General features: G+C 43.5%; 8 protein-coding genes, 3 non-coding genes and 1 pseudogene across 32 annotated transcripts; 4 read left to right on the top strand and 8 right to left on the bottom strand.

Moving 5' to 3' along the window:
* Positions 1 to 3,486: 3,486 nt before the first annotated feature.
* ITIH3 (inter-alpha-trypsin inhibitor heavy chain 3) lies at positions 3,487 to 17,183 on the bottom strand. Its single transcript, XM_045992131.1, has 22 exons — positions 17,057 to 17,183; positions 16,410 to 16,430; positions 14,923 to 15,089; positions 14,728 to 14,832; positions 14,288 to 14,450; positions 13,760 to 13,873; positions 12,893 to 13,018; positions 12,485 to 12,601; positions 12,083 to 12,251; positions 11,363 to 11,488; positions 10,937 to 11,118; positions 9,310 to 9,495; positions 9,007 to 9,146; positions 8,148 to 8,302; positions 7,443 to 7,460; positions 6,392 to 6,415; positions 6,072 to 6,107; positions 5,810 to 5,923; positions 5,215 to 5,419; positions 4,356 to 4,528; positions 4,036 to 4,147; positions 3,487 to 3,734 (listed from the first exon to the last, which is right to left on the bottom strand). Exons 1-22 carry the CDS (start codon positions 17,147 to 17,149, stop codon positions 3,605 to 3,607), a joined length of 2,676 nt encoding a protein of 891 aa, XP_045848087.1. The 5' UTR covers positions 17,150 to 17,183; the 3' UTR covers positions 3,487 to 3,604.
* Positions 17,184 to 20,142: 2,959 nt separating this feature from the next.
* On the bottom strand, positions 20,143 to 33,513 carry ITIH1 (inter-alpha-trypsin inhibitor heavy chain 1). Its single transcript, XM_045992115.1, has 22 exons — positions 33,359 to 33,513; positions 33,083 to 33,103; positions 32,605 to 32,771; positions 32,038 to 32,142; positions 31,505 to 31,667; positions 30,850 to 30,963; positions 29,170 to 29,295; positions 28,968 to 29,084; positions 28,233 to 28,401; positions 28,019 to 28,144; positions 26,915 to 27,096; positions 26,445 to 26,630; positions 25,200 to 25,339; positions 24,496 to 24,650; positions 24,382 to 24,396; positions 23,998 to 24,018; positions 23,548 to 23,628; positions 23,328 to 23,441; positions 22,139 to 22,340; positions 21,076 to 21,248; positions 20,566 to 20,677; positions 20,143 to 20,417 (listed from the first exon to the last, which is right to left on the bottom strand). The coding sequence occupies exons 1-22, from the start codon at positions 33,470 to 33,472 to the stop codon at positions 20,288 to 20,290; spliced, it is 2,733 nt and encodes a 910-aa protein (XP_045848071.1). The 5' UTR covers positions 33,473 to 33,513; the 3' UTR covers positions 20,143 to 20,287.
* Positions 33,514 to 38,862: 5,349 nt separating this feature from the next.
* On the top strand, positions 38,863 to 73,368 carry NEK4 (NIMA related kinase 4). 8 transcript variants are annotated; one of them, XM_045991399.1, is made up of 16 exons: positions 38,863 to 39,141; positions 40,686 to 40,952; positions 42,818 to 43,015; positions 43,426 to 43,533; positions 44,901 to 45,055; positions 46,817 to 46,958; positions 49,210 to 49,599; positions 53,509 to 53,658; positions 54,201 to 54,347; positions 55,003 to 55,069; positions 55,405 to 55,614; positions 55,846 to 55,955; positions 57,056 to 57,144; positions 58,569 to 58,774; positions 59,225 to 59,358; positions 72,442 to 73,368. In XM_045991399.1, the coding sequence occupies exons 1-16, from the start codon at positions 39,049 to 39,051 to the stop codon at positions 72,532 to 72,534; spliced, it is 2,559 nt and encodes an 852-aa protein (XP_045847355.1). In that variant the 5' UTR covers positions 38,863 to 39,048; the 3' UTR covers positions 72,535 to 73,368. The 8 variants fall into 8 exon arrangements, with proteins under 8 accessions (XP_045847355.1, XP_045847354.1, XP_045847356.1 ...); XM_045991398.1 differs by having other exon boundaries at positions 53,509 to 53,679; XM_045991406.1 differs by having other exon boundaries at positions 38,991 to 39,137; positions 53,509 to 53,679.
* Positions 73,369 to 76,543: 3,175 nt separating this feature from the next.
* SPCS1 (signal peptidase complex subunit 1) lies at positions 76,544 to 78,527 on the bottom strand. Its single transcript, XM_045991673.1, is given in 5 exon segments — positions 76,544 to 77,047; positions 77,537 to 77,623; positions 77,708 to 77,767; positions 78,095 to 78,141; positions 78,144 to 78,527. Coding segments are annotated over 5 exon segments (696 nt in total). The 5' UTR covers positions 78,520 to 78,527; the 3' UTR covers positions 76,544 to 76,921.
* A 146-nt stretch (positions 78,528 to 78,673) lies between these two features.
* Positions 78,674 to 90,237, top strand: GLT8D1 (glycosyltransferase 8 domain containing 1). 2 transcript variants are annotated; one of them, XM_045991672.1, is made up of 10 exons: positions 78,674 to 78,789; positions 83,026 to 83,079; positions 83,163 to 83,261; positions 85,841 to 86,054; positions 87,571 to 87,688; positions 88,220 to 88,304; positions 88,661 to 88,773; positions 89,149 to 89,315; positions 89,432 to 89,544; positions 89,717 to 90,237. In XM_045991672.1, the coding sequence occupies exons 2-10, from the start codon at positions 83,064 to 83,066 to the stop codon at positions 89,905 to 89,907; spliced, it is 1,116 nt and encodes a 371-aa protein (XP_045847628.1). In that variant the 5' UTR covers positions 78,674 to 78,789; positions 83,026 to 83,063; the 3' UTR covers positions 89,908 to 90,237. The 2 variants fall into 2 exon arrangements, with proteins under 2 accessions (XP_045847628.1, XP_045847627.1); XM_045991671.1 differs by lacking the exon at positions 78,674 to 78,789 and adding an exon at positions 78,796 to 78,914.
* Positions 90,238 to 90,320: 83 nt separating this feature from the next.
* On the bottom strand, positions 90,321 to 97,614 carry GNL3 (G protein nucleolar 3). The gene is made up of 15 exons (XM_045991670.1): positions 97,483 to 97,614; positions 96,245 to 96,303; positions 95,743 to 95,880; positions 95,513 to 95,626; positions 95,215 to 95,298; positions 94,132 to 94,264; positions 93,274 to 93,386; positions 92,908 to 93,031; positions 92,433 to 92,520; positions 91,742 to 91,916; positions 91,469 to 91,611; positions 91,253 to 91,386; positions 90,999 to 91,168; positions 90,655 to 90,721; positions 90,321 to 90,561 (listed from the first exon to the last, which is right to left on the bottom strand). The coding sequence occupies exons 1-15, from the start codon at positions 97,493 to 97,495 to the stop codon at positions 90,479 to 90,481; spliced, it is 1,638 nt and encodes a 545-aa protein (XP_045847626.1). The 5' UTR covers positions 97,496 to 97,614; the 3' UTR covers positions 90,321 to 90,478.
* Positions 91,975 to 92,051, bottom strand: LOC123933303. The gene has a single exon (XR_006816551.1). It is a non-coding gene; the product is annotated as a small nucleolar RNA SNORD69 (small nucleolar RNA).
* LOC123933307 lies at positions 93,147 to 93,228 on the bottom strand. The gene has a single exon (XR_006816555.1). It is a non-coding gene; the product is annotated as a small nucleolar RNA SNORD19B (small nucleolar RNA).
* LOC123933302 lies at positions 94,014 to 94,090 on the bottom strand. Its single transcript, XR_006816550.1, has one exon. It is a non-coding gene; the product is annotated as a small nucleolar RNA SNORD19 (small nucleolar RNA).
* A 95-nt stretch (positions 97,615 to 97,709) lies between the features above and the next one.
* PBRM1 (polybromo 1) lies at positions 97,710 to 229,524 on the top strand. 14 transcript variants are annotated; one of them, XM_045991656.1, is made up of 33 exons: positions 97,733 to 97,860; positions 100,640 to 100,756; positions 102,374 to 102,526; positions 105,352 to 105,449; positions 114,307 to 114,454; positions 120,642 to 120,785; positions 123,815 to 123,931; positions 129,438 to 129,506; positions 132,554 to 132,652; positions 135,375 to 135,460; positions 136,682 to 136,777; positions 137,412 to 137,503; positions 143,444 to 143,657; positions 148,497 to 148,638; positions 149,752 to 149,849; positions 151,910 to 151,954; positions 159,105 to 159,381; positions 161,415 to 161,520; positions 164,937 to 165,579; positions 169,964 to 170,175; positions 181,096 to 181,281; positions 182,189 to 182,346; positions 182,972 to 183,235; positions 189,148 to 189,293; positions 191,655 to 191,812; positions 212,125 to 212,308; positions 213,185 to 213,395; positions 214,231 to 214,432; positions 217,797 to 217,961; positions 221,338 to 221,493; positions 224,734 to 224,804; positions 224,917 to 225,133; positions 226,687 to 229,524. In XM_045991656.1, exons 2-33 carry the CDS (start codon positions 100,718 to 100,720, stop codon positions 226,857 to 226,859), a joined length of 5,169 nt encoding a protein of 1,722 aa, XP_045847612.1. In that variant the 5' UTR covers positions 97,733 to 97,860; positions 100,640 to 100,717; the 3' UTR covers positions 226,860 to 229,524. The 14 variants fall into 14 exon arrangements, with proteins under 14 accessions (XP_045847614.1, XP_045847612.1, XP_045847611.1 ...); XM_045991655.1 differs by having other exon boundaries at positions 100,640 to 100,765; XM_045991658.1 differs by lacking the exon at positions 100,640 to 100,756 and having other exon boundaries at positions 97,710 to 97,860.
* LOC123932741 lies at positions 170,532 to 171,382 on the top strand (annotated as a pseudogene).
* A 3,787-nt stretch (positions 229,525 to 233,311) lies between the features above and the next one.
* On the bottom strand, positions 233,312 to 237,318 carry SMIM4 (small integral membrane protein 4). Its single transcript, XM_045990632.1, has 2 exons — positions 236,983 to 237,318; positions 233,312 to 233,416 (listed from the first exon to the last, which is right to left on the bottom strand). Exons 1-2 carry the CDS (start codon positions 237,131 to 237,133, stop codon positions 233,325 to 233,327), a joined length of 243 nt encoding a protein of 80 aa, XP_045846588.1. The 5' UTR covers positions 237,134 to 237,318; the 3' UTR covers positions 233,312 to 233,324.
* Positions 237,319 to 239,554: the final 2,236 nt, after the last annotated feature.

Genomic DNA, 239,554 nt, shown 5'->3' with positions numbered 1-239,554 from the left:
CACCACATCGAACACTAACGAGGCCACTCTGTGTTGGCTAGTTGAATTTAAATAAGTATAAATAAAATAAAATAAAATATTGCTCCAGCACCTGGCTGGGGGCCTAGGACAGGAGAACATACTCTGGGAACAAAGGTTTAGTCTTAAGCCTTATGGTCACTCAGTCTGTGGAAACAGGTTTTGACGAAAAAAAAAAAAGAAGCGTGCAAGAAGTTCTGGTTAGAAACACATGTCCCCAGGTGGGCACAAACTGGGCAGAAATTCTTTAGAGGCCAACTCCCCGAGGTTCTCAGCAAGCTCCAGAGTCCCTTGGTGACACGATTTGCATGACACAGTCTGATTTCCACCCCTGTGCTCAGGCTCAAGCCTGTCTGCTCACTGCCCTGTTGAGAGGTCGGTCCCGGCAGAGACGATACAGAGGGAAGGCCTCGGCCCCAGGAAAGAAGCCAGGGTCTGTCCCCAGTAGCCTCCAATCTCATGGGGGTTCTCCAGGATCCCAGGCTGCCCAGGGTCTGCTCTGCCATCCGTGCCCCAGGGTTAGGCACCCCAGAGAGGGCCCCCAACCCCTGCATAGACAAAGCATACTTAAACAACCATTGACATGACTCTACCTACTTCTTTTAAAATGACACGTGTCTTTGGCTTACAGATAAAAAGCATCAAGAGAACAAAACAAAAACCAGGAGGCTGAGATCAAAGAGGAGAGCCAAGCAGGGGAGAGAGTTGGATCAGAGGCACCAGGGCCGGGCAGGGAGCCGCAGACCCCTGCGTGCACTCCAGGTGTCCTGGCAGCCAGGGTGAAGCAGGAAACGAGCTCGGCAGCTCGCTGGGAGGAAGCAAACTAGATCACCAGGGAAAACATTCTTTTCTCAGCTGTAGGGCTTCACAGAATGTTTGCAGAGTGACTCTAGCTAGAAGGGTCCGCGGAGAGGCCAGTGAGAGGGGTCTCCAGCAGCAGGGGACCCTCCGCCGCCCTGCTGCCTCCCCATCCAGCCTGGTCGGTGGGCCGGGGTCAGGGGTTGAATCACCTTGTCAAGGCTGCTCAGAGGGGCTCAGGCCAGCGCCCAGAGACAATGGAGCAGCCTCAGGGCTGCTTGCTGACTTGCTGTGGGGCTAGTGCTAACATCCTGCAATGAGATGCATGCCCACCCCAAGCTCCCCACTCTGGGACCCCTTTGCCTGGGCTGGGCTGTGGAACTGGCACACCAGCGGAGGGGTCATGGGTGACTTTCTGGCCCAGCAGTACTTGCAGAACGGGTGTTCTCTGTGAGCAGTTGAAGGGAGCTCCGTGCCCTTCACTGTTTTGTTCCCTGAGTGCTTTCCAGCTCCACACTTAGGCCAGCCCCTGGGCTGGGAGTGGCAGGTACATTGGGTACCACAGGAGACACGGTGTCTATTTCAAGAGCTGCCGCTCAGAGAACAAAGAGCCCACAGAAAGACATTTTGTCCAACCTGGGGAATATCAGGGAAGGCTTCCTGGAAGTGGCATGGTTGGGGTTGCGTTTTGAAGAATAAAGAGATTAGTCCAGTGGAAATGGAGGGCAAGGACACTAGACCTAGAGCCCAAAACACTGTGCATTGAATTCAGGGAAGGTGGAGGAGAGTAGTGCCACGGGGTCAGTTGGAAGTGGACGCCAGAGAGGAGGAGAAGCTGGACCAGCCCAGCCCTGGCTGTGTGCACCTCGCCATAGAGTATGGCTTCTCTCCTGAAAGCTGAGGGAGGCATCAGAGGCTGTAAGCAGGGACAGGCATAGCCAGGGTGTTGTGGGACTGGGGAGAGGACACAGTCCGCCGGATTTTTGCCTGCACGGAGGGCCTCCCAGACTGTGTACTGGGGAGAAGGGGCAGAATTTTGCCTGGGGACTTCCTCCTGCCTTTCTCCCAACTCACTGGGGCTGGGGGGCTAGCTGGGGTATGGGACAAAGACAGACACCTCAAGAGGATCAGAAACATCATGATCAGGATGTCTTCCCACCCTCTGGCAAGCTCTTTCTCCCCATTTTACAGGAGTGAAAACTGACTGGTTTAAAGTTACGTGTTCCTCAGTCCACCTGAGACCAAATGGGTGGCAGGGCCTGGCCACATATGTATTCTCCTGGACCAGCCTCCCCAGGACCCTCCTCCAGGCCCCCTGGTCCTGGGGAACCCTGTTCTGGCTCAGGCAGATGAGCCCCTGGAGTGGGAGGGAGGGGAACGTCCTGGTGACCCATCGTCAGATCCCACCCCCATCCCCGCTGGCATTTGTGGCCATTCCCAACCACATTCCACAACCAGGAGTTTGTGGCCGTGCTCTGCTATCAAACAAAGCTGCCCGCAGCTTCCTACCCCGGGTGCCCTCCGCACAGTGCGCCCAGAGCCCCTCGGGCAGAGAGAACAGCAAAGCCAAAGGATCTGGGGCAGGAGGGGTTAGGTTTGCAGAACTGGAAGCAGTCTGTGTGACTGGAACCCCGAAAGTGAGGGAAACACCTGGTGTGTGGGGTTGGTGACATGAGAGAGACCATAGGTAGGACTTTGGCCTTTGTTCCAAGATCAGTGGGTGGGAAGTGTCATTTAGAGGGTTTTAGGCAAAGACTGACGGTTAATTCTGCTCTACAAAATCACTCTGTGGAAGCAGGGAGACGCAGGAGGGGGTGTGGCAGTTGTCCTGGTGGGAGAGGGTTGTCCTGACAGACCCCTCAGAGCCCCACCTCTGGGACTCTCTGACCCCTGGCCCCCCACCCAGGACTTACTGTGGGGGTGTCGTGGTGACCATGAGTGGAGATTGGAGATCGAAGGGATTCCCAGCCTAGCTGCCAGAGAACGTGGGGCACCCATGCAAAGAGGAACCGGGTTACTGGGGGCTGTGTGCCTCCAGATTCTGGCCCAGAATCAGAATGCTGGGTTTATCTGCTGGCTGGCTGGCTGGCTGGTTAGCTAGTGGGTGGGGGTTGGCTGGTGGATGCATGAGGGGGGTGAGTAGCTAGTGGATGCGGGGTGGCTAATGGATGGTGGGGGGCTGGCCGGCTAGTGGATGGGTGAGGGGTGTGGATAGCTAGTGGATGGGGGCTCCTGGTGGATGGTGGGGGTGGCTGACCAGATAGTGGGAAGATGGAGGGATAAATGACACCATCATGAGCTGTTGGCTCCGTCTGCTCCAGAGCACTCCTCTTCCGCATCATAGAAAGAGCTTCGGGCCTGGGGGGCCTGATAGGAGCCACTGAGCCATGACCCCTGACTTTCCTTATTACCCTCCTGCACTCTGGGAAGCACTCAACCCTTCTCGACTTCTCAGAGCCCCTTTGCACCAGAGTCAGTTCTTGGTTTTTTCCTTCCCAAACCGTCAGACATTTGGCTCTGCAAAGCACCGTCCCAATCCACCCCATCTTTCACTGGCATTAGAGGAGAGGCCCAGAGAGTTACTTTCCTAGCACCCAGCCCCTTCTTGGAGCTCCCTCGGGGCCTAATGGTCTGCTCCTGGAGCAGGGGCTCACAGAGGCATGCAGAGGCTGGTGGCAGTGTCCCCTTGGGCTTTATTGTCACAGCCCTCCCTCAGACCCTGCTCTGGGCCGGTTCCCAGTGCCAGGCGAGCTGGGCCAGCCGTCTCAGCGGGAGCTGGCACGTCTGCTCAGAACAGCTCAGGGATGATGTAGTCGCTGTGGACACCATCGATCAGCCCTTCCCCGTTGTTGTGGACAAACCAGCAGGCGACCTTGGTGCCGATGCTGACATCCTTCCTGTAGTCTTTCTGGGAGCCCCTGGGAAAAAGGAAAGAGACACTGTGATGCAGTGTGGACCAGACGGCTGCTAGCCTTGTGGACTTCAAGCAGGAAAAGTGGTGTGAAGTTGCTCTTCTAAGAATCTAGAACTCTTTGGACAAGAAGGAAATGAAATGATTAGCTCCTTCTAGGGAGCTGAGTTTGGCCTTTTCCTCATTAGGAAGGGCCTATAGGGGGGTCAGGACCCTGGAGGGAAACGAGGGTAGGTGCCCACAGGAGACGAGAGCCTGCCAGACCCACGGGTGTGGGCGGAGAGGACTCTCCAGAGGAGTCCCGTCACCTGGTGACCGTCAGCCGATGGTTCTTCACCACCATGGTGGCGTCTGGCTTTGTGGGGTCAGAGCCTGGGTGGATGTCAGACACTTCAAAGTCAAAGGGATGGAAGAATTGTCCTGGAACAAAAAATATTCACACTGTCGGCCCCTGCACGCTGTGAGCCCCTGCCAACACCAGAGGGAACATGGCCACCGGCCTTCCGGGGTCGACGCAAAGGCTGACGGGGTGTTGGGTGCTGAGTCTGGAGCAACTGGGACAATCTCTTCTGGGGTGTCTCCCCTCTACCACGTGTCCTGAACAATCCAAAGCTTGAATGTTCCATACCCAGCAGCCCATGCGTCTGTGCCGACATCCGGTGACTGTCCACCACGTAGAAACCCAGGAAGTCCTGGTGGACAGGATGCTTCTTCCACACCTGGTGCAGGACGACCACAAAAGTAACCCCATCTCCGAAGGAGACCACCATGTTCTTCTTCCTGTTGATTGTCACGGACAGCCTAGGAGAGAAAAGGAGCTCAGCAGGTGGATCTGGCGGCGGCCATGACACTGGGCATCTGCATCCAGGGCGTCTCGGGAGGGCCGTTTCCGTACACGGCACCTAAGAGCACACAGACTCTGCAAACTATCTCAGAGACTCTGGAAACTATCTCAGAGAAGGTTCCTCATGTGTGTTGACTCTGCCCTCTACTAGGTGGATCCTTTTTCCCCCATAAGGAGGAACAGGGCTGTCCTGGGAGTCTGGAGACCAGGGATTGAGCCTCAGCTCAGGCACTGGCTTCCTGTGTGACCTGGGCTAGGTTCTGCCCCTCTCAGCACTTCCCCGGGAGTAACAGCCCTGTCCCGCCCACTAGGCTCTGGGTGACTTGAGGAGAGAGGCTGAGCAGTCTGAGAAGGTTCCAGTTAACGAGCTCAGCCAGAGAAGGAGAAAATGGGGACTAGCGTGTATTCAGTGTGTAGGTCCAACTAATGCTTACATCCGTGCAGCCCTTCCCTCAAGATCTGTCCTGTGAACTGGCCAGCTACCAATCCTGGCTGAGGCCACGCAGTCACCCTTTCCTGGGCAAGGGCTGAGCTCTGAGGCCACCCGTCTCACCTGTGACCCTGTGGATCTTCTGGGATCCCCCAAAGGCTCCTCAGACCCTTGGCCTGAAGTGCTCCTCAGAGACCCGGTGGGAGGCCTTACCCATCCTGTGAGATTGTGACCGTGTCCAGCCAGCTGAAGGTGCTCTGTGCAGCTCCGTTCCATAGGGTGACCTTCTCTGGCGTCACCTCCATCCGGAAGTCCATGTGAGCACTGGCAATGCCCAGTTTGCCAAAGTAAGTCTTTCTGGTCTTGGGGTCAGAGTTGCCTCCCTTCTCGCCAATGATCTGCCCGTTAACTGTGAGGCCTGCCGGAGGGATGGGGCAGTGAGGGGCCAGCGAGACCTTCTGAGTCCTCCAGCCAGCCTTGCTGAGGGGGAACAGCATGGAGTCCCCAAAGTGACACCAGGCCTTCAGAGCCAGCCCTCTCTGGTCTGGACACTCCTGGGTTACGCTGGTGGCCGAGGGCCCATGCTGCAGACTTGACCGGTCTGGACCGGGAGTGGTGTTCACAGAAAAACTATCTCCCAGACACGGGCTGTCCCCGAGCACCCTCAACCCTGACCATCTCTCCAACACAGTGGGGTCCTTGGTGAGCCTGCGGCTCTGGACAGCCCCTCGCGGTGTAAGCTACACATAAAGATGACGCCTGATGGGCAGAGTGAGGCACTGGCCGCAGCCGCAGCCCCAGCCCCCACCTGTGACAGGGTCCTGAATGAGGCGCAGCACCGTGCCTGGGTCTTCGTCGATGTTGAAGCAGATGGCATCGTCTTTCTGCGGGACTTGGATGATGAAGTGGGGGTCCCCGTCCACTGAAGGGGCGTCAGAGAAAGGACTGGCTCACCGTTCCAGGAGGAACCTCCCCTCCCATCTTGGCCCCCGTGGGTAGATTCCTAACAGGTAGGAGTCGCTGGGCCCTGGGGCCCAGGTCTCACCCTGGGAGGAGCAGGGGGCACTCACCGTAGTAGTAAGGTGTCTGAGGAGGCTGGTAGCTGGCTGCGGACGCAGAGGGAGAGAGGCTGAGCTAAACAAGCGGGACGGGGGAGGCGCCAGGACCCCCAGCCAGGGTTTGGTTCATGCCCCTCCCCTCCCTGCTTCCCTAGGTGCTCAAGCCACCCCCATCTCCTCAGGCCCCCAACTGTCTGCCTGTTCCAGAGAGCTGACTCAAGAAGACTCCAGAAGGGAGTGGGACACAGGGCTAGTCTCTGGGCAGTGCCCTCTAGGTTGGGGGCGGGGGGTTTCGGGAGGGGCAGGGGCTGTGGCCACGGGTCTGTACTCACTCAGGTAAGCCATGGAGCGCGCCACTGAGGAAGGAGACCAAAGGGCAGGCGTGAGCGGGGTCAGAGGGTGCCTTCTCCCCCAGCCCCATGCCTCTGCCTGTCCTAGGGCCACGAGTCTCCAGTGGAACCCCAACCCTGACAGGTGGAGGCTTGGGATGCGACTCCTAAGGTAGGTTTTAGAAATGGGAGCATGCCCAGGGAACTCCTTTCGAGGACGGGTGGAAATACAGCTGTAATTTCTAGATTGAGGCAGAATGTAATGTGGCTAAAATGTAATCCACGAGATCGTCTGCTTCTCTGTCATGAACAATGTTCACAGCAGAAGCCATCCCACACCCCAGAAGTCCCTCTCCCCAGAAGCTCACAGCTGTCCGTTGTCCTTGGGTCTGAACCTCCCCCCTCCCATGCACACTCCTGTGCCCATGTCTGCCCACCAGTGACAGCCTCTCACAGCCCCGTGCTAAGGGCAGAGCAGGCAGCCAGGCCAGAGGCACTGCTCAGATGGCGCTATCTGTCGATGGGGGTGGAGCCATCGGCAGCGGGGGCTGGGAGGCCCTGCCTGGTCGGGGAAGGGGCTTACTGGCAGCGAGGATGCGATTTGATAACGAGAGAGGTGCAAAGTGCTATGAATCCTGGTGATGGGCCTGGGCTGAAGTCCCACCTGCTGACTAAGTCCTCTAACTAATAGACGTAGGCTCTCCATGCCTCCGTTTCCTCGCTATAAAACGGGAACAATGAGAGGACTCCTTTAGAGGGTCGCTGTGGAATCAACGGAATGTCAGTGCCTGACCTGAGAATGGGCTAATTTCTGCAGATCACGGAAAGCTGATTGTCCCTCGCTAGTCGGAGGAAGCCACCTCCAAACTGCCCACGAGGACCTCCTGAGGCTCAGAGAGGCCAGACCGCAGTGGCTCATGGGTTGGCAACAGCACTGGGACCTGGGTGCAGGTGTCCTAAGGGCCCCTCCCTGGGCTTGGCACTTGGAAAGGCCTCCTTGGTTCTCTCTTGTTCCCCTCCTGGGACACCTGCCCAGCTGCTGGCTGAAGCTCACCTTCTGTGTCCACAGGCCCTGTGCGGGAGGAAGGGGAGAAATGTGTTAGGATCCGCAAACTCCTGGTGTCGACCAGTGCTACCGACTTGCTGCCCGCCCCAGGCTGTGGGCCTCCCAGCAGACAACTCCTCCCCATCCCCAAGGGCATTATCGCCTGGAGCCAGGAGCTCCTGGAGGCCAGGGATCTGGCCTGGACCAGATCTTTGCCTCCTGTGTCTCCCCCAGCCAAACCCCCATCCTCACACCCAGGTAGGTACAGGGCACTTAGGAGTCCCCTCTTCGAGTCTGGTTGAGCAGGCCTGTCAAGCCTCCAGCACTCGAGGCCTTTTCCTCTCACAATCCCCAGGCACGTGCTTTGGGCCTAACTTTCAAGCTGGAAGTTCTTCCTGTCTAACTGAGCACCTCTATGCTTCAGCCAAAGCCTCTTTCCTTGAAATCACCCTGGGCAAGGTGTGCCTTGACTCATACCCCTTTAGAGATGCAGCGGCCTCTCTGTTCACCCCCCCCACGCACTGTCCATGCTGATGGCTTCACTCCCTCCACAGCATCCTCCCCAAACCTCAGCCAGGTTTCCTTCTACGCCCCCTGGACCTGCCCTTCTGGAGCAGGGCTGGTTCTCGCCAGCCTGGTTTGTTCCTCTTCTAGGCACCCAAGTCCCTGGGTCTGGAAGGCCTGCGAGTTCTGGCCTGTACTCTCCATGCCCACCTTCTCCAGGCTTGTCAGCGATGGCAGTCTGGTCTTCGTTGTCCTCGGGCTTGGTCACCACCATGGAGGTCAGTGGAGTCACAAAGTGGTACTTGAGGGACAGGTCCAGGGCCTGGGCAGTGAGGTTCTCCTTCTCCTCGCCATGGGCATTCTTGCTGTGGGGAGGGACAGGAGTGTCAGCCGGAGAACAGTTCCCCGCCTGACCTCCTCTGCTCTGGCTCCCAGAACCAGGCCAAGAGCCCCAGAGGCAGCCCGGGAGAGCCTTATCCCAGGGTAGAACCCTCCAGTGCTCAGAAAAGACTCGTTCACCAGCTTCTTGGGACAGACAGACAGCCTGTGTCTGAGGCCAGGCCTCAGTTTCCCCACTATAAGATAGAAGAAGCTTGAAATGGCATCACAACAATCATTCATGACAGTGTTCCTGTGCTGAGCGCTCAGCCCATCCCAGCCCCTGCTCCAGGGACTTTATAGGCCCATGCTCCCGAAAGGAAGGCTGACAGGTGCTCTCCAATGGGCCCAAGCTCTGCCTTCTGGGGGCTGAGGGCAAGGTCCCAGCCTTCATTTGTGTTCAGCCTCCCCATCCTTGTGGGCCCACACTGGCTGTGGGCTACAGAGTGCTGAGGCCCAGATGTCAGGCTGGGCTCTGCCCTGGGGAAACCATCCCGTGAGGCTGGGCTGAGAAGAGGGGAAGGCAGCTGGGACCGCACGTGGAGGGGCACATTCTGGGGAGTGGCTGCGGCTTCTTCCTCTTGGGCTCCCCCAGAGCACAGCCAGCACAGGGGCAAGCACAGGTAGGGTGTGGGGCAGTGTCGGGGGCGCAGGGGTGGGGTCTGGCTATGGGAGGGGTCATCGGCATCACCGCTTCTCCAACAGCTGCTCAATGGTGAGGTAGGCCCAGAGCCGCTCGATGTAGTTCCCAAAAACGTAGTCCTGTTCCTTCAGAGCCTTTTCCATTTCCTTCATGTCCACCTCCTCTGTGAAGGTCAGATCATTGGTGGCCTGAACGGGGGTGAGAAGAGGCCAGAGGCTTGCGGGCTGGAGGCCTGGACTAGGTGGCCCCATTTCGAGGGCTACCACTGCTGGACCGTCAGCCAGGAGGCCAGAGCCCCATCAGTGCTGATCCCCCATCCACAGCACACGTTCCAGCCCTGGCCCAGCTCACCCCGTGGCCCCTAACGTCCGCCTTAAAGTTGTTCATGTCCTCGTCCAGCAGGCGCCCAGCCACCACAATCTCCGAGCCGTCGTAGAAGTGCTGGTACGCGTTCTGGGTGCGGTCCTGGATGGCGTTCTCAGGGTACTCTACCTCCACGCCTGTCAGCAGCGGGTTGGCCACCTCCTCGTAGAAACCCTGGAGTCCAGGACGGGGACCTGGTCATCTCAAGTCAAAGGGTGGGCATGGAGCAGACAGGCTGGTCAGGTCCCCCCTGCTGCCTCCCCATGTGTCGATCCCCCAGGCTGAGCCGGTTCCGGGTCTTGATCTTCACTTCCCTGTGGCCCTGACTGTGCCCTTCAGTTTGTGGGAGACTCCCCTGACCCCCCACCCACCTCCACCCACTAGGAACAGCCTGGGAAGAACAGAAAGGTAAGCACAGAGTTCTTGGCACATAGAAAGTACTTGAGAACTTTTGCTGGAAAGAAAGTAAGAAAGAGAAAGCAGAGGAGGAGAAGCTGACAAGAGGAGGTGACATGGGCGTGAGCACAAGGGTCAAGAGAGACGAGGCAAAGGCATGAGGGGTCAGTCTACTGCAGAGGTGTAGACCCGGGGGAGGATAGGGTCAGCAAACTTAGCTATTGAAAACCCAGGACGTGCCGTTGAATTTAAATATCAGGTAGACAACAAATTCAGTTTTAGTGGAAGTATGTCTGTTAGGGGATGAATTGCATTTCCCCAAAGTCCATATGTTAAGATCCTTTCCCGCAGGATCTCAAGATGTGACCTTTTTTGGGATTAGGGAGGTTACAGAGGTAATTGAGTTAAAATGAGACCTCTGAGGGGCGCCTGGGTGGCTCAGTGGATTAAGCCTCTGCCTTCAGCTCAGGTCATGATCTCAGGGTCCTGGGATCAAGCCCTACATCAGGCTCTCTGCTCAGCAGGGAGCCTGCTTCCCTCCTCTCTCTCTGCCTGCCTCTCTGCCTACTTGTGATCTCTGTCTGTCAAATAAATAAATTAAATATTAAAAAAAATAAAATAAAAGTAAAAAAAAAATGCCTTTGGAGCAGGTCCCAGTCAATATATCTGGTGTCCTTCTGAACAGGGAGCAGTTCGGGCCCAGAGACAGACACCCACACAGGGCCGATGATGCGGAGGGACAGGGAGAAGGTGGCCATCCACGAGCCAAGGAGAGACGCCTGGAGCAGACCCTGCCTTCACAGCCCCTGGAGAGGAGCAGCCCTGTCACACCTGGATCTCGGACTTGTAGCCTCTAGAACAGCGACACAGTCCATTTCTGTGGTGGGAGCCCCCCTCCGTGGTACCTTGTTGCAGCAGCCGAGCAAATACACAGCACACCAGGCCGCCCTGAGGGCATGCTTACACTACAGAATTGTTCAGTTTATCGGACATTCATATTCGACCCCCTGTTTGGTCTGGCCATCCCATGGAGGAAGCAGGTCTATTGTGTGTAGCCCGAGGACAAAATCGACCACTACTGATGGCTAAGAAGTAGCTAGAGGTCCATGTGAGCCCAAGAGGAGGCACTTTCTAACAAGTAAATGTGTCACTCAGTGGAACAGCTGCCTGAAGAGGTAATGAGCTCCCCACCCCTGGAGGTATGCAAGACAAGGCATACCTGCAACTGCAGGTTGGCATCGGAATCCTCATAAATGCGCCGGGCCAGCCCATGGTTCTCCAGAGCCATGTTCTCCAGGAAGTTGTAATTCAGATTGTTGCCAAAGCCCAGGTTATACAAGGGGAACTTGCCCCCAATGGCGTTGCGTACATTCTCTTGGATTTTTTCAGGTCTGCTTTCCCCTGCAGGAGAAAGTGGTGTTCGCACTCCAACCACAGCCCAGCAGCGAGCTGGCTCAGCTCTGCCTGGAGGTATCAGACTCCTGCCCATGCAGAGCTGGTGGGGTCACTGTCACAAGCCCGTGTCGGGGCAGGGGGGTAGTCCTCGGCAGGGGGAGACAGGACACCGCCTTTGAAGGGCTCCCGGGCCACTGGGAGAGCCACCCGAGATCTCGCCACACGCCGGCTCCGGAGCCGCCCGCCTCACCAGCGTTGGCGTCCCCATCCGTCAGCATGATGACCATGGAGGTGCTCCTCTCTGGGACCCTGTGCTCCTCCCGGGCCTTGTCCAGCATGCTGATGGCCCTCAGCAGCGCATCGTTGATGTTGGTCACTGGCACACAGACACGGACAGCGCCGTGAGACAGTGTCCTCGGGGGACCCAGGTGGAGGAGGTCGGGACAGCAGGCCCCACTCTTGGACCCAAGGGTGCTGTTGGCCAATGCATGGCGGTGCTCCGTTGGTATTGGCTGAGTGACTCAGCGAGTGGGGGCTGAATGACTCATTCTTTCAATGCGGACAAAGGACCAGCCTCATGGGGCTGCCGGAAGGTGGGTGTGAAAGCAGTTTGGAAAACTGTCAGATGGACTCCCAGGCCTGCTTCCTGGGAGAAGAGGGGAGCCATAGTGACGTCACTTGTCATTCTCCCTAAGACAGCCCAGGATGAAGGCTGTCCACGGCGTCATCTTGCTGGGACTAGCAGGGTGCCAGCATCACGGGTTAGAGAAAGGAAGAGGGGCCTCCCCAACCCCACAAAGAAGACACCCCACTATCACGCCTGAGACCCACGCCCTCACTCCCATCTCTACCCCCAGCTAGGCTCTGCAGGGCTTAGCCCAGCGGAGTCTCCGCCCCAAAGCACGAAGGAGGCGGACGGCTGAGGCCAAGGGGCGAGGTAGGACCTGTCGGCTCTTCCCTCCCATCTTACTTCCTTGATCGCGAATATTCTTCACAAATGTCCTGGCCTCCTCGATGTTCTCGGGAGTGGCTTGAACTAAGTTGTCTTTCCAGGTGGTCACATCCCCACTGAACAGAATGAAGTTCAGGTAGTCCTCCTGCTTCATATCACCCAGGATCTTGAGGAGGGCGTCCTTGGTCTGGGAAGGAGAGAGAGCCACAGACAAGAGGCTGGGAGGGAGCGGCCGGCGGCCAGCCAGCTGCCTGTCCTCCCAGCCCCGCTGGCGCGGGGGGCCTGGGCTCTTTGTAACGCTCTGTGCCCTTTCTTTAAATCCTGTCTGTCCCCTCCTTCCTCTTAACACGGGAAACATCAGCTCTGTCCCCTCACAGACAACTCTGTCCCCACCCCCGACCCCCACAGTGAGGCAAATACCTGCTCCATTTTCCGACCGTGCATGGAGCCGCTGACGTCGATGACGAAGACCACGCTCTTGGGCACCACCGGCAGGCCTTGAGGTGCAAAGAAGTGCACGAAGTAGCCGTTGACTATCTGGGAAGGGGAGAGAGAGAGACAGGAGGCCACATGCCCTTGGCGACTCTTGCAAACAGAAGCCAGACATTTACCAGCTCCAGAAAACAACGGTCCTTGCACACATCCACCGTGGGGTGCCGCACGAAGGCTCTGGACCGTCTGTCATCCCCAGGCCGCGCAGGAAACTTGGCCTTGGGCTGAGGACTGCGGATCTGGGCACGAGACGCCACTGCAGCCCCTCCTGTGCCAGCTCCCACCGCCTCGGGGGACAGAGGACCAGTCAGCCCAGCAGGGCTGCCAGGCAGGTACCTGCACGTTGGCTGGGGACTCCCTGTTCACGTCGTAGGTGATGATAAAATCCCCGTTGATCAGGGAGTCTGTGCAGGTTGGGCACGAACGCTGCTGGTCCATGCTGGGCTTGAAGGACACGCGGCCCTGGGGGAGGTGACAGAGGGCCTCGCTCAGCTTGGCCGGGGCCTGTGGACCTTGTGCTTCCCTGGGGAGGGAGACAGAACCCCCACAGGAGGAGCCCAAAGGCAGCAGCTGGGGGGCGGGCGCCTGTGCAGTCCAGCTGCTGTCCAGAACGCTTTGGCCTTCCTGAGCACCTCGGGAGGGAGGTGGGGGGGCCCAGGGCGAACTCACTGCCCTGCAGAAACCACCAGCCCTTCCAGCACATGCTCCTCGGGCGTTGACTGGGAATTCCTGAATGACTAAGGTTTGCTATTCAGGTGACATTTATTTATTCACTGCCCATGATGAAAAAGGCCCCTGGAATGGCTGAGGTTCTTGGGAACCGGAGCCAACCATCAGCACCTAGAGATTTCCTTTCATCTGTCACCCCTCAGGGCAGTCAGCTGATCTAAATGATGCCCTCTGGCCTCAGTGTCCTTTTCTGTAACATAGACAATAAATTGCACCGACTACTTCCCAAGGTAGAATGAGACTGGGCCTTATGAATGAGTCCCCTGTCCCCCATCCTCAAGGCAGCTGGGACCCCAGATCACAACAGCACTAGCCCTGGCCTCCAGCACCCTCACCCCCAACCTGGGTGGCCAGGGAGAAGTGATGGCGGTGAGTCCCCCCCTCCCCCTTCTCAGCCAAGCCGTGGGCTTCACGCTTATCCCTTTAGTGTCGGGGTTCCTGCCCCTGTCCTCCCCCCAGGCCTGAGAACACCACCTTTTTCCCTGAGAAGGACTTGGTGAGGGCGCTGCCCAGGAGGTCATTGGTGATGAACGAGGCCTCAGCATCCAGCGAGCTGATGCCCTGGGGCTCGTAGATGTCTGCCTCAATCTGGAACGTGCAAGAGGAGGAGAGGTCACTCGGCGACAGCACAGAGGCCAGCCTCCAGGACAAGGCCAAGGGGATGGAGAGGGTCAGTGAGGGAGCAGGGACAGCCTCCCGATAACTCCTGATGGCGAAGCCTCGTGTCTCCCACCAAGAAAAGGACCTCAAAGGCTTGTAGACAGCTCGGTGACCCCAAGTCTCTCCCACCACCTGCCATCTAGTGCCCTGCACCGCAGCACTAAGGCATTTCCTTTGGCTTTCAGCTCGGACACTCCGCAGCCCTGGTGGGACTGGACCTCTGCATTCTCAACCCTGCTCAGTGCTCTGTCCCAGCGCCCTTCCCCGCAGCCCTCCCCCCTCCCCGCACACCTGCACGTTCACCCTTGTCCTTTCAGCACGGCCTGCAGGGTGGTTGATTACCTCAAAGTGCTTGACCAGCTGCTTGGGCTGGACCTTCAGGAACATCTCATATTTGCCCTTGTGCCTCTTCAGCAGCTCCTCGTAGGTTAGCTCGAAGGTGACCTTGCTGCCCGCCGCCACATTGACGGAGACTGTGAATTTCTCCAGCTTCCTCCCTGAGGCCCTGAATGGGGTGTAAAAACCACCCTGCAGACTGCACCAGCCCGCCTGCCTGGGCCCTCGGCTCAAGTCCAGCCGCATGGAGAGACCCTCCGCTCTCTGAGACTTGCTTGCCCCCACTTCCAAGTGGGATAATGTCGTAAGCATCACGGGCACATAATGCTGTGATCATGAAACAGTACTGGGAACCTGGGCCGCTACTGTCTGCGTCTCTGAGAGCCCCTGCAGCCCACACACTCTTTCCAAGGCGGGGGGGCGGTGAGGCGGGGGAATCTTCTTACTTGACCAAGCCGGCTGTCTTGCCCTGGGACACAGCCTTTTCATACTGCTTCTTGGCGACTTCCTTCTCCTTGACATTCCCGGGGTAGGTAACACCATCGATGGTCCTACAAGGAAGGAGAGTTGGGGGCTCATGCTGAGCCAGACTCCCCACCCCCACCCCCTGGCCTGGAGCCAGCAGCCATGGCGACACCCACAAGGTGAAGTTGGTGATGAAGGCCGTTTTGGGCAGCTCCACGTCAAAGGACACCTCCTTGGCGGTGTCTGCACGGTTGACAGCTCTGGTGGTGACGACATTGTGAGCAAATCGGGAGGTCACCTTGCAGCTGATCTTGGTGCTGTAGACCTCGATGCCATTGACGACCTGCAGAAGGGGACAGTGATCGACCTTTGGGAAACCAGGCCTTCAGCCTAGCTGGTCCTCCCAGGCTCCCCCTGCAGACCCCAGAGCCCCTGCCTGGTAAGTGGCCCCTCCAGTTTCCCAGGCACCGTGACTGAAGCCCGGGCGTCATCCTCCATCTTTGCATTCAATCGGCCACCCTGGTTCTGGAATGTTCTGTCCTTTCTAAACACCTCTCTCCCCCTTGGAGACCAGGGGCTCCTTGGCCAGCAGGGACCTTGTCTGATTCAGCCTTTGTCTCTCCTTGTTCCCTGGCCCCACAGGCTCCTTAACTCAGTGTGCCTTGGAGCTCAGCACCAAGAAGCCACTCAGGGAAGGGTTTTGCACCATGAGAAGGAACTTCAGGATGGTATTGCATGTGTTGGTGCCAAGAAGGGGGGAGAGGGGGAGGAACAGGGTGAGGGAGAGGGGGAGGAAGAGTGAGAGAGGGAGAGTCAAGTCTGACACTGTCCCATCTCCCACTTAAACAGACGAGGGAGAGGGGGAGGAGGGGGAAGGGGGACAGGGAGAGGGAGGGCACTTGCTCTGTGTCCTTAATTCTGGATCTGTGTACATGCAGCTAGCTGTAGCCAGGAAGGTCTTATAAAAATCCAAGCCTGACCCTTTCCGTTCTCCCACTTAAACCCTCTTATGCTCCCCATCACCCTCAAGACAGTCATCCCCATGGCTCCGAGGTCCTCCAGGAAGGTCCCATCTCTCTGATCATCTGTGCTCCGGCCACCCCGTGTCTCTGGCCCTGGAGCACCTGCACCAGCTCTTCCTGCCCACCTCCACTTGGAAAGAAATCACGTTCACATGCACCCCAGCCCTCCTCCTCTCCTGTGGTAATTGCTTGATTCTGTCCCCAGATGGGCACTTATTTCCCATGCCAAGGGGACTGTGTGGGGAGGGCCTTCGTGTCCCAACACCTTCTCTCCAGTGGGGCTGGTGGACTGAGGGAAGGTCTAGGGAGACATCTGGCTTGAGCAAGATGTGAAGATGCTTCATGAGGCTGTGTGTCCCCTGCACACAGGGCCTGGTACCATCAAGAGCTGGGTAAGTGTTTATAGGAGGCCGGGCTGGTGGAAGAGCGGTCCTGGGCTGTTTCCAGGGAGGTCCGAGAGCGCGCTTCTGTGGCACTGCTTCCCAGGGGTCTTGAGTGGCATGGGGTCTGCCAGGGCAGGGGCTGGGAGCTGTCTGCCGACTGGGAGGGACCTTTTATTACGGCCCACCCCTTCTGCTATTGGGCAACCAGCTCCATTCTGCCCCGCCGCACCCCACCCCATGCCCGGTGAAAGTTCTCACCCCTTCCGGGAGGCTCCGTTTCTGCAACAACAAAGACAAACACAGGAATCAGTCCAAGGCCAAGGCCACTATGGCCTGAGAGCAGGCTCTGCGTTGAGGCCAGGGTTCAGCAGTGATCTCCCATACACATACCTCTCGAGGGGCTTTGGACATAGGACCCTCCCAGAGCCACTTCAGAGTAGGAAGGGCTCTGAGTAGATGGGGAAACTGAGGCCCAGGTAGGGCAGGTCTCCAGGTTTTCCAGGGGAACAGGTCTGGGAGAACCAAACCAGCTATCTCCCTACCCCACATACCCTGACTCACCCTGCCTTTCCCTGGACCTCGAACCCCTGAGGCCTCCCCTCTGAGGACCCCCACCATCCCTGCACCTCCGCGAGGCGAGGCTCAGCCCTTCCTGGAGTCCTCTGCGCTTGTCTCAGGTGTGGACCCGCACAGCCCCTCAGTGAGGTGAGCCCTTTCTGCTGCTTGCCCATTTGATAGATGGGGAAACGGAGGCCAAGAGAGATTTAAGAGCTCAATACCCAGCCTTGTCCCCTACAGCTCACTGCCTAGCCTCCTGCCTCCTCCTCTCCCTCCATAGATGACGGTCCATCCTGTTGCTTCTGCCCATGTGACAGGCTCAGATGGCAAAGATGGGACAGACTTACCCCCAGGGGCCGGGAGGGGATTCTTGGGAAGCCAGAGGCTGCCAGGCCAGAGAACAGGGCCAAGACCAGGCAGGGCCTCCACGCAGACGCCATGGCTGAGCACGCAGGCCTGGCTTGCGCTCCTTATATGGTGAGCCTGGTGTTTTCCAAGTGAGGTCAGTGACCTGCAGTGTCAGGCGGGAAGAGCGGGAGGTGGGGGGCTCCCTGGGGAACTGGGGCGTGGGTGGAGTGACGGGCCCTGGATCCGCCTGTGCCAAGGGGGCCCACAGAGACTGTCAACAGTCAACAGCGTTGGGACATGGAGGCTCCAGGGGAAAGCAGACTGCTGCGCGTTGGCTCATGGGCCGGGGCTCCCTGGGTGTGGGTTCACAGGGCGTGGAATCACACTGAAAGCCAATGGCGTCTCAGCACTGTTGCCTGTTACCTGCACCGCTGGCATGGCCTTGGAGCTGGTCTCCTGGAAAGAAGCCCCCAGCCTTCTCCAGGCAGCCAGGGTGCAAAGTCAGGGCCATAGCCCCAAGGCTCCGACCTCTGTGGCCACACCCCTTGCTCATTACACTTCTCCGGTTCTTGCACTCGAGGGACAGGACAAAGCCCAGGTCCTGCGCTCCAGCCTGCTTTTCTGAACGAATTCTTTCCCCACTGCTGTGCCTGCCCCTTCTCAGCACCTCACGCCTCCCTTCCTGCCATCTCTATATCCTACCTCCAGAAGCCTTCATGCTTTCTAGCTGAAACGTCATCTAGCTGACCCTAGACGGCCCTGCTTCTGGCTCCCCGTCCCCGAGGACCTGCTCCATCACTTCCTTTCATGGAGGTTTGCATGTTTAGATCTGATTCTCCCCCAGGACTCTGAGCTCCCGGAGGGCCAGGCCATGTCACACATTCATCCCTGTGTTCCAAGGACATGGCCAGGGACTCCGTGGTCCTCATCTCCTGGCGAGTCCTTCCCCAAAGAGTCTCCAGGGAGGCTGGAGCTCTGGCTTCTGGGACAATGGGAGCTTCAGAGGAAGAGCCCAGGCCTCTCCTGGGCTACCCCAGGGCCCTGCCAGCCCCCAGACCTTCCAGAGTGGTGGGCATGGGCTGGACATACACAGGCTCTTCTGAGCAAAGTGATCCAGGGACCCTCCCACGGGGCCACCACTGAATGGCGTTGAGGAGTCTGCCTGAGCTGATGGTGTCCTGTGCCCTCGGCCAAAAGCTCCGCACCCAACTATGACTTGTACAGAGAGAGCTGACTGCTGGGAGCAGAGAGAGAGCAAGAAGGCGGAAAGACGACTCCATGAGGGAGCAGAAGCCACGAGGAAGAAGGGGACCCGTGGTTGGCAGTGACAGGAGCCACAGAAGCAATGACAGAGAGTTGCTGACTCGACAAGAGGATGTTGGACCAAATAAAGCAACACGGAGGGACCACCACCCATGTGGTAGTCCAGCTGGGGTGCCCGTGCTTCCCCGGCCTCCGGAATCCTTACACGGCCCCGCTGCCATCTGGAGCCCTGCTCAGGGCCTGATGGGGACCCACCCCCCACTGCTAACCCCCGGCAGCAGAGAGGAGACCCCTCTCAGAGCTGTGCCATGCAGCCCTGCAGCCTGGCCACCAGGTTCCTGGCTCCCACGACATCTCATTCATGTGGTCCTTTTCAGTGCCCATGGTTGCTGACCACGGGGTGATGGGGGACTGTGGCAGAACAGTTGTCTAACCAGCATTCTCCAGTAGGTTGCTTTGTGGCCCCATGGCCACCTACGGAGCTTCCCCAGCCCTTTCCTCCAGGTACCTCCTTGTCCCCAGCTACTTGGAGTCTGGCGGGAGGGACAACTCGACACAGGACTTCCGAGGCAGCTCAGTAGGCACGGGAGGGGACAGCAGGTCACTTGGAAAGACCCAGAGTCACACGCAGAGTTGAAAATTAGATAGAGTCCAAGAGCTCTTTGGGCTCACTGCTTTTCCACTCTTCAGGAAGGCTTTCCTTGGGCTGGTGACCAGCTGTCTGGCTGCTTCTCCCTGGAGAAGCCCTGGAGGCTCCCGAAGGCACTTGGTCTCTGAAACACCATTGGCCACGCCCCAGCCCGTCCCCAAGGGCTCTGTGTTCCCTGGACCTGGGGCATTTGTGGAGCTCAGCATTTGTGTGATTGATGTGGGGCCTCACGGACCTCCATTGCCGTGGGAACTGGATGGAAAGCCAGCAGAGAAAAAGTAGATACCTTCGGAAAGGAGAGGCCCATCAACCTCCACCCGAGGGCCAGCGGCTCCCCGAGGTACAGGCAGCTTCATCTTCCTGCACCCTGTGTCACTGCACTTTAACGGGGCCCCGAGGGGGAGCCCAGGGAAGGAGCCCCACAGGGATCATTCCAGGCCTCAGCATGAGGAGCCAGTGGACCACCGTTGCTAGCTCCCTGAAATCAGCACTTCTGGGGGGTGGTCATCTCTGCATTTGGGAAATATCCCGGCTCCCCCAGCTGGAATTGCAAACCCACAGCTGGAAATGGGGCTGAGGGGGAAGGCCTGCGGAGACCCCATGCCCACCAGCTGTAGCGTCCAGCTCCCGGCAGGGCTTCTCTGGGACTCCAGATCCCCATCGATCTCATATGCTCCTTTCATATGCTCGTTTTAAGTGATGCTTTGGAATATCTAGAACCAAATCCCAGCAGGCTGGGATCCACTGCCCAGCCTGATGAGAGGATCCACATGGGGGATTAAGCACATAGATGCTGACGCCAGACAGCATGGGTTCAAATCCCAGCTCTGGCATTTATGAGTGATTTTGGACAAACCACTGAACCTCTGCTTTTTCAGCTGTAAATGGGCCTGAAACAAGTATCAGTGGGAACGTACACTTAGTTAATTCCATGAAGACACAGAGCAGTGCCCGTAGAAGCTGCCAGTGTCCTGGGAGGGGAGCTGGGTGCAGGGGACACTCCAGGCACTCCTCTGGCTTGGGGTTGGGCGGCTGCTGTGGACAGGGTGGGGTGGGGCAGGGTTGGCATAGACCCCCTCGTGGCCTCCAGGTCTGCCGTGACCCCAGCCCTCAGTCGCAGTATCTCGGGTGGTCTCCTGGCCACCCTCCTTCCCAAAAAGCAGCCAGCCCGGGTTAGACATAGCCTCTCTTTAATGAAAATCATGGGGACTTTGTCACAGTGGGTCAGCATGACCAGGGAGGTGTGGCGCGGGAAGCTGGTCAGATGCTGTCCTCCGCTGCTGTGGCCCTAAGAAAGGACAGGTGTGCTGGCCGGGGCTCAGAAGATGTCAGGGACGATGTAGTCCGTGTAAACGCCGTCGATCAGCCCTGCCCCGTTGTTGTGGACGAACCAGCAGGTCACCTCAACCCCATGCCGGGGATCCTTGCTGTAGTCTTTTTGCAAGCCCCTGAGGAGATACAAAAAACTGGGGTTACCTTTTGGAGGCAGCAGGGCTGCACCGCCACCCCCAGAAGCCCATCCACCTGTGACACCTGGAGCCCCAACCGATGATGGGGATGCCGAGGGCAGACGTACTGGGAGAGCAGCCCGCTTACCTGGTGACCGTCAGCTGGTGGCTCTTCACCACCATGGTGGCATCTGTCTTTGTGGGGTCGGAGCCTGGGTGGGGGTCAGACACTTTATAATCCAAGGGGTGGAAGAATTGTCCTGGAAAGGCACATTGGAGCAGCAGTTACCACAGGGGCCCTCGTAAGCAGCAGGTGCTCACTGGAGGGTCCGAGAGCTGCCGCAGTGTTTTTCCTTGAGGGCGTGACTATGTCTCATATGTTTTGGCATGGAAAGCCACCTTTCGTTCACCTGTTCTGCTAATCGGACCTCTCCTTGTTCGCCCCCAGGCCCACTGAAGCTTTGGTTTCCCCTTGTGTTTGATCACAGGCTTTCTGAGGGACAAGACCCTCGCCGGGACAAGCCCTCTTTGGAGATCTGAGCCTCGATGGCCAAGGTGCAGGAGGACCTGCCCTGGTGCTCAGCCACAAGTCTGACCCATGGCAAGCCCACAGGCTGCCGCCGCGCACCCCCAGCTCTGCCTGCCGGGCCGGTCATACCCAGCAGCCCGTGTGTCCGTGCCGACATCCGGTGGCTATCCAGCACGTAGAAGCCCAGGAAGTCCTGGTGGACTGCACTCCCTTTCCACACCCGGTGCAGGACGACCTCAAAAGTGCCCCCATCTTCCACAGACACCACGAGGTTCCTCCTCCTGTTGATGGTCACTACCACCCTGCAGGACCAGGCGGCCATGAGGGCAGGTGCGGCTAGATGGCACCCCTCTCCATTCAGCTGCCCTCATCCTCCTGGATCCAGCTCTCATGAGCTCCCCTACCCCCTCACTCCCCGATGGAGGGATGTTACCTGCTACAAGCTCTTTCTCACATGCTGCTATGGGGGGGGGGGGTAGGGCAGGGCTTACAGTGTGCTGGGCTCTGTGCCAAGCCCTCCACACAAACTGCATCATTCATTTCTCACTCGGATCCTGTGAGGCTCAGAGAGGGTAAGGAATTTGCCCAGGGTCACACAGCTGGTAAGCAGAAAAGCCAGGACTTAGACTCCAGCCTGTCTAATATCAAAGTCTGTGTTCTTTGCCAGCCACTCATCGTCTGTGTCCTCCACCCTGGACTCTGCCCACTTCCTCCTATAGCTCTGCCGCTGAGCATCAGCTCTGGCACTTGGCAGAGTTTGGTGAATGAATTGAGTGGAAGAAGGAACATGCACGACACAAGGCGCTAAGACAGGTGCTGAAAGAGGAGCCCAGTGAACTCTGGAGTTTAGCAGAGAAGAGACGAGGTGGGTTTCAGGGAATAGGTGGCCTTTGTGCTGGGCCCAAGAGGTGAGTTGGCTTGGTTTGGCGGCGATGGGAATGGACTGCAGGGCAAGAGTGCCATGGAAGCCTAGGCACGCAGGCAGCTGGGCCTGGAGCACAGGCCGGGAAATGGAGGGAAATGGACGGGATCGTCCATAGGGCCCCACATGTCTGCCCAGCCCACACGGAGGTCACGTGGTTGTCATTCACTGACTTGGCTCAGGGGACAAGGTCCCTGGGGCTTCCCACCTTATCCGTCCCCACCCCCTACTCTGGCCCCCCTACCCAGGCCCTGGCCCCAGACTGGTTACTCGTGCTGCCGCAGCGAAGCCTGATCCCTCCAGGAGAACACGGGTCCACCCGAGCCAGGGTTCAGCGTAATGTTGTGAGGAGTCACTTCCAGCTGAAAGCCCGTCGCGGGGTTCGCGATCCCCAGTCGTCCGAAGTACGTGCCCTCTTGCTGCCCCGGGCTGCTGGCCTTGTTGCCAATGAGCTGCCCATTCACTGAGAAGCCTGCAGTGGGGTGAGGCGCCATCGGGTCAGGGAGGGCCCAACTCTCGATAGACGCCTGCCACCCTGCCTTTGCTCGTGCCACGCCTCCCTCCTGGGAGACACCCGCACTCTACCCGTGCCACACTGGCTTCGAGGGTCTCGCCTCCCAAGGGGTTAGCGAAGGCCACACAGCACTTCTCCCCGCCCCTTTCCTCCCACCACACTAACTACCTGATACTGAGTCCTTGCTTCTGGGACATGCTGGGGGTCCTGCCTCCCCGAGGACAGAACTTGTGTCTGTTCTTCCTCTGTGGCCCTAATCCCTGACTCGGGAGCAGGTCCCAGAAGCCTCCCATGACCTGAGCAGTCCCAAAGCCCCCTCCTTGTCCTCACAACCCCAACACAGCATGTTCTGAAACTGGCATCTGAGAATTTGTCCACCTGTCTCTCTTCACTAAGCTGCACAAGAACAAGGCACTTTGGCTTGAGTGAGCCCCTACTGCACCTGTAGGCCGTAGGAGGTGCTCAGCAAACCCTTGCAGATGGCCTGACCAGACCAGGAGGGAGGGAGAGAGAGTGCCCCACACACAGACAGGAAGTCATTCCCACTGCCTGAGCTCTGCTAGGGGATGGACTCTGAGGCTCGAGCTGGGAGACAGGGCAGGATCACTACGTAACTTGCAGAGCTTGGTACAAAATGCGAGGGGCTCCTTGTTCAAAAAAATACTAAGAATTTCGAGACAGCTAGAGCAGAGTATTAAACTGTGTGTGGGCCCCCCTAAGCATAGGGTCCTGTGTGCCTGCGTGGGTTACACGTCCATGAAGCAGGTGTCGTCTAGGACTCAGGCAGGCAGATGCGAGAGAGAGGGAGGTAGACTGAGCCAGCCAGGGGACTGCGGGACACAGTCTGCGGGATGTGGAGGCCACAGCCACTGTCTTGTCCGTGGCTGCACACTGAGGGTGGGGGTCCGGGCGCCAAACTGACAGAGGGCCTGATGTCCCCCATACCTGTGTCTGGGTCCTGCACCAGGCTGAGAACCACACCGGGCTCCTCGTTGATATTGAAGCACAGAGTATCCTCTTTCTGAGGCACGTGGATGAGGAAGTGGGGATCAGTGTCCACTGGGGGCATAGCACGGTGTCCGTTAGATGGGGCATCGGGCAGGTGGGCTGGGGCCGGCTGGGAGAGCAAGACAGGGGTGTCCCTCAGACCCTCCCCAGGACTCACCTCCAGTCACTTGATTTGGCAACTCCTGAAAGTTGGAACTGGATCGAGTCGGGGAGGGCTGCAAAGCCGACAGCACGAACGCTGGGGAGTGAATGGCATTTAGGAGGACGGTACCCTGCTTTCCTGGGGCTGCTGGCTCCTCTTCCCGGGCCCCGCCACCCGGACGGCAGGCCTGAAGCCACAGAGCAGGAGTGGCCCCCGAGTCCCTGATGCCTCCAGGTGTGCTGACCCCCAGTCTGTCTCCTTCCATGGGGACCTGGTGGGGCCGGGGGCACAACGGGTCGCCAGGCCCAGTCAGGGGGCCATTCTGAGGGACCCAGGGAAAGGCAGTGAGGAAGCCTTTGGCTGTCTGTCATTCCCTCCTCAGGCAAGTAGGGGCACACAGCCCGAGGGACTGCACGTGGGGAGGAGAGAGGTAGAGACGTTTGTCGGCGGGACGCGGTCACTTACTCTTTCTGTGTCCCAGCATCTCTGTAGAGGACAATGACAGAGGACGGCATCACCCTCACCACCCCACCTGAGAGGCACACACCTCGTTCACCAAGGTCAGTCTGGGCCCAGAGGCCAATCAGTCCTCAGCCAACCCTCCTCCCGGGGTCCCAGCCCTCCCCCGGGCACCCTGCCCCCCATCCGGGCCCCCTCGGCAGACACAGGCTCACAGAGGCCCAGATGGAAACTGTGCAAGGGCTCCCCAGGCACAAAGGGGCAGCCGCTAGTTTGTGGTGAAGGGGAGGGGGATGCGGGGCAGGGAGCCTGTGCCTGGGGGCTGGAGCACGAGCTGCTTGGCCGGCCACCAGAAATCCCTCCTGAAAACCAACATGTTTTGAAACTCACCCAACGGCAAAGAATCTGGAAGGAAGAGAAGGGGAGGAGAATTAAAGCCCAGGAGGTTTTTGACCCTCAGAAGCCTCCCCAGACCCACAGCACTCCCCGTGGCAGAGCACATACCCTCGGGGGGCTTGTCAATGACGGGCTCCAGGCCGTCCTCGTCTGTCATGCCCCTGATGGTCATGGAGGTCAGCGGGGTCACGAACTGGTAAGCCAGCGACATCTGCAGGGCCTTGGCTGTCACGTCGGCCTTCTCCTTCCCCTCTAACTTCATCCTGAGAGACACACAGACCTGCTCCAAGCCCCGCAGCCCGGACAACAGCAGACTCATGCTGCCTGGCCCTTGTTTGCTCATTTCTTCACTCATTCAGCAAACGTGTGTGGGGCACCTGCAGGGCGCCTGTCCCATGGCTGCCTCCAAGGGCCTCATGATTTAAAGCCCTCCCACCAGGAAAACCTGGAGATATGGCAGGGCTGGGGGACGAGCCTCAGAAAGACACAGGGAATGGAACCGCTGTGTGATTCTAGGCGAGTGGTCTAGCTCCTCTGGACCTCAGTGTGCTCATCTGTGAAATGGAGATAACGAGGAAACTGGCCTGCAGGTTGTGGGGATGACTCGAGCGTGTGTGGACAGCTTTCCCCCTGCCCGGCTGTGTGGCGGGGGCAAACCGTGTCCCGGCCACACTGTTGATTAACTGGTTGATGTTAACCCGGTGAGCAAAGCTGAAGGCCGGTCCGTCTGACCTGCTCCCAGCCTCAGAGGCCCAGGAGCATGCCTGGACACCAGAGGCCCCGGTGTCCACCCCCCTCCGCATGGTTCCTACCTCTTGGCCAGCAGCTCCTGGATGGTGAGGTAGGCCCAGAGGCGTTCAACGTGGTTCTCGAGCATGTGGCCCCGCTCCTGGAGCAGTCTCTTCATCTCCTCCTCATCCACCAGGCAGGTCGTCTTGAACTCTTGGCCCTCCTGAAGGTAGCGATGGGGTGAGGGGCTCAGCACCGTGGAGGAGCATAACCGCTGGCCAGTGCCGCTCACAGGCACGTAGAGCACAAGGGGCCTTTGAGGCACACTCAAACCTATCTCAGACCCCCACCTCTCTCCTGTCCCCACCAGCATCTTGAACCCTTCCCAGGCTTCCAGGGGCCCCACTGTGCCCCGTATCTGTGCTCTGTCCCCCGCACACGGCCCTTGATCCCACAAACGTTTGCTGAGCACTCTCAGCCCGGGCAAGCTGGCCTAGGCTCTGGGGATCCCAGGGAAGGGAGGGGCAGGCCCTGCCTTCCTCAAGTCACTCTCTCTGGGGCTGCCAGCAAGCAGCTAGCTATTTCCACCACATTCCACTCCTCCTAAGGCCCACCACGCCCCCGCACACAAATGCTCCTCTCTTCCAAGCTGCGGTAGCTGGGATTCCCTCACTGAGGGTATCCCATGCACCGGACCCCACGCAAACAGTGCAGGGATTATTTCATTCTTTCCACCCAGCTCTCCAGGACAGTATTCCCCTGCACTACAGAGAGGGAAACTGAGGCCTGGAGAGCTGGACCTGTTCGCTCAAGGTCACCCAGCTGGTGAGAGTGGAGCCAGGATGCAGCTCAGCTTTTCTGACTCAGAGTCCTGATTCTGAACCCTCCACCACACAGCGAGGCGTGAATCCACACCCTGCAGTCAGGGTCTGGGCCTCACGCGTCTGTGACAACCTCCGCCCCCCCCCCCCCACCGGTGGTGTGTGTGCACATGCACACACACACACACACACACACACGTGCACACGGCACTGTGGCACAAAGCTGGGTGCACAGGAAGTGTTCAGGAAAAGTCTGGCCTCTTGCTCTCTCATGCCTGGGGGGAAATGATGGAAGGAGTAACAGGTGATGACTAGGTCAAGGCGCTACACCTACTCAAGGCCATTTTGGTTCCATTGCAGCCCGTCCCCGGCTGTGGGACGTTCAGGCCTTGGGGAGAAGGGGGTGGCGCGGTGCCTGGGTTAAGGGGAATGGGGTGGAGAACAGGTGTGGATTTGGAGCCTCTGGCTGCTGCCTGACCTCTCGCCAGTCCGCAGCCCACCGTTTACCCCATGGGCCAGCACGTCAGCCTTGAAACTGCCCAGTTTGTTGTCAGCAATGCGTCCTGCCACCATGATCTCCGAGCCTTCGTAGTACTGTTTATGGCGGTGCTGGGTCACGGCTGAGACGGTGTCCTGAGGGTAAAGCAGCTCCACGTCCACCAGGAGGGGGTTGGCAACCTGGTCGTAGAAACCCTGTGGGGGGAGGTGGGGCACAACCTCAGAGCTGATGGGCCACCCTGGACACCCCATGGGGAAACCCGCTCACCGGGTGGGGTGTTGGGATTCCTGTTCCGCAGACAGGATTGCTGGCTCATAGGAATTAAGGAACCAGTTTCAGGTCCTACAGTTGATTCAAACCGCATTCTAGAGCTTTATCTGCTCCTCTGGGTGGATAGGCAAAAGGCTGCCAAGGCTGGGATCCCCGTGGCCCGCTGTTGGTGCTACGTTGTGGGGCGGAGGGGGGCGGGTAAGGAGACCTGCAGCTGCTGGGTGGCGTCATGGTCCTCATAAATTCTCTGGGCCCGTCCGTTGTTCTCCATGGACATGACCTCCAGGAAGTTGAAGTCCAAGTTGCGGCCAAAGCCCAAGTTGTAGAGCGGGAACTTGCCCCGAATGGCGTTGCGGACATTCTTGAGGATTTGGGAATGGTCTGTCACCCCTGCAGCCACACACCCAGGCAGGGCCGGGATACGGACTCACAGGCACGTAGAGCACAAGGGGCCTTTGAGGCACACTCAAACCTATCTCAGACCCCCACCTCTCTCCTGTCCCCACCAGCATCTTGAGGCAATTGTTTTCCACCCACAGGCTCAGTGGGTGGAAAATCAGTGGGTGACTACGATAGCTCCTAACGGCCCCTCAGGAACATGCCCATCCATATGGATCCATCATAAACAGACGAGATTCTGCTCTAACCCCCCCGCCCCCAGAAGTCACTGTCATGGCCTCCCAGGCCCTGCCACCCTTCCCACCCTTGTTCTACCGAGTCTGCACGTGTCTGATGTTCTCAGGCAGGCCCATGCCATTGTACATACTTGTTTTTGTTTTTGTTTTGCTCAAGCTGCTCCCTCTGCCAGACCTTCCTTCCTGCTTCCCTTCACTGGGACCCTGCCTGGGCCAGATGTCCCTGATCCTATAGCCTCCCGACACCGTGTTTTTTCAAGGCCCTCAACAGAACAGCTGCTCCTGGGTCTGCCACCCCAGTGGATCCTGTGCTCCTTGAGGACAGAGGAGAATCCTGTTCTCTCTTCTTGGTCCCCAGTCCCATGCTTGGCACACCGTTGGTGCTGAATACATAGTTCGTTAAACTCAACCTGGGAATCCTGCCTGTTGTCCTGGGATCTGCTTAACCCTGTGTCATACAGGTACTTCCTCAGTTGCCCAGCTCAGCAGAGAAATATGCCTTGTAAGTCCTGCAGACTTTATGGGCTGAACTCTGTCTTTAGATCGGGGCTTGATTTCTCCTGGAGCCTTTCTTCACCCCCTACAACATCTCCAGTAGCGGGATTTTCAAGCGCAGCTTGAACGCCTTCCATAACAAAGAGATCACCACCTCCCAACAAGGGCCTTGAGGTCCTTACCCTCTGTGGGCTCCCCATCTGTCAGCATGATGAGAACTGAGGCATGGTTGCTGAGTTCGGGGAGGCTTCCGTGAGCTTGGTTCAAGATCTCGATTCCCCGGAGCAAACCTCCATTCAGGTTTGTGGCTGCAAAGGAAGGAAAGCAGGCCAGTGTATGCTCTCATTCCAAGGGGACAGAGGGGATGCCAGAGTGACTCAAGACCCCTGCACTTACCCCCAGCCAGGTAGAAGCGCCGCACGAATTCTTGAGCTGCTTGCATATTGGCGGGGGAAGCTGGCACCAGTGAGCCCTTCCATGATTGCACGTCAGACCCAAAGAGGACCAGGTCGAAATAGTCCCCTGGCCGCATGTCCCCCAGGATTTTAAGGAGTGCTTCCTTGGTCTGTAATGACAGGATGGTTGGTGGAGGGACATGGTTCCATGAGAGTGCCCCCTGTCAATTCCAGGTATGCATTTGAGAGATCCACAGGACAGAGGGACACAGTGGACAAATGGGAAGGGACAGGCAGGACAGCCAGGTGGTGCCAGGAGAGGTCTGTCCTCTGAGCGTGGATGAGCAGATAGGGAAGGCAAGGGGACCCCGTGTGGGGAGAAGAAATGACCGGGAGCTCAAAGGGGGCAGAATCAAGAAAGAATTTCTAAAACTCTGCCAGTGGAGACAGCCATGATTGCCCTGGCATGTTCAGTGTACCCCCCCATCACTAGACCCATGAGCCCGCGGGCATCCCACTGCACTACTGAGGAGCAGGGGCTCTTCCCTTCACGGTGGTACAGGGAGGACATGGTTGATGCCCGAGCCCCTGACTGCTGGGATTTCCTGTCAAATCACCCCGCCTCTGACCAGGAGCAGAAATCCTCAGCCCAGGGTCTGGCGACAGCACCAGCGTGGGCTGGGTGCTGGGGCTGGAGAAGCTGCTGCTGGGGGACCTGCTTCGAGCCACCATTTACCTGTTTCAGTTTCTGGCCTTCCATGGAGGTGCTGATGTCGATCACAAAAACCACATTCTTCTTCAGGTTCGTCAGGTTTTGGGGAGCAAAGAAGTGGGCAAAATGGTTGTTGGCAACCTGGAACACAAGGGGACAAGTGAAGCTCTTGTCACAAGCACCCCTGCCTGGTCTCTGAGTCTCGGGCCGGAAGCTTCAGGCTCACCAGGAGGTCACACAGTTGGTCTCGATTGACATCGTAGGTCACCTTGAAGTCCCCGTTCAGCATGGACGTGGAGCACGTGGGGCAGGACTGCTGCTGACCCACAGTAGGGCGGAAGAGGACGTGACCCTGGAATGGTGGAGGGTGTGAGGCATTACTGATTCGTGCGGTTGCGATCTGGATGCTCACAGAGACACCATAAAGGGTGTGCATGTGCACATGCGTGTGTGTGCGTGTGTGTGTGTTGCGTGGCATAGAAACGAGTCTGGCGGGCCCTTCCCCCCGCTGCTGAGAGCACACGCCTATAAGGTAGTTGGAGAGAAGACCTGATTCTTTGCATATATGCTTCTGAATCATTGGGCTTTTCTACAAGCGACACCACTTTGGGTACAAAATAATAGCAGTATGAGAACAAGAGACATTAGTCAACTCAAAACTGTGGAGTGAAAAAGCAAGGCTACGACACTGTGCTAGAAAACAGAGCCCCCATCCCCCACCACCTCCTTCTGGTGGACAAAGAGCAGAGGCTGGGAGGAAGGACCCAGGGAGGAAGCTGGAAGCTAAGGTCTGGTTTGACTTGGTGTCAGTGCTCAGGGAATTAGGGATGGTTTTTACTCAATTCCTTTTTTCTCTCTCTCTTTTTAAAAAAAGATTTTATTTATTTATTTAACAGAGAGAGAGAGAGAGAGCACAAGCACGGGGAGCAGCAGGCAGAGGGAGGGGGAGAAGCAGGCTCCCACTGAACAAGGAGGCCAACCCAGGGCTTGATCCCAGGACCCTGGGATCATGGCCTGAGCTGAAGGCAGACACTTAACCACCGACTGAGCCACTCAGTACTTTTCTAGACTTGTAACTTTCTACTATTTCCTTAAATGCTTTTTAATTTTTTACTTTTCATTTATTTGCTTGTTATAAAACTAAGATATACTGATCAAAAACCCCCTCCAAAACTTGAAAAGGATGGTTAGGAAGGCACCAACCCACCCCTTAGTCCCCTACTAAAAGCAAGCATGTTTGCTAACACTCTGGGTGTCCTACTTTGCTTTAAAAAGAACCCCTCCAAAACTGTAAGGAACATTTCCTTCATATAAGTTATGACGGAGTCACTACCAAAGGGAGGTGGGAACTGAAGGGTTCATTCCTGGCTCCATTTGAGGGCAAATTAGGAAGCAGGGCACCGGCTGGGTATCACCCACCCATACGCCACACTCCACCAGGATCTGGGGAAGGGGCAAGCAGCGGACTTCAGGAGTTTCTGCAAACAGGAGGTTTGTGACAAGTGGTAAGCAGCAAGGTAGACCAAAGGCCTTCCCCAGCTGAGGCCTGTTTCCTAGAGCCCTGGAGTTTGCGCTCCTAACTGTGACAGCATCTGAGATTCCTTCGTGTGTCCTGTATTTCCCTGAACTCTTTCCCATGGGTGTGACACAGCAAAGAGGAAACTGATGCTCAAACAAGTCAGTGGCTCACCCCAGACCATGCAAACTGCGTGGTCGTGTCCCCAGCCTTGGTGCGCAGGCTTTTGTTAAGTTGCTCTGAGAATGAGAGCTACGAGTTCCCTGGTACACCAACCACAAAACGCCTACGTCCCTCACTAGGGCAGCCTGCGGCCCCTGCCTAGTTCCCAGGCTAAGCCTGACTGAGAAGTCCCAAGGGCCCACCACCTCACCCAGCCATCCCACGCACCTGTTTCCCTGAGAAGGATTTCTTGATGAGTTGGCTTTCCAGGTCCTTGGGGAGGAAGGAGGCCTGGGCATCCAGCTTGCTGATCCCCTGAGGCTCAAAGATGTCCACGTCGATCTGCGTCATTGAAGTCCCCAGGCTCCATTGAGGCCACCATCAAGACTCAGTCAAGAGCCAACCTGTGTCCTGGCTACCCACTGTGTGTGGTACCCACTTAGTCCTCTGCACAGGGTCTGGCATGTCATAGGCACTCCAAAAATAGAGGCCAAATGGAGGTGTGCATGCCTGGACCCCTCAACTCAGCCACTACTGAGCTGCCAGCAACAATCACAGCCCCTTCGGCTGCCCGGGGCTTTCTGGTCTACCAACTCCCGGGACATTCAATAGGTCTCGTGATCCTTGTGGCACCTCTGGGACATGCAGGAAGCCCTATTTAACAGATGAGCGAACCAAGGCTCAGAGAGGAAGAGGAGGTTGGTAGCTCCCTGCCCACAAAGAGCCCACTAGAACCTACCCAAGGAAGTCAGTCCCCTTTCTGTGTGCTCAGCCCTGGGATGGCACCTGGTGTGCCCTGAGCCAGAACTCGGGAGCCATGACAAGAGAGGAAGAAGCCCTGCTCCCAAGACGGCTCCCCTGCAAACGGTCACCTGTAATCTACCTCGAAATGATGCACCAGCTGCTTGGGTTTGACTTTGATGACAATTTCATACTGCTTGAGTTTCCTTTTCAGCACCTCCTCGTAGGTCAGCCGAAACGTGGCCTTGCTCCGGGGTCCAATGGTGAGGTGGATGGTGAATTGCTCCATTGTTCTCCCTGAGGCCCTGGACATACCGCCATCAGCCACAACAGAGAGACAAATGGTGAGTGACATGTGGGTCCTTGTCACCTAAATTGTGGCCCTCAGAATCAATTTCTCTTACACTCATGCTACTCCTGGTTTTCCTAGCCCTTCACCCTTGTCTTAGCTGGGTGGTCAGGGTCAAGGTCAGGGCCCCAGGACAGGACCCCCTTCTCCCAGAGGCTGGTCTGAGAGGTAGCCAGATCGGCACCAGCCCTGTCCGGTGCACCTGTACTGGCATTTGAGTTCAGGCAATTTGCTCACTTCCAATCAGCCTGGGTCTCTTCCCCAGCCAAGGCCACCTTACAGCCGTCAGGTCTGTCTTTGCTGGGGAGGGTGGCACCAGAACTCACCTGACAAGGCCGGCATTCTCTCCGGAGACAGCAGCTTTCCGGTACTGTTTCCATGCGGACACTTTGTCCTTTATGTCCCCGATGAATGCGTTCCCATCTGATGTGCTACAGGGAGGAAGAAGCCCTCAGGGGAAGTGCCCCTGGCCCCAACCACTCAGGTCCTTCATACCGGAGGGGCTCCCAACCCAGCCGTGGAGAAGGCCCTGTCCTGGTGAGCGCTCGTGGGAGGCACCCCCGGCCGCCTCTCACTGCCCACAGAGTTGTTCGGGGTGCCCATGGCAGTGAGAGGGGCAGCCATGGCCACAGGATCCAACGGGAGATCTTGGGTGCAGGCCTTGGCTGATTGGGCCCTATGCTGAAAACATACTGTCAGAGGCCCCGCTTTGTTCTCCAAGATAGGAGCCCAGAACAGACACAAGTGGCTTGCCCATCCCCTCTGCACCGGAGCTGGCCTATGGTCTTTCCGGAAAGAAGGAGCTCGGCACTTTCCAGCCACCGGAGCCATGGCTTGGGGCTGGGGCTGGTGAATGGACAGCTCTGGGTGTGGGAGTCAGGCAGGGCACGCACATGGCAAAGTCACTGATGAAGGCCGTCTTGGGGATTTCCACATCGAAGGCCACTTCCTTGGCTTCATCGGCATTGTTGACCACTTGGCTGGTGATGACATAGTGGGCGAAGCGAGAGGTGACTTTGCAGTTGACTTTCAAACTCTGGATGGTCACGCCATCGACGGCCTAGAGTGGAAGTGAAGGGGCTGTGGCTGGGAACAGGGAGGGGGGCCCCTGAACCATGAGGGACTCCTGTGTTGTATGGGGGCTCAGCACCCAGCTCAGAGGCCAGGCGCCCAAAGAACAGACTGGATCTCCCAGAAAGACCCACTCTATCCTCTGCCGGAGACCCCGCAGTGAGGCGTGCAAGCCCCCATTTCTGGGAAATGGAGTCCCTCTGCCCAGAGCGCTGATAGGAGGGCACCCCCTGCAGTATGGGGTCAAACAGGCTGCAATATGCCCCCCCCACAGACCCCTTTGCAGAGAATCTCACTCACTGTGTCCACCGTCTGTCGCTTCTGTAAAACAAAACCGGGACAAGTGTAAGTGGGAACGTGTAGGGGACCATAGCTTATCTGCTAAGGAGTGGGAACGGGACACAGTCTGGGTCCTCTACCCCTCAGCCTCACCTCCCCCTCGCTGCTTGGACATTACCTCTCCAGGCAGTGGTGATCAAGGTGGCTGCGGGTGGCCCCGGGCCCTGGGGTGAGGGTCTTGTGTCCCTCCTGGGCCCATTCTGGCCTGTTTCTGGCCTGAGAGGTTTACCCACATACCTTGCTGACTTTGGGCCTGCCTGTGGGTGAACCCTGAGTGGGCATGGCCTGCAGGACGAGGAGGGCGGCCAGGTACACGCACAGTAGCGCCCGCAGCCCCATGGTGCCGTCCATGGTCTCGAGGCTCCTGCTGCCTCGTCCCTTCGCTCAGGCCGTTAATCAATAAAGTGCTGGATAAACATGGATTAAACATTAGACAAGGTGAAGGCAAATATCACAATCAGGGGGATCAAAATTTAGCAGTAAAATCGTTCTCCTTGGGGGGGATTCCCAGCTGCGTAAACTCCTGACCAGCCTCAGACGGAGCCCCTTTGGACGGAGCCGCTCTCCGCTGGCAGGAATGGCGAAGCCCCGGATGGCCCATCTAAAGCCTGGGTCTGGCACAGGCAACACTGGGAATATGGTGACATGTGTCAAGAAGCCACAGTTCAAAGTGGACTTCCGAAGTTCATTAGGTGTTACTTTCAAAAATTCTTCAAGCATCAGCAACATTTTCACAGTCACGGTCTGGCCAGGGTGGCAGATGGTGGAGTTTACCAAGTGTCTGCCCACGCCCATGGCTCTAGCCATGCCAGCCTTGGGCTGCCTTATAGCCAGTCCCGGAGATGCATAATGGGCGACCCGTGCTTTAGGACGGTTTCTTCATCCCTCTGGACCTTCGCATCTGGATTTGGAAAGAATAGAAATGAGCCTCATTGCTCCTCCTCCTGGGCAGGGATGGGGAGGCAAAGAGGAATACTGTGTTTTTGTAATGGAGGGCTAGGTATGTGCTATGCATTGATCTAAGCCCTTTGGTGTCTCATTTTATCCTCATGGTGTCCCTGGGATATTGGTCTCCCAGCAGGCGACAGGATAGGTCTCCAGATCTTTCAGACTCCAAAGTCCAAGCCTATCGTGTAATGACAGAAAAGCCCTCTGCATTATTAGCGAGAAAGGAAATGCAGAGTTGAAAACCCCAGGAACCTCTTTTGGACGTTCAGTTTCTTAAGTTTTCTGCCCCAGCTCTCCTTGTTTGCCATGAGCCATAGCACAGGGGAGATATGGCCCTGGTCAATCCACTCCGTGGCCCTGGTTGGGATGTGCTGGCTGCCATGACCCTGACGGGGTGAGGGGGCCCCAGAGGCCACTTTGATCTCTGTTTGCTTGTCTCGGACTTTGTCTCTCAGAACAGCTTCTGGGAAAAAGTTTATCATTCGCAGGCCGGAATGACCTTCTGGTCTATTTTCTGGCCTTCGTGGAAGATGAGATGGATCAACATGGAATTGCCTTTGAGGTTCTGTTGATTTCCTGCACGGGTATCAACAGAGTCCTTGGTGGGCTGGGCATGGTGCCAGGCGCCAGGACACAGTGATGAGCTCGAGTACCTTGTTGTGTTCAGTGAGCTGATGCATTGGGAAAAAGAGCCAGAGGACTCAAAGGAAGCTCAGTGAGGGTCAGGTGTGTCAGAAACTAACAAGGAGCATGAAGGAGCTGTAGTAATCTGGGAGAGGCAGAGCTCACTCCCACAGGGCTTAGGGGAGGGTTCCTAGAGGAGGAGCCTGGGAAATGGAGCAGCCCTTGGACAGGGAGAGGAGGAAGGACGGGGAGAGAAAATGGGTGGGTAGGTGTGAAGCATGTTTGGGGAAGGTGCAGTTGTCACATCACGGAAGCTGGACCCGGTGAAGAGAGTGGCGAAGGAGGCTTGGAATTGGTTTGGGGTCAGCAGGGCACAGAAGTCTGAAAGGGGCCCATCTTTGGTGGAAAACATTAAAGATCTTTTGAGCAGGGGTGTGGTAAGATCGAGATTGGACTGTTGGGAGATGGGCAGCACCAAACTTGGTCCATAGAAGGTTCAAGAACTACATTTGTGTGGCTTGTGGGGAGGAGAGAGGATATGGGGAGAGCTGGTAGTGACTAGTGCCTGACCAGCCTCTCGACATCTTTTGTGTCCTACCTCAGGTACTGCTCCCAGCTGCCCCCAACAGATGGATACCGTTACTGCTCCCATGTTACAGATGACGAGGAGAGGCTGACTCCCCCTGGGGCTGAGGAAGGTGGTGGATGGGTGGACAGAAAGCAGGTGCGGTTTGGAAGATCGCACCTGAGGGCCTGAGAGGGGGGCTGTGCTGCTGGTGCAAACGGATGGCACTCAGGACAGAGGACAGCTCAGACTGGCTTGGAGCTCCGCCCATACTGAGAAATGCCGGCTTGATTTGCTCAGAGCCTCTCCATCCAATACGGCCAAACTGAATTCATGACTTTCTCTCCCCCTCTTGCACTCCACCACCAAGCCTGGTCTTCTCCTCTTGTTGTCCACCCCAGTGAAGACCGCCACCGTCCATCCAGGCATCCACACCAGAAAGGTGGGTGGCATTCTACGTGGCTTATGCCCCTAGACTCCCTGCCCCTCACCCCTCTCTAAATATCTTCCTAATCCATTCACTTCTCTCCAAATCCCTAGTCGCCACGGAGTCTAAGCCATCCTCCTCTCTCACCGACATGGCTGCTCCCCCTACCTCCACCCTCCTCCTACAGTGTGCTCTCCGGTGGCAGCCAGAGCCATCATTTAAAAATGTTGATCCGCTTGAGACCTTTCCCTGTCTTACACATTTCCAGGTCCTGAGTGGTCTGGCTCCTGCTGACCCCTCCATCTCACTCAGCCATGCCTGTCCCCCTTGGGTCTCAACTTCAGCCACACAGACTTTTTTCTGATCTGTATAGGCAGGTGCTTTTTCATTCATTCATTTGTCAGCCCCCCTTCGTCATCCATTCACACCTGCTGTGCGCCAGGCCCACGTCAGCGGCTGGGGCTGGGGTCTTGAAGTAGGTAGGGCTGGCCCGGAACTAAGTTCACCCTGAACTGTAGAGATGAAGTCACAAAGTAAGTCCATTGAGCCTTACCATATGGTGCTCCCTTCCCCTGAAAAAAGTTTTCCTGCAAACTTCAGTTCAAGGAATGGTTGCTCGGGACAACCTCCTCTGGATGCCCAGGCTGGGGCTGGACACTGACCAGCCTGACACTGGCATGTTTCGGCATGACATTGACCTCAGTTGGCAAGGTTAACACATTAGCAGGCTTCATTGATTAATGATCACCTCTCTCTTCAACTGTAAGCCCTACGGGGGAAGGACTTTGTTTGTCTTGTTCACTTTGTGCCTCCAGGGGAGGGCACTAGCCTTATACTATGCAGGCTCACACTAAATGCCTACAGAATGAATGATAGGTTTAAAGAGGAGCAAGTTGCAGGAGGTAAAAAGCAGGGAGCAAAGTACAGAACCTTGGAGAAACTCAAACCTGAGGGAATCATGAGAAATCAAAAGAAGAGGAGTAGACAGGAGGCGCAGGAGAACCAGAATTAAGGTGTAGAAACCAAGAAAGGAGAGGACTCACCAGAGGGGCAAGGGCTACTGAGGGGAAGAGGGATGGATGGAGACTAAAAATGCACCTAGGGAATCTGAGTCATTTTCCAGGAAGCTCTTGATGGCATGTGGAGCCAAGCAACTACAGGGGTTTTAGGAGCAGCGAGCTGTAAGCCTTCCAGAATGTTGTTTTGAGTGTTGACCAATGAAAGACAAAATTGCAACCTGCAAAACGAAATATGTATGTTTATTTGGGGTGTTAGGGATTGCAATCCGGGAGACACAGTTTCCACCAAAACAAAAAACAAGCTCTGGAGAGACAAAGGAATTGAGAGTTTTTAAAGAAGAAAGAGGCCATTTACATCAGTTGTTTTGAACAAAATGTGATCATTGCTGGTATAGCTTTAGTTGTACTAACCTATATGTGATTGATTGTCAGGGCTAGTGTTAGGCAGAAAGTCCATTTATGTCCCTTCTGCCATGTAGCTGATGCCTTGGCTTTTAGCTGAGTTCAGCAAAAATTCTGAGAATTTGAGACAGAAAACATGAATGAGCTCCATTTCCTCAACAACCTCAATGTCCTCCTGGCTCCATTTTAAAGAACCCTGTTAACAATGCTGACTGCAATTTATTCTTTCTGTTAGCATGAGTTTCTTAACTTCCCAGAGACTCAATTTCCTTAACTGTAAAATGAGGATGACAATAGTACCAGTTTCACAGGGTTGATGTAAGGATTAAAGAGACTAATGTACTTGTCTCTAAGAGGGGAATGGGGATTAACTGGGAAAAAACATGTAATAACTTTCTGGGGGCAATAGTATTATTAAAAAAGAAACAACAAGTCCCAGATGGAGACATATGCCCCCTCACCTGGCCCCCAACAGCAAACCGAATCTTAATTATAGTTTCAACCAACCCAAGAATGTGACCTTCTAACAGTCAATCTGATATTTTCTGATCAGCACTAGTGAGATAATCTGTACAATTAAAAATTCTGCCATTCTCTTCCCCACAAAAAAGAAGATACCCTGGCCAGAAACTTTCAGTAATAACTAAAAGTTATTTCTTCTCTTTCTCCCTCTCTTTTTTTTTTCAGTAATAATTTCCTTGCCTTGCTTTCCTTCCAGTAAAAACTTTCCATTTTGAACAACTCCTTAGAGTATCTCTCTACTTGCTAGACAGGATGCTGCCGGATTCATGAATCACTTAATAAAGACGATTAGATCTTCAAATTTACTTGGTTGAATTTCTGTTCTTTAACATTTCCATTCTCAACAGGGGTGATATTGCCCCCAACTGGGCAAAAATTGGTTCTTGGATGTAGACAAATCTTATATTTCAAAGGGATGGATTTCAGATCCTTGAGAAAGATGCACCTGGGTCCTGGGAGATACACACCTATCTATCTAATAGGGACATCGGGAGGATTTACAATTGTGAGGTCTTTTAGGTAAATGCTCTAGGAAAGGGAAGGGAAATGTCAGTTGGATCAAACAATGAACTCTTTGGGGAGCTTTGAGCTTTCACACACGCGTCTTTTAAGGAGAGTCCTCCTGTGGACACTGCCTTAATACCTTAAGCTGTTAAAAAATCAAGCAAGAATTCGGTCAAGTCATAGTGCAGGGGTTTGGACGGTTATGAGAGTACTTTGCATTTCTTAATGCACAAGCTGAAGCTCTTAGGGGTAAAGTATAGTGGTATTTTCAGTTGCTTTTGAAATGCGGATTGCTAGATGCATACGTTAACCATTGCGTGATAAAGCCAATATAACACATGTTACTTGTAGACTCTAGTCTGTCATCCCTCGATTAGAATGGGAGCCTCAGGAGTAGAGGGACTTTGTCGGTCTGGCACATGGTAGGAGGTTAATAAAGTTATTTGTAAAAGGTAAAATTTGTAAAATGACGAATATTTCCAAAGCGCTGAGAACAAGTACGTGCTCAATACGTGGAAGCTTCCATTATTTTATTGTTCCTAACAACCCGGAAGTTCTCGGCGGTGGAACTGAGGCAGAAGGTGCGCGCCCTAGGTCCAGCGGAGTCGCTCTGGCCCCCCTGAGCCTGAACTCTATGGCGGGTCCTCCTGGGTGGCGGAACCGCTCTGGCTGCCCAACGCTTCGGCTCTGTGGTGGATGCTTCCGGTCCGTGGGAGCATGCGCAGGGCTGCGCTAGCCGGGATCGCTATGGCAGCGGCGTCGCTGTGGGCCCATCCTCCGAGCTCGCGTCGGGGCCAGACAGTCTCAGCAGCCGCTAGCACCGCGGCCTCTTGGGCATGAGCGGGGTCTCCCGCCGCGGCCCGCGACCCTGGCCGCCGCTGCCGCCGCATCCCACCCTTGGGCGGGCGCCGGGAACATGCCCCTGGCCGCCTACTGCTACCTGCGGGTCGTGGGCAGGGGCAGCTACGGGGAGGTGACGCTCGTGAGGCACCGGCGGGACGGCAGGCAGGTCGGCGGGGTTGGGGCCCGGTAGGGGGTGGAGGGCAGGAAACGATATGCCGAGGCCGCCGTCCAAAGGCTGGGCTGCGGGTGGTCTGAAGGGGACTCACCTCGGATGTCACTTCAGGGAAACCGTGCCATGCCACCAAGACTAGGCCAGGCCTTACTGTAATATGCGTCCCTAACTCCCTGTAGTTCTCCTTGGTATTAATTGTTACGCTGGATCTACACACCTTCTCCGCTCTTGACAACTCTGTCAGGTCATCCATTTCCACAATCTAACACAGCGCCTGGCAGGTATTACTCTTTGGATGAAGGGCCGCATACATCCGACCCGGAGACTATGGGACTCACTTAACACCCATCACCTTCCCGCCAGACCTTTCACGGTCCCCATTTCTGTGAGTAGCACCACCAGCCATCCGGTTGCCCAAACCGGACATACCCAAGGGTCATTCTTGACACACACCACTGCCCCCATTCATCTGTCCACTAAGCCATCAGGCCGCTTCTCTCTCCACTGGTATCACTGCAATCCAGGACATCATCATCTTTAGTTGAGCTGGGGCGGTGGCCTCCACGGATCCTCCCTGCCACCTGGCTCGCTCTTCAATCCATCACTTTGATTGCCACGCAGTGATCCTTCTAAAACTTACAGCTAATGTTGGCACTCCTGTCTTAAAAGCCCTTTATCCCATGACCCTCAGGATGATGAGCCAGTTCTTTAAAATGGTTTTTGAGTAGGGTGACCATATGATGTATCGCACCAGCTGGGACAGTTTCGGAACCGAAAGGAGGTGCTGTTAATAATTACACCAGGACAGTGGCAGTGCCCCAGATAAGCTGAAAAGAGATGTCCCAAGTGTAAGACCCGCTAGCCTGTTCTGCCGGATGTCAGGTGCTGGCAGCTCTGCCTAGAACACAAGCTCAGGTATAAGAGATTTATTCAATAGCAGTAGCGGGATGAGATGGGAGTGTCAATGAATTTTTGAGTGGAGGACGGAATATTGATAGTAATAAGAGTCCCTCACACACTGGAGCAGTAGTTTATATTTTACAGAACACATTTATATATATGCTTGTTGATTAACGGATTGCATGGACTGTTCATTGGTCATGAGCAATGTAATTAGGTGTTAGGGGATATTGATTTTCTTTTAAGTGGGAATGATTTTGTTTTAGATTTTATTTATTATTTATTTAACACAGAGAGTTTTATGTTAACATGGACTCATTTTTTAGCTATTAATGAAATGGTAAAATGCAGGTGGAAAGTATAATAAATTCTTTGTGATCCTCCAGCCTGTTGTAAGTCTAATCTGTTGAAAATATCAGTAAATTATAATTTACAAATCTTTACAAATTGCAAATCTTAACAAAAGACTTACACACCTTTTCCCCAGTTTTGTGCTTTGTGAATAACAAAATGAATAGGCTATCTTACAGGCTCCAGGAGGTTGGTTTTGAGGACAGTCAGGAGAACCCTTAAATATTTTGAACGTATAAAACTGTATGCTTATTTGCACATTGTAAAATCACATGTTTTCACTGTAGTATGTCATCAAAAAGCTGAACCTCCGAAATGCCTCCAGCCGAGAGCGACGAGCCGCTGAACAGGAAGCTCAGCTCTTGTCTCAGTTGAAGCACCCTAATATTGTCACCTACAAGGAGTCGTGGGAGGGAGGTGACGGTCTGCTGTACATCGTCATGGGCTTTTGCGAAGGAGGTGATCTGTACCGAAAGCTCAAAGAACAGAAGGGGCAGCTTCTGCCTGAGAGTCAGGTGGTGGAATGGTTTGTTCAGATCGCTATGGCTTTGCAGGTACTGTCTAGACACAGCATTCCACTTGCTCCAGGGTGACAGGGGGATGGCAAGTGGATTTTAGGAATATCCTTCCCCAAAACTTACATGAAAAAAATGTATTTAAAAAAAAATAATCCATTTGGGGCGCCTGGGTAGCTCAGTGGGTTAAGCCTCTGCTTTCGGTTCAGGTCATGATCCTAGGGTTCTGGGATCGAGCCCCACATCGGGCTCTCTGCTCAGCATGGAGCCTGCTTCCTCCTCTCTCTCTGCCTGCCTCTCTGTCTACTTGTGATCTCTGTCTGTCAAATAAATAAATAAAACCTTTTTAAAAAATCCATTTATGAAGTGGACGTAGGCCCTCTCGCTATAGCATTAGAGTGTTTCTGAATGAATGATGTCTATATTGAAGTAGATGTGGATTTCAGTTTGCAAGGGATGCCAGTTCTCTGTTCATTTAATATTTATACCAAAATCAGTTCTAAGGGCCCTGAGTTGACAAAGCAAAAAATGACCATGTCTGTTATCAACTGGTCAGCTTTGTCATACTGGAAGGTGGTTGGGCTAATTAACATGCTTGAACTGTGGGGATACGGGCTTTAACCCCGCTGTGGCAGAGTGAATGGAAATACAAAACATGTCTGTGTTTGAATATACACATTTTCAAATGTGAGACTGTTTATGGAATACCACTCTGGAACTGGGTAGACTTGTCCAGAATGGATTGACCTTGTGTACATTTTAAGATATGCTGTCTAACTGTTGGTGGGAATGCAAGCTGGTGCAGCCACTCTGGAAAACAGGGTGGAGGTTCCTCAAAAAGTTGAAAACAGAGCTACCCTGTGACCCAGCAATTGCACTACTGGGTATTTACTCTAAAGATTCAAATGTAGTGATCCGAAGGGGCGCATGCACCCGAATGTTTATAGCAATGTTTATAGCAGCCATCTCTACAATAGCCAAACTATGGAAAGAACCTAGATGTCCATCAACAGATGAACGGGTAAAGAAGATGTGGTGTGTATACACACACACACACACACACAGACACACACACAATGGAATACTATGCAGCCATCAAAAGAAACAAAATCATTTGCAATGATGTGGATGGAACTAGAAGGTATTATGCTGAGCGAAATAAGTCAATCAGAGAAAGACAATTATCATATGATCTCTCTGATATGAGGAATTTGAGAGGCAGAGTTGGGGGTTGTGAGCGTAGGGAAGGAAAAAAGGAAACAAGATGGGATTGGGAGGGAGACAAACCATAAGAGAGTATTAATCTCACAAAACAAACTGGGGGTTGCTGGGGGTGGGGGGGATAGGGATAGGGTGGCTGGGTTATGGACACTGGGGAGGGTATGTGCTGTGGTGAGTGCTGTGAACTGTGTAAGCCTGACAATTCACAGACCTGTACTCCTGGGGCAAATAATACATTATATGTTAATAAAAATAATTTCAAAAAATATATGCTGACTAAATAAAAGTGATCTTTTTATAGCTGGAAATATTATTAAGCTCAAGATTTCATGAGTCTGAGGGGACTGTGCATAGGACCCTGTACAAGTTGTCTTCCTCCCTTCAGGGGGAGTTTGTAAGTGTATTTTTAACTAGATCCATTTAATGCTAAATGGTGAAATTGTCAAGGTACCAGGCAACAGTTGTGAAGGATACTGGTGCAAATTAATGCCTGGAACTAAATTTCTTGCTTTGGAAAGTTGTAAATCCCACTTTTTACTTAGAGATGATAGAACAGTAGTGTTTTGATATTTAGATGACTGAGACGCTTTCACTCGTGCAATTGTTGATGTTGTGTAAGAAGTCAAGAATAAATAAGTAGATAAGTGTTTTTATGTTTAAAGAAATTTTATTTCTCTCCTCAGTATTTACATGAAAAACACATCCTTCACCGAGATCTGAAAACTCAAAATGTCTTCCTAACAAGGACAAACATCATCAAAGTGGGTGACCTAGGAATTGCTCGAGTGTTAGAGAACCACTGTGACATGGCTAGCACCCTTATCGGCACACCCTACTACATGAGCCCCGAACTGTTTTCAAACAAACCTTACAACTATAAGGTACGGTTGAACTGCATATGCCAGCTCACCCTGTCTCCAGGACAGTATAACTTCAGAACCCATCAGATAGAAAGTCAGAGGGACTCTCTGTGAATTGGCTTAAGAAAAATGTTTTCTGTTTCTTGGTTTTTCTTGAGATTATTTATTTATTTATTTGAGAGAGAGAGAGCACATGAGAGCGAGAACCAGCATGGGGAGAGGGAGAAGAAGCAGGCTCCAGCTGAGCAGGGACTCTGATGTGGGGCTCGATCCCAGGACTCTGGGATCATGACCTGAGCTAAAGGCAGGTGTTAACTGCCTGAGCCACCCAGGTGCCCTGAAAAAGTTTTTTGTTTTGTTTTGTTTTGTTTTCAGAGGAAAAATGGCATAGGCATTCTGACATTTGATTATTTCCTATTTTTCTTTTCTAGTCTGATGTTTGGGCACTGGGATGCTGTGTTTATGAAATGGCCACCCTGAAGCATGCTTTCAATGCAAAAGACATGAATTCTTTAGTTTATCGGATTATTGAAGGAAAGGTAAAGACTTTTCTGAAATTAATTGTTTTTAATATTTTAAGCAAGGTTAATTTAATGCAGTTTTGTAAGTAGCTATTGGCAAAAATGAGTCATCCTTGATGTCAGGTAGGTAGGTAAGAATGGTAAGCTCCTTCTATGGGGAAGGTTGAACTAGAAAGAGAAGGGATTGATTGTATTTCAATATTAATTTGTAAAGGTGGCTTAATGGTTCTGAAAAATTGGCTTTTTGAAAACCATCGCCTTTTAACCACAGGATGTTCAGGTGCCCTGAGAGGATACTGGTAGCTTCCCCTGAGCCACTGTGGTTAAATGAGCCCCATCTAAAATGAGTCCGCTCTGGGCAAAGTATCCATTCCATTCCCAGCTTGCTCAGTACCTGGTGATTGGAAGACACTTTGCAATGATGTAAAATAATAATAATGATGATGATGATGGTAAGTCTACTCTTTGAGGGTGATGCCTCATTGATAATCATCACAATTACAAGTAGCCCGTTAAGAGCTGCACAAAGCAATGTGCATGGTAGAGACACCAGAGCAACCACATTTATATGTTACTTCCATGAGGCTAGTTTTCCTCTGCAGTGTTAGGCACCCACATGCCATTAAATCTCAAAGCTGTAAACCACCTACTGATTTTAATATTATGCCAAGACTCATTTTCTTAATTTCAAAATATTGAAAAACACAAAAAAGTAAAATGTACCCATAATTCTATTATTTAAGACTCAAACAAGAAAGGAGTAAATTCCCCTCTTTTTAAAATTCTTCTCTCCCCTCTGGAGATCGCCGTTGCTAGGAATTTCGTGCATATCCTTCCTAGCGTTTTCCTGTCTGTATCTATATCTCAGTCTGGGTGTATATATGCACATATACACACAGGCACTTCTAAAGAGTAACTGAGATGGAATCAGGTAGTACGTATTAGTATACAGCTTGATTTTTTTGCTTAATATACGTGGGACATCTTTGTAGTTTGATAGCTGTCATTTTTAAGAAGCTGCCTAGCATTTTATTAGAAGGCTATACCATGGGCTATGCTATAGGTAGACATTTAAGTTGTTCCCAGTGGTTTACTACTGCAAGAATAAGGCTGCAATGTATATCCTGGTACATAAGTCTTTAGGAACTCGTGGTCTTATTTCTGAAGGAGACAGTCCTCAAATGGGACTTCTGGTTTGAAGGATCTACTTTTACAGTCTCACAACTTGCTGCTATGACCGGGACACTAGCAAGATTGCCGTATGCTGGCTCTTTTCTGATTCTTAGTATAATGACTTTAAAGAAATATTGGGAAACGTCTACTTTTTCCTTATACTTTGCTTCATAAGACCAGAGTCGTAATTATGATATTATTTCTCTTTGTAGCTGCCACCAATGCCAAAAGATTATAGCCCAGAACTGGCAGAACTGATCAGAACAATGCTGAGCAAAAGGCCTGAAGAAAGACCCTCCGTGAGGAGCATCCTGAGGCAGCCTTACATAAAGCGCCAGATCTCTCTGTTTCTGGAGGCCACAAAGGCGTAAGATGCTTCCCTTGCAAATAGGTGGCTAAATAGTTGAATAAAAGAAGGTAGCTTCTAATTATACATTTATAAAAATTTTTTTTTAAATATTTTATTTATTTATTTGATGGAGAGGGATCACAAGTAGACAGAGAGGCAGGCAGAGAGAGAGGAGGAAGCAGGCTCCCCGCTGAGCAGAGAGCCCGATGCGGGACTCGATCCCAGGATCCTGAGATCATGACCTGAGCCGAAGGCAGAGGCTTAACACACTGAACCACCCAGGTGCCCCACATTTATAAAAAATTTTTAAAAAATTATAAAAAGTAAAAAAAAAGAAGGTAGCTTCTATAATTCTCATATGAGAATTTATGGTGAAGTTTTATTTATTTATTCTGAGAGAGAGAGAGAAGGGAGGAGGGGCAGAGGAAGAGGGAGAGAAAATCTTAAGCAGGCGCCATATATAGTGCAGACCCCGACATGGGGCTCGATCTCATGACCCTGAGGTCATTACCTGAGCTGGAATCAAGAGTCAGATGTTTAACCGATTGAGCCACCCAGGTGCCCCTGTGGTGAGTTTTTTTAAAACATGAAGGAAAATTGCATGATTAGGGCATGTTTGAGGTTTATATAATTGCTAAAATCAGAAATCTAGAATACCAGTTAGAGAATCACTTTAACATTCCTCAGAGGGTTCCAAGACACATTAAGTATGATTCTTTCAAAAGGATATATGTTTTAGAAAGCACATGAAAATGAGATTATCTAGGAAGCCTGTTATATGTTATGTACTATGTGAGAGTCACATTTAAAAATCAAGCGCTCAAATTTCTGAGAGCTTCCCTAAGTTTCCCTCCACTCATAGTTCTCAAGAGAAAAGTTTATTTCTTTGACTTGCAGGGGTTACCTTCACTAAACAGCTCTTCCACAATCTAAGAGTGACACGATCTCTGCCTTGTGACATGTTAGATTTAAGAGTAATACTAGACAGGCCCCAGAGGATAAAGATAAACCATCTTTTTATTTACACTGTCTATAGTTTGCACCAAACAGACCTTTGGCCTTCCACAGCCTCGGTCTTATGCTCCTTTTGATTTCTCCAGAGGGTAAGTTAGCTCAGTTGTAGAAATGTCACACTAAAGGAGTTGGGAATATTAATCCTGTACTCTTTTATTCTGTAAGTCCAGGCTAAGCACACCCATCATTCTTGCTGTCAAACTTGGCAAAGCAGTTGTGGTATAATTACAAACATGTGAAACTTGAAAATTATGCAGGTTATTCTGTACATGAGGTAATTTCTCATTGGTTTTTCATGGTGGAATAATCTTGTATTTACAGACAAGTTGCAGAGATTGTATAGAAATTTTCTGTACACCCCTCCCCCAGCTCCTCCTATCATAGACATCTTACATTACCTTGGTGCATTTGTCAGAACCAAGAATACAACATCAGTACCTGACTGTTGACTAAACTCCAGACTTTATTTGGCTCTCACCGGTATTTCTGCTAATGGCCTTTTTCTCTTCTAGGGTCCAATCCAGGATACCATATTGCATTTAGTCCTGTCTCCTTAGTCAGCCAAGTCTCTCACTTTCTTGGTTTTTCATGACCTTCATTGGTTTTGAGGAGTACTAGTCAAGTGTTTTGCAGAATACCCCCTGGTTCTTAGAAAACTATTTTCTCTAAGCGGAACAGTTTTTATAATACACACATGCATTTCCCAGGTATGTAAAAACTTCTCATCTTCACTATACTGATAATAATTTTTTCTTCCTCATAAAGAAAAACCTCCAAAAGTAATATTAAAAATGGCGACTCTAAATCAAAGCCTGCTGCTGCAGTGGTCTCTGGAAATGCTGAATCAAGTCATAAAGCCATTCCCCTCCAGCCACACTCTTCTGAGGGCTCCAAGACAGATGGAATGGTATGTATTTTAAAAACCATTAAAGTGGGGTGCCTGGGTGGCTCAGTGGGTTAAGCCTCTGCCTTCGGCTCAGGTCATGATCTCAGGGTCCTGGGATCGAGCCCCGCATCAGGCTCTCTGCTCCGTGGGGAGCCTGCTTCCTGCTCTCTCTCTCTGCCTGCCTCTCTGCCTAGTTGTGATTTCTCTCTGTCAAATAAATAAAATATTAAAAAAAAACAAAACCATTACAGCAATAGGTTTTTTAAGCAGGTTATATGACATGATGTTAGCCATTTTGTAGTAAACCATTCATTGTGTTTAGTGCCTTCCCAGTGTTGTGCAGCCATCACCTCTGTCTTGTTCCAAAACATTCCACGTCACCGTGAAAGGAAACCCCAGACCCGTTAAGTAATCATCCTCATTCTCTCCTCCACCTGGCCTCTGGAAACCACCAACATGTATTCTGTGTCTGTGTGTTTGCCTGTTCTGAGTATTTCATGTAAAAAGAATCATAGTATGTGACTTTTCGTGTCTGGCTGCTTTCACTGAGCAGGACATTTTGGAGGTAGCATGTGTCAGTTCTCTATCTGTTTTTATTTCTGAGTAATACTCCACTGTACGTGTGCACCACAGTTTGCTTTTCCATTTGTTCATTGGTGGATATTGAGTTGTTTCCACCTTCTGGCCATTGATATGGAAATTTGGGTACAAGTCTTTGGGTCCCTGTTTTCAGTTCTTTTGGGATCTATACCTACGAGTGGAATTGCTGGGTCATGTGGTAGTTCTGTATTTACTTTCTGAGGAACCAACACACTGCTTTCCAGAGCGGTTGCATTTTACTTTCCCACCAGCTAATGCACAAGAGCTCTGGTTTCTCTATAATCTCACTGACTTGTCATTTTCTACTTTTCTGATTCTAGCCATCCTGCTGGATATGAAGTGGTATCTCATGTAGTTTTGACTTGCGTTTCCCTAATGACTAACGACATAGCATCTTCCCACAAGCTTCTTGGCCATTTGTATTCGTTCTTTGGAGAAATGTCTGTTAAGCACTTTGGCCATTTTTTAGTTGGGTTTTTTATATTTTTGTCATTTAGTTCTAAGAGTTCTTTCTATCGTCTGGAGAGTAGATCCTTATCAGATACATGATTTACAGATATGTCTTCTCATGCTGTAGGTTGGCTTGTCACTTTCTTGATAATGTCCCTTTATGCACAAAAGCTTTTAATTTTGATGAAGCCCAAATTATCTGTTTTTTCTTATGTTGCTTATGCTTTTGGTGTTATATCTAAGAATTCCTTGCCATTCCAAGTTCATGATGATATATGCCTATGTTTTTTTCTAGGAGTTTTATAATTTCAGCTCATATGTAGGTGGTTGTTGATTCATTTTAAAAATTAAAAATGAATTTAAAAATTCATTTTTAAAATTAATTTTTTTAATTTTTAAGAATTTGCTTTAAAAATATTTATTTATTTTGGAGAGAGAGAGAGCATGAGCGGTAGGGACAGAGGGAGAGAGAATCTCAAGCAGACTCCACACTGAGTGCAGAGCCTTATGCATGGCTCAGCCCCACAACCCTGAGATCACAACCTAAGCTGAAACCATGAGTCAGATGCTTAACCAACTGTGCCACCGAGGTGCCCCAGAACTTGCCATTTTGAGCCACCTCTAAGCCTACAATTTAGTGGCCTTAACTACACTCACAATATTGTGCAACCATCACCAGTATCTCCCAAAACCCTTTCATCATTCCAAGTAAACTCTGTACTCATTAAGCAATAGTTCCCCATTCCTCCTGTTCCCAGGCCCTGGTAACCTCTAATCTACTTTCTGTCTCTATGAGTTTGCCAGTTCTACATGAGTGGAATCATACAGTATGTCCTTTTGTGTCTGGCTTATTTCATTTATCATGTTTTTAGGGTTCATCCGTGTTGTAGCATGTATCAGTACTCCATTCCTTTATATGGCTGAGTAATATTTCATTGTTATGTGTATATCATATTTTGTGTATCCCTTCATCTGCTAATGGACATTTAGGTCATTTCCACCTTTTGTCCAGTGTGAATAATGCTGCTGTAAATCATTGGTGAGCAATTACCTGTTTGAGTCCCTACTTTCAATTCTTGGGAATATTTACCTAGGAGTGAGATTGCCAGGTCATATGGTGATTCTGTGTTTAACTTTCTGAGGAACCTTCTGTACCTTTTTTGAATTGATTTTGTATGGTGTGAGGAGTGCTATAATAAATTGGAAGCATATTTTCACTCAGGGTGAAGACAAATGTTTGTCCCAGGAGAAACCCATAGTCATTGCTCCCTTGAAGACACCAGCAAGTCTGAAAGGCCACACCTGCAATCCAGATGTGAGCAATACCTCAGAATCATTAGCCACAATCAGTAAAGTGAATATTGACATCTTACCTGCAGAAAGAAGGGATTCACTGAGTGCCGGCTTAGTTCGGGAGAATCAGCCAAGACACTTAGATGCTGTTCGTGAGCTAGAAGGTAACCACAGTATTTCTCAAGTGAAAGAGAAGCTGCAGGATGGCACTAAGCCCAGTCCTCAACCCAGAAACCTGACTCCCCCATGGTCCTCTGACGATGTCACTGGGGAAAGGAATGACCCAGTGAGACCTCTGCAGCCCCTCAACAAAGACCAGGTGAGTGATATGCATGAAGTATCGGTTTCAGAAAGAAAACGGAAAGTGCAGTTACAAAGATACGAGTTGTGTTGTTCATTGGGTTCTACATGGCATTTTAGGAAAATCAGTTAGTCTGTGTGCCGTTTTAAACATTATAGAAACCAAAGGATAGGACCTGCAGGATTCTTAGATGCCTTGTGCCCCACCATATCTCGTGGACGCATGCTATTTTTATGTTTTCTCCCATTTCTTTTTTTTTTTTTTTTTCTCCCATTTCTTTGTCACTCTTCCTTAGGCTTCCACATGGAAGGGTAGTTCCACCAAGTAGGTAACATCACATTTCTTCTTGCACTTGGAATGTTAGTGCTTGATCTTACTTCTTACGGAATAAAAAAAAAGGTATTTTATGTGTTGGAACCAAAGGAGAAGGAAGAAAAGGAAAGGAGCAAAAGGATTTTGATACTAAGAGACTATTCTGAATAAATTTAAAGGTTAACTTCTACTTGAACTTAGAAAGAAGCATAAGTTAGATGAAACATGGCAATAGCTGAGGATTAGAGAGAAAGGCAGAACATTTGGTGACCTTTTCATTTTTATATGTAAAATATTCTAAAAATATATTTAAGATGTATATTTTAACTATTTTTACAATCTATGCTAAAATATTTAAATTTGATATATAAAACATCTTTATATTTGATATCTCTATATAAGACATATAAAAACTATTTTATACAAATATATTCAAAAAATTTTTTTAAGGTTTTATTTATTTGAGAGAGAGAGATCACACACAAGCAGGGGGAGCAGCAGGCAGAGGGAGAAGAAGCAGCAGGCTCCCCACTGAGTAGGAAGCCGGACATGGGGCTCAGTCCTAGGACCCTGGTATCATGGCCTGAGCCAAAGGCAGGCGCTTAACCAGCTGAGCCACCCAGACAGCCCTATATTCAAATGTTTTAAATAAATTTTTGTTCTTATGGAAAAGTCAAAGTAAAGCCATTGGATTGAAGTCTTAAACTTTCTTTGGACACTGGAATTCTTAGTTCTTTGTGGGTTAAACTATATGTGTGCTGCTTGTTCTGCTTGGCTCTCAAATTACATTCGGATTCACTTCTTTCATTTTTTTCTGTTTATTTTTCTCTTTTTAAAATACCGATTCAGTGGCTTTCGGTGTATTTGTAGGGTTGTACAGTCATCACGTCTAATTCCAGAACATTTCCATAACCTTAAAAAGAAACCCCATACCCACAAATAATAGCCTATTGCTCCTTGCCCCCAGCCCCTGGCAACCATTGTCTGTATGGATTTGCCTGTTCTGAGCATGTCATGTACAGGCATACCTCAGAGAAACTGCAGGTTCAAATCCAGGTCACCACAATAGAGCGGATATTGCAATAAAGGTTATCAAATTTAATTTGTGGTTTCCCAGTGCATGTAAAAGTTACATTAACACTATAGTCTAACCACTGTCTGAGCTTTCAGCACATCATGATCTGTGTGCTGGTGGAGGGTCTTGCCCTGAGGTCGATTGTTGCTGATCGATCGGGGTGGTGGTTGCAGAAGGCTGGGGTGGCTGAGGCAATTTCTTTGAACAGGACGACAGTGACGTTTGCCACATCTATTGATGCTTCCTTTTACTTAAACACTTAGAAGCTATTGTAGCATTGTTAGTTGGCCTAATTTTAATATTGTTGTGTCTCAGGGAATAAGAAGGCCTGAGGAGAGGTGCAGAGATGGGGAACAGCCAGTCAGTAGAGCGTCGGAACATACACATTTGTCAATTAAGTTCTTCATCTTTTATGGACAGTTTGTGGTGCTCCCAAACAATTACAGTAGTAACATCAGCCATCACTGATTACAGATCACCATAACAAATACAGTACTATTGAAAATGTTTGAAGCATTGTGAGAGTTACTAAAATGTGACACTGAGACGTAAAGCCAGCAGATGCTGTTGGAAAAGTGGCACTGATAGACTTGCTCGTTGCAGGGTTGCCACAAACTTTCCATTTGTAAAAAAAAACAAAAAAACACACAATTTTTATTATTACGCTGTGAAGCGTAATAAAGTGGAGGACAATAAAATGAGGTATGCCTGTAAAGAGAATCATGAAATTGTGGCCTTTTGTGGCAGCTTCTTTTACTTAACATGATGTTTTCAAGGTTTACTCATGTTGTATCATCTATCAGTATTGCATTCCTCTTAATTTTTTTTAACTTTTTTTAAGGAATTTTATTTTTTTTGAAGATTTTATTTGTTTATTAGAGAGCAAGAGAGAACATGAACAGTGGGGAGGGGTAGAGGGAGAAGTAGACTTTCCGCTGAATAGGGAGCCTGATGCAGGACTCGATCCCAGGACCCTGGGATCATGACTTGAGCTGAAGGCAGATGCTAAACTGAGTCCCCCAGGCACCCCTGCATTCCTTCTTAAATCGCCAAATAAATTCACTGTATGTGTACACCATATTTTATTTACCCATTCATCAGTTCGCGAACATTTGGGCTCTTTTCACTTTTTAGTCACTATGGATAATGCTGTTATGAACATTCTTGTTGTTGTTCCTGTTATGAACATTCTTGTACTAGCTTGTGTGTGGACATGTTTTCAGTTTTCTTGGATATATACCTATGATTGGAATTGCTGGGTCATATGGTAACTCTCTGTTTAACTTTTTGAGGAACTCTAGGACTGTTTTCCAAAGCAACTACTTCATTTTACTTCCCAACAATATGTGAGAGTTGCAGTTTCTCCACATCCTCACCAATACTTCCTATTTTCTAGTTTTTTGATTCTAGCTATCCTAATGGGTGTGAAATGTATCTTACTGTGGTTTGGATTTGCATTCCCTGATGACTAATGATGTTGAGCATTTTTTCATGTGCTTATTGGCCATTTGTATACCTACTTTGAGAAATATTTATTCAGATCCTTCCCCCCCCCTAAGATTTTATGTACATATTTATTTGAAAGGGAGAGTGTGCAGGCTGGGGTAGGAGCAGGAGGAGAGCGAGAAAGAATCTCAAGCTGACTCCATGTAGAGCAAGGGACTCTGTCTCATGACCCTGTGATCATGATCTGAGCCAAAATCAAAGTTGGCTGCCTAACTGACTGAGCTGCCCACGCACCCCAGAAAATAAGTTTTTTTTTTTAATAAAAAATGTAAATAAAAAAAAGTAAATCAAAAACATCAGTAGTCTCAGGTTAATAACAATCTGAGAATTTAATTAAACTAATTACTTAGTTTTGGGGGGCCGCCTGGGTGGCTCTGATGGTTAGGCATCTGCCTTTGGTTCTGGTCATGGTCTCCAGGTCCTGGGGTCGGACTCCCGGCTCAGTGGGGGTCTGCTTCTCCCTCTCCCTTTGCCTCTCCCCCTGCGCATGCTGTCTTTCTGTCTGTATCTCTTTGTCTCAAATGAATAAAGATCTTTATTTAATCTTCATTAAATATCTTTATTAAATCTTTAAAAATATATGTAATTATTTATTTGGGGTCACCTGTGTGGTCCAGTTTGTTAAGTGTCCAGCTCTTGGTTTTGGCTCAGGTTGAGATGTCGATTGTGAGTTGGAGCCCTGCCTCAGGCTCTGCACTGAGCCTGGAGCCCACTTGGGATTCTCTGCCCCTCCTGCTCATCCCCCCCACTCATTCTGTCTCTCTCTCTCTCTTAAATAAATTTAAAAATCTTTTTTTAAAGTAAGTACTTATTTTTATTTGGGAAAAGAGAGAAAAAGCCAGAATATGTGGGTAACTGATGTCAGCGCTTTGTCTTTGCCTGTCAGCACTGCAAATGAGCATGCATTCTGAGAAAAACCTTCCTCCTTCTCATTTCCAGTTACAATTTTATAATAGTTTGGCCATTTGGAAGTTCAAAAGACTATTTCATTATTCTGTTTTCTTTTTTGTTTGTTTCATTTTATTATTTTTAAGGATCAAATTCCTGGTGAATGTGTTACAGAAAAACCAGACAGAACCCAACTGGGTTTAAAGCCACAGAGCTCCGGCTCTGAGCCTTCCCTTTCTCGACAGCGACGACAGAAGAAAAGAGAACAGCCCGAGCACAGTGGGGAAGAGAGACAGGTCAGCAGAGAGCTCTGTGGAGTAAGTCATTTTTCCGCTGCTTGGGAAATAGACTTCATTTAGAAGGATTAGCAGTTGCCAAAAAGGCTCGTAAGAAATGCAGGGAGCATGTGGAGGGGGTTAGCAATGGGGAGATGCTAACTATTAGTTTTCAGATCTCAGTGAGTTGGAAACAGAGTAAAGATTTTATCTTCCCCAGCAAAAATGGACAGGTCATCTTGAGAGTTAAGGTAACAAGCTAACAAGAGTAGATCTCTGATCCGTCCCGTGTTACACTGATGAATAGTTTTTCCCTCTACATAAAATCCTGTTGACACCTCCTTTTTTGAAGTGACTTTCATGAGCACCCTCTCTGTAAGCTTCTTAGATGGTCATTCACTTTTGGCAGAGTTTCTTTCCAATAAACCTCAATGTTTTGACGTTTTTGAGAACAAACCATTAACAAATACAAAGGAGACTTAATGGTGGGGGAACTTTGGAGGTGGCTGTATAGGAAATTGATAATTTCCCACTCTCCCCTTTTTAAATTACTTAAATTCCAGGAGGCCGCTCCTCGACTTTTGCCTTCTCTTCCCATTGTTGGAAAAATGGATGTCACATTAACACAAAAAGATGCTGAAAACGAAAGAGGAGTGGCCATTGGGTCTGCTGCAAGCTGTTCGAGGAGTAGGGAGGCGTCCTCATCAAAGGTTTGCGCGAGTGCATGAAACTTTTTGGTTGTAAAAATCCTGCATATGTTGTGAAGTTTCATATTAAAACATCTTCGCTGGGGCACCTGGGTGGCTCAGTCGGCTGGGTATCTACCTTCAGGTCAGGTTGTGTTCCCAGGGTCCTGGAATTGAGCCCTGAGTTGGGCTTCCTGCTCAGTGGGGAGCCCGTTTCTTTTCTCCCTCTGCATGCTGCTCCCCCTGCTTATGCGAACTCTCTCTCTCTGTCAAATAAATAAATAAAATCCTCAAAACAAAACAAAACACCTTAACCCTGCTTTTTGCCAAACAGCTTAGAGGACAAATTTGTGATTCTTAGCAGAAGCTTTTATTGAAATGGATGGAATCTATAGTTCCAGGGATGGTCACTTCCACTTAATTAAGGAAACTAAGTACATTCTGAATGTGAGAAATGCAAAATTTTCCATTTGCCCTTCCGAAAATGAGTACTTCCCAGAAATGAGGGTTGTGATCATTCCTTACTAGTAGTTGTGACCGTAATGTGAATTGGTTTCAAGCAGATACTCCTTTAAAGACCTGTGCAGGGCCTATCCTGTAGTGCTGGATGAGACATTAGACATTGCAGCTGTTATAAAAATAGTGAGTAGGAGTGAAAGTAACTTACTCTCTTTAAAAGGACCGGCCGTTATCAGCAAGAGAGAGGAGACGACTAAAGCAGTCACAGGAAGAAGTGTTCCCCTCAGGTAAGCTTTCTCTTTCCTTCATCTATTGGAGGTTGTTGGTTTGGCTTAATGGATATAACATTGGTTTTGACTGTGAGGTGTGAGGAATTTTCAGCATCAGTGATCCATGGGGGAAATTTTTGAAGATTTTTTGGAAAATATTGGAAGATTTTTTGGAAGAATTTTTGAAATTTGTTGGGCCTTTAAAAAGAATCAGCATAGGTTGTTGGGTCTGGAACTTGTGTATCAGAGGAAGAGGATAGTAAAAAGAGATCACGAGAGCTTTGAGTGGCATTAACTCCTGAGAGATTTCAGACAGGAAATGGAGTGAGTGTTTAATGTGTTTCTGTGTTCAGATTCTGCTTGTCAAGAAGCGCTGTCTTCTCAGGAACAGAGGAACAAAGCTGGGAGAATGGTGTTGCCCTGGGCTGAGGGCCGCGATCATTCTTATTACTATAAAGACAGAGCTAGCAGATTCTATTTATTGAATGCTGACTCCGTCTCAAGCATTATGGGAAGCACTTTAAGAGAATTATCTCATCTCCTGTTTATGGTAACTCTCAAAGGTAGGCTGCATTGTCTGCATTTTGCAGCTGAGGAAGCTGAGGCTTGGAAAGGTTTCATAACTTGACCAGGGTCACAGGGCCGGTGGACCTAGAACTATGGTTTAAAGTGAGGTGTCAGATACTGGAGTAATGATGAATATGCTGAGTTCCCTCTAGGCTGGCACTTGCTGTAAAGCCCTCTTCTGAGGCCAACCCACCACAAACAACTGCTGGGGGTGCCCGCTTTTTCAGGCCCTTCAGTGAGGAGAGCTTCTCTGAGTGCATCAGGGCCAGGGAAACCACAAGAAGAAGGACAGCATGCCCCTGCCCGATGGTTGTCTCCTGACTGCACTGTGGCTCAGGTACGCTACACAGCCCCATGGAAAAGGGGGACGGGTCTGCCTCTGGCAAGCCTGATACAGTAAACCTCATAAATGCCAGCTCCGTTGATTTCTGGGACAGTGCTGCCTGAAGTTACACTTTTTCACTCCTGATAAGGAGAAGAACTGGTGAATAATAACTAAAAAGGTTATTTTTGCTCCATTAAAGGAATGCGTTTTTAGGTGCTCTTATAAGCAGTTGGTAGCTTAGTTACTATCTTTTTTAGGTAGTCTTTACGGCAGGACTTCCCAAGGGTTTCCACTAGGCAACATTTTGCTTATAATGCTGTGCAACGAATATACCCGCCTGCCTGGCCAAATTTGAGTCTCATTTGCTTATCTTTGCCCAGTTTCCTGTTTGTGTCTGAGTTCCTCGCCTAGGGAGGATGCAGGGGTAGCATCTCGTGGCTGAATGGGTAGTTGCAGGATTTCCAACCCGTGTTCATTTTCTGTGTAATGATACACGGGGAATAGCTATCCATTTTTCTGTATTGCAGTTTCTGACATTATTTCCAGGAACATATAATTATTTTAAAAAGATAGAAACTTCCTGCTCTTGAAAATAAGGAAGATTTGTTGCTTTAACAGTATTCTCTGAGTAAGTTGCTCCACTAATCAAGATACTCCTCTCTATTTTCCAGAGTTGTAAGGTTTGCATGTAATTAAATCAAGCAATCCTTTAAGGTATTTTAACAAAGAGTCTGAGTTATAAGCAAACTGAGGTTGCTTTTGAGGTGGCATTTTATCTAGCCTAAAATTCCTTAGGTTACTAGCCCTCTGCTTAGGAGTTGGAATACCAGAAACTCTTCATCCGCTCTCTTCTGGAAAGGAAATTTTTTCATAGCTGAGACTTCCCAGGGCCTTGTAAAACTTTACCCTAATGTTCTTCAGGGTTCACTTGTGAACTTTATGGGTGAATTGGGACATTGTTTAGGTAAAGTAACTTCAACTTTTAGATCATTCGTTTCTTCGGTTAAATTGGACAGGTGCACACTGTACCTAGACATTGCATGTAACAATGTTGCGTGTATTATGTTCTGATTGTGTTGTCATGTGGAATTCTGTTTTTCCAAACATTAAAGGAAAGGAAACTCATCCACTGTCTGTCTGAGGAGGAACTAAGTTCTTCTACAAGTTCAACTGATAAGTCAGATGGGGATTCCAAGGAACGGTAAGGTTCTTATTTTCTATCTCTTTTCACAAACAATTTCTATTTTGATTAGTCTTGAATGTGTATTCAGACCTGTAGTGCTGTCATTAATAACATTATAAATGGGTTTTGGTACATGTTAGAGCTAAAACTAATGAACACATCTCTTCTAATGAACACATCTGATTTCATTCAGAATTCTTACAGAATATCTTCTTAGATCTATGGTTTATAGTTTCATCAGATTTGCAAAAATTTTGACTGTTACTTTTTGGAATTTTTTTGGACTCCCTCTTTCTTGTCTTCTAGAGGATTTTAAGTACAGATATATTAGATTGTTTAAAGTTGTCCTATAGCTCACTGATGGTGTTCATGTTTTTTAGACTTCTTTTCTGTTTCATTTTTCATAGATTCTACTGCCATTTCTTCAGGTTCACTAATGTTCTCTTCTACAGCATCTAGTCTGCTTATCCTATCTCATGTATTCAACACAGTGTATTTTTTAATTTCCAGGAGTTCTGTTTGGGTCTTTTTGTAACTTCCGTGCCTCTCCTTAATATGTTAATGCATTCTTCTACCTTGGATGTGGAATGTATTTATAATAACCACTTTAATGTCCTTATCTACAAATTCTATCACTAGTGTCACTCTTGGGTCTGTTTCTATTACCTGATTTTTTTTCCTCTTCATAAATAAATGTGTTTTATTTTCTTGCTTCCTTTCATGTCTGATATATATATATTTTTTAAAGATTTTATTTATTTATTTGACAGAGAGAGATCACAAGTAGGCAGAGAGGCAAGCAGAGAGAGTGAGAGGGAAGCAGGCTCCCTGCCGAGCAGAGAGCCCGATGCGGGACTCGATCCCAGGACCCTGAGATCATGACCCGAGCCGAAGGCAGTGGCCTAAACCACTGAGCCACCCAGGCGCCCCTCATGTCTGATATTTTTGAATGGATGCCAGACATTGTCAATTTTATCTCATTGGGGGCTGAGATATTTTTTGTATTGCTTTAAATATTCTTAAACTTTGTACTTAAAAATAGTTGGACAGAATTTATACATAGAACCTGGGGCTACTTTCTGGTCTCTCTTTTCTAAGATTTCACTCTCACTTTCTAATGGCTATGGTTGTCTTGAACTCTGTCCTTCAGTTTTTTGGGCCAGAAAGATTGGGTTTTCTGTTGTATTTTAGTGGCCTATGGCTCTAAGATATTGATGCCCCTCCAGAACCTGCCTACAGGTTGTTTACATTCTCCATTGTCTTCACATCCTAGATTTTTGTATTTTGTTGAGTTTATTAATGGAAGTGTCTGTCTGTAGTAGCTTACTTAGTTATTTAGAAGCAGAGCTTCCTAAATGTTTTGTATCTAATTTTTTAATGAAAAATTCTCATAAAGCCAACGAAATCACAGGAGAGTGGGGAATTATTTTTTTTTTCCCCAGGAAAGGTCATACAAATGAAATGAGTGACTTGGTGCACTTGATGACTCAAACCCTAAAATTGGAGTCTAAAGAGAGCTACGAAGATCTCCTGGTTCCAGAACCAGTGTCAGAATTTAAACTTCATCGGAAGTACCGGGATACGCTGATACTTCATGGGAAAGTTGCAGAAGAAGCTGAGGACCTTCATTTTAAAGAGCTACCTTCTGGTGATCAGTTTATTCTTTTACAGCAAACTGGAGAGCATGCTTTTTGGAGAAATGTGTCACACCAAGAAGATAATGCTCCCAATTTTTTTTTCTTTTTTATTATTTTTTTGTTTGGATAGCTCGATAAAAGGCATATCTTGTTTTATGCAGCAAGTTGTGTTCCTGAAAAGCTGCATTCTTTAAATAAATATAAATGCATATTTGGATTTTTCATGTGGCTTTTCCTGAAATTAGACAATTGTGTATTTTAGATTTAGGAGGTGGTAATGAGACATGAGGCATAAGTTCATATATACATTTGCCATCATTAAAAATACATGAAGTTATTAAATCCAACTCTTGTCAAAGTGAAAAGAATTTTAAAATGACAACATTTTTTTTAAAAAAACAACTTCATGCTGCAGTGGTGAAAGTATTTATTTTTTCCTGTTTTTGTTAATTGCTTTTTAGCTGTCATGCCAGGTTCTGAAAAAATCAGAAGAATAGTTGAAGTTTTGAGAGCTGATGTAATCCAGGGCCTGGGGATTCAGCTTTTAGAACAGGTGTATGATCTTTTGGAAGAAGAGGATGAATTGGAGAGAGAGGTGAGTGTCCCATTAGCTGTATCAGCTGCTTATGCTATGGAATTCTATTTATTTATTTGACAGAGATCATAAGCAGGCAGAGAGGCAGGCAGAGAGAGAGAGAAGCAGGCTCCCCACCGAGCAGAGAGCCTGATACAGGGCTCAATCCCAGGACCCTGAGATCATGACCTGAGCCGAAGGCAGAGGCTTAACCCACTGTGCCACCCAGGCGCCCCACTATGGAATTCTTTTTAACAGACTTTTGAAATATAATTAACATTCTGTACATTTCACCCATTTAAAGTGTACCATTCAGTGGTTTTTAGTATGTTGACGGAGTTGTACAGCCATTACCACAACCAATGTTAGAACATTTAATACCCCCAGAAGAGACTCTGTACTCATCACTCTCCATTGTCCACCAAGTCCTCTACCCTTAAGCAACCACTGATATTTCAATGTCTGTAGATTTGCCTATTCTGGACATTTCATTTAAATGGACTCATACAAAACCTGTGGTCTTTCATGATTGGCTTCTTGCAATTAGCATAATGTTTTCAAGATTCATCTGTGTTGTAGCATAGATCTCATTCTTCATTGTTTTATATGGTCAGATAATATTCCATTATATGGCCGTACCACATCTTGTTTATCTGTTCTCTTGATTGTTCCTGTGCTTCTGAGGCAACTGCTCTTCCTATTCTCCCAGGGCTTGTTCCTAATTGGGTCATGCAGATGATTCTCTAGTCAGTCATTTGCGTTACATCGCATCTGCCTTATGGAAACTTTCAAAGTAGTGCCTGAACAAACATTTTTTGACTAGGGTTATACTTCAAAAATATTTTATTTCTAGTTTTTTGGTGATATTAATAGCAACAACAGTAGAGCCTTAAATTCCTGGAAATACAGTTGGTTCTCCACCAGTTTTTTTTATTTTTTATTTTTATTTTTTTAAAAGATTTTATTTACTTATTTGACAGAGAGAGAGATAGAGAGAGAGGGAACACAAACAGGGGGAGTGGGAGAGGGAGAAGCAGGCTTCCCGCTGAGCAGAGAGCCCAGTGCAGGGCTCGATCCCAGAACCCTGGGATCATGACCTGAGCTGAAGGCAGACGCTTAACGACTGAGCCACCCAGGTGCCCTATTTTTATTGTTTTTGTTACATTGTCTTATTTTATTCAAATACCAATCTGAACACACATGGTCCAAGAACGCTCAAGCCAAGTATAGATAGATGTTAAAGACTGGCCTTTAAACATCATAGCCAGTGATGTCACACTTGCCTATGATCTCACCAACATAAAACCACATCCACACCTCAGTGGCCACCAAACCATTCAGCAGAGCTTCCTTAACTGTGAGTTGCTGGAAGCTAATAGTTTGAACACTCTTGGTTATTTTTTTTCCACCTCTGAATAGCCGGAAGACTCTCAGCAGTGACTGGTTGAAAGAACCAGCTCAACCTTGGCATACTGCCAAAATGTGGCCAAAGCTTTGAGTAAGTTGCATAGTGCTAGGGCCTTCCTGCGAGGTTATGGACAAACAAGCCATGTTCCAGGTTGGAAAGTCTGTTATCCTGGATGGCTGCTGAATATCACTTCTCCAGCAATTTAATCATGAATGGTATCTAAGTGTTGTTTTAATTTTTTTATTTTAAAATAATTTTAGACTAATACAAAGCTGCAGAAAGAGTATAACGAATTCCTCAATATTCCTCATCTGTATTCCCTGATACTACTATTCTGCCACTTTTGCTTCATCATTCTCTTACTCCATAGGTATAATTATTTTTCTATCCGTTTGTGAGAATGTCTGTCCACCCCCAGACTTCTTCAGTGTATTTCCTAAAAACAAGAATATATCCTTATGTGGGTGCCTGGGTGGCTCAGGTGGCTGGGTGTCTTGATTTTGGCTCAGGTCATGATCTCAGGGTTTTGGGATCAAGCCCTGCATCAGGCTCTACACTGAGTGCAGAGTCTGCTTGGGATTCTCTCTTGAAAATAAATAAATAAATGAATAGAATGTGTCCTTATATAACTACAGCTCAGTGATCAAATTCAGAAAATTAACATAAGCACAATACCATTATTGGGGTGCCCGGGTGGCTCATCAGTTAAGCATCTGCCTTTGGCTCAAGTTGTGATCCCAGGGTCCTGGGACTGAGCCCCGCTTCAGGCTTTCTGCTCAGTTGGGAGCCTGCTTCTCTCTCTGTCCCTATCCTCCGCTTGTGCTCTCTCTTTGTCTAAAATAAATACGTAAAATCTAAAAAAAATTTTTTTAAAGTACAATACCATTATCTAATTTACAGACCTTACTTAAATTTCACTAATTGTCATGCTAATATCCTTTATAGCAAAAGAAAAAAAATCTTTCTGTTCTAGGATTCAGTAGATTCAGTCAGGTTGAATGAAATAAGGATTACTGTTTTTAATAGGTTTATTAAGATATAATTCACATACCATGCAATTCACCCATTTAAAGTATACAGTTCAGTGGTTTTTAATATATTCATCAATATATATTTGCTATCATCACAGTCAATATTAAATATGTTTGTTTCCTTAAAAAGAAACCTTGTACTTCTAGCTATTGGCCCTCAACTCCTTTCAGTCCTAAAGAACCAGTAATCTGCCTTTTCTGTATAAATTTACCTATTCTGGACCTTTCATTTAATAGAATAGTATAAAATATGTAGTCTTTTGTGACTGGCTCTTTCACTTAGCACAATGTCTTCAAGATTCATCTGTATGGGAGAGTGTATCAATATTTCATTCCTTTTTATGGCTAAACAGTATTCTATTTTGTGGCTATGCTACACAATATGTTGTTCAATCTTTTCATCAGTTGATGGATATTTGGGTTGTTTCCACCTTTTGCCTGTTGTGACTAAGTTTGGTATAAACATTGGTATACAAGCTCCTGTGTGGATTCAGTTCCTTTGGGTGTATAACTAGGAGTAGAATTGTTAGGTCGTATGGTAATTCTACATTTAAATGTTGGAGGAACTCCCAGATGGCTCTCCAAAGCAGCTGCACCATTTTACATTTCTACCAACAGTGTAAGAGGGTTCCGATTTCTCCACATCCTAGTCAACAATTACAATTATTTGACTTTTTGTTTATAGTCATCCTACCAGGTATGAAGTATTCATTGTGATTTTGATTTGCACTTCCCAGATGACTAATGATGTTGAATATTTTTTCATGTACTACTTTCCATTTGTATATTTTCTTGGGAGATATGTCTACTCAAGATTTTTGCCGATTTTTAAATCGAGTTATTTATATTTTAATGAGTTGTGGAATTCTCTGTGTATTCTAGATAGAAATCTTATTATCAAATATATGATTTGTAAATATTTTTCCCATTCTGTGGGAGTGGTAGAATGTCTTTTTACTCCCCCCCCCTTTTTTTAAATGGCCTGAAATCACCTTTATTTCTTGGCTGGCCTCAATGGGAGTGGGTGGTTGGGGTGAATCTTATTGGTCTGGGAGCAGGTCCAGGTTCTCCCTGTGGGTGCTGGGGTGCTTGGGGCCAGCTTCTCCTTTGTAGGCCCCCACCTTTGGGGTGCAGTGGGTTTAGGCAGGGCCTTGCTCCCTGAACTTCTCCAGCTCCATCTTCAGCCCTTCTTTCACCTCAGGTGGAAAGTGCAGCCACTGGTCCACCTCCTCTTCTTTTTACTTCCTTGATAGTGTCCTTTGAAGCTTAAAAATTTTCAGTTTTGATGAAGTCCAGTTTATTTTTCTTTTGCCACTTGTGTTTTTGATGTCATCGAAGAATCCCTTGTCAAATCCAAGATCGTGTAGGTATACCTGTAGATTTTTCTTTAAAAAGTTTATAGTTTTAGTCTATACATTTGGGTCTTTGATGTATTTGAGTTAATTTTTGTATATGGTTTAGAGTAAAGGTCCATCTTCATTCTTACGTATGTGGCTATCCCGTTGTCTGATTCATTTGTTGGAAAGACTATTCTGTCACTTTGTAAAAAAAAATAAAAAATGTTGACCATATACACATCTGTTTATTTTTAGACTCTCAGTACTGTTTCTTTAATCTGTGTTTGTCCTTATGCTGGTCCTATACTGTTTTGTTAACTGTCGCTTTGTAGTAAGTTTTGAAATCAAGGTAGATGAGTCCTCCAACTTGGTTATTTTTCAGAATTGTTTGGCTATTCTGGGTCCCTTACAGTTCTGTGAATTTTAGATTTGCTTGTCAATTTCTTCAAAGAAGCCAGATGGGATTCTTATAGACATCGCATAGAATCTGCTGATTAATTTGTGGCATATTACCTTCTTAATAAAATTAAGACTTTTGATTCATGAACATGAGGCAATTTTCCATTTATTTAGATCTTAAGTTTCTTTAAACAATGTTTTACAGTTTTTGGAGTGTAAGTTTTGTACCTCTCCTGTCAAATTTATTCCTGAGTATTTTATTCTTTTGATGCTATTGGAATTTTTTTTTGATGCTATTGAAATTTTATATATTCATTTGGGATTGTTTCCTGAAAATGCATAGAAATAAATTTGATTTTGAAAATCTTGACCTTGTGTCCTGCAACCTTGCTAAGCTTGTTTACTGGGTTTAATATCCTTTTTTTTTTTGGTGGTGGTGGACTCCTTGGAATTTTCTCTATATAATATCAAGTCATCTATGAAGAGAGTTAGTTTTACTTTCTAGTTTGGATACCTTTTACTTCTTTTCTTGCCTATTGCCCTGGCTAGAAGCTCCAGTACAGTGTTGAGTGGACATGGTGCAAGTGGACATCCTTGACTTGTTTCTGATCTAAGAAGGAAAGCATCCAGTCTTTCACTATTAGTTGACTGTGGGTTTTTATAGATACCCTTTATCAGCTTGAAGAAGTTTCCTTCTTTTTCTGGTTTGTTGAGTGTTTTTTTAAATCATAAAAAGCTGCTGGTTTTGTTAGATGCTTTCTATTTTGATAATTACATGGCTTTTGTACTTAATTCTATTGACAGGGTGTTAATTGATTTGGGGATGTTAAACCATCCTTGCATTCCTGTGATAAACCTCCTTTGGTTATGTTTTATACTACTACTTGTATGACTTTGCAGTCATGTTTCTTATATTTTGTTGAAGATTCTTTTGTCCATATTCTTACAAGATAATCTAGTTTTCTGTGATGTCTTTGGTTGTGTTATTGGGGTATAATGGGTTCATAGAATGAGTTGGGGAGTGTTCCCTAATCTTCTATGTTTTTTGGACGAGTTAGTGAATAATTGGTATTAATTCTTTAAGTATTTGATATAATTCACCAATGAAGGCATCTGGGCCTGGGCTTCTCTTTGTGGATAGTTTCTTGATTATGAATTTAGTGTCTTGTTATACTCAGATTGTCTAATCTTCTGTTTCTAATTTTGTGTCTTACTAAGAATTTGTCCATTTCCTAGCATGTAATTATAATAGCAATCCCTTTAAATCTTTTTTATTTCTGTTAAGGTTGGTTATTTAGGAGTGTGCTGGTTAACTTCCACATATTTTTGTTTCCCCAATTTCATTCTGTTATTTATTTCTAATGCATTTGATTGTGGCTGGAAAACATACTTATTGTTTTTATCCTTTTAAATTTATTGAGCTTTGTTTTATGGTCTAGCATATGGTCTAACCTGGAATTCCATATGTGCTTGAGAAGAATATTTATATTCAACTCTTATTGTGGGGAGTATATTTTAGATGTCCGTTAGTTCTTGTTTGTTTATAGTATTGACCAAATGGATTATTTCCTTGTTGATGTTCTGCCTGGTGGTTTTTCCCATTACTGACAGTGGAGTCCTGTGTCTCCATCGATGTCATTGATGTTTCCAACTACTGTTGAATTTCCTTCTCCATTTCTATCAATTTTTGCTTCCTGTATTTTGGTGCTTTGATTAGGTATATATATATGTATTTTTTGATTAGGTATTATATATGTGTAATTGTTATATCTTTCTGATGATTTGACTTTTATCATAAGCTTTTCTTCTTTATCTCTAGTAACATGTTTTTGTTTGAAAGTCTTATTTTAGCTGATATTAGTATAGCCACTTAAGCTTTCTTTTTTTTTTCTTTCCACTTAAGCTTTCTTATGGTTGCTGATAGCATGGTAATATCTTTTTCTGTCCTTTTACTTTCAGTCTGTTTGTACCTTTGATCTATTATGTGTTTTATGTAAATACTGTATATGGTTGGATCTTGTTTTCTTATACACCCTAACATTCTGCCTTTTGATTGGACTGTTTAATCCATTCACATTTAATGTTAGTACTGATACAGTTGGATTTATGTCTGCATTTTACTTTTTGTTTTGTATATGTCTCATTTTTTTGTTCCTGTATTTCTACTTTACTGCTTTCTTTTGCATTAAGTGAAAATTTTCTAATGTAGCATTTTAATTTCCTTAATAATTTTTTTCCTGTATATTTTCCATTCCTTTCTTTAGTGGTTGCTCTAGGGCTTATCATATACATCTTAAATTATCAGAAGAAATTTCAGCTTTATAGTCACTTAATTCCAGTAAGATATAGAAGTGTTATTCCTATTCTCTTTTTCCCTTTATTGTGACATCATTTTATATATCGTACATGCCATATTAATGTTACAAAACCTTTCTTTCATAATTATTTCTATATGATTTTATCTTTCTATAATTATTTCTTTATATGATTTTATGTCTCTTGAAGTTGAAAGAGAGGAGAGAAAGTATATGTTTGTAGTTTTTTCTATAGTAACCTTGTTATTTATTAATTTTATGTCTCTTCATTTATTACTGTGGATTCAAGTTACCATCTGGAGTCATTTCCTTAGCCTAATACAGCTTTGCTGCTACTCACCTCTTTTGTGGTGTTATTGGCAAATAGATTACATTTAAAATAACAATTTAAAAATTGTTTTAAAAAATAATCATTTTAAAACATTAAGCTGTTTAATGTTATTATAAACTTGTTGCTTATTTAATTGTAAAATGCACATAATTTCAGATTTACCGTTTTAACCATTTTTAAGTGTTTGGTTCAATGGCATTAAGTATTTACCGTTGTAACAACATCACCACCGTCTATCTCTAATCTGAATTTATACCAGTTTATGTTCAATAACATAAAAAACTCTGCTGCTTTAAAGCCCTGCACCCACCCTTTTCGGTTACTGATGTTACAAAATTACATCTTTATATATTGTGTGAATCCAAAAACATAAACTAGGGGCACCTAGGTGGCTCAGTTGTTAAGCGTCTGCCTTTGGCTCAGGTCATGATCCCAGTGTCATATGATATGGGATCAAGGCCCATATCATATCAGGCTCCCTGCTCAGCGGGGAGCCTACTTCTCCCTCTCCAGCTCCCCCATATTTGTGTTCCCTCTCTCACTATCTTTGTCATAAATAATATCTTAAAAAACAAAAACATAAACTAGTAATTGGCCTTTTTAATGCATTGATCTCTTTAATTTTGTAGGAAACAAAGTTACAATAGTGCTAACTTTGAGACATAATTTTTTGAATGTATCTCTCAACACATGTAGAACACAAAAGTGGAATTACACGCTGCTGTTACATAATACTAGCTTTGATAACTGCTCACATATCACCTTTACTGGATCTTCCTTTCTTCATACAGCTTTGTGGTACTGTCTGGTATCCTTTCATTTCAACTTAACAGGACTCCCTGTAGTAGTTTTGTAGACTGGGTCTGGCGGTAACAAATTCTTCATCTTTTGTTTATCTAGTAATATCTTAAGTTTTCACTTACCTTTTCCCCTCAGTTTTATTGAGATATAATTGATATATGACATTGTTTAAGGTGTACAACCTAGTGATTTTTGTATATATTGTGAAATGATTACCACAGTAAGTTTGGTTAACATCCATCACCTCTCATAGTTATAACATTTTTTTTCTTGTGATGAGAACTTTTAAGATCTACTCTTAGCAATTTTCAAATGTATCATGAGGTATTGTTAATTGTAGTCAGCATGATGTACAGTTACATTCCCAGAATTTATTTACCTTATAACTAAAGTTTGTACCTTTTGACCACCTTCACCCATTTCCCTCACCACCCCCACCCCCACCTCTGGCAGCCAACAATCTGTTCTCTATTCAATCTTTTCAGATTCTGCATACGTGAGACCATGCAGTACTTGTCTTTCTCTATTTGACTTATTTCACTTAGAATAATGCCTTCAAGATCCATCTGCTTTTGGAAATGCCAGTATTTCTTTTTCTTGCTCACTTTTGAAGGACATTTTTGCCAGATAAAGGATTCTTGGTTGACATTTTTTCTTCCTTCCTTCCTTCCTTCCTTCCTTCCTTTCACTTTGAAAATACTGCCCAGTCGCCTTCTGGCCTCCAAAATTTCTGAGAGAAATCTGCTGATAATCATATTGGAGATCCCTTATATGTGAGGAGTTACCTCTTTCTTGCTGCTTTCAAGATTGTCCCTTTCTCTTCAGCTTTCAACAGCTTGATTATGATGTGTCTGGGTAGGAACTGTTAGTTTCAGCCTACTTAAGAGTTCATTAAGCTTCTTGGATGTTTATATTCATGTCTTTCTTCAAACTTGGTTCATTTTACCTATTTCCTCAAATCTCTCTTTCTCTTTCTTCCCCTTTGGGACTCCCACTGTGCATATATAGTGGTCTCTTTAAATCCCCCCTTAACTTGCTTCCGCTGAAGGGGCAGGGGGTTGTTACTTTGTCAGTGAGGACTGCAACAATGGTTGGCGGCTTCTGTGTGTACACCTCTCTGATCAGAAGCAGCAGTCATCTGTCAGTGCACAGATCCCCAGTATCTGGAGGCAAGGGTCTCATTACCTTCTCTGGCCCCACAAGCTGTGTGCAGCCTGTTCCAGGATATCTGCACAGCTGCCTGCCCCTGGGCTCCCCCACCCTCAGGACCTGAAATTAACCACATTTTAACCTCCAAGCCTTCCCCCAGAAACTGCAAGCCTTGAGTAGACTGCAGAGTTCCAAAATAGTTACATTAGGCATTCTGCAGCACAATTTTTGTACATGTGAGATGTAGTCCTGGTCCTCCTCTGTCATCTTTCATATATATTGTTTTATATATTTTTAAAACCAGTTAAGAGAAGGTCCACCTGGCTGGTTCATCAGAAGAGTGTGTGACTCTTGATCTCAGGGTTGTGAGTTCAAGCCCCACATTGGGTATAGAGATTACTTAAGTATTTTTTAAAAAATCACTTCAGTGAAGAAAGGAGAAACAATATGCATTTATATTGGGTTTTATTTGCATAATTACTCTCAGGTGTCATCTGAAACTGGCCCCTGTAGGAGGAGGCCAGGGAGAGAGGGAAGAAAGAGGCAAACACTCCAGATTGGTAGGTGGTAGTTCTAATAAGCAAGGGAACTCACATATGAGGCTTGGTGTAGGTAGCCACAAGATGAGTAGATCTCCACATCCACCTGCCAAATCTCAAAAGCTCATATATTATATATGTAGTATATATACATATGTTATATTAACTGGGTTCAATCACATATGCTGTCCAGATGGTCTCAACACCACATCATAATCTGAAGACTTTGTCCTTGGGGCATCCTTTGGGAGTGGGGAAGGCAAATGGAATGCATATTCCAAGGACAGGAGGGGATAGGGAACCTCCAATGGCCGGAGTCAGGCTCACAGGTGAACCAGAGGTAACATCCTCTTCATGACCTCCTCCGAAAGCAGTGCTTTTTGTGTTCCCAAGTAAATTGAAATTGTTGCCTGGGGTCTCTTACTTTCAGCTTGATGAACTTCCTTTAGCAGTTTTATAAAGTGGTCTGCTAGCTACAAATTCTGTTTTTGTTTGTCTGGGAATGTCTTTACTTTGCCTTTATTTTTGAAAGGTAGTTTTACTTAACAATGGGATTCTTGTTTGACAGTTTTTTTTTTTCCTCCAGTACTCTGAATATATTATCCCACTGCCCCTTACTCTCCTTTATGTTAGCTGTTAATGTTATTACTTCTCCCATGTAAGTGGTGTCATTTTTCTCTTGCTTTCATGATTGTCACTTTGTCTTTTGACACTTTTTTAAAAAAAGATTTTATTTATTTATTTGACAGACAGAGGTCACATGTAGGCAGAGAAGCAGGCAGAGAGAGAGGAGGAAGCAGGCTCCCTGCTGAGCAGAGAGCCTGATGTGGGGCTCGATCCCAGGAGCCTGGGATCATGACCTGAGCTGAAGGCAGAGGCTTTAACCCACTGAGCCACCCAGGTGCCCCTTGATACTTACTTTCATGTGTCTCTGTGTGGATCTCTTGTGTAGATTAATGTTTTTCAATACATTCAGAAGTTGTCAGCTATTATTTCTCTAAATAATTTTTCTGCTCTTTTCTCTCTCCTCCTTCCAACGGTCCCTTTACATTTGTAGTTGGTGTGTTTAATGATGTCCCACATTTTTAAAAACATTTTATTTATTTTAAAGAGAAAGCATGAGCTGGGGTAGGAGCAGAGGGAGAGAGAGAGAGAGAGAGAGAGAGAGAAGCAGACTTCCCACTGAGCATGGAGCCCAATATGGGTCTCGATCTCACAATCCAGAGATCATGACTTGAGCCGAAATCAAGAGTCCAACGCTTAACCCACGGAGCCAGCCAGGTGCCCCAATGATGTCCCACATTTCTGAGACAATGTTCACTTTTCTTCATTTTCTTTTCTCTCTGTTCCTTGGATTACATAATCTTTATTGATCTATCCCCAGCCCACTTACTTTTCTTTCTGCCAGATCAAATATACTGCTGAGCCCCTCGGGTGAGTTTTTCATTTGTTATTGTGCTTTTCCTCTCCAGAATTTCCATTTAGTTCTTCTTATAATTTCTCTATATCACTATTCTCAGTTTGATGTGACATTCCCCTCATACCTTCCTTTATTTCTTTAATTACGGTTTTCTTTAGTTCTCTGATGGGTTTATAATGATGTCTTTGCCTATTAACTCCAGCGTCTTGCTACTCTGACAGGTAGTGCCTCTCTTGCCTGCCTGCCTTTCCCAGTGTATGTGTCATACTCCTGAAAACTGGACATTTCAGAGAATATATTGTTACAAGTCTGGGTACTGGTCTCCCCAGGGAGGGGGTTGCTATTATTTTTTCTTTAGTGATTGGTGGGATTTTTTAGTGATGTCTATTTTATCCCTTCTTCCTGTCCCCACAGTGTAAGTTGATGTTGCTTCTTAGTTGGCGAGGCCTTGGTTATGTCCATAGCCACCTTAGAATGACAGTGGGTTTGGCAGAGCTCTTTTGACTCTCCTTTGCCCTTACTTCACTCAGCTGTTAAGGTTTCTTAGTTGCCAGTTGATGGCTCTCTGTTTCCAACAGTGCCTTAGGCCATATATTGCTCCATAGACTGATCCAGCAAAATCTGGGCTCCTTTGAAGGGATGGTTCCCAGGGTCAGTGTTTGAAATCTGTTTTGACTCCAGGGGGCTCCTCCCAGCTTCCTAGTTGTCTCCATCAAAGTAGGTGGCCCACAGTTTAGCCTGTGTAGCCGTGAATCTGTCAGTCTCTTCCTAGTTGCCATTCACCACTACTTTCAGTTTTTGGGAGCACTTGTAGGCTTGAATTTCTCCACTCTGTTCTAAATGAGGTCGTTCATTAAGGAAACGATTTGGTGCTGTTTTAGGTCTTCTCACCCCAGGCAAGATCCTGAGCATAGCTGGGAGTAAAGACAATAGCATACTTGAATCTGAGTGATACCCCTCCTTTGGAAGCTCAGTGCGGGTGGGGTGAGGGGCCTCTCATCTTCTTGGCATGCTTCACCCAGCATGGAGTCTTCACATTATGGTCTGGGGCAAAGGTACCTGGAGCCCCAGTATTTTCATCGGCCCTGCTCTCAAGGTACAGCCTCCATCTTAAAAGTCCAACCTGGTGTACAAATTTCCACCTCTTGGCTGCACTTTCTCAAAACTTATCCTTGACAACAGATACTGGGGGCAGGATGAGATATGCTGATGTTCTGTGCCTCCCTCCCAGGAAGATTGCCTTTGGACTAGCAGCTGGTGGAAAGGGAGCCCTGTGTTGTTGGCTTTGGCCTTGTGTGGAGTTTTTGTCTCACTGAGCTGGGACTGGGGAGGGAGGCAATTGCTCTTAGTTCAGATACCACCCACTCTCACTGCTCTTAGTAGCTCTTAGTAGATCTTTTTTTGGGGAAAAAAGTGTCTTTATTTGGTATGTATGCTCTCAGGACACTTTAAGAGACTTTAAATGGTAAGTTTTAAAAATGATTCACCTGGGGCGCCTGACTCTTGGTTTTGGCTCAGGTCATGATCTCAGGGTTGTGAGATTGAGCCCTGTTGTCAAACTCGGCACACAGAGGGGAGTCAGCTTGAGATTCTCTCTCTCTCAAAAAAAAAATAAATAAAAGTAACAATAATTTTCACCAGTTTCACTGAAGAGGGGTCTTCAGAGCTCTCCTGGCTATCATGCCAGATAGATCCAATTGGGATTACATTTTATGTTTGTTATATCTCATTTAACTTGGGACAGTTAGGACATTTTTGAAGACTATAGGCCATGTGTTTTATAAAATGACCCTCGGTTTGGATTTGTTTGATGTTTCCTCATGATTAGATTCAGATTATGCATTTTCAGCATGAATACCACAAAAGTGATATTGTGTCGTCCTCTGCACACCGGCTGGATCAGGAGATGTGTGACATCTGTTTAACACATTATCAGGTGTTATTTTAGTTCCAGGCGTATATTGAGTATCACATAGTATATTTTTTTGATTATTAGTCAGATTGAAATTTCTGTTGTTTGTATTTTTGTGAATGCTTTTGCTGAATTATCTGTGGGATTTTGTTGTTTTATCATTTCTAATATTCTAATATTGTTTGTTTTACTAAGAGCTCTTTGTATTAATGGTATTAATTTGGGGGGATGCATATTGCAAATTTTCCCCAGTGTATTGTTTGCTCTTAATTTCTTATGACTGTAGTTTTTGATAACTTGAAGCTTAAAATTTTTAAAGAAATTATAGTATTTTCCTGTATGATTTCTACCTCTGGGGTCATACTTAGAAACCCCCCCCTTTTTTTTTTAAAGCTGTTCTTCTAAGATTATAAATGTTTTCTTCTACGACATACTGATTTTCTTTTTATGTTTCCCAAATAGATACGTTTGCAGGAGCACATGGGTGAAAAATATACAGCTTACAGTGTGAAAGCTCGCCAGTTGAAATTTTTCGAAGAAAATGTGAATTTTTGAAAATTAAATCTGCCAGAACTAAAGACCTAATTTTAAAGGTTTTTGGCTTAAACAGAAACGTGTAATAATGGCTGGAGGCCATTCTCTTTTGGAATCGAGTAATATGAAATAGTGTCACAAAGAAAGAGAAAACCTTTGGCTATTTTACACTCTTGATGAGGAAAATCTATTACAAGATGTCTGGTTACTGTTTACTGAGCCTTAAACCACCAACTTTATATTTAGAACTTTATTTTTTTAAGGTACTAATTAGCTTGATTACAGGGCCATAAAATTAGATTGGAAGTTTTGTATTGTACTATTGTGATAAATGCATAGAAGTAAATAATATGTCATAGTGATACTAATTGTCATTGTTAATAACTTCAGGTAGTAGTTGATAAATTATTTTTTAAAGTCAATTCATGATTCTGGGAGTAGATTTTGAATATGAATATGAAGTTGTATCTACTATTTGAGCAACGGAATTCCTTTTTTATATATTGATGGATGTTTAGCCTTTTATTTTCATTTAACATGAACTTCATTTATGCTATATAAGAATTGAAACTAAGAAATATTTTGGCTTTGTCAATCAATGTTTTTGGATACTGGTCTTTTTTTAAGAGTAATATTTTCATTGGCAAAAACATTTGCTAAACACTAATTCCCTTTCCAATTAAGCAATTTGTAAGTGAGGTCCAGCTCCTTTTGGTTATGTTGGGCATGAAGTTTTGTCTTCGTGTACATCACATTATTTGTTGTCTTTAAATGTACGACTATATATCACATATTTTATTAGTTGTGTAATAAGGGGTAATTCCCATGTGGGAAATAAATGTTTTTATAAAAGTCTTGATTAGTAAATTTTCACTTCTATATATTCAAGGGTCTTTAAAAATGAATACTGCTCCAGAAATGTTTTCACTTTTTATAATTAAAAATGTTACCTGACCTTTTTTGAAAATTACACATAAAATACTCTAATGAAATGTTCCCTTTCCAGTCACTGAACAGACTTTTAGTTTTACTGTATGCCAGGAGCTGTGGATATAGTGGTGAGTAAAACACAATACTCCCTGCTCTCACAGTGCTCATGGTCTGGTTTCTGAGACCTCTTAGCTTGACTTTGAAGGGTTTGTTAGAACTCAACGGTAAAGCCACCTAGTCTTAGTCCCATTTTGGAGGTAAATCTTTGGCAAACTGGATCTTCCCTGAACTAGTCACCATTTCTTGAATGTTTTATGAATCTACATCTTTCTGGAGAGACATCAGTTTTACTTAAGTTTTCTCACTTGTTGCCATAATGTACATATTATTTTCTTAGAATTTAAAAATTCTCCCCCCATATGTTATTATTCCCATTCTGTATATTTTTATTTTGCTTAAACATTCATTCAGTTTTCATCCCAATTATCTTTGGGTATGCTGTGGTTTTTGTCTTGAGTGCTTAATCATTTTTAATCTTATATAATTATAAAACACCTTTAATAGCATGCATTTTCTTCTCAATATACCTTTGGCCACATTTCAGACTTTGGTATTATTTGACATTAATTTTTAAATAGTAATTCTTGTTTTGATTTTCTCTTTAATAAGTGTTCCTTAGGGATGCCTGGGTGACTCAGTCAGTTAACCATCTGCCTTTGGTTCAGGTTATGATGCCAGGGTCCCGGATGGAGTCCCGCATCGGGCTCCTTGCTCAGTGGGAACCTGCTTCTTCCCTGCCTGCCGCTCCCCATTCTTATGTGTGCTAACAAATAAATAAATCTTAAAGAAAAAAAAAAGTAGTGTTCCTTAATTTCCATATACAAACGTTCCCTGGCTATCTAAAAGAGCATTTCTATGAAACCTTTGGTAAGCTGAAACAGTGAAAACAAAGAGTATCCCCCATTTTCTGAAAGTTCATGACATGCCACTTCGCTTTTACGAAAGACCTACAGTAATACCTGTTTTTGCTAACTGAAAGAAGTTTGAAGAGGATTTTCGCTTTTATGGAAAAAGCCATCACTATAGAAATAAATGTAAGACTTTTGTAAAAGTGAAGTGGCATGAAAAAGCCAAGAAAATGTTACCTCCTTGCTCCAACTACATTGCAGTGTTGTTACTGAATATGATCTGCCCAACTTTAATTTCTTGGAATTATTTTCCCTGTCACTCAGTAGATGATCCATTATTGTAACGGCCCTATAGGCATTTAATACAGGTGAATTCTGTTACAGACAGAATCACTTGCCTTTATATATTATTCAAATCTATATATAAGACCTGACCAATAGAGTATTGTAATGATGGAAATGTTCTATATCTGCATCGTGATAAGGTAGCCAATGGTCATATATGGCTTTTAAGCTATCAAAATGTGGCTAGTTTGAGGAGCTCAATCTTCTAGTTTTAATTTAAATAGACACATAGGACTAATGGCACCATATTGGATAGGGTAGCTCCTGAATCACTCACTCAAGTATTTATTGAGCACCTACAAAATGTCACAAACTCTTACTATAGGTACTACACAAACAGCAAAGAGTGTAATGAGATCCCTGTTCTCCTGAAGCTTACGTTTTGGGTGGGGCCAAGGAAAAAATAAATAATTATTTATTTCTATATGCTTATTAGTGCATATAGAATAATGAGGCATATCATACCACTTTGTTTTGATAGGTCAGGAGATGCTTCCTTATAGTCACATTTGAATAGAGACCTGAATGAAAGGAAAGAACAAGTCATGTATATCTGAGGGAACATGTTTCAAGTATAGTGAACAAGTGCAGAAGTCTTCCTTTGATTACTGGTCCACTTGATCTACCAGAATCTGAAAGGTAGTGTTGTTCTACCAAGAGTTGTAGCTTTGCCAAACTCTTATGTATGTAATGTTCTTTCTTTATTTCTCATCATATTTAATACCTATTTTTTTTTTAAGATTTTATTTGACAGAGAAAAATCACAAGTAGGCAGAGGCAGGCAGAGGGAGAGAGAGAAGGAAGCAGGCTCCCTGCCAAGCAGAGAGCCCGATGTGGGACTTGAGCCCAGGACCCTGAGATCATGACCTGAGCCGAAGGCAGAGGCTTAACTCACTGAGCCACCCAGGTGCCCCAATACCTAATGATTCTTAACAGTGACATCTTCACAGCTATGAAGTGTTCTTTTTCCCCATTTAATGCCTTCTGATGTTAAGTATCTGACTTTCTCACTATTAACTCTCCTTTCTGCCTGCATCTGCCTAATATATCCTTGTTCCTGTTTTCAACCTTTGGGTGTCATCATGAAAACATAAGGTAACTTGATGTTTAGCGCTTTTTGGCAGTTCCTTTTTTTTTTTTTTTAAGTTTTTATTTATTTGACAGAGATCACAAGTAGGCAGAGAGGCAGGCAGAGAGAGAGGAAGGGAAGCAGCTCCCTGCTGAGCAGAGAGCCTGATGTGGGGGCTCAATCCCAGGACCCTGGGATCAAGACCTGAGCCAAAGGCAGAGGCTTTAACCCACTGAGCCACCCAGGCGCCCCTGGCAGTTCCTTTTTAATCACATTTATTACTCTTAAAAATATGCTTGCTCTTATTTCTACTGTCTTAACTTTTTTTTTTAAACTTCCTGACTTTTGCCATATATTGAGGTCTTTGCTCTTGTTTTTTAAACTTATATTTTATTAAGTCCTCTTTACTCCTATGGAGAAATAGAATATTATCTATAAAAATCCTCCCACTCCCTTCCTACACACAAAACCTTAAGAACGTTTTTCTCTTCAGCCCTCTGGAAGATTTAAAAAGAATAGGTATCTACTTTGGTCCATCTCAAGTAAAGCATGGATTGAATTTTTTCTGCTTAACAAAAGCCTTATTTTAGTGGTACCCAAATATTACCTTCCCACAAATTTACATTAAATTTTTTCATAGGTGCTTACTGTCAAGAAAGACATCTTTTAGGAACTTTCAGCTAAAGGAAATAGAAATGATGCTCTGAGAACCACAAACTTCTAACTTTGGCTTTTACTCATAGGTTTTCTTACAGAGCAATGAATAAAAGACTTTAGACACAGACTTGCACTGAGTTTTAATTGCAAACATTAAAACAATTTAACCACTTATAGTGAATTATAAAACTTTGACAGTTAAATTGTACTTTCATTTAAGAGGCATTTATTCATCATTTTGGTAGACCTGAAAGAAACTTTGCATACTTGTATTTTCTGTTCTCATTTCAGAGGAATATTATGAAGAAGAGGTCTGAAGTATTTATAAGTCAAAAGCCAGCTGAGCTGGAAGTGAAAGATAAGGAGAACAAAATCTACACGCAGCTGTGCGGAAAGAGCAGCAGTAGGTTTTAGCTCATGTTTTGGGTATAAAAACTGAGCTCCTCTCAAGCAAAAGGAAAGCAGGTGCAAGAGTAAAGCTAAATCATGAAAAACCCAATTAGTTATTTTTAGCATGCCTCTTAATTTTCCTTTCCCCTGGTTTCTTGTCTTCTGAGCCTGAGTCTTGAACAGGTAACCACTTGAGGGGGTGCCGGCGGTAAATGGGCCATGGAGGAAGTGTCAACTGAACCAGAACAGAGAAAATCCATCAATATTAAGCATTAAAAGTTTGAAAGAGAATTGGGTATAATACCTGGTCCCCCAAATACCTCCTATGCAAAGGGTAAAAACAGCAGCAGCAAAACGGACAATCCCTGCCCAGACAACGTAATTTTAAGAATTGGGTACAACCCTCACCATTTACACACAAGGCTTTAAGAAGTAAAAGGTGAGGCGGGAGCATTGTGAAGACTATAGGGAATTCCTGCGAGCCCTGACTTTAAGATTACTAATTGGAGCAGCTGCCAACAGAAATGAGCTGTGTCCTTTTATACGCAACTTTATCTCTTTTTGGCATTCTACTTTTCCAGTGACAGCAAGGTGAAACACTGATGGCAAAAGTAGGTTTCGGAACGTTGGTGCCGGTTCCCACTGCTAGGTCCAACCAAACCGGGTAACCAAATTCAGAACGCTTCACATGCCACTAACATCCGAACACCCACAAACTTCTTACCAAACACGAAAAAGCAAATCCGGCCATAACTATATAGACAGTCCACCCGAACTGTTCAGCCACGTACCCGTAGATAAATCCAACTATCTGAAACAAACGAAGTGTATTAATTGCAATCAAGCTGGTTAGGGGAGAGGGAGGAAAAGGATACTACGCAAAACCAATACTTACTGCAGAAAAAAGAATAATTCCCTGAAACATCTGTTCGGCTAGCTTCTGGCCCTTGTAATCCTAGGGGTGAAGAAGAGCAAAGCAGGAAGTGGTTCCACCACGGAAAGAGGCACGGTTCCTGGCCTGGCCTCCCAGCTTTGGCACCGGGCAACCCCAACGTCAGGGGCCTACCCCAAACTGGGCAAGGGATGAAATTCTGGGTTTCCTGGGGGAAACGGAAGCATCCTAGCAGAGCACGGGCAGGGGGCTCCTCCCGGTGGTAGAGAGATGGGGACCCGGGAAGCACAATTCAGGAAAGAGTCGGCAAGGCAACTATCCGAGCCGCACAGGATCAGAGCTCCGACAAGGGCGGCGGAGCTGCGTGGGGTCTCGGGGCCCAGCCCTCACCATTTGTGTGGGCAGCGAGCTCAGATGCTCCAACATGACTGGCTGAGAGGCTGGCAGCCGGGCGAGGGCAGCCGGGACTCAGGGACCGCACGCGCCGGTATCCGATACCACGGGCAGCTCCGGGGTCCCGCGGAGCCGAGCAGTGGGATGGCCGCGGCCCCGGAAGCGGATGTTTCCCAAAGACCCGACCGGCCCGAGGCCCCGCCCCGCGCCATCTCCAGGCCACCGGCGCTTTCGGAGCCGCGGGAGCCCGGCGCCCTATCCTCGAGGGCTGAGGTGGTGACGGCCGAGAGGAGGCATCGCGCGCCCGGGAAAGGTTCGCCGTCAATGCTGTCGGGTGCCCGGAGCCGCGGCCCCAGCCCAACAAACTGCTCTCCCCGGCACCACCTCGGCACAACGGCTGCCGGCGCGCCCCCTGTCTCCATGGCGACCGGCCTTTCTCGGCGAGGACCCCAGCGGCGGGGCTGCCCGGCGGCGCCTGTTCGGCGCCACGCTCCTGCGGTCGGAGCGGCGGGCCGGCTGCGGGTGGGCGGAGTGCGCGGCGGCTGCGGAGCTAGCGGGCTAGTGGGCCCAGTCGCGAGTGCGGGGAGGCCGGCGGCCCGGCGGCGAACTGGGCCCCCAGGCCTGCGACGCGGGCGCTGAGCTGGCGGGGCGGGCCGCGGCGCGCACGGTGGCTCCTCCTCCTCCGGCTGCCGGTAAGGGCGGCCGCGGAGAGCGTCCGAAGAGAACGGCTCGGCTGCATCCTAACAGAACAGTGTGGGGTGTCTCTGCGCCTGGGGGGAGCTTCCGGAGCGTCTCATCGCCCCCGTCGTTCCTAAGCGTAAGGGGGCCCTAATGATTCCTAGAATTTAGAGGGGACTACCTCGGACCACATCCTCGAGAGAAAGGGCATCCCCTTGAAAAGGGGACCCGCCCTCGGCCTTCCCTGCATGAGAATGGAGAGATACTCCCACCCGGAGAGTCTCCTAGTTGGCGGTGCGGCGTGTTCGCGGGCTGCATCGGGCCCTCCCAGTAGAGACCCATCAGGGGTTCGCTCTGCCTCTCTCTCAGGGCTGGTGTTATTCTCCCAAACTTAGGCTCTCCCTTGTCGCTATGAGCGAGATGGGGTGCCTATGTTTCGGAGAGAAACCGCCCTGGGAAACCCGGGCCTCTGGCCTCTCTGCTGTGTTGTGTGTCGGGGTCACAGACGGTGGGATTCTCAGCACTCCCGGGACTGCCGCCCTCATCCACACATTCGGCACATTCACGGAACCTTTTTCTGGGCCACGCAGTGGGCCTAGGATACTGCTGTGACCAACATCAGGCCCTAGCCTTCCTAGAGCCCAGAGCTTGTCAGGGGAGACAATGGCATCACACCAGGAATAAGTGACTGCAGGATTTATTCTGGGATAGGGAGGCCTGGGGGATAGGGATAGGGAGCTCAGGGCACGTGCAGCCAAATGTGGGGTTTGGGACAGTCTTCTGTGAGTCCTGAAAGCCAAGTAGCAGCTAGCCAGATGAAGAGGTAGGAGAAAGTGGATATATCCTTAGTGCCTTTCCAGATCTTTCAGCCTGACAGAGACTTAATAGACTTTCTGTTGAATGTAGAAATAGACCTATCCCTCCCCCACCTCTTAAAGTTTTATTTATTTAAGCAGTGTCTACACCTAGCATGGGCCTTGAACTCACAACCTGGAGATAGTCACTGTCTTCCGAAACTGAAGCTAGCCAGTCACCCTGTGTTATCCTTTTTTTTTTTTTTAAGTTTTATTTATTTATTACAGAGAGAGATCACAAGTAGAGAGGCAGGCAGAGAGAGAAAGAGGGAAGCAGGCTCCCTGCCCGATGCGGGACTCGATCCCAGGACCCCGAGATCATGACCTGAGCCAAAGGCAGCGGCTTAACCCACTGAGCCACCCAGGCGCCCCCTGTGTTATCCCTTTTTAAAGGCACTTCACAGTGTGACATTTGCTATAAAGGCTTTACGGTGTTGGAGCTATAAGATATGATGGGAAAAGGAAATTACCTGTCAGGTTCCATTTGAGAGAGCTCTTTTGTTGGAATCCATGCTGGTCCTTATATTGAAATGTATTTTCTTGACTTATCAAAGGTGGTGTTCCCTTTCTGCGCTGAGAACCACCATTGCTCCTAATTACAACAAATACCACATGCCGAATACCAGTCATGGTTTTTAGATGGTGAGGCTACAACAGTAAACACTTCAGTGCGGTTTCTGTTCTCATAGAGCTCACCTTCTAGTCTGGGAACACAGAAATAAAAAAGCAAACGAGATAATTTCATAATTGAGGGGCTGTGGTGAACTTTACTGATGGCCTCTGAGGGGATGGATAAGGCAACAGAAAGATGGCCTTGGTCTTTTGTGACCTCAACGAGATCAATTTGAATGGAACCTTAGGGACAGAAGTCTGGCTGGAGAGGAGAGGGAGTGGAGCGAGAGATGAAAATTTCCCAAGCTTTTAGAGTGAAGGGAGCAGAGAAATGGGTCTGTGGATCAACTGGCTTATGGGGAATGGTGTCTTTTGCTTTTTTTTTTTTTTAATTAACTGGAAGATAGAAAAGCATGATACACTGATGGGTCTGATCCAGCAGAGAGGGAGTGTTTGCTGAAGCTGCACCAAGGAAACAGTTAGAGGTTAAGTTACAGAGCATCTGTGGAATGGTCTTTCATAGGGCTACATATTAACAAGAGGGAAAGTGGAAACGTATGCACAGCTGCCGAGAATGTGGGGACTAATGCAGGGACTAGCCAATTTAAAAAAATGGTGTTCTTTCTCCTTAAGGTTTCTTCACCCGTATTTCTGGATATGCCTGTCCTGGCTGTATGCGTGTGTGTGTTTTGTGAGTGATTTGGGAATGTGGAGGTTTTATTTATAATTTCTAAACAAAAAAAAAAGAATTTCCAAAGGGAAAAATTGAATATGGCTGATCACATTGTTCACAGCTGTGTCCTCTTAGAAAACTACAGCCACTGTTACACATCCTAGGATCCATGTGTGAAGTTTTGAGAAATCTTTCTAACCACATCAGTGAATTTCACTACAAAGAATTGCACCAGGAAAGGAAGTGTGGATCAGACATGCTCATAATAATTGGCATTTTGCATATAGATAATTGTAGAAGCGTTTTCGAGGCAAGTGGTTTCTCCCCTGCTGATCTCCTTAAGTAATTAAGGATTGTGGGTTTTTTGTGTCTAGCTAACTGGAATAGCACAGATACATACATCTCTCAGTCCACATACTATCTGTTAAGTAACAGTTAGTTATTGAGCTAAAACACTGTCTCTTGTACCATTAAATAAATGACATTTATTCAAGTGAGGTAGTTTTTTCCAGTCTTGGTGGAAATTGGCTCCAAGCAGCAGATGCTACAGTTTTGTCTAAGCAGCTCCTGGTCAGCCAGTTTCTGGAGGAAAGGCTCAGCTCACCGTGTGATAGATGTGCACTGCTCAGGGTATATAATTATGTGGGTTCTTTAGAGAATTTCATTGGTATAATGTACTTTATATATAGTGCTGTCGAAAGAAATGAGAGAGGGAAAGAGTGTGTGTGTATTTTTGATTGTTCTTTGGGAGTCTGAATTATTTTCTCCCAAATTTGTAGTGTGATTGATAATCCCCAGTTTTTAAAACAATCCTTCAAGGGGCGCCTGGGTGACTCAGTGGGTTAAAGCCTCTGCCTTCGGCTCAGGTCATGATCCCAGGGTCCTGGGATGGAGCCCCGCATCGCATCGGGCTCTCTGCTCAGCAGGGAGCTGCTTCCCTTCCTCTTTCTCTGCCCGCCTCTCTGCTTCCTTGTGATCTCTGTCTGTCAAATAAATAAATAAAATCTAAAAAAAAAAAAATCCTTCAATATATTTCTCTTTTTTTCAAAGGCCTTGAGAAATCAAGTGTCTGATAGGCACAACTTCTACAGTGAAATTAATTCAGACTTACTTTGATTTTAGAAATATGCTATAATTCAAAGTGCTTTTTGAAGTTAATAGCCTTATGTAAATGTTAGGTACTCCCATGGGGGAGAATGAAGTAGAAAAGGGTAAAGGTCTTAGGGGTAAGATCATAGTATCCTGGATGCATAAAATCTTTTAAGGAAACATTATCCAGAGATGTTGTAGAAATCTGATCGTTTAATTTAGTTACACACGTATTTTCATTTCCACTGAATTATGATTGTGATTATTTTACATTTTACTTTTTTGTTTATTTTTTAAGTGATCTCTACATCACTGTGGGGCTCAAACTCACAAACCCTAGATCAAGAGTCCCATGCTCTACTGACTGAGACAGCCAGGTGCCCCTATTATTTTAAGATTTTATTTATTTATTTGACAGAGCACAAGCAGGGGGAGCAGCAGGCAGAGGAAGAGGGAGACGCTTCCCACCAAGCAGGGTGCCCGATGCAGGGCTCCATCCCAAGGCAGATGCTTAATTGACTGAGCCACCCAGGTGCCTCTCTCTGTTATAGTTTTAAATGAATTTGGAAAATGTTTTTCTCTTTAATTCCAATTAAAGCGGAGCGGGATACAACTCAGAACAAGGACGTTTTGTACCTTTGAGGCTGAACTCAGGTTATTTGATCATAGATAACTCAGTCCATCTCTTATTTAACTAGGAATTTTGAGTAGAAATTCATTTGGAAAACATTTTCATCGTGGTTAGACACGCAAGTATTCCTCTTGGTAGAATTTATTTTGGTTTTCATCTGCTGACATTTAATGTACAAGGCTATCTGTTTCTCCCAAGTTATTTGCAAGTATTTTATTATCATGACTACTATATAAAATTCAGATCTCAATTTGGGTTCGTGGAAACTGTTAATTCAAAATGAGTTTCTGGCAGAAAATACTGTATGTTTCTACCTGAATAAAAGCGTTGAGGCATTTTGATGGTAATTCTCATGTACCTGCTGACTTTGGGGGCCTGTTTTGTCTTGTAGGGTTAAAAACTAATATTTATATAAGACAGAAGAGAAAGATGTCATTCCGTAAAGGTATGCTCTTTGTATAAATTACGTTGTTTTTATAGCTTCTTAAAAGGTAAAGAGATGTAATGCAGGCTTTTCCTGTATTTCAGTAAACATCATCATCCTGGTCCTGGCTGTTGCTCTCTTCTTACTGGTTTTGCATCATAACTTCCTCGGCCTGAGCAGTTTGCTAAGGAACGAGGCTTCAGGTATGGGAGCCCTCACTAGTGCCTTGGCATCTATTGAGGGCCTGGAGTTCCCTGTATCCCGGCATCCCAAGTTACGTCACTAGGCTAAAGGAAAAGAAAGTTTTCTTGTCCTTACGGAAGCTGTTAGGCTCTGGGAAAGGGAGTGGAAGTACTCATTGTGCTCCTGCAGCCTCGCCCCTACCCCTCCTCTCTGTTGTGTGGAGGTTTGTTAGGGGTTTGATAAGGGTAGATCCTTTTCACTACATCAGAGGCCTTAGAGGAACCTTCGTGGACTGCTCTCTGCTCACACTGTGGCATGTCACAGGGGGCTTCAGAGGTGGGGACAGGTGAGTGATGCTGCTCTTTGATGCCTGCCCTGTTTACTAGTGTCAGTGTGGTCACTTTCCTTTAACCTGTGGAAGAGTGTCACTGGGACTAAGCACAAAACCATCGAGCCTACCAACTGATTTAAAAACCACTTTATTGTATAATTCTGTTGTCAGTTCTTTTAAATTAATTGTTCACACTGCTCCTGCTTTGGTACTGAGGGATGTTTGAGGCTTCAGGATGTTTGCCAAAAATCACTTTGGGGTTGCTGCACACCGTAGTTGACCACAGCAAGAAAAGACTGATAGCTTTCCCTGACCTTCACTGAGTGCTCCGATAGCGTGTTTTGTAACACGGTATATTTACATATATACATAAAGGAGTGTATGTTCTGGTGGGAACATTTATAAAAATGAAAAAGCAGTCAGGCTCCATGAGAATAATTTGTTTGCTCCTTTATCTCACGTGCGTATAGATGATGGCGGGTACACAGGAGGTGCTCAGTAAATTTTCATTGGATACATATTTCATTACCTAGAGAGAACTGTCCTTAAGAGTTTGGCATAGTACCTTCCTGGGTTTTTCTTCCTGTGTATATATTTTTTCTATTATGAGATTATGCACTCTCTAAACTGCACATGACAGGTTTTCCATGTGATTGTATCTGAAGCAAGTCACCATGGTGGTAGGTACCCCTTTTTTTTTTTTAAGATTTTATTTATTTATTTATTTGTCAGAGAGAGCGCAAGAGCATGCGCACAAGTAGGCAGAGAGGCAGGAAGAGGCAGAGAGAGAAGCAGGCTCCCTGCTGAGCAGAGAGCCCAATGTGGGACTCGATCCCAGGACCCTGGGATCATGACCTGAGCTGAAGGCAGTGGCTTAACCGACTGAACCACCCAGGCGCCCCTAGATCCTCCTCATATATAATTTTAATGCCATGTAGTTTGTCTCCACAGGAAAAAGTCCTGGTGTAATGACTCAGACTTTTTCTGATGGCACCCCCCACAGAAACGTGTTACATAGAGCACACAAGTGTATCATGTGTACTTGCTTATTGTCTGCCCTTTATGATGGCGGAGATTTGTCTGTTTTATTCATGGCTACAACCCCAGTGCCTAGGTGTTGCCTTCCATATATTAGGTGTTCAGTGAATGTAAATGAATGTATATTACAAAAGGCAAAAAAGAACCCTTATGAAACAGTACTGTTGCTGTGTGTGATGCAGTCTGATACGTTCCTAATTCTGCTCTAATTCAGGAACTGTTTTCCTACTCAAATTCTGATTGTGACACACTAAACTGATTTTATGCCTATTTATGGGACATAATTCATAGTTTGAAAAACAACTGTTTAGGGGCACCTGGGTGGCTCAGTGGGTTAAAGCCTCTGCCTTCAGCTTGGGTCATGATCCCAGAATCCTGGGATCGAGCCCTGTATCGGGCTCTCTGCTCAGTGGGGAGCCTGCTTCTCCCTCTCTCTCTGCCTGCCTCTCTGCCTACTTGTGATCTCTATCAAATAAATAAATAAAATCTTAAAAAAAAAAAACAAAAACAACTGTTTAGTCTGTTTCTAGGTTTTCACAATTATAAACAAACTTGTGACTTCTGATTAACTTCTCAGATTTTATCCTTAAGAGAGGACAAGGGGAATTACTGGCTCAGAGGCCATGTACCTGTTTGAGGTTAGTTTATTTATACAGGTAATCTCAGCCCCTGATATGGAGCTAGAACTCACGACCATGATATCAAGAGTCGCACAGTTTCCCCGACGGAGGCAGCCAGGCACCCCCCATTTAAGGTTTTTGTCTTGTTTTGTTTTTTTTTTTGATAGGGATTACAAGTAGGCAGAGAGGCAGGCAGAGAGAGAGAGGAAGCAGTTCCCACTGAGCAGAGAGCCTGATGCAGGGCTCGATCCCAGGACCCTGAGACCATGACCTGAGCCAAAGGCAGAGGCTTCAACCTACTGAGCCACCCTGGTGCCCCAAAGTTCTTGATACAAATTGCTAAAATACATTCTAGGAAGATTCTGTTGTGTTCCCACCTATAGTGTATCAGAATTCAGTCCACCTTTTTTTTTTCTTAATGCTCCTGCTTTTCCACAAGCCTTGTTACACATAGGAAAAAGTTTCTGGGCCATATGCCTCACATTGCAATGAGGGGAGAATGAGGTAAGTATAATCCTCACCTTACCTCTTTTCATGTCTTGGGCTCTCTATTCAAAATCTCATGAGACTGTTTGTATCACAATACCTTCCTTGTGTGTGTTCTTTGCAGATTCAGGAATTGTGGGGTTTCAGCCCATAGACTTTGTCCCAAATGTTCCCCGACAAGCTGTAGACGGGAGACAAGAGGAGATTCCTGTGGTCATTGCTGCATCTGAAGATAGGCTCGGGGGGGCCATTGCAGCTATAAACAGCATTCAGCACAACACTCGCTCCAATGTGATGTTCTACCTTGTTACACTCAATGGTACAGCAGACCATCTCCGGTGAGCTCTGCTTGCCTGATGATTCTGCTTCTAGAGGATGCTCTAGGACAGGCCAGCTGCCAATCCAGGAAGTTTTTTTTCTATATGTATATACTTTTTCTATACAGCTGGGATTATACCACATCAGAACTGCACATATGACATGTCTTTCCATGTGATTGGATCATAAGCATTTCCTCATTGTAGGAGAAACAATAAAGGAATTTGTGCCAAGATGTAAATCAGCTGTGGCATATACACATTGTCGACTCAGGCTGATACCATTTGGTAATGAGTTTCTTGGTGAAAGATGCAATATGTTAATTTACATCCTATTACAAGTTCCTTATTTCATGGACATACCCTGAGTAAGTCTAGAGTGGGATGGGATGGGGGAGGAATGGCAAGGTGGTGTGGTGAAGTGAGCGGACACAGAATCTGGATCCTGGCCCAGAGTGATTGGGGAACATTTATTTAACCCCTTGGAGCCCATTTCTACATCTCTAAGTGTAGGGTGAAAATTCCTAACTTAATGAGAAAATATATAAAAAAACACTAATAACAATCATTCAGTAAATGTTCCTTACTACAATTGCTGTAACTAATTATAGAATCCTAAGCTGATTAACAAAAACTCACCTAGGTCTTAAAAATGCTCTGAATTCAGATTTATGAAATTTAGTCAAAGAAACATCTTGTCTAACAGGTTAACAGTTGTCAAAGTTCTTTTTTTTTTTTTTTTCTTTCTAAGATTTTATTTGACAGATAGCACAGGTAGGTAGAGAGGCAGGCAGAGAGAGGGAGGAGCAGACTCCCCACTGAGTGAGGAGCCAGATGTGGAGATCAGTCCCAGGACCCTGGGATCATGACCTCAGCTGAAGGCAGCTGCTTAACAACTGAGCCACTCAGGTGCCCCAGTTGCCAGAGTTCTGAAACATTCCTGTCCTTGTGGCTTTCTACATGGTTCATGTTTAGTTGAGAAAACTGTGATGACTTTTTTCCCCATATTTTAAAAACTCCATCTAAAATGTAAAAACAAATACGGTATTAGAGTAGCTACAGAAAGAATGTGCAGTACCTACCTTAGAGAATATAGACTTTTCTTAGAGACAATACCTTAGACTCGAAGAATTAGTCATTACAGTGAATTAATGAGTCTATAATGGGGTGATTCCCACTTTATTGATAATTAGCTTTCACTACCATCATATTCTGATTTTTCTTCATGTATGTGGAGAGACAAGAGTTGGACCACATGTGGTAATGGGATGGTCTCAACTCCACAGAGAGTTTAGTGATTTCAAGTGTGAGCCCGGTGGGAGCACTATCCATCACCACAGAACCTTGGTTCAGGCAGGGACGTGGGTGGGCATACCCTCCCTGCTGGTGAAGAAACCAAGGTTTGCATAGGTGAAGGGGCTGTAAGACACCTCTCTGGTCACCAGGGTTCCTCTTAGGTTGTGCCCTTAGAAGGCACAGAGGAGGCTGTGGGGATATGGTTATATAAAAGTGAAATTTGGTGCTTTATTTTCATCAGGTCCTGGCTCGGCAGCAGTACCTTGAAAAGCATCAGGTACAAAATTGTGACTTTTGACACTAAACTTTTGGAAGGGAAAGTAAAGGAGGATCCTGACCAGGGGGAATCCGTAAAACCAGTGAGTTCTCTGCATCCTTGTTTGTACTTGGGAGTTTAGTTGACTCTAGAACAACACAGGTTTGAACTACAGGAGTCCACTTACATGCAGATTTTTTCAGTATGGATTTTTTTGATACAGTACTGTAAATGTTTTTTCTGATTTTAACATTTTTTCTAGCTTACATTATTGCAATGCAGTATATAATTCATGTAACACAAAATATGTTGATGGTTTATATTCTAGGTAAGATTTCTAGTCCATAGTAGGTTATCAAGTTTTGGGGGAGTTATGTTTTGTGTGGATTTTTGACTGTCCAGAGGGCCGTTATCCCTAAGCCCTGCATTGTTCAAGGGTCAGCTGTATTAGAAAAGGACTGGAGTGCCTGAGTAACTGGGTACACTGCCAAGTAGCTTCCTGGGGGGGCCCAGGTGGGGCGGTTCTTGAGCCCTTCTGCTGTCTCCTGCATGCGCACGAGCAGCATTCTGGGAATTTATAATAAATGCATAGCCACTGACGAATCTTATTGCCTCTTTACTTTTTATTTCCCAGTTAACCTTTGCAAGGTTCTACTTGCCAGTTCTGGTTCCCAGTGCAAAGAAGGCCATTTATATGGATGATGATGTAATTGTGCAAGGTACCGAAGATTGTCACCATTGGTGCTTTTCTTGTCCAGAGTGTGGGCGGTTGTGGTTGTTTTATTTATGGTATCCTCTAAAAGGTCATCCTAATTGGAAGGAGTGGGCATTTTTTTTTTTTCCTTAAGATTGTATTTATTTATTTGACAGAGATTACAAGTAGGCAGAGGGGCAGGCAGAGACAGAGAAAGGGGGAAGCAAGCTCGATCCCAAGACCCTGAGATCACGACCTGAGCTGAAGGCATAGGCTCAACCCACTGAGCCACCCAGGCGCCCCGAGGAGTGGGCATCTTGAGGCAATTTAAAGTGTAAATCTTAACAAAGAAGTGTAAATCTTAAATTTTGTCTATTTCAGGGGATATTCTTGCCCTTTATAATACGCCACTGAAACCAGGACATGCAGCTGCATTTTCAGAAGATTGCGACTCAGCCTCTACCAAAGTTGTCATCCGTGGAGCAGGGAACCAAGTGAGTTACTTATTGGGTATCTTGTTCAGACACTTCCATGCTCTATAACGCAGGGTAATGGGGGGAAGGCGGCAAAACCAGTGAGCTTTCCTCTTTGCCGTTTACGTTCCTCAGTTCATCCCAGAACTCAAGGTTGCTTTCCTATGGCTTGGTCAGTGAACCTGACAACCTGATTCTCCTTGAATATCTGGCTTAGTATGTTTATTCTAGGTTCCTACTCTAACTTGGAATCTGAAATGTCAACCTATTTCCTTTACATGGAACCCTCTGCTGATAATCCAAGTAGTTAAATCAGCAGGTTTTTTTCTTTACTATTGGTTATATATCTATTCTCTTTGAAGCAGTAAACATACTATATATCCCATCTGTTTTAAGTACAATTACATCGGCTATCTTGACTATAAAAAGGAAAGAATTCGTAAACTTTCCATGAAAGCCAGCACCTGCTCATTTAATCCTGGAGTTTTTGTTGCAAACCTGACAGAATGGAAAAAACAGAATATAACTAACCAGCTGGAAAAATGGATGAAACTCAATGTAGAGTAAGTATATAGCTGACCACCCTGTGAAGACCCTTATTTCAACCCTGCGGGGGCGGTCTGAAGACTAATTTGCCGGGATTCTCCACTAACACCTTCCATTTGTTCTCTCCCCCAAGAGAGGGGCTGTACAGCAGAACGCTGGCTGGCAGCACCACCACACCTCCTCTGCTGATCGTATTTTATCAACAGCACTCTACCATCGACCCCATGTGGAACGTCCGCCACCTTGGTAAGTCGAAAAAATTCACCAGAAGGCCTGAGCTAATAAGGAATTAATTGAAGGACTAGTCTCAGGGATGGGATATATCTAGTTTCCTTTAAGTTTTCTCCAATTTGATGTGGCGTTCTTATTTCTGACTAATACTAGTACAATCATTTGGCTCTTTTTCTCTCAATGTAAGGTTCCAGTGCTGGAAAACGATATTCACCCCAGTTTGTAAAGGCTGCCAAGTTACTCCATTGGAATGGTCACTTTAAGCCATGGGGAAGAACAGCTTCCTATTCTGATGTCTGGGAAAAATGGTATATTCCAGACCCAACAGGCAAATTCAGCCTGATCCGAAGACATATGGAGATCTCAAATATAAAATAAAAGTAATTTATGCTATAAGCATTTCTCAGGAAATCCTGGAAGACAGTATGTGTGGGAAGTAACAGTTGCAAGGCTTCCAAGCCAATCTGCGGCAACCCATGGAAAAAGGGACATTTCAGCTGGGTAAAGAGGACAGACTACCCTGGCTAACAGACAATAAATGTCTCCCATCTGCCTTACCAAGTGTTTGCTTACTACCATGCTGAATGACCAGAGGTGAATGGACTGACAGGGATGGTACAGCTAATTCAACACTGCTGCTTGGTTTTAATTTTGTAATCTTAACCTGTGGTCTGAGCTGTTAATAAAGTGAAACCTACATTTTTTCAATAGGTATCTTGATTTTTGCTTCCAGATAATTAACTATGCTTCTATTCGCTCACTGCACAAGAGGGGGGAGTTCTCTTACAGAACTTAGACACTTTAATTGCCATATTTTTAAAAATGTATGATACATATTTACAAAATTTACAGTTCACATCATACTGTAAAACAAACTGGTACATCACACACAATATAACAGCTTAGCAGTCTGTTCACAATGTTAAGAAGCCAACTTATGACAGGACTCTTATACGTAGTCTGTACTGAAGTCATAAGCATCGTCTTCCTCTTCAGTCATTTTATCTGTGATGTAAGATAGTACTGACTCATCTATATTGGAGAAAAGAAAAGAGATTTTAAGAAAATAGGCAATTTGATACCATGCTGCTTTGTTGGTAAATCCCTCCCCCCAAGCTGCCCCACCTGCTTGAGACTTTTCAGGCAGTGCCTCCCAGGCCTCTTCTGCCCCACACATGTCTGAGCCCTTTTCCTGTGGGACAAAGAGAAATAGTATGAGATTAGTAACCCTTGTCTGCCATTAATCCAAGGAATTGTGTATCTGGAAAGAGACCCGGGAGGTACACATAATGGGATGCACAAAATTGAGACTAATGATTGCAAGCCTTAAACACCTAAATCTTGAGGGGTTTTTTTTTGGTAACCTGTTACGTACTATTTAATTTCTCCCTTCAGCCCCTTCCCATTTGTTAGACATTATAATGCTAGAAAACTTCCTTTAGTTTAAGCAACTCAGGCGACATACTTACACCAGCTTCTTCAACACTTTCCTGGTCACTGGAGTCCTCCCCCTCCTCCTGCTGCTGCTTCTCTTTCTGTTTTGGCAGTTCTTCGGGTATGTCCTTTTCCTCAATTATTCCATTTGTCAGACCCGAAGACTGGAAAAGGATGCTACTGGCTAAACGAGGGCCCCTGATAGCTAGGGAAGGAACACAGTGCTCACGTAAACACAGGAGACCTTTTATTGGCCTGTCAGCCAGTGAAGACTAAACACAAAACTTACTATGTATGCTGTGTGCATTGTTCTTTTCCAGTTCTTCCAGATTAAGGCCCTGTTTCATGTTGGTCACAATGCCCTCATTAATATGTGAAGGAGTCCAGGATGTGGGGGGATGGCAATAGTAAGCTAAGGAGGCACTGGTATTAAACACAAGATTTGTCAAAAATCAGTTACTTCATTCTATGTGATCCTCAAAATGCCAAAAGAAAGAAGTCTTACCCTGTCCACTCTGACCACAACAGTTTGGCAGCACCTTCTAAATTTGGGCTTCCACCTTTTCGGTGTAGTCCTCTTCTCTGAGCAAGTGACGTAAAAAATTCCAAAGGATTCTTAAAATCTGGAACAGTAAATTTCAGTACCACCTTTTAAAAAAAGAAGAAAAACTGAAAATGTCATTCATCTGATAAAGTGTAAAAAAAATCTTGAAAATCCTCTACTTAAAATGCTTATGATGAAAAAGACAGAGCTCAGTGGAAGGGGGGGTTCTTCTACCTGCCGGGCATCGGCCTGGGACAAGATGGCGCTAGCAGCCTCCACCGGTTCCACCACTTCAATACTTGCTGGACTTCGCAGAGCAAGTGCGCTGGCAGAGTTAAGTGGAGACACGATGAAAGTCGGACTGTCTAGGATGGTGATTTGTTTGTCCAGGCTGACAACCTGCATGCACCTGGAACGAGAGGAATGGTAACTGATGGGAGCACTGGTTGCCCTGGAGGATGAGAGACAACACGAAGCTCAGGGTTGGATTGAACAAACTCAGCACAGTCTGTCAGATCCGGTTCCTCATCATCTGCTTCATGTTTATCGGAAACTCTAACAGTGCTCCTCCCCTACCGAAGACAAACACGTGGTACAGCTTACATGCTGACCTAACACGCTGTCTGCTCTGCCATGAAAATTTCCCCTCCACCTAGCTGACTTCAATTCAGAGTTGGGGTCAAGCATCCCTTCTTCTGAGGCAGTTTTCCCTTCTCTCAATCTACTTGCTTGTCTTTCAAACTAGATGGGAGCTATTCCATGCTAATCAGTTCTTCCCTAAGTCTAACACTGACTTAACCCTGCTCCTTTCACTGACGCCTCTAAAGAAAAAAAACAGAAAATGGTCTTCCTTGAGCTATCAAAAAAAAAAAAAAATGTACTCATCTATAATGAAATATCACAATTCTGGAAGAACGCACTTTACCTTGTAAGCCCCATGGATACACCAACATTACATATCCGTTCTTGTTTTAAGCTATTGATGATGCTGCTTTTCCCCACGTTTGGGAAACCTACAAATGGGAAATCCACAAGACGAGAGAGATTATGTATTGGTAATTATAAAATTTCCATTGCCTCATTTTGGGTTTGCCTGATGTTTGCAGCAAGATCAGAGTTGGATCTGAGTGTCTTCACTTAAACACTAAGACCAATCTTAGCATCTTCATTTCTTGCACAAGTAATGAGAGCAGGAAAAGATGATTACTTCAAATAAACCAGCGTTCAGAAGCCAAACTCCTACAGTGCACAGCACTGAAATATGTAGCAATTAAAATTTTTGTGTTCAGTGAAGTGGGCAAGAAGCTAATGTTTGAACAAGCCCTTTACTGAGCACAAACCCAATACATTGTTAACATGAGTAAAACCTTGGTAAGTAAGAGATAAGAACTGAAACTCACCAATTACTCCGACCTGAATGGCTTTGCCATAAGCGTCCTGAAAACCTCTGAGAAGCTTCCAAAGGCCATCTTTTCCAACACAGACTTCGCTTTTGAATGGAGCTCTCTTCCTTACCTTCAAATGCTAAAATTCCATGTAATTAATTTAACTACTTCTGATACCCCACCAGATAAAACCCAAGCAATCTGGCTCTAGAGCCCAGCTATTAAAATCACCACACTGTTATCTTTCAGATTATCTCTGGATGAAATCAGAGTTGGATCTTATGAGTTCTCATTTTTTAATCAAGATTTTGTATACTCATCATATTTCAGCCATCCAAAATCTGAAAGAACCATACTTCCCACCAGGATGGAAAAGAGTACCTTGACTATCTTGCCCTTGTCCTTCAGATTTGTTGAGGCTCTGAACACCACTGTTGGTAATTCCTTCTTCAAATAATTTAGCCAGTTCTCCAAATTCTCCTTTGGTACCAAATCTAATAGGGATTAGGAATAAAACACACACTCCAATTTGGTCATTCTGTTGACATGATAAACTTTGGATTTTACTCTTGTTCGTCTCTTCACAGTTTTTTCAGAAGGATTTAAGTGGAGGATGGGAAGAGGGTAAACTCCCTACCATGCTGTCCTTATCTTAACCAAGTTCAGTATCTATACCTCAGTATTTCTTCAATTCCCTTCTGCATCACTCACCCTTCAGAATTAAGTCAACCTATAGATTATGACCCTACTAACTTACTCTCAGGTAATTACCTGAGCATTTCCAGGTAATTACCTGAGAGTAACCAACAGTAACTATGGATGGCATTCTGGGTTTTTCTGGCCCTGATGCTCAAACCAGTACTTCCTAAGTACTTCATATAGTCATATACGGACATTAGACAGATGTGGGGAATATGGCAGACTACCATCACTTCCTATGTCTAGTTCATTGCACAGTAAGCTAAGTAGAGAAACTCAGACTCTTAAATAAGACAAGATGGTAAGTACTGAATGGCCAGAAAACAAAACAAAACAAAACCAAGAGAAACCTATTATCACTTATAGAAAACACTTCTATCCCATTGCCCAGCACTGTCTTTAGCAACAAGACCATATGCACTGGCTTTATTGAGGTCAGAGTTGGATCTTATCAGTCTTCAGTGAAAGTAAGACTGGTCACATGTTTTCCTCATACCTCACTAGTGCACTGGTACATAAAAGGCACCCCCTTTTGCTCACCTGATTTATTTAATACAAGTACCAGCTTCTTCTGTCCACCCTGGATAATGGCCTCTTCTACCTGGGGACACCTGCAACCAAGAGGATCTCTGGCATCCAACACCTCCAGCACAACATCTGAGGCTTCAATCACCTGGCAAGGCAGAAACTATCAGAGGAGGATCCCTTGCTCTGGCAACACCCTCCATACAAGTATACGGGCATCTTCCACTTTGCAACAGGGTGAGCTCAGAGTTGGGTCTTACATTTTCACTTTCGCATGAAGAATGTTATCATGTTCATCCTTTCTCACAGCAAAGTAAAATACAGGTTTGCTTGGCAGCCTCTGGTCTCCCATGAAAGCGGATTTCAAAAGTGGAAATATAACCCTCTAATACTGAATTACATAGTTTGACAGCCCCACTGGCCTGCCAGGAGCTGCTGAGCAGCAGTCATGGTCTAGTCAGAGGGAAGTAACCTTGGGAAAATGGGTATTGGGAATGGGAGTTCTAACCCCTGACTTCCTTCACTTAGGTTTAAAGAGTATTTTGTCCACACTGCTTGCTGGAATGTATTTTCCTCTATTTTAAAAACCACACCATCAACATGTTATTTTAACACAAAGTAACATTTTTGTAAATCATGCTTACAGGGAACTGTTCCTGTGCAAAAATTTTAAACCTTCAGAATGTTTCCTTTAGCTAAACAAAAAAGGCCCTAATCAGAATAAACCACAACAAATAAACAAACAAACAAACAAACAGGAGATCTCGGGTGCCTGAGTGGTTTGGTCAGTTAAACATCTGCCTTTGGCTCAGGTCATGATCTCAGAGTCTTGGGATCTAGCCCTAATGTGCCGTACTACTAGGGCTCCCTACTTAGCAGGGAACCTGCTTCTCCTCCTCCCTCTGTCCCTTGCTTGCCTCCCCATTCTCTCTCTCAATCTTTACAAAAACAAAACAAAACAGGGTAAGTCAACTTGCTGAAGGATTCATCTAGCTCAAGTGAACTCCACTTTCATATTTACAGGGCTGGTGTCAGAAGAACAACTCTAGTCTTCTCAACCTCACTACCATTTTTAGACACTAACCTAGACTAAAATACCTTTTTAAGTTCCTGACAATACAACTTCTTCGGATTTTGTTTGCCCGACTTGGGTTTGTCCTTAGTTTTGCCCTGCCCGAATTCCTGCAAGATAAAGACAAGGGAAAAAATACACAAAATTAGCACTTCAGGTACAACCTGATTCTCTATCTTCCACGGCTAATTAGGGGCACTGCAGGTGGTATTGCTATTAGTAAGAGTTGGAACTGTCTTTCTGTTCAAGAGGCACAACCACCCCTGCACTAGGTATGCGTTTTTACTTCTACGTCAGAACTCTCATTCACAAAGACAATCATACCTCTTTCACAGGTTCCAAGTTAGATGGCTTAACACCAGAGTTAGTTTCAAGTTTTCTTTTCTTTTCCTGTTCCTTCTGCCTGTCAAGTTTCTGCTGCTGTTTTAGTTCTTCAAGCTGTGTCCAAGCCATAAGAGAAATGGGTGAGCCCAAGCAACCTGGTGTTACTTTATTTTGAAAAACTACACATATCCACACACCACTTGGTCAAAGTTTGAATTAACATATCTTACTCGTTGTTTCCTTAGCTCAGCTTCCCGAAGAAGAGCCTCTTTAAAGGGAGCACTGTTTGGAACTCCTGGGTCTTTTCTAGGCTTTTTGCGACCCCGTTTTTTAGCCTCCTTCCTCAATTTTCGATGGTGCTCTCGAACCTATTATAAAAATTCTTATCAGTATCTGGCCAAACTTGGTTATACCTATAAGATAACCTAGAAAAATTAAACTGTAACAACACAAAGAACATACATACTTATGTATAAAGCAGCAAAAATATGTCATTAGGAGACTCTTTGCAGACATTAACATGTTGATCAGAGTTTACAGACTTATCATCAAATTACTGCACTTTCCCACAGCTATATTCCCGATGTCTAAGATTGTCCCCATGCACAGTCTATTTAACTTCAGTTTCATGAGGTGAAATCCTATTAATCCAAACCTTCTAGTGGAGAAGAGGTGGGACAGAAATGAGTTTAGCATTACATTTAATGTAGCTCTTCCAAGGACAACACTTACCTTTTTCTGGATTTTATACCGCTTATGGCAGGTCATGCGTTTACTTGCTTTCTTTAACTCTACAAAGAAACCCATCACAAAACGATTAGACACAAGTGATCCGTTTTAGTTTTTAGTGACTGTGCTGGGGAGGGGGGTCATCACATCACTTTTGCTATTTAGCAATTAATCAACTCTCAAACCTAATTTAAGAATCATGTGTGGTGAATAATAAATATAGGCCATTCTAAAACCTCCGACAATTTGACTCAGTATATCTGGCACAGAGCCCACTTCCTTACTCCCCCTCTTCCCACAGTAGACTAAAATCACACTCAGGAGCATGTGACCCCAAAGGGCAGGCACTTTTTCTTTTTAAGTTTATTATTTATTTATTTGACAGAGATCACAAGCAGGCAGAGAGGCAGGCAGAGAGAAAGAGGAAAGTAGGCTCCATGCCAAGCAGAGAGCCCAATGTGGGGCTCGATCCCAGGACCCTGAGATCATGATCTGAGCCGAAGGCAGAGGCTTAACCCACTAGCCACCCGGGCACCCCTAGCACACGCCATGAATCACAAGTTAGGTCGGAACAGTGGATTTCAGAGGCCAGTGCCAGACTGAACATGGCCAAGAGAGGAAAATCCTGGGCCGCAACTGGCTCAGACACTGTTTAGGCAGGAGACCCAGGCCTCACCTTCACTTTTTTTTTTTCCCCCAAGGGTTTTACATATCTGGGCGCCTGGGTGGCTCAGCCGGTTAAGCGTCCCCCTTCTGCTCAGGTCATGACCCCAGGATGCTGGGATGAGTCCCCCATTGGGCTCCTTGCTCACCGCGGAGCCTGCTTCCCACTCTCCCTGCTTGTACTCTCTCTGTCTTCGTCAAAGACTCCCTCTGTCTCTTTATTTATTTGACAGAGAACAAGAGGAGGCGGAAGGGCAGGGGCAAACGGAGACGCATACTCCCCGCTGAGCAGGGAGTCCACGCAGGGCTGGATCGCAGGACTCCGGATCATGACCCGAGCCAAAGGAAGACGCTTAACAGACTAAACAACCCAGGCGCCCCAGTGATCCTTACTTTTGTCTACCTTTCTCGTAAAACAGGCCGGCGGTCAGCCTGGGGCCTTCTGACCCTCGCTTCTCCTGGGGACCAGCACGACGGCCTACCCGCAGGCTCCCCCATTCCTACACAAAAACGCCCCGGTGGTTCGTTGACCATCAGAGGCAGAGGCCCCTCCACACCCGCTCCCCGACCCCACTCACTCGGTCGCTTCATTCTGATAGCGACAGGAGCAGTGCCGGCAGTGACTGTAGAAGCAGCAGCTACAACCTGCGTCCCACACAGCCACGTGTAAATTGCGGCCAAGCTCGAGCACCACGCACTGACGCTACTGCCGTAAAGAGCGCCGCCGCCCGCTCGCGCGCACGCGCACGCAGTGTCGTGCGGAGCCGGGTTCGCTTGGCGGCCGCGGGACTGGTTTTGCGGCGGCACCGGGAGGGGTGAGGGCGGTGAGGGCGGCGGGTGCTGGAGCGACGGCAGCGGCCGTAGCCGGAGGAGCAATAGCAGCAGCCGTGGCGGCCACGGGGCGGGGCGCGGCGGTCGGTGACCGCGGCCGGGGCTGCAGGCGGCGGAGCGGCTGGGTAAGGCCGGGCCCGGGGCGGGCGGGGCCGCTCCTTCTCGGCCGGCTGCCGGGCCTTTGTGTGGGCCCGGGCGGGCGGGAGCAGCGGCGGAGGCCCCGCCCCGGCCATGGGGACGCGCCGGTCGGGCCGGGCGCGCGGGGCGGGGCACGGCGGCGGGCGTCGGGACGGCCAGGCAGCCTGCCGCACCTGCCGGCCGGGACAAAGGCGCGCTACGGCCCGGAAACTCCCCGCTCCCTCTTTCCCGCCCCTGCGGCTGGCGGAGCACTCGTCGCGGGCAGCTTCAAAGCTGTCAACGTTTTCCTTAGTCCCGAACCAGTGACAGGTCCGGGAAGTCTTTCATTTCTTCTGCAGGTCAGGGCCTCCTTTATTTTGTTGTTTCTTGACGGTTCGGACTCAAACTCAACTAGTTAAAAAATTTGTCTTTTTAATTTTTTTACATTTTCTAGATGACTGTGTTCAGACCGAATGTTTTTATCAATGGGACTTGTATTTATAGTAGAGGCTAGATATTTAAGTATCTTCTCTTTTTGCATCACCACACACACAAAAAATCGATGTTTTAAAACTGTACGTTTCCTAGTTTTTAATAATTTCTCACCTCTTAAGATTTTTTTCTGAAAGAAGCGTCGTTTTGTTGTGATAGAATTGATGATTTAAATAAGATTGGCAAAATGTAGAAGAAATACTGAAAAACAAATGGCAAATACCTAATATAGCAGATACAGAAATTATTACTATGGTTGTGGAACATATGTTGGAATAAAACATTCTTACTAACTTATATTCCAAAAAACTAGGACTCCTCAAAAATGATTTTGAAGTGATGTTTTTCCATTAAGAGCAGTATGATTTTGCTTTATTATTTGTTAACAGATCGCCCGTATTTTAAGATTCAAAGGAAGATAGGAAAGTATCTTTTGAAAAAGTCTTTCCAGTTTAAATCAGTAACAAAAATGAGCATGGATAAATGGAAGGGCCTTGATCGCTTTCTTTGGCTTTGGGTGTACAAAATACCTCAAATATTAATATTGTACCTCAAACCTCAAGATTAGTAAATTGTGGTATATATACGATAGGCTATTATCAAGCCATCAAACATCCTGGGGAGGAATGTTGATTTGGAAGAATCCTAAGTTAAAACACAAGTTGTGAAATAATACATATGGCTTAACACTTTTGCTTAAAAAATAGGCAACTAAGGTGTAGAATAAATACAAAAAGCTGTGGATGCCAGTGTTACGGTTTTTTTTTTTTTTCTAGAAAGAAGAATTATGGTTTTTTTCCCCCTTCAAATCCTGTTTTTCAAGATTTTTGTTCTAAGCATGTATTACAGTATTGAGTATCACGAGAAATACAGGAGAGTGTAAGTTTTTATACTGTCAAAATATACCATGTGGGTATAATGAGTCAATATTTTCCCAGTTGCACATTTTTAAATTATTCATTAGTGTCCACTGTAATTTATTGGTTGTCAGACTTTTGGACATGTGACTGTAATCAGTGCCATTTTAAAATTTGTATTTTAGCTCCAGAATCTATTTCCTCTTCATGGGAAAACAATTGCTAAAGGGATGCTCACAGTCCTTTTAAACCACACCAACTTTTTTTAAGCCCCACTTATGTGTACTTTTAATGCGTTTATTATTGATCATTCATACTGTACCAGATACAATTCTATAAGCCAGAGCTACAAAAATGAATAAAGTGCTATTCCTTTTCCCAGGGAGTAGTTAATCCTAGAGTTGAAACTTCTTTGTTGTGCTTTGAAGTTTCAAAGTGATTTCATGTACATTTCACAACCCCAATAATCTAAGGCAGATATGCCCACCTGACTGTTCTCATTTTAGAAGTGAAGAAACAGCTCTGAGAGGTTGTGACTCAAGCAACATCAAACAGATAATTCGAAGTGGAGGACTTGGGACTCACATTCTGGTCTTCTGAGCTCAAGTACTGTTGCTTCTCCCACCTACCTGGCCACATCGCCTTTATTGCCAACTTTCAAAATGCATTTAAAAACATGTCCTTCGGATAAGAAAATAATTGAAAATTATCCTTAAGTTTCATCTTTTTCTTGTTTCACCAAAGAAAGTTAATGATGTCAGGAGTTTTGGTTATTGTGTGGTCTAAACTGGTATATACACACCAACAACTTACAGTTTTTTGTCGTTTGCTTTTCAGTGGATTATTTCCGAAAATAATTTTTGCTCACCTGCCAAAATGATTGAAGACTTTGTTTTTAATTTCTTTAAATTTGTGTGTGGTGTCTTTCCAACACCAATAGGACTTTTGGAAAGAAATGTCTTTCTCTGGATTTTTTTTAGAGAGGGTGGAGTTTTCCAGACTCTGTTCACATGAGCCATTCTTGGTTTGTTCCAGCTTGCCAACACTTGGTGTCACATGTGAGCCTTCCACATGTGTTCACTCTCCATTCCAGCTCTGTGATTGAACTCTGCTCTTACTGACTAGGGGGCATTTGGGCAGGCATGCTTCATTCCTGGAATTGACAGTCATTCCATGTGAGTAAAGGGGAATCCCAGTGAGCCATCTTTAAGCATATGAAAAGCATTTGGTTTTAAAATGGAAGAAAATGTCAGGTACTGTTAGTGCCTGAGCCTTTCAGCAGTTTGGCACAAGAGAACCGATACGGCTATTTTCTCCAGTTCTCTTGTCTTTCTGTAGCAGTTCTACTTGAATGTTTTCTATCTACTCGTACTCATTTTTACTCCTTCTGACCTTTCTTTTTTATTTCCCCTTTCTCTGCCTTGTTCTTCTCTTTCAGTTTTGAATATATTAACACTGCATCAGCACTTCTAAAGCCCTGCCTTCTCCCACTGGCTTCACTTGGCCTTCAGACATAATGAGGAGACTGGCTTTTCGAGGCGCTGGTTGTGCTCTGGTAAAGCTGGTAAATTACTGATCATCTACACCTTTTCTCTTTTCTGTCCTTCCTTGCCTCTTCCCTTCCACTTCTCTTAAGTTTTGTTATCCTTTCCATAAAGTTTCCCTTGTCATGTTCATCAGATTCACTTGTGTCCTTGTCATAGCTTGTTTACCGAGGTCCTTCGTTTCTTCATCTTAATGAACTGAGACCAGTTTATCAGCCTTTTATGAAACAAAATAAAATCAACAACACTTGGCTGTCCTTGGCTTAAGTCCTTTGAACCTTTTAGTTGCAGCTAATTGCAAACTAATGTACTATATAACCGAAGCGAGAGGAAGGAGTACTGTCATGGTGGGCTGTTTTTAAATACCATGTGGACCATAGTTCAGAGGAAGAGATAGGAGACTCCTGTTGCTTCTTAGTTGGTTACCAGAATGTTCTATTTGTTGGTTTGTTTTGCTCCTCCTTTGTGTTCCCTGGAGATCCCCAATTTTTCTCTCCATGCCCACTGACAATCCATTCTTTCAGCTGCTGGTGTCTTAGATTACCGACATTAAACGTTGATTAGTGAAACTGGAATCAGTTTTTTCTTTTAGTTTTGGAGACAGACCTTTGAAATCACAGTATACTATTTGATACTGTTGTTAAATTTTATAAGCATTATAGGACCTTCTCAGGTATATACCCTTGCCCTCTAGCTGTGGCAGATCATTTCAGTGGTTGCATTTTTTGTGTTACAGTCAAATGTGTACATTTGTAAAGTTGTGTTAACATTAGATACTAGACAGCCTACCTGACAGCGAATATTGGGTGTGTTTCTGGAAGGCCAACTAGGATCTGAAAGTTCCCTCTGAGGTACTATTCCAGATCATCTGCTGAAACTTAAAGCTATGATGTCAGAATTCATGGGGATAGAATACCTCATATAACTGAAAAGGAGGTCAGTCTGATTGACAGAAAAGTTTCAAAACAGCTTTACTACTTTGACATAGGTATGGTAAGTCACATTAAGTGTTTTCCAGGGATATGTTTTGTGGCCTTCTTTAATGAATGGAGTGTGTTAATTTTAGAATTCATCTAAAATGCTAGAAGGTTAATTGTCCTCTGTCCCCTACACTTTGGCACTACTCCTTTGCCTCAGGCACTGTTACTATTTTTTTCCACATCATGACCCACCTGGAAAATGATCAGAATTGTTAGACACACTGGGGAAAACAGATGAAGCTGTTGACTCCAGAGGTGACTGCCTTGGGGCTTCTGTCCCTGGCTGCCTCAGGGGCTGAGGGATCAGTACCTCCACGCTGGTGTACCCCTACATGTAGATTGTCAAAGTCCAGTGAGGAGTAAATTTGGGACCAGACGCGATTGGGTCATTCAGATGTGGTGACATACGATGGGTATACTTTTGTTGAATTTGCCCCATCTGAGTTAAAAGTGTAGCATTCTGGTAAGTGAAGGGGCTGAAGCAACAAGGTCCAGAACTTCCACTGAAAAAACTGACAGTTAAGTTTCCTTACAACAGTTAAAATATCCTCGTAAGTGAACCAGAATCTGGGTAGCAAGTGCCTAGCTAAGGACTTGGTGGCAGTATCTAAATTTAAGTATAAAAACATGGCCAATTATTTCTTATAGAAGAAATTGGATTCCATGGGTTCCAAGAGAAGACGAGCTACGTCTCCATCCAGTAGTGTCAGCGGGGACTTTGATGACGGACACCATTCTGTATCCACACCAGGCCCAAGCAGGAAAAGGAGGAGACTTTCCAATCTTCCAACTGTAGATCCTGTGAGTAACTTGCATCACACAGTTTCTTCCTGCTTTTCCTACTCTTCCTTCAATGATAAGCAGTTAAGATGCAAGGCCTCACCACTTCTTTTTCTCTGGCTTAATAGTCTTAATCTTTCTTTTATGGAAAGCGTATATTTAGGCAATAGTCTTAATAGTTATAAGATAATTTAATATTAAGAAATAATGGTGAGTGGAGGGTGGGTGAAATAGTTGAAGGGGATTAAGAGGTACAGACTTGCAGTTATAAAATAAATAAGTCCAGGGTGCCTGGGTGGCTCAGTGGGTTAAAGTCTCTGCCTTTAGCTCAGGTCATGATCCCAGGGTCCTGGGATTGAGCCCCGCATCAGGCTCTCTGCTCAGCAGGGAGCCTGCTTGCCTTCCTCTCTCTCTGCCTGCCCTTCTGCCTACTTGTGATCTCTATCTATCAAATAAATAAAATCTTTAAAAAATAAGTAAATAAATAAGTCACAGATAAAAAGTACAGCATAAGTAATATAGTCAACAATGTTGTAATAACATTATATGGTGACAGGGATTATATTTACTGTGGTGGGCATTGAACAATGTATAGAATTCTTGAATCACTATGTTGTACACCTGAAACTAATATAATATTGTATGTCAGTTATATGTTAATAATACTTTTTTATTTAAAAATTTCATTTATTTTAGAGATTGAGCTGGGGATTGAGAGATTGAGTTGGGGCGAGGGAGCACAAGGGGGAGGGAGAGGGACAAGGAGACTCCACACTGAGCATGTGGATTCTGACTTGAGACTCAGTCCCACAAACATGAGATCATGACTTGAGCCGAAACCAAGCATCGGACACCCAAGCTACTGAGCCACCCCGGCGCCCCCCAGTAATGCATTTTAAAAATTAAAGAAATATTTAAGAACTCTCAAAAAATAATTACTCAGAATGTATTTAGAATAAGAAATTTGCATAAAGTTATCTCTGTTTTGATGAAAAGATGTTTTCTAAAAGTGTAATCTGCTGAAGCACCGAATTCTAATTAAAAATAACCAAAGGGCTTAGAATTTTACAGATAGGAAAATGGTAGACAATGTAATAGAAATATGAATAAAAATTTTTTTCTAGGGGCGCCTGGGTGGCTCAGTGGGTTGAGCCTCTGCCTTTGGCTCAGGTCATGGTCTCAGGGTCCTGGGATCGAGCCCCACATCAGGCTCTCTGCTCAGCAGGGAACCTGCTTCCCACCCCCACCCCTGCCTGCCTCTCTGCCTACTTGTGTATGCGTGCACACTTGCGTGCGCTCTCTGTCTCTCTCTCTGTCAGATAAATAAATCGTTTAAAAAAATTTTTTTTCTAGTTTTATTGAGATGTAGTTGACATCTAAAACCATGTAAGTTCAAGGTGTACACTATAATGATTTGATCTATATATATCATGACATGAAGCCACAATTAGTTTCACACCCATCTTCACCTATAGATGATCCCCCCAAAAAAATGTTGTTTTCTTTATAATGAGAACTTTTTTTAAAAAGATTTTATTTATTTATTTAACAGAGAGAGAGAGAGCGCACAAGTAGGCAGAGAGGCAGGCGGGGGTGGGGGGAGCAGGCTTCCTGCTGAGCAGAGAGCCCAATGCTTGGCTCGATCCCAGGAGACCCTGAGATCATAACCTGAGCCAAAGGCAGAGGCTTAACCCACTGAGCCACCCAGGTTTCACTATAATGAGAACTTTTAAGATCTGCTCTCATGACAACTTTCAAATATACAGTAGCAGTGTTAAGTATAGTTATGTTGTACATTACATCTCCATTACTTATAATAACTAGAAGTTTGTACTTTTTAACAACAAAAAAAAGAGGATAAAAATACTTGTGTGTCACATTACAGATCCATTCAGATAACTGTGTGCTTGTCATGTGCCAAGCACTCACCATTCTGATGGTTGAGATATAGTCATGTGGAAGACAAGCCAATTTTTCACATGGAGCCTAGATTTAGTGTGGCAGAAGCAGAATGTAAACAGATGGACAAATAGATAATAAAGTACCCTCAGCTAATGATAAATGCTAAGAAAAAAAAAGTTTGGGTGAATCAGACTGCTTGGGCCCAAACCTTGAGGGGTTTCTCTGTAGTGGGAAAGCACTGGCCCTACACAGAACTGGAAAAGGGTGTTCCAGGCAGAGGCACCCAGTGCAGAGGTGCTAGGTTGGGAATGGGTTTATTGTGGTGCAATTAGAGAAAGGTGGTCCAGAGGAAGAAGGAGACTGGCAAAGTCTGCCCAGATGCAATTTTATGTTTCATCTTGACTGGGCTAAGGATTGCACAGATGTAGTTTCCCTGCATACCATGGTCAATGTTAGGAGTTTAGATTTTATTCTTTCAGTAGTAAGAAACTCCTCTTTTGAATGACTTTAACTAAGAGAGTGATAGTGAACCGATTTAGATTAAGAGAACAAAATAATCACAAGTAGTATAAATCTGGTGAAAGATACCAAGATGTTTAATCACTTAAATTTTTTTTTTAAGTTTTATTTATTTAAATAATCTCTGTATCCAGTGTGGGGCTTGAACTCATGACCCTGAGATCTAGAGTCAGATGCTCTTCTGACTGAGCTAGCCAGGCACCCCTAAGCAGTTAAATTATTTAAATAAGGAAATATTGTCAGCATATTTCAGACTTGGGTTCCTGTGGGGAACTGGGGGATTTGTCCATTTTCTTCTCTACTTGCCTTTTATGGGTATGTTTTTATTAAGGATGATCCTTATACCTATACTGGCTTTTTGTTCATTTCTGATGATTTTTTTTTTCTGGTGATTTTTTTTTTTTTTTCACTTTTCCCATGTATAGATTGCTGTATGCCATGAGCTGTACAATACCATCCGAGACTATAAGGATGAGCAGGGCAGGCTCCTCTGTGAGCTCTTCATTAGGGCACCAAAACGAAGGTGAGTTGGAAGGTGAGTGGGAGGGATTTGGTGCTGGGTCCATGTGTACAGCGTTTCATAATAGAGTTCTCCGCTGGAAGGAATGGCTTAAAGGATATTGGGGTCCAGATTTTAGTTTTGTCAAGGTGTAGTGAAGCTTTTTTTTTTTATTTTTTTATTGTAAAATATGGCATAAAATTCATACATTTTACATTTTTAAGTGTATAGATCATTAAAGGTTTATTCATATTGTTATATAACAGATCTCCAAAACTTTTTCAAATTGCGGAATTGAAATTCTGTACCCATTTCAAAACTCTATATTCCTTTCCTCCTGCCCACAACCCCTGGTAGTCACCATTACACTTCCTGTTGCTCTAAATTTGACTGTGTTCAGGGTCCTATGTAAATGGAATCATAACGTGGTTGTCTTTTGTGACTTCTTTTACTTAGCGTAATGGTCTCAGTGTCATCCATGTTGTAGCATATGACAGGATTTCCTTCCTTTTTAAGGCTGAATGATATTCCATTGTATGGATATACTACCTTTTGTTTATTTACTCATCCATTGATAAAACACTTGAGTTGCTTTTACCTCTTGACTCTTGTGAGTAATGCTGCGGTGAACACGGGCATATAAATACCTCTTTGATGCTGCTTTCAGTTCTTTTGGATATATACCCAGAAGTGGCATTGCTGGATCTTATAGTAATTCAATTTTTAATTTTTTGAGGAACAACCATACTGTTTTCCGTGTCACTGCACCATTTTACATTCCCACCAACAGTGTCCAAGGGTTGTCTCCACATCCTCGCCAAATTTGTAGTTTTGTAGTAAGTTTTGAAATCAGAAAGTATGAGTCCTCGTGATAGTTAATTTTATGTGTCAGCTTGACTGGGCTAAGGGATGCCCAGATATCTGTGTTTATAAGGATGTCTCTGGCAGAGATGAGCATCTGGATAGGAGACAAGTAAAGAAGATGGCATTAACTTGTGCAGTTGGGTACCATCCAATCCCCTGAGACCTTGAGAAGAACGAAAGTGGGGAGGAAGGATGAGTTGGTGCTCTCTGAGCTGAGACATCATCTGCTCCTGCCTTTGGATCTCAGAGCTCCTTGTTCTTGGGCCTTCAAACTCATACTGAATTATACCACTGGCTTTTCTGGTTCCCTGGCAGATGATAGGCCTTGGACTTCTTGGCCTCCGTAATCACATGAGCCAGTTCCTGTAATAAATCTCATCCGTGTGTCTGTGCATGTATAGACATATATGTGTGTTTATGTATATTTCCTATTGGTTATGTTTCTCTGAAGAACCCTACTACAGTCTTCAACTTTGTTCTTTCTCAGGATAGGTTTGGCTATTTGGGGCTCTTTGAAATTCCATATGAATTTCAGGATGGATTTTTCTGTTTCTGCAAAAAAATGCTGTTGAGATTTTGATAGGTGTTGCACTGAATCTGTAGATAGCTTTGGGAGTATTGGTGTCTTAAGAATATGTAACTTTTCTAATCCATGAACATGAGCTATCTTTCCATTTATTTGTGTCTTTAATTTCTTACAGAAGTGTGTAGTTTTCGGTGTACAAGTTTTTCACCTTTTTGTTTAGTTTATTTGTAAGTTTTTATTCTTTTCGATGCTATTATGAATTGTTTTCTTCCTTTTTGGATTGTTTACTGTTAGTGTATTGAAGTGCAACTGATTTTTGTGTGTGTTAATTCTGTATACTACAACTTGGCTGAATTCACTTATTCTGCTGTTAATTTTTTTGAATCTTTAGAGTTTTCTGCATATGAGATCATGTCATCTGTGAACAGAGATCATTTTACTTCTTCCTTTTCAGTTGGGAGGCCTTTTCTTTTTGTTGCCTAATTATTCTGTCTAGGACTTCCAGTAATATGTTGAAAAGAAGTGGTGCAAGCAAGCATCCTTGTTTTATTTCTAAACTTGGAGGAAAAGCTTTCACTCTTTCACCAGGTTGAGTATGATAGTAGCTGTTGACTTTTCATGTATGGCCTTTACTATGTTGAGGTACTTTCCATTTATACCTAATTTGTTGAGTTTTATCATGAAAGGCTATTATTGAATTTTGTCAGATTCTTTTTTTGTAGCAGTTGAGATGATCACTCGGTTATTTTCCATCATTTGTTACTGTGATGTATTACGTTATCAGTATTCATAGGTTGAATCATCCTTGAATTCCAGGAAAAAAAAATCCCTCTTGTTTATAGTGTATAATCCTTTTAATATGCTGCTAAATTCATTTTCCTAGTATTTTGTTGAGGATTTTTATATCAGCATTCATAAGGGATGCTGGTCTGTAGTTTTCTTGTAGTGTCTTTGCTGGCTTTGGTATCAGGATATTGGTGGCTTCATAAAATAAGTAAGTTTTTCCTCCAATTTTTCAGGAAAAGTTTGAGAAGGATTAATGTTAGTTCTTCAAGTGTTCAGTAGGAATTTACCGGTGAAGCCAAAAGTCCAGGATTTTTCTTTGCTGGGAGATTTTTTTTTTTTTTTTTAATTCTGGTATTGTTAACATAGTGTTAAATTAGTTTTAGGTGTACAATATACTGATTCAACAATTCTGTATATTACTTTGTGCTCATCACAATAAGTGTACTCTTTAATCCCTGTCACCTTTTTCACCCTTCCCCTTACCATCTCCACTCAGGTAACCTTTAGTTCTTTTGATTACCGATTTAGTCTCTGTACCTGTTAGAGGTCTATTTGGGTTTTCTGTTTCTTCATACTCAGTTTTTTTTTTTTTTTTAAGATTTTATTTATTTATTTGACAGAGAGAGATCACAAGTAGACAGAGAGGCAGGCAGAGAGAGAGAGAGGGAAGCAGGCTCGCCGCCAAGCAGAGAGCCCGATACGGAACTCGATCCCAGGACCCTGAGATCATGACCCGAGCCGAAGGCAGTGGCTTAACCCACTGAGCCACCCAGGGGCCCCCATACTCAGTTTTGATAGGTTGTGTGTTTCTAGGAATTTATCCATTTCTTCTCTGTTGTCCATTTTATTGGCATACGGTTGTTCATAGTATTCTTTTATAATCCTTTTTATTTCTGTGGCATTGGTTGTCATGTCCCCTCTTTCATTTCTGATTTTATATGAGTTGTCTTTTTTTTTTAGTTCATCCAGATAAGGGTTTGTCAATTATGTTGATCTTTTCAAAAAACCAACTCTTAGCCTTATTGATTTTTTTTTTGGCTTTTCTATTGTCTTTGTGTTTTTATTTTTAAATCTCTGCTTTGTATATTATTTCATTCCTCTTGCTTATTTTGGGTTTATTATGTTCTTCTTTAGGTCCTTAAGAATGAAGCATATTTTTAAAAATTACTTACAGTCTTTAAGATCGCTAGCAGTGGAGTTCTAGCTATCATTGTTAAAAGGAATCAGTTTTTGAAATATACAGAGGGCACAATCATTATTTTCATTTTGCTATTTTTCTTTGTCCCCATACTTTTGGGCTTGACTTCCATGGTCCAATGAAGCACAACAAATTATTGGCCCAGTATTCACGTTGCACACACCTCCCTGTAGAGGCTGTGTTCTCCCTGACTAGATCTTCTTTCCTCTCTTGCTATCAAAATAACATCACTATTCCCCACTACTCTGTCAGTTGAAGTTATTCTGAAAACATACTGAAGTGCGGTAGACAGAATAATGGCCCCAAGTATGTCCATGTTCCAACCCCTAGAATCTATGAATATGTTGGATTACATGCTAGAGAAAAATTAAATTTATCAACTAAACTTTGACTTAGAAAGGTTATCCTGAATTATCCAGATGGGCTCAGTGTAAGGGTCCTTAAACAGGGAGGAGGGAGGCAGAAGAGTCAGAGTTAGAGAGGGACTTGAAGATGCTACACTCCTGACTTTGAAGATGGAGGAAGGGGCTACAGGCAAATGAATGCAGGCAGCCTTTAGAAGTTGAAAAGGGTGAGGAAGTGGATTCTTCCCTAAAACTTCCAGAAGGGACCAATACCTTGCTTTTTACCCCAGCAAGACGCATTTGGGACTTTTGTAAGATAATAAAAATTGTGTTGTTTTAAGCCATTAAGTCTGTGGTAATTTGTGACAGCAGCTTTAGGAAACGAGTACAATGAGTTAACTAAAGATTTAGATCCATTCGTGATTGTTGATGTCGCAGTGGATAATGAACAAGCTGAAGGTTGAGTTCAAGTTAGACTTTTCACCCCATAAAGCAGAGCCATTAAGAATGCAGTATCAATATCCTGAATTAAAGGAAGTGAATTAGTCATGGCCAGAAAAGAAAGGTTCTTTTTAAAATGAGGTAACTGTCTCCAGATTTCAGTTGGTTTATCATAACGGTCTTTAAAAGTTGTCATTTAACTAGCATATGATAATAAAATATTTATTGTTTACTACATGCTAGACACAGTGCCAAGCACTTCCTTATATTTTTTAAACCTGAGAAGTATTAAAGTATTATTATTGTGGTTTATCAATGAGAACTTTTACACAAGTTCTCAGAACTACTAAAGGATAACCAGGATGCATACTCAAGGCTTTCTGATTCTAGAACCTGTGCTCTTAACCAGTATACTGTAGAGAGGAGCAGCATCATACTGGACTACACAAACTCCTCGTAGAAAAGTACTGCCCTCTGCTGCCTGTTTCCCACCAGCAGGCTTTGGGGGGCTAGTGCACTGTCTTCTAGCCTCCAAATTGTGATACCCTGTGAGCACTGCTTGCCCTCCCCCAGTGCTGTGCCTGAGGGTACCTGTACCCCTCTGTGGAATGTGTATGTTTTCTTAAGAGTTTGTGGGAAGCCATAATGCACAGAGGTACACAATTGTGAATCTCTGAGCATTTGAGACTTTGATTAGTCTATTAAGCTACTTATGCTAAGACATCCAAATTAACAGTGGTTGAAACAAGAAAAATTGTTCTCAAATAAAAATTTTGTTCTATAAAGTCCTCAGGGCCTAGGTACTGTCTCTTTCCTCTGCTGTCCTTGGGGTTTCACTCCTGTCTGCACGGTCTGAGATGGCTCACCACCATAGCTGTCTTCCAGCCCACTGGGTAAAGAAGGCATGTTAAGGGTATGACCTGGATGTGGTACACTTCAGTTCTTGTATTGGCCAGGACTTAGCTGCAGCAAGGCTGAGAAGATGCTCGTTAGTAGTCACACAGCAGCTCAGAATGCTGCCATCCTGGGGATAAAGGAAAATGCGTTTGGGGGTAGCCGGCAGGTTAAACCAGAAAAGTTCAGAGTGTCAGTTGTGGTTTGGCTGTTCAGCGGCCATATCATGTCAGGGTGCCCTCGCCTGTTGTTGAAGGAGAAAAGCTGTTGTGCAAGAACGTGTACCTGCACATTTCTGTTTGCGTATATGTAGGCGTGGATGTCGGGAAGAATATGAATAGTGCTTTTATCTCTGGAGGCGTAGGGACAACTTTTACTATCTTACACCCTTCTGCATGTTGATTTAAGTGGGAAAAATTAGTAGAACTCTTTCACTTTGAAAAGCAGAGGCCCTTGTGTTGACCTTACCATGTAGAGTGGAATGTTGGGATCCTGATCTCCCTTTTGTTGGTGTGGTAAGTCTGAAAATGTTTGCGAGGACCCCTCTCACAGAGCTTCTGGGAGAGAGTGTTCTTCCTAGGGTCATGTCCTCATTGGGTTCTCAGTTGTCTACAGATAATCCCCCAAGCCTGAGAGACTGCTGAGGTCCAGCCTCAGCAAGGAGCAGAGTGACTGTGGCCCATCAGGCCCAGGTGGAAAGAGCCATATGGATATCAGGTTAACAATGCCCTAAAGCTCACCCTGAGAAGGTCCCTTGGCACCACTGACAACAGCAGCATTAGGCCTGGATGGTCCTTTGTTATTACTCACCAAGACCTTTATGTTCCTGCACTTTGTCCAAATAGCAGAATGAGTACTCCTTTTACTCCTCGTACTTAATTTCATGGTTCACTAAAATCATAAATAATTGATGAGCTTTTTTTTTTTTTTAAACTCAATCTATTTTTCCTCTTCTTTTCCCTTCCTGAAGAATTTAATCCAAAAGCCATTAGGTGAGACTGAGCAAACTTGGCATCTGTTGGGAAGACAGGTGGTGGGATGTGGTGGGGAGGGTTGTCGGTAGTAACAATATCACACATCACGGATTGTCAGAACCTGGGCGTGGTAAACAGGGGTTTTATGCTGAAGGACTTCCTGGCACAGCATGCTGAGGCCTAAGTGGAGGGAGGATGATTAAGTGGTGGCAGTGGTCTGTCGTGGGTAGGGTAAGGAGGACATCTGCATGGGGTGTGGCCTAGCCCAGGGCAGGGGTCACATAGCCTTAGTGAGGAGAGGAGAAGCATTTTGGGGTGGAGGTAGATAGCAGCACGAGGAGACTGGTTATATACAGGAGACCAGTCATGTACGTAAATACGTTGTGAGTAATAGGACTCAGGCTTCTCATTATCTGAGAAAGGGAGTACAAGCAGGAAAAGGAAAGTAGATCGAGCTCTGTGGTGTAGGATTGGAATTGGAAATGTTGGTGTGAATTCATGTTGCCCAGCATATGTAGATACTAGAAATGTAGATATAAGTGAGTATGTCTGTCCCCAGCTTTGTCCATTGAGACAGCCTGAGAGCAGTAACACACCAGTATATGTGAGCACCTCCGGCACCTCAGACTTCATTTTTAAATACCATTTACCTTGCAAGGAACTAGAGTTCTTTGGGAAAATCGCTGATTTTAAGGGCAAGGGAAGTATAAGATGAACCTTACCATCTTAGCTGCCAGAAGGTAAGCAGCTGTTCAGAGGGTGATGGGAGCATGTCAGAAGCATGTAGAGAGTACAGACCGTCTTGTGAGAATGCCTCCTGGCCCAACTTTGAGCACTTGGAGCATCGGAATAATTAATGTCATGGGTTTTAATGACTTCCAAGTAGGAATCTGGGGATCCATATTGGTATAAATAAATGAGTAAATTGATTAGGAATGGACTCATAGTCTGGAGGTAACACTCCATAAAGTACAGGGAGAAAAACAGTAACTTGGTCAGTTGAGAAGCTTGGCAGATACCACTGTAATCAGTGATCAGCATGAGCCTCGCCGAAGTACTGGGACAAGTTGAAATTGTGTGCCACCTGATAGGAGACAGTGTGATGAGCACAGCATCATTTCTGTCACAGTCCTGCTGAAGCGCATTGTGCGTTCATTCGTCAGGAAAATATCAAACTCAAGTTGAGGGACACCCTATAAAATAACTGGCCCATAGTTACTCGAAAGTATCAAGACCCTAAAAGTTGAGGAAAGCCCGAGGACCTGTTTCAGAACAAAAGAAACTAAAGAGATATAACTAAGTGCAGCACACGATTCTGGGCTTGACCCTTTGGCTATAAAGGACACTTTCAGAACAGTTACAGAACTTTTGGAATAGTTATCAGTTTCCTGATTTTGGTGGTTGAGCTGTGGTCCTCGTTTAAAGGAAATACTAAATTATTCAGGGGTGATAGGACCTCATGTCAGCAGCTGACCTTCAAATGGTTCAGAAAACATGCTTTATCTCTTTCTTGCAGGTTCTATATCAGAATAACAAAGGTTTTAAAAATTAACTATATACTACATATATGGCTATAACATGTCAGCCAAGGTCCCAAGAGAGTTTAAAGCCTTAATGACATGACATTCTTTGTATGTAATAATTTATTTCTTATACCTCTGGAATGGAGTTAACTACCTACCCCTGAGGGAGAATTGAGAGAAGTAGTCACTGAAATAATTTTTCAGGAGGTTTACTTGTCTCATGAAATTCCATTTGAAAAAAGCCCCAGGTGGTAATGGGCATTAAGGAGGACAAGTGACGTAATGAGCACTGGATGTTATAACAGCTGATGAATCACTGAGCTCCACCTACCTCTGAAACTAAAAATATACTATGTGTTAATTAATTGAATTTAAATAAAAATTTTTTATAAGAAAAAAAACAGATTAATAACAGTAAACATCCATGAACCCAAAACCCAACTTAAGAAATTACCACTTATGGGGCGCCTGGGTGGCTCAGTTGATTAGGTGACTGCCTTCAGCTCAGGTCATGATCCTGGAGTCCTCGGATCAAGTCCCACATCAGGCTCCCTACTCAGCAGGGAGTCTGCTTCTCCCTCTGACCTTCTCCCCTCTCATGCTCGCTCTCTCTCATTCTCTCACATAAGTAAAGTAAAATCCTTAAAAAAAAAAAGGAAGAAATTCTCATTTATAACCACCTTTAAAGTTTCTTGTGTGATGCTAACTATCCCTCCCCTCAAGAGATAATCAACGTCCTGATTTTTTATTTATCATACCTATGTGTTAGTTTGTTTTTTTTTTAATAGTTTGGTCATGTTTATGCCTTACGCCCTGTTATCTTCGGTAAGGTCCTTATGCCAATGACCTTATCTTTCTCCTCTGTAAGTTCAGTAATTGATATTAGAGCAGTATATATAATAGGCACTTGATAGTACTTGGCAGAAAAAGTTGTGTAGTCACTAAGTGAAGAGACAATGCATTTTGTAAGTTTGTAAAGAGCTTTGAAATGTGAATCTCTTTTCAGCCACTGTTGAACTCTACAAAAGGTAAGTTATTTTCATTTGCAGAAGATGCCAGGTGACATTGTTTTAGTTCTGGTGCCCTAAATCTTAAATACTTAGTATATAAATATCCATCACAGATGTTATGTTAGGTTTTCATGTTACTAATATATACTTAGAAAAGAGCTTGCGGATGCACCTGGCTTTTGTTGCTCTCTTTTATTTCTAATAATGGGAGTAAGTCTAGTATGTTCTATAGCTTGGAATGTTAGGCATGACCACAAGTGGTCTTGAAATATAACTTTATATGGGCTTTGGACTAATACCCTTTTAAAAAAATTACAACAGAAATCAACCAGACTATTATGAAGTGGTTTCTCAGCCCATCGATTTGATGAAAATCCAACAAAAGCTAAAAATGGAAGAGTATGATGATGTTAATCTGCTGACGGCTGACTTCCAGCTGCTTTTTAACAATGCAAAGGCCTATTACAAGGTAAGAAAGCATCCCGTTTGGACATTATCCAGTTTGATAATAGTTAGCTGTTCACTGTTTATTATTTTAGGAGGTAAGTAGTGTTTTCTCATTTGGTGGTTTGAGTTTGTTTCTCTAAGAAAGAGACTGAAAGGGGCGTCTGGGTGGCTCAGTGGGTTGAGCCTCTGCCTTCAGCTCAGGTCATGATCTCAGAGTCCTGGGATCAAGCCCCGCTTCGTCGGATTCTGTGCTTAGCAGGGAGCCTGCTTCCTCCTCTCTCTCTCTCTGCCTACTTGTGATCTATGTCAAATAAATGAATAAAAATCTTAAAAAAAAAAAAGACTGAAGGTTCATATAGCATGATGCCATTTTTACTTCTTTTGTGTCTGTTCAAATCTATTGCCCATTTTTCTCTTGAGTTGTTTGTCATTTTCATATCTATCTCAAAGTTTTTTTATATATTCTAGATACTAATCCCCTTTGGTTATATTGGTTAAACGTATCTTCTCCCACTATGAGGCTTTCATTCTTCATTATGTCTTAATGAACAAAAGATTATTTTAAAATAATCAAATTTATTACTCTTTAACTTTGTCGTTTGTCATTTGTGTCTTGTTGCAGAAATCCCTCTTATCCAAAGATTATAAGACACTCTTATACACTCTTATATTTTCTTCTAAAAGTTTAATAATCTTGTTTTTCACATACAAGCCTTTAAGGCAGCTCAGATCGGTTTTTACATCTTCTGTGAGGTAGGGTTCTGTTTTGTTTCCTAACAGGAATAAGCAGCACCTTGAAGTGGCCATCCTCTCCACATTCGTCTGCACCATCAGTGCTCCCACCATTTCTGTGTACTCACGGGGGGGTCCCTTTCTGGCCCTTTAGTCTGTTCCTTTTGTTTTGGCAAGTTTATCTGTTACTCGACTGCTTTATTCTTGCCTTAGTTATTATGGCTTTATAATTCTTTATCAGATAAGGAATGCACTGGTTATTGATCATTCTTGGCCCTTATCTATTTATATGTTAAGTCAAGCATAAAAAAATTGGAGGTTTTATTGGAATTGCGTGGATTCTGTGGATCAGTCATATTTTGGAGAATTAACATAATGGTGATATCGATTATTCCAGTCTTTAAATTTGATGTGTCATCATTTATGTAAGCTTCTTTAAATTATTTTAGCGAAGTTTTAGGTTTTTTTGTTAAGATTCTGCGAAGTGTCATTTGTTCTTAAGACTGTGTAATATGTATATGTATATGTGTTTTTTTCTTTAATTGAGAATAAATTCACAGTCATTTATTTATTTGGCATATGCTAATTTTTTTTATTTTCAGTTAGCCAGCATATAGTATATCATAAGTTTTTGATTTAGTGTTCAACGATTCATTAGTTGCATACAACGCTCAGTACTTATCACAACACGTGCCCTCTCTAGTACCCATCATCTCATTACCCCATCCCTCTATCCCCTTCCCTTCTGTCACACAGTCTTTTAAAGGGTAGAATTCAGGGGTGCCTGGGTGGCTTAGTTGGTTAAGCGTCTAACTCTTGACATCATCTCCGGGTCTTGATGTCAGGGTTATGAATTCAAGCTTGCATTGGGCTCCACACTGGGTATGGAGCCTACTTTTAAAATAATTAATTAATTAATCAATTAATTAATTGAATTGGCTTAATTAATTAAAAAGAAAGTATAGAATTCAGCGGGTTTTGGCATATTCACAAAGTTGTGCAACCTAATACCTAACTCCAGAATATTTTCATTTCCTCAAAAAAGAAAACCATACCCATTAACAGGTGCTCTCCATTTCACCTGCTCCCTGCCTCTGACAACCACCTTTTCTTTCCTTGTGGATTTGTCCTTCAGCACATTGCATATAAATGGAATCAAATACGATGCGGCCTTAGGTGACTGGCTCCTTTCACTGAGCATGTCTTCGAGGTTCATCCATTTTGTAATACATATTAGTACTTCATTCCTTTCTATGACTGGATAATATGCTATTATATGGCTGTACCACACTTCGTTTATCCCTTTCTCAGCTGATGGGCATTTGGGTTGTTTCTCCTTCTAGCTATCATGAATAAAGGTGCTGTAAATTCTGTCACTAGAGTAAGCGTGGCTGGTCATTGGATACACGATTCTGCATGTGTCCATCACACCTAACTTGTTAATTATGTTGTTAAAATCATTTATATCCTTACTGATTTATCTGTACAAACCATTTACCAAGTGAGGTGTTTTAAAATCTCTCACTCTGGGGGCACCTGGGTGGCTCAGTGGGTTAAGCCTCTGCCTTGGCTCGGGTCATGATCCCAGGACCCTGGGATCGAGCCCCGCGCCGGGCTCTTGATCCCAGGACCCTGGGATCGAGCCCCGCGCCGGGCTCTCTCCTTAGCAGGGAGCCTGCTTCCCTCTTTTTCTGCCTGCCTCTCTGCCTACTTGTGATCTCTGTCTGCCAAATAAAAAAATAAAATCTTAAAAAAATAAAATAAAATCTCTCGCTCTGATGATGAATTTGTCTGTTTCTCCTTATAACTCTGTTGATCTTTTGCTTTATGTATTTTAAAACTCCAGCTGGGAGCATACAAGTTTAAAATTGTATTGACCTAGTAAATTGTACTTTTTTTTGCATAATGTAGTATCATCAGTAATGTCTTTTGTTTGAAGTCTGTTTTCTCGGATATTAATATAGTTCTAACAGATTTTATTTTTATGTTTACCTAGGTTATTTTACTTCCATTCTTTTCCTTCAGCCTTTTGGTGCCAACGCATCTCTTGTAAACAGCGTATGCATGAATTTCTGTTAATACGGGTATTAATCTTTTTAACTGGAATTTCATCTATTTACAGTTTCAGTAATAACGTTATGTTTGGATGTATTCCTGTCATCTACATTTCTACTTTCTCTTTATCTCATCTTGTAATATTTTTTCTTGTTTTTCCTTCTGCATTCTTTTGGTTTCATTTTGTTATTCCCTCTTATTTTTCTCTTTTTTATGGGGGTTGTAAAATCTGTTGATAATCTTTTAGATCTTATTTAGGAAGTTTTAATGTACATAATTAATTTACGAAAGTCAAAAGCTAATAACCAGCATTTTAAACCTCCTTCTAAATGACACAAAAAAGACCTTAGAATAATTCAACTCTGATCTATTTATGCAACTGATATTTTGTATTTTAGTTCTGTTGTGGCAGATTTTTTTAAAAAGGATTTTATTTTGGGGTGCCTGGGTGGTACAGTTGGTTGAGCATCCGGCTCTTGATTTTGGCTCAGGTCATGATCTCAGGGTCCTGGGATCAAGCCCCACATGTGCTCTGTGCTCAGTGGGGAGTCTGTTTGAGGATTCTCTTTCCCTTTCTCCCTCTGCTCCTCCCCCTGCTTGCATTTTCTCTCTCCCTTTTTCTTTCTCTTAAATAAATGAACCTTCAAAAAAAAAGGGGGGGGGGATTTTATTTTTAAGTAATCTTTGCACCCAACATGGGACTGGAACTCACAACCCTGAGGTGAAGAGTCATACACTCCACTGACTGAGACAGTGAGGCACTCCTTTTGTGGCAGATTTTTAATCTACTCTTTATTCCTTTTTTTTTTTTTTTAACTTTCTTTCTTTCTTTATTTGACAGAGAGACAGGGAGAGCAGGAACACAAGCAGGGGGAGTGGGAGAGGGAAAGCAGGCTTCCCACTGAGCAGGGAGCCCAATGCAGGGCTCAATCCTAGGACACCAGGATCATGACCTGAGCTGAAGGCAGATGCTTAACTGACCAAGCCACTCAGATGCCCCAGTTGATTTATTTATTTTAAGTAATCTTTATACCCAACCTGGGGCTCGAATTCATAGCCCCTGAGATCAGAAGTCGCATGTTCTTCTGACTGAGCTAGCCAGATGTCCCTATTCTTTATTCTTTTATTGCCATCAAGAAGTCTTCTGTCAATATAATTTTAGTTCCTTTAGAGGTTAGCTGTCTTTTCTTTCTGGCTGTCTTTGGTTTCCTTTTGTCTCTTGTGTTCTACAGTTTCACGGTGATGTGTCTGGGTATGAATATCCTTTTATTAGTATAGTCTGGGAACTGTAGGGCTTTCTGAATCTTTGGATGGATGTTTTTCATCAGCCTGGAGAAGTTTGCAGCTGTTCTGTCTTTGTATGCTGCCCCAGTCAAACTCTGTCCTGCTAGAACTTGTGTTCTGCTAGAGCCCTCTCAAGTCTCTGTCTCTCCTAACCTTTCAGTCCCCCTTTCAGCCTTTGTTGCTTTTTATGTAATTTCTTTTTTAAAAGATTATTTATTTATTTATTTATTTGACAGAGAGACAGCGAGAGAGGGAACATAAGCAGGGGTGTGGGAGAGGGAGAAACAGGTTTCCCGCTTAGCAGGGAGCCCGATACTCCATCCCAGGATCCTGGGATCATGACCAAAGCTGAAGGCAGACGCTTAATGTCTGAGCCACCCAGGCGCCCCACTTCTTATGTAATTTCTTTAGTTCTTCTACTTTTCTTTGAAATCTGCTCTTAAACCACACTGCTGAGTTCTTACTTTTAGTATTTGTGTTTTTCATATTTTGGAAGTAGTTTTCTTTTCAGGGTTTCCTGCAGTTTGCTTCTATTTTTCAATCCCATCGTTTCTTTAAAAATGTTCAACATACTTATTTTTCATACTATGGCATAATTCCAAAATCTGAAATACTTGCATGTCTGATTTTGTGGTTATTTCTGTTGTGTGGTTTCATTCTTTTGTGTTTCATGAAATTTAATCTTGAGCTCACATTTCTTGGAACTTGATCTCTAGAAATTGTTTGAGGCTTAGATTGAAATTGGGTTCATTCAGGGTAGTGTGTTGCTTATCCCAGGCACCTGGCCTGTCTTCGTTAGGGCTAGTGTATGATGACTTCTTGGAGGAGAATCATCCCATGCCTCTCCTCTCCCTGCAGTGTTATGGTTGGAGAAGAGCACAGGTTGAGCTGGGTGGAGGATGAGGTGGGTAGTGTTGTTCCCAGGCATCACAGAAACTGAATTGTTTTTGAATTCCTGCTTAGGCTGCAAGTGTGGTGTTTGGAGTCCCAGCTTCTGGTGGACTCTGACCTTTATCTCCTGTCCCTGTAGCCTCAGAGAGCTTTGAAAACTGAAGCTTTAAGTTTATCTTACCTTACAGAAGCCCTCAAGTGGACATGAGCTTCAGTGTTCTGCTCGGTCATCTGGGTTCCTGCTTTTACTCTATTCTTGCTCTTTTGAGCATTGCTTTCTCCTTATTGGCAGCACCTGGATGGATTTGAAAGTTTAGTTTTACTTATTTATTTGTTTATTTTTTAAAAAATTTTATTTATTTATTTGACAGAAACACAGTGAGAGAGAGAACACAGGCAGGGGGAGTGGGAGAGGGAAAAGCAAGCTTCTTGCTGTGCAGGGAGCCTGATGTGGGGCTCCATCCCAGGACTCTGGGATCAGGACCTGAGCTGCAGGCAGACGCTTGACGAACTGAGCCACCCAGACGCACCACTGTTTATTTTAACATTGGTTCCAGTATTGCTTTTACTGGAAAGTTACAGTTAGAGTTTATCCCTGTTATACTTTAGGAAACGAAGTCTTCAAGTAAAGTAGTAAATTGCTTAAAAATAGAAGTAATAGTAGAATAATCGTTAGCTTCTACCCTTTTCACTTTCAGCCCTTAAACTGGGTCTTATCTTTTAAATTGCGTACGTTCATGTATGAGTAATTAGGGTCAAATTTTTTTTTAAGATTTTATTTATTTATTTGTCAGAGAGAGAACATAAGCAGGGGGAGCAACAGGTAGAGGAAGAAGCTGGCTCCCCACTAAGCAAGGAGCCCAGTGGGGCACTTGATTTCAGGACCCTCGGATCATGACCTGAGCTGAAGGCAGACACGTGACTGAGCTACCCAGGCATCTCTATTAGTGTTAATTTAACAAATCATTTATCTTTTGCCTCAAATCTTAATGTAATGAGATCATAGGGCATAAATAAATAATATGATTTCAGAATGCCTTTAGAACATATGCTTTGTTCTTCAGAAGAGGAATTGAGGCTCATGTATCTTTTAATCATAAAGACTTCTAAATTTGTTGTAAGAGTTTCAACATCGATGTCTTAGAATGCTAGTCTCTGCTGGAACAGAATGCTTTAAAGGTAGTTGTTGATTTACAATAAAATACTAAAGTGATATTTTTTTCTTTTGTCTTTGTTAATTTGTACAGCCAGATTCTCCTGAATATAAAGCTGCTTGCAAACTCTGGGATTTGTACCTTAGAACAAGAAATGAGTTTGTTCAAAAAGGAGAAGCAGATGATGAAGATGATGATGAAGATGGGCAAGACAATCAAGGCACAGTGACCGAAGGAGTAAGTGTGCAGCTGGAATGAGTCAGATGGACCGTTGTGAGAGTGGACAGGCCCCCATCTGTGATTTCTTCTGTGCTGCTATGGGCAACTGGGTTTCCTGTGGTGTTGTGCTGCTAACTAGGAGGGTAAGGGGGCATATGACCAGAGATCTCCACTCCGATTACAGGAGATCCTAGGACATCCTGGACATTAAGTGCTATGAGCGGTTGTTTTCATGAGTTGCACTTACATTAATGCATATTTCCTATTCAGTTTTAAGGAGAACCTTCATATTATCATGGACTGTTCCAGTTTTGCTGGATTGAGATATAACAGTAGGCCATATTGTGATTAAATGTTGGAGAGTCATTGGAATCACCTTAGAAATATTTTTTGTAGCTTGTACTGCTGCTGTTCCCAGAACATGCCAAATGTGCTCTTGCCCCTAGAATTTTGCAGTTGCTCTTCTGCTTGGAACATATGGTTCCTTTGGCTCTTTCTGTGACTGGCTCTTTTTCATGATTCTAACATCAATTAAAATTAAGACAGCTAGGAGTGGACTTTCCTGACAACCTGTCTAAATTGTTTGCCCTGTACCCGTCCTTTCCCATCATTACATCACTGTGTTCTATGGTCCTCAGTTTTTTGTTATTATATGTGAAATAATTTGTCTGTTTGCATGTTTCCTTCCTTTCTTCTTCGAAAGAGAATGATAGCTGCACAGAAAATACCACGTTATTCACCTGTTGCTGGCATCTAGACTGTGAGGGGTGTGTAGGTACTGGTAAACACTTGATGAACGAGCACGTGTGTTTAATTAGAGGAAGAAGGATAATAAAAGTAAAGACATTGCTCTTCTGTAGCTAAATAGTGAGACACCCAAAGCTGAGAGCGTTCCCCTTTCTTCCCTAAGTTAACCTCAATAGACCTTCTCCTGAAACTTTAACACAGAGAAAAGAAATACTAGGTGAATTTCTCAAAAATGTAAATACTTCGGGGCACCTGGGTGGCTCAGTCGGTTAAGCGTCCAACTCTTGGATTTGGCTCAGGTCATGATAATGGAGCCCCACATTGGGCTCTCTGCTCAGCACGGAGTCCACTTAAGATTTCCCCTCTCCCCATGCCTCCCTGCCACTCACACACCCACATGCTCTCAGTTTCTCTCTTTCTCTTAAAAAAAAAAGTAACTACTTCTTGGACTCTCAAAATGCAGCTCTTGGGTACCTTGTCAATTTCTTTCTGGCAGTTAAATGATTAGAATTAGGTAGAAGGCAATTAACTAGGGATTCCCTGGAATTTTACTCTCTGGTATTAATATAGGAATAGCGATTTACCCCATGCTTTCTTGGGCAGAACATTACCTACAGAGGGCCCAGTCGTCTTATAGGCCTCCAGGGTTCTAGTCAAAAAATGAAACCACCAGCATTTAGGACTTGCCTGTGTTTCTTTGGTAAGAAGTTGGGAGGATCTTGCCCATTCATGTCTATACCTCCTAGGCTACTTCTTGGCCCTAAGTTCTTGTGAATGGAGAGGGTATTTTCAGGCTTCTCTCTCCTTTTTTTTTTTTTTTTTTTTTTAAAGATTTTATTTATTTATTTGACAGAGAGAGAGCGCAAGTAGGCAGAGAGAGAGAGAGAGAGGGAAGCAGGCTCCCTGCCAAGCAGAGAGCCCGACGCGGGGCTTGAGCCCAGGACCCCAAGATCACAACCCCAGCCAAAGGCAGAGGCCTTAACCCCCTGAGCCACCCAGGCACTCCGCTTCTCATTTTTAAATTCAAAATGATTTCCTTGGAGCTTTCCCAGTTGCGGAAAGAGGTTCTGTGAGTACATTCACACACTGCAGCGCATGTTGCATGTCATCTGCAACACATGTTTCCAGAGTGGCTGTTTGGGTTGGGAGGGAAGGAATCTTGGCTGCAGAATATAACTCTGCTCTTTTTGAAACTAACTCTGTGGTACTGTGTTTTAGCCAGGAAGTAAATGACTTAAGCATGGGTATTTTTAGTCTGATTTCATCAGTGTTGTGTTGGTTCTCTAAGCTTATATAGTTGGAAACTCTCAGAGAATCACATGTTTTATTTGTTAAATATTTGTTATGTGTTTGTTATTGCCAGGCACTGTGCTAGGCTCAAGAGATGTTAATGTTCTCTCTGTGGAGTTAATGTTGGACCTTAAAATTGAGACTGTACTAAATAAAAAAGACCTGTTAGATGAGGACACAAAGACCAATGCTTTTGTGGTTTCAGCCAGAAATACCATTACCCTTTCTTTTGTATGCACAGAACATGGTTCTATAACTCTTTTGTTTAAGATTTATTTACTTATTTTAGAGAGAGAGTGAACGTGTCAGGGAGGAGCAGAGGGAGAGAATCTCAAGCAGACTCCCTGCTGACTGCAGAGTCCTACATGGGGTTTGATCTCACAACCCCAATATCATGACTGGAGTCAAAAGAGTCAGGTGTTTAAACAGTTGAGCCACCAGGCGCACCCATTTTCTGTAACTCTTGACGCAAATATGCCATTGCTCACTGTAAAAACCAGCTTCAGACTTAGATCCTGCCTGGCCAAGTACTGTGTGGGGCATATACTTTCCCATGTCGAGACAGTAAATAAGGTAGGAGTAAGTCAGCCAGTCTGCGGGGCAGAAGTAATGTGCATTATTTGATATGATCTCTATTTACTTTTGAGATAGCTAGAATTCTGTCATTAGATCTGATAGAGCCACCCCATGGGTAGAAGTATATATTTCCAGCTTTACATACATCCTTATTCTACCAGAATATTCAGACTTCAGTAAAAGGACCTGATCCAAGGGATTTAGTTGCTGAGGTAACATAAGGAGCCTCCTTAGTTTCATGTATGCCAGTCCAGGGGTGCAGGCCCCATGTCCGCATCTGAGCGTTTCTGTGGTATTCTTGAAACTTACACTAAATAAGTACTGTTTATAAGTTGCTTTTTGAATTAATTTTAGAAGTTTAGTATTGATGTTTGGATTTCTCTCACAGTCATTCTCTGTCTCTTCTCTCCTTCCTGCTAACCTCCTCCTCCCAGTCTTCTCCAAGTTATTTGAAGGAGATCCTGGAGCAGCTTCTCGAAGCCATAGTTGTAGCCACAAATCCATCAGGACGTCTCATCAGTGAACTTTTTCAGAAACTGCCTTCTAAAGTGGTAAGTGATGCAGTTAAAGACAGGTGAGTTAAAGTATGTCTTTGTTTCGTTTGGTTTTCATTTTTCAGCACTTCAGAAAATTTATTAGTTCTTAGTAAATAAAGGCATTGGAGGCTGCCAAGTGACCCTCCTCGAGGCCACAGCAGCAAGCACGTAGGACATGTTCTACCATTTTATCTCACCTGAAGGTTGTGAATTTAAAACAAAATTGTTTTTGACTGATTATTCTTACTGTTTGGTTTTTGGTTTTTATTGTAAAATATATGTAAGATTTACCATTTAACCATTTTAAGTGTACAGTTCAGTGAGGTAAGTACATTCGTATTGTATGTCTGTTTGCTTAATTAAAACTCTGTTCCATTAAATAGTAACGCCCCATAAAATAAAATAAAGTAAAAAAATAAAATACAAACAAAAAACCCAATAACTCCCCATCCCTCTCAGCCCCCAGCTTCTGGCAACTACCATTCTATGTTCTCTATGAATTTGACTACTTTAAGTACCTGATCAGAAGAGAACTCATACAATATCCTTTTGTATCTGGCTTATCTCATTTTGCGTCATGTATTCAGCATTCATCCAGGTTGTAGCATGTGTCAGAATTTCCTTCCTTTTTTTTTTTTTAGATTTTATTTATTTATTTGACAGACAGAGATCACAAGTAGGCAGAGAGAAGAGGAAGCAGGCTCCCTGCGGAGCAGAGAGCCCGATGTGGGGCTCGGTCCCAGGACTCTGGGATCATGACCTGAGCTGAAGGCAGAGGCTTTAACCCACTGAGCCACCCAGGCGCCCCTCCTTCCTTTTTAAAGCTAAATAAATACTCCCATTTGTGCATATACCACATTTTATTTGTCCATTCATCTGCCCATGGACATTGGGTTGTTTCCAATCTTGATGACTCTTAAAATAACAAAATAAATACATAAACTAAGCCTTTTATTTGTAAAAGAGAAGAAACATTCTCTTTGCTCAGGAGACAGAATGAGAAGATAAATGAGTTCTTCCTCTTTTAGTTCTGATCTCCTGGTGATGGAGAAGAGAGAGATCTAGTAGTACTCATCTACCCCAAAGAGGAAGAGGTTTTCCAGATAAGTGAAACCCTTTGAAAGTGGCAGGGCCTCTTGTGGCTTCATAACCGAAAGGCAGTGAGCATTGCTAAAGTCCCACTGTAGCCCATGGAACTACAGACATTTCGATGGCCTCCGCATTCTTGTATTTCTAGACAAGGATATACTTTTAGAAGTACTTCACTGTAGCATGTAACTCCATTGTGATCATTTACTTTTTATCTACCTCCTTCCCACATCCCTGAATTTAAGAACAATTATGTCCTATTTTCTTTTGTATCCTTGTCATATAGTTGGAATCCAGCATGTCACTGGTGTGCAAGAAATGCTTATTGACTGATGAGCGGCGTGCAGTTTTCCCCATCAGTCATCGACACGACTGGTTATTTAGAGATGTATCTTGACTAGTTGTAGGACAGTTACCACATTAGAAGTAAAGCAGAGGGGCACCTGGCTGGCTAAGAGGGTGGAACATGCAAGTCTTGATCTTGGTGTCATGAGTTCAAGCTCCATGTTGGGAGTAGACTTTACTTTAAAAAGTTAAAGAGAAAAAAAAGTTGAAAGAAAGAAAGCATATATGACCACTGCTATTCTAAGTGTGGATCTGATTAGAAAAATACAGTGATTATATTGGTCATATGTTTTAAATTTTAAGAGAAAAGGAAAACTATAAGATGAATCCTCAAAAAATTAAATACAGAATTACCCTATGATCCAGACATTCCACTTTGGGTACATACCCAAAGGAATTGGAAGCAGAATCTCAAAGAGATGTGTATACCCATGTTCACAGCAGTATTATTCAAAATAGCTAAAACATGGGAGCAACCTGATGGCCCTCAGTAGATGACTAGATAAATGGAAATGTGGTATATACATACAATAAGAGTATTTTTCAACCTTTAGAAAAGAATGAGGGGAGCCTGGTTGGCTCGCTCAGTTAAGAGTCTGCCTTTGGCTCAGGTGATGATCCCAGGGTCCTTAGATCAAGCCCTGCATCCCACTCCCTATTCAGCAGGAAACTTGCTTCTCCCTCTCTCTCTGCCCCTACTCCTGCTTATTCTCTCGTTCTCTCTCTCAAATACATAAATGAAATATTTAAAATAAATTAAAAAGAATGAAATTCTGACACATGCTAAAATGAACCCTGAACACATTATGGTAAGTGAAATCCGCCTGTCACAGAAGGACCAATATTGCATGTTTCCTCTTGTAGAAGATACTCAGAGTATTCAGATTCATAGAGAAAGTAGAATTGTGGTTTCTAGGGACTGGCAGGAAGAAAGGGGGGGCAGTTATTGTTCAGTGGGTCTGGAGAGTCAGCTTCGGAGGATGAAAAGTTTAGAAGATGGATGATGACCGTGGTTGCACAATAGTGTGAATGTACTTAATGTCACTGAACCACACACTTACAATGATTAAATGGTACATTTTTTGTATATTTGACCACAATTAAAAAATATATATAAGGGGCGCCTGGGTGGCTCAGTGGATTAGGCCACTGCCTTCAGCTCAGGTCATGATCTCAGGGTCCTGGGATCGAGCCCCGCATCGGGCTCTCTGCTCTGCGGGGAGACTGCTTCCTCCTCTCTCTCTGCCTGCCTCTCTGCCTACTTGTGATCTCTCTCTCTGTTAAATAAATAAATAAAATCTTTAAAAAAAAACAAAACAAAACAAAAAAATATATATAAGAAAGGAGTATAGTCTTTATTCAAGACCTACTCTTATTTTGCAGGAGATCATCATCAGTGGTCAAGCCACCAAGGGTGACTTGGAACAATAAAACATTAATATCCTGGGGCACCTGGGTGGCTCAGTCAGTTAGTGATCTCAGCTCAGGGCTTGATCTCAGGATCATGAGTTTAAGCCCCCCATTGGGCTCCATGCTGGGTGTGCGGCTTATTTTTAAAACAAACAAACAAACAAACATGTTTAATATCCTGTTCCTCCATTCCAGGAGGGCTTTTGGGAATACCACGTAGCAAAAGTTGGTTGGAAAAAGCAGGCTCCCATTGGTCCCTCGGGATGTGACAGTTTGAAGGTCAGCAAGGACTCAGATTGGGAGGGGAGGGCAGTTTTTAACCTTTCCTTTATGAGCCCTTCCCAAGCTGAATTGGCTGAAGGGGGGTACTGTTAATGTGTAGACCCAACAGATGAGATTACACTCCACCCCAGCCAGGGTGGCCTTGCTATAATTTGTCTTCTGAAGTAGAATTAATAGAGAGGGGGCAGAAAATGGGTTTGATCCAAGCAAAGAAAAGAGTAGGGTTAAGAAAGTAAGGGTAAGCTGAGGAATCAGATGAAAGGAAGCATCCCTGAGATCATGCCTTCAGCCCAGTAACTGGGTGAAGGCTGTAGTCTCCTGCTTTTTGTTGTTGTTTGGGCTTCAAGGACTTGAACAGATTGGAAGAACTTGGAGAACCCACATAGTAGACCAACTTTTTTTATTAACATATAATGTATTATTTACTTCAGGGGTACAGGTCTGTGAATCATCAGGCTTAGACAGTTCACAATGCTCACCAAAACACACCCTCCCCAGTGTCCAACACCCACCCACCGTATCCCTCCCCCGCTAGTCCCCAGCAACCCTCTGTTTGTTCCCTGAGATTAAGAGTCTCTTATGGTTTGTCTCTCGCTCCCTACCCGCCATGTCCCCCTGCCCTACCTCTCAAATTCCTTATATCAGAGAGATCGCAGGATAAGTGTCTTTCTGCTTGACTTATTTCACTCAGCATAATACCCTCTAGTTCCATCCATGTAGTTGCAAATGGCAAGATTTCGGTTTTTTTTATTTTTGGTCAGCTTCAGTTGATTCTTCCAAGGAACCAAACCTGTAGAAAAGACTTGGGGCAGTGAATACAGTGTGGGCATTGGGTTTTTTTGGGTTTTGTTTTGTTTTGTTTTTTTGTTTTTTTAAAAAAGATTTTATTTATTTATTTGACAGAGATCACAAGTAGGCAGAGAGGCAGGTGGGCGGGGGGGCGGGGGCGGGCGCTGAGCAGAGAACCTGATGTGGGGCTTGATCCCAGGATCGTGAGATCAGGACCTGAGCCGAAAGCAGAGGCTTTAACCCACTGAGCCAGCCAGGTGCCACTGTTTTGTTCTCGTTTCGTTTATAAAGATTTTTATTTATTTGAAAGAGGGCACGCTTTTAGGGGAGGGGCAGAGGGTGAAGGAGAATCTCAAGCTAACTCCGCTGAGCACAGAGCCTGACACGGGGCGCCATCTCACGATCCTGAGATCGAGACCTGAATTGAACTGAAGAGTCAGACACTTAATCAACTGAGCCATCCAGCGTCCCTGCATTGTGGACTTTGTGAAACTCTTCAAGAGCATTCCTCTAGCATACTTCACTTATTTTCTTATGATGAGCTAATATTAGATAAGAAATCAGAGAGTGCTTATAATTTTACCTTTTGTGGGTTTTTTTTTGAAGATTTTATTTATTTATTTTATAGAAAGAATGAGAGACAGAACATGAGCTAGGAGGAGGAGGCAGAGGCAGAGGGAGAGGGAGAAGCAGACTTCCCACCAAGCAGGAAGCCCGGGCTTGATCCCAGGACACTGGGATAATGGCCTGAACCAAAGGCAGATGCTTAACTGACTGAGCCATCCAGGCACCCCTTTTACCTTGATTCTTTAATGTGGTTTCACTTAATGTGTTTTAGTTTGAAAAAAAATTAATTTGACCAAAATAAGTAGAAGCGTTAAGTTAAATATGAAGCTAACAAACTTGCAACCTTGTGTAGTTTAAGATCCATAAGAATTTTATATGAGGGGCGCCGGAGTGGCTCAGTTGATTTAAGTATCCAACTCTTGGTTTTGGCTCAGGTCATAATTTCATGGTTGTGAGATTGAGCCCTGTGTCAGGCTACACAGTCGGCGCGGAGTCTGCCTGAGATTTTTTTCCCCCCTCCCTCTCCCCACCTCGATTCCTTCCTGCCAGCCCCCTGTCTACTCACAGATGCATGTTCTCTCTCTTTATTAAATAAATAAAATCTTTAAAAAAAATAATTTTATATGAAATAGGATAATATTGTGTGATTTAAGTTGAAAATTAAAAGAGCTTATAAGAACATTCAAAAACATTCTTCTATTTCATTTTCAAGGGTAAATATGTTGGAACCTTAAATTTTAAATTGTGTGATTCTGTGAATTTAGAATTTTTTAAAACATTAAGTTACAGTGTTGGATAATGGCAGTTACCAAATACTACCTGTAAGTTTGTACAATGTGCTCTTGTGTATTTCATGAATCTTGTTAAAATCAAATTCTTTCTGCTTCAACTATAACAAACCATATGCATTACAGCTGTGTCTGTAGCCTTGCATCTGACAGAGCTGTTCAATTGATTAACAGATTGTCAGTGTGCTTCCTTGTTTCTCATTTCCTGGATACTTTCTCTTATTTATCATGCCTGGGTTTTTGTCTTCCAGCAATATCCAGACTATTATGCAATAATTAAGGAGCCTATAGATCTCAAGACCATTGCTCAGAGGATACAGGTACGAAGATGACCACATGTAACCATATGTGTTTTAGGGCAATTCAGCCTGAGGTCTTTGTAGAGGCTTTTAGGAAACAGAAGCGATATCTTTGTAAGGGGTTATTAACAATATAATAAACAAGTAGAGTGGTATAACTGATTATAGCTTTGGAGGAGGTAGCATAGTGTCCATTTTGCATTTTACCTGTAGGGAGGAAAGCAGAATTTTCATTAGCATTGTAAATCTTGCTCTTAGGACAAAAATTAAAAAGCATTGTCCATAGACTTTTTAGTTGTGAAAGTTCCCATTAGCAATAAAGCTTTGTTGTTTATTCTTATCTGCTTCCAAATAGTTTTAGGATGTCTCAGAATAAGTTACCTTCAGTATATGTTAGAGGGTAAGGTCAGTGAAAACACAGGCTTTGTTCTCTTTGAGTGCCTTCCTCCCTGTATCCCCAGCAGTAGCAGCAGCCAACACTCACTTGGCATTGCTAGGTGCCTGCTCTGTTCTCAATGCTTTGTATGTATTAACTATCAATTCTGATAGCCACTCCCTGAGGTAGATACCGTTATTATTCCTGTTTTACAGATGAGAAAAACCGAAGCACCGAGCTGGTAAGTCACTGGCCCAAGTCAGCAGCTAGTAAGGAGAAGAGTTGGGATTTGAATCCAGACATTCTGACTCCCGAGTCTGTGCTCTTAACCTCTGCACTGTTACTGCCTCTCCACAGAGTAGGTGCTCAATAGATGTTTATTGAGTTGAATGAATGACGAAATTTAAAACTTGGCGATTAGAGGTTAAGGAAGGTATAGGGAGAAAGAGCTATATTTTACCAGAAATCAGTTTTTAGAGTTGGACTGACATGGGTTGTCTTCCTAGCTCTGCTCCTTACTAGCTATATCACTTCGGTCAGGCGACTTGCCTGCTTCCTCTGCTGTACGCTGGGTGTAGTGTGACCAGTTTGCAGACTCGGAGGGGGCAGGGGTAATGTATGAAGCATCTCACAGAGCACCTATGGGATGTGGCCTTGGGTAGTGTGAGTTAGGGTTCCTCCCAGAGGAAGGAGGGTTTGGGGCTCCCAGTAGATAAAGCAAAGAGGAAAATTTAATGTGTCACATTGTCTCATTGAGAAATGAGACTGAAGGCAAGTGGTTTGCCAGGAGGGAGAAACTTCCTTGGCTTTAAAATTGTAGGAGAGCAGTGAACAGTGTTAGTGTAGTAATTACTAGTACCGTAATACACCTTCACAGAATGTTAAAATACAGATTCTCTAATGTATCATCTGGTTTTTAAGGTAGATCCCTAGCTGCTATTGCTAATGACTTAGTCTCCTAGAACCTAAATCCCTGGGGTTCCTAACATCTACCTTGGGGGAAGATGTTTTTGTGATACTGCAGTTCAGATCAGATCTGTATACACCCCAACCCCAACCCCAGCCTTCTCTCTGAGACCTCTGTCCTTATCTTGTCTGTTCTTCCTTCCACACGCTCCATAGAAGCACCTCCTTTTGCCATCACCCTAAGCAGGATCTTGTCCTCTTGTGTCCAAATTATTGTAGTAGTCTCTCCTGCTTCTCTGATGAAAGGCTCTCCGGTCCTTTCTGCATGTTGCTTCCTGACCCTAGCATTCTTCCTTTTTATTCTTTCTGTTCCACAGCCTAGAGCCTTGTCACTTGTTTGCTAGTGCCTCCACTAGCAAATCAGTTTCTTGTAGCACTGCAACAGAAACCAGCTCTGAATAACTCCAGCAGAAGGAGAATCTGTGGAAAGAGTACCAGATAGCTCATGCAGTTGTTCGGAAGGCAGGCAGGAGAACTAGCTGTAGGGAAGTAGGCAGAACTCAGGGACATCATGGCACAGCTGTGGTCATGCATAGTCTTTTTGTGGTACCATTGCTGTTCCCAGTGCCATTTGCCACAGTGGATCCTGGATGTCCACTGCTCCCCTCTGCTTTATTGCCCTTTGCTGAAGTTAGGAATGCATTTTCTCTGTTCTCTTGCCCTCACTTTAGTCTGTCAAGACTCAAGCACAAATTACCTCCCCTTGCCCTGGCTGCCAGGCTGCTAGCAGTGCTGTTACCCACTTACTTGTACCCTCTCTTGTGGAAAGTAGTTTCTTCCCTACTACCTGTACTAGGACTTTTTCCAAATACGACGGGTGCTCAGGGTGACTAGCTGGCTCAGTCAGTGGAACTTGTGACTCTTGATCCTGGGGTTGTGAGTTCGAGCCCCACCTTGGGTGTAGAGATTATTTAAAAATAAAATCTTTAAGAAAAAAAAAATAGAGTGCTCAGATATTGGGTATCCTCACTTGGCAAATCACCAGCTACTCTCCTTTGCCGGCTGTCTGGATTTTTGCCTCATTTGTCCTTACTATACAGCCTTTGCTTATTATGGTTTTGCCTTCCCCTATCCTCCACTCCACTTAATTTGGTTTTCTCAGTCTCTCTAGAATGTGTCTGTTTCTGTGTCCTTCTCGTTAACCCTGTGTAACTTCTGCTTAGAGTGTCTTCCTCCTTCCTTTTCTTTGAAAATTGAAGGCAGTTCTTAGTCTCCCTGGATTATTTGGGATTGAGTGAGCGTTAAGATATGACAGCTCTAACACAGAGCCTAGTGCATAGTAGGTACTCAAAGAGTTTAACCTCTGTGCTAGACTATTCTATCTGAAGTTGTCTGTAAAACTAGAGGAGTTTTACTTCACACCCTTAATCCACCTTTACTTCACAATCCTTAATGGATTAGTATTCATGAAGCACTTAGAACAGTGCTTGGCACTGTTTGTTTGCTGAATTAAACAATTTTTACATTATTTGATCTTTTAAAAATTGTAAGTTTTTGTGAAGCTAACATAGCTCTAACTGTTACATATCTCAAAAACTTGTGTGTAAATGGACAATTGTAGTAGTTTATAGAAGAGAAAATGACTTTATATATTCATATGTGTATTTTCCAATAAAGTCTTTGAATATGGTGAGAATTTAAAAATATGTGGAGTTCTTTTTTTTTTAAAGGTCTTGCTGATTAACTTTCAGTTAAGAGGAACTGTTATATTTGTTGTTTACTCTAGAATGGAAGCTACAAGAGTATTCATGCAATGGCCAAAGATATAGATCTCCTAGCAAAAAATGCCAAAACTTACAATGAGCCTGGTTCTCAAGTGTTCAAGGTTAGTTTTTCGCTGTTGTTGTTTTCATTGGTAAGAGTAGACACCTTAATTTAGAGCCAGCAATTTTTATGTAACAACTTTATTGAGGTGAAATTCACATCTTACCATACATTTCACTCAAAGTGTATGATTTAATGGTATTTACTATATTCTGAATTGTGCAGCCATGACCACATTCAGTTAACAGTCACTCCATTTGCCCCTAGTCTCCCCATTTTAGGAGCACTGGCCTACTTTAGGTCTCTGTGAATTTGCCTATTCTGAACATTTCATGTAAATGGAATCACACAGATGTGGTCCTTTGTGACTGGCATCTTGCACTGAGCATGACGCTCTTAATACATTCACGTTGCAGCATGTATTGCTTCTTCATTCTTTCCATTGCTAAGTAATACTCCCTTACGTTTATATACTGTGTTTTAGTTACCCCCTTATCAATTGCTAGACATTTGGGTTGTTTCCACTTTACAGCTATTATAAAGAATGCTGCTGTGAACATTCATGTTTAAGTTTTTATGTGGACATAATATTTTCATTTTGGGGGTATGTACCTAGGAATGAAATTGCTGGTCCACATGGTAACTATATATTTAACTTCTTGAGGAACCACCAAATTGTTTTCCAAACCAGCTATACCATTTCACATTTGCACTGGAAATCTGCAAGTGTAATTTCTCCACATTCTCAATAACATTTGTTTTCCGTTTTTGTTTTTATGATAGCCATCCTCGTGGGTGTGAAGTAGTATCTCATTGTGTTTCAAATATTATTTCCCTGATGATTAGTGATGTTGAACATCTTTTTGTGTGTATATCAGCCATTCACATACCTTCTTTGAAAAACTTTTTAATCAGATCCTTACCCCATTTTTTTAATTGGGTTACCTGTTTTTTTATTGTTGAATTGTTAGATTTTTTTTATGTAATCTTGAACATTAAAGTAGGTGTCTGATTTACAAATATTTTCTCCCATTCTGTGGATTGTTTTCACTTTCATGATAATGTCCTTTGACACAAAGTTTTTAATTTAGTTAAGTCCAGTTTCTCCTTTTTTTTTTTTTTTTAAACATATCATGTATTATTAGCCCCAGGGTTAAAGGTCTGTGAATCACCAGGTTTACACACTTCACAGCACTTACCATAGCACATACCCTCCCCAGTGTCCATAACCCCACCACCCTCTCCCTACCCCTTCCCCCCTGGCAACCCTCCATTTGTTTTATGAGATTGAGTCTCTTATGGTTTGTCTCCCTCCCGATCCCATCTTGTTTTCTGGTTTTTTTTTTTTTTTTGGTTGCTTGTATTTCTAGTGTCTTATGTGAGAAAGCATTAATCCAAGGCCATAATGGTTGACACCTGTGTTTTCACCTAAGAATTTTATACTTTCAGCCCTTAAATCTAAATGTATCCATTTTGGATTTATTTTTGTATACTTGAATTAGGTGTGAGGTAGGGATCTACATTCATTCTTCCACATGGGATGCTCATTTATCCCAGCACCTTATACTCAAAAGACTGTTCTTTCCCCCACTGAATTGCATTGGCACCCTGTTGAAAATCAGTTGACTTAAGGTGTGTGGGTTTATTTCTGTAATCTCAGTTTTGTTCCATTCATTTATATGTCTATCTTAATGTGAGATAGAAAGTTTGGTTTTGATCTACTTTTTAGTGAAATATTGATTTAGTCTCTCCTTTAAACTTCATTAATATAAAAAGCAATTTCTGCAGTGCAACACACATTACGAAATGTCTCATTGCTTTGCAGTTCTCTCCTAGAAATTTTACAGTCCTGTAACACAGTTGCTTATAGACATTTTTTGTATTAGTGATAAGTCATTGGGAATTTAGCAGAGGATTTTCAGAAAACCTTTTGGGAGTAAAATCATTTAGACTTTTGGGCACCTGGGTGGCTCAGTGGGTTAGGCCTCTGCCTTCAGCTCAGGTCATGATCTCAGGATCCTGGGATCAAGCCCCATATTGGGCTTTCTGCTAGGGGGGAGCCTGCTTCCCCCTCTCTCTCTGTCTGCCTCTTTGCCTACTTGTGATCTCTTTCTGTCAGATAAATAAAGTCTTTAAAAAAATCATTTAGACTTTCAGAATGCTGCCTCAAATAGAGTTGCTTTTGGTAGTTAACCTGTCTTTCAGCTTTTAATCAATATTCGTCTTTTAAGAAACTTTGAATGAAAATCAGAAACGAGCTATGAAGTTCCTGTATTCTTAGTCCTTGATAGGACATTAATAGTAGAATACTAATAGTTTGTTGATGCAGTTAAGATTGTACATTTTGGTCTGATTATTTTCACTAAAATAAATTTTAGAGAGAGGTGAAACTAGATTTGGTATATTATTATGCTATTGATTTAAGCAAGTATATTCATCCTAAATTTGTGTGCATAGTCTTTAATCTTAGAAGTGTATCTTTGTATCAGTTTTTAGGTCAGTGGACACAGATAGAATTCATTGAATTTTCACCCATTTTTCCTTGTTCACTGTTAGATCTTTGTGCATTACTTGACTAATTATGAAAGAGCTGGGAGGCTTTTTAACTTATGTATAATTGTGATGATGTTCTCAAAGACAGAAAGGTTAGAGGATGCAACTTAATGGATAGTAAATGGATGCCTACTCCAAATGGAAGAGTGCCATAGAAAGTGTCCAGTGCATGACTGAGGGCATTTTAAACTGTCCCTTTTTTCCTAAACCGAGTAATTTTATCTTGACAGGATGCCAATTCTATTAAAAAAATATTTTATATGAAAAAGGCAGAAATTGAACATCATGAAATGGCTAAGTCAAGCCTTCGAATGAGGTATGTTTTTAAAATGTCTATACTCAGGGTACCTGGGTAGCTCAGTCAGTTAAGTATCTGTCTTTGGCTTGGGTCATGATCCTGGGGTCCTGGGATCAACCGCCACATCAGGCCCCTTGCTCAGCACGGAGCCTGCTTCTCCCTCTGCCCCTCCTGCTCATGCTTTCTCTCTCTCTCTCTCTCAAATAAATTAAATCTTAAAAAATAATAATGAAATAAAATGTCTAAATCCTTGTGCCTTTTTTATTTACCAAATTTTCTAGCTAGTGGAATCAATGCAGTGGAAAACAAGAAGTATATTGCATTTGAAAAGTATATTTACAGTTGATAATGTGATTCTGAAGAGAATACATAAAACCCTTCCTCAGCCCTTTCATTGCAGCTGAAAGGCTTTATTTAAAAACAATTTGGGGGGCGCCTGGGTAGCTCAGTAGGTGAAGCATCTGTCTTCAGCTCAGGTCATGATCCCAGGGTCCTGGGATCGAGTCCTATGTTGGGCTCCCTGCTCAGCAGGAAGTCTGCTTCTCCCTCTGCCTACTGCTCCGCATGCTTGTGCTTGCTTGCTCTCTCTCTCTGACAAATAAATAAAATCTTAAAAAAAAATTTTTTAAAACAAACAATTTTTGAGGTTAAACAGTATTATCTACTCTTATTGCTATATACGTACATAGTTATATTTATATGACACACTACATATTAATGTATATTATATATGGCAAGCATCTATATAATATTATGGTATTTTTGTGTTATATTTAATAGTATATATTTATATCGGCAGCAAGAGCATTTAGCCAGATGTCAGGAGATCAGAGTCTCACCCTGGCTCTTTCTTGTGCAAGGACTAGGACTTTGAACAAGTCTTACTTCTGGGATTCCATTGCCTCTTTCAAGAAATGGAAGCTGAGGTGGCTGCTTTCAAAGCTTTCTTCTGACCCTGACATTTCCTCCATTACCAGATCTTTGGTCACTGAGGGACCATAAGCACTCCAGGACCAGTCCTCGTCTGTTCTCTTTGGCAGAGTCCTGCGGTTTTGGAGCAAAGTGTTCTGTACAGTAATGGCTCAAATATTTGAGCATTTCTACTTAGAAACAAAAACAACAAAAAAATGCTTGCTTCCTTTTTGTTTACCTAGCATTCTGATTCCAGCTGTCAGTTTTCTGAGTTTGTTTGTTTTTTTTGTTTTGTTTTGTTTTGTTTTTAATCTTATCTCTGGATAGGACTCCATCAAATTTGGCTACAGCCAGGCTGACAGGTCCTTCTCACAGTAAAGGCAGCCTTGGTGAAGAGAGAAATCCCACTAGCAAGTATTACCGGTGAGAGAGTGAGTGTGTTTAGTCTGAGAACTGACCTTGTTTATGAGGCTAGGCTTACTAGTGTTTGCCTGATGGCTATCAGGAAGTAATTCTTTGGGGTATAATTGGGTTATTATGACAATTGCTATCAAATAACCTTATTTAAAAGGTTGAGGTGCTATAGTCAGCCTGACCTGACTTCTGGAAAATGCTTAAGCAGAAGTTATTTGTCAGGGAGTGTTTAATATTTCCAGTAAAATAAATTGTGGAAAAAACTAAAAGATTTTGTATTCAAAATAGAATTTGTGTTCATTGTAGGATATGAACATCTTAGAAGAGAATTAACCAGTAAAGATGAATGAATCTTTATTTTTTATAAAATAAGGAGTAGTGCTGCATTTAAGTAACACACAATTGCAAGTAGCCTACTTTAGGCCTTTCTACACCACTCCCTCTCTTTTCAGAGAAAAAATTGGTCTTGGCTAAGATTGCTTATGGGGACTGTTAAAAGTACAAAGATAAATTGAGCACACAGTTGAATAGAAATTGTTTTTCTTTGATGTGAATGCTTTGTTAACAGTTCCTGTTTCCTGTAAAGTAACCAAATTATTATAACCTCTTTCCCTGTCTTCTGATCACTTGTTTTTCTTTGTAGTAATAAAAGAACAGTCCAAGGGGGTCGTTTGTCAGCAATTACCATGGCACTTCAGTATGGCTCAGAAAGTGAAGAGGACGCTGCTTTAGCTGGTGGGTATTAGGTCATGACTAGTTAATGCCTTCTCAGTGGATCTTCTAGTGAAGGAAAGGTACAGTAACTTTGGTCTGGCTGGGAGTTTGTCAGTTTTTGGAGTACATGCTGTTTTGTTGGGTTTTGACTGCACTCTTTGGTTGGCCAACTTATCAAAACCTTATTTTGTGTGATATCTTGTATCTAAGTAAATAAATACTTCTATAAGAACAATTGGTTTACTAGCCTTAGCAGATCCTGGTTCAAGCGTATAATGATAAATAGTGAGTACTAGTGACGCCATCGAGAAACCCGAAGGAGACATTCATACCATCTTACATTTCCAGGTCACTGGCTTATATTTTCAGTAGGCTGTCATTTCTTCCTGGCTAGAGCTTCTGATTTAAAGATAATGTTTAAAAAAAAAAAAAAAAGAAAAAGATGTAAATTACAATCAGAGCACCATAGTCAGTTGTCATTAAACAAGTTCAACGCAGGGCATTGGGCAATAAAATCCATGTAAAAGTACAGTATCTATTAAATAGCAAAGAACAGCTGTAGAGGTATTTTGATTTCATTGTCTCTGTCTGCAGTGTACTATAATGTTCTATTTTATTACAGACAATTTTTATATGTACAGATAAAATTTATTTCATGAAATTACTCTGGCCTCCTGTCAGATTTCATAATCAAGCATGAGAACAGATTTTTCCACCTGTGTGTCTTATTTTCTACTAAATTTTGCATAGAAGGTTCAAAATTACTGTAGACTACATATCAGAGTGTAGATGTAATTTTTTGACACTCATCCACAGAATTTCTTTTTAACTTAAATCAAGTCGTATTATCAGAAATTGAAGGAAAATTTGTTTTTATTAGCTTTGATTTTCACTGGTTATAAAAGTGACACACATGTTATGTTTAGGTTTCCTTCTAACATTTGGTTACTTCATTAACCCTCTAAGTAGCATGACAAATTGAAGGAAGACCCCCCTAAAAAGCATTTATTGTTTGTTTGGTTTTTTTTCTAATAAATAGTACTAGCGTTCTTCTTTAGTAACCTTAGCTACTAGAGTACCTGCCAGTCAGCTTTGTATGTAGTAGATCTTTCAGGCTGCTCTGCACAGCTATTTACCCTTGATTTAGCCAAGATTCTAATCTATTTGGTTTCTACTTCCTGCTGCTGGAAACAACTTAGGGGTAAGATACAGTTAAAATAGCAAAGAAGGGATAACTGATGATCTTGGAGGGACAGATAAGAGCCCATGGAAAGACGGCATAAGAATTCAGAACCCCCCCCCCCCCAAAATTCAGAAAGTGTGGCCTGTGTTCTTGAGGTGATTTGTTTTAGAGACCAACCACTTTATGTAGCTTGGAGGGGGGCGCCGCAGGGCGGGTAGAGAAGAGGCCCACTTGTAGTCACTCTAAGAATAGAAATGGGGTGAGGGGTAGAATCAGAAAAACAGATCAACCTTTCAGTCCTCCTCCACAAAAACAAAATAAGAAAAGAAGGCAAAAAGAAACAGAGAAAGTGGGACAAGTGGAAAGTATAAAGTTGAGAGAGACAACTCCAAAAATTATATCAGAAATCACATCAGTGTTAATGACCCAAATTTGCCAATTATAACAGTTTTAGATTTTTTTTTAATCAGGTTGTATGCTGATTGCAAGAGACACATCTGAAATGTCAAAATACAGGAAAGTTTAATGTAAAAGGACGGAGAAAGATACACAGGGCAAATAATAACCAAAGGATAGTTACATTGACTTCTGATAGAATGAACTTTTAAACAGAAAGCATTACCAAGGATAAAAAGGATTCACCTCATAATGATAAAAGGTTTATTTCAGCAGGAAGATAAATTACAAAACTCAAAATACATAAAACAACCAGATAGAAGATGGCAGAGAAAGTGAAAACATTGCCCTAGAGTGGGAGTTTACTGCTTTCCATTGCTAGATAAGCAGCCAGAAAACCAGTGAAGACGATGATTTGAATACACAGTGCTTATTTCTCACCAGATTTTTTGCTTCCTCTTGCTGCAAAAACAAATTACTATAAGCTTGGTTTGGTGGCTTAAAATAACACGAATGTATTCTCTTTGATTCTGGAGGTCAGAAGTCTAAAGTCAAGTTGTTGGCAGACCAGTGTTCCTCTGGAGGCTCTGGGTGATAAACCATTCCCTCTCCTTTTCTAATTTCTAGAAGCTACCTGTATGCCTTGGCTAATGGCTCCTTCCTCTCTATTCAAAATGTAGCACTCCCAGTCTCTCTCTGTCATCTTGTCTCCTTTCTCCTTTGACCTTGCCTGCCTCTTATTATAAGGACCCTTGCAATTACATTTAGTGCTCAGAGTTTAATCCAGGATAATCTCCCAAGTTCAGGATCCTTAACTTAATCATATCTGCAAAGTCTCTTTTGCCATATAAGGTAATATTCACAGTTTTGTGGATTAGGACTTGGATATATTGGGGGTAACTATTCAGCTAACACAATATGGATACAAACAGGCAAGTATTCCTCTAATTCTTGTGGAACAATCACAGATATTAATCATGTACTTAGCCATGAAACAAATTTCAACCAATTTAAAAGTTGGGTATTTTACAGATATATTTCTGACCATAATACAGCTATGGCAAACACCTAATCTTTAAAAGGTAAAGTTAAAAACCCAAACACTCTGGAAATATAAAAGTCTCCAAATGCTTGGGTTTCTCTTTTTTAAAAGGAAAAGTTATAATAGGAATTTAATTACCTGAGATTGAACAATAGCAATAATGAAAACAGTATATATCAAAACAGTGGGGACAAAGCTAAAGCTGTACTTTGGAGAGAAGGTTAGGTCTGAATGTGTCTATTTTTTTTTTTTAAAGATTTTATTTATTTATTTGAAAGACAGATCACAAGTAGGCAGAGAGGCAGGCAGAGAGAGAGAGAGGGAGAAGCAAGCTCCCTGCCGAGCAGAGAGCCCGATGCGGGACTCCATCCCAGGACCCCGGGATCATGACCTGAGCCGAAGGCAGAGGCTTTAACCCTCTGAGCCACCCAGGTGCCCCTGAATGTGTCTATTTAGAAAAGCAACTGAAAGTCAATGAACTAGGGACTCCCAGGTGGCTCAGTGGGCTAAGCATCTGCCGTCAGCTCAGGTCCTAGGATTGAGCCCCACATCAGGCTCTCTGCTCTTCAGCGACTCTGCTTCTCCCTCTCCTTCTCCCTCTGATCTCTCTCACTCTCACTCTCAGTTAAAAAAAAAAAAAAGTAGAACTAATAAACATCTAACATAAGTAAATAAGAGGATAAAAGCAGAGACATTAGAAGAAAAGGTAAGAAAGCTAAGAGCAGAAATGAATTTGTTAGAAAGGAAAGCTATGGTAGAAAAGAACAATAAAGTCAGAGTTTTTCTGTTAAAACTCTTAATAAAATAGGCAAATCTGTGGTGAGACTGTCAAGAAAGAAACAGAAAGGGGCGCCTGGGTGGTTCTGTTGTTAAGTGTCTGCCTTCCGCTCAGGTCGTGATCCCATCGTCCTGGGATCGAGCCCCACGTCAGGCTCCCTGCTCAGCGGGAAGCCTGCTTCTCCCTCTCCCACTCCCCCTGCTTGTGTTCCCTCTCTCACTGTCTCTCTCTGTCAAATAGTGAGTAAAATCTTAAAAAAACAAACAAACCAGAAAAAAACCCAGAAGGCACAAATCATACGAAGAGAAAAAGGGAGCATACAGATTAAAAAGAATGTATGAACAGCTTTAAGCAGACAAATTTGAACATTTAGATGAAATGGGCAAATTCCTAGAAAGTGATAAATGCCTAAAACTGATTCAAGAATAAAAAGATTGATTAGTTTTATCATTACTAAAGAAATTAAAATATTAGTTACAAATCTTTCCCCATGGAAAACACAAGGCCAGGGGTGCCTGGGTGGCTCAGTGGGTTAGAGCCTCTGCCTTCGGCTTGGGTCATCATCCCAGGGTCCTGGGATCGAGCCCCACATCGGGCTCTCTGCTCAGTGGGAGCCTGTTTCCTCCTCTCCCTCTGCCTGCCTCTGCTTACTTGTGATCTCTGTCAAATCAATCAATCAATCAATCAATCAATCAAATCTTTAAAACACACACACACACACACACGGCCAAACATTTGAGGAATAGAATATATACAAAGTCCTGCAGAGAATGGGAAAAAAACTCCCTATTTCATTCTATAAAAAATGATAGAACCTAGATACCGAAACTCAACAAAAATAAACACACTGTATCTAGCAGGGTGTATAAAAAATAATGCATGATAACACAGTTGGATTATTCCAGGAATACTAGGTCATTTCAGCATTAGATTAAGTAAAAGTATCATTCACTGTGTTAATACTTTAAGAGAGAGAGTAAAGCTATATTATTGGCTCAGCAGATGCATTTGATAAATGCTTCAATTCCTAGTTATCATGAAAACTTAAGAAATTAGTAATAGAAGGGGATTTTTCCTAACTTGGTAAAAAACACTTGTTTTTAGTGGAGAAATACTTGTGGCATTCCTGTTACCAGAAGTAAAAATGTTGTTACCACTTTTGGTCAAGGTACTAGCCAGCTGACTGTGACAACAATGAAGGAGTAAGAATCAGAAGAGAAGGTTTATAAGGATTGCAATTGAAAGATTGTTGTGTGTTTTCTTTGTTTTTTAGTTTTTTCCTCAGAAAATTATTGGAATTAATAAGAATAATTAGGAATTAATAAGAATAGGAATAATTAGGAATTAATAAGAATAAGACTTGGAATAATAAGGATTATAAGGTGCTAGATATAAGATCGTTATACAAAAATCTGTTTCATTTCTGGAATCAGCCACAAAGAGAAAATATAATCTTTAAAAGATACAGTGTACAGTAGCGACAAAACATCTGTATAAATCCAGCTAAATATGTGCAAGCTTTTTATGGAGAAGATCAGCAGTAGTAGGGACAGAAAACTACTTACAGATCCTCTCTCTGCTTCTGGCTCCATGACTAGATCCAAATCCTCTCTCAACTCTCCTGAGTTTGGTGCCTGTCCGTCTCTTACACTATAACTAAGTACTTACCAAATGATTGTCATTCTTACCCAGGAGCAGTGGTGACTTTGATTATGCAGATCCGTCAAAAAAAACTTGAACTATGGTCCTTATACACTGTTGAAAAATTTAGGGGAATAATGTATTTTGTTTTTCTATAAAAATGATTACATTTTATTTTGGTGTTTTTGTGATTAGCTGCTACTTAAAATTCTCTCGATAAGCGAAGAAATCATTCTTAAGGGATGCTATAGATCAGTGGGGCAAAATCACAGAGACTTAAAGCAAAGCCAGATCTACCAATATCAACCAGATATCAGTATATATTTATACTACCCTGAACTACATGCTACTGCGTTAGTTCTGAGATCTGTATGTATATGGCTACTTGATCCTTTTCTTGGCCAAACAAGGCAGCAGGGAGTCTCTATAGAAGGCACATTTAGGGAGGGGTGCCTGGGTGGCTTGGTCGTTGGGCATCTGTCTTCGACTCGGGTCCTGATCCCGTGTCTTGATCCGGTCTTGGGATCGAGCATCAAATTGGGCTCCCTGCTCAGTGGGAGGCCTGCTTCTCCCTCTCCCACTCCCCCTGCTTGTGTTCCCTCTCTAGCTATGTCTCTCTCTGTCAAATAAATACATAAAATGTTTAAAAAATAAAAAGGCACATTTAAAGAGAGAAACTATTTTGTAACTTTTAAAAAACAGTATAATGTTTTCTGTGTAACACTTTATTCTGTTTCTGTGTAACATTTCTCTAAGTAAATATACAGTTATATTAAGCACTACTAACAGCGTCTTTAATGACAGCTGGAAACTCTTCTTTTAAAATAAGTTTTCTCAAACATATAAATCTTACTTTGGAAGGTCGTTAAAAGAGCTTTATTTTAAAATGTTCTTTTTTCCCCTTTTTTGTCTTTTTTTTAGCTGCACGTTACGAAGAAGGAGAATCGGAAGCAGAGAGCATTACTTCATTTATGGATGTTTCAAATCCTTTTTATCAGCTTTACGACACAGTTAGGAGTTGTCGGAATAACCAAGGGCAGCTAATAGCTGAACCTTTTTTCCATTTGCCTTCAAAGAAAAAATACCCTGATTATTATCAGCAAATTAAAATGCCTATATCCCTACAACAGATCAGGTAAGATGCCTTTTACATTACTCGATAGAAATCCATTTTCTTGTGGTTGAGCCTGCACGTGTATCTCCTTACTAAAATGGATAAAGATATTAAAGGTAAAAATATTTTCACATGTCTAGAGTATGTTTTGAATATCACTTTTATGTGAAAACTGAGAAATAAATTTGATTAAATACAAATATTATTTATACTGTAATAGAGTCAAGGCAAATAAAAACATGAAAGGCATTTATTTGTGTGTCAGATTATAGACTATAGAATCATGCAGCTCAGAACTTAACTGTTCATTTTCTTACAACTGAGTGAAGCACAAAAATCTTTCTGCTTATACTTTTTATTGATTTTTTAAAATTATTGGTATTTTAAATACAACAGTTAAACTCTATTTAAATTTTTATCTAAAGTTGAACCCAGAATAAGCATAGGCAGCTCTTTGGGACTTGATTAGCTGAAACAGTACCTGAAAGATAGCTCATCTTGGTTTCCCTTTTCTGTTTAAAACAATCATTGGGGGTTGCCTGGCTGGCTCAATCAGTAGAGCTTGGGACTCTAGATCTCAGGGTCATGAGTTCAAGCCTCACACTGGACAAGCAGCCTACAATCAATCAATAAAACAAACAAACAAACAAATGTTGGGAATTCAGATAGAATACTGAAACCCCACCGCATCATCATTAAAAATAATAGGAAATAAGTAATACCATAACTCTCACAGTGCGGGTTAGGTTTTACCATATACTCAGAGGTGACAAGGTAAAAATATATCATAACTGGGCAAAATTAGAGTAGACTGGTATTTATCAGGACAGATAAATAACCTTTCAAATAGCAATTAAAATTCTTATACTCGCTGGATTCTAGAAAATGAGATTGCTAACAACGTATGTTTCATGGGTTTGCATTTATAACTTCTGTTTTCATCATTTGATCAGTAAAATTTATGGTGTTTTTACTTAATGCAAACTTAGGAGGTTTTGTACCCAAATAGGATACAGAAAGTCAGTTTACTTGATCCTCTTAAAATAACATGGAAATTAAAGCTGCCATTCATTAAAAAAAATAGCTTGGAAATTTGTCTTTTATACTCTTTGCCTTGGAAAAGATAATGACAGTCTTATAGGTGTTGAGAGATTCCCTTTTAACTCAACAATTTTTTTTTAAAGATTTCATTTATTTATTTGACAGGTAGATACAGATAGCAAGAGAGAGAACACAAGCGGAGGGAGTGGGAGAGGGAGAAGCAGGCTTCCCACTGAATGGGGATCCTGGTGTTGGACCTTGATCCCAGGAGCCTGGAATCATGACCTGAGCTGAAGGCAGATGCCTGACTGCTGAGCCACCCAGTCACCCCATTAACTCAACAGTTTTTGTCTTTAGTTTCTTTTCTCCCTCAGCCTTTTTTAGTCTAAATAATGCGTTTAGTGTAAAGGAAGACATATTCTCAGCCAACTCAAACACCTGCCTACAACCTTCTTCTAAGTTAGAATTTTCTTTTTTTTTTCTTTTTAAAAAGATTTTATTTATTTATTTGACAGAGAGACATAGATCACAAGCAGGCAGAGAGGCAGGCAGAGAGAGAGGGAGAAGCAGGCTTCCTGCTGAGCAGAGAGCCTGATGCGGGACTTGATCCCAAGACTGAGATCATGACCTGAGCAGAAGGCAGAGGCTTAACCCACTGAGCCACCCAGGCACCCTAAGTTAGAATTTTCTAACAGAAACCTTGCTTGGTTAAGTCAGTAATTCTACACCTTTCCCCCTTTTTAAACTTATTTCCTGACAGTTGTCTGGCACACACGTAGAGAAGTGTGAGGAACAGAAATAACTGAGGCTTAGTTGGTAGCACACTAGAGTTTTGAAGGGTCAGCTCTTAGCGTGACTAATCTACCTTGTTTCCAGGGACACATGGCCAGTGCTACCTGACAGGACCTGTCCTTCCATTGTCTCTGCCTCAGAGCAATGTGAAAATCTACAGCAGTGCTGCCCAGTAGAACTTTCTATGATGGTGGAAATGTTTTCTGTGCCCCGTCCAATATGTTAGCCAATAGTCACACGTGACTATTGAGCACTTGAGATGTGGCTGGTACAACTAAGGAACTAGATTTTAAATTTTATTTCATTTAAAAAGCCACATGTGGCTAGTGGCTAATGTTATTATACGGTACAGTCCTAGGAAGATTCTTTGGCAGAAAGATGATAGTTGAGTGTCATCAAAAGCAACAAAAATAGGGGCGCCTGGGTGGCACAGTCAGTTAAGAATCCAGCTCTTTGTTTCAGCTCAGGTCATGATCTCAGGGTCCTGGGATCAAGCCCAGGAAGGAGTCTACTTAGGACTCTCTTGTCTCTCTGCCCCTTGCCCGACAAGCACACATGCTCTCTCACTCTCTTTCTCTCTCTAAAATAAATAAATCATTTTAAAAAGGGTAACAGAAATGAAAGAGTTGGGCAGGAGCTAGACAGTGTGGCCCAAATGCTACCTTCCACTGTGCTGGGGCTTGTCATCCCCATCTTTTATTTCCCTTTGTGCCTATCCTGTCCCCCTCTAATTTTGGTGGACATCAGTCTGATAAATATCTGCACATTTATTATAGATTGTCATTTACAAGTTTGACTTCCACGTCTGTTCTTTGTGGGGATTGAGAATAGTCAGCACATTCCTCTCAGAGTAATTACTCTCAGAGTTGGCAGGAGTACATCTGAGGCTGTAATTTAAATGCTAAGTGCTAGCCACGTAGGCTGGTACTGAGAGCTGAGTTTATGCGTGGTTGTTTGCTCCACCCCCAAGGTGTTGTCTGACATTCATGTCTTTCTAAGCAGTTCGTGGAATCTGCGTGTAGTGTGCAAGTAGTTCAGTCAAAAGATTTAAAAGTCTATCCTGTGTGCATACAGAGTTAGGGCAAACTGACTCTTCACTTTGTGTAAATGTATAAGGGACATGGGGCACTTGGGTGGCTCAGGTGGTTAGGCATCTGACTCTTGATTTCAGCTCAGGTCATGATCTCAGGGTTGTGGGATCAAGCCCTGCACGGGCTCCCCACTCAGCAGGGAGTCTGCTTGAGAGGTCTCTCTCTCCCCACCCCTGCTCTTTTCCCCTGTGTGCATTCCCATGCACACTCTCTCTCAAATGAATAAATAAATCTTTTTTTTTTTTACCATTTTATTTATTTTTTCAGCGTAACAGTATTCATTGTTTTTGCACAACACCCAGTGCTCCATGCAAAACGTGCCCTCCCTATTACCCACCACCTGTTCCCCCAACCTCCCACCTCTGACCCTTCAAAACCCTCAGGTTGTTTTTCAGAGTCCATAGTCTCTTATGGTTCACCTCCCCTTCCAAATTTTTTTTTTTTTATAAACATGTAATGTATTTTTATCCCCAGGGGTACAGGTCTGTGAATCGCCAGGTTTACACACTTCACAGCACTCACGATAGCACATACCCTCCCCAATGTCCATAACCCCCTCCCCCTCTCCCAATCCCACCTCCCCCCAGCAACCCCCAGTTTGTTTTGTGAGATTAAGAGTCATTTATGGTTTGTCTCCCTCCCAATCCCATCTTGTTTCATTTGTTCTCCTATCCCCCTAACCCCCCATGTTGCTTCTCCATGTCCTCATATCAGGGAGGTCATATGATAGTTGTCTTTCTCCGATGGACTTATTTCACTAAGCATGATACCCTCTAGTTCCATCCACGTCGTCGCAAATGGCAAGATTTCAGCCATCAAAAGAAATGAAATCTTTTTTTTTTTTAAGATTTTTTTTATTTATTTGACAGACAGAGATCACAAGTAGGAGGCAGAGAGGCAGGCAGAGAGAGGAGGAAGCAGGCTCCCCCATGAGCAGAGAGCCTGATGCGGGGCTCGATCCCAGGGCCCTGAGATCATGACCCAAGCCGAAGGCAGAGGCTTTAACCCACTGAACCACCCAGGTGCCCCAGAATAAATAAATCTTTTTAAACAAAATGTAGGGATGCCTGAGTGGCATAGTCACTTAAGCATCTGACTCTTGGTTTCGGCTCAGGTCATAATCTCAGGATCTTGGGATTGTATCCCAGGTCAGGCTCTGTGCTCAGTGCAGTTTGCTTGAGAATCTCTCTCACTCTGCCCCTCATCTTCATGCTCTGTGTCTCTCTCTCTAAAATAATAAATACATAAATCTTTAAAGTAAAATGTATAAAGAACTTTATGAGAGTTGGTATTAACAACAGCCATAGTGTCTGAAAGATATCAGAATTCTTAAGACTTTTACGTAAAATAAGTAATGTCAATTTAAGCCATCATAATTAGTTGCAGATATTTGTATTAGAAGAAAAGTAGTCAGTGGGCCTAATGTATCTGCCTCTCATTTGCCATCTTAAGACCTTTTCATTATACATAAATATATATCCCCTTTCATGGTGTTGTGAGTACCTTCTCTTCTCATTAACCTTCATAAACTGGAATGGCCTCTTATCAGAAGTGGCCAGATCACCATGGTTCTTCATTAAGGTATCTTAAAACCTCCGTGATTTTTCTTTTTTCTTCCTGGGGTTTGCATGTTAACCACTAACAGAGATTTTCTATTAGGATTTTTGCTAATATATGTGCTTTGTAATTGACCACCTTGGCACGTAGGTTCTCTTGTTTCTTATAGTGTTTCTGGATTTCCAGGTAGACTGTCATACTGCCTAAATACAATGGTGCTTTTGTCTCCTTTCTGTCTTGAAGGTAGATGGGCCTCTCATCAGTATCACAAGTAAAGAGGTCAACTAGTGCGTGTTAGGATTTTTGTACTGAACTTTCAGTAGGTATATTTTATCATTTTCATAATGGTAAATTGTAGCCCTGTGTTTGTCTTTCACAGAACAAAGCTAAAGAACCAAGAATATGAAACTTTAGATCATTTGGAGTGTGATCTGAATTTAATGTTTGAAAATGCCAAACGCTATAATGTTCCCAATTCAGCCATCTACAAGCGAGTTCTGAAGTTGCAGCAGGTCATGCAGGTATGATCCCCTGGATTTGCTTAGCTGTGGTGCAGACGACTAGAATAATCCCACAGACTGGGAGTGTGTGCTTTTACGATGTGTGATTTCTCCCAGTAGTATCACATCATTTATTTCAACCACAAGTACTGCTGAGTATTTTTTTTAGAGTTGTCAGGAACATGTAGAGTAGGAATAATAATTTAGACTGGGCTAACCTTGTGAGTGGAAGAAGCAGGGATTTGTGCGTGGGAAGTAATTTTAGGGCTTCAGGAAATTTCCCTCCAGTCGCAGATGATACCCTATCATGTAGATTTTATTTCTTTGGTTCTAGACTTGCGTCTGTTAAGGTAGCAAAATTGGTCCTAGGTAAAGGTAACTAATCATTGTACAGTGTCCAGGAATTTATTAGATCCTTTCTGAGAACACGTCTTAGTGGGCATGGGAAGTCATGGGTGATCTAGGCGTTTTGAAGAAAGGCAGAGATATGAAATACAAATTGTGTCTGTCAGTTTTGAGTAGAATCTTTCTTGAAAAAGAATCCCAGAGCAAGGAAGCAACAAAAGAATTTTGGATCCCCTGGAGAATCTTCGTTCTGTGTAATTGATCCTGGCCTCGGTGCTGCACATTTCATGTATTTCCTTTCGGCACTGCGCGCGCATTCCCTAAGTCTGCAGCGGTTGGACTTTCAGCTCTTTGGCAGAAGATCTTTAAAAATGCATGTGTTGAAAGTAGATCTTCTTTCACCTCTCGCATTAAACCTTCTTCTTAACCACAGCATTGCTGAAGGAGTCCAAGGCACCAAAAACTGTCTTTAGTTGGCTTCACCTAAAAATGGCAGGACACTCCTACAACTTGCCTCAGTGCTTTGAACAAGCCAGTGCCCTTGTAGTCTGGTACTTGAGCTAGTGTTGCGTCCTCAATCTGCCAGATCCAGTTTTTAACCTACTTTTCTACAGGCCGTGCAGACTTTTGTCAGACCGGGTTATTGAAAATGTTTACTCTCTAATTCTGCGCATCTTACATGTGGTTGTATTTCTCTAAGAGAATCTGGTATGTCTAGCTGTTTAATATTCATATATTCTGGGAGCATTCAGCAGGAGAGCTTGACTCCCAGGGTCTGCTCTGTTTCAGGCAAAGAAGAAGGAGCTTGCTAGGAGGGACGACATTGAGGATGGAGACAGCATGATTTCTTCAGCCACCTCTGATGCTGGTAGTGCCAAAAGAAAAAGGTACATATTTTTCACATAGATGGAGACATCTATTTTTCTATTATTTTGTTTTTGATAAGTGCAGAAAAATGTGTCTTTAAGCTGTCAGGTATGAATTTGCTTACAAGCTCTAATTATTTGCTAACGGATCTTCTGTTAGAATTCATTTGTGAATTGTATGATCAGCACTGCTGTTGGTGCAAGTGCTGGAATGGCTGTAGACCGCAAGGACGAAAGTGACAGCTCCTTACAGGGCTCGGCAAAGCATGTTACTCTTTTGGCTATCTGGGCCATTTTGCTTTAATGTGGCATTTCAGGAGAGCCACTTGAATCTCATTTAGGTAATTTCTACGTGGTGAATTGCAAAAAAATTCAGTACTATTACTACAGTGAAGTAAGTCGCTGATACTCTCAAATCTTTGGTTTTCCTTATTAATCTGATCTTTATTTGCCATGTTAAGGATTGTCAGATTGTAAACTACCAAGTCATAACTTCTTGTAGTTGATAAAATGCTAAGCTAGTTGTTTGGTTTTTCTCTCTTTCTCATGTTTCTCTGAACTTCCGTCACCCTTCCTTTCTCTCATGGGTTCTATGGAAGGGCTCTTCACTGTCAGACTCTGAAGCTGGACTCCTATAAAGAATCCTGCAAGAGCGACTCTTTTGTCTATGCCTCCCACACAGAGTTTCTCTGGCTCGATCTTTGCCGAATACCATATGCTCCCTCAGCCTTAACTGTCTCACCACCTTTGTAGCAGCAGTCACTCCAGGGAGGACACCACAAACAAGAAATAAGCTAATCACTAATAGTGGGGGCAGATCCAGAGTTGAATGAAGAAGTCACAAGTAACATTAAGAGATCCACTGAGAGCAGAGGCTTTTAAAAAGTGGTTTACAAAAGAGAAGCTATCCCATCTTCACCTCTTACAAATAGCATTTGGGAAAACTTTTTTAGCTTTGGGAGTAACTGCTATGCTATGCCATGGTAACGAAATTGATTGGTGTACCCTGAGATGTGAGTCTCCTCCATTACTGGCCTATGAATTTCATCCTTCCAAGTTCTTAATTCCTTGTTATACCAGGGACAACGGAGGAAAAATGTGAAACCAGATCAGAAACATCAAGTCAAGGACATCTTTGAGTGTAATTATATAACTACTACAGCATCACCTGTGTTTTCCAGATCAGTCACCCATCAAAGATAAAAACTTCTAAGGCAAAAGAAGGTAATGGAGGCAAAGTGATGGTACAGTTAGTGCCAACACCGAATGGAAAGAGATCTGAAACTAGTTGAGTGTTACAGCTGTTCTGAGGAAGCGTTAGCCCAGGCCGGATCCTGAATGACCTCTCTGTCTCTGTGGCTTATAGTTGGTGGGACAACCCAAGTAAAATCACAGGAGTTATTGCTCTAAAACCTCCCACAAAAAGAAAACAGAAGCATTATATTGTTGAATTCATAAAACCCTCCTTCAGATAAGACGTCTCTGTGAACAGGTTTCCTAGGAAGTGAAAAACACAAATAAGAGAAGAACAAATTTAAATCATAGCTAAAGCAATAAAAGAACATACCTGGTTTTTAAATACAGGCATGAGTAGACAGTAAGAGGTTGAGAGAAGCGAGTCCTACGCTTTGAACTGTGTCAAAGAAAGAAATGTTAACGAGCCTTTTAGGAGGTAGCTCGTTATGTTACGAGGTTTTGCTAATGAGAAATAGACTTTTCGGGAATTTAGGCAAACACAGCTGCCTAGTCAGCTTGTCCGGTGAAGTCAGGGTCAGGTTTTCTAAGTACCACTTGACTTCTCAATACTGTGTATGATTTTATCTTTGCCTAATTTTTTTATAATATCAAAAAGTGAAAAAATATATGTTCTCTTCAATCTGGGAGTAGTCTTCTCCCCCACCCCTTTGCCCAAACATCTACCTGCTGTTTTCCTGTTAAAATGTTCCAAGTATTCTTAATATCTTTTATCCTTTGGATTGGATAAGCCTCTTTTTTCTCAACCATATTTGGTTTATACATGACCCTCCAATGTTGCTTGTTTTGTTTCTCTTTACATGTAATGTTTGTTTCTGCTTTCCCAGGAACACTCTTGACAGTGAGATGTTGGGTCTCAGGAGGCTCTCCAGGTGTGCAGTCCTTTTTTATGCATAAACGTATTTTTAAAAGTATAACTTCCGTGACATGGTCTGTACTGATTAGGTGAAAAGTGAAGTCTCAAGCATGTGAAATAAGTTTTTATTTGGGTGCCAGTTTGTTTTATGAGTAAAGAAAGCAGTATAGTTGAGAAGTACAGTTGGTAGAATAAATTCGGGATTAGTTCACCTCGATATGTTCTGAAGCCTCGATTTGTTGCTAGCTTTGTCAGCAGCCACAAGCCCTCTCACCAGTCATTGTGGTTGTGCTTGTGCAACAGAAGGTGGCTGAGAATATGACAATGTCGCCAGTGTCCAGAGGCTGGCAGATGCTGGTACCCTTTCAGGGATGTCTCTTACACATGGGGTGGGGGTAGAAGGATCAAAACCAGTGCTGACAGTCCAAGTGAAGTCAGCCTGGGTTGGCACCTGTGCATTGGGTTAGGGCCTCTCGAGCATGAATACATTCATCAGTCTCCGATCTTGCCCATGTTTTATTTCTTTGAAAGCATCCATTCTTTTGCATGCCACTTTTGATTTTCAAATTATGAGTTGCCTTGTTACAGTCCTAGTCCTCATTGTGTGGTGCTTTTATTTTCACCTTAGCCTTCTGGCGTTCATGGAGTGTCAATTGCTTACAGAACACCAGACTCCACTGTTACAGGCCATAAAGGAAAATGTTTAGGCGTCACCTCTATGTGCCAGGAACTTACTTGCCAGGAAGCAAGGCAGGTTGAAAACAAATGAAATTGTGTGGGAGCAGTGTCTTAGAATAATTGCACAAGGTACACAGTTGCATAGTTTTATAGAACTACATGCATGACTGCCCAAAAAGCTCTAGGAAACAGGATTTCCCTATCACGCTTTTCTTTGCGGTTTAGATGTTCTAAAGTTATCTGCATTTTGCTCCCATAGGCAGTCTACTCTACAAAATTACTGTGTTACCATTATCTTCCTAATATTTTCCTTAAGAAAAATGTTCTTAAATCACAAATTTAAGAAAAAGACCATGGGTTATATTTCTCTTACATCATTCATAGTGTGGATGGCACTAACTCTGGGTAGTAGTAGAAATAGAAATCTGGGGCATTTAGAGTAGTATTATAACCCCAAGCTCTAGAACCTAACTCCCCAAGTTCAAATCTTAGTTATTCTAATTAGGTCTGTGATCTGAGCCTTACTTCAGTTTCTTCATCTGAAAAAAGAGTTGGTAACTGTACCTACTTAAGGTCATCATGAGGACCTGGGTGGTTGATGTGTTTAAAGCCCTTAGAACTGGGCCTAGATGCAGTTAGTACTCAATAAATGCAACTCTGATTATTTTCTGGAAGTAGTTCCTGTTGACGTTAAGGCTCGGGAGATTTCATTTTGTTTGTAGTCCATTGTTACTAGTCTGGGAAAGTAATTAGAAAAGATTTATTATTTATTAAAAGATTTTTCTTTTTTTAAAGATTTTATTTATTTATTTGACAGAGAGAGATCACAAGTAGATAGAGAGGCAGGCAGAGAGAGAGGAGGTGGGGAAGCAGGCTCCCTGCTGAGCAGAGAGCCCGATGCGGGACTCGATCTCAGGACCCCGAGATCATGACCTGAGCCGAAAGCAGCGGCTTAACCCACTGAGCCACCCAGGCGCCCATATTAAAAGATTTTTCTTATTAAAAGGTTTTATTCCGGGGCGCCTGGGTGGCTCAGTGGATTAGGCCACTGCCTTCAGCTCAGGTCATGATCTCAGGGTCCTGGGATCGAGCCCCGCATCGGGCTCTCTGCTCCGCGGGGAGCCTGCTTCCTCCTCTCTCTCTGCCTGCCTCTCTACCTACTTGTGATCTCTCTCTCTGTCAAATAAATAAATAAAAATTAAAAAAAAAAAAGGTTTTATTCCTTGTAGACTTGAAGATGCAGTGAATGTAGCAAACCTTGTAAAGGAGAGAACCTTTGGGTTTATTTAGCTTAACAGCAGACACCACTGAAACTCTAAGACCAGGGAGTTAAATGCTGGGAGATCTGGGAGCCTATAACAGGGTAGAGAGGCCCAGAGAGGCCCATGGTAAGTGCTGACTTTTGGGAAAGGGAAGGACATCATAAAAGCAGCCTGGTGATTATCAGCTGATTCAAGTCTTAGTTCTAATTGCTCACTTTGTGACCTTGGGTATTGGCTTGACCCCTGTAATCCTCCAGTTTTTCCAACTGCAAAGTTGGGATAGTAAATGTACCTGGTTCTTAGAGCTTGAGGATTAAATGAGGTCACACATACAGTGCTTTACTAGCCCAGCCCCTGGCACGTGGAAGAAGTGTTAGCTATAACCATAAATGGGAATTTTGTGTGTATATATGCAAATGTGAATACATATAATAATAAGTGATAGCTTCAGAGGAAATATAATGTTAAGGACGTTTGAGAATATAGTCAGCCACAAAGTATGAGGTTAAAGACTAACACTATGGCATAAAAAATTTAAAGGAAAGATCAGATCCAGAAGGGCTGTGGAGGTTCCTCTAAAACTTGGTGATAAGCTAAGAGAAGCAAAAAGTGACAGTGATTGCAGTGGTTCAAGCTGGGTTGGGAGTCAGGAGGATGGTGGTAGTGCTGGCCCTGGAAAATCTGATTCAGAACACAGCCTCTTCCAGCTTCTAAGCTTTGCGCGAGTCAGAGAAAGCACCCATTTCTCAAAACACTTCCATTTGTTGGAATTGCTGTAGTATAATGATTTTGTTAGCACAGAACATGTCGTGGCCTGTCTTCTGTAAAATTCTAGAACTGCATATTTATTGTAACAAAGTCTATTTTTGAATTGGTGTCCCCTTTTAAATGTGGCCCACATAAGTACACAATGATAAACAGCCCTGGTTTTTAACTCCCTTAAGATACATTTTACTGCAGGGGCGCCTGGGTGGCTCAGTGGGTTAAAGCCTCTGCCTTCAGCTCAGGTCACGATCCCAGGGTCTTGGGATCCAGCCCCACATTGGACTCTGCTCAGCGGGGAGCCTGCTTACTCCTCTCTCTCTGCCTGCCTCTCTGCCTACTTGTGATCTCTGTCAAATAAATAAATAAAATCTTAAAAAAAAAAAAAGATACATTTTACTGCAGTGTGTTTAAAGGTGCTGATTAAAAAGAGAAGAATGAGGAGCGCCTGGGTGGCTCAGTGGGTTAAGCCGCTGCCTTCGGCTCAGGTCATGATCTCAGGGTCCTGGGATCGAGTCCCGCATCGGGCTCTCTGCTCAGCAGGGGGCCTGCTTCCCTCTCTCTCTCTGCCTGCCTCTCTGCCTACTTGTGATCTCTTTCTGTCAAGTAAATAAATAAAATCTTTAAAAAAAAGAAAAAGAGAGAAGAATGAGTATGCCAGTTACAAGGTCCGAGATTAATGCACTTTTCCCAAAATGGGAAGGAGTAAACAATCAACTTACAGTTAGTGGTCTAAGAGAGGAGGACAGATAAGAGACATAGAGGGGTTCTAAGAAGTATCTGAAAAACAAAGTGACATTGAAAACAGTAAACAGAAAGTACAAATTAGGGGAATATGGTTTTTGTCTTTTTGTAATTTTTTTCTCATTTCAGAAAGTATTTGAAGTTGCTTTCAAAAGCCACAGCTATAATAAAGTTCAGCATCCATATTGGCAAAAGATAAAGCAAATACACTAACCACCCAAGCTAATATAGTTATTATAGAAGAGTATGAAATTTAACTCAGTTTTTTCTGATAGATTAAAACTAATGGGCCAGTAGTTCTCAGTGTCAAAAGCAATATAAGGATCAGGAAAGATGTCAAAAAGTAACAAAACTGGGTTTGTTCAGAGAAGGTTGTAAGTGACTCAGACAACAAAACTTTTGCTTGCCTTTGAGGATAGAAACCAGTTACACAAGACTGGTAAAGAGTGAATGATACAAATAGGGAGAGGATACGATTGGTAATGAAAATCCTAAAACAGTACATTTCAGTTATTAGAGTAGTCTCCTAAATAAATTCAGTCTCTTAAATAAATTCAGATTTCACATTTTTTTAAAAAGATTTTATTTATTTATTCATGAGAGAGAAGGGCAGAAGCAAAGGGAGAAGCAGGCTCCCCAAGGAGCAAGGAGCCCAATGTGGGATTCAATCCTAGGACCCTGGGATCATAACCTGAGCTGAAGGCAGACACAACCATCTGAGCTACCCAGGCATCTGGATTTCATTTTTTTTTTTTTTTTTTAAGATTTATTTGAGAGAGAGAGAGAGCACAAGCAGGGGGAGGGCCAGAGGGAGAGACAGACTCTCCGTTGAGTAGGGAGCCCAATGGAATAGGGAGTAGAAGCCCAGGTGCCCCGAGATTTCACATTTTGGATATGTCCCATTCAAAGCTGCTTGGTCTCAGAGTTATCCCACTCTCCTTTTACTTTATTGGCGTTCTCCCTAAAATTCAGTAAAAAAGCTTTCCCTCCTCTTTTAAAAACTCATAAAAATCTGTGCTAGAGGGGTGCCTGGGTGGCTCTGTTGAGTGTCTGCTTTCAGCTCAGGCCATGATCCCAGGGTCCTCAGATTGAGCCCCGCGTCGGGCTCGCTGCTCGATGGGAAGTCTGCGCCTTCTCCCATTCCCTCTGCTTGTGTTCCCTCTCTCACTTTGTCTCTCTGTCAAATAAATAAGATCTTAAAAAAAAAAAATCTGCCCTAGACCCACTCTCAAATTTGTATTTGTAGAGTATTTGTAGCTTCATCTAGAAAAGTCCAGTGATGATTGCAGGTGATATACTGGAAACAGGAAAGGAAGAGAGCTTACCTGGACCCAGAAAGAAACCTTGAATTGTTCTGCATGATATTCCTGGATTGAGGAGCAATTTCATTTTGAGTTGATTATTGGAGAGAGTTTTTTAAGCTCACAGGTTCAGAATGGGATTGCTGAGTTCATTTTGAAGTTTGACCCACAAAAGTAAGATCTGAAGAAACCATAATCATCTTTAGTTTTTGTTTGTTTGTTTTTTTAAGATTTTATGTATTTATTTGGCAAGAGAGAGCACAAGGAGAGCAGCAGGCAGAGGAAGAGAGAGAAGCAGGTTCCCCACTGAGTAGGGAGCCTCGTGTGGGGCTCAATCTCAGGATCCTGGGATCATGACCTGAGCCGAAGGCAGACACTTAACCAGCTGAGCCACCCAGGCGCCCCTTTAGTTGTTTTCAAGTTCTGTGATATCAAATTCAGATTCTGAAGTTTTTCTTTAGAGGCTCCCTGAAGGTTAATGTCATCTGTATTCTAATCTCTGCCCACATGTGGAGCTCTGTCCCAAGTTCCCCTTCTATTATCCCTTTACTGAGTCTTGGACTGAGAGGGCTCTTGCTCTCATACCATTGCACCCAGATGCCTCTTTGTGGAAATAGTTCGCAATGAATGAAACTTCTTCTAACATACCTAACAGTTACTTACTTGACATTGAGACCCAAAAATACTAAGAGGAGAAAATGGCGGAAATAATCCCAGAGCCACTTCCTGTGAAGGCACAGGAAACAGGTCTTTCTTTTCTTTTTCTCTCTTTTTTTTTTTTTTAAGATTTTATTTATCTATTTGACAGACAAGGGATCACAAGGAGGCAGAGAGGCAGGCAGAGAGAGAGGAAGAGGTGGAAGCAGACTCCCCACTGAGCAGAGAGCCCAGTGTAGGGCTCGATCCCAGGACCCCGAGATCATGGCCCAAGCCGAAGGCAGAGGCTTAACCCACTCTGCCATCCAGGTGCCCCCAGAGTCCTTTTTCCCTCCTAACTGAGCACTTTCAGGCTGTCTTAGCTCCATGATGCTTGGAAGATAGGCATTTGACACATTTTAAAAGTTTGACTTAAAGCTAGATATTTCTTTCCTCATCTGTTAATTATTCTTTTTGGGGGTTTTGTTTCTTTTTTTAAAAAAAAATATTTTGAACTTCAGAGAGAAAATATCTGGCCTTTGGCCTCTTTATGATCCAGCAGTAGAGTGAGTCACTAGACTAGGAGACCCATTTCGTAGGAGACCCATTCAGCCACATTGTTTGCTTCTGAAATGAACTTCCTTCTATTTACAAGATAGGAAACAGATAAAAAATATTTATCTCTAAGTACTACATTATACGACCTTATAAATGTTTATTGAATAGACATTAAGTCATAAATCATTTCTTTTTATTACCTCCCTGAGTATTCATCTGGAGACTGCAGGCTTGAGTCTGGCTAGAATTTATCATTGTTCTGAAAATATACCAATAGTGCCAGAAATCATGGAAAGATCATCTCTTCTAATAATTCACTGGAAAACTCACCTTGGGCAAGTCACTTATCCTTTCTGAGCCAGCTTCCTCAACAAATACTCCTATTTGTTAATACAGCCTATCTGTTCTCTTGGGCTCCTCTTTGCCTCGGGTTCTAATCTGTGGTCCCTTGACTTTGTTCCACACCATGCACATCTGTCGCTCAGCATCACAGCTCACTAGGAGAATCTGGAGAACAAGACAGGGACTCACATTCAAGGATGAAAATTATTCAGGAGCTCAGGTGAACCACAGAGTGTTTATTCCTTCTGCTAGGTTGGGATGTTGGCATCAAGCCCATGGAGCTGGAGGAAGCAGGGACTGATCTAGACCATATAAATGCAGCAGAGACTTGTACCCGCTGAGACTAGAAACTCTAGCCTTGCAGATAGCCTCCCTTTGGTTCCCGGTCACCAGGGTATGCAGGCGTCAGAATGGTTGTCTTAAGAGATGGTACATTCTCTTTGTGTGTGTTTGGTTTTAGTTTTCTGAAGTGAGGACTGTTAGTAACAGCAGGGAATCAGTAATTTTATTCCATTTTTGCTGTGTTCTTAAAAACAACAACAACAACAAAATATATTTCAACTGAAAACAGAATTTCATTTTCATTGGGTGTTAGAGAACATCTTTTTTTAGCATTGCATTTCATAAATATTCTAAACAGGTTTGTCTGGTGTTCATTGGCTGCTCCTGCCAGAATCATTATGTTTTAACTATTTGGAAATTCTCCTATATTTGCTTATAGCTGTCAGCATGTTTTCTGTGTTTGTTGCATATGTGATCAATAAATTGTAATCATTATGAAGCACCTTCCCACAAGATTAATTTTTCATTTCGTGTTCATCCCTACATGAAGAAAACTGAACCTCTTCTCATTTCTCCCCTTTTCTACCTCCCCCCTCAACAGTAAAAAGAACATAAGAAAGCAGCGAATGAAAATCTTATTCAATGTTGTTCTTGAAGCTCGTGAGCCAGGTTCAGGCAGAAGACTTTGTGATCTGTTTATGGTTAAACCATCCAAAAAGGACTATCCTGACTATTATAAAATCATATTGGAGCCAATGGACTTGAAAATAATTGAACATAACATCCGCAATGACAAGTATGCGGGGGAAGAGGGAATGATAGAAGACATGAAGCTGATGTTCCGGAATGCCAGGCACTACAATGAGGAGGGCTCCCAGGTAAGGGTATGGGGGAATCCTGGGGTGGGCACGTTTTCTTTTCAGTGTTGGTAGTATAATGCATTTTGAGAGACCGGATCTAGAGGCCTCACTTAGGTTGCTTTTCTCAGTGGTTAGCTTAATGCTTTGTCTTTTCTTAATTGTTAAAATGGCATTCATTACAAAGGTTAGAAGTTCATACTCTCTGTAAGCTGACATCCTAAATTTGAATCCTGCTCTTCCAGTCCCTGTGTGAGTTTCTTATATTCTTCCAAGCCACATTCTCCCCGTCTATGCCCTTGTGATACTGATAGTACTTGCGTCAGGGCCATTGTAGGATTTAAACAAGAGAGCATACGCAGAGCATGTAGCACCCAAATGAAAGCCAGCGACAGTAAAGTCTTTGCTCATTGTTACTACCAGCAATAGCCACACTTCTCTAGGGATAGTCCACAAAATGGTATGATTATATAAGAATCAGGATGTCCTCAGAAAGGCACCTCTAAGTAAATGATTTTCAGTTCTTTATCGGTGTAGCTATAATACATTCTCCCTTCTTTGATATTTTTCTGTTTCATATTCTGTATCTGTGTTTTTTATTGACGTATAATTGACATGTAACTAATAGTTTCAAGTGTACAACATAATGACTTGATATTTACACGTATTGCACTGTCATCCCAATAAGTCTAGTTAACATCTGTCACCTTGCATAGTTATAAACTTTTTTTCTTGTGATGACAATTTTTAAGATCTACTCTCTTAGCAACTTTCAAATATGCAGTACAGTATTAATAACTATAGTTATCAGGCTCTACACTATATCCTTGTAACTTATTTTATAATTAGAAGTTTGTGCTTTTTGACCCCCTTCATCCATTTCACACATTCCCTAACCTCTGTGTCTGACAACCACTGATCTGCTCTCTACCTGTGAGCCTAGGTTTTCTGTTTTTGGTTTTTGTTTTTTCAGAATGTAGAATGTATGTGAGATGATGCAGATTTGTCTTTCTCTGTCTGATTTATTTCAACTAGCATAATGCCCTCACGATCCATCCGTTTTGTCACAAATGGCAAGATTTCATTCTTTTTTTATGGCTAAATAATACTCTGTGTGTGTGTGTGTGTGTGTGTTTATCCATTCATCTATGGCTAAATAATACTGTGTGTGTGTGTGTGTGTGTTTATCCGTTCATCTATGGCTAAATAATACTGTGTGTGTGTGTGTGTGTGTGTGTGTGTGTGTGTGTGTGTTTATCCGTTCATCTATGAATGGACACTTAGGTTGCTTCCATGTCTTGTTTATGGTAATAATGCTGCAGTGAACATGGATGAGGGTGTATATATCTTTTAGAGTTTCCTTTATCTACTTTAAAATCTCCCAGAAATAAAGTAACTTTAAAATCATGTGTTTCCTTTCCTTTTGCTATTACAAAATAAAGTAGGCACTGAGGGTACTTGTGATCTAATTTTCTGTCATAGGGGGATGCAGCTGTAGGGGCCATTAGGTGACTAACTTTGTTTTTGGCTACGTATTACCACCCTTTTTCAGTCTTCAGAGAGAGTCTAACCAGGGATTGTTGCTTTTCACAGATCAGAGGCCAGATTGTGAATTCAGACTGATATTAAATCCCATTTAACAGCGTTTGAAGTATTGCTGTCCAACTATCATATACTTTTTCATTTTTATTTCCCATTGAGCTAAGTCTGCTACCTTGAGGGTCCAGTCGCAAGAGAGATTTGTGAAGAAAGCAACACATGTAATTATGTTTTAGAACTTCTGTAAAAACTTGCAGGGATTCTGCTGCAGTAGTTCTAAACTTTAGCATTCATGTCTACACATTAGAATCACCTAGAAAGCTGAAACAACAAACCATTTGAGGCTAAGGCCCACCCCGCAGAGATGCAATCTGATGGCTCTCTAGTGGTCTCAAGCTTTATGTCTAGTTCCCAACTAGGCTAACCTGTGTTTTTAAAACTTCTTTATAGATGAGTGTTCTACTTCAATAGGACATTTTTTAGAAAATAATTTTAAACATATTTATGGAATACAGGTGTACAACGACGCGCACATCCTGGAGAAGTTACTCAAGGATAAAAGGAAAGAGCTGGGCCCGCTGCCGGATGACGACGATGTGGCTTCTCCCAAACTCAAGCTGAGTAAGGCAGCCTCACGCTCGTTACTCAGTTCAGTCCGTCAAGGGCAGATCACTGACTCACTGAAATCATGTCTCATTAAGTGGTGAATGTGAACTCACTCTGGCAGGGAGTTTCCTTTCCTCCTCTGAAGCGCTCTCTGTATTTTAAATAGTTCAATTGTGGAACGTATTTGGGGAATAGATTATAAAGTCAGAGGTTTTGTTTACTCTCTAAATGCTGTGGCCATTTTGTAAAAATATTCAGTAGTAAGACTAGGTCTTTTTTTCTATCTCTTATGCCTGCAAGAGTGTAGTGGCAGATTTGGTTTTTTGTATGCTGAGTACTGGAATTAAAAGTGAATCCCAGCAGCAAATCTTAGACAGAATTTGAGAAGTTAGAGATGCTCAGCCACTGTACTGTAAGTTAACTCCTTTGTCTTTTGAGTGTGGTCTGTGGATGGTGATGTTATTAGAACTATGAGGAGAGAAAAGACAACAAAAGCAGTTAATAGCATTGAGCTAAACAAGACGTTTCTGCCTTATTTAAAATATGTAAATAAAATAAGTACCAAGCAAGTTATAATGGTATTGTCATATATTCTTTGGAACTATATTTGCTGAAAGGGAGAAAACAAACAGACCCTGCTTTTTTTTAATATGAATTGACTCTAAACTGAATATTGTAATAGTTTTGGGTATGGTTTATTGCTAAATGATGATTCCTTCTTCTTAAGGCATTTCTTAATCCTTCCTTGGAATTGTGAAAGCATGCAGGTTTGCAGAAATGTAAACCTTTTATTCTACTTTTTAGGGACACAGTGCCTTTTAAAAATAGAATTAATTCTAGGGGGCACCTGACTGCCTCAGTCAGTGGAGCATGCAACTCTTGATCTTGGGGTTGTGAGTTCAAGCCCCTCATGGGATATAGATACTACTTAAAAAAATTAAGGGGCACCTGGGTGGTTCAGTCAGTTGAGCATCTGAATTGGTTGCAGCTCAGGTCATGATCTTAAGGTCCTGGGATCAAACTTCATTGGGCTCTGTGCTCAGTGGGGGGTGTGGGGGGGTGTCTTCTTGAGATTCCAAAGTTCAGAAAAAGGAAATTTTAAGGTGTAATGTTGATCTTTTCATTTCTCTACTTTGTATTATGAAAAGTTTCAAATGTATATGAAGAATGGTACAACAAAGTCCTGTATGTACCAGTTACTCAGAATCTCTCAAGATCGTGCCATACTTCCTATATCCACTTTTTTCTCTCCTTTTTTGTTCTGAATTATTTTAAAGAAAATTCAGTGTCATTTCATTTCTACATAGTTCAGTGTGCATTTATGTATTTGCAGACATTTTCTTAAATAACCATGGAATCATTATTATACCTAGTAAAATTAGCAGTTTCTTGGTTTCATCTAATACCTGACACATTTTCAAATTTTACTGCTTATCTCACGAATGTATTTTTACAGTTGGTTTCTTCACATCAGGACCTAATTAAGTTCTGTATATTACATTTGATTGTTATGCCCTCTGTTCATAGTCTAGAACAGGCCCCTCCCTTTTATATCCTCATGCCACTGACTCTTCAGAAACCAGATCACCTTCTTGTACAGTTTCAAATTTTGTATTAATCAGTTCACTTTCTTACTATATCAGCTAACTTTTCCCTATATTCTTCTCATTTCTTAAAAAAATGGAAATTTACCCGAGAGGCTTGATTAGATTCATTATCAGCCCAGCAGGGATGCTTGCTTCATAACACAATAGGTTTTCTACACTTACATTGCATCACATCTTGGAGCAATGTCCGCTTGAGGTAGAAGCTAAATAAGGTCCATCTAACTACAGTTGATGGACACTACTTTTAATCTGTAAATCCTCCTCTCAACTTTCTTTTTTTTTTTTCTCTCTCTCTCCTTTGCAGTTTATTTGTTGAAGAAATTGGGGCTGTACTGCAGCTTCCCATGGTCTGGGCTTTGCTAATTGCATTCCTTTGCTGTGGTTTATGTGTTCTAGTCTCCGTGGCATTTCCTCTAAATTGGTAGTTGGAGTAAAAGGCTTGATTTAAATTAGATTTGATCCTCATCCCCTCCTTTTGGCACAGAAACCAACTTCAGAGGTGGCGAATGGTCTTCCACTGGGTAGCCCGGTAACAGCTGTTTGTTCTCCCACATGTTAACAGCTATTGATGCTGACTCCATTAATTCATTAAAGAGATATAAAATAATAACAGTCTGATTTTGTCATCCCTTGCTCATTTAGCAACTGGAGTACTTCTGTATACAGAAAAACTTTGCCTCATCCAATATTTGGTTACCCAGTAGTACAATTTTTGCTTGTTTGTCTTATTTTGTTTTGGGTTTTTTGAAAGGATAAAAGATAGATTCCTACCCCTCTTTGTTTACCAGTTTCCAAAGCAATGCATTGGTTTACTAGTATCTGCCAACATTTATCCAGTTTGTCATTCATTTTTATATATCATGAAGAACGACTAAATCTAAACATGTTGCTGAGTTTTAACTCATTGCAGTTGTTGTCCTTATTGATGCTCCTCTTGTCCCAGGCTGGCCCCTGTGTTCTACTAACATGACCACATTGACAGATTCTTTACTGCCTTGTGTTTCAAGATGCACGAGGCTTATCCTGTGCCAGCTGTGAGTCAACCATTTGCTAAGAAGCTACTGGTGTTAGTATTTGAAATCTGTATTTCAGAATTATGGCCAATGTAGTCAAACTACATGGGGTTGTACCGCTGCTGTCATTGTTGCCAGGATTTTCAGTGGATAGAACTAGGAAATTTTGTGTGTGTTTGTATTACATTTAAAGACAAAATACATTGTGAGTTCATACTGATGCTCTTAACTGAGATTATCTACAAGATTTTATTAAGTGTTCTGTTTTAACATCTGGGTCTCCTTTTCTCCTGTGATAAAAATCTCAGTTCTTGGGGCACCTGGGTGCCTCAGTCCAATAAGCGTCTGCATTCATGATCTCAGGGTCCTGGGATTGAGCCCCTTGTTGGGCTCCCTGCTCAGCAGGGAGCCTCCTTCTCCCTCTCCCTCTCCCTTTCCCCCTCCCTCCACTCGTGCTTGCTCTCTCTAATCAATAAGTAAAATATTTTTTAAAAGAATCCCAGTTCTCAAGGATGCTGCAGGTGATGGAATTAGAATGTCACATAGCTAATCATTTGCTTTATTCTACATCTCACAGCTATCTTAACATGATAGTGCTTATTACTCTCACTAAAAATATGATTACTGAAAACAGTTTAAATTTGTTTCCAGTTTTTTTTGTCCATAAGATAGACTTCACTAGAGACGTGCTAATTAAACTCTTTTACAAATCACTTGGAGCACTCCCTTATGATTATGCTTTACCAACTGTATACAAATTTGGGTTCATTTACTTTATTTTATTCATTTAACATTAAATCTCTTCTTTTAGGTAGGAAGAGTGGAATTTCTCCTAAAAAATCAAAATACATGACTCCAATGCAGCAGAAACTAAATGAAGTCTATGAAGCTGTAAAGAACTATACTGATAAGAGGGGTCGCCGCCTCAGTGCCATATTTCTGAGGCTTCCCTCTAGATCTGAGCTGCCTGACTACTATCTGACCATTAAAAAGCCCATGGACATGGAAAAAATTCGAAGTCACATGATGGCCAACAAATACCAAGATATAGACTCCATGGTTGAGGACTTCGTCATGATGTTTAACAATGCCTGTACCTACAATGAGCCTGAGTCTTTGATCTACAAAGATGCCCTTGTCCTGCACAAGGTCCTGCTTGAAACTCGGAGAGACCTGGAGGGAGATGAGGACTCTCATGTCCCAAATGTGACCTTGCTGATTCAAGAACTTATTCACAATCTTTTTGTGTCAGTCATGAGTCATCAGGATGATGAAGGAAGATGCTACAGTGATTCCTTAGCAGAAATTCCTGCAGTGGATCCCAACTTCCCAAACAAACCTCCTCTTACTTTTGACATAATTAGAAAGAATGTTGAAAATAATCGCTACCGGCGGCTCGATTTATTTCAAGAGCACATGTTTGAAGTCTTGGAAAGAGCACGAAGGATGAATCGGTAGGTTTTCCAAGCTATTTCTTTTTGAGAAGTTGTGATTCAATGCAAAACAAAAGAAAATACTGCTTTGATATACTGTTTCAGCTTACGTACATGGTTATAGTTGGTGGGGTGCTGTTTTGAGTTCTCACTTGGCCACAACATCTAGAGCACAAGCACATGCTATGGGGGAAAGCAGGCACACCGCCACATCATCTGGACCTGGGCCCGTGGGAAGGAATACGGGACAAATTTGAAGATCTGTTGGAAAGCATAAACTCTTAAAATACAGCCTTTTACAGAACATGTTTTTTTAAAGGATAAAATGCTTATAATTAGAAATAGTAGTGTGATTTTTTTTAAAGTTTGAGTTCAATCCAAGCATGCTTTGAATAAATTAAAATAGCTCTTATGTTGTTGATCTGAGGTTAGCCAATCTAAATTTGATCACCATTTCTAGTTCCTAAAAAGGCTTCTTTTTTTTATATATATCTGAGATTTCTCACTTTTAAGTGCCTTTTGCAGATACTGAATGTACTAAAAGAAGCCATCAAATTTAAATTTCCATCAAACTTGAACTCCCTTTTATTTTTTTAATTTTTTTTTTAAAGAATTTTTTTTTTAAATTTATTTATTTGACAGAGAGAGATCACAAGTAGGCAGAGAGGCAGGCAGAGAGAGAGAGAGAGGGAAGCAGGCTCGCCGCTGAGCAGAGAGCCCGATGCGGGACTCGATCCCAGGACCCTGAGATCATGACCCGAGCCGAAGGCAGCGGCTTAACCCACTGAGCCACCCAGGCGCCCTTGAACTCCCTTTTAATTTTGATGTGTGTTATGGCTCTGGCACGCAAGAATGGTATTACTGGCTTTTTAAACAATTTCAGTTCAGCAGTTACAGTGTGTCTTCTGTGTGCTTTGAGAGTCTCTTGGGGGAGTATAAAAAGCTAAAAATACAGACCCTACCTACCTGGAGCTTATAGTCTACCATGTTGAAAGGAGACTTTTAGGCAGTGGGTGTAGAGTAATTCCAGCTGGGGAGTCTGATGAATCCTTCATTTGCTCTGGATCTTGAAAGAAAAATTAGTAACATTTGCCGTTCCTATTAAGCATCTGCTCTTTGTAAAGCACCATGCAAAACACTTTATCTAGATCATCTCTAACCCTTATAATAGCCATTCTAGGTGATAATCTTCCCACTTCGCATTTGAAGAAGTGCACAGACAGAAGTAAGTTGCCTCAAGTCACACAACTAGTAAGTGAGGTGGCTCCTCTTGTTCCCTACCACAGAGCTGGTCACCAAGACACCAGTCAATGGAGCCCAGCCGTAGATGATCAGGCTGTGCTCTGTGCTCTAAGTCCAACAATTGGGTTAGGACCTGTGCTTAGGGAAACATAATTCCAGGCATGAGACAACATGTAACAACTTGCTATGTTAAAGATGGTGGAATAGGAGCTCTGTGCTAGAGTTCTGAAAAGACCTGAGGCATCAGGGGAAAGGAGAATGGGTGGGATATAGATAACACGAGTGGTTTGACTGAAGGCACAGGGTTAGAGAATGAATATGTTCTGTTCAAGAGATAGGGGAGTTGGGGTCATATTGGAGAGGTGCTTGAGTGACACATTTAGGAAATGGTCCTTAATGTTCAGCAGTGGAGATAGAAATGAATGAAAAGAAAGGTGGGGAGACATCTTGCAGACAAAATTTGCATTCTTTATTTTCACTTATTCAACAAATGTTAATTGAGTGGCTACTAGTTCTAACCATGTTCTAGATACTGAGTAGGCAAGACACAAATTCTCTTTCATGGAGCTTAGACTTCATTTTTGTTCTCATTTTTCTTAAATAGTCCTTAAGTCTAAAGTCACTCCTCTCCTCCACTTCTGCCCCGCCCCCGTTACATCTTGGGGTTAGTTCTGTGGGTCTTCCAAAACTACATTTGTCTCTTACAACATTAGCAACTTTGTTTATCTTTAATAGATGACCTGTCTGATTTAAGAAATAAGCAGATTTGTATCTCTAGGAAATGAGCTCTTTTCATTCTCCCATTGTTGACATGATTTGTTTTGGAAGGTAAGCCTTGAAGGTAGAGTCTTCGGTGCATTTATTTACATGAGGCAGTGATGAGTTTCACCCTTGTCCCCAGAGCCTTTCAGAACTGAGGGAAGCTGTTCTTTATCTTTGTGAATGAGGGTCGTATTATGACTGCTTATGGTACTTAAGCATAGCCCCGTGCTGCTCAGGGAGAGATGCATCATTTCAGTGAGTGATAAACCGTCGTTCTAGCTCTTTCACCAGTAATGAAGATGGATATCTCAAAAATACTAAGTTCATGAATTTAATGAAGCCCGTGGGCACTAGATTTCTATGTTGATCTCCAGCAGTGTTTGTGCTTCTTCACACTCACCCCTCTCCACCACTGGCACTCAATATCACTTAGGACCTTACACCCTGAAATAGAAGGAGTCTGAAAGTTCCCTCAGGGGACAGCGGTCTGTCCATCAGCAGTATTCAGTAACAGCACGGCACCGACTCATGCCAGTCAGCCACTGGCCTCCCTCGTTTGCTGGCAGCATTCCTGAATTCAGTTCTCTGACTACCTTACAGAAAGGGGGGACCCTTGGGAAGACAAGGACAAGGGAGGCACTAAGAGCTTCCTGTACTCTTAATTATTTCATTTTGCTGGATGTCTGCCTTTTAAAGATTACCCACCAGCTAAGGGGAATAAGAGTTATTTTCTTTTTCCATCTTTAGTTTTTGTTCTTTTGCATGCAGGCAACACTCATCCTCTTAGATTAATAAATTCTTCATATTACTTTGTTGAAACAAAACAGGAAAGATAAGTCAGACGTTTAATGGCCGTATACAGAACTTCGGTTACTGAACAGCCTGACCTGATGGAATTACAAATCTGCCCTTTCGTTGTAACAGGGCTTGCCAACGGTGCATTTTCATTTTTAATTTATACTTAAAATTATAAGCTCTTATAAAATGATTTTAACATCAAGTGAACAGTCTTAAGACATTTCTGTTCAGAAAACAGGCATCAAAATAATATCATAGGAATTTCTTCCCTTGACCAGTTTTATTTTTATTGCTTTCCTACAAGTATTAGCATTTCTGTAACCTAAAAAGATTTTTAAAACCTTTCCAGAAACATTCATTTAGGTTGTTATTGGCAGTGTTTTTAGATTGTTTGCCAGTTCACCTTTGCTGATGGAGAGAAGCATTCCGGAGGCTTCACTAACATTTGTTGCTCTAGTGGTGGGTATCAGCAGGCAGCTGAGTGGGCTTGCTACGCCTACCCATGTCCCCCAACCAGAATTTGTTCATAACTGCTGCTAAGACTTTGTGGTTACTTTGTGAATCATTTTTTCAGACCCTGGTATTCCTAGTTAATGGAATTATGTTTAAGCCGTCCTCAGACCACCATGGATTAGAGATAGTAAAAAAATTTCTTCTAGTCTAAATTCTGAAGCTGATTTTACCCAGTCCTCTCCTCTCATTCTGTAAATGAGGAAAGCGTCTTTAAAAAGCTTTCAGCGTGGGGCGCCTGGGTGGCTCGGTTGAGCGACTGCCTTCAGCTCAGGTCATGTTCCCAGAGTCTTGGGATCGAGTCCCGCATCGGGCTCCCTGCTCCTTGGAGAGTCTGCTTCTCCCTCTGACTTTCTCCCCTCTCACATGCTCTCTCTCACTGTCTCTCTCTCAAATAAATAAAATCTTAAAAAAAAAAAAAAAAAGAAAGAAAAGCTTTCAGTGTGGCAGATCATTTTTTCCCCATCTTTCACTATGTTGCCTCTGCTGGTTCCCCAACATTATGAGTCATTTCTGGGAAACTGACATGAACACTGACTCTGAGGTTTGTAACCGTTACAGGATGGATGCCCTCATGACTTTGCAATTTAGGGTCAAATATTTGCTGGGGCCTATCAGCCTAGGCAAGCATGATAGAGATTCAAAGAGAAGAAAGTGGACGTTGCCTAAATCTTTTGTCAATACTTTATATAATGTGTGGGTCCCTCAATTAAGAGAAGGTGAAAATTAATCCAAGGAATAGATACAGGTAAGTGTCATAAGGGGTGTGGAACTCAGAGTAGTCCTTGATCGTGGCAGCCCCTTCTGTGGCAAGAATCATCAGATGCGTGCGCCTTGTTTTTCCCCCAGAAAACTGTGGGAGGCCTTTTCTTTTACGTGAGCTATACAAGGAGTGAGCCTTAAGGAAGAGAAAACTGGTGGGCATGAGGCTTGCTGAGGTAAAACAGCACTTCACGTTCTAAAACTTTCAAGGAGATACCCTCTGTATAGAAGTACCATTATATCCATTAGCGTGTTACAGAAGCCTCCACGTAGCTAAGGTGTGGGAAGGAAGAAGCTTGTGTGTCAACGGGTACTCTTGACGCCCTTGTAGGACAGACTCCGAAATCTACGAGGATGCGGTAGAGCTGCAGCAGTTTTTTATTAAAATCCGTGACGAACTCTGCAAAAACGGAGAGATCCTGCTTTCACCAGCACTCAGCTATACCACAAAGCATTTGCATAATGATGTGGAGAAAGAGAAGAAGGAAAAATTGCCAAAAGAACTAGAGGAGGATAAACTAAAACGAGAAGAAGAAAAAAGAGGTTGGTTTCTTTTCATTTTTGTAATACGAAGAAATATTATACTCTGTTCTAGTTCTGGCTCTCCATGCCAGCTGTGGGGATGAATCCTGTCTATGTGAATGTTGACTCTTTCAGAATGGACATGTTGAAATAGAAATGCTTTTGTCATCCTCGGTTTGGTCCTCAGACTATTAACAATTGAAGTGCTGTGTGACACAGCTGTGGTCCCTAGTATTTCAGGAACGGTCAGTTAGCTCACAGGAGTGGAGCTCCCCAGGTCAAAATACTATTGGCAGAAGAAGCCTGGGGGCCTGCCTGGAGCTGGGGAGCATTCTCAGCAGTGAGTGCGTCAAGATTCTGCCCTGTCATGTAGCAGGATGGCTTTCCTCCTGCAAACTTGGGCCAGAGGAGATATTTTGGTTGAACCACAATACCAGGAGGAAATTTTTATTTTCATTGTATTAGCCCCAAAATGTTACTTTGAGTTACTTGCTAGAATTTAGAAATATTTTGACAGTGAGAGCTTTTATTAGAAATTTGATCGTTTCTGGACTCGGTAGAGTCACTGTCATGGCCAGCCTGCTGGCCCTGCAGCCAGTGGTGGTGCTGGTGGCACCAGCATGGGGCTGGGGCAGCCAGGACCACCGGGACTGGGACACCGCCGTGCCACAGCCCCACAGCGTGCGGAGCGCTAGGCTCACTTCGTTGACATACATCTGTGACTGGGGCATACTGGCCACACTCTCCACGGAGGAGGCAGTGCACGGCTAGGCCTTAGTCAATGTCTTCTCACTCAGCATTGGGCCCCCGGGCCTGGGCAGCAGCGTGCCCTACTTCTGCCTGAGCCCACTGCCACAGTTGGTGGACAACCGTTAGGAGAATCCATGTGCTACAATGACCATGTCTTTGGCATAGACTAACTTCTGCAGGAAGCATGTATTTGATCCCCAAAGTCCCCTCTCTGCTCACATAATACTGTCAGGAACTGTTACTAATGTGAATGAGATGGAAATGGACTTTGCCAGGCATTCACTGTTCATCCAGTTCCCTGAGATGAAAACCTGGCCTTCCAAGCCATAATTGGTTATTTGCTAAGGTGAGTTTAACCAACGTCTGGATCCTGGACCACTTTGGTGGACCAAAAGTAGTGACACCTGAAAATACTAGAATGTCACATTTTAGTGAAATAGAATGTAGCAGATTTAACAACACCAATGAGCTTGCTTAGGATGGTTTATACAGACTTTAAGGGCTTAATGTTTGTCTGTGGAACACTTCCTACATTAACCAGTTTTCTTTCACATGCTGGTTTATTTGCTTGCTTGCTTACTTGTTTACAAAGTAGAGTTGGACTGTTACTGGATTTCTTGGAAGATGTGGTTGTTAGATTTTTTTTTTCATATTTTGAAGCCATTTTCATAGAGGTTTATCTTTCATTATAAGTATTTTTCCTTATAGTTTTCCGGTGGTGCTCCTTTGAAGAGGAGCCAGTGCCAGATTCAAATTGCCCCTTGGCATTTGAAGGTACTCAAAAATGTGTCCTTAATTTCTGGAAGCTAGAGAGAGGGCCTACCTCATCCACGGCCGCACCTGCACTGCCCAAGCCCATACACCCGCGTATGTGTGGCCGAGACACACATAGAACTTTCTCCTCATGGTCCTTCTGTGCCTAACAGGCCTGTGCGGTATTGATCCAACATGGGGCGAAACCATTTCTTACAAAGAACATCTCTTTTTACTTTTCAAATCTAGAGTATAAATGACCTAGAGGAAAAGAAACTCAAAAAACGTTTCCTGAATTCGATTTCCCCACCTAAATGGACACAGTATAATCAGTGTCCTCCACTCAAAGCATATATATACACACATACACTTTATATTATTTTCTATTTTGCCCCCAGATGGGCTTGCAAAAGAAATAAGGATACAGGGAATTTTGTGTAAGTCATTTCTGGTGTTCTTTTGTAAGTAAAGTTTACCGGATATGGACCAGCGTAAAACCCCCCTGCTCCCAAGTGCACTCAGTAGCTTTTTAAGCAGTGCTGCCCTCAGCAGTGGCCTAAGGCTTCCTCAACTGCTGTAAATCTTTAAATAGTTCCCGTGCTGTTACTGCCTAAATGAGGTCATCAGGGAGAAGATAACATGATTTAAAAAAAAAAAAAAAATCACATTTCTTCAGAAAAGAAGAAACCATTTGGTTTTATTACCTGTATACATGATTTCAGAAAATGTTACAGGGTCATGAAGAGATGTATCAGGAACCAAGCTGCTGAATCCTTAAATGGATAAGAGGAAGGATGTTGAGTACTAGTCGTTATGTTTGAAAACTACTAAGTGAACTAATGTTTTTTTTTTTTTTTAAGATTTTATATATTTATTTGACAGAGTGAGCGAGAACAAGCGGGAGAGTGGCAGGCAGAAGGAGAAAAAGGCTCCCAGCTAGGCAGGGAGCCCAATGTGGGACTCAGTCCCAGGCAGATGCTCAACTGAATGAGCCACCCAGGTGCCCTAAAGTGAACTTCCTTGAAATCCAGCAAACAGCTTCCCTTTAAGAAAAATGATTTAGGGGTGCCTGGATGGCTCCATTGGTTAAGCATATGACTTTTGACCTCGGCTCAGGTCATGCTCTCAGGATGTGGAATCGAGCCCTAGTTCAGGTTTAGTGAGGAGTCTGTTTGAGAGTCTCCCTCTTCTTCTGCCCCTCCCCCTGCTCGCTCTTGCTCTCTCTCTTAAAAAAAAAAAAAAAGTAAAAAAAGAAAAATGATTTCTATTAAACTTGGTGAAATCGATTTTTTACTCAAAATAATTAAAATCATTATTTTACTGAGGAAAGAAGAAATTTGATCATTTCTTATAAGGCTTTTATCATTATTCATTCTTTTCATGAGACAGCTAGCTACCTTTTTTGAGCATTATTGACACACAATGTTACATTAATTTCAGGTGTATTTCTTATAGAGTTGAGTTCACATACATACCAAGGATTGTGATTTTCCAAGAGTTATGTTAGTCTTTAGCATCACATTTGCTTAGGGCGTTTCTTTCTGTTGGTAAGAAAACAAAATAAAATTGATGTAAAGCAAATTCTCATGCACAATGACATATGCAAAGAAGAGAAGGGAACCCGATTGGCAAGAATATTTACCACCATAAGGCTAGCCGCACAGAACCCAGCCACTTTTCTGCCAGAGGGGATGTACTCATTTAGGATGGCGGTAGTGTATGTGGTTGAGGGCTGTCTTTGCCAGCTAAAAGTGATCAGTACAGAGGTGAATGGGGTAAACTTGCAGCTTTGCTGGTCAAGATTACAGCTGAGGTTGAGGAATATCCTGGAAAGTAGCCGTAGGTCTGACATAGCTCTCACACATTCTTGGCTGACTGGTAAACTGTGCCTGTGCAAGCGAGATGGAAGAACCTAATGAAAAGCAAAATACAAGGGATACTTGAAAATTAATTACAACTTTGAATGTGTCCCCCAAGCCACATGCACATCAGTTAGCAGAAGGTGAGTCCTTATGAATTTGAGGTGTTTGAGGACAGTCTTCACCTAAATCATTGGCTGACCCTTGGCTAAGCAGACTTCGGTGCAAACCTTCATTCCATGTGTCTTAGTATACTTATGTTCAGAGTCTCAGAGGACAGAAGAGAAAGAAAGGAGGAGAAAAATACTTGCAATGGCTGTGAACTTCAAATTTGTTGGAAAATAGTAGCCCATAACTCTAAAAATACCAAGTAGACACAAGGAGAACCACCTCTAGTTACATCTGCTGAAAGAAAAATCTTGAGAATAATAGTATGGTAATGGCTCCAAAGAAATAATGGAGGTCAGAAAGCAGTGACATGATACTCAAACTGCTAAAAGGGACAAGAACTGAATAAACCAGTATAGCCAGTGAAACTGTCCTTCAAAAATGAAGCTGAAATGAGACATTCCTAGATAAACAAAACCAGAATTCACTGCTGGCAGATCTTCCCTGTAAGAAATACCGAAGGAAGAGCTTCAGGCCAAAAGAAAACAGCACCAGATGGTTGGCTCGAATCCACAGGAAGGACTGAAGAGTAGTGGAAATGGTAAATTTGTGGGTAAATATAAAAGTCTGCCTATATTTTTTCACTTTTCTTCTCTCAGTTTCTTCCAAAAACATTAGAATTGTTTAAAGAAATAGGTACAATCTCATTGTTAGGTTTACAGCATTTATAGAAGTATTATATATGACAGTAGTAGCACAAAGGAATGGAGCTATTTTGGAGCAAAGCCGCATTAGTTAACAAAATCAAGTTAGGATCAACCTGAAGTAGATGGTGGTAAGTTGCAGGTGCATATTGTAATGCCACTAAAAACAAACAGCAATAAAAATCCAACAGAGGAATTAAAGTGCTGCACCGGAAATACTTGCTTGGCACAAAAGAAGGCAGTAAAGAAGGAAAAGAGAAACAAAAAACACAAGACATGTAAAAAACAAATAACAAAGGGCAGATATGAATTCAGTCATATCAATAAATAACTTACAGAGGCGCCTGGGTTGCTCAGTCATTAAGCGGCTGCCTTCAGTTCAGGTCATGACCCCGGGGTCCTGGGATCCAGCACCCACATCAGGGTCCCTGCTTAGTGCGGAACCTGCTTCTCCTTCTCCCTCTGCAGCTCTCCCTGCTTGTGCTCCCTTCCTCTCTCTGTCAAATAAAGAAATAAAATCTTAAAAAAAAAGTAAGTTACATATTATGAGTAGACTAAACACTTGGATCAAATTGCAGACTGAATTTTAAAATACCTAACTCTTTGCTGGTCTGTAAAGGACTTGTTTTAGAGCCGAAGGCAAAAATAAGGGGAAAGGAAAAGAAGGGGGAATGATGTACTAGTGAGTTGGAGTGGCAGTATCAATACCAAATGGTATTTAATTTAAGAGAAGAACTATGAGTGGAGACAAAGAGGGATCCCTCATAACGTTAAAAGGGTCAGGACATTAGAACATATAGTATTTATAAATGTATATACATCTAAGAGTGGAGCCTCAAAATACATGAAGTAAAAACTGACAATTGAAAAGAGAATAGTTTAATAATTATAGTCTTAATAATCCTTTCTCAGCAATTGATGGACCAACTAGACTAAAAATCAGTACCTTTTCTCACCAGTTGCTAGACCAACTAGCAAAAAGTACAAAAGACTTGAATAGCATTGCTGTGGACTGGAAGTTTATGTTCCCCCAAAACTGATGTGTTGTAGCCTCCTCTCCAAAGTGATGGTATTTGGAGGTAGGGCCTTTAGGAGGTAATTAGGTTTGGGTATGGTTGTAGGGGTTGAGCCACCACGAGAGGATGGTTACTGTTATAAGGGGATGAAGAACAAGTAGACGACTATTTGTGAACTTGAAGGTGAGCTCTCACCAGATACCAGATCTGCTGGCACCTTGATCTTGGATTTTCCGCCCTCCAGAACTAAGAAATGAATGTTGTTTAAGCTACCCTGGCTGTGATGGGTTTTTTACAGCAAGCTAAGCCATGGACTGTCAACCAGCTTGATGGTTGACGTGTGAAACACTGCACCCAGGGACTGTCGAATACACAGTCTTGTCAAGCACACAGGCAACATTATCTCGGACCATACGCTAGGTCATGCAACAAGTTTCAGAAGATTTAAAAGGATTGAAATCATACAAAGGTTTGCTCTCTGAACACAAAAGGATTTAGACTAGAAATTAGCAACAGAAAGAAATCTGGAGGATCCCCAAATATTTGGAAATGAAGTGGTTCACCTCTAACCCATGGATCAAAGATGTTACAAGGACAATTAGAAAAATCTTGAATGCAATGTATGAAATGTATTTGATTATTAATTAAATGTATTAAATTAATAAAAACAATGTGTTAAAATTTATGGGATATATCTAAAGCAGTTCATAGGAAGAAACTTATAACTTTAAATACATATGTTGAAAGGAGTAAAGATCTAAAATAGGTATGTTTCCACCTCAAGAAGTTAGGGGAAAAAAAGCCAATCAAACCTGAAGTAAGTAGAGGAAATAATAAAAATCAGGATGGAAATCAATGAAAAAGGAAACAGAAAATGCCAGTGTCATAATGGGTATGACATTTGGGACAATCCATGTTGTTTCTACTGACAAAATTTTGTATACTTAGGCTTTTTTTTTTTTTTAAGTTTTATTGACACTTCTTGGCAATGCAAAATTAGTAACAGCCGCTTCTTGAATTACTGTAAGGCTGTTCTAAAAATGTGGCCTCTAGGCAAACAGCATCAGCATCACCTGAGAACTGATGAGGAATGCAAATTCTCAGGGTGCCTGGGTGGTTCTGTCGGTGAAGCATCAGGCTTTTGATCTCAGTTCAAGTCTTGATCTCACCTCAGGTCTTGATCTCAGAGTTGTGAGCTTTCAAGCCCCACTTTGGGCCGTGCTGGGCGTGGAGCCTACTTAAAAAAAAGAAATGAAAATTCTCTAGTCCCCCTCCAAACATACCAATTCAGAAACTCGGAGGGTGGGACCCAACAGTCTATGTTTTAACAAATTGTGTAGGTGGTTCTGATGCACACTCAGTTGTGGGAATCGTTGCTCTTAAGGCTTTAGCTCTAGTGGAGGAGCCGAGCTTATGACAGTACCTGCTGTCTTGCCTCTTGGTGGATTAGCAACAATATGTGAACCCACTAGGCAACCTTGGTACTGACATTTTAAAAACTATTGGTCACTGCCCTTAACTGATCTTTGTTACCAGGAAATATTTCCAGCGACTTAATCTGTGGAAAAAGACTTGTGGTAGAAAAACAGCCGCATGAAGAAAAAGCACAGTAGGAGATGTTCATTCGTTTCCCATTGCTGTGCCTGTCTCAGGAGCCTACAGGCCTTTGTGGACAGGAGGAAAGGGAGCCCTGCTGCCAGAGCTGCTTTCTAAGGCTGCCAAGAGCAGCCCTATTAACACTGGTTTTTTGTTTGTTTGTTTGTTTTAAAGATTTTATTTATTTGACAGAGATCACAAGTAGGCTAGAGAAGCAGGCAGAGAGAGAGAGGAAGGAAGGAAGCAGGCTCCCTGCTGAGCAGAGAGCCCGACATGGGGCTCGATCCCAGGACCCTGGGATCATGACCCGAGCCGAAGGCAAAGGCTTTAACCCACTGAGCCACCTAGGCACCCTAACACTGTTTTTTAAACATCAACTCAGGGACTGTATTTCCCAGTGGTGGGACTGGAAGTAGGTAAGAAGTGGTGCTTTGCCATACAATGTGAAGTCAGCACTAGAAGGACTGATGAGAAAGGGGAACCCAGAGGCTTATTGTAACTAGCCACGAGAGGACCATAGTCTGCTTCAGATCACCCTGTGTCAGGTAACTCAATGAATATTAAAAAGACAGCAAACCACCAGAAAGTAGGATAGTGGTTGTATATGTCAGTCAGCCCTCTATGTCTTTAAGCCATAAGAGGAGGTGTCTTTTTTTTTTTTTAAAGATTTTATTTATTTATTTGACAGACAGAGATCACAAGTAGTCAGAGAGGCAGGCAGGGAGAGAGGAGGAAGCAGGCTCCCCGCCGAGCAGAGAACCCAATGTGGGGCTCGATCCCAGGACCCTGAGACCATGACCTGAGCCGAAGGCAGAGGCTTTAACCCACTGAGCCACCCAGGCGCCCAAGAGGAGGTGTCTTAATAATGATGGAAATTAAGGGAAACTAGAAGATCTCACACACCCTGTTTTTATATTAAATGCTAGAACTAACCAGTCATACAAGGGGAAGTAAGCAAAGGCAAGAGAACATGGAGGCTTTTCACTTTAACATGGCAGACTGTACAGATGCCTGCAGCTAGTACATCCCAAAACGCCTATAAGATGATGGAAAGGGGATTTTAAAGCAAAACAGAAGACTTAAATGTAAACCATTCCCCTCCTCAAAAAAAAAGAAAGAAAGAAAGAAAAGAAAAAAAGAGAGAAGGAAAGCAACGGAGAAGGAGATGGTGGCAGTGAGAGTTTGGGTAAGTTGCCGACACTGGCTTCCCTGCCAGCATCTGATGAAGAAGAGTAGTAGACCTGCAGGTGCAGGCCATCTGCACGAGCTACGCCCACAGATGGAGGTGTAAAAGCAGCTGAAAGTCTACATTTAAAGGAGTTGAACCTCTGCTCCCTTCCCCAACCCTTTCGGTGATTGCCCTAAAGTGTCTAGACCAAGAGACAGCAGCTGTCTGAAAGGCTAGAGGTATAGTTCTGAGAGGATGTATTCTAAGTCGTGAGACCCCTTGCCCTTTAAACTCGTTAGCTCTGGCATGCCAGCAGTCATGCTTACGGACACATTTTTCTTTTGAGGGATGGGTCTGGCAATGAGGAAAAACTACATAGAGAACTTCTAGTCAGCTTTTTTTTTTTTAGCATTTTGCTAAATATATATTAATGTATCAAAGTAACTGTATAACAAGTTGACACATTGTTATAGGTCAAAGTGATTCAGTTTTAAAATGTTTTTAAAGACAGCAGAAAGGAAACATTTAGAGAAGGATTAGCAGATGAAGAAGAAAGCTCAGAGGCAATAGAACACCAAACAAAGAAGGAGAAAGATAACAAAAAGAACAACCCAAGAGGCTCAGAATCCAAGTGATTGCAGGGCACAGTTCTGCCAGGCTTTCTGCCACTATGTAACAAGGATCTCCTTTCCAGCAACATTTTTTCTTCATTTCCACCTGTGCCTTCTACTGCCAGGTCCTTAAGGTCCATTTCTCTGCTAGTCTATTCAAGGCAGCAGAGGGTTTTTCTCTTCTCAGAATTCTTCTGGTCTCTGTTCTTGTCCAATTCCAAAGTCATTTCCCTATTTTTTAGGTGTGGGTTGCAGTAACACTCCTCTACCAGGTATCAGAATCTCATCTAAATATTATCAGCTTTATGAGCTCAAAAGTCCTAAATCTTATTATCTAAATCATTTAAATGTGTGTATATGGGTATGATCCCTCCTGGGACACAATTCCTCTCCATCTGTGGACCTGTGAAACTAAACAAGTTCTTTGCTCCTATAACATAATGACGGCACATGCATGGGATAATGAGAGACATTCTCATTCAGAAAGGGAGAAATGATGTTTATAAAAAATTTTTAAAAATTTTAAAGAAAAAAGAAAGGGAGAAATGGAAGGAGTCATTAGTTTGAAGCAATCTTGAAATCCAGCTGGGCAGTCATTAGAAATATTCCTTTGTGGCTCAGCACTCTGCCCTCTGCATCATCTTTTTTCATGAAAGGTAGCATATGTTTGCAGGTGAGCACTTTTATCAGCCTGTTTCCTGTCTCTAGAATTTTGGGGGTTTAACTAACACTCTTTCATTTTGTACTGTCTCTGTACCTTTCAATTCAGTTCACCATGTTCCTGCTGGTATATAATCTCAAGAACCTTGTGAATCTCTCTATCTCTTGTGTATCTTACAGGGATTCATTTGACTAATCAAATACTAGATAACATTTTCCACCCAAATTAGCAAAACTTTTTAAAAATTATGTGGGGGCACCTAGGTGACTCAGTCAGTTAAATGTTTGTCTTTGTCTTAGGTCATGATCCTGGGATCTTGGGATTGAGCCCCATATCAGGCTGCCTGCTCAGCAGGGAGTCTGTTTCTTTCTCTCCCTCTGCCCTTCCCCCCACTTGTGCACCTTCTCTCATAAAATAATTTTTTAAAAATTATGATAGGAGTGTTGGAGCAAGAATGGAGAAACAGGTGCTTGTGGTCAAACAGTGAGGCCCTAAAATTTGTATAGACTTTTGGGGTTGGTTTGAGTATGCATTTTAAAAAACATTTAAGGGGCACCTGGGTGGCTCAGTCAGTTAAGCATCTGCCTTTAGCTCAGGTCATTATCCAGGGGTCCCAGGATTGAGTCCTTGTCAGGCTCCCTGCTCAGCTGGGAGCCTGCTTCTTCCTCTCTTCTCCTCCCCCTTGCTTGGTGCTCTCTCTCGCTCTCTCTCACTGTCTCCTCTCTTAGTCAAGTAAATCTTTTTTAAAAAGCATTTAAAATGCTTATTTCCAACTGTTGCATTTATAGGATATTATCATAAGGAAATAAAGATGTGAGCAAAGCTTTATCCTCAAAAGCACAAAACACTGGGGTGTCTCCTGTTTGGCTCAGTCAGTAGAGCGTGACACTCTTGATCTTGGGGTTGTGAATTCAAGCCCCATGTTGACTGTAGAGATTACTCAAAAATAAAATCTTAAAAAAAAAAACAACCCAAAACCCTCTGGTATTTGCAAATAATGGCTTGCGTAGTAGCCATCAAAAAATATTATTTAGCAAAAACAAGTCTTATTGAAGAGCATTAATCTTGGGAACTGTTCAGTGTATCTTTTGATCATTATTATTATTATTATTTACTTATTTATTTTAAGTAATCTCTATGCTCAAAATGTGCCTCGAACTCATGACCCCAGGATCAAGAGTCACATGTTCTTGTGACTAAGCAAGCCAGGTGCCCCTGTTCAGTGTATCTTCAGTGTAGACATACATAGTTTACATTATATTGTATGATACACATATTCCATGTTTTTTCAACTCTAAGATTCCATTGTGACATACCCACATAATAACTATTGGGGGAACAATTTTTAGAGGCATTAAGATAGAAGGGAAGTACATATGAGATTATTTCCAGGACTGCATGATTTACAGGTAAGCTGTTTTCTTCTTTATACCTTTCTTTATCATCCAGAATGACACACTGAGCATATATTATTAACATGGTTATTTTAATTGTGTAGGTCCTTTGTTTATTTATGCATTTACTTAATGACGGTTGTAACTCAAAAAGGCAAGTTTGTGTAAAGGCTTTTGGGAATACGGATATCATGCCATTTGTTCTGAATCCTGCCCTTGAAGGTCTGGGAAAGAATGAAACATATTAGTACATGTTGTTTGAATCCTACATCTGATCCCCACATCCCATTAATGGGAACCTTTTTGTCTTTTTCACCGAAGAAGCTGAAAAGAGTGAAGACTCCTCAGGCGCCGCAGGCCTCTCTGGCCTACACCGCACGTACAGCCAGGACTGCAGCTTTAAGAACAGCATGTACCATGTTGGAGACTACGTCTATGTGGAGCCCGCAGAGGCCAGCCTGCAGCCACACATCGTCTGCATTGAGAGGCTTTGGGAAGATTCTGCTGGTAAATTTGTTTTAAATCAAAGGGCAGATTGGTGAGCTGGGACTGTTTTACTCCTCCTTGGTCCTCAGGGAAGAAAATTGTAACTCAGACAGTTATGCCTTGCAACAGTAGTCATTCTACATTGTATCGGTAAATAGTAGTAAGCAACTGCTATGTGAAAAATATCGGATGTAGCACTCTCCTGAGTGGCACAGTTGAGTCAGAGGAAATGCAGCTTCTTGAAGTTAGGTTGAGATTCATTCACTCAACTGCTGCTCTTTCTTAAAAACACACAGTAAGCCAGACTATAGGATGGCAGAGCCTCACAAGAACTAAAGGCTCGTGTTTTACCACTGGCAGAACCACTTTGGTACAAATCACAAATAAAAAGGAAATTATTATAGTGTGACATGTGTCTTGGCTTAGAATTTGATTTCAAAAAGGTGCCCTAGAACAGTTGCCTTTCACATAAAACATGGAGAACAAATAGGAGTTAATGAAGCCAGAAGCAGACAGAAACGTGATCTGAGGCAGTCCAGTTCCCTCAGCTGCTCCTCGTGAGATACCTTTGTCTTCCTTCTCCTGAGTGCTCACTGCATCTGTTATATGCTTTGGATGCTCTGTCCTTACCGAAATGCAGTCTGGAGTGTGTCCTGGCCCCAGCAGACTAGGGCAGGTCTCACCACCTTCTTCATCCTATATATTATACATCCTTTAGTATGAGGGGGAACGTAGCATTTTTTAGGCCTCATTTTGCTTCATTACTTGAGAGTATCATTTCTTCCAAGGTAACGATTTTAAGACACTGTGGCCTAAAAAAGCACATTGTTCAGGCCATGGCAGAATGGATAGAGATTTTGCTCATTTTGCAAGAATGTCTGATTTCTATTAATGGTAATTTCCTCTCTGTCTCCCTTTTTGTTTTGAGGTGAAAAATGGTTGTATGGCTGTTGGTTTTATCGGCCAAATGAAACATTCCATCTGGCTACACGGAAATTTCTAGAAAAAGAAGTTTTTAAGAGTGACTATTATAATAAAGTTCCCGTTAGTAAAATTCTAGGAAAATGTGTGGTCATGTTTGTCAAGGTAAGAAACTCCTTAGTCTCCAAAGTACAAATCATTCCATGAAAATAAAATTTACAAACACAAAAAAAGTCGTATTTATAAATCAGACCCTTTTAAAATTTGAAATTTTTTAAAGCTGTGTCTATATGCCATTGTGTAAAGATTTAGGAGGAAATTAATCTGATCATGATGATGAAATACCACCATTTGCTTGCCTACACTATATAGCTGTATGCAGTTCGCTTAAATTTTTTATACTGCCAGGCTAATTTTTGAGGATGACGTTTTCTGAAAGATCATTAAAAATTGTCAGTGTGCTTTTTAGGTAATAAAGTATACCTTTTGTGTATCTATCTGATACAGGCACATTGAGCCCTGCCCAAAGCTTTTAGGAACATTATAACTGTGTGAAATGCTAATATATTTTCAAAAAGGTAGCTGGTAAGCTAAAGGGTATGTATTTAATAAGGCCCTTCTGTAGCAGGGAGAGGCTTGTACATTGCCAACCATTTACTGTTTGTTGTTAACTGTCAGAAAGTCTTAACAGGTTAGTTGTTTGCTTGATTGATGTGTGGTTTTGGTTTTTTTGGTTGACTAGTTTCCAGAACATTCACGTAACTAATAATCTTATTCTTATGTCTCCCAGGAATACTTCAAATTATGCCCAGAAAACTTTCGAGATGAGGATGTTTTTGTCTGCGAATCACGGTATTCTGCCAAAACCAAATCTTTTAAGAAAATTAAACTGTGGACCATGCCCATCAGTTCAGTGAGGTTTGTCCCTCGGGATGTGCCCTTGCCTGTGGTCCGAGTGGCATCTGTATTTGCAAATGCAGATAAAGGGGATGACGAGAAGAACACAGAGAACTCAGAGGACAGTCGAACTGAAGACAGTTTTAACTTGGAAAAGGTATGTAGTTAAAAGCCACACAGAAAAGGATTTTGCATTTCAAAATACCTATTCCAGAAAAATAAATGAATAAAGTATTCAAATGCAGAATGAAAAAGAATCACAACATAAAACCTTAGCCAAACAGAAGGGAGCTATAGGACAGAAATTAATGCTTAGAAAACAACAGTAGAATTGAAAAATAGAATTTAAAACTAAATCCAAGTGCTAATCCTTTGACAAGTCCAATGAGATATACTGTCAACTATCCTAATAAAGAAAAAAAGAAGGCAGTTAAGCTCAGACATACAAATGTGGAAGAAATTTAAAGACTTACAATTAACTTATAAATTGTTAATAAATTTGAAAGCCCAAATAAAATGAATAATTTTCTAGGACACTATAAATTCCTAAAGAATCAAGAAGAGGGGTGACACGTAAGTGGACAAGAAGAAATTTTTCAAAAATGTTCTGAGAGCTAATCAGAGTACTCAGGTCAGATAATTCCATGGGTGAATTCTTTTAACCCTTTAAGAGACCTATAGTTATAGTACTGTTTAAATTATTTCAAGGCAAAAAAAAAAAATAAATAAATAAAATATTTCAAGGCATGGAAAACAAAGAAGACTTCCCAGTTTATTTTATAAAACTGGAATAGCCTTAATTCCAAAACCTGACAAAATTAAAACAGAAAAGCTGCAGTCGAGCCTAATGGATGAATGTTGATGCAGAAAATACTTGGAGAAAGTGTATTTTTATTTATAAGTGAAACCAAGTTAGTTATTTAAGAACAATGTGACTTAGTAGGTGGGAGTTCATTCTAGAAATGCAGGAGTTGGTCAAAATTAGGAAAATTTAGTAATAAACTTCATTATTAGATCAAAGGAGAAATTATTTGATAAAGTATAGTAACTGTCTTCATTTAAGTTTTTGACGGATATTTCCTCAAAGCGATTTTTTAAAGTTATGTTTGTTTCTCATGACTAAAGCCTGCTTGCTCTACCATTATCTATATTTTTCTGAAAGTAGCCAATGAAGACAAACAAAAATGGTAAAAATATTGACAGTTAATGGCAAATTAACTTTAATTTAATGGCAAAACCTTTTTACAGATCATGGGGGAGCAATTAACTAAAGTTTTGAAAAACAATTCAACAAATAGAGATTTTCAAAATCCGTATACAAGTCAATAGCTTTCTTACATAAACAAAACAATAACCCACAAGACTTTTGAAAGAAAGGTGAAAATGTTGAATATACTTTAGCAACTGTTAGGAAAATCATGTAGAAGAAAATATCTGATTCACCTTAACAAAATATATTAAGAAATAACCTTGGAATATTTGGAACCTATGGAAAGAGAAACCGTCTACTCACAGACATAAAAGACTTGGATAAATTTTTTTCAGAACTTCACGAAATGGGGTGTGTGGGTGGCTCAGTTGGTTAAGTGTCTGACCTCAGCTCAGGGTCATGATCTCAGGGTCCTGGGATCGAGTGTTGGGCTCCCTGCTCAGCAGGAAATCTGCTTCTCCCTCCCTTCCTGTGCCTTCCCACCACTCATGCACACTCGCTTGCTCTCTCTCTCTCTCTCAAATAAATAAAATCGTGGAAGAAAAAAAAAGAATTTGACAGAATTATTCTGGCTTTCTCATGTAAGAATAAACATGCAGCAGTCACCAGGAAAAGAAGGAGGAAAATAGTAATCAAAATGCTTTGCCTTGCCAGGTGTTATTGTATTTTTTTATATATATAAAACAAAACATATATATTTTTTTTAAGATTTTATTTATTTATTTGACAGAGAGAGATCACAAGTAGGCAGAGAGGCAGGCAGGGGTGAGGGGAAAGCAGGCTCCCTGTCTTCTCTCTGCTGAGCAGAGAGCCCGATGCGGGACTTGATCCTAGGACCCTAAGATCATGACCGGAGCCAAAGGCGGAGGCTTAACTCACTGAGCCACCCAGGTGCCCATATATAAAAGTTTTATTTATTTAACTAATCTCTGTATCCAAACATGAGGTTTGAACTCATGACCCCAAGATCAAGAATTGCATGCTCTTGCAGCTGAGCCAGCCAGGAGACCCTGTATATTTTTATTTATAAAAAATTAAGGTATTCCAGTCAGTGGAAGGAATAGGCTTTTCACAGTTAAAATCCAGTATATAAAGGTAGTATTTTAAATCAGCAGGAAAGGATGGAATCAAATGATACTGGGAAAACTGGTAGCCATTTGAAAAAGAAAAAGAAGAAAAGAAGCCACCTGAACTCTCATTCACTTCATATTCCAAAAAGTAATAATACCAAAAACAAAAGCAAAATGAAGGAAACAGTACCAGTTGCTGACATAGGCAGATTTATTATTATTTACCTATATTCTTTATTTATAAGGTTGGAAGGGTCCTTTCTATACATGATATGAAACCCAGGAGACATTAAAGTGGGGGAAAAGTCTTAAGGACAACCATTTTTTTAATGCAAAAAGCTTTTAGAAATCTGGGGAAGAAGTAACACTAGGAAAATAGGCAAAGGACTAAATAGATCATTTATAGAGGAGAGACAACCCAAAAAAGGTAAGAAAATGTGTTAATGTAATACTTTTTAAAAGCCTGACAGGTTGGCAAGAGTTCTGAAGATTGCTAATACTGATAACACCTGCTATGGGTGTGAGGCAGGACTCTTCTCTCCCATCCATGGCATTCCCCTTGACCCAGTGGGCATTTGATACTAGGGAATGTGGTCTAACTCAGTTCTCAGGTGCACCAAAGGCTTCTCCACAAGGGGTAGCATCAGTGTTATTTGTAAAAGCAAAAACCCTTGGCCAGACCCAAATGCCCTCATAAATAGGAGTCGAGTAAAGTGTCAGACATCCATAGCTTGCAAACTTTGTAGCCAGTAAGCATAATGAGTTAGTTCTATATATGGCACACAGAAGGTTGTCCAAGTCACATGGTAAGAACATGCTCATAACTAACAGGTGGCAGAATGGGATCTGGTTCCATTATTATTCAAAAAAACCCAAACTGTATGTTTGCATACACAACTGTAAAAGCAATGTAGATAACTGCTGTGTGCTGAACCAGGTGTTTATCTCTGGGGTTGGATCACAGAAGATTGCCTTTTAAGTTTTATATGCTCTAATGTTTGAATTGTTGCCCACAGATACATTTTTTTTTTTCATAGTCAAAAAAGATAAAGCCTGGGGCACCTGGGTGGTTCAGTGGGTTAAAGCCTCTGCCTTCTGCTCAGATCATGGTCCCAGGGTCCTGGGATCGAGCCCCGCATGGGGCTCTCTGCTCAGCAGGGAGCCTGCTTCCTCCTCTCTCTCTGCCTGCCTCTCCACCTACTTGTGATCTCTGTCTGTCAAATAAATAAATAAACTCTTTTAAAAAAAAAAGGTAAAGCCTTTTTTTTTTAGATTTTTTTTTTTTAAATTTATTCATTTGACAGAGTTCACAAGTGGGCAGACAGGCAGGCGGGGGGGGGGGCGGGAAGCAGGCTCCCCACTGAGCAGGGAGCCCGATTTGGGGCTTGATCCCAGGACTCCGGGATCATGACCTGAGCCGAAGACAGAGGCTTAACCCACTGAGCCACCCAGGTGCCCCAAAAGGTAAAGCTTTTAAATTGTCAATATAAAAACTGGAAAAAATTGACTTCTTTGTGTCTTAGAAATCCATTTTAGTGTCCTAACAGTGTTAGAAGAGAAAGGGAGCTTGGGAAAGAATATGATATTTTTTACATTTTACCAGTATGTTGGGAATCTTAGAGACATTAATTTTGAAAGAATAAGAAATACCAATGGAAGCCAACATGGGAATTAACACAGATTTCTTACTAGAATTCGTAAGTCTCCAGGGTCCTCTCTGCACATTTTTGTTTTTGTTTTTTTCTTTTGTCTCATCTTTATTTTAATACTGCTTGGCCAAAACAAGTCATTCCTGGAACTTTTTAAAAGAATACTTTCAGCAGGTAAAGCAGAAAGATTACTTTTAAAAATTAAAAAAAAGAACTTCAGAATAGAACCCATTCCTAAAAGAAAAAAAATTTTTTTTTTCTTCAAGATTTTATTACTTGAGACAGAGAGAGAGAGTGCACAGGCAAGGAGAGCAGAGGGAGGGGAAAAGCAGGCTCTCCACTGAGCAAGGAGCCCAATGTGGGCCTCAATCCCAAGACCCCAGGACCATGACCTGAGCTGAAGGCAGATGCTTAACTGACTGGGCCACCCAGGTGCCCAGAAAAAGTTATTCTTAATTTCAGGGCCTACTTCATAGTCCCCACTCCTGCAGGTTCCTCTCATCCATCATATGTGTTATTTTCCAAGAAGACCATTTATGTATCACATTTGAAGTCATAACAAAGATTAAAACAAATCATTTGGACCTTCTGAAGGAGATTTTTTTTTTCAGTTTGAAGTTTCACATATTCCCAGGGAGATGGATTAGAAAATATTGGGGTTCTATAGTTTCCTCAGCTTTTATATGTTTTGGAGTTAATATGTTTAAAACACCTCATGCTGTGCCCACTTTCTGCATCAGATCAGAACTTTTTCCTTTTTTTTTTTGTCTTTTTATTTGAGAGTGCTCTCGGGAGTGGGGGGAGGGACAGTGGCAGGGGGAGAAGCAAACTCCCCTCTGAGCACAGAGTCCAACATGGAGCTCCATCCCAGGACCCTGAGATCAATCATGACCTCAGCCAAAGTCAGACGCTTAACCAACTAAGCCACCCATACTCTTCTTTTCTTTTTCTTCTTCTTTTTTTTTTTTTTTTTTGCCAAAACTATAAAACAGCAATAACGAATGGGTGTTCAAGTGCTTTTCATAAGTCAGGCATTGTTCTGTGTACTTAACTGTGGAATGTGTCATTGGAGATTCCTAACAGCCCCATCTGATGGGTGCACTGCCTTCATTTTACAGGTGACCTAATAGGTCAAATAATTTGCCCAGTGTCACAGCAGCCAGGATGTGACAGACCTTGTAATTTATTCAGAAATAGAGTGGATGTGTTTATGTCACAGAGGCTATACTATTCCTTTCTATTCCAGAATAAATCAAAACAATGACAATTTTTAAATTTCTTTTAAAATGATCATTTAGGGGGCACCTGGGTGGGTCAGTGGGTTAAAGCCTCTGCCTTCGGCTGAGGTCATGATTTCAGGGTCCTGGGATCGAGCCCCACATCAGGCTCTCTGCTCAGCAGGGAGCCTGCTTCCTCCTCTCTCTCTGCCTGCCTCTCTGCCTACTTGTGATCTCTGTCAAGTAAATAAATTTTAAAAAAGAAAAAAAAATTACCATTTAGAACCATCAGTTGTTAATGCTAAGAAATTGAGAGCTCAGTAAATGTAGTGAAGGGACCCCTTGCACAGAATTTACTCCTTATCCTCCATAGCAGTGTGTGAGTGAGGCTGCTCCTGAATGCTGATATGTCTTCTTCAGTGCTCCCCGCCCACCACCCCAAGGCTATGAGAACGGGGTGGGGGGAGGAGGATAAAAACATCTTGGAGTAACATTTTTTTTTTAAGGTTTTATTTATTTATTTTACAGAGAGAGAGATCACAAGCAGGCAGAGAGGCAGGCAGAGAGAGAGAGGGAAGCAGGCTCCCTGCTGAGCAGAAAGCCCCATGCGGGGCTAGATCCCAGGACCCTGAGATGATGACCTGAGCCAAAGCCTGAGGCTTAACCCCCTAAGCCACTCAGGCGCCCCTTGAAATAACATTTTATAATACTTAAGTGTAAATTTAAAATAAATGCAGTATTTAATAAGACTTAGTTTGGTTTCAGGACCCCAGTCTTGGTTTCTGATCTTCATCTAAACTTCTGTTTATAGTTATTTTTTCTTTTAAGTTAATATGGAGGAAAGTCAGATTTCCGTTCTTAACCTCCTCTGTCTGCTCCTTGATTGTCAGCTGCCTATCTTTAACCAGTTTCCTTTACCATAGGAGAAAGAAGATGTCCCTGTGGAAATGTCAAATGGTGAACCAGGTTGCCACTACTTTGAGCAGCTCCGTTATAATGATATGTGGCTAAAGGTTGGCGACTGTGTCTTCATCAAGTCCCATGGCCTCGTGCGCCCTCGAGTGGGCAGGTGGGTGTTACTGAAGCAGGGAGGATGCAGTTGGGTCTGAGAGATTTGGGTAGAAATTCATCACTCTTAGAATGAAGTCAGAGTCGTTGTCATCATCCCCTTGACAATCCTGTAACTTCCCCAGCTTCCTCACACACATTCACCTTGCTTTTGTCTCTAGCCACACTTCCTTCTCTAAATCCTTCCTGTGAATTTTTCTTTTTCTCCTTCCATTTACTGAATTTTCAACCCAGGAATCTCCCTGCCTACCTCATATGATGAACTCCTTTAGCTTAACTTTGAGATAGTACTTCCTTAAGGAAGCCTATCCTGTCCCTGCAGACTGGATTAGGTCTCCCCATTACTCTCAGAGCGCATATCAGGTTATTTTACTGTTGAATTTCCATACCAGACTGCAAATGCCCTGAGAATAGAGGCCCCGTACTTTGTTCACCTTTGTATTCCCTATTCCAAGCATGGTGCATGAAACATAGTAGGCGCTCAAATATTTGCTGAACAAGTAAATGAATAAAAGTGTGGTTGCATGGCGTTAAAAGGGCAACGAAGGAGTCAGGTATGCGACTGGGCAGTAGAGAATAGTGGTTAAGAGTGGTGGGTCTTGGCATGAGTTCCAGCCCTGCTAGCTGCATGTCCTTAAGTAAATGATTGACTTCTCTAAGCTCGCTTCCTCATTCCATTTTTTTCTTCATTCAGCAGTCATTTATTACAAACCTAGTGTTTGCTAGGTTGTGAGGATACATTAGTGAATAAAACAAATATCCTTAGTCCCATGGATCCTTGTTGCAGCGGGAAGACAAACAGTAAATGTTGCAATAAGTAACGGGTACAGAACATTGGGTCATGATAGGTTCTGTGAAAAAAATAGATCGGCGTGTGGGAAATCAGGAGTGCATGGTCAAACTGAGGAGGTACAGAAGTCTAAATAGGGTGGTGTATATAGGCCTCACTGAGAGCTGACAGCTGAGCTAATACTCAAAGAAACTGAGGGAGTGAGTAATGTGAATATTGAGGGGAAGAGCTTTCCAGGAAGCGTGAGTAGCCAGTGTGAAGACCTGAAAGAGAAGTGTGCCTGACCTGTCCAGATGTGGACAGTTTGTTGCTGGACGAGTGAGCCGTACGTTAAGGTAGATAGGAGGTGAGGGCCGTATATATGTGGACCTGAGAGACCACTGTCGGCACTTGGGCTTTTACTGAATTAAAGAGGGAACCGTTGGATTGGTTGATTGATTGATTTTAAAGATTTTATTTTTGTATTAGAGAGCCTGAGTGGGCCGAGAGGCAGAGGGAGAAGCTGACTCCCCGCTGATCATGGAGCCCGATGTGGGGCTCCATCCCAGGACCCTGGGATCATGACCTGAGCCAAAGGCAGATGCTTAACCGACTGAGCCACCCGGGTGCCCCCATTGGATTCTTTTAAGCATAGACATGACATTTGAATTAGTTCTTAGCAGGATTGCTCTGCCTACTGGTTTTTGAGAGTAGACTCAAAGGGTCAAAGAGAAGCAAGAAGATCTGCTAGGAGGCTGTTGCAATAACCCAGGCAACCGTGATTGCTGGTTCAGGCCAGTAGTTAGATCCTGTGGTGAGATGTGGAGTTAATAGGATTCCTGATAAATGGGATGTGGGGTCCAAGAAAGAGAAAGGAGTCAAGGGTGACTTCTGTATGTTGGCCTGAAGAACTGAAATGGTGGAGTTACCATGAACTGAGGTGAGGAGGTTTCTTCATGTCAGAAACCACAGGACAATAGGGACATTAATAATCCCAGCTTGCTGGGAGCAGTTGTGAGGAATGGTATAATACCTAACACTTAGCAGTCAGGTGTGCATTTTTACTTTTGTATAGGGAAATAATATCTCTCATCAGACTCTCAATGGTTGAAGGGCTGTTCCACCTTGACCCTCAAAAAGGTCATGAACCATTGCCTTGAAGAAATATCTGTGACTCATGTGAACTGACCCCAAATATGGATAGTTTATGTGTTTCATCGGCTGATGAATCCAATGACAGATGCTTAGTTTTGTTTTCATCGTGAGCATCTCGGGGAAAAAACCCTGGAGGTTAACTGAAACTATTAAATCGTATGCCTTGGTATTGTGTTTTTTCCCTCAGATGGTGTCTCCCTTTCCACATGTCTTTTCCTGTGCTCAGAATGGGGGAAGTCAAGGAAATTATCTTATTATATAATAATATATGATAATATATCATATAATAATACAATTATTATATTTAGTCAACAAAACTCCTCCAAGTAGTAAATATCATTAAGTTTTTGGTTAAGAGAATTTTTAATAAATTAATCCTTCAAGAGTGAAACCGGTCAGAATTCTATTTTAATGGAATTTCTCCATTTTTCCCCCAAGAATTGAAAAGGTATGGGTCCGAGATGGAGCTGCATATTTTTATGGCCCCATCTTCATTCACCCAGAAGAGACGGAACATGAGCCCACAAAAATGTTCTACAAAAAAGAAGTATTTCTGAGTAATCTGGAAGAAACCTGCCCCATGACATGTATTCTGGGTATGTATTTATGCCTTTTCATTTAATCACGTCCATTCTACAACAGCTGATTGAATACTTCTGTGTTAGGCACTGCTCTAGGTGCCAAGTATATAGCAATCAATAGACGGGAGTCTCTGCCCTCTTAGAGACTTAACAATGGGCAGAGGTTGGGGAATCAGTAAATAAATTAAGGCTATAGGACATCAGGTAGTAATTAGAGCTATGAATGAGAATCAGGCAGAAGAGAAGAGGACAGAGAGTCATGTTGAGGGGAGGTCTTGTTTTAGGTGATGTGGTCACCAGAAGCCTTTCTGATAGGTGACATTTGCAGAGCCCTGAAGGCAGTGAGGAAGAAAACCATCGGAACACAGACATGCCCTTGTTTTATTGCACTTTGCTTTGGTGCAATAAAATGCTGTTTTTCACAAATTGAAGGTTTGTGGCAACCCTGTAACAAGCAAGTCTGTTGGTGCCATTTTTCTAACAGCATTTGCTCACTTCATATCTCTACGTCACATTTTGGTAACTCTCACAGTATTTCAGACTTTTTTTTTAAAGATTTTATTTATTTATTTGGCAGAGAGAGAGAGATCACAAGTAGGCGGGGGGTGGGGGGGGAAGCAGGCTCCCCGCCGAGCAGAGAGCCCAATGCAGGACTTGATCCCAGGACCCCGAGATCATGACCTGAGTCGAAGGCAGAGGCTCAACCCACTGAGCCACCCAGGTCCCATCAGACTTTATTATTATTTGAGATGCCACATTCTCATGATAACACCTTAATGGATGAGGAATTACATTTTACTGATGAGCAAAAGCAGTGGTTTCTTTTCTTTTTTTTTTCAAAGATTTTTATTTATTTATTCATGAAAGACAGAGAGAGAGAGAGGCAGAGGGAAAAGCAGGCTTCCTTCAGAGCAGGGAGCCTGATGCAGCACTCAGTCCCAGGACCCTGGGATCATGACCTGAGCTGAGAGCAGATGCTTAACCATCTGAGCCACCCAGGCACCCAAGACGGTGGTTTCTTGATAAGGAATCTACTCATTGTAAAATTTGTTGTGAAGACTTTTAAAATGACAACAAAGGATTTTTGAAGGTCACGTAAATTAGTGGTTAAACCAGCAAGATCTGAGAGGATTGGCTCCCAAGTTTGAAAGAAGTTCAACTATGGGTAAAATGCTATCCAAACAGCATCACATGCTGCAGAGAAATCATTTGTGAAAAGAAGAGTCAATCGACGTTGCAAACTTCACTCTCTAATTTTAAGAAATTGCCACAGCCACTCCAACCTTCAGCAACCACCATCCTAATCAGTCAGCAGCCGTCATCATCCAGACAAGACCTTCCACCGGCGCAAAGATGGGACACCTGGTTGGCTTAGTCAGTAGAGCGTATGACTCTTGATCTTAGGATTTTGAGTTCAGGCCCCAGTTGGATGTAGAGTTCATTTTTAAAAAAAAATTGCAGCTCACTGAAAGCTTAGATGGTTAGCATTTTTTAGCAATAAAGTGTTTTTTAATTCTAGTATGGATATTTTTTAGACATAATGCTATTGCAGACTTAATGGACTACAGTATAGTGTAAACATAACTTTTATATACAATTTTATAAAAATCATTTGACTTGCTTTATTGGGATACTCCCTTTATTGAGGTGATCAGGAACTGATCCTGCGGTATCTCCAAGGTATGACCGCATCTGAGATTTTGCTCCTTTTAGGCACAGCAAATGTGAGAAATGTGAGATACTATGCCCTTAAGGCATAGTATCTGGGCCTGTTTGAGACACAGGAAAAAGCTGGTGGCCAGAGCAGAACAGGAGGGTGTTGCTGCTCATGCAGAAATGATAGGTCTACTAGACTGTGCTGAGAGTGAGTTTGGAGCAGATAGGAAGTTCTGGTTGTGAGCGGAGAGCAGTGTGAGTCAGCACGTGCACTGGAGGAATCACTGTACACGGCGTATGGAGCACATGTAAGAGTGAGGTAGGAATTAGGGGGAGGAGTTAAAAGACTTCTGCAATCTCCTTTGGACTCTTAACCCTAGCAATGTTATTGTCCCTGATGCAGAAATGTGCAGGGCTCGAGTCACGGTTTCTGTTCAGCCATCCTTCTGGGTGCTCATGTGCACTCTGCTTCTCGGGTGCAGGTGTGCGCTTCCGACTGCTATTGTCTTCAGTGTCGTGTTTCTTCTTTTCCTGAATTAGTGCTGCAGCCTACTTGCAAAGCAGCTACTCTTCCCATCTTTTGGAATAGTTTTCCAAAAGGTTACTAGGTAAAAGCTTTATAATGATTACACATGGTTATAAAGAAGCAGCCACCATGCTTGTGGCCAAGAGGAAATAAGTATTTTACACTTAGACTTTATTTGATCACTAAGTTTACCTACATTGTTTCGGTGTTTTGAATTTTTTCAGAATTGGGAATTTCTGATAGTTAAACACGTTTTCCTCTTCATAACCTGGTGCACCTTGGGGGGAGAGGGAGCAAAGGCTAGTGCGGTTATTAAGTCCTTCTTGAGTTTCTGTAGCAGAGTCTGTCCTCCTTTTAACTCATGATTCAGACTAAAGAAGTGCTCAAAGACCTTGCTCTCTAGGGTAAACCCAGCCAGAAGACTCAAGGCAGAGAGCAAAGGTGAGACTGAAGTCTCCTTTGTTAGGGTAACCATATTGTTTATTGCTTTTTTTTTTTTAGTGGTTACCCTGGGAATTACAGCTTAAATTTGTGGCAATCTAGTTTGAATCAATACTGCCTCAGCTTTTTTTTTTCTTTTTAAGATTTTATTTATTTATTTGAAAGAGAAAGAATGAGAGAGAGAGCATGGGGGGTGGGTGTGAGAGGGAGAAGCAGACACCCTGCTGAGCAGGGAGCCCGATGCAGGACTCAGTCCTGGGACTCTAGGATCATGACCTGAGCCAAAGGCAATCGCTCAACCACCTGAGCCACCCAGGAGCCCTGCCTTAGCTTCTGTTGTATATTAAACCTGCTCCTGTACAGCACCATCCCTCCTGCTTTGTCTTATTGCCAGAAATTAAGTCTTTATACTGTGTGTGCCCATTGACAGGAACTTCTAATTACCGCTTTATGCATTTGTCTTTAAAATCTTATAGGAGGGAGAAAGGAGAATTAGAAACTGGAAATATAGGGGTGCCTGGGTGGATAGGGGTTCCTGGGTGGCTCAGTGGGTTAAAGCCTCTGCCTTCAGCTCAGGTCATGATCCCGGGGTCCTGGGATCGAGCCCCGTATCAGGCTCTCTGCTCAGCAGGGAGCCTGCTTCCTCCTCCTCTCTCTCTGCCTGCCTCTCTGCCTACTTGTGATCTCTGTCTGTCAATAAAATCTTAAAAAAAAAAAAAGACACTGGAAATATAATATTGGCTTTCATATTTACATATGTGGTTACCTTTTTTGGTGGTGTTTTTATTTCTTTTTATGGCTTCACATCATTATCTGATATCCTTTCATTTCAGCCTAAAGGACTCCCTTAAAATTTTTTGTAGAACAGGTCAACTAACAACAAACTCCCTTGTCTTTTGTTTATCTAAAAGTGTCTTAATTCCTCTACTTTTGAATGTACTTTTGCTATATATAGAATTCTCCATTGACCGTTTTTTCTCTCATGCCTTCCATCAAATTTGAGGAGTTTTTGTCTTTACATAGTCTTCTCCTTTCTCTTTCCTCCCTCTGAGATTCCCATTAGGACTACGATGGTTTGTTTAATGGTGTGTCATAGGTCTCATAGACTGCTCATGTTTCTTAATTTCTTCTTTGTGTTCCTCAGACTGATCATTTCAGTTGGCTTTTCTTCGAGTTCACAGATTCTTCTGCCTGTTAAAATCTTCTAATTTTTCGTTTCAGCTGTTAATACTTTTTAGCTCCCACGAGGTTTTTCCTTTTTTTTTTTTTTTTAAAGATTTTATTCATCTGTGAGAGAGAGAGAGAGAGTATGCACAAGCATGGGGGGGGGCAGAGAGAAAGGGAGAAGCAGGCTCCCCACTGAGCAGGGAACCCCATGGGGACTCTACCCCAGGACCCTGGGATCATGACCTGAGCCGAAGAAAGATACTTAACTAACTGTGCCACCCAGGCACCCTTCAGCTCCAGAGTTTCTTTTTAGACATTCCAGTTCCTGTCTCATTCTTGATAATCTCTGTTTGGTGAGTCAGCATTCTGGTTTCCTTTGGTTCTTTGTCCATAGTTCGCTTTAGCTCTCTGAGCATATTTAAGACAGTTGCTGTAAAGTGTCTGCCTCATAAGTCCAGTGTCTGGGCTTTCTCTGGGAGAGTTTCTGTTCATTTCTTTTTATCTTGTGAATGGACCGTACTTTCTTATTTCTTTGCATGGCCTTATAATTTTTTATGAAAACTGGATATTTTGAATATCATACTTGATACCTCTAGAAACCGGATTCTCCCCTTTCCTCAGGCTTTATTGTTACAGCTTACTATAGGTCATAGTTGCTCATTTAAACTGTTTTTGCTATTGTGTGTGGTCACTGAAGTCTCCGTTCTGTTAGCTTAATGGTAAGCTAATGATTTAATAGAAATTTTCTTAAATGCTTGGATTAAACAAACAAAATTCCCAGTGTGCAGCTTGAGGCTGTGTCTGTGTTGGAAGACACTTTCATCCCTCAGCCTGAAGTTTAAAACTCTGCCTTTGCCTTTGCGTCCTGCTTGCATAGGGCTTGACAGTCAGCCAGAGGTGAGAGTTTAGGGCTTTGGGGTCTTTTCTGAGCATTCATCCTGCCCATGGCACATGCGTGGCTTTCTAGATTCCCCTGGATATGTGGAAGCTTTTCAGAACTCTTATTCATTCCCCAAAGTATCTTACTGCCCAGCTTTTTCTGCCAGGCTTTTTCACTATTTGCCCCAACTGATAACCTTTGTTCCAACTGGCACCATCTGGCTGATTTGCCTTGAGATGTTTTCAACAGAAGTACCATAGCCACTTCTCTGGCATGAGATTCCAAGTTAAGTGAAATAAAGGCAAACCCTTTGTGTTAGTCCCTCAGGAAGCCACCCATGTTGGTCAAAACAGGCAACCAAATTCTTTGGAGAATGCTCTACTCCTTCCAGCACCAGAAACTCACACCAGGAGTGTGGGCTGCCATCTTCCTGACTGCTCCTGAGCCAGAGGAGGGTGAGGGGGGAGTTAAAATGCCACAAAGCTCTCCTGCTTACTTGCAGTCAGTTTTTTTCTTGTTTAAGCATTCATGTGGTTGTTTGGCTGTTTCCCAGAGTTCTGATAATGTTGATTCTGACAATTTCTGCTGGCTTTTCTTATTGTTTCTGTGAGAGAATAGCCCTTGGATCCCCCTCCTTGACCATTTTCACCAACACCATCCTTTTTATAGGTATCTATTAGAATGTGTTGCACTCTGTAGTTTATAAACTACATATCTAGGATCATCTTTATTTTTCACCATGACCCTGTACAAAAGGGGCCATCATTCTCAGAAAAGTGAAGTTACTGTCTAATACATTGGCCAAAACTAAAGCCTAGGTCTTCTCGCTTCTGCTTCTGTACTGGTGTTTGGATTCTTGGTTTACAGCCAGCTGGAGCACTGTGGACAGTGAAAAGAGGTGCCAGTATTATTAGGCAGGATACCAGCCATACGGTGAGATGCATGGTTACTTTCTCTTGAGGTAAACCCCAAACGGAAATGCATGTAGTGGTCGTCACAAAAGGGGATTGATTTCAGCCCAGCTTGTACATTTTAGTATCCACCCCTTAGGATACTGTGGAAGAAAATGTGGTGGTTTTTTGGTTACGTTTTATATTGACTTTCACATGCAAGGAGGCAGATTTTTTTTTTAACTAATTTGTTTCTGTAGAGAGCAACAATTTAAGGTATTTAAACTTTAGAAGATTTATAATTTTATTGTGTTAACTTTTATTGTGTGTTACACAGTATTGAATGTAAATCTCATCTTTGTCTCCCTGGAACAAAAGTTTTAAAGATAATTAGGTGAGGTATAAGATTTTTATAGACCTGATGGGGGCATATTTCACTTACTCCTGTTTTGCTGTTATACATATAATTTTTGTTCATTGCCTCCAGTAACTTGTATGGTAATTAAACAGCCACAGAGAACTTGCTTTGGGGAATGAACATGGCCACATCTGACAGAAACTGCCTCCATCCTTGGGCACTTGGATTGTAAAATTCCCAGGAACCTGGGTTCCTGAAACATGCCAATTCCTAATTTATTTGCTGGTTCTGTTTTCTTCATGATAGAATTTTTTATTAGAATTAATAAATGGAAATATCAAGATTATTTATATTTTTATTTATCATCAAAGAGCAGTTAGAAAGTTGAATTTTAAAAACATGCCGTTTACATTAAATACCTGGAAATAAATCTTTTAAAAAGGTGTATAAGACTCCTGTACACACACACACACACACACCCACCCCAAAAAACCATGTGAGTCAGGGTGCCTGAATGGCTCAGTTAGTAAAGCATCTGACTTTTGATCTCAGCTCAGGTCTTGATCTCAGGGTCATGAGTTCAAGCCCCGCTTTGGGCTCCACACTGGGTATGGCGCCTACTTAGGGGGGAAAAAAAAACACCCTATGAGAAAATTATTGAAAGGAATTAAAGAATGTCTAAATAAATGAAGTGATTGTGTTTATAGCTGGAAAACTCAGTATTTTAAAGAAGTCACTTCTCCCCATATTTGGTATATCAATTCATTATAGTTCCAGTCAGGGTCCAGCAGGTTTTTAGAAGTTTTGTATGCTTTATTAAGTGAAGCTTCCTGGGCTTAAAAGCCAGAATGTCGGGCGCCTGGGTGGCTCAGTGGGTTAAGCCGCTGCCTTCGGCTCAGGTCATGATCTCGGAGTCCTGGGATCGAGTCCCGTGTCGGGCTCTCTGCTCAGCAGGGAGCCTGCTTCCCTCTCTCTCTCTCTCTCTGCCTACTTGTGATCTCAGTCTGTCAAATAAATAAATAAAATCTTTAAAAAAAAAAAAAGATTAAAAAAAAAAAAAAAAGCCAGAATGTCTTTCCATGTTTTGTCAGGGCCTGGTAGGAACCCCAGGTCAGGTCACAGAGAGACCACATCCATTCCAGGGCTACTAGTCAGTTTTACTCTTTAGCTGTGAGCATAATTTTTACCTTTTCCAAATACCTATTTTTCCTTCTGTGAATTATGGAAAATGGTAACTGTGCCTTCTCTGAATTGAAAAGCCTTTAGGTTGTGTAAGTCAAGTGCTTGTGTGTAAATCTAAGGCAGTGATAGTAATCACAGCTGTTCTAAGCTTCTGAAATGTTTCTGACCTGTTTTTACATGTTTTAGGTGTTTTGAATGTTAATGTTTAATAAGTTATTAACTATGAACACTCCTGTTAAGGTTGAGAGCAAAATGAGGGGTGTCCATATCCCTCTTATTTAACCATGTTGTGGAAGTACTAGTCAGCATGGGTAGAAGTAAGAAACAAAGTCTACACCGAGGAAGTTAAGGATGTGATAATTAAGGAAGATCAGCTTGGAATTACTTCACACAATAAGAGAAGTGAGATGGTTGAGTACAACATGGATAACATAGCAACTGCCTTAAGAGATTCAATAATGGGGAGCCTGGTTGGCTCAGGCAGTAGAACATCTGCCTCTTGATCTTGGGGTCGTGAGTTTGAGCTCCACATTGTGTGTGGCGATCGCTTAAATAAAAAGCACTTAAAAAAAATTTTTTTTTAAGATTTTATTTATTTATTTGACAGAGATCACAAGTAGGCAGAGAGGCAGGCAGAAAGAGGAGGGGAAGCAGTCTCCCCACCGAGCAGAGAACCCGACGTGGGGCTCAATCCCAGGATCCTGGGATCATGACCTGAGCCGAAAGCAGAGACTTTAACCCACTGAGCCACCCAGGTGCCGCTAAAAATTTTTTAATAATTATTAATAAGAAGATAAAATATCTTCGTATAAATTTAACAAGGTATGTGCCCCACCTGTGTAATGAAAGTTTTTAACTGCTCCTCTTAATGCATTTTTTTTAAAAAGATTTTTATTTATTTATTTGTCAGAGGGAAAGAGAGAGCATAAGGAAGGGGAGGGGCAGGCAGAGGAAGAGGAAAAAGCAGGCTCCCCACTGAGCAAAGAGCCGGGTGTGGGACTTGATCCCAGAACTCTGGGATCATGACTGGGGCCCAAGGCAGATGCTTAATGGACTTAGCCACCCGGGTGTACCACTCTTGATGCATTTAAAAAGGAATGCTTGAACAAACTGAAAAGCATACTATGTACTTGAATAAGAAGTCGCAACATTATAGAGATTTCATTCTCCCTAAGTTACTCTTTAATGTGATCCTACGAGATGTACCAATAGGAGTTTTCTTGTGAAGGAGTTGGAACTTAAACTGATTTTTAAAATAGTGTCAGGGACAGAAAACAAAAAGAAATTAAAGGCATCGAAATCGGCAGAGAAGAAGTCAAACTATCACTCTTGGCAGATGATATGTACTCTGTGTGGAAAACCCAAATGTTCCTAGGAACATCACCAAAGGCAAGGGAAGCAAGGCAAAAATGAACTATTGGGACTTTATCAAGATCAAAAGCTTTTGCACAGCAAAGGAAACAGTTAACAAAACCAAAAGACAACTGACAGAATGGGAGAAGATATTTGCAAACGACATATCAGATAAAGGGCTAGTATCCAAAATCTATAAAGAGCTTAACAAACTCAACACCCAAAGAACAAATGATCCAATCAAAAAATGGGCAGAGGACATGAACAGACATTTCTGCAAAGAAGAATCCAGATGGCCAACAGACACATGAAAAAATGCTCCTCATCACTTGGCATCAGAGAAATACAAATCAAAACCACAGTGAGATACCACCTCACACCAGTCAGAATGGCTAAAATCAACAAGTCAGGAAATGACAGATGCTGGCGAGGATACGGAGAAAGGGGAACCTCCTATACTGTTGGTGGAGATGCAAGCTGGTGCAACCACTCTGGAAGACAGCATGGAGATTCCTCAAAAAGTTGAAAATAGAGCTACCCTATGACCCAGCAATTGCACTATTGGGTATTTACCCTAAGGACACAAATGTAGTGATCCGAAGGGGCACGTGCACCCGAATGTTTATAGCAGTAATGTCCATAACAGCCAAACTATGGAAAGAACCTAGATGTCCATCAACAGATGAATGGATAAAGAAGATGCGGTGTGTATATATATATACATACATACATACAATGGAATACGATGCAGCCATCAAAAGAAATGAAATCTTGCCATTTGCGATGACATGGATGGAACTAGAGGGTATTATGCTGAGCGAAATAAGTTAATCGGAGAAAGACAACTGTCATATGATCTCCCTGATATGAGGAAGTGGAGATGCAATGTTGAGGGTTTGAGGGGTAGGAGAAGAATAAATGAAACAAGATGGGATCGGGAGGGAGACCAACCGTAAGAGACTATTAATCTCGCAGAACAAACTGAGGGTGGCTGGGGGGGGGGCGGTGGGAGAAGGTGGTGGGGTTATGGACATTGCGGGGGATGTGTGCTGTGGTGAGTGCAGTGAAGTGTGTAAACCTGGTGATTCACAGACCTGTACCCCGGGGCTAAAAATACATTATATGTTTATTAAAATTTTTTTTAATTAAAAAAAATAGTGTCAGGGAGAAGCAAAGGTCAGGAAAATTCTGATAAGCATAGTAGGGGTAAGGGTCTGTCCTTACCAGATATTTAAACATTATAACTTAATGATAACTAAAGTTATTTGGGGTACCTAGCTGACTCAGTCGGTAGAGTGTGGGATTCTTGACCTTAGGGTCATGAGTTCAAGCCTCACATTGGGCATGGAGCTTACTTTAAATAAATTAATTTTTTAAATAATTAAATTATTTATATAATATATCAGTAAACAGATTATTTGAATAGAATAGAAAGTTTAGCTATAGACCCGAGGATAAACTGATTTATGATAAAGGTGGCATCATGGATAAGTGGGAAAAGATGGATTTTTCTCTAAGTGGTATTTGTAAAGAGCATAAACATTTGGAAAGAAATAAGATTGTATTCCTCCCTCACATCAGTTTCAGAATAAATTCCCAGATAAATTAAAGATTTAAACAAGCAAAATGAATCTGCAAAGATACCAAAAGAAATGATGGGAAAGAAGTTTTGACAACCTTTGACATAAAACCTAGAATCCATACAGGAAAAGACAGATACATTCAGCTGTAGAAGTTGAAAATGTGTGCATAACCAAAACTGGCAGAAACAAAGATAAATGACAACTTTGGGAAAATATTTGAAATGTATATCATAGATCACATTCCATATATGAAGAGCCTTTATAAGGCAGTTAGAAAAGCTTGATATCGAACAGAAAAATAGGCAAAGGATAAGCAGACAGTACTTACAGGCTCCCCTACTAGTGGTTCTTAAATGAAAATATGCCTGACCTCAACCATTAGAGAGATACAAGTTAAAAGTACCCACATGTTCTTTTCTTTTTTTTAATTACGTATAAAATTGTCAAAGATTCCAATGTTACTGGCTGACAAGAACATAGGGAAATGGCATTTTTTTACTTTGTTGTGGATTCATGAATGAACACAACCTCTATGGAAGATAATTTGATTATACTTATAATAAAAATTAAAGTGTACATACCCTTTACCCAGCTTTTATACTTCTAGAAATTTATACCTCAAATAGACTCACACATACACAAATTGAGAGGTGTCTTAAATTGCTTTTATCAGGGGCGCCTGAGTGGCTCAGTGGGTTAAAGCCTCTGCCTTCGGCTCAGGTCATGATCCCAGGGTCCTGGGATCGAGCCCCACATCGGGCTCTCTGCTCCGCGGGGAGCCTGCTTCCTCCTCTCTCTCTGCCTAGTTGTGATTTCTCTCTGTCAAATAAATTAAAAAAAAACATTTAAAAAAAAATTGCTTTTATCAGCATTGTTCTGTTTCAGTAGGAGAGCAAAAAATTGGAAACGACCTAAATATCCATCAAAAGGGAACTAGTTTCAATAAACACAGTATGTTAATACCAGCAGTGATTCTCAGGATACTTTATTTTACAACAAAATTTAGGTGTAAAACTGTAAACAACATGCTACCGTTTTTTATTGTTAAATACATAATATATGATACAGCATTTTAACCATTTGCTTTTTTAAATTTATTTTTTATTAACGTATAATATATTATACATTATGTTATGGCTGCATAATATTCCTCTGTGTGTGTGTGTGTGTGTATCACATCTTCTTTATCCATTCATCTGTTGATGGACATCTAGGCTCTTTCCATAGTTCGGTTATTGTGCACATTGCTACTATAAACACTGGGGTGCACGTGCCCCTTCAGATTGCTATATTTGTTATCTTTGGGGTAAATACTCAGTAACGCAATTGCTGGGTCATAGGGTAGCTCTATTTTCAACTTTTTGAGGAACCTGCATCCTGTTTTCCAGAGTGGTTGCCCCAGCTTGCATTCCCACCAACAGTGTAGAAAGGTTCCCCTTTCTCCACATCCTCCCCAGCATCTGTCGTTTCCTGACTTATTAATTTTAGCCATTCTGGCTGATGTGAGGTGGTATCTCACTGTGGTTTTGATTTGTATTTCCCTGATGCCAAATGATGTGGAGCATTTTTCATGTGTCTGTGAGGACGTTTATATATCTTCTTTGGAGAAATGTTTGTTCATGTCTTCTGCCCATTTCCTGACTGGATTATTATTTTTTTTTAATTGGGTGTTGAGTTTGTTAAGTTCTTTATTGATTTTTGGATACTAGCCGTTTATCTGATATGTCATTTCAAATATCTTCTCCCGTTCTGTCAGTTGTCTTTTGTTTTTTTTGACTGTTTCCTTTGCTGTGCAAAAGCTTTTTCTCTTAATGAAGCCCCAATAGTTTATTTTTGCCCTTGTTTCCCTTGCCTTTGGTGATGTATCCAGGAAGAAGTTGCTGTGGCTGAGGTCAAAGAGGTTACTGCCTGTGTTCTCCTCAAGGATGTTGATGAATTCCTGTCTCATATTTAGGTCTTTCATCCATTTTGAGTCTATTTTTGTGTGTGGTGAAAGGAAATGGTCCAGTTTCATTCTTCTGCAGTGGTTGTCCAATTTTCACAACACCATTTGTTAAAGAGACTGTCATTTTTCCATTGGACATTCTTTCCTGCTTTGTTGAAGATTAGTTGACCATAGAGTTGAAGGTCCATTTCTGGGCTCTCTGTTCTGTTCCACTGATCTATGTGTCCATTTTTGTGCGAGTACCATACTGTCTTGATGACAGCTTTTTAATAGAGCTTGAAGTCTGGAATTGTGATGCCACCAGCTTGGTTTTTCTTTTTCAACATTCCTCTGGCTATTTGGGCTCTTTTCTGGTTCCATACAAATTTTAGGATTATTTATTCCATTTCTGTGAAAAAAGTTGATGGTATTTTGATAGGGATTGCATTAAATGTGTAGATTGCTCTAGGTAGCGTACACATTTTCACAATATTTATTCTTTCAATCCATGAGCATGGAACGTTTTTCCATTTCTTTGTGTCTTCCTCAATTTCTTTCATGAGTAATTCTATAGTTTTCTGAGTACAGATTCTTTGCCTCTTCGGTTAGATATATTCCTAGGTATCTTTCGGTTTTGGGTGCAGTTGTAAATGGATCAACTTCTTAATTTCTCTTTCTTCTGTCTTGTTGTTGGTGTATAGAAATGCAACTAATTTCTGTGCATTGATTTTGCATCCTGACACTTTATTGAATTCCTGATTGAGTTCTAGCAGTTTTGGAGTGGAGTCTTTTGGGTTTTTCACATAAAGTATCCTATCATTTGCAGAAAGTAAGAGTTTGACTTGTTCTTTGCTGATTCGGATGCCTTTTATTTATTTTTGTTGTCTGATTGCTGAGGCTAGGACTTCTGGTACTGTGTTGAATAGCAGTGGTGGTAGTGGACATCCCTGCAGTGTTCCTGACCTTAGGGGTAAAGCTCTCAGGTTTTCCCCATTGAGAATGATACTCGCTGTGGGTTTTTCATAGGTGGCTTTTATGATATTGAGGTATGTTCTCTCTATCCCTACACTGTGAAGAGTTTTGATCAAGAAAGGGTGCTGTACTTTGTCAGATGCTTTTTCTGCATCTATTGAGAGTATCACCTTGTAGTTGTTCTTTCTTTGATTAATGTACTGTATCACATTGATATGCAGATGTTAAACCAACCTGCAGCCCTGGAATAAATCCCACTTGGTCATGGTGAATAATCCTTTTAATATACTGTTGGATCCCATTGGCTAGTATTTTGGTGAGAATTTTTGCATCCATGCTCATGGTCTGTAATTTTCCTTTTTTTTTTTTTTTTTTTTTAAGATTTTATTTTATTTATTTGACAGAGAGAGATCACAAGTAGCCAGAGAGGCAGGCAGAGAGAGAGGAGGAAGCAGGCTCCTTGTGGAGCAGAGAGCCCGACGCGGGGCTCGATCTCAGGACCCTGAGATCATGACCTGAGCCGAAGGCAGCGGCTTAATCCACTGAGCCACCCAGGCGCCCCTGTAATTTTCCTTTTTAATGGGGTCTTTGTCTGGTTTTGGGATCAAGGTAATGCTGGCCTCATAGAATGAGTTTGGATATTTTCCTTCCATTTCTTTTTTTTTTTTTTTTAAAGATTTTATTTATTTATTTGACAGAGAGAGATCACAAGTAGGCAGAGAGGCAGGCAGAGAGAGTGAGAGGGAAGCAGGCTCCCTGCCGAGCAGAGAGCCCGATGCGGGACTCGATCCCAGGACCCTGAGATCACGACCTGAGCCGAAGGCAGCGGCCTAAACCACTGAGCCACCCAGGCGCCCCTCCATTTCTATTTTTTGGAACAGTTTCAGGAGAATAGGTGTTAATTCTTCTTTAAATGTTTAGTAGAATTCCCCTGGGAAGCCGTCTGGCCCTGGGCTCTTGTTTGATGGGAGATTTTTGATTACTGCTTCAATTTCCTTTCTGGTTATGGGTCTGTTCAGGTTTTCTATTTCTTCCTGATTGAGATTTGGTAGTTTATAGTCTCTAGGAATGCATCCTTTCCTTCCAGATTGTCTAATTTATTGGCATATAGTTGCTCATAGTATTTTCTTATAATTGTATTTCTTTGGTATTGGTTATGATATCTCCTCTTTTTCTTTTTTTTTTTTAATTTTTTTCTTTTTTTTTAAAGATTTTATTTATTTGACAGAGAGAGAGAGATCACAAGTAGGCAGAGAGGCAGGCAGAGAGAGAGGGGGAAGCAGGTTCCCCGCTGAGCAGAGAGCCCGATGTGGGGCTCGATCTCAGGACCCTGAGATCATGACCTGAGCGGAAGGCAGAGGCTAAACCCACTGAGCCACCTAATCACTCCAGTTTTTTCCTTTTTTTTTAAAAGATTTTGTTCATTTATTTGAGAGAGAGAAAGCACGAGTGAGAGAGCAGAAACCCAGGGAGCAGGCAGAGGGAGAGGGAGAAGCAGACTCCCCATTGAGTAGGGAGCTCGATGTGGGACTCCATCCCAGAACCCCTGGGATCATGACCTGAACTCAAGGCAGACACTTAACCAACTGAGCCACCCAGGTGCCCTTGTGATTTCTCCTCTTTCATTTATGATTTTATTTATTTGTGTCCTTTCTCTTTTCTTTTTGATAAATCTGACTAGGGGTTTATTAGTCTTATTAATTCTTTCAGAGAACCAGCTCCTAGTTTCATTGATCTGTTCTACTGTTCTTTTGGTTTCTATGTGACTGATTTCTTCTCTGATCTGTATTATTTCTCTTCTTCTCATGGGTTTAGGCTTCATCTGCCATTCTTTCTCCGGCTCTTTTAAATGTAGGGTTAGGCTATGTATTTGAGATTTCTTGTTTCTTGGAAAAGGCTTGTACTGCTATATACTTTCCTCTAAGGACCACTTTTGCTGTGTCCCAAAGAATTTGAAGAGTTGTGTTTTCATTTTCATTTGTTTCCAGGAGTTTTTAAAATTCTTCTTTAATTTCCTGGCTGACCCATTCCTTCTTTAATAGGATGCTCTTTATCCTCCATGTGTTTTGAGTTCTTACCAACTTTCCTCTTGTGATTGTGTTCAAGTTTCAAAGCATTGTGGTCGGAAAATATTCAGGGAATGATCCCAGTCTTTTGGCACTGGTTGAGACCTGATTCATGACCCAGGATGTGATCTATTCTGGAGAATGTTCTGTGTACACTAGAGAAGAATATGTATTCTGTTGCTTTAGGATAGAATGTTCTAAATATGTCTGTGAAGTCCATCTGGTCCAGTGTGTCATTTAAAGGCCTTATTTCCTTGTTGATCCTTTGCTTAAATGATCTGTCCATTTCAGTGAGAGGGGTGTTAAAGTCCTCTACTATTATTGTGTTATTATCAATCTGTTTCTTTCATTTTGTTATTAATTGGCTTATATAATTGGCTGCTCCCATGTTGGGGGCATACATATTTACAATGGTTAGATCTTCTTGTTGGATAGACCCTTTAAGTATGATATAGTGTCCTTCCCCATCTCTTATTATAGTCTTTGGTTTAACATCTAATTTGTCTGATCTAAGGATTGCCACACCATCTTTCTTTTGATATCTGTCGGCATGATAAATGGGTTTCCACTCCCCACTTTAAATCTGGAGGTGTCTGTGAGTCTAAAATTAGTCTCTCGCAGACAGCATATCAATGGGTCTAATATTTTTATCCGGCCTGATACCCTTTGTCTTTTGATTGCGGCACTTAGCCCATTTATATTCAGGGTAGTGAAAGATACGAATTCAGTGCCATTGTATTGCCTGAAGGTGACTGTTACTGTATATTTTTGCTCTTCCTTTCTAGTCTATGTTACTTTTAGGCTCTCTTTTTGTTTAGAGGACCCCTTTCAATATTTCTAGTAAGGCTGGTTTGGTTATTGCAAATTCTTTTAGTTTCTGTTTGTCCTGGAAGCTTTTAAATCCCCTCCTGTTTTCAATAACAGCTAGCTGGATGTCGTATTCTTGGCTGCATATTTTTCTCGTTTATTGCTCTGAATATATTATGTCAGCCCTTTCTGGCCTGCCAGGTCTCTTGTGGATAGGTCTGCTGCCAATGTAATGTTTCTACCGTTGTACGTTATAGACCTCTTTTCCTGAGCTGCTTTCAGGATTTTCTCTTTGTCTCTGACATTTGTAAGTGTTACTGTTAGATGTCAGGGACCTATTTTTATTGATTTTGAGGGGGGTTCTCTGTGCCTCCTGAATGTTGATGCTCGTTTCCTTCCCCAAATTAGGGAAGTTCTCTGGTATAATTTACCCCAATATACCTTCTCCCCCCTCCTCTTTTTTCTTCTTTTGGTACCCCAGTTATTCTAATACTGTTTCATCTTATGGTATCACTTATCTCTTGAATTCTCCCCCTTGTGATCCAGTAGTTTATCTCTCTTTTTCTCAGCTTCTTTATCCTCCATTATTTGGTCTCCTATACTACTAATTTTCTCATATGCCTCATTTACCCTAGCAGTTAGAGCCTCCATATTTGATTGCATGTATGTCATCAACCGCCTTTTTTACTTCGACTTGGTTAGATTTTATTTCTCCAGAAAGGGATTCTCTATCGTCTCTATCGTCTATGCTTTTTTCAAGCTCAGCTAGTGTCTTTATAATTGTCATTCTGAACTCTAGTTCTGATAACTTACTAATGTCCATGTTGATAGGTCCCTGGCAGTTGTTGTTCTTTTTTTTGAGATGTGAGTTTTGTTTAGTCATTCATACCTGAATGAGATAACAAAATGCTAAAATGGTAACAACAACCCCAGAAAAATATATGCAAACAAACCAGAAGAGACCTGAAACCCTGGGGGGAAAAAAGAACATGATCAGGCTGGTGAATAGAACAGAGCCACACACTAGATTCTGTGTGTATTTTGGTCTGTTAGAAGAAACTGCCTCCCAATATTTAAAGAAAGAAAAACTGTATATAATATACATACGTGTGTGTGTGTGCACGCGTGTGCGGACGTGTGTATGTGCGTGTATGAATATATGCATATACATACATGCACACACACAAATAAGGGTAAATCGATGGAGGGATGGAATATGACTGTAAAAATGAAAATTTTAAAAGATTTTTTTAAAGGAATTGATAAGTTGGTTGAGAAAAGAAAGAAAATTTTTTAAAAAGAATATGATCAAGCAGGTGAGTAGAACAAAGCTATATACAAGATTTAGGGTATATTTTGGTCTGTTAGAAGAAACTGCATCCCAAACTTTTGAAGAAAGAAAAACTTATATATCTACGAAAAATAAGGTTAAATACAATGAAGAGGTAGAATATGACTATAAAAATGAAAATTAAAGATTTTAAAAAAGAGAAAGAAAAAAATAAAATTTTAAAAATTAACTTTGAAAGATTAAAGAATCATGGGAAAAAGGCCATGAATTCTAGGTGTTGCTTTCCCCTAGCTCTGGAGTTCCACAGTTGTCTTTGATCTGTGAACTTGGTCTTGCTGGATGTTCTTTTTGATCTCCTGGGAGACGGGCCTATTGCAGTGATTCTCAAATGTCTGCCCGAGGCGGAATTGCACCGCCCTTGCCAGGAGCCAGGCTAAGTAATCTGCTCAGGTTTGCTCTGGGAGCTTTTGTTCCCTGAATGCTTTCTGTACAGCTTTGGAGGGTGGGAATGAAAATGGCGGCCTCCCAGTCTCCAGCCCGGAGAAGCCAAGAGTTCGGGGCCCCATTCCTCAGTGCGCCCTCAGAGAAAAGCACTCAATCCTTCCCGTCTCCCTGGTCTCCAGCAGCACTCCGTGCTCACCCAGACTAAGCATTTCTATCTCTGGTGCATGGCACTTTTTGGAGTCTCCAAACCCAGCAGATTTCCTGCTGCGCAGTCCCGCACTGCTCCTCCAGGAGGAGGAAGGAGGTGGGTCTCCCTGCATCTGCCACTTGTGGAGTCCCTGCTCAAAGAGCAGTGGCCCAACTGTGCCTTGGAACACAGTTTAAGGTAACCCCGAGCTGAGAGCCAACTGCTTGGCTCCATCTCTGCCGCCAGCTTCCTTGCTCTGATACCTGGCAGCTCTGCCACAGACACCCCTGATCTTTCTGTGACCCCGCAGGACCTGAGACCACACTGTTCCAGCAAGGGCTCTACCCCCAACTTGGCCACTGGAGTATTGTCCCTCCGCAGAGCAGACTTAATGAAAGTTCTGATTTTATGCTCTGCAACTCTCTCACTTGCTGAGAGCCAGCTGACAGGGGCTCCCCCCAACCTCGCGCCATAGTCTCTCTTCCCTTATATCACCTCAGATTCACTTGTCAACGTCCTGCCTCCCAGACAGTGGTCACTTTTCTATTCATAGAGTTGCTGCTCTTTTCTTCTCTATTTCCTGTTGAGTTTGTAGGTGTTCGGAATGCTTTGGTAACTATCTAGTTGAATTCCTGGGACCAGATGAAATTTAGGTCTCCTACTCCTCCACTATCTGCTAGCCCTCGAATTTTAACCATTTGTAAGTGTACAGTTCAGTGATTCTAAGTCTCTTGACAATATTATGCAACCATCACCACTGTTCAATTCTAGAATTTTTATCTTTCGGACAGAAACTTCTGTGCCCAGCAAGCAGTGACTACCCATTTCTCCCAGCTCCTGGTAATACCTGTTCCACTTTCTGTCTCTATGAATTTTGCCTATTCTAGGTAGCTCATTTAAGTGAAATCATGTGACAGTTGTCCTTTTGTGTCTGGCTTATTTCGCCTTAGCATTATCTTCTCAAGGTTCATCCAGGGTGTAGCATGTATCAGAATTTTATTCCCTTTTAAAGCTGAGTAATATTGCATTATATGTATATATAACATTTTGTTTATTCATCTGTTGATGGCCATTTGGGTGGTTTTTGCCTTTTGACTGTTGTGAATAATGCTGCTGTGAACATTGGTATACAAATGTCTAATTGAGTTCGTATTTTCAGTTTTTTGGATATTTACCTAGAGATAGAATTTCTAGATTATATAGCAATCTGTTTAACTTTTTTTTTAAGATTTTATTTATTTATTTGACATACAGAGATCACAAGTAGGCAGAGAGGCAGGCAGAGAGAGGGGAGGAAGCAGGCTCCCTGCTGAGCAGAGAGCCCAATGCAGGGCTCGATCCCAGGACCCTGGGATCATGACCTGAGTCAAAGGCAGAGACTTTAACCCACTGAGCCACCCAGACACCCGTCTGTTTAACTTTTTGAGAAATTACCAAGCTGTTTTCCATAGCAATTACACTATTTTACATTCCCACCAGCAATGTACAAAGGTTCCAATTTCTCTACATTCTTGTCCACACTTACTATTTTTGGTTTTGGTTGTTTTTTTGTTTTGTTGTGTTTTGTTTTAAGATTTATTTATTTATTTATTTGGCAGAGAGAGAGTGAGAGGGAATACAAGCAGGGAGAGTGAGAGAGAGAAGGGGAGAGGGAGAAGCAGGCCTCTACTGAGCAGGGAGCCCAACGCAGGGCTCGATCCCAGGACCCTAGGATCATGACCTGAGCCAAAGGCAGACACCTAGCAACTGAGCCACCCAGGTGCCCCATTTCTGGTTTATTTTTTTAATGTAATACCCATTCTAACGGGTATCAACTGGTATCTCATTGTAGTTTCATTTTGCATTTCCCTAATGATTAATGATGTTGAGCTTTTTTTGATGTGCGTATTATCTGTTTGTATATCTTCTTTGGGGAAATGCCTATTCAGATCCTTTGCCTGTTTTACAATTGGGTTGTTTGGTTATTATTGAGCTATAGGAGTTCTTTGTATGTTCTGGATGCCAGACTTTTTTACCAGAAATATGATTTACACATACTTCTTCTGTGGGTTGCCATTTCACTTTCTTGAAAGTGGGCTTTGAAGCACAAAAGTTTTTCATTTTGATGAAGTCCAGTTTATTTGAGTGCTTATGATTTTGATGTCACATCTGTGAAACCATTGCTTAATAGAAGGTCATAAAGATTCATACCTATGTTTTCTTCTAAGGGTTTTATAGTTACAGCTCTTACATTTGGGTCTTTGATCCATTTTGAGTTACATTTTTGTATATGGTGTGAGGTAGGAGTCCAACTCCATTCTTTTGCATATGGAAATTCACTTGTCCCAGCACTGTCCGTTAAAGCGACTCTTTCTCCTCCCCTCAAATTGTCTTGGCACCCTTGTCAATAACCCATTGCTTGTAAAAATCCAGTTGTATGGATTCATATCTAGACTTTTAATCTGTTGATTTGCACACTTATCCTTACACATGTGTATACCTTTTATATCTGACTTTTGAATCATGTGAATGTATTCATTCAAAAATAATAAAAATTTTAAAATAATTGTTAGCTATAGCCACAGTTCACTCCTTTAATTTCTCTCAAATCTGTCTTTCAGGAAAGTGTGCTGTGTTGTCATTCAAGGACTTCCTCTCCTGCAGACCAACTGAAATACCAGAAAATGACATTCTGCTTTGTGAGAGCCGCTACAATGAGAGTGACAAACAGATGAAGAAATTCAAGGGACTGAAGAGGTTTTCACTCTCTGCTAAAGTGGTAGATGATGAGATTTATTACTTCAGGTAGGGTTTGAAAAACAAAAGAGAAAAGAGCACTTTAGCTCTTCATAGGAAAACTGATATCAAAATTGTGTAGACCATAATGGTTTTTTGTTTTTCTTAGGTCTTAAACTAGAACAGTATACATTTCAAATAGAAAATATTAATTCAGCTAAAAATTAAAGGAAAATCTGCCTAATCTGCTGAGATGTGGTAACTGTCCTTGACATGGACTCCAGTAATTGTAATATGGAGGCAAATTCCTTGAATCTGGTTTATAGACTCTTAAAAGATTGCCTAGTTCCACAGTATGAAAATTCTTTTCACTATGTTATATGGGCAACTAGATCCCAACTTTGGACCCAGTACTCTTGTTGGTATTCAGTGCTATCCTTTAAAATACAAACATCCATGAGTACATGTGACTTCTATAAATACACATTTAAGTTCTTTCATTTGCTGATTTAGAGTATACCTTGCAGATTGCAGAAGTCTTTTTTTTTTTTAATTTTTTTTTATTTCTTATTTTTTTATAAACATATAATGTATTTTTATCCCCAGGGGTACAGGTCTGTGAATCACCAGGTTTACACACTTAGAAGTCTTTTTTTTTTAATTCTGTTATTTACCTATCAGAGAGAGCGAGCGGGGCGGGGAGCAGAAGGAGAGGGACAAGCAGACTGCACTGAGTGCAAAGCCCAGCTCAGGGCTCAATCCCATGACTCCCAAGACCATGAACTGAGCTGAAACCAAGAGTCAGACACTTAACCAACTGAGCCACCCAGATGCCCCAGGAAGTCTTCTAAATCTTAAGCCAAAGTGTTGCTTTATGATGAATCCTGGAGTGGTGTTTGGGGATTTTATTTATTTATTTACTATTTTTTATTTCACTTCTTTTAGAAAACCAATTGTTCCTCAGAAAGAGCCCTCACCTTTGTTGGAAAAGAAGATCCAGCTGCTTGAAGCTAAATTTGCTGAGTTAGAAGGTGGAGATGATGATATTGAAGAGATGGGAGAAGAGGATAGTGAAGTCATTGAGCCTCCTTCTCTACCTCAACTTCAGACCCCCCTGGCCAGTGAACTGGATCTCATGCCCTACACACCCCCACAGGTGATGGTGACAAGTTCCTGTTACTTGTCTTAGTCTCAGCTTTGGTTCACATAACACGCTCAAGCCAAAGGAAGGAGACATCTAGCCCCCATATATGTGAGCTTCAGCCTGCAATTCTGCAGGAAGGAACTGATTTTTTTTCTTTCTTGATGCCACTAAGAAAAAATTTTAATTCCTTGTCTTTTTAAAATGTGCATAGATAACTATTTTTTTTTATTTTATTTTATTTATTTGAGAGAGAGAGAGATCACAAGTAGACTGAGAGGCAGGCAGAGAGAGAGGGGGATACAGGCTCCCTGCTGAGCAGAGAGCCCGATGCAGGGCTCGATCCCAGGACCCTGAGATCATGACCTGGGCTGAAGGCAGAGGCTTAACCCACTGAGCCACCCAGGTGCCCCCACAGATAACTATTTTTAATGGCACATTAAGTTAGAATGCTCTCCCTGCCCTGTGTTAAAGGAGAGCAATGAAGAGTGGCATCGCCCTGTTACACTAGCTTTTACTGCTCATATCTTTCCATTCTCTCCTCCTATAGACCCTCATCTGGGTGGAGGTGGTCCCTATTCATATTTTTTCCTCATTCAGAATTTTCCCAAGACATAATTGTGAGGTCATCATTACAAATTATAGTCCTGGAATTCAGTGAAACTTTCATTTATTTCTTATATGGTAAGCGGCAAGGAAGAACTCTTTAGACCAAGGAAATGGCCAACTCTAAGTTAAACATGTCTGCAGAACAGTAACTATTGAATCACATGTTCCTGGCTTCCAGAAACCTTGAGCAGTTAACCAGACGCAATGTTCTGATGCGCTATAAGAGCTTTCTGTCTTACAGTCTACCCCAAAGTCTGCCAAAGGCAGTGCAAAGAAGGAAGGCTCCAAACGGAAAATCAACATGAGTGGCTACATCCTGTTCAGCAGTGAGATGAGAGCTGTGATTAAGGCCCAGCATCCAGACTACTCTTTTGGGGAGCTCAGCCGACTGGTGGGGACAGAATGGAGAAACCTTGAGACAGCCAAGAAAGCAGAATATGAAGGTAAATAGAAACTAGGCGCAACTATCTCACTTTTCTAAGCAAGGGGGTGTTTTCAGGAATGCACGTGCGTAGACAGGTTTTACTCTCTTGTTCTTACTACTTGCACATTAACTTTGTGTTGGGGACTGTCTGAAATGGCTCCCATCCAGCAGTTTAAATGCCAGCCTTCTCCTGACTGAGCAAGCACTGACCCTGACTTGGCCTTTGATCCTGGTGGGGTGTTGTTTTGTTTTGTTTTGTTTCTTTTTCCCGAAAAATTTCTCAAATATTTTGCTATTAAAAATTGCATGGTTTTCTTCTTTCATTGAGTCCTGTAAGCACACATGTGTTGAGCTGGGGAATGATTGTACAAGTATGTTAAATTAGAATTTTGGTTAAAATTCATCTGAAAGGGGGCTTTCAAAATTAGGATCTGTTATGGCTCTTGATAAGCCACACGTTTAAGCTCCAGACTGAGGCTTGGCTGAAAGCGCTTGGTTTCCTAGGCCAGTCCTGGCCTGTGCTATGTCTGCATTCGTAGCTACTTGTAAGGCACTTGAAGTCTCTGATAAAGCTCAATCGCCTTCATTTTCCTTTTACTCTATAATTAAATCATTTTGGGCCATGAGCTATCATTTAAGGATTTGGTGGTTCTTAGCCTTTAGGGACAAGTTCTTGAGAGAGATTTTGGGTTTGTTTTTTGTTTTCATTTTTTAATGTCAGGCATACCTTTAATAAATGAGTAATGAACTTAGGCAGTACTCTTGCCTTGGAGCTGTATTTTTCCATTTGGTGTTGTATGCGATGGTTCATTTTGCCAGTTTAGAGCTATCTCAGTGTTTCACCACTGTGGGCAACCATAACTCTTCTTGGCTAAGTCCATTATTTTCCAGGAAACATAAAGAAATTAATTAGGGCTGCCTCCTTTATTAAAGTTTATGATCTTTCCAAAAATAAATTTTTTTAAAAGATTTTATTCCTTTCATTTATATCAATTGATAATTATAAAATTATCTGACAGGCTTCCCCAAAGATTTTCTGCAGAATCCTAATCCTACAAGATGTTAGCCAGAAAAACCTTTGTGGCAAAACCAGTTTGAGAAGTACTCCAGACACTTTCACTCTTGGAAACTTACAGTGCATATTCCCACATTAAAGTCTTTAAGACCTACAGTAAACACCTGTTTTTTTTTCACCTGGCATTTTCTGAAATTTGACCAAGTATTCATATAATACCTTTTAATATCATAAAGAACAAATAACTTGCAGAATTCTCTTTAAGAAACCCTAGTCAGTTCCATAAGAATCTCAGACTTGGGGACGGGGGGGAAGAATGTCCAAGTTTATAGAGCTTTGGTATTTCTGACCTTAATGATAGTTAAGACCAAAGATATCTCCACTGGAGGAGCATTGGAAATGAAGCTCACTTGGGTGTAAAGCCCCGTCTAAGTCAAATGAAGCCCATACTCTGTGGCTGGTTATTTAGAATGTGAACAAGAAAGACAGATGTGTCTGGATGTGGCGTAAAAGTGAAAACACTGGAGCAGGGCTGGAGAGAGGGAGAAATGATGGCTTCTAGGGAAGTCTCCCATATCCAAGTGGAGTCTGAAATTCAGAGAAAACCGAGTGAGATGAGTTGTGATGACTCAGCAGTGTCTGTCTGAAACAAAATCTGAACTTTCGTTGTTGTGACCAAAACCCAATTTGGTTTTGAATTCAAAACCCAGAGTTTGGAGTTTGGCTGGCTTCATTTAACAATTCTCTTTTCCAACATAGCCCCTTGGGCACTTCCCGGAAAGAGCCAATAGGTAGCCAGTCCTGTATCTGAATTTTTCTTTTTTCAACTTTTTTTTTTGCTCTCCCATTTTACTGTCATTTGTGTAATGAAAATACTAGAATTTAATGTGGGGGTCTAGGTCATTCAGTGTTTTTTTTACTGCTAGCACAAGGAAATGGGTTGTTCAGATGGCCTTTGTCCCCTCACGCTCATTGTACAGAGGATCTGTAAACTGGGACAGTGTTAGTGAGTGATGACTTGCCTATCCGGCAACTCTGTCGTAGCCCAGGAAGCTTTGACTTGCTTGACTTTCACATTCTTATACACTAACAGAGGACTGGAGCTGTTGCTTCTTGATTCTCTTTAAAGCCATGGGATCTCAAGCTATTTTCCACTCCTTCGATCAGCCAGCAGTATCTTTTGAGTTCCATGTTGGAGGGTTAATGTATGGCAGCGGAATGTGCTATCATGAGTCAGGACCACATGTTGCTGGTTCTCTCTGTAGCCTTGGACAAGTCACTACCTGTCTCCCAGCCTCAGTTTGCCCTGTGAGGAATAAGGAGGCTTTCTTTTATATGAGTAGTGAAGCAGTATAAGCCCTGTATTGTGGGTGTGTGGGGAATACACATTTCTAGAGTTTTCTAGAAAGGGTCCAGGCTGCTAGCTCCTAAAAAGACTGGGAATGTGATTGTTGGGGACTACTGGCTATGGAGGTGCAGGACAGAACAGCTCAAAGGCATAAGAGACGTAGCAAGGTGTGTTCCACAGCCCAGAACTGGCACAAGCAAATGCTCCTCTTGCATTTTGGATGAAATAAGAGTGAATTCTTGGAACTTTTGCTGATTTAGGATAATTTATGGTCACTATTGAACTGCTCAGCTTCAGGAAACCTGGTTCTGTCAGTACATGTCCATTGCTTCATATGTGTATACATATTCCCTGCTTTGAATGACTGTAGCCTGGAGTATTTTTCCCTTGGGGTTTATTAAACATGACCTCTTGGCTTAATTAGGATGTAGAAAATAGTGTTTATTTTCCCTAAAACCTTGTGGAGGAGGCAGTAAGCTACTTTTCCCTTACAGAGTTAATTTTCTTCAGCTGCTAAACCCCATGACACTAATGACAAGAGTCCTCAAATCATAGTAAAATTGGGTGCAAGGAATCAGGAAAGTAGTGTAAGTAACAATTGTGCCAAAAATTATAATGGGCCATGGAATTGCTTCATGTTGAAATTATGAATAATTTGTAATGCTATTAATACTAGAATAATGGCAGCGCTTCTCATCTTCAGGGTGCCTTGTGAGATTAACCACGTTGGTTTCGCTGCTGACGTGTTTAAATAAAACCTGTGCTTTCTGAATGTGTGTTGCAGTCTTAACATTCTTGAAATCTTTGCAGACCAGTTCTCAAGATGGGATAGGAAAGCTGGACTCTAGGTTACCAAGTGAAATCGGCCCGACTCCTCCTGTGTTGAGACTAGTCATCTACTGTTCCTTCCGTTGAGACAGAACTGTTGCCTGTGTTTTTACTAGTCCTGTTGAATGCAATGGATGGTATTTTGAATTCCTGGGTTAAAAACAGAATTGAAAATCTGAAATGCCTTTACAGAGCGGGCAGCTAAAGTTGCTGAGCAGCAGGAGAGAGAGCGAGCAGCACAGCAACAGCAGCCGAGTGCTTCTCCCCGAGCAGGCACCCCTGTGGGGGCTCTCATGGGGGTGGTGCCACCACCAACACCAATGGGGATGCTCAATCAGCAGTTGACACCTGTTGCAGGTAAAAACAGGAGCTAAGACCATTTTTTTCCACTTTTAAGAAATTCCTTCATTTTTTTTTTTCTCCAATGAGGAGTAGGCCACAGTCTTTAGGCTTTTCTCATGGCAGAGTCAAAGTTTGAAGTCGTCCATGTCGTCCTTATATCGCCTCTCCCATATGGGCAATGCCTCCCCTCTGCCCCAGAAATGGGCCCTGGGCCCAGCCCTGGGGATTGGTAGGGAGAAGCTCTAGCCTGGCTGTGGGCATGGTCTGGCGACATATCCCACCCTAGACTGCTCTTGATGTAGAGCGCTAGAGCAGAAAGCATAAACAGACCCTGAATTCCGTTCTGGAGGGACTCCCAAGAGAAAACACAAAACTAGCATTCAGGTGATGTCGATTCTCCCCTCTCATTCCAGTATTCAGTTTGCCTTGTTCTGCTGCAGCCATCCTTAAGAGACTGGCCATTTAAAAGGATTTTTGACAATGAATTGTAAATCCTTTCTTGGTCACTAATGTGCATGACTGCTAAGTGGAATACAAAGTCCTTATTCAATTCATTGTGCCCACTCTGTAATGCTTTTCTATTTAATTACATTAAACTGCATTTTCTGTTAGTATCCCAGTCACATATTTTTAAAAAAAGAAAAGAAAATGATGAATGTGGTTTGCTTGTGTGTGTTGTCTCTGGTTCTGGTGGCCATAGCAAATTTGGCTATTCTTGAATTGAATATCCTTGTCCGACCTGTCTCCAGTGCAGACCGCTTCTCGGGTCTCTCCTTTGTGATCTCCCTAAGCCTGGTGAGGTCCATTCAAACCACCTGAGTGTTTTCTTAAGCAAGCGGTCTGACCTCTTTTCGCAGGGAGTCCAGACAGTGTTGTTCAAGGCAGGCTCATTGGGATGCTGTTTTTGTTTTTGCTTTTTTTGTATTTGCTTTTTAAGGAAGAGTAGCATAGGATAACTTTTCCATTGTCGCTCCTGCCTTTTGTGATGGCAAGTTCTCAAATGCACTGTCGCTGAGCTCAGCAGTTGCACTCGCCAGAGCACATCTGAATCATGGCTTTTCAGTACTTTCAGTGTAACTGACGTTGATCTAACAAATCTCATAATCGCCTGCTCTATTCCATGGCCCATTTTGGTTAATGGGGTTCCAGAGGGTTTTATAAATCAGGCCTTGAACATGGGGACTTTGAAAGTTAGAATTCCCTCCTTGACATCCTGTTTTGTTCTGTTTGATATGTGATCTTGTAGCACTGTGCCCTTGACTAAAAAGCCCGGGGACACATTACCAAAATGAATTCAAACAGCTAAAAACATTAAAACACAGCAGCTGCAGCATTTTAGCTCCCTGTTGGGGAATAACATCACAGCGCTCTGATGGGTGAGGAGGGTGGGACCCCTTCTAGAAAGACCCTGCTCCATTATTAAGCATGTGTTGCCCAGATTCCGGGCCATGGGAGTAAAGGGTAAGCAAGCAGTCTCTACAGGCAATAGTCTTTGGTCCACAGCAGGAACTTCGCAGTTGAGAGGGTGATTTTTCATGGGTTTACAGATTGCTTAGGGCCTAAGTCTTAGCCTTGTTGCTGTCTGAGACCAGCTTTGCTTACAAGCATTAAAGCTCATTTGAACACATGTGACTGGGATAATAAGTGCCAAAGTACAGTTTAATGAAGACAAGTGTCATGTCTTTCAGTTCTTAATAATTTCTTCAACCACAGCCTGTGAAGGCTGCGTTCAGATGGGCTTTTGTAATTGAAAGCAAAGCCTCCCAACATTCTTCAACTCCCACCTACTTGTCCCTGAAAGCTGTCTCTGGTAGTGTGGTTAAAAGGCCGTTTGGTAGCTTTGATCTCCTATGTTTAAGATGAGTGTCTGTACAAAAGTAGTTTTTACTCTCTGAACTCTAATTTTTAGAAAAATGAAACTCACAATCCTGTTTCATGTATAGAAGTATTATTATTTAAAATTCGCTTTACTGGTTTGTGTTAAGTTTTTCAGTCAGCTTAGATATGACTCATGAAGCAGGCTGAAGCAATCTCAGAATTTTCAGTAATTTTGCAGCTTCAAAAGACTAAATAAACTTTTTTATAAATCAGTAAGTTTCAAACAGTCCTTGAGGGAAAGTCAAAGAGTAAAATCCTTAGAATCTGGAGTTTTCCACTGTTTCCCAGGGTCCCTCTACAAAGAGTATTTTATAAAAACGAGCTTTGGCACCAGTCCCTCAAGCCTCCCTTTGTGCAAGAAGCTGTGACCAAAGGTGATTGCATTTTGGGGGGAGTCTTATGTTCTGTTTATTGTGATCATTTCAAATCCTAGAAGAGTCAAGTTGTTTTTCTTGCTTAAAAAAATGTCGTGTGGCTTTAAAGGTCTTTTGCTAGGTGAGTTTTTGACATTTTGAAATTATTTTCTTCCTTTCACTCCTTTTGCCAAAAATACTTGTTTCTTGAAACTCTTCCCTAGCCAGAAGAAACTATTTTGTGTTGTGAGGATGCACTTTGAAAATAAAGGAATAAAAACCTCTGTTCACAGAAGTTCTGTACCTCATTTAAAATGTTCCCTGTTAACTGAAGATTTATGTGAGGGCTTTATGTGAATTCAGAGACAGAAGTAACAATTGCATTTTCTCATGCCAACAGAGCCTGATTCTCCAGCCATTCCTTCTGAGGTCTGCGTGCCCGCTACCAAGTGACCTGGGCTTATAGTTTGGCTTGGGAGGGTTTAGGTTTTATCTTTATTTTACCTGTTTTGAGATCTAAAGATGAAACATCATCCATTGTTACGGCTCTTCTCTGTTCCCCAGCTCAAGCCTGAGCATGATCCGTTTTTACCAGTAGTGGTGGGGCTAGAAGGGAGGAGGAAGCCTTGAAAAACTTTCGACCCCACCCACCCCGCCCTCAGCTGGAGAACCATGCTTTGTGATCAGGGCTGTGCGCCTCATTTCCCTCCATTCCAGTTTCCCCTCATGTGTACCCATGATAGGCATATGAATGTGGGCAGAGTGGAATGATGGGGTTTCTACTGATCAATTAGAATCGCAGTCGCAGAACTGGTCACTCTGTTTGAACAGCTTGCAATAATCATGACCTTGGGAAGGCTTTTACTGGAACTCCTCTTTATTATTATTTAACTAAAAACATGCAGCGTATTTATCCCAGGGAAGATAACTACAAATAATAATATACTAAGTACTAATTCATCCACAGATTTTGGATTTCATATTTGTAACTTTTTATTTTGTTCATTATTGCAACAAAATAATTGCACTAATTGCTGTTATATCATGCAGTACTAAGGGCGCTTTATTCATTGGTAGTGCATGTGGGGGGGGGGGTTGTTATTACTTAGCTCATGTTGCATGTTAATGATGCATGTCTGAAATTTGTTGTGTCCTTCAAGGCATGATGGGTGGCTATCCGCCAGGCCTTCCACCTTTGCAGGGCCCAGTTGATGGCCTTGTTAGCATGGGCAGCATGCAGCCACTTCACCCTGGGGGGCCTCCACCCCACCATCTTCCGCCAGGTGTGCCCGGCCTCCCGGGCATCCCACCACCGGGTAAGAACTTCATCCTCATTCACTCATTAATCTCATCTTCATATTCTCTTTTTTCCTCCGTCAGCCAGTTGTTCCAGGAGGTAGCTGCTGCCCACTGTGGCCAGCCCTTTCCTCACTGAGAAGCCCAGGGCTGCCACCAGCAGGGCCTGTCCTGTGTATTGAGCAGGCAGCTCAGCACCTGTGCCCTCAGGCACCTGACTGCCTAGTGGCGGCGCAGGACACGTGGCAGAGACCAGACTAAGCAGACCACGGGGCAGTAGGCATGCTCGCACACCACTCAGATAATTTGACCTGTGCTCAGAAAGCCAAATACAGCCTAGAAGGGCACGCCCTCATTATCAGTGAATGAAGTTTCCCAAATTGCTAGTTCCAAGTCACATATGAAAGCACTTTTGGTCCTGAGTGCACTTCTTCCTCTGAAGGAAGGTTCAGTTCTTACTGAAGGATTGTCTTCTGTATAGAATCTCTGCTTTATCTCCTGCTTCTCAAACAGCCCTTCTAAGGGGATTGGAGAGTCACCGATGATGATGAAGAAATCCTTCAGTCAGTCATTCCAGGAACAAAAAGGAGGGAGGGAACAAATTTGCAACCAACACATTTTCTGTCTGAGAGTCCCCTAAGAAGTATGACATAACATTTTAATACTTTTTTTTTTTTAAGATTTTATTTATTTGACAGAGAGAGAGGGATCACAAGTAGGCAGAGAGGCAGACAGAGAGAGAGGGGGAAGCAGGCTCTATGCTGAGCTGAGAGCCCGATGCAGGGCTCGATCCCAGGACCCTGGGATCATGACCTGAGTGAAAGGCAGAGGCTTAACCCACTGAGCCACCCAGATGCCCCATGACATAACATTTTAAAGAGCAGTACCACCCCACCCTACTGACTGCAGACACTGATTTAGCTGTCAACAGAAGCTCAGAATTTATTCCATGTGGAAATACATAAATGGAGTTCAGGAAGAACTAGAGGTTTACTTTATAATTAGTAAGTTGAAATACTGTGAAAGGAAAATCACAGGCTCCCATATTAATTGCCATCGTATGCGAAAGAACTGGGCTTTAGGTATAATCTAGTTGGAGGGAATGTGACCTGAAGATAACTTAGAATAACATTTGGTCATTATCCAGAATATCCACTAACGGCCTGACCCAGATGACAAAATATAGAATGTTAGATTTGCTTACACCAGTAGTGGGTTATACGGAGTTCCAGACAGTCCTTTAGAGGGTCACCCAGCAGTGTGCAGGACGAGTGAACCTGGGGGCTTGGCCTAGAGCCTCTAGTCACACTCCTGTGACTATTGCTTAGAGAATGGCCAGAACTCCACACACACGTTTGATTCAGATGTACTGAGGAGGAAACGTTTATGGGACTGGGTGCTTCCTATAGAAATGGTTGCCTGTGAGTCACTCTTGCAAGCACAAGTCAGTTATAAAATGGGTATACCCACGTGACTGGTAGACTTGGCCTTCATTCTGTGCCCTCTCACTTTGGCATTGGGTATCTGACTGACTCAGACCAGGTTGGACTTGACTTCCAGGTGCATGTGTTACTCACTGGGAGCCACATCTAAGGCCCGTACCCTCTAAGTAGCAGATAACCTTTTTGTGGGTATTGGGTACACTGTGTCCCTTTTCTGTTCTCCAGGTTCTAAACTGCAATGAAGGAGGTGCACATATACTTGATTAGTCGGAGAGACAGGAAGAACCCCTCTTAGTGCCCACCTGTACACACACACACACACACACACACACACACACACGTACCTGTCAGCTTAGGTTTGAGGCGAGGACTCAGGGAGCTCTGGTGACTCAGTACACATTCTCACTGACTTCCCCCTTGCATGGCCTCTGTAAACAAGAAGCGGGGAAGTGCTCGCACAAGCACACACACATCTGCTCAGGCTTTGAGGAGAGGAGGCCTCAAGGATCTCCTGGTGACTTAGCCCACATTCTCACTGGCTACCCCCTTGCACGACATTTGTAGACAGGAAGTAGAGGGAATTGCTGAGTCCTGCAAAACTAGAGAAAGGCAGCTCAGGGAGGTCCCCTATGTTGGGGGATGTGAGGAGGGTGAGAGTCTGGGGGCGGTGGTGCACGGGGGTTGTTATGTTGCTGGACTAGCAGCTTACCCACCACAACCTTTTAAACCAGTCACAGATAATCATGAGGATCCTGCTGTGGTGATCCAAGTAAACTTCTGGGTACTTATAAAAATCCCTGCTTTGTAAACAGAAGGCTTATTTTTATGTGTTACTTCCTCTCTAACAAATATCTAACCCTTCCTAGAAGTGGCCTTTAGCAATTCTGAGTCTTAGAATAGTGGACTGGTTCTGCCCGGCCAAAACAGCAACACTTTAGAATCCAGAGAAACTAGTGTATGAAGTGAGCTCCTTTTGATCCTTCTTTGCAGCTGGCAGGACTTGTTTAAAGTTTAAACAGCAGCTCACCAGGGTTTGGGCTATAGCTTACTAGTTTTTAATGAAGCGGGACCCTTGATTATTTCAGCATCTGTTCAGTGAATGGACAGGACAGTCCCGAGATTGAAACAGCCCCAGACACTATATTTAGGACACCTCACCATTATCAGCTCGTACCTACGGGACAGAAATTGCTTGTGAGGAGTCATCAAGGGAAGTTCACAAAATTATTAACAGGTACAGAGTCCATGAAGTGTCCTTCCCTTTGTCATTTTTGCATCTGAAGTGACAGCAGCGAGGCTGATCTGCCTCCAGATGGGGCCTGTGAGAGGGCAGCAGGGATGTGCCTCCAGTCTCCACGGGGCTTACTGAACTGTGCCCTTGCACAGCCTATTCCCGTGTCCCTGCTCTTGAGCCTGACTGCAGGACCATTACTGCTAAATGAAACCTGGCTTCAGTTGCAGGAAAATGTGTCGTCAGAAGAAAATTACTTTGAAAATAGAGACATAGTCCGACTAAGCTGACCTAGGGGAATGCTAGAATTGTATGCAAGGTTCAAAGCATTTCTAAGCCATGAATAATTAATGCACATCTGACAGGTTGTACTAGCATTATACTTAAAATGCCTAAAAACATCAGAACGTGAATTTTCTGTGTGAATGCTGCATCCCATTTTGGGTGCAGAGGGTTCCTATCGACAAAAATTCAAGGGCAGAGATCCATAGGTTTGCATTATAAAGGGCATCATTTCTTATCAGTAGTTTTTCAGTAGTCCTCTCAACCCAGAGCCTCTAACTGTGCCATTGCATTCTGAATTATAGGTGTGATGAACCAAGGAGTGGCCCCTATGGTGGGGACTCCAGCACCAGGAGGAAGTCCGTACGGACAGCAGGTGAGCCTCTCAGTTGGATTTTCTAGGACTTGACAGAATTCAAGTAAGCCTTTTTCTCAGAGTGCGTGCCAGGTGTTTTTTTCCCTTCACCGTGTGCTCTGTCTTCTTTCAGGTAGGAGTTTTGGGGCCTCCAGGGCAGCAGGCACCACCCCCATATCCTGGCCCACATCCAGCTGGCCCCCCTGTCATACAGCAGCCAACAACGCCCATGTTTGTGGCTCCCCCACCGAAGACACAACGGCTGCTCCACTCAGAGGCCTATCTGAAATACATCGAAGGACTCAGTGCTGAGTCAAATAGCATTAGCAAGTGGGACCAAACCCTGGCAGGTAAGGAGTCCTTCTCAGTAGCAAGGCTTCGTGAAGTCTCACTGCTGTTGGCATTATATTGTGGGGTAGATACCCACTTCTCTCAGAGGCGTAAAATGAATTCTGTATTTAATAGAAGGGTTTGGAGATTTTTTTGTAGAGTGACATCACACACTGAAAATGGGGCTTTTGCTAAATTTCTGAGTATTGTCATAAACATCACTGCTATCTTTTTAAGTATATTATGAATTTTTTCAATCCCTTTTTAGGCATTTGGGCATGAGTATAGATGCATTTGGGTAAAATTAAAAATTCCTTCGGTTCAGGGGCACCTGGGTGGCTCAGCTGGTTAACCTGTTTCAGTTAACCTATCGAGTTATTCAGTTCAGCATACTTAATGTGTTTTCAGTACATACTAAAATAACTTGCCTGGGGCTCTGGGTGGCTCAGTCAGTTTAAGTGTCTGACTCTTAATTTTGGCTCAGGTCATGATCTCCGGGTTGTGAGCTCAAACCCTAAGTGAGGCTTCACAGTGGGTAGTGAGCCTGTTAAAGTTTCTTTCTCCCTCTGCCCACCCCCCCCATAAAGTTAAATTAAATTAAATAACTTGGCTGGTTTCTGGAAGGAAAGGTACAAGCTCCTACTCATCATTCTTCCTTTCTTTTTTTTTTTAAGACTTTATTAGTGCCAGAGGGCAGGAGCGGGGGAGGGGCAAAGGCAGAGGGAGAGAGTCGAGCAGACTCCATGCTGTGTGCAGGGCCTGGTGTGAGGCTCCATCTCGCATTGCTGAGATCAGTCACCCTTGAGATCGTGACCTGAGCTAAAATCAAGTGTTGGATGCTTAACCGACTAAGCCATCCAGGTGCCTCTCATTCTTCATTCTAAACCAGTTTGATCATTTGATTTCTTTCAGAATAATAGGTATGTTTTCGCTTTCCTCACATTTTCCTTTTTAGGAACTTTTGTTAACACTGAAGAATTATTAATTTTTTAAAGAGCTATTTACTTGAGAAAGAGAGCAGTGAGGAGGGGCAGAGGGAGAGCGAGAGCAAGTCTCAGGCAGACTCCACACTGAGCACAGAGCCCAACATGGGACTTGAGATCATAACCTGAGTCAAAACCAAGAGCTGGACGCTTAAACGACTGTACCGCCCAGGCGTCCCTGAAGAAATGATTAATCATCAGGACTGCCTGCAACACAATACTAGTGATTAGATCTCTTAGGTGTTTGTGCAACTCTGATGTTCCCATTCATAGAGAATTATGTTATACTGTGCAGCTCTTTTGTTAAGTCATTATTATAAATTGGAGAATTTCTAAAATATAAAGCAGTAAGACATCCTTAGCTAGGTAGCCTTGTACCTAAGTGCACAGTTTTTTAAAAACGAAGATGCCTAATAAAATGATAGAGAAGACATTTTCTTCTATCAGAGTTAAAATTTATAATACTTATAATACTTAATAAACAATAAGTGTTATATGCTTTAATAAATAACCAGACCTTAGGTCTGAGGGGGAAATTGTTACCTTAAAATTCCTACTTTTCTTTCTCTTGTGTGCATTTTAATTTTCAGCTCGACGACGCGATGTCCATTTGTCAAAAGAACAAGAGAGCCGCCTCCCCTCTCACTGGCTGAAAAGTAAAGGGGCCCACACCACCATGGCAGATGCCCTCTGGCGCCTTCGGGATTTGATGCTCCGAGACACCCTCAACATTCGCCAAGCATACAATCTAGAAAACCTTTAATCACATCAATTACGTTTCTTTTATAGAAGCATAAAGAGTTTTGTGGAACAGTAGCCATTTTAGTTACTGGGGGTGGGGGGAGGAACAAAGGATGATAATTTTTATTGCATTTTACTGTACATCACAAGGCCATTTTTATATAAGGACACTTTTAATAAGCTATTTCAATTTGTTTTTGTTATATTAAGTTGACTTTATCAAATACACAGAGATTTTTTTGCATATGTTTCCTTCGTTTAAAACCAGTTTCATAATTGGTTGTATATGTAGACTTGGAGTTTTATCTTTTTACTTGTTGCCATGGAACTGAAACCATCAAAGGTTTTGTCTTGGCTTGGGGTTTTGGTTTTTAGTTTTTGGTTTTGTTTTTTTATAAAAGAACAAACAAAATGAAAAAAATACACACACACACGCACGAGAGTTTACAGATTAGTTTAAGTTGACAATGAAATGTGAAGTTGGTCCTAGTTTACATCTTACAGAGGGGAGTGCACTGGAGTCTGCTTCACGTACCTCCATATCTTAAGCCACTTTGGCAGAAGCTGTCTTTTACAGTTGAAGTGAGAAGTTGTTATTTTAGGTTATAGGTGTTTGGCAGACCTGGCACATTTGCTCTGTTAACTCAGAGACTTGCTCCAGAAATCTGAAGTCAGTGCTGTGCATCCTTCTGCCTCTGGTGCATCTCCTGGACCCCCGGAGGGGGGAGCACGGTTTCTTGTGCTCTTAGTCATCTGTGGTGTCAGTTAATTTTGCAGAACATGTGCACAACCCTGAATTATCTTTAGTCTTGGCAGGTAAGTTTAAGGGTACTTTTGATCTATTTATATTGAATTCACAATTTATGCCTATACTTGCTAGATGATTTAAAATTTTAAATCTCTTACATTGAAAACCATTAAGTTCGCCTTGAAAAGCATTGAGGTGTGCATAGAGGTGATTTATTTTTTAAACCTAACACCTAACCTAACATAGGGAAGGGAGTGCATAACCAGATATGAGCTTGGTCAGAAGCATAATTGTAAAAAGGGTAGATTGTCTACATAAGCACGTATGTTTTCGTATCTTTATTTCCTCACCAGATGTGGCATTTTTTTTTCTTTCTAAGTTTCAGTGTTGAATTCTCAACCAGAAACTTAAGGCTTTCTAAAATGTTTTTTAAATTTAACTTGTGCTTTTGAATTTCAGGAGAAAGTAATTATAATCTAAGAAAATACTCACTTTTTAAAAAGACCATTATGGATCCCAAACATTTGGGGTTGACCCTTTCTCTTTCACATGAGCCTAAAATGAGTATCTGGAGGCAGCGTATGATGCGCTGACAGGTAGAAAAGCACCACACCTGGATTCCCCTCGAGGTTTTTGAAACCTGTTTTTTTGTAACAAGATTGTTGCCGTTTTGGTGGAGCTTCCCTTGCTGTTTGTAAATTGAGAGAGTGACTCTCACAGGATACTTTTTTCTTTTAATCTGGTATGAATCAATACCTGGATATTTAATTGCCATTCTTACGAAATCATGGGGACAAAAGTGTGTAGAATGGAAACAAGTCTCTTGTATTCTAGATACTTTAAATACAGGAGGGCCTTGTAACCTCATTGCCTATAGTCAACCACTGGGTCTCAGTTTGCATCAAGTGTTTTGAATAATTCTGAATTTTAAAAAATGTATTGCAATAGTATGTCAGTACCTTATTGTTAAACTGAATCAGAGAAAGAAATCTTCAGTTCCTAGTGATTTGGGCCATTGAATCATCATGGACTGTATAATACAATCAGATTATTTTATTTCTAGACATTCTTGAATTACACCAAAGAACCTGAAATCTAATTTTGGTTAAGTTATTTATTTATTTCATGCACCCATCTTATTTCCCTTTTTAAGGTCTGGATGAGACTTCTTTGGGAAGCCTCTAAAAACTCTTCACTGTGGGCTAGATAGGGCATTAGAAGCCAGGGCACTCCTCCTCCAGGCTCCTTCCCAGTGTCTAGAGGTCCTGTAGAAACCATAGATCCAGCCAGGGGCTTCCCTAAGGCAGTGCAGAGCCGGGCCACGGGGCCAGTAGGCAGGCCCTAATTAAGTTTAAAAAAAAAAAAATCTATGTATTTATTTTAGAATCATGTCTTTCTGTATATTAACTTGGAGAGTATCAGTGAATATATAGGATATAAGATTTGAGGTCAGCCATCTTCCAAAAAAGATAAGCCAAAAAAAATTTTTTTAAATGTCCTGATTTAAGAAAGTACAAGTGAACTGTATACATCTCCCCCCCACCCATGAATTTTAGGAACTAGTGATACGGCTTAGAAAGTTTAACGGCCTAAATGTTTTCAAAATACACGTTCATGTGGAAAGGAATTTTGTTTATTTGGAGGAAAACCTATACATTTAAAATAGTATGTCAGCCAACTGATTTAAAAGGCCTTTGAACTACTTTGATTTTGAACCCACTCTTGTCTTCCTATGAGGAAGAACTGACAGGGGACACTTCGTGTGTGAAATCTCAAACTGGTGGTGTTGACTTCTGAGCTTGAACATTTGCAGACCTGTTTATTCTAATTTCTGTATCAGAGGAGGTTTAAGTGGTAACTAGTTCTATAACATGTATGTATCATATGTTTGTTCATTTAAAGCTTTTTAATCCAAATAAAAATGGAGTTTGCAAAGTGATTTGGATTAACCAGGTTTGGTTGTTCTGTTAAAGCTGTGTCAGATGTTAGGTTCAAGCAGGCTTAATTCCTGCAAGTCTTGATTCCGTGCTGACAGGGATATAGCTGCCAATTTAAGGGAACAAAACTCCTCAGGTGGAGGCCAAAGTCAGTGAGTGAGCAGACCCTGCTTCAGGGCTCAGGCTGCATTAGCACAGGCCGAATGCAGTCACATTGCAGCTCAACGTGCCCCATGCCACACCTCTTGGGCAGTCAAGGAATTCCTAACATGTCCTCATCGTGGGCAGAAGTAGAGGTTGAAGTTAAAATTGGAGAGTTACTGATGGTGGAAGGTAAGGAAAGCATGTCTTGTATCATAAAGCAATGTAAGCCCTTTGTCAAACAGTCAGCTATCTGTGGCCCGAAGAGACGGGTGGCCCAGGTTATGTCTTTAACATGCTTATAAGCTCTTAAAAACATGACCACACTTTTAATAGAAGTGTTGGTAAAATCAACCAACTGTTTTCCTCTAATATCACTTTGCAAATCCCTGTGGCTCTGTACCCCTAAGTGTTTAGGGCTGTACTGCCATCTGTGCTTACGAGCATATTTTGAATAATTGAATAGTCAAACATTCCCACTGAACACTGAGCGAACAAATATTGCTGTGACTCTGTTCCTTTTCAGTTTGGAAGTGTGCTAGATCAGCTGAACGAAAGTTCAGAGCTGAACACGTAATAGACTGCTTCTGTCCCTGGAATAGATGTGGCATTGATACCTTGTGGGTTGCACATAAATGCGACAAGAAATTCCCAATTCAGTGCACATGTGTAGAGTGTGAACTGATACTGTACTGCTTTTCTAGGAGGGAACTGCTTTGGAAAGCACTGTGGCCCAAATGTGCACTTTTTAAAAAATATTTATTTGACAGAGACCACAAGTAGGCAGAGAGGCAGGCAGAGAGAGAGGAGGAAACAGGCTCCCAGCTGAGAAGAGAGCCTGATGCGGGGCTCGATCCCAGGACCCTGGGACCATGACCCAAGCTGAAGGCAGAGGCTTTAACCCACTGAGCCACCCAGGCGCCCCAAATGTGCACTTTTTTAAAGAGAAGTAACTTGGTGTGAAAAATTGAGACATACAAAGAGAGAAGAGAGACCAGTGTGTTTAAATTATACATCTGAGATTTAGGCAAGACTTTCAGAATAGAGGGCAGCCCCCGTGGGTGCCCTCCCTTCCCAGGAGCTTTGCACTATCACTTTGCTATCGCTCAGTTAACCAGGCTTTGCTGCCCCTCCCCAAAAGACTTCTGGAATAGGACCATTAGAGGGATGAAGATAGCCCTCATTTATTGAGAATCTACTGTGTACCTAAGTTAACTTTCCCTATCAGTTCATCTGGTAAAGTGAAGCACTCCAAAGCCCACTTGCCTTAATTTTTTAAAAAGATTTTATTTATTTATTTGACAGATCACAAGTAGGCAAAGACGCAGGCAGGTGGGGGGCGGGGGAGAGCAGGCTCCCTGCTGAGCAGAGATGTGGGGGGCTCAATTCCAGGACCCGGAGATCATGACCCAGGCTGAAGGCAGAGGTTTTAACCCACTGAGCCACCCAGGTGCCCTAAAAGCTCACTTTCCTTACCCAACCCCATAGTGGAAGTAAATTTCAAGCAATAAATGCTAATTCAATTTTTGTCGTTCTAGAAGTACGGTTTGGTTTGTAAAAGCTGGGTCACTAAATGTTTCGCCACATAGTTTACACTAGAAGGCGCTGCAGTCCTAGAATCCGCATGTAAGAGCATTGCTCTTTCCGTTATTAAAGTTCCCTAAGTAGTTCCTGTGTCTAGTTAAGTTAGGCAGAGTCAGATTCTGTACAAGGAGGGTTAAAGTTTGTTTTAAGGTGAATTTAAAAAGCTTTCACCTCAGTTAACAGATTAGTTTTTACCCTCTAACATCGAAACTGATACGCTCCGAAAGTACCTTCAATTTAATGCAGTAATTGCTTTGCCAGTCTCCTTGCCTTGAAGGAGACTTATCTACAGAGTGTTGTTGTCCTTCAGTAAAGCAGCACGCTAATACAGATTTTTTTAAAAAGAAGAAAACTCTTAAGGAAGGTTAAACATGAATTTGTAGCTCGTGATTTTCTCTGGGGTGCAGACAGGGAGATGGGCCAAGGAGGGAACCCACAGCAGACACCTAAGTTAGTTGATGGTTTTATTAGCATTTACAACTTTCCTTTGTAAACAGTGTGTCCATTACATATTCTCTATGTGTATCAGTACTAAACTAAAACTGGGATGGGGGAAGCATGGAATAAGGCCACGTTAACTGGGAGAATCCAACCACAACCTAATTCCTTATGCTGTAGTCTAACCACTAAAATGCCTGTGAGGTTAGGTTCACCAGGAACTCTCTAGGCACACAAGTGCACAGGAGAAACACCTCCCTCTCCCTGGTGCTGTGGGTCATCACTGGTCTTCGCATTCAAGCCATCTCTGAGCAGTGACTGAGCTGGTATGAGTAGTGCTTGAAGGAGATTCGAGTAGTCAGTGGCTTGCTGTTTATACTGAATTGGTTCTAATATCAATGGACTGAAATTAGAAAAAGAAAAAAAACCCTAGAAAAGCTTGGGAAGGTATGTTCGTGGCACAGATCTTTAACTTGAGAATACCCTGTGGCCTTAAGCATCTGCTTCTGTAATATTCATGAGCAACTGTTAGAAACCATTTTGAAACTCAGCCTTCTTTAATATAGAGATATGTTCTTGATTAAATAGATGCTAGATGTAGTTACCAAGCTTGGAGTAAAAGAAAAAAAAAATGGATAAAGCCTTTGTTTTTGCTATCAGCTGACCCAAACTTACTGAGTCAAATTACAAAATCTCTCCCCAGTATACTGAGCCTCTGACTTAGCTGAAGTCTGTGGTGGTTTTATGGTTTTGCTTTTTTTGCTTTTTCAGTGTGAAGGTTCACTTTCTTAGGGAAGAAGCAATGTCTTTACCTTCAGCAGCTGGATGAAAGCACATCTTTATCACAAATAAGTGTAAAGCCTCCCCCCTCTGGAGCTCCCCTTTCTTCCTGGAGCTCCAGCAGCCCTTTTCTGTTCGTGGGGACAGGCAAAGGAAGGGGTTATTTCTGTTCACAAGAGCACCTGACCTGAGTAATGTGTGGCCAGGAATTCCCACCAGCCTCGCAAAATGGTGACAGATTGGTAGCTGGCAGAAATGTAATCTGCATAATTATCCTGGTTTAAATAGTCCTGGAATGGAGAGCTTACTTTTGTGTTCATGATTAAATCTGAATTCTGCAAAAAAGTAAGGTTATCATTTTGTTGCCTAGAACAAAAGACTTCGCAAACAATTCAGACTGTACTAAAAAAAAGTATTCTGCTTGATCCTTGAATTGTTTAAGAAATATTTCATAGAGGGGGCCTGGGTGGCTCGGTGGGTTGAGCCTCTGCCTTCAGCTCAGATCATGATCCCAGAGTCCTGGGATCGAGCCCCGCATGGGGCTCTCTGCTCAGCAGGGAGCCTACTTCCTCCTGTCTCTCTGCCTGCCTCTCTGCCTACTTATGATCTCTCTCTCTCTCTGTCAAATAAGTGAATAAAAACTTAAAAAAAATTTTTTTTTCATAGAATAGATTCATTGGGCAGGTGTGTTTCAGGAGGAAATAGTTTTTCCATTAAGTGTTGTCCAAAAGTGACTTAGGAAGTATTGAAGCAGACAGGAAAACTATAAAAATTCTTTGTCAAGGCAGTTCTGAATAAGAACAAGAGATCCGAAAGGTACATTTTCAAAGGAGTTGAAGCCAGCAGTGAAATTTCATATTCACTTTATTGATGGCTGAAGTTCAGTCTCCGATGCATTTTCCAGCCTCCTCTGATACTGTCGTTCTGAGGCTTTTCTACGGTAGACATCATCTGTGTCAAATAAAAGTTTTACTTAGACTTTTAAGAAATAGGAATTAAAGGTACTTAGATCTGACTAATTTAACCAACAGTCTAGGTCTGTCAGCTTTTTCTGAATCTCATTGTTTAACTCAAGGCCAAAATAAACCTCATTTAAAACAAAACTTGGAGGGGGGTGTGCCTGGGTGCCTGGATTTGTTAAGCGGCTGCCTTTCGCTCAGGTCATGGTAGCAGGGTCCTAGGATTGAGTCCTGCATGGGGCTCCCTGCTCCATAGGAAGCCTGCTTCTCCCTCTGCCTGCCATTCCCCCTGCTTGTGCACATTCTCTCTCTCTCTCTCTCTCTCTCTCTGACAAAATATTTAAAATTTTTTTTTAAAAAATGAGTTAAATGCAGTTCTGCACGTCAATAACATGGTGAGAATCAGTGTCTTCCAAGAGAGGACCGTGTCCTAACACACCTCTTAGCAAAGTTTTAGGACTTTCCTCACTTCCTTCCCTACCTCACTTCCTTCTATTTTCTCTGAAATCATCCTTAACTTAAGTGTCTCAAAGGCACTTCTTGCCCTTTGGCTCTGCAGCTCCCTTGCCCACCCCCAGGAACTCAGAGTGGGGAGGTGAGATCAGGTCCCTTGTTCTCGGCTACTGCTTTTCCACACTGCTGATTCTCCACCCTCTTCCTTTTTTTTGGCTTTTGCCATCTGCCAGTCTTCTCTGCAAGGGCACCTGTTCTCTACTCCCCTTCAGTCACTGAAAAGCTGACATCACGGTCAGGCTCCTTGACCTGTCCTGTGCTATCCCAGGCAACGCCACCCGCCGTGAGGATGAAGCACTCGTCCCCTGAGCCTCCTTGACTTCTCCAGTCAACTTCTGCCATCTACCTGCAGGGCTCTCTCACAATTCACCCTGCTCTGACTGATTCCTCTACTACCTTTCTATGCATTCTGTCCTTGGACCTCTATTAAGTTCTTCCCCAGGCACTTGGCCCCTGAGTACCCCCTCAGCCCCACCTTGTTCTGTCTTCCTGCTCCAACCAGCTGCAACTCCCTCCTAGCAAAATCAACTTCTTGACACACCTTCAAAACCCCAACTACGGATTTACCCAGCTGCCCTTCTCCACCCCTCCCTCTGCTTGCTTTGCACTGTGAGGCCAACTAATGCATTTAACTGGGCCCTCGGTGATGCCTAACAACCCTGTTTCCTCAGTCATGACCCTGACCAACCCTCACTCACCCCCAGATGGCCATGAACTTTCTTCACACAGATCAGTCATCAATAGAGAACTAACTTCTAGCTAACTTCCAAGGGCTACTCCTATGGCCCTGCTCTGATCCCAACCTCTCCTACCTTCTCAAGAGCCAGTTGTCTGCAGCCTCTCTCCACTCCCCTTTCCTGACCAGCATCTTTGTCTCTCCCGGAGGGCTAACCTCCCATTCGCCTAGTCAGAGTTCCTGGACCTCCTGTCTTCTGTGATAAGCCCTCCTGGTTTCCCTCCTTGTCTCTCCAACCATTGCCAATCACCCTTAAAATGTTGGGATTGGACTCTGACTTTCATCACAATCTGCTCTCGAATGACCCACAAACCCATATCCATGGCCCAGATGTGCCTCCTGAGCTTCAGATCTGTATAACCATCTCCACCTTAGCATGTCCAAAACAGAGTCCGGACTGTCCTGCCAGTATCCCCCCTGCACCACACCAGCTGTCCTACCGGAAGCCTCCCTCGCTCATCCCGAGTCCACTCAATCATCAGGCCTTGTCAGTACCACCTCCCAGGCATCTCTCAACTCCACTCACTTCTTGGCATCCCATCTGTCCCCACCCAACCAGGCTACCATCTCAGACCTGCAAAGCCACACAGCCCACGTATTCTTGCCTCCTCTCCCCAAGAAGCCATTCTCATGTGATAATCCACTGCTGCTTAAAACCCTTCAATCCTTTGGGTACAGTCTTGGTTCTCCAGTCCTGTGACCCTGCCCAGGCACATTTTTTTTTTTTTTTCAAGATTTTATTTGTTTATTTGAGAGAGAATGAGTGAAAGGGAGCATGAGAGAGGAGAAGATCAGAGGGAGAAGCAGACTCCCCAAGGAGCTGGGAGCCCGATCCTGGAAGTCCGGGATCATGACCTAAGCCAAAGGCAGTCGCTCAACCAACTGAGCCACCCAGCGGCCCCCCACCCCACCCCCGGCACATTTCTAACCACTTCATCCCTCACTCTGCTCACCTGCAGTCCCTCAAACAGTAAACATCCACACCGTGGCCTCGTGTTCTCTCTCACCACTAGCATGAGACACTCTCAACTCCACTAACATTCCCCTCATCTGGCTGTCCTACTCAGTCAGTCTGCAGTCCCCCCCTGACATGGTAACTCCTGGATGCCTTCCCTGCACCATCTGATCCAATTGAGGTAGCCCCACCCACACACACACACTTCCCCTCACAGCACTGATCACACAATAGTAACTGACTTTATGATGGGTCTCTGCCATTAGAACTCTTGTGGAGTGGGGGACTCTCTACCTTGTTCATTATATACTCTCATGGGTGCTCATTAAATATGAATGGATAAACAAAAGGACTAATCTTTGGAAACACTAATGTAACAATGTTTTTAAAATAAGGGTTGAGGGGAACCGCTCGGTGGCTCAGTGCGTCTGCCTTCAGCTGAGGTCATAATCCCAGAGTCCTGGGACCCAGCCCTGCATCGGATCAGGCTTCCTGCTCCGTGGGGAGCCTGCTTCTCCCTCTGCCTTTCCCCCTGCTTATGCTCTCTCTGTCAAATAAATAAATAAATCTTTAAAAAGTTAAGGGTTGGCGGGGTGCCTGGCTGGCTCAGTCAGTGGAGCATGCAACTCTTGATCACAGGGTTGTAGGTCTGAGCCCCATGTTCAGTACAGAGATTATTTAAAAATCAAATCTTTTTTTAAAGAATTTTTTTTTTTAAATAAGGGTTGGCAGTTCACAAGTGACACGTGTTTCTAGAGAAGGATAAGGCAGAAAGGACCTAGGGAGTGGGAAAGTCTTTCCAGAAGGAGAACTGGCCTTTCCAGAGCTAGTGCTCCACAAAGCAGCGCCCGGCACTCTTTCCACAGTGCTGGACCCTGGTGCCAATGACTCTGCCCGGCAAAGACTGGTAGTTAGGCCGGCAGATCGGCTCCTTCCAGGGCTTGGACTGAGGAATCCAGAAGAGAGCTGGCCAATTAGCAGGAGTTTCCCTTAATCCTCAGGGTCCCATTCCCTTCCTCGGCGCTGTCAGCAAGTCTGTTCCTTAGGACCAAACAACGTCACCGGCCCGCAGGGACGCGGGGCAGGCTTGAGAGCAGAGCGTCCTGCGTCGAGTCACGTGCTCTCCCCGAAAGTGCCGGGAAGGTCTCAAGGTTGGACGCCGACATGCCTTTGTCACCCCCGGGCCGCGAACGGAACCGTCCTTGCCCTTCTACCCACGGTAAGAGCAGCTCAGCGCTCTGAATGGAACGAGCGTTCCATTAGTCTGCAACCTAAGACCGTCCCCCAGGAAACGGGTCCCTAGCTGCCTCCTGCCTTCCTGAAATGAGATGGACCCTGCTGCACCCCCACTTACAGAAGGTCTCCTGGCCCACACGCAGTTTAATCATGATCCACTCCATCGTTCCTCCCAGGACAAAAAAAAAGGGCAGGAACCTGTAGACGCCGAATCGCTCCTTCCCGGGCACCCGCTGCAGGACCCGCTTCACCTGGGCCCTGGAAAACATGCCCAACCCAGGTCGTGGAGAAGGGTACGGCGGAACCGAGAGCCACGGGAGCTGCCCCAGCCCCCCGACTGAAGCGCCCAGCTACAGCCGAGCCCGAACGCCTGGTTACGGTGCTACAGCTGCCGGGCCCCGCAACCAGGCGCGTGCGGAGCTGAAGGAGACCGAGCCCCCGACCCAGAACCTGAACGGCTCCACCAATCAGAGTGCCGTAGGGCGCGCGGATCCACCAATCCGAATGCGGAGAAGCGCGCGTGCTCCGTGAGGTCGAGCTCAGCCGGAGGGAGCTGGCGCAGGCGCCTTGGCTCTGGAGGCGGGGCGGCCCGAGAGGGCGGGGCCTCCCACGTGGCGTCGAGCCGGCCCTGCCCCGGCCTCCCGTTTGCAAGCCGGCGCTCGGAGTTGGCCGCGGCACCCCCTACTCTGCCACCGCCATCTTTTTTCTTAAAGTCCTGGTAGAAGTGATGACCCGCTCTGGTGGTATAAACATATACTGCGCTTTACTCTGAAAGGCAGTCATGCAGTGCTTTGCATTATTTCGGGGTCGTGACTGATGACTAGACTTCTAAAAATAACAGAATCTGATATGCATTTTTGAAAGGTGAACTTTATCATGATCACAACAAAAGTCCAAGCAAACACCTCGTGCGAACAACCCTGATATTAATAAAAGCTATCTTGTCTGGGGCACTTACCCTTACGCAGGGGCATATAGGTCCTTTTTACGCATCACCTTCTTATTCACAGAACAGCAGAGCGGCTCAACAGCATGGGCTTTGTCAAATCACATCCCTTGCTCCACAAAGTGGGGCCTTTCTTTGATGCTGTGAGGATTTAGAAGTAGTACGAATAAAGCACAACACCATGCCCGCAGCATGGTAACTGATCCATTATCGTTAGCTAAAACACGAGGATGATAGCGCGACAATGATATGCTGGGTACCAGCTCTTTATATGTATTTTAGAACCTAGGGACACTCCCCTTTATGTACATCATCCCATTTTATGGACGGGAAACTGAGAAGTTAGGAGATTAAGCCAGGCAGGAGCACCAGAGCCTTCATTCACGCTTGCTGAGTCCCTGTGCATGCTCTAAGGGACTGTCCCCTCATCATCTAAGGCTAGAAAAACAACCAGGGCCTATCTTTGAGAAGGGAGACAACTATTACACAGTCTAAGAACATCAAATGAAAACAAAGTCAATAAAAAAGTTCGGTGATGTGAACACAAAATACACAAAAATAGGCTGGGGAAGCGAGAGAGCGCATGCAGGGCCCCTGGCACCGGTCACAGACTCTGGAGCTGAGCTGCTTCCTGGATCACCTGCCTTCTCCTGGGGCCTACCCTACCCAGCTCCCTGCATACTGGCTTGGCAGCTCACTCCAGGTTCTCCTCTTGGTGGCTCTGGGAGCCTGTCACCGCCGGGCACCCATCTCCCACCCTGAGGAAGCTTACTTATGGACAAGTCCCGAAGGCCAACCTAGCTCAGCTGGGCTCCCATGGGACTACCCTTCGGCCTCCATCTGCGCCCCGCCCCCGCCCCGTCCCAGCTCCTGGCCCAGGATCTGGCCCACGGTTGGTAGGTTCTCAGTCAAGGTGCAGTGGATATTCAAAAGCACAAATACGCCCTTAAACCGGGAGGAGCACCCCAAGGAAACAGTGTCCAGCTAGCCAGCTCCCCACCGATGGGGCACATCGGTGCTCTGTCGGCCGCCTCAGGGACTAGCGTTAGGCCTGGGATGCAAGCAGACTCAGAAAACAGATTTGAGTAGAAAAAACACAGGTGGAGAATGGTTGCAAGCAGGGAAGCAGAATGTCTATGGAAAGTCTGGAGGCTAGAAGACTAAGAGACCACAGCTTCTCAAGAGGGGTCCCGTGGGAGAAAGCGAAGGGTGGGGTCGGTGAGGTCGTTTGCTGAGGTCAGATCCAGGCAGGTGCAGTGACCCCGGGCCCACCACTCTGCACTGCACCGCTCCGTCCTCGTACTCCTGCTCTGAGTTAAAAGGGATCACCTGCGTACCGTACAGGGCGGGACCAAGGAGCTGTTTCAGCGGGCGTGGGCGGCGCTGCGTGTCCCTGCAGGTCCCGGGGTGTCACCCGGCGTGGGGCTGGCACCGGGCGGCGCGAGGTAAGGCTTCTTTATTCGCTAGAGTGAAACGGGCCGGCCCCTGGTCTGCGCGGAAAAGGACCCCCGGAGCAGGACTGGCGGGGAGCGGCGGCGGAGCTGAGGTCAGGATGACTTGGGAGGTGGGAGGGTGGACAAGGGGCAAGAGGACCCGGGAGCGAAGGGGGAGGCAGAGGACCCGGGGGGGGGCGGGTGGCCGCGCTCTGGCTATCCCCTTCCCGCTCCCCAGCCGTCCATAGCCTCAAGGAGACGGCTGTTCTTGGCCCTCCGACCTCCCGGGAGTGGGGCGGAGGGAGCGGCCA

The sequence above is a fragment of the Meles meles genome, chromosome 20 (assembly GCF_922984935.1).
Source record: "Meles meles chromosome 20, mMelMel3.1 paternal haplotype, whole genome shotgun sequence".
NCBI lineage: Eukaryota > Metazoa > Chordata > Mammalia > Carnivora > Mustelidae > Meles > Meles meles.
This window is presented reverse-complemented; position numbering and strand designations above follow the sequence as displayed.

Bases quoted from the DNA above. Each gene is read 5' to 3' on its own strand.
- PBRM1 (XM_045991655.1), top strand. From the start codon at position 100,718: ATGAGGAGACTGGCTTTTCGAGGCGCTGGTTGTGCTCTGGTAAAGCTG. The intron at 137,504-143,443 runs GTGGGTATTAGG...TCTTTTTTTTAG, and splicing joins AGAGGACGCTGCTTTAGCTG to CTGCACGTTACGAAGAAGGA. The intron at 224,805-224,916 runs GTGAGCCTCTCA...GTCTTCTTTCAG, and splicing joins GAAGTCCGTACGGACAGCAG to GTAGGAGTTTTGGGGCCTCC.
- SMIM4 (XM_045990632.1), bottom strand. From the start codon at position 237,133: ATGTTTTCCAGGGCCCAGGTGAAGCGGGTCCTGCAGCGGGTGCCCGGG. The intron at 233,417-236,982 runs GTAAGTGGGGGT...TATTTGACACAG, and splicing joins TGTGGGCCAGGAGACCTTCT to ATGATGTCTACCGTAGAAAA.
- NEK4 (XM_045991398.1), top strand. From the start codon at position 39,049: ATGCCCCTGGCCGCCTACTGCTACCTGCGGGTCGTGGGCAGGGGCAGC. The intron at 43,016-43,425 runs GTACGGTTGAAC...TTTCTTTTCTAG, and splicing joins ACAAACCTTACAACTATAAG to TCTGATGTTTGGGCACTGGG. The intron at 45,056-46,816 runs GTAAGATGCTTC...TTCCTCATAAAG, and splicing joins TTTCTGGAGGCCACAAAGGC to AAAAACCTCCAAAAGTAATA.
- ITIH1 (XM_045992115.1), bottom strand. From the start codon at position 33,472: ATGGACGGCACCATGGGGCTGCGGGCGCTACTGTGCGTGTACCTGGCC. The intron at 33,104-33,358 runs GTATGTGGGTAA...TTTGTTTTACAG, and splicing joins GCAGGCCCAAAGTCAGCAAG to AAGCGACAGACGGTGGACAC. The intron at 32,772-33,082 runs GTGAGTGAGATT...CTTCCACTCTAG, and splicing joins AGCGACAGACGGTGGACACA to GCCGTCGATGGCGTGACCAT.
- ITIH3 (XM_045992131.1), bottom strand. From the start codon at position 17,149: ATGGCGTCTGCGTGGAGGCCCTGCCTGGTCTTGGCCCTGTTCTCTGGC. The intron at 12,602-12,892 runs GTACCTGCCTGG...TCCCCTTCCCAG, and splicing joins AGTCCCCAGCCAACGTGCAG to ATAGTCAACGGCTACTTCGT. The intron at 9,147-9,309 runs GTGAGCTGGGCC...ACCCCCGTTCAG, and splicing joins CGGACGTTAGGGGCCACGGG to GCCACCAATGATCTGACCTT.
- GLT8D1 (XM_045991672.1), top strand. The intron at 86,055-87,570 runs GTGAGCTCTGCT...TATTTTCATCAG, and splicing joins GGTACAGCAGACCATCTCCG to GTCCTGGCTCGGCAGCAGTA. The intron at 89,316-89,431 runs GTAAGTATATAG...CTCTCCCCCAAG, and splicing joins TGGATGAAACTCAATGTAGA to AGAGGGGCTGTACAGCAGAA.
- GNL3 (XM_045991670.1), bottom strand. The intron at 94,265-95,214 runs GTATTTTAGTCT...CTGCCTTGCCAG, and splicing joins ATTGTCAGGAACTTAAAAAG to GTGATTGAAGCCTCAGATGT. The intron at 90,562-90,654 runs GTGGGGCAGCTT...TCTCCAATATAG, and splicing joins GCCTGAAAAGTCTCAAGCAG to ATGAGTCAGTACTATCTTAC.